The sequence below is a fragment of the Urtica dioica genome, chromosome 7 (assembly GCF_054948205.1).
Source record: "Urtica dioica subsp. dioica isolate 48M chromosome 7, U.dioica_male_clone48M_v1_H2, whole genome shotgun sequence".
NCBI lineage: Eukaryota > Viridiplantae > Streptophyta > Magnoliopsida > Rosales > Urticaceae > Urtica > Urtica dioica.
In genome coordinates this window covers 2,421,996-2,710,353 of record NC_142762.1, presented here as the reverse complement: position 1 = coordinate 2,710,353, position 288,358 = coordinate 2,421,996, and the positions used below count along the sequence as shown (strand labels likewise).

General features: G+C 46.6%; 1 protein-coding gene and 1 long non-coding RNA gene across 2 annotated transcripts; one reads left to right on the top strand and one right to left on the bottom strand.

Moving 5' to 3' along the window:
* Positions 1-5,850: 5,850 nt before the first annotated feature.
* Positions 5,851-7,105, top strand: LOC149390125 (uncharacterized). Its single transcript, XR_016300286.1, has 2 exons — positions 5,851-5,957; positions 6,854-7,105. It is a non-coding gene; the product is annotated as an uncharacterized LOC149390125 (long non-coding RNA).
* A 64,269-nt stretch (positions 7,106-71,374) lies between these two features.
* Positions 71,375-73,792, bottom strand: LOC149390124 (uncharacterized). The gene is made up of 3 exons (XM_089619001.1): positions 72,531-73,792; positions 72,133-72,396; positions 71,375-72,044 (listed from the first exon to the last, which is right to left on the bottom strand). The coding sequence occupies exons 1-3, from the start codon at positions 73,790-73,792 to the stop codon at positions 71,375-71,377; spliced, it is 2,196 nt and encodes a 731-aa protein (XP_089475127.1).
* Positions 73,793-288,358: the final 214,566 nt, after the last annotated feature.

Below are 288,358 nucleotides of genomic sequence, written 5' to 3'. Positions count from 1 at the left end.
TCTAAGGTCAAATGGAAGAGTTTATGTGTCATCCAAGGAGGAAGTCGGGAAGCAGTTGATGGAAGAAGCTCACGGGACACCATATTCAGTACATCCAGGTGTGATCAAGATGTATCAAGACTTGAAAAAGGTGTATTGGTGGCAAGGAATGAAGAATGACGTAGCTGAATTCGTCAAAAACTGCCTAACATGTCAACAAGTGAAGGCAGAGCATCAGAAACCAGCTGGAATGCTGCAACCACTCGAGATTCCGCAGTGGAAGTGGGAGCAAATAACGATGGATTTTGTGTTAGGTTTGCCAAAAACCACAGCTGGTCAAGACTCAGTTTGTGCCATTGTTGACAGATTGACCAAATCAGCTCATTTTCTGCCCATCAAGACCATTTACACCGTGGATACGATCGCTGAACTCTACATAAAGGAGATTGTACGTCTCTATGGGGTTCCTATCTCGATTGTTTCTTACCGTGATGCTGGCTTCACATCCAGGTTCTGGAAAAGATTACAAGTGAACTTTGGTACTCGTTTGACTGCTTTTCACCCCCAAACCGATGGTCGCAGCGAACGAACGATCAAAGGGTTGAAAGATATGCTCCGAACTTGTGTGTTAGACTTCCAAGGCTCGTGGAGTCGTTACCTTCCGCTAGTTGAGTTCTCGTACAACAACAGCTACCATGCGACAATTGGCATGGCGCCGCATGAAGCAGGTGAGAGCAAGTTTATCGGACCAGAGATGCTAGAGCAGACCATAGAAGCGGTTAAGAAGATCGAAGCTCGAATGAAAACGTCCCCGAGTCATCGGAAGAACTATGCTGACAGGCCACTAGAATAAATATAGGCATCCGGTGCGACAATTGTCACACCAAAGGCCTCAAAAGTCGCACCTAGTAGTTTATTAGCTGCGACAAAGTCGCACCTAAAAGTCCGTCGCTAAAGGTATTAGGTGCGACATGTCGCACCTAATACCCAAGCTATTTTGCTGCCAAAAGTCTTGAAATTGGTGGGTGATTTCATATCGGGTGCGACTTTTTCGCACCTAATAATCTTTCCGCCATTATATTCGGTGCGACATGTCGCACCGAATAGGTTATTTTAATTAAAAAAAAAATTACAAAATTAGAAATTATAAAATTAAATCAAAATTCATCTATAATTAAATAAAAATTAATTAAAGAAATTCTAAATTAGAAATAATATTCTGAAAATAAATCTTAATTAAAAATACAAATACAGTCTAACAAAAACGAAAATGTTAATTTCAATTTTTTTTCCTATACAACTTATCGATAGTAGAATTCCCTCTACCGAATAAGTTTCCAGAACTTCGGGAACCGTTTCCTCGTCCTCGTCCACCGCTTCCTGACGCGCTACCGCTCGTTCCACCGGTTCCGTAAGGACGGTCTCGCAAGAAATCCATAGAACCAGGCGTAGAACCCGGCGTGGAACCTGGCGTCTGTTGATCTGTGCCACCTGGTTACGGTGCATGCGGAGGTTGGGGATTCGTGGGAGGCTGGTTGTGCATCTGGGTGAGGAAGGAGATCTGTTGCCGCATCTCATGCAGCTAGGCTTGTTGGGCATCCATCTAAGCTCGCATCTTGGTAACCAATGGATTGATCTGAGATGACGAACTTGACGAGCCTCTATATAGCGCTTGGACAACATCCAGCGATCACCTTGGGATCAAAGGCCCTATCCCGACTTCCAGTCTCTGCGTACTCCCAAAACGTCGCGCATGGCGTACATCTCTGCATCTTCTTCGGAGATCACGGTGTTTTTCTCCTTCGCTTATCGCAAAATATTTATCGTCTGAGCGGTGATTTGATCCTTCACAAAAAAACCACAAAAACTTATTAGATAAGAATAATTTAAGTAATTAAATATAGTAAATAAAACAAATAACTTACAAATTGTGACTTCGCGAAGTCCTTCGTCCACGATCCCTTAGCCCATGGTGTTTTTCTGACCATATCACTAAAGCCGAGCCCATACTCCCATCTTCCTTTCGTTGTAATTTTTCAACGTTAAAATATGAATCACATATATATTGCATCATAATATTAAGCGACTTACGTTCCTCGAGCGATGACCAAAAACACTAAGCGACTCTTGTCTCGCCTTCGTCTTCTTCTTCTTCTTCTTCGAATTTTCCCGGTGGCGGACAGATTTCGCCTACGAGACATAAATTCGTTATGTTCAATATTAAGAAATTCAAATGACCCTCGGAATTCAACTCTTACGTTATGCTCCAGCTAGGCGAACGTCTCTATTGCCTTCAACCAAGCTTCTTGGTTATACCCTTTGGGAGTTTCGTTTTTAGCGAGATCCTTACACCCGCAAAACGTCTTGAAGAAGAGCTGCGACAATCTCGAATTCTGGCCACGGCGCATCCTATTCGCATCGCGAATGATAGCCATATCAATCTCGTTGCGAATAGGATCTGCTCACACAAGCTCGCCAGTGTCAGGATGAGCGTAAACGAAGCGGTACTCGTTATGAACAGAGAACATTAGAGCCGCCACACTCTGAGTAGGCATGTGATTCCAGTCTGGGAGGTCGACTGGAATGGTACTCTTGATCAGGTTTCCTATTCGGTTTTAGAACGTCCCGATCAATGGATTTCGCTCCCTGACGTCTTGGTAGAACGCCTGCTGTGTCTGATCTTAACGAACTATGTTCGCTCCAGGAGTCCCAACACCAGCTCTCGCGGAAATGAGGTCAGTCGTTGGTCCCCGCTTCTTCCTCGGCATCTTCGGGGGATCACAATCTCCTCCTGATGGGTCCTGACCTGAAGTCGACATCCTGCAAAATAAATTGTAGTTAGTATTTACTATTTAATTAGTATTCGACGACTGTGGTTATTACATGGTGTTAGTCATTCATCGTCGTCACTCGATGTAATGTTAGTATCGACATCAACATCCACTATGATAGATTCTCCTAACAATCGTACTGAGATCAATAGTCCTTTGATCCTTAGATTGCGAATATATTGTTTTAAGCAAACCATGAAGAGGTTGTTCATGCAAATCTACATTTGTCTTTTCATATGTTGTTAGCTTTATTTAAGGACTATAGTATTCGACACCTACACGATTGTTAGGAGAATCTATAATGTCTTGTTATGGGGCATGCCTCATCTTCATCATCCACTATTGATATCATTAACGAGTTAACCAATTTCGACCAATTAGTTAATTCGTTAAAATATATTATCAAAAGATTTAATTTTTTGACAAATACGTTTTATTCTACCAAATATTCGGCAGAGTTTCCCCTATAATATTGACTAACCAAAATCTGCAATTTAAAAAAAATACATATATAACCAACCATGACTATCCTATTGATATATTATTACTAATTAATCTAACTAAACATGTTACTAATTAATTAATTAATCAAAATCTCAACACATTGCAATCAAATGAAAGAAACAATTTAACTCAACATATATCCATAAAACTAATTAGCAGACGAAAAATAGTAAATTAACTTAACTAATTAAATCACATAAACATTCCAATTTTAATTTCAATTTAAATAATTACGATAATCTAAAACTAAACTAAATTAAACATTTCAACTCAACTTAACAAACTGAACTACTATATAACAATTAGATAACGAACCTTGTAGGGGCGCGAGTCATCGGAGCGAGAGGCTTGCAAGAGGACCGATGGCTGGTGGGGGCGAGGGGCGGAGTGGGTTGGTCGCGAGCGGTGGGGCGGGGGGCAGCGAGGACGCGCTGGTCGCCGGGGGGATGGGCATTGTGGGGAGCTGGTCACGGGCGGCGGGGCGAGGGGCAGGGAGGGGGTCTGGTCCAGGCGGCGGGGCGGGGAGGGGGGGGGAGGGAGGGGGCAGGGATGAGGCTGGTCAAGGCGACGGGGCGGGGGGTTGGTCTGAGAGAGACAGAGTGAGATTGAGAGAGAGGGTGAGAGAGAGAGAGAGGGTGACGTACCGGAGGGGGGCTGGTCGTCGGAGGCGGGCTGATCGCTGGAGAGTGGCTGAGGGGGGAGCACTTGGTGGGGTTGAATATACTGGAGAGAGTGCTAGTGAGGGACCTGACGGGGGATGAGGCGGAGTGTCCGGCGGCGGTGATCAGAGCGATGGTGGGGTGGGGGCTGAGGGCGGCGTTGAAGGTGTTGGGTCGGAGAGAGAGAGAAAGTTAGATTGATAGAGGAAGGGAGACAGAGCGAGAGAGGAGGACGGCGGCGTGGGGGGCTGGGCCGAGGTCGAGCTCGCTGAGTTGCAAAGAGAGACGGGGCGGGGCTGGGCAAAGAGATAAAGAAGGTGAAGACTCAGGCGAGGAAGAAGAAGAAGGCTCGAGTTTTATAACTCCTAAAACCATTGGGTGCGACACTGTCGCACCTAATAATCATATTCGGTGTGACATGTCGCACCGAATATGAAATCTCAGATCCAAAAAATTTCGGGGGGATTCGCCTGGCAACTTTAAATTTAAAAACCTTTAGGTTCGACATTAGTCGCACCTAATAGTTTTGGCTGCGACGAATTCATATTAGGTGCGACAGTGTCGCACCGAATACCACTAAACATTAGCGAATATTTTAGTCATCTGGATGAGTATCCGGTGCGATATGTCGCACAGAATATATGCTTAGGTGCAACATTTAGGTGCGACATGTCGCACCTATTACCCTTCCGCACCAGAAATGTGAATTTGTAGTAGTGGGCGTTGGAGGCCTCTAGAGTTCGAAGCATGAGAGAAAGTTTTTAGATCTCACCTATGTGAGGAGTGATGAGGTTTGGAAAGAAAGGAAAGCTCAGTCCAAGGTATGTTGGACCTTTTGAGATCCCTGAGCGTGTCGGCAAGACAACTTATCGCTTGGCGTTATCGCCGTCTATGTCCAACCTCCACGATGTATTCCACGTTTCCATGCTACGAAAGTACGTGTCTGACCCTTCGCATGTTTAGCAAGAGCAAGAGGTTGAGATCTCTCCTGAAGTCAGATATGAAGAGCCAGCAGTTGCGATTCGTGATCGCAAGGATAAAGTTTTGAGAAACAAGACCACGCTGTAGAAGAAGCTACCTTGGAGCTCGAGAGTGAGATGCAAAAGAAGTACCCTGCTTTGTTCTAAGTTTCGAGGACGAAACTCTTTTAAGGGGGTAGGGATTGTAAATGATAATTTTTTAATCTTTTGGTTTTGTAAATTTACGTTTAATAAACGAGCTTTCGTTTGTTACAATTATATTATTGAGTGAATTATGGACGTACAAGTTTATCGAGTTAATTTAATTATTTTAAGGTACTGTGAAATCTCGGAATGAATAAAGGATTTATCGAGTTCGTCTCGAATAATAAATTATTTTACGAGAAAATATTCCGGAATTTAATTTAAGAAATAAATTCTCAAGGACGAGAATTATTTCCGAGAAACCTTAAATATATATGAATTAATCGAGAATGAACGAGAAAATTGTCGGTTTGAATCATTTAATTAAAAGTTCGACTGGCTACGGTTTTAGTCACAAAATTTTGTGACAAAGACGTGATTGTAAGGTTTTCTGGAGCCATTTGAAAATAAAACTTGGATTCGGGGTTGATTTAAAAAGATGAAGACAAAAGGGATTTAATGCATAAATTTAATTTTATTTTATTTTATTTTATTTTTTTTTTTTTTTTTTTTTTATCTTCTTTTTTTTTCGAAAATCTTCTTCACTTCATCATCTCCACGCGCGTCACCTGCAAGGAAAACAGAGCAAAAAAAAAAAAAAAAAACCGGCAACCACAACACTCCAAGAGCCATCACTTCCGGCCGACCAAACCACATCACCACCCTCACTCATCTTCACTCCTCTTTTCTTCCTTCATCCTCGCTCTTCTTCCTCGCGCGCCACCGCGCACGACCGCCGCGAGCCGCCGAGCACGCCGACCAAGAAGAGACGCCGGAGAACGAGTAGGAGAGTGCTAAAGAGGTTAATTTCACGAAACAAGGTGAGAGTTATCTCGGATTGAATTCTGGAAATTAGGGCTAGGGTTGTGGATTTGGGGTTTTTTTCTCCTATCTTGATTTCGTGGTTATGAGGTGGCTTGATCTCGGGTTTGGATTGTTGTTACTCAAATTTTTGAAACGGAATCATTTTTTGTTTGAATTTTCTTGGTGTTTGGACGAATATGATGATTTGGGTGTGTTGTTGGCCGTGTGGTTTTGCTGGGAATTCTGTGATGGTGTGTTGAGGTTATTGATTTGTTCTGGTATTTGAAAGTTTGTTCTAACGGGTTGGGAGTGGATTTTGGTTTGAAGTGTGTGTGTGTAGGTGTGTGTAATTGTTGTTGGTGTGGTGGTTGACTTGATTTTTGGCCGCTGACTTGATTTTTGGCCGTGTATTTGAGGTTGAACGTGAGTGTGAGTATATGCGTGTGTGTTGTTGTTATGGTGTGAAAATGTTATTGTTGACGTATTGAGGTTGGCTGAGATTTGAATTGGCTCGTTCATGTTTGAATTGAGTCGAGCTACTCGTTTTTTTTTTTTAACTCGGGCGATAAGATGAGAATAAAGATTTGGAAAAATTGGATTTGAGTTTTGGTTATTTTGATCTCGGGATTCAAGAATGTAGATTTGAATTGGTTATGGTGACTTGAGAAATTGAGATTTGAGAATTTATGTATATTAATCTGTTGGCGTGGTTTGAGAAATTACATTCAATATTGATTGTTCGACTTTGGATTTGGAATACGGATTTTATGACAAGTTTAAGGATTTTATTGATATGTTTAGCGCTGATTTTGTGACATATCGAATTGAATTGGGTTGAGAAATTACATTCTAAGACTTGAGTCTGAATTTGGATTTTGTGTTTGACTCAATGCTCGTTTTCTGAATTTCACAGCTCAGTCATAGATCAGGTCGAGACGAGCGAGAGCCGGTGGAACTGAGCGCGTCGAAGCCGGAAAATAGAGAATTCATAAAAAGAATATTAAAGCTCGATCTCACTCGTGAGTCGTTTATCGCTTTATAGCGTTAGACTCGAGTTATAATTTTGGTGGTTTGTAATTGTATTGAGTAATGATTAATTATTTAATTAAGAGATGTTCGAGAATTTAATTTTGGTTAATGAATTTAGAATTCTCAGTTTGTATGATTTCGAATTATTCTTTAATTTATTTAAGACTCGTTAAAATAATGATTTAATTTTATTTTGTATTAATTCTTCGGTACGAACACGTATGAGTCTTAAATCAGTTTAATTTCCGAAAAGCTAAGAAATAAGTGAATTAAATTCTCGAACCCCTGAACTGACTCACAACGAAACCTGACAACGAACCTTAAATTCTGCAATATCTCCCAAATCAAGTAACTAATGAAGTTTCGACTTCGGATTTTAGTTCTCTCTAACGCTTCAGGATGTGCTAACGCTTCAGGACGTGTAGAGTCTCGGGAAGCGTGAAAAGTGAAGTATTTCCGGAAGTCAACAAATTTTCTGACGATCTATTCCGGGTAAGTGTGGAGACTTAAGTCAACTACATACCAAGGGAATAACTCTGTTTACGTGCATTGTTACGTGTTAGTAAGCAAGAGTAGGAAAAATAATAAAAACAAATAATCTCAAAGATTTAAGGTTTCGGCCGCTTTTCTTGAAAACTTAGCTCGGGTTCGCTCGATAAGTTCAAACATAAGATTTGTGAAACCCAGCCTCTGCTACGTGATATAATCATCCCTTAAGTTCCGTGCTTGACCCGTTAGAACGGGGGAGAAATGAGAGCTGTGTTTAACTCTCGGATTCGAATTGAGGGTAGAAGTATCGTGAGTCATATCCCGAGTCTTCATCTTAAAACACTAACAAGCATAAAAGGGAAATGAAATCTTTTTCAGGGTTTATCCTGAGTTGCTCTCCTGTAAGTAGCATAAGTGTGTACTCTGAGTGCTGTAGAGTGCCCGAACCCTAAAGAATTGATATGTCGATGATACCAAAATGAAAAGAACCCTGACGGGCTATGAGGGCCTGGGGGATGGCGTTGAGTACTCATATCTCGGGGAGTCGACCAAGAGTCGTACCTGACCTTGCTGCCAGGCTATGAGGGCCTGAAAAATGCATCTTGACGAGCTATGTGGGCCTGGGGGTTGCGCCGACATCGAACGAAGTTGGTACCATTAGTGGATCCCAGACATACGTTAAAACTCTTAGGCCGCCGGACGACTACTGCTCGAAGTCTAAGGATGGTCTCTTGTCATTCCGAAGGTTATAGTGGGGGATGTGTGTAGCCTTGTGGACAACAAGTACTAGTTAGAGTATGCGCGCATCAGTCATGCTCTAGAACTTGTTAGATTTTCATCAATACATTCTTATGTGCTTGTTTGCACGTCACATGTTATCACATGACATTAGTCGCTTTATTTTCTAAGTTAGACTCCCAATTACTGAGTCAATCGACTCATAGTTTTATGACCCTTGGTAATGTAGAGAAGGGCATGGCGGCGATGTGAAGTACATCACTGGAGACGAAGACCAGACGTGTATCTCTTGACCTTTCAGTACAACAAATCTCACCATTACCGACGATTATTTTCGTCGCTAATAACACCATAATCGTCGCTAAATCTCTTTAGCGACGATTTTTATCGTTGCTAAATGTCCGTGCCTAAATATATTTAGCGACGAATTAATCGTCGCTAAATATTTACCGACGATATTAGCGACGATTTTTTCGTCCCTAAATGTTTAAACTAGGAGTTTTTTTTAATTATTTAGCGACGACTTAATCGTCGCTAATTCGCGCGGGAAAATTTCCCGTGCGAATTAGCGACGATTAAGTCGTCGCTAATAAGTTAATTTTTTAATAATTAGCGACGACTTTGTCGTCGCTAATTACAAATTTTTTTTTCGATTTTTAAAATTATTAATTTTTATCGTCGTTAATTATTTATTTTTTATTTTCTTTTTCGTTTATGAAATTCTAACATGAAAAATCATATAAAAACCAAAATATATTATCCAAATCAACTTATATATAAAATCCGGTTACGTTTTCGATTATCGAGAAATATGTAAATAATAATCTACAATACACAAAATATCTAATAAAACATTAGTCGCGGCGTTTGCTTTGTCGTCCTGCCGCTCGTTTTCCCCCTCCTCGACGTGAAACGCTCTTTTGCTGGCGCTGAAACTCTGCAAGCTGCGGCGGAACAATGTGCTCATGATCAGTAGACTGACTCGGACCGCCGGGCGTCGTCTGCTGGCCACCATCGGGAGTCCTCTGCTGGCCGCCCGTCGGAGTGTGGACGCTAGGCGTCGGAGTCTGGACACCGGCCGTCGAAGTCTGCTGGCTGTGGGATGACAGAGCCTGCTGCGAACTATGCGGAAATTGAGGCATAAACGAGCTTAGGTTGAGGCCGGGCACCTGACTCTGTATTGCCTCGGCGAACGAGGCGAGGGTCGACGTGAACACCTCCTGGGAGATATATCCTGGATGCGACGTCCCAACCTCCGAACTACCGTAGACTTCGGCAAGGTCAGCCGCCATCCGTGCTCCCTGTGGCACCAAACGTCCGACGCCAGTCAAGTGATCAGTCCGCGAACCCATAATATCGCGGATCGCCTGCTGCTCTAGGACGAAAATATCAACGTCCGCTCCTTGTTGCTCAGCCTCCGCTCGCAACGTGTTGAACCTATCGACCAATCGATCCTGATATAATTAACTAGTTAGTATATATTAATCGAAAAATAAGACAAAATAAATGTAAACTTACATAACGTGCGTAGGCTTCAGGAGTCAGCCATTCGGACTTGTCGGACTGATGTTGGCGCTTGTAGTTCGCAAACAAGCTCTCGAAAGTGTCTGTCTCGACGCTCTTCTGCATGTAAACAAAATTTCAAGTGTTAGATAGTTTTAACGATTTGAAGTATCATATAAATATAAAACTTACGTTCTTCATGGGGTGGGTCAAGAATCCAATCGTCCCCTGTCGACTCTTCATCTTCTTCTTCGAGCGATTCGCCTTGTTCTTCGCTTGTATGGCCTGTAATATAGTAAACGTACACGTAAATAACAAATTGTATAATAAAAGGGTAAACACATATTTAACGTAAATGATTTGATTACCTTAAACTCATCGCTCGAATATCGTTGTGTAAGCGTCTCCCAGTCGGTGTCGAGCTTAACGGTCCTCGGTTTCATCGACCGCGCCACATGTACCCTGCTCTTGCAGTCGATGTCGAACCAAGACCGCAAGGTATGCCTCCAATCGCGAAGACGAGTCTTTGCGTCTCGAATGATTGCCGCATCGACAATCGCCTTCTTCTTCCCGGTTGCGTCGCCATCGACTCGAATGTCGTACTTGTCTCGAATCAATGATCGGATCTCGGCCTCCTTTGCCGGCCCCACGTTCGCAGTCGTCCACCTTGGGATCGTAGGCGAGATCTTGTCTCGGACGACCAACCTGAGCGTGTTCGCGAACGTCGCGAGATCCGGATCCATCTCTCGCTCTGGCTGCAAGAACGACTGAAACTCCTCGTTATAAATAACGACTTCCTTCACCCCGGGGAGCCGTGCACGCTCAGATCGTTTCCCGAGCGTCGGCGCACGGCGGGTTCGATATCCTCGTCGGCTTCTTCGACGCCATCGCGTACGGGCGCCGACTCGCAATAATTCGGGAGACGGGATAGGTAGTCATCCCCGCCTCCGCTGCCTCCGGCTCCTGTAGCCGTAGCCATCTGAAATTTACCTAAAGATAACTCATTTTATTTTACCTAAAGATTCAACATTTAAAAATTTAGTAATTCCCAGATTTTATTTTATAATTTCACTATCCTACGGAAATTTCGGCAGAACCTCCCCTATAAACTTAACAACCCGGCATCAAGCCTTTAACTTTAAAATCTGCATAGAAACATCCTAAAACTAACGATAAATCGAACCTCAGTGGTTCGATTATTAAAATACATAATCCATAACCAACTAATTAATTTCACATTTTTATTCTTTTTTAAATCTATAAACTAATTAATTTCACATTTTTATTCATTTTTAAATCTATAACCAATTAGTTAATGTCACATTCTTATTCATTTCTAAGAAAAATTAAATCCAATTTCAATTTCAATTTCAATTTCAATCCATAACCAATTAATTAATTTCACATAAACTACCTAATTTTCGTTAAACTAATTCATTAATGTAAGTTTGTTACCTTTAGAGAATCTGTCGAAATTGGATGCGAAATAAGCGACAAACTATATCGATCTCCTAACGTCGAGGCCAACTACACAAAATTAAACAATTTTAAATTTTCTACTCGTAATTAACAAAATTACATTTCCTAATGTATTCATCTCTAATCTACTATACTTATATACATAATTAATCTCTAATCCTAATTTACAATTTTAAATTATCAAACATCCTAAATTATATCGTAATTAAATCATAAATACTAAATTATATACTAAATTATATCCTAAAAACTTATATCCTAAATAATTATATATAACTAATTATGTAAATACTTATATCCTATATAATTATAACTAATTATATAAATACATATACCTATATACTAAATTATGTAATTATATAAATATAACTTATATATACACACACACACACATATATATATATATATATATATATATATATATAAACTTACCGGCGGTGGCGGATCGAGGAGGAGCCGTGCAGGCGGAGGAAGAGGCGGACGAGATGGACTTCGGTGTCGGCAGCGGAACGGCGGAGGACGGCGGTGGACGGCGACGAGCTTCGGAGAGACAGATCTGAGGAGAGAGAGAGACGTGATGAGAGAGAGATGTGAGGAGAGAGAGACATGAGGAGAGAGCGACTTATGGGAGCTCCGGGGACGGCGGACGACGGCGGAGGACGGAGGTTCGTCGGAGGAGAATTGGGTTTTTGGGAGAGATTGGAGAAATGAAGATTTTTAGGTCGGGGAAAAATGGGGGAAACTGATACGCGATCTGGTATTTAAAGACAATTACCGATGATTAAATCGTCGCTAAATGTTTAAAATTCGTAGCTAAATGAACTTAAATTTTCAGTTCATAACCAGGCATTTAGCGACGATTTAATCGTCGGTAATCATTTCATTTAAATTATTTTGGGGGGAGTTTTCCCTCTTTAAATTTCGTTAAAATTCGAAATTAATTCGATATTAATTCCAAACTATTAGCGACGATAATATCGTCGCTAATTGTTTTCCCGCGAACTTAGTGACGAATAGATATAATTAGCGACGAAAATATCGTCGCTAATTGTCTTTGCCACGAAACTTTAGAAGTTTTGGCACCAAATAATTAACGACGATAAATTCGTCGCTAAAAGGGTGATTAGCGACGAAAAATTAGCGACGATTAAGTCGTCGCTAATACTTCCGTAGCTAAATGTCATATTTCTAGTAGTGTTTGGGCTAATGAGAACTCACTCGAGATCTACCTCTTCTATAGTAATATCTATATTTTATTGAACCCCTTTCGTACTCTACGCTCCTAAAACTATCTCCTGTAATTATACGCAAACCCATGAGCTGATGTTTGTATATAACGAGTCGTTGTGAGACTCAAAGTTTAAAATGAGAAAAACGAAAAATTTACCTGGGTTTTTCATATAACCACTTTTAATACTTATGTATTATCGTATTATGTTTTATATAAGTGTTATGGTTATTATGTTTATTTAATTATGTATTTGTTTGATATGAGGTATATTGTTATATTGATATAGTGATTTGTGATGTAACCAATCGTCGCGGCTCGTGAACCGGCGATGAGAGGTCGCGGGTCATGACACACATGCTACTAAGCACAAAACCTCCACCTCTGGATCTAAGAAGAGACCACACAAGGCCGAGAAGAAGAACTGTCCTGCCTATCTCAAAGCAAAGGAAAATAATAATGTACTTATTACCGAAGCATGCTTAGTAGCCGATAATGTATCAACGTGGATTCTTGACTCTGCTGCTACTAATTATATTTGTTGTTCCTTGCTTGGTTTCAAGAAAACCAAAAGCTTAGAGGAAGATGACTTCTCCTTCAGATGGGGTGATGGGAGCTCGGTGTCAGCAAAGGCCGTGGGATCAGTGACACTATCTTTTGAAGATCGAACTTTAAATTTGAATAATGTTTATTTTGTTCTTTCCTTCGGGAAAAACTTGATATCCGTTGCTCGTCAATATGATCAAGATTAGTTTAAAGTTTATTAAAAATGGAATTCGAATTTCTCTTTCCAATAATTCTTTTGTCACCGATGAAGAATGCTCTTTTTTACATTTATCTAACGCAACCTTCGCTTTTAGACATTGGAATAGATAATGATCTAGTTAGGGAGCCAAAGAGGATAAAACTTTATGATTCCTCCGATCTAATAAAATCAACATATCTCTGGCACTTAAGACTTGGTCATATCAGTCTAGACAGGATAAAGAGACTTGTGAGGGACGGACCAATCCAAGCCTCTGCAATAGGTTCATCACCTACTTGTGAATCTTGCATAGAAGGAAAAATGACTAAACGACCTTTCTCTGCTGAGGGTCGAAGAGCCACTGAGTTGCTGGAATTCGTACATTCTGATGTATGTGGTTCGTGTTGTAAATGGTGCCCACAAGAAGAGTTGTAGTCTTTATTTTGAACATTTGATGTAATAAAGTCTCATGAAGACTCTTGCTTGTAATTGCCTATTCATTCATTAATAAAGTTGAAACGTTCATTCAATCTTCCTTGTCTGAAGCTTTATGATAAAACCATAGTCTTTTAGTCCATAAACAAACTTAACAACTTACGAAGAGACAAATGTAGATTTGCATGAACAAACTCTTCGTAGTTTGCTTAAAACGATATATTCGCAATCTTAGGGTCAAAGGACTATTGACCTCAGTATGATTGTTAGAAGAATCTATGATGTCTGGTTATGAGGCATTGAGAGTTAGGAACTCTATAGTTCTTCTAGGTATCTTCCGAAGGTACTGAATTGACCAGTGCACTTCTAGAGACAAGATAAGAACAAACCATTTAACCTCTTATGTCTCGAAGTCACTATGTATGAATTGCATCATGCTTACCTTAATCCTGAAATGAGACATGCCATTTCACACCTTAGTATTCTCATTTGAGAAAGTCAAAGTTCGGACTCACTATGTGATTCCGAACAAGGCCTATTGGTGAAGTACTAAATTGTGAGTCTGTCATGAGTAACTTTGTGAAGTTCTCATAGATATGGAATTCATGTACAAGATTGCTGAAATGCAATGTATGTCACCTCATGCTTTGTTCCTTGGAGTGTGAATAAATGAACTGGCCAGTGTCCAAATTGAGTCTTGACTCTTTTGGATGAAACAATGTGACTTGTTAGCTCCTCGTCAATACATTGTTTCTAACTTATTCACAAGCGACAAAGGAGTTGAGGAAATAACAGCTAGAAGGGTAAAATGGTAATTTAGTAAATCCCGACTAGCTGATGACATTCATGAAGGGTAAACATAGATAATATTCAGTGGATCCGCTCATCATAATTAGGTCGAATTCTTGAGTAGAAAATAAATTCATTTGAACCGAGAGATTTTCAGTGTCAGCTCTTTAGTGGAGTCAGTTGGCATTAAGCTAAACTTGGAAAAGGTTTGTGAACTTTTGAGTCCAAGTGTTTAGCTAAAGCTTTGTTCATTTGGGTCCATGAGGTCACTGTCACGAATCACATCGATAGGAATAGTTAAACTGGAAGCTAAGCCAAAACAAGAACGAAAATAGTTAAAAGGGTATTTTTGTCTTTTGAGACAAAGGATGAAATGAATGTCAATAAATTTGTTTGACAAGGTCATTTTGTGACATGTTTCACTCGGCCATGACTTGATCATTGGGCCTTGTGAATTAATTTCATTTCATAAGAATTTTATTGAAAATTCTTATTGGGCCTTTTTCATGTTGTCATGAACAAATGGAAAAGCTTCTAGAAGCCTTTTCTAGAAGGCCTTGGGCGCCCAACATACCCAACCAAGAGAGAATATTTTGTGCATAAATGTATCAAGATACTTGCCAAAAGAAAAAGAGGAAACAAATTTGCATAAGGATGCTATATGGAATTCGGCCAAGGGAGAGACAAGGCAAGCCTTGAACAAAATAGGAAACAAATCAAGGCTTCTAGAAGCCCTAGCTTGGCCGAGTATCTCAAAGGGAAAAAAGAGGAAATTGCTCATGAATATGTGATATTCTATAGAAGAGGAAACTACCTTATTGAAGGTGAGACCTCTCCTATAAATAGGAGCCTCATTTCCTCACAATTCATTCATCCAAGTTTAAGAGATTTGAGAGACTCTCTCTCTAGAACTTGTGGCCGAAATCCTCTCTCTCTCTCTCTAGTTTATTTTCGATTTTTCCTTGTCTTGGCACCTAGGTCCTCACTCGACCTAGTGTTTAGCTCTGCGACTTCGAGACTCGTTCTCAAGTCGTAGTGTTTAAAAGTGCCCACTCACTGATTCCTTCTTTTCGAGTGATTTAGTGATAGAAACTTTCGTGGTTGCTCGAGGTGCCGAGGAAAGGAAGAGAGACGTGCTGCGAGGGGAGACTAGCGTTGCAACTTTCCAAAAGCTTCTACAAGGTTCAAGCTTCAAGAAAGGTTAGTAACTTTAATAGCTCATATTAGTTTTTATTTACATGTACATGCTCTTGTCTAGGTTAGTAAAAACTAGTTTTACTTAAAAAGAAAATTTTTAAAATTCCGCCGCTTAACGAAGCGTTAAACTTTTTCTCAAACCCTAGATCGATTCCAACAAATGGTATCAGAGCTATGGTCAAAGGAATGCATGTGCATGTTTTTAAATTATGAGCTTGAAAATCGTTTTTGAAAGTTTACTAATTTTGTGACAAGTTAGAATTGTAATCTTAGATTTTTTTTTAATTTATTGCTCATGCCTTTAAATTAAAAACCATGTTGTTTTTCTATGAGTTTGGGATGATGTTAAAACACATTAGAATCAGTTCTAAAAGTTTTTAATTTTTTATATTGAAAAACGTGTTTTAAAGGTTTGAGAATTTTCGAGTAAATTTTGTGACTAGTTTTATTTTCTTGCTAGTTTCGTTTATTTACTTGAATCGTTTTATGCATGTTGTTATTTCTTTTATTCTATGTTATTACCCTGCTAATAAAACACAAATAAAAGCTTTAAACAACTTCATAAAATGTTCCGTTACACTCGATTCTTTTTTGCACCTAAAAGGACGAAGCTTTAATTTATTTCTTTTTCTTCGAGCTGGAATGTAAACCCGCATTAAAAGAGGCATAACTCTCTGCTCAGAAATCTAAATTTAATGGTTCTTGAATCAAATTAAAGCTCTGTCTGTCCTCTGTCCAATGCCACCGGTTTCGGCTGAAAAGGACATCGGAGCCGCCAGATATGGCGATTTTACTCCGAGGTGCGCGGCTGTCTGAAACTCCAGTTTTTTAGAAATCCGGATTTTCAAACCCCACTACCATGAGTTATAGAACTCTAATGAGAAAATTTTCTTGAGCAAAAATGTTTTTCATATGATTATAAACATGATGTGTAAAGATTAAAAGTTTTGATTTTTGAAAGATTAATTGAAATTGAATTTTTACAAAACTAGTTTGAATTTTGAAAAACCGTTTTCACTTTCAAACTTGAAAATATTTTGTCATCCAAATCAAATAAGTTTTCAAAATGTTTTCAAAACTATATCTATATCACATATGTTCAAAATCTATATGCTCTTGAAATTTTGAGTGGGAGGTCTCCTTGTAGACAAGCCGAAAAATAAAAAGATGTGTAATCTCAAACTTTCAAGTGTTCGAGTGAGTTGAAGTTCACACTTCCCTCACGCACTTTCCCGAAATAGAAAATAGGAAAAGATCGAGTATGTCCCTTGTGCCTTTATGCACTAATACTGCTCTGAACATGTCGATCTAGGATTCTCTTCTAGTTGTCCGCTCTGTCGCTCTCTAACTAGGAAATTTGTTTCCGAACTTATAAGAGTCGATGAACCAACTCCAAAAACTAAGTGGGAGGGTTATATTCGTTGTTTGTAACCCACGATCCCCAACACTAATGAAAGATGCATTAACGTGGGACTAAGAGCCGCTCTTGCGACCCTCACTTAAATGTGAGTACTCCAAGGCGTTATTGCTTCGATCATTGCTCAATGAGCTACGTCCGAGAGTGATGCAATGATGGCAAGGCCTCCCCTTGGGGGATTGTTTTCAAAGCTGATCTTTTGGACTAAGTGGTTGGTTGCACACTTAGGCTCAATCCCTAGTATCCTTCCTTAAGGCTCTGCGAAAGGATGTGAGTGATCAAACCAATTTACAAGGTGGCTAGTCAAAATGATGTACTGACATCTTGGCTTAGCATTAATGATGTGTCATTTACTTATAAATGGAGATTTTTTTGCGGCCTTCTCTTGAGGGAGTAAATTATCGTTTAGTTTATAACACCTTTGGATTTTACAAAAGTCTTAATGAAACTTAAATCCTAAACCAAAGACTAATCATAAACTTGTTTCAACTTAAATACGCAATATGTCTCTCAACCATCTCTCTATCTTTCTTTCCTCGATCAAACTCGAAAACGAAAACTACGTAGATTCGAAACGTAACCTCGACATAATACCTACCGTTAACAAGCACAAATGGGTACTCACCACCCCATGTCCTCCTCTGACGAATGATGATTCAACTCAAGGGGACAATGACGCCTTAGCGGCCTGGCTTCGATCCGATGAGATTGTGAGGTGCTATATCTTGGCATCTATGAACAATATGCTGAAAGAGCAACATCGTGACATCAAGACTGCCGCTGACATGCTCTACAATCTCCTTGAGATGTTTGGAGGGCAAAGGCGTCAAACAAGGCTACAAGCAGTCCGACAGTTTATGAACTGTCATATGAAGGCTAGGACTCCTGTTAGAGACTTTATGATATTGATCATTAGTCATCTGAATAGAATGGAAATCCTAGGATCTGAGATTGATGGGAAGAATGTCATGGATATGATCTTAGAAACTCTCCCCGCATCTCTTGATACCTACAAGATGAACTACTCAATAAACAAGCTAGAGTACACTGTTACCAAGCTTATGGAGGAACTTCACACTGCTGTAGGTCTCACTAAGAGAAAGAGGAATCAAGGAGAGGCACATGCTACTGAGCAAAAGGCCTCCGCCTCTGGAACTAAGAAGAGACCTCACAAGGCCGATAAAAAGAACTGTCCTGCCAATCTCAAAGCAAAGGAACATAGTATTGTACTAGTTACCGAAGCATGCTTAGTAGCTGATAATGTATCAACGTGGATTCTTGACTCCGCTGCTACTAACCATATTTGTTGTTCCTTGAATGGTTTCAAGAAAACCAAAAGCTTAGAGGTAGGCGAGTTCTGTTTCAAATGGGGTGATGGGAGCCTGGTGTCTGCGAAGGCTGTGGGATCCGTGACGCTGTCTTTTGAAGACCGCGCTTTAAACTTGAATAATGCTTATTTTGTTCCTACCTTTGGGAAGAACTTAATATCCATTGCTCGTCTTCTCGAGCAAGATTATTGTTTAAAGTTTATAAAGAATGGAATTCGTATTTCTTTTTCTAATTCTTTCGTCACTGATGCATGTATGAAGAATGGTCTTTTTTACATCTATCCCACTCAACCTTCTCTTTTAGACACCGAAATAGATAACGATCTAATTAGGGAGCCAAAGAGGATCAAACTTTCTGAATCCTCCGATCTAACTAAATCAACATACCTCTGGCACTTAAGACTTGGTCATATCAGTCTAAATAGGATTAAGAGACTTGTGAGGGATGGTCCACTCCAAGCCTCTGCAATAGGTTCACTACCTACTTGTGAATCCTGCATAGAAGGAAAAATGACTAAGCGACCTTTCTCCGATAAGGGTCGAAGAGCCACTGAGTTGCTGGAACTAATACATTCTGATGTATGTGGTCCGCTCAACCAACAGGCACGTGGAGGATACGAATACTTCGTTACCTTCACTGATGATTACTCAAGATATGGGTTTGTCTATTTGCTTAAACACAAATCCGAGACCTTTAACGTATTTAAGGTCTTTAGGGCTTTAGTGGAAAAGCAAACTGGCAAAGTGATCAAAACCCTTCGATCTGATCGAGGTGGTGAGTATATGTCTGGAGAGTTCGATGACTTTCTTAAAGAAGAAGGTATCGCTTCTCAGCTTACCGCGCCTGGCACACCTCAACAAAACGGAGTGTCAGAGAGAAGAAACCGAACTCTTATGGAGATGGTTAGATCGATGATGAGTTACTCATCACTCCCGTTTTCCTTTTGGGGATATGCCCTCGAAACAGCCGCCTACATTCTGAACCAAGTTCCGTCCAAAACGGTTCCTGGTACTCCTTATGAACGATGGACTGGCCGTAAAGTGAATCTTGGCCGCATCCGAATTTGGGGTTGCCCTGCACACGTGCTGAGGCAAAAGACTAGCAAGTTGGCTAGTAGGTCAGAATTGTGCCTGTTTGTAGGATATCCGAAGGAAACCAAAGGTTTTACTTTCTATAGTCCCGAGGACGATAAGACTTTCGTTAGCACGAATGCTCGTTTCCTTGAGGAGGACTTTATGAAGGATGCGAAACCTAGAAGCAAAATTGTGCTTGAAGAAAAGTTGGGTGAGGAAGCTTCTACCTCATCTGTAAGAACTGTTCTTACCCCAACTGAAACACAACCTAACTCATCAGAATCTCGTCAAGTAGTACTTCGACGTAGTGGGAGGGCTACTCAAAAGCCTGACAGGTACATGTCTTATGGAGACTCTCTTGTAGCCGTCTCTGACATGGATGATCCTGTTTCCTATAGCCAAGCAATGGCTTGTTCTGAATCAAACATTTGGCTTGACGCCATGAAAGTTGAGATGCACTCGATGTATGTCAACAAAGTCTGGAAACTTGTAGACCTTCCTGAAGGGATTAAACCCGTAGGGTGTAAGTGGATATACAAGAAGAAAAGGGGTCCTGATGGGAACGTTGAGACGTTCGAAGCACGACTTGTGGCGAAGGGTTATACCCAACAAGAAGGGATTGACTATGAAGAAACCTTCTCGCCAGTCGCGATGCTTAAATCCATCCGCATACTCCTATCCATAGCTGCAGCTCTCGACTATGAGATCTGGCAAATGGATGTCAAGACAGCTTTTCTGAATGGCAATCTTGACGAGCGCATTTACATGGATCAACCAGACGGTTTCGTGGATAAAGGTCAAGAGACCAAGGTTTGTGAGTTGCTTAAATCCATTTATGGACTAAAGCAAGCATCTAGGTCATGGAACATTAGATTCGATGAAACTGTAAAGAGCTTCGGCTTTGAACAGTCAATAGATGAGCCTTGTGTTTACAAGTTAATACACGAAGGCAAAGTTGTGTTTCTGGTACTATATGTCGATGATAGACTACTCATTGGTAATGACGTGGGTAAGTTATCTGAGGTTAAGGTCTGGCTAGCAAAGCAATTCGATATGAAGGATCTAGGAGAAGCCGCGTACATTCTGGGAATCCAAATCTTTCGAGATAGGAAAAACCGGACCCTGTCGCTCTCTCAAGCATCTTATATTGATAAGGTGATGGATCGCTTCTCGATGCAAGACTGCAAGAGGGGTCAAACACCCTTTAGGCATGGAGTTTCACTCTCTAAGGACCAGTCTCCCAAAACTGCACAAGAGATTGAAGACATGAGGAAAATTCCTTACGCCTCTGCCGTAGGAAGCCTCATGTATGCTATGCTTTGCACCCGACCTGATATATGTTTCGCCGTTGGCGTAGTTAGTCGTTTCCAATCCAACCCTGGACCCGAGCACTGGATTGCTGTTAAGCATGTTCTTAAGTATCTTCGAAGAACTAGGAACTTGATGCTTACATACTCAGGTACTGACCTGACTATGACGGGATATACCGACTCCGATTTTCAAGCGGATAAGGATTCCAGGAAATCCACTTCGGGATCTGTGTTCATCCTTAATGGTGGAGCTGTTGTGTGGAGAAGTATTAAGCAATCTTGCATTGCTGACTCCACAATGGAAGCAGAATATGTGGCTGCTTGTGAAGCATCCAAAGAGGCTGTATGGCTTAGAAAGTTCCTTAAGTATTTGGAAATTGTTCCAAACGTCGACGAGCCCATGACCCTTTATTGTGATAATAGTGGGGCTGTCGCTAACTCAAAGGAACCTAGAAGCCATAAGCGCTCTAAGCATATTGAGAGGAAATACCATTTGATTCGAGAGATCGTGCAGCGCGGAGACGTGGAAGTGAAGAAGATCTCAACGGTGGACAACCTCGAAGATCCATTCACCAAGGCCCTAGCGAACAAGGTCTTCGACCAACATCGTGAGGGATTAGGCATGAAGGACTACACACACCTTCTTTGAGTCAAGTGGGAGTTTGTTGTAAATGGTGCCCACAAGAAGAGTTGTAGTCTTTATTTTGAACATTTGATGTAATAAAGTCTCATGAAGACTCTTGCTTGTAATTGCCTATTCATTCATTAATAAAGTTGAAACGTTCATTCAATCTTCCTTGTCTGAAGCTTTATGATAAAACCATAGTCTTTTAGTCCATAAACAAACTTAACAACTTACGAAGAGACAAATGTAGATTTGCATGAACAAACTCTTCGTAGTTTGCTTAAAACGATATATTCGCAATCTTAGGGTCAAAGGACTATTGACCTCAGTATGATTGTTAGAAGAATCTATGATGTCTGGTTATGAGGCATTGAGAGTTAGGAACTCTATAGTTCTTCTAGGTATCTTCCGAAGGTACTGAATTGACCAGTGCACTTCTAGAGACAAGATAAGAACAAACCATTTAACCTCTTATGTCTCGAAGTCACTATGTATGAATTGCATCATGCTTACCTTAATCCTGAAATGAGACATGCCATTTCACACCTTAGTATTCTCATTTGAGAAAGTCAAAGTTCGGACTCACTATGTGATTCCGAACAAGGCCTATTGGTGAAGTACTAAATTGTGAGTCTGTCATGAGTAACTTTGTGAAGTTCTCATAGATATGGAATTCATGTACAAGATTGCTGAAATGCAATGTATGTCACCTCATGCTTTGTTCCTTGGAGTGTGAATAAATGAACTGGCCAGTGTCCAAATTGAGTCTTGACTCTTTTGGATGAAACAATGTGACTTGTTAGCTCCTCGTCAATACATTGTTTCTAACTTATTCACAAGCGACAAAGGAGTTGAGGAAATAACAGCTAGAAGGGTAAAATGGTAATTTAGTAAATCCCGACTAGCTGATGACATTCATGAAGGGTAAACATAGATAATATTCAGTGGATCCGCTCATCATAATTAGGTCGAATTCTTGAGTAGAAAATAAATTCATTTGAACCGAGAGATTTTCAGTGTCAGCTCTTTAGTGGAGTCAGTTGGCATTAAGCTAAACTTGGAAAAGGTTTGTGAACTTTTGAGTCCAAGTGTTTAGCTAAAGCTTTGTTCATTTGGGTCCATGAGGTCACTGTCACGAATCACATCGATAGGAATAGTTAAACTGGAAGCTAAGCCAAAACAAGAACGAAAATAGTTAAAAGGGTATTTTTGTCTTTTGAGACAAAGGATGAAATGAATGTCAATAAATTTGTTTGACAAGGTCATTTTGTGACATGTTTCACTCGGCCATGACTTGATCATTGGGCCTTGTGAATTAATTTCATTTCATAAGAATTTTATTGAAAATTCTTATTGGGCCTTTTTCATGTTGTCATGAACAAATGGAAAAGCTTCTAGAAGCCTTTTCTAGAAGGCCTTGGGCGCCCAACATACCCAACCAAGAGAGAATATTTTGTGCATAAATGTATCAAGATACTTGCCAAAAGAAAAAGAGGAAACAAATTTGCATAAGGATGCTATATGGAATTCGGCCAAGAGAGAGACAAGGCAAGCCTTGAACAAAATAGGAAACAAATCAAGGCTTCTAGAAGCCCTAGCTTGGCCGAGTATCTCAAAGGGAAAAAAGAGGAAATTGCTCATGAATATGTGATATTCTATAGAAGAGGAAACTACCTTATTGAAGGTGAGACCTCTCCTATAAATAGGAGCCTCATTTCCTCACAATTCATTCATCCAAGTTTAAGAGATTTGAGAGACTCTCTCTCTAGAACTTGTGGCCGAAATCCTCTCTCTCTCTCTCTAGTTTATTTTCGATTTTTCCTTGTCTTGGCACCTAGGTCCTCACTCGACCTAGTGTTTAGCTCTGCGACTTCGAGACTCGTTCTCAAGTCGTAGTGTTTAAAAGTGCCCACTCACTGATTCCTTCTTTTCGAGTGATTTAGTGATAGAAACTTTCGTGGTTGCTCGAGGTGCCGAGGAAAGGAAGAGAGACGTGCTGCGAGGGGAGACTAGCGTTGCAACTTTCCAAAAGCTTCTACAAGGTTCAAGCTTCAAGAAAGGTTAGTAACTTTAATAGCTCATATTAGTTTTTATTTACATGTACATGCTCTTGTCTAGGTTAGTAAAAACTAGTTTTACTTAAAAAGAAAATTTTTAAAATTCCGCCGCTTAACGAAGCGTTAAACTTTTTCTCAAACCCTAGATCGATTCCAACAGTTCGCTCAGTACACATGCACAGGGAGGATACGAATACTTCGTTACCTTTTCCGATGATTACTCAAGATACGGTTTTGTCTACTTCCTCAAACACAAATCCGAGACCTTTGACGTATTTAAGGTCTTCCGGGCTTTAGTGGAAAAGAAAACTGGCAAACAGATCAAAACCCTTTGATCCGATCGAGCTGGTGAGTATATGTCTGGAGAGTTCGATGACTTTCTTAAAGAAGAAGGTATTGTTGTCAACGGTGCCCACAGAAGAGTAGTAGTCTTTATTTATGTACATTTGATGTAATAAAGTCTCACGAAGACTCTTGCTTGTAACTGCTAAATTATTAATAAAAGTTGAAACGTTCATTCATTCTTCCTTGTCTGTTTGAAGCTTTATGATAAACTATAGTCTTTAGTCCTTAAATAAAGCTAACAACATATGAACAGACAAATGTAGATTTGCATGAACAACCGCTTCATGGTTTGCTTAAAATAATATATTTGCAATCTAAGGATCGAAGGACTATTGATCGCAGGACTATTAATCAAAGGACTCTCTCTCTCTTCACTTTTCGTTTTTGTTTTGGCACCTAGGTCAACATTTGACCTAGCGTTTGCTTGGACTCTAAGACTTGTTCTTGAGTCGTCGTGTTTTAAAGTGCCCACACACTTATTCCTTCTTACCTCGAGTGATTTATGTGATAGAAACTTTCGTGGTTACTCGAGTTCCCAAGAACGAAGAAAGATGAGCTGCATGGGGAGACAAGCGATTCAACCTCCACAAGCTCCTCAACGATCAAGCTTCATAAAGGTTAGTGAATGTGTAATCGCTTTACGATAGTTTTAATAATAACATGTGCTTGCTCTTCTTCTAGCTAAGTAAAATCGTTTTACTTGTTTAAAAGAAAATTTTCATTTTCCGCCTCTTGCTTGAAGCCTTATATTTTCTTAACCCTAGATCAATTCCAACAAATGGTATCAGAGCTATGGTCAAATTTAATCATGTATATGTGATTAAAACTATAAGCTTGAAAATCGTTTTCGAAAGATTACTCGTTTTTTTAACAAGTTAGAATTGTTTTCTTAGATTTTTTTTTAATTTATTGCTCGTGTCATTAAATTAAAAATCATGTTTATTTTCTATGACCTTGGGATGTTATTAAAAGACATTAGAATCAGTTCTAAACGTTTTTAATTTTTTCATAATGAAAAACGTGTTTTATTAAGTTTGAGAAATTTCGGGTAATTTCATGACTAGTTAATTTGTCTCGCTAGTTTTGTTTGTTTACTCGTTTCGTTTTATGTTTGTTGTTATTTAGTTTTATACCATGTTATTACCATGTTAATGAAACACATATAAAAGCTTTAACAACTCTCTAAAATGTTACGTTACACTCGATTCTTTTGCACTAAAATCCGGACATTAATTATTTCCAATTTTCTTCGAGCTCGAGAAATACCTACAGTAAAAGTGGCATAACTCCCTGCTCATAATTCAAAATTTAATGATTCTTGAATCAAATTAAAGGTCTGTTTCTCCTCTTTCCAATTCCATTGGTTTTAGGTCAAGGAAATGTCGAAGCCGCAAGTTATGGCGATTTTACTCTGAGGTGCGCCGCTTTTTCGAAAGTCCAGTTTTTTTAGAATTTTTGAATTCCGGATTTCGGACCCCACTCCATGAGTTATAGAACTCTAATAAGAAAATTTCCTTGAGAAAAATTGTTTTTCATAATATAATAAACATAATGTGAAAGATTAAAATGTTTTGATTTTTGAAAATTTAATTGAAATTGTTTTTTTTTCAAAACTAGTTTAAATTTTGAAAAACCGTATTCACTTTCAAACTTGAAAATATGTTGTCAACCAAATCAAATAAGTTTTCAAAATCTTTTCAAAACTATATTTGTATCACATATGTTCAACATCTATATGGTCTTGAAAATTTGAGTGGGAGGTCTCCTCGTAGAGGACCCAAAAAATAAAGATGTATTATCTCAAACTTTCAAGTGTTCGAGTTAGTTGAAGTTCAGACTTCCCTCATGCACTTTCCCAAATAGAAAATAGGAAAATGTCTGAGTCTGTACCTTGTGCCTTTATGCACTAACACTGCTCTTCCTTGAACATGAAGATCTAGGATTCCTTTCTAGAATTTCACTCTATCTCTCTAAGCACTAGGAGAGCATGTTTCTGAAATGTATAAGAGACGATGTGCCTTTTCTAAAAACTAAGTAGGAGGGTTATACTTGTTGTTTACAACCGACGATCCACAACACTAATGAAAAGTGCAATTGTAGCATGACTAAGAGTCACCCTTGTGGCCCTCTCTTAAATAAGAGTAGTCAACGGCGCTTTGCTCTAATCATTGCTCAATGAGCTACATCCAAGAGTGAGATAATGAGACAAGGCCTCCCCTCGGTGGATTGTTTTTCAAAGTCAATCTTTTTGACTAAGTGGTTGGTTACACACTTAGATTCCATCCCTAGTAATCCTCCCTCTAGGCCCTGCAAAAGGATGTGAGTGATCAAAATTTTTGATAAGGTGGCTAGTCAAATATGTTGTATCGACATCTTGGCTATGCATTAATGATGAGTCATTCACTTATGAAAGGAGACTCGTTGCGGTCTTCCCTCGAAGGAGTAACGTGTCATTTGGTTCATAACACCTTTGGATTTTTCCTATCTTGTTCATCCTAAAAACTTAAACAAACTTAAATCGTAAACCAAAAGACTAATCATAAACTTGTTTCAACTTTTCAGCATAATTTCTCTCAACCCTCTCTCAACCATCATTTCCTCGAACAAACTCGAAGGGGAAAATTACGCCGACTGGAAACGTAACCTCGACATAGTCCTTACCATGGACAAGCACAAATGGGTACTCACCACCCCATGTCCTCAAACGAATGATGATTTGACGCAAGAGGAAAAAGACGCCTTGGCGGCCTGGCTCCGATCCGATGAGATTGCGATGTGCTATATCTTAGCATCAATGAACAATGTGTTACAACAACAACATCGTGACATCAAGACTGCCGCCGACATGCTCTACAATGTCCATGAGATGTTTGGAGGGCAATGGTGTCAAGCAAGGCAACAAGTGGTCCGAAAGTTTATGAATTGTCGCATGAAGGCTGGAACTCCCGTTAGAGATCATATGATGCTGATCATTAGCTATCAAAACGAAATGGAGATCTTGGATCTGAAATTGATGGGGAGACTAAAGTAGATATGATCTTGGAAACTCTCCCCAAGTCTTTTGATACCTTCAAGCTGATCTACTCCATGAAGAAGCTAGAGTACACTGTTACTGAGCTTATGAAGGAGCTTCACACTGCTGAGGGTCTCACTAAGAAAAAGAGGAATCAAGGAGAGGTATATACTACTGCCTACACCTCTGGATCTAAGAAGAGACTGCGCAAGGCCGAGAAGAAAAACCAACCTAAGGTTCAAAAGAAGAAGAAGACGCCAAAGGTTCCTAAGGTGGACAAGTCTAATGACAAGTGCCATAACTGCAATGAGCCTGGTGACTAGCGTAGGAACCGTCCTGCCTACCTCAAGACTAAGGAAAAATGTATTGTACTTATTACCGAAGCTTTTTTAGTAGCTGATAATGTATCGACGTGGATTCTTGACTCCGCTGCTACTAACCATATTTGCTGCTCCTTGATTGGTTTTAGGAAAAGCAAAAGCTTAGAGGAAGGCGACTTCTTCTTCAAGTGGGGTGATGGGAGCTTGGTGTCTGTGAAGGCTGTGGGATATGTGACGATGTCTTTTTGAAGACTGTACTTTAAATTTGAATAATGTTTATTATGTTCTTTCCTTTGGGAAAAACCTAATATCTATTGCTCGAATTTTTGAGCAATATTATTGTTTAATGTTTATAAAGAATGGAATTCGTATTTCTTTTTCAAATTCTTTTGTCATTGATGCATGTATGAAGAATGCTCTCTTTTACATTTATCCCACACTACCTTCTCTTCTACACACTGAAATAGATAACGATCTAGTTAGGGAGCCAAAGAGGATCAAACATTCTGATTCCTCAGATCTAATAAAATCAATATATATCTGACACTTAAGACTTGGTCATATCAGTCTAGATAGGATTAATAGACTTGTGACGGACGGTCCACTCCAAGCCTCTGCAATAGGTTCACTACCTATTTGTGAATCTTGTATAGAAGAAAAAATGACTAAGCGACCTTTCACTGCTAAGGGTCGAAGAGGCTTTGAGTTGCTGTAACATGTACATTCTAATGTATGTGATCCGCTCAGTACACAGGCACGGGGAGGATACGAATACTTCGTTACCTTTACCCATGATTACTCAAGATACAGTTTTTTCTATTTGCTCAAACATAAATCCGAGACCTTAAGTGGAAAAGGTCTTTATGGCTTTAGTGGAAAAGCAAACTGGCAAATAGATCAAAACCCTTTGATCCGATTGAGGTGATGAGTATATGTCTGGCGAGTTCTATAACTTTCTTAAAGAAGAAGGTATCGCTTCTCAGCTTACAGCACATGGCACACCTCAACAAAACGGAGTGTCAGGGAGAAGGAACCGGACTCTAATGTAGATGGTTAGATCAATGTAGAGTTACTCATCACTCCATCTTTCCTTTTGGGGATAAGCCCTCGAAACAGCAGCCTACATTCTGAACCAAATTCCGTCTAAACCGTTTCCTGGTACTCCTTATGAACGATGGACTGGCCGTAAAGTAAATCTAGGCCACATCCGAATTTGGGGTTGCCCTGAACATGTGCTAAGGCAAAAGACTAGCAAGTTGGCTAGAAGGTCAGAATTGTGTCTGTTCGTTGGATATCCAAAGGAAACCAAAGGTTTCACATATTATAGTCCCGAGGATGACAAGACTTTCGTTAGCACGAACACTCGTTTCCTTGAGGAGGACTTTATGAAAGATGTAAAACTTAGAAGCAAAATTGTGCTTGAAGAAAAGTTGGGTGAGGATGCTTCTACCTCGTCTGTAAGAACTGTTCTTACCCCACTTGAAACACAACCTAACTCATCAGAACCTCGTCAAGTAGTACTTCGACATACTGGAAGGGCTACTCAAAATCCTGACATGTACATGTCTTAAGGAGATACTCTCGTAGCCGACTCTAACATGGATGACCCTGTTTCCTACAACCATGCAATGACTGGTTCTGAATCAAACATTTGGCTTGACGCCATGAAAGTTGATGTTGTCGCACAAAAATGAACAACTATTAAAAGCTTCGGGCGGTTCGACCCAAGGGCGGACCAAGTGGTCGCACCCGAGCCAAAGGTGTGAACTCGAAAGTCTCGAGCTAGGTTTTCTCCAACCGACGCACTTCTCGGAGGAGAGAAGAGGTGCGGAAGAGGAGTGACCGTGCCGTTTTGGTGTAGGCTGCGTACGTACCCGTGTGTGGGATCAGGTCAGAACGTAGTTCAGGGTGTATGTAACGCAGAGTGAGGCGCGGAGCCTGGGGCATGTTTTTGACGAAGGAGACGGAGCGCGGAGGAGTCCTCGGCGGCGTCTCAAAACATCGGGAATCGCGGACGCGTCTAGTGAGCTAGACGCGTAGAGGATTTTCAGGGGAAAACCCTAGGAGCGTGCCTGGGCACTAGTTTCGGCGTTCGATCAGAGGGAGCGACGTCCGGGAATCCCCGAGAGTTCTTCGGAACCTCTGAGAACGAGAGAAACTCGTAGAAAGCACTTCAGGCCAGAGATGAGATTAAGAGAAGCAAAGGAGAACGAGAATTCGAGCGTATCGATACGAGTGATTAGGATTGCTTCCCCCTCAATGAGAAGGGGTATTTATAGTAGTTGCAGGGCCTTAGGAGGCTCATTTCTCGTCCATGTGGGACTGGGTGCGTGCGCCCCGCAACGAGGAGGCGCGTGGCGTGCGTGCGGTGTGCAGTCTGTCCCGCACGGCGCGCGGCACACAGTACACGTGCGTGAGGCGCATAACCCGCGACGCGTAGGATGCGCTGTGCTGCGTGCGGCACGAGTCCAGCCGGGCGCGGCGCGCGCCTAGCGGACTTTTCGTGGGCTTTTGTGGCCTTTGTTTTATTTGGCCCGTTGGGCCGTCTGAGCTTTGGATATCACGCTTGTCGTATGAAATATGAAAGTCTCCACTCGTAGAGGGCGACTCAAGGAGCATGACTCGACTCGTGGAGCGAAGCTCGACTCGACTCGAGGAGCGAAGCACGACTCGAGGAGAACGAGCAAGGTTCGACTAAAGGAGAATGATTTGACTCGTGGAGCGAAGCGCGACTCGAGGAGAATGACTCGACTCGAGGAGCAAAGCTCGACTCGAATAGCTGAAAGTTTCGGCACGACGGCTTGCGAGCGACTCGTGACGGAAGGCTTGCCACACTTCAAGACCTCCAGCCTGACCATCGGCCCTTAGAGCGGCGCGTCTTCTCGGCGCTCCGGGTTTTCCGAAAATGACCGACAACAGTTGAAATGCACTCGATGTATGTCAACGAAGTTTGGAAACTTGTAGACCTTCCTGTGGACAACGTTATTTTTCATTCAAAATTTCTCTATACAATGTCATTTACATTAAAATTACATTTCTCCGATATCGCCGCGGCTGAGTATAACACTCGCCGCGGCAGGAACATCTCGCCGCGGCAATATACAACACCTGCCGTGGCGACAACCTTTCTACAACGCTTAAACAAGTGTTGTAGAAGCCTCGCCACGGCAACGTATAGTCCCCGCCGCGGCGAGTTCAGTATGCCGCTGCGGAAATATCACTTCGCCGCGGCGAGACAAGTTTTTAAAAAGAACAGACTCTCGGTATAAAAAAAACAACATCTCGCCGCGGCAATATATAACACCTGCCGCGGCGACAACCTTTCTACAACGCTTGAACAAGCGTTGTAGAATCCTCGCCGCGACAACGTATAGTCCCCGCTGCGGCGAGTGCAGTACGCCGCGGCGGAAATATGACTTTTAGCCGCGGCGTCGAACACTCGCCGCGGCGGGGACTATATGTCGCCGCGGCAAAGTGTCTACAACGCTTGACCTCGCCGCGGCGACTTGTTTGGTTAGCCATGGCGAGGAATTTCTACAACGCTTCTATAAGCATTGTAGAAACTCTCGCCGCGGCAACAATATAAACTCGCCGCGGCAGGATAGTCACGCCGCCGCGAGAAATGTACCTAGCCGTGGCGATGAAGCACTCCACGACCTAATCATTCACTTTTTTCCCATATTTAGCCTGTTCTCCAACTAAAAATTCTCATTTAAATAAAATTTCTACAATCAATAAAACAAACCAAACGAGTCTTAAACATAACTTCAAGTTTCAAACACACATTAAATAAAACACACCAAACGAGTCTCAAACATAGAATGAAGTTTCAAACACACATTAAACAAACCATACTTGTCTTAAACTTAAAACAAATCAACTTAAATCAAACAAATTGTCTTAAAATTTTACTCGTCATTCGGTGGTGGTGGTGGTGGTGATGAGTGCGCCAGATAGTCAGGAGGTGCCATATGCGGTTGCCACTGTGGTGGTGCGTACGGATAGTCGGAGTACTGAGGATATGGAGGAAATAACACCTGATTCTCCTGGTTGATGTCCCACCGAGAGTAGAGATCGTTCAATTGATTGATGTGAGAGGCGCCATACTCCGCTTGTTAGTGCATGTACTGTTGCGTGTGTTGGAACCCGCCGACGAGATAGTTGGAGCAATGAGCAATGTAGTCGATGGTGGCGGGGTCGATTACCGGAGGTGCTAGTAAGCGCAATAAGGGCTCGTTGAGTCGTGGTTCCTCTTCCCCCTCTTCCTCCGCTTCCTCCGCTTGTGGTTCCTCCCTAATCTTGTACCGATCGATAATGGAATCTGTAATAGGCCCCATTGGACTCTTGATCGTATCCCTTTTCGAGCGTGGTACCCCCGCATTTGTACAAAGGCCGGTAATGATCGACGGATATGAAAAACCGTGTCGTTCATTAGTATAGTCGAGTTTCTTCATCCAAGTATAGATGAATCGTCCGACGTTAATAGAAAGGCCTTTAACAATGCAGAACAACACATGGATACGATCCTCGTCGAGAGTGGTGAAGTGCTTGATCGGATAGAGACGAGTGCAAACAAAGTAAATCCACGCTTTAGCGATCCTGGTGAGTTGGTCACGCTTGAGTACCCTTTTTCCTTTTTTAGTGACCCAATCCTCTCCCAGAATGCACAACACCCGCGACATCTCCTCATGGCTGCAACTTCTTAGCCATTCTCGATAGCCCTCGTTCTCGAAAGGCACATCTGGTGTCCCAAGAAGATTGTTGATAGCTTCGACACTCATATCGACCGGTTTCCCACGGACCGTCATAACATCACGTTTGGAGTCCGACAAGTTTGCATAGAATTCGTACACGAAGTTGACGTTCGCATCGAACTCGGGTACAACACAGTACCTCCCCCAATCATGACCAACTATGCTGTTGCGGATTAGCTTTCCTATATCCGACGTATAGCTCACATTGAATCCTCTCTCAAGGACCACGTTACGCGGCAAGATTTTGTCGTAGCGTTCCTCCGCGACCTTGCTAGTAAAGATACTCGAGTTGTATTCCTCTTCGGGAGACTGTTGACGAGGTCGCTTGCTTTTTCTTTTACTCTGACCTCTAGAAGAGCTTGGAGCCGTGGAGCCCACCGTGTTTTTAGTTCGACCCATTTTCAAGCTCCTACAAAACATAATCATAAACAATTCTACAATTAACATAACCATTTTAAATAGTAACTATGTCACACATATAACAAATTATATATCAATTCCAACTATATATATTTAAACATGACAAATTAAAACAATTCCAACAATAAAAAATTCATAAAAAATTCGACCAATCACAAATTCATGAACAATTCGATCAATCACAAATTCATAAACAATTCAATCTCAACATTAATCAACATAACCATTTTAACCACTAACCTATGTCACAATATGTCAAACACAATCCGGATATTTCAATTTAACTCAAATTCTCATTCAAATTCATTCTAACATAAACTCATTCATAATATGTCAAACAAAATCCTAAATTTGTGTTCTAAAAAGAGAAAATCAAACAACACCCTAAATTTGTGAATTAAAAAAATCAAACAATATGCAATTCGGGTAAACAACAAGAAATCCATATCAACAACACGAAATTAAATCAATAACCACCTTAAAAAACTTTTAAAATCATACCTTACAATGTTTAAAAGAGAGAGACAGAGGCGCGAGAGGACGCACGGCGAGGACTCGGCGAGAGAGAGATGGCAGCGAGGAAAAGGCGACGGCGAGATTTGGGGTGGCGAGGACGTTGCGAGGGATTTTGGAAGAAAAAAACTGGAGAGATGCGGTCGAAAATGGTTGTCTCGTGTGTGGGTATTGGAAAAAATGAGAAAAAAAAACTGAAAACGGCCTTTTATAGTGAAAACCTAAAACACCTCGCCGCGGCAAAAATATGACGTCGCCGCGGCGAGACGTTCCTACAACGGATATTATAACCGTTGTAGGAGCTTCTCGCCGCGGCGAGATTCCTTCCTCGCCGCGACGAGACCGTTTCTTAAAAAACTGCTTGGCCACGGTATCCTCCTTGCCGCGGCGGAGAATATTTCTAGCCGCGGTGAGATATTTTCTGCGCGGCGACGAGTTTCTACAACGCTTATGTTTAGCGTTGTAGAAACTACTCGCCGCGGCGAGGTATAAATTTCGCTGCAGCGTATTACATCCTTCTACAACGCTTTCACTATGCGTCGTAGAAAGTTCTCGCCGCGGCATAAAACACATGGCGCCGCGGCGAGAATTCTACAACGGAGTGTTAAAGCGTTGTGGGAAATCTGAAATATATTTAATTCTACAACGCTTAGGTAGAAGCGTTGTAGAAACACCCAGTTTCTACAACGCTTATACATAAGCGTTGTAGAAACACCATGTTTCTACAACGCTTATCCATATGCATTGTAGAAACACCCAGTTTCTACAACGCTTATCCATAAGTGTTGTAGAAACACCAAGTTTCTACAACGCTTGTCATAAGCGTTGTAGATTCCCTAGTTTCTACAACACTTATTTTAAGCGATGTAGATAGTGGGTTGTATAATCCAACATTTGTAGTAGTGAGGGCTGGAGGTGGATCGGGCAAAGATAGCAACGATCGAGAAATTGCCACCCCCGGTCTCGGTCAAAGGCGTGAGAAGCTTCCTCGGGCACGCAGGCTTCTATCGGCGATTCATCAAGGACTTCTCGAAGATCATGAAGCCCCTCTGCGGCTTGCTCGAGAAGGACTCAAAGTTTGTCTTCACCGACGAATGCATGAAGGCGTTCAACATCCATAAAGAGAAGCTAAGCACGGCTCCCGTAATCACCGCTCCCGATTGGACTCTACCATTCGAGATCATGACGGACGCGAGTGATTACGCCGTGGGTGCGGTCCTTGGACAACGTCGAGACAAGTCATTCCGCACGATATATTATGCGAGCCGCACTCTCAAAGACGGCCAAGTCAACTACACCACCACCGAAAAAGAGCTCCTTGCCGTGGTTTTCGCCTTTGACAAATTCCGGCCCTATGTCATCGGCAACAAAAACATCGTCTACACCGACCACACGCTGCAATCCTTTATTTGATGGACAAGAAGGACGCAAAACCTCGACTTATCAGGTGGGTGCTCCTCCTCCAAGAGTTTGACGTGGAAATCAGAGACAAGAAGGGATTGAAGAACCTCGTCGCCAACCATCTCTCGCGCCTAGAAGATCTTTCTCATGTCATCGACCATCGCATGATCATCAACGACAACTTCAGGGACTAGAAGGTTCTAGCCTCGGAGGGAATCTCACCGCCATGGTACGCCGATTTTGTCAACTACTTGGTGTGCAACAAAATCCCTCCTGATTTTAATCATCAACGTCGAAAGAGGTTCCTCTCCGACGTGCGCCACTACTATTGGGAAGAGCCAATTTTGTACCACCATTGTGCGGATTCGGTGATCTGTCGATGTGTGTCTGACGAAGAAATACTCTCTGTGCTCTATCACTGCCACACTTTGGAGTGCGGAGGACATTACGGGCCCGATCGCACGGCAGCAAAGGTACTTCAATGTGGTTTCTTTTGGCCTAATCTAATCCCCGATAGCCGGAAATTTGTCGAATCATGCGACAGGTGCCAAAGAACGGAAAACATAACAAAGCGAGATGAGATGCCATTGAAGAATGTCGTGGAGATAGAGCCTTTTGATGTGTGGGGATCGACTACATGGGACCCTTCCCATCCTCGTACGACAACAAATACATTCTTTTTGCGGTCGACTACATGACAGCGTGGGTCGAAGCAAAGGCATCTCCAACAAACGATGGCAAAGTGGTGCTCAACTTCCTAAAGCACAACATCTTCACGTGCCATGGCACTCCCCGAGTAATCATAAGTGACGGAGGCTCGCATTTCTGCAATCGCCAATTCACCGCGCTCCTTGCAAAGTATAGTGTCACGCACCGGAAAGCCCTCGCTTACCACCCGCAAGCCAATGGACAAGCCGAGGTCTCAAACCGTGAAATCAAGAAAATCCCGGAGAAGACGGTGGGGAGCTCTCCCAAAGATTGGGCCCGAAAGATCGACGATGCATTATGGGCGTACCAAACGGCTTTCAAATCGCCGCTTGGAATATCCCCATATTGGCTCGTCTATGGCAAAGCTTGTCATCTCCCGGTGGAGCTCGAGCACAAGGCGCTATAGGCGATGAAGATTCTAAATTTTGACCACAAAGCCGCAGGAAAGCAAAGGCTCTTTCAACTCAACGAGCTCGATGAACTCCGACGAGAAGCGTACGATAATGCAATGATCTACGAAGAGAAGACAAAGGCGTGGCATGTCAAGCACATCAAGCCCAAAGAGATCCAACCGGGTCAACAAGTTTTACTATACAACTCCCGGTTGAGACTCTTCCCCGGAAAGCTCAAGTCGTGATGGTCCGGGCCATTTAAAGTCACGCAAACCTTCCCGTCGGGAACGTTCGAGATCGAGAGTGCGAGCGGAGAAAAATTCAAGGTCAACGGGCAGCGAGTGAAACCATACTTTGGAGCGGTTTTCGAGAGCGAGAAAGTGGTGGCCTATCTCGACCTCGTCTAGAAATAAAAAGTGTTAACCCGTCAAGCTATTGACTTTAACTAAAGCGCTTCGCGGGAGGCAACCCGTGCTTTCTTTCGTTGCATTTTTTTCTTTTATTTTTTTTGTCTTGGTCTATCTTTGTCTTATCCTTTACGTGTTGTTTTAAGTTATTTTGTTAAAAAAAATAAAAAAAATAATGCTACTGCGCGCCGCGAGGTACCCAGTGCGCGGCGCGCGGTAGCGAAGATTTGATTTCTTCTTCGAGCAACATGCGCGGAACGCACAGTGTTTGGATCTGCTACCTCGCGCCGCGACCCATGTACCGCGCGGCGCGAGGTCCCAAAAATTTCAAATTTAAAACGCTGATTCACGCGCATTTTCACAACCCAAATTTTTTATTTTCAATTCTTCTCCGATTTTCTCAAGAAAAAAATTCTCTTTAAATGATTTTTTTTCTTTTTGCACAATAACACTTAAATTCACACGTTCACCACTTTGATCATCACTTTGCTTGAAATTTCTCATCCATTCGTGCTTACCTTTGTGTGTTCTTCAATACCTCTTCACAAAAACAAGGTAAAATTCTTCAAAGTCGTTTTTGTTGATGAATTGGTGTGAGATTCGTGTTTAAGCAATGAGATTGAGTGAGGTTGTTGTTATCTGCCCGACGAGCTCCGACGACGCGATCGACCTTTCGGACGGCCGGACGAGCTCACCCGGCCGATGGCCGGCCCAGTTTACTCGGCCATTGGCCGGCCCAAGCAATTCACTCGGCCAATGGCCGAGTGAATCTCATTCGGCCAATCAGGTTCACTCGGCCAATGGCCGAGTGAACCCTCAGCCGGCCCATCAAGATTCACTCGGCCAATGGCCAAGTGAATCCTTAGCCGGCCCATCAAGTTCACTCGGCCAATGGCCGAGTGAACCCTCAGCCGGCCCATCAAGATTCACTTGGCCAATGGCCGAGTGAACCATCAGCCGGCCCATCAAGTTCACTTGGCCAATGGCCGAGTGAAACCTCCAGCCGGCCCAACAGTTCACTTGGCCAATGGCCGAGTGAATCTCATCCGGCGGCCAGCAGTTCACTCGGCCAATGGCCGAGTGAACCTCTCCAAGCGTCCAACATTTCGCTCGGCCATCGGCCGACCGAGTCTCACCCGGCCGATGGCCGACTCAATCTCAATCGGCCAAGGGGCCTTCAAAACGTCCCTTGGTCGCCTATAAATACGAGGCTCGACCCCTCAAGATAGGTAATCCAATTTTGAGTCCCGAAACGCTGTCGAACTCATAACTCGCTCGTTTCGCTCATCTTTGGCTTCTAAACACTTAAACCCTCTATATTCCACCTCAATCCTACTGATGTTGAGCGTCAGAGAGGTAAACAGAGGCAACCCCTCTGTTTCCCCTTTGTAGTTCACATCTCTTTTCTTACTTTTTCAGGTGTTTGGACGAGATAGACATCACCAACAGCTGAGGGAAGACTTGGGATACCATGTCCGACACGCTCGAACAGAAGCGAGATCACTTGGTCCGGCCTTGGGTCTGACTGCTTCCGGTTCCTAAATCATTGTCCGAAAACAAGTGACAATATTTTGGCGCTAGAAGGAGGGGATCTTCCGACCTTGGCGATGCTTTCCCTTCCAATCCTTTCTCTACGACTCTCGAGAGATGAGTCAAGTTCCCGCTACGTCCGCAGGCACTCGAGCGACGAGCTCGAGATACGGCCTCCGAAGCCTCGCGCATCGTCTAGGAGGGCAGCCTCGTGAAAACGAGAGCCAGCCCCAGAACCCGGTGAATGACCCCGAGGCCGCGCTCCGAGAGGACACGGCTCGAAGGCTCGCTGAGCTCCTAGACCGTCCCGGCGTTGACGGCACGGTCATCACCGACCTTCTCGGCTACGACGTCGAAGATAGGTCCGCCCGAGACAACTCCGACCCCGACTATGTGGCGGAGTCTAGAACCGATAAGGCAACTCCTAGCCTCGCCCAGTCACGGTCCGAAAGGACGAATGGCGCCTTGGCCGGACTGTCGCACCACCGGCGCGACAACAAGCACGGTCACACTCCCGAGGACTCGCCCCCTGGGTTTCAAGAGGCGGCCGGACACGGCCCCTCACCGAGGAGAGAGCGGCCCTAAGGGACAATGGGGCCGATAGCCGGAGCGCTCGCCGGACAATCCGGCCAAGGGCGACCTCACCCCGCCAAGCGCCGAGTGTGGACCTTAGAGAGCGCCTAACGGCGCAGAGAAACTCTTGAGGGAAGGATCTCCACCAAAGGCTCAACTCCCGGAGGGACGCACTCCCCGCCACAACTCTTGGCCGACCTCAGGCCAATGCCGAGGACCAAGCATCCAACGAGCGCCAACAGGCGACTCCTGCGGTCCCGGCGGTCAGCCCTGCTAACGGGCTCGACATGGTAACGATGATCCAAAGCCTCCAAAACCATATCATCGAAATGAGTGAATCGGGGAGGCAAAGGCCTTATGGAGGGATCGAGGAGTCATACTCTCCCTTCGCCGCTCAAATCCTCGCGCAGCCTTGCGTGGGGAATTTCAAGCTGCCGTCCATCCCTCCCTACGACGGGTGGACGGACCCGAACTTCCACATCCAACACTACGAGACGTGGATGACTATGTAGGGACAGTCAGACGCCACCCTGTGTCAAGCCTTCAGCCTGACCCTCACAGGGTCGGGATTTGAATGGTTTCGGAGTCTGAGGCCAGGGAGCATCTCGTCCATCCGAGCTTTGCGAGAAGCCTTCCTAGCTCGTTTCACCACCCTCGTGGCGCAGAAGAAGTCGTAAACCTATCTCCTGTCTATCCGGCAGGGGAGAGACGAGACCTTGAGGCAGTACCTCGCACGCTTCACTGAAGAATATCACAAGGTCTAAGGGTTCGGCGACAAAGACGCCATCACGGCGATCACCGAGGGAGCTCGCACGAGCGACTTCCTCAAATCTATTGTCGGAAAGGTCCCGCGGGACATGGCGGAGCTAATGTCGAGAGCCCGCACCTACATGGGAATCGAGGACTACCTCGATGGCCGAGACGGCCGGAAGTCAGGGAGACAGAGTGGTCGCCGTCGCTACGATCAGGACGGAGATCGTCCCGACCCTCGAAAGAGGAGGAACAAGGGAGGCCAGGCCCCTAACGGTCGCTCCCTCCCCGGGCCGAGACCACCAGATGTCGATAGCTTCCGAAAGTTCTCGGAATTCACCCCTATGAACACTCCGCAAGAGCGGATCCTGGCTTTGCATCGTGACAAGCTAGGAAGCCCCGGTCCTCTCACGAAGGATCCCGCAAAGCGGGATCGAAGCAAGTTCTGCGAATACCATCAAGACCATGGGCATCTGACGTCCGAATGTTACCAGTTTAAACATCAGATCGAAGCCCTCATTCAGGATGGGAAGTTGAAAGAATACGTCCTCAGAATGATCGGGATGGCCGCGGCAAACGGAGGGCGCCCGCGGCATGAAAGGAAAGGTCCGGCGATGGTAACCGTTACGGACCGATCGGCAAACCAAGAACCGGAGAGCTCACAAATGCACGAGCTGCTAAGCTTCATGGACGCCTACTCAGGCTACAATCAGATCCGCATGCACGAGCCGGATCAAATCAAGACCACCTTTGTTACGAACCGCAGACTTTACTGCTACAAGGTCATGCCCTTTGGCCTAAAAAACGCGGGAGCAACGTATCAAAGGTTGGTGAACCGAATGTTTGCCAATCAAATTGGAAAAATGATGGAGGTTTACGTGGATGACATGCTAGTCAAAAGCCTCAAGGCCCACGACCACGTTCGAGATCTCAGGGAAATGTTCACGATCCTGCGGCGCTACAAGATGAAGCTCAACCCCAATAAGTGCGCTTTTGGGGTTGAGTCCGAAAAATTTCTGGGCTACATGGTGAGCCACCGCGGGATTGAAGCCAATACCGAGAAGATTAAGGCGATCTTAGAGATGAGGTCGCCACAGAAAGTCAAAGAAGTACAAAGTTTGACGGGAAGGATCACCGCCTTAACGCGATTCGTCTCCAAGGCCACCGATAGGTGCCAACCATTTTTCAAGGCGTTGAAGAAGACCGACGAGTTTGTTTGGACGAAGGAGTGCGATGAGGTGCTCCCCGAAATGAAAGCCTACTTCAGCTCCCCCCCGTTCCTCGCAAAACCGAAGGATGGCGAGACCTTGTATATCTACCTCGCGGTTTCCGACAGGGCCGTGAGCGCGGTTCTAATACGTAAAGAAGACAAGGTACAATGGCCGGTTTACTACGTTAGCAAGGCGCTCCTTGACGCCGAGACTCGATACCCTGAAATCGAGAAATTGTCCCTCGCCCTTGTCACGAGCGCGAGAAAACTTTGCCCCTACTTCCAAGCGCACCTAATCGTGGTACGCATGGGACATCCCATCGAGAAGGCCCTACAAAAAAGGACCTCGTCTCGAATGGCCATATGGTCCCAAGAGTTGGGCGAATACGGGATCGAGTTTCAACTGAGAACCGCCTTCAAGGGCCAGGCCCTCACCGACTTCGTGGCCGAATTCACCGATGCGCCCTCAACAGACGAGGGTAACAAAGACAACGAGAACGAGGAAGAAAAGGAGAACGACCACGACGAGTCGTTGAAGCAGAGGACCAATAACCCGATAGGGTCGGTCTGGGACTTACACGTGGATGGTGCGTCAAACGCCCAGGGGGCTGGCGCCGGCGTTGTGCTCACAAATCCCGATAGGGAAAAATTGAGATACGCCCTGCAATTCGAGTTCAAGGCTTCCAACAACGAGGCAGAGTACGAGGCTCTGATCATTGGCTTGGAATTGGCAAACAAGCTAGGCGTCCAAAACTTGCGCATCCACTGTGACTCGCAGTTGATTGTGAACCAGGTTAAGGGCGACTACGCAGCCAAAGAGCCGAACATGGTCACACATTTTTCAAAGACCCAGAAGAATCTAGAGGCCTTGTCGTGGTTCGAGATAGTCCAGGTCCCCCGAGAGGCGAACATCGACGCCGACGCCCTGGCGCGCCTTGCATCCGAGATAGACGAAGAGGGGGAAGACAGCGTCCCAATAGTAGGGCTAACTCGACCCTATGGCTCGAGAGGTGACGTAGGGGTGATTGAGGAAACTCTGCCCCCCTCATGGATGACGCCACTCGTGGAGTACCTCAGGCGAGGAGTCGTCCCTGAAGACAAAGAAGAGGCTAGAAAGCTGAGAAGCTTAGCGCCGAAATATATGATGAGGGAAGACAACTTGTTCAAGAGAGGATACTCCATGCCCTTTCTCCGATGCCTGACCGAGGTCGAGGCAAAGAAAGAGCTCCGCGAGGTGCACGAAAGGGTGTGCGAAACCATGCCGCCGGACAATCTTTGGCCCTGAAGCTACTAAGACTCGGATACTTTTGGCCTACCTTGAAAAAGGACTCCCACGAATGGGCCAAAAGGTGCGACAAATGCCAAAGGTTTGCCCATATCCCACGCCAAGCGTCGGCCCCATTGTGCCCGATCATTGTACCTCGACCCTTCGCGAAGTGGGGAATCGACCTCATCGGTGAGCTGCCCACGGCCCCAAGGCAGTACAAGCACGCGATCGTGGCTATCGATTACTTCACGAAATGGGTAGAGGCTGAACCGCTAGCAAAGATCACTGAGGTGAACACGACGAACTTCATTTGGAAGAATATTGTCTACCGCTTCGGGATCCCTGCATCAATTGTGACTGACAACGGGAAGCAATTCGATAATGCGTGCCTCCGGGAGACGTGCGAGCAGTTGGGCATTAGCAAGACCTTCTCTTCTCCCCGCCATCCTCAAGCCAACGGTCAGGTCGAGGCGGTTAACAAGACAATCAAAGAGAACCTGAAGAAGAAGCTGGAAGAGAGAAAGGGGGCTTGGGCCGAAGAGCTTCCCATGGTCCTCTGGGCATATCAGACCACCACGCGTAACGCAACCGGCGAAACCCCTTTCGCTCTTGCATTCGGTATCGAGGCCGTGGTACCCGTTGAGACAAGCTGCCAACCTTTCGCATCGAAGAGTATGAAGAAGCCGCCAACGACGAAGCAATCAGGCTCAAGCTGGACCTCATAGACGAGAAAAGGGCATACGCACTCTCCCGCCTTGCTGCACAGAAGAGGAAGGTCGAGAAGTACTACAATTCCAAGGTCAAGCTGCAGAAGTTCGTCGACGGAAGCCTCGTCCTCAGAAGGGTGTTCCAAAACACCAAAGTGCAGGAGGCAGGAGTTCTGGGCCCCACTTGGGAAGGCCCGTACCGCGTGCACCGAGCCATACATATCGGCACATACGAGCTCGAGAATCTAGAAGGGCTCGTGTTCACCCACCCGTAGAACGCGGAGCACCTGCGACAATACTACCAATAGAAGCCCGCTCCCGTCTGCTTTATGTTTAATTGTTTTCGTTTTATTTCCAATTTTAGCAAAAGACAATTTCGAGTTTCAAATAAGGCCAATGGCATGGGAATGTAATTTTTAACTATTTTGACATGGTAATCGAATTACATTTCGCCTCGAAACCTTTATCCTGTTGTATTGTAATTTCTAGTCTCCTCTACGAGTACACAAGAAACTCGGGGGGCTAATGGGTAATAGGTACACATCTTTCGTACGACGCTCTCGCACGTTTCAACGCTTCGCGCACCGAAAGGTAGCGAAACATCAACGGGTCGGATCCGCGCACCGGACCTCTGACCTTGCACATCGTTCGCGCGACGCTCTCGCACGAATCCACGCCCCGCACACCGATAGGTAGCGGGGCATCGACTGATCGCGTCCGCGCACCGGACCGTTGATTTCGGTAGCTAAAACCCTAAACGTGATTCGCGTACCGACATGTATCGCACTCGCTGGGAACTGCGCTCGTCTCGAGCCCATTCTGGCACACAATGCGTACGTCGACAGGTAGCGTACGTGCCGGGACATGGGCGCGATAGCCGCTCAGCTCGCACGCGCCGACAGGCAGCGAGTTACTAATGAACGACAGAGACTCGTATCCGCCCGACGAAACTGGTCTAGCCAGCGTCCGCTAAAATCCTCGCCGCCAGGTGTGGCACTAAGCCGTGCGAACCGATTACGCTAGATATAGTAAGCCGTGGATCGTAAGACACGCACTAATTGGATTGCGCGAATCGGTTACGCTAAGCATAGTGAATCGAGAAAATAAGACGCATGATAAACAGGGAAAAGCTTTAACTAAAGCGAGCAATGTTGCATAAACAACCCAACGAAAAGAACATGGACACACGGTGAATATCCAACGAAAGAAATGATAACAAATATCCGAAAGGAAAAAAGGCAAAGCGCTAACCAAGTGCGCAGAAAACCAAAATAGAGTTGACTACTCGGAACCGAAGTCAATCTGCTCCTCATCATCCTCAGGGCGAGGGGCGCCCGACCCGTCGGTAGCCTCTCCATCAAGCAGGCGGTTCGTCGATTGAGCAGCCTTCACGGGAACCCGGGGACGCGGGTCACCCACCTGTGGGGCGTCATCCAGAGGAGGGAACATGGCATCAAAGAAGGAAAAGGTGGTCCGGCGAGACGCGTTCTCCTTCACGGTCGCATCTCGAACTCGTACGGCTGCCACATAACGAGCCTCTTCCAATGCTAGGTCCCAATCGTCCTCTAGGTCCGCCTTGGATCGCACGGCATCGTCCTTCTCCTCGATGAGGGTTTGAATCTCCACTAGCAGAGAATCCCTCTCATTCTCGGCCTTGACCCGAGAGATCTCGCTAGCCGATAGTCGAGCATGGACGATGTTCAGCTCCTCGTCTCGGCTCGAGAGCACCGCTTGGAGTTTCTTTGTCTCCCCCAAGAAGGTGTCGGCGGCTGGCTCCGCCTTCTCCCGAGATGCCTGCTCAGCCACGCGCAATGATCGCTCGGCCATCAATTCCTCGCGGGTTTGCTTCGACTCCTCTTCGAGCGCCTGAAACTCTTAGGTTGTTCGAACCCCCACTAAAGCAGTAGCGTGGTCGGCTGCCACACTCTCCATGTCCCTCTTCATGATCTGGATTCGCCGCAATAAGTCTCGGAGAATACGATCGCCTCATTCTTGACGCGCGAGCATCTGCGAAAAGGGGTGGTGTACGTACAATCAGAACAAGTGTAATGGTTGCGTGTAAGTCAAACAAGCAGGTCATACCTTTTGAGCGTTGCTGATTCCATTCTGGAAGTACTCGAGGTCGCTCGTCGTCAGCAGACCTTTGAAGTCTCGCAGGGAGGTCTCGAGGATCCCCTGAGAACATTGGCCTCGCAGCTCCGCCGCCTCCGCTAGGAGCATCGAATCGATGCCATCTAACGCCACCGAGGGAGATTGACGACGAAGGTCGCTTGTTCGAAGAGATCGCCTCGTTCCTCGCCCGCGTTGGCGATCCCCCGCGACGAGCCTCAACTCGGGAACGAGCTGCGGCAACAGCTTCAGCAGTAGGTTCTACCATCGGCACTCGCGTACGCGACCGATTTCGGACCATGGTATCTGTAAAAAAGGAAAAGCCGTCAGTCGGTTAGAACATAACAATAAGCATAAACAGTAGAAAGCAGCGATAACACAAAAGCGTATATGTGGTTAATACCCCCCACGGCGGGGAGGGGAGCAGACGAACCCCCTGCCTCAGACTCAGGGTCTTCCATGACCCCCGCGTCGGGTCCGAGGCGTTGGGGACCTTCATCGCCAGGCACGAACCACCCGGTAGTCGCCATGAGATCTAGGGACTCGAAGAGCGATCCCTGTTGCCTCGAATCTAGTACCACTCTGACCACGAGCGCGAGCTCGGAACTCTCGATGCCGTGATCGGCCGGAAGCCGCGAGGCCGAAGGTGAGAGGCGCTGACCCGAAGGCGGATTCGGATACCTACACCCAAGGGTAACGGTGTTTGGAAGATAGCTTGGTGAGTATGGGAAATCACTTGCGATGTTGAACCTTGTAGAAGCCAGGCTTCCGGGGGACGTCGTAGACGGAAACAAGGTTCCTAATATCGTCGGCCGTCACGGCCCGGCCCTTCGCTCGATGAAGCATCATGTGGCACGCCGCCACCACGCGATATAAAGATGGAGACATCTGCGACGCATGGACATTCAATTGGACCAAAAGATCCTGGATCACGGGTTGGAAAGGCAGCCTTTGTTGTCAATGGTGCCCACAAGAAGAGTAGTAGTGTCTATTTATGTACATTTGATGTCATATAGTCTTACGAAGACTCTTGCTTGTAATTGCTTATTCATTAATAATAAAGTTGAAACGTTCTTTCATTCTTTCTTTGTTTGAAGCTTTATGATAAAACCTTAGTCTTTTAGTCCATAAACAAACTTAACAACTTACGAAGAGACAAATGTAGATTTGCATGAACAAACTCTACGTAGTTTGCTTAAAACGATATATTCGCAATCTTAGGGTCAAAGAACTATTGACCTCAGTATGATTGTTAGAAGAATTTATGATGTCTGGTTATGAGGCATTGAGAGTTGGGGACTCTATAGTTCTTCTAGGTATCTTCCGAAGGTACTGAATTGACCAGTGCACTTCTAGAGACAATATAAGAACAAACCATTTAACCTCTTATGTCTCGAAGTCACTATGTATGAATTGCATCATGCTTACCTTAATCCTGAAATGAGACATGCCATTTCACACCTTAGTATTCTCATTTGAGAAAGTCAAAGTTCGGACTCACTATGTGATTCCGAACAAGGCCTATTGGTGAAGTACTAAGTTGTGAGTCTGTCATGAGTAACTTTGTGAAGTTCTCATAGATATGGAATTCATGTACAAGATTGCTGAAATGCAATGTATGTCACCTCATGCTTTGTTCCTTGGAGTGTGAATAAATGAACTGGCCAGTGTCCAAATTGAGTCCTGACTCTTTTGGATGAAACAATGTGACTTGTTAGCTCCTCGTCAATACATTGTTTCTAACTTATTCACAAGCGACAAAGGAGTTGAGGAAATAACAGCTAGAAGGGTAAAATGGTAATTTAGTAAATCCCGACTAGCTGATGACATTCATGAAGGGTAGCATAGATAATATTCAGTGGATCCGCTCATTACAATTAGGTGAATTCTTGAGTAGAAAATAAATTCATTTGAACCGAGAGATTTTCAGTGTCAGCTCTTTAGTGGAGTCAGTTGGCATTAAGCTAAACTTGGAAAAGGTTTGTGAACTTTTGAGTCCAAGTGTTTAGCTAAAGCTTTGTTCATTTGGGTCCATGAGGTCACTGTCACGAATCACATCGATAGGAATAGTTAAACTGGAAGCTAAGTCAAAACAAGAACGAAAATAGTTAAAAGGGTATTTTTGTCTTTTGAGACAAAGGATGAAATGAATGTCAATAAATTTTTGACAAGGTCATTTTATGACATGTTTCACTCGGCCATGACTTGATCATTGGGCCTTGTGAATTAATTTCATTTCATAAGAATTTTATTGAAAATTCTTAATGGGCCTTTTTCTTATGTTGTCATGAACAAGTGAAGAAAATTCTAGAAGCCTTTCTAGAAGTGTTGGGCGCCCAAAATACCCAAGAGAAAGAGAATATTTTGTGCATAAATGTATCAAGATACTTGCCAAAAGAAAAAGAGGGAACAAATTTCCTATGCTTGCCATAAGGAAATTCGGCCAACACAAGCAAAGAAGAGGAAACAAATTAGGAAACAAATCCCTTAAAGGGAATGAGATGTTGGGCGCATATGGAGAAAAGGGCAATAAGAGATTGCTCATGAATGCTTGGAAAAAAGAGGAAACTCCCATTTCTAAGGCTAACCCTTCTCCTATAAATAGGGCCCTCATTCTCATTGTTTTCTCATTCCACATAAGTTAGAGATTGAGAGCTTCTCTCTCTAGACCTCGTGGTGGCCGAAATCCTCTCTCTCTCTCTCTCTCTCTAGTTTATCTTCGATTTTTCTTGCTTTGGCACCTGGGTCCTCACTCGACCTAGTGTTTAGCTCTGCGACTTCGAGACTCGTTCTTAAGTCGTAGCGTTTAAAAGTGCCCACTCACTGATTCCTTCTTTTCGAGTGATTTAGTGATAGAAACTTTCGTGGTTGCTCGAGGTGCCGAGGAAAGAAAGAGAGACGTGCTGCGAGGGGAGACGAGCGTTGCAAACTTTCCACAAGCTTCTTCAAAGTTCAAGCTTCAAGAAAGGTTAGTAAACTTCTAGCTCATATTGGTTTTTAATTACATGTACTTGCACTTGTCTAGGTTAGTAAAAACTGTTTTACTTGTAAAAGAAAATTTTTAAAATTCCGCCGCTTACCGAAGCGTTAATTATTTTCTCAAACCCTAGATCGATTCCAACAAATGGTATCAGAGCTATGATCAAAGATTAGCATGTACATGTTTTTAAAATTATGAGCTTGAAAATCGTTTTCGAAAGTTTACTAATTTTGTGACAAGTTAGAATTGTAATCTTAGATTTTTTTTAATTTAATGCTCTTGTCTTTAAATTAAAAAGAATGTTGATTTTCTATGAGTTTGGGATGTTTTTAAAACACATTAGAATCAGTTCTAAAAGTTTTTAATTTTTTATATTGAAAAACGTGTTTTAAAGGTTTGAGAAATTTCGGTAAATTTTGTGACTAGTTACTTTGTCTTTCTAGTTTCTTTTATTTACCGTATTCGTTTTATGCTTGTTGTTTTTTCTTTTATTCTATGTTATTATCCTGCTAATAAAACACAAATAAAAGCTTTAAACAACATCTTAAAACGTTCCGTTACACTTGATTCTTTTTCGCACCTAAAAAGGACCAAAGTTTTAATTTATTTCTTTTTCTTCGAGCTGGAGTAAACCCACATTAAAAGTGGCATAAATCTCTGCTCAGAAATCTAAATTTAATGATTCTTGAATCAAATTAAAGCTCTGTCTGTCCTCTGTCCAATGCCACCGGTTTTGGCTCAAAAGGACATCGGAGCCGCCAGATATGGCGATTTTACTCCGAGGTGCGCGGCTGTCTGAAACTCCAGTTTATTAGAAATCCGGATTTTCAAACCCCACTACCATGAGTTATAGAACTCTAATGAGAAAATTTTCTTGAGAAAAAATGTTTTTCATATGATTATAAACATGATGTGTAAGATTAAAATGTTTTGATTTTTGAAAGTTTAATTGAAATTGAATTTTTACAAAACTAGTTTGAATTTTGAAAAACCGTTTTCACTTTCAAACTTGAAAATATTTTGTCATCCAAATCAAATAAATTTTCAAAATGTTTTCAAAACTATATCTATATCACATATGTTCAAAATCTATATGCTCTTGAAAATTTGAGTGGGAGGTCTCCTTGTAGACAAGCCGAAAAATAAAAAAGATGTGTAATCTCAAACTTTCAAGTGTTCGAGTGAGTTGAAGTTCACACTTCCCTCACGCACTTTCCCGAAATAGAAAATAGGAAAAGATCGAGTATGTACCTTGTGCCTTTATGCACTAATACTGCTCTGAACATGTCGATCTAGGATTCTCTTCTAGTTGTCCGCTCTGTCGCTCTCTAACTAGGAAATTTGTTTCCGAAATTATAAGAGTCGATGAACCAACTCCAAAAACTAAGTGGGAGGGTTATATTCGTTGTTTGTAACCCGCGATTCCCAACACTAGTGAAAGATGCAATAACGTGGGACTAAGAGTCGCTCTTGCGACCCTCACTTAAATGTGAGTACTCCAAGGCGTTATTGCTTCGATCATTGCTCAATGAGCTACGTCCGAGAGCGATGCAATGATGGCAAGGCCTCCCCTTGGGGGATTGTTTTTCAAAGCTGATCTTTTGGACTAAGTGGTTGGTTGCACGCTTAGGCTCAATCCCTAGTATCCTCCCTTGAGGCTCTGCGAAAGGATGTGAGTGATCAAACCAATTTAAAAGGTGGCTAGTCAAAATAGATGTATTGACATCTTGGCTTAGCATTAATGATGTGTCATTTACTTATAAATGGAGATTTTTTGCGGCCTTCTCTTGAGGGAGTAAATTATCGTTTGGTTTATAACACCTTTGGATTTTATAAAAGTCTTAATAAAACTTAAATCCTAAACCAAAGCCTAATCATAAACTTGTTTAAACTTATATAGGCAATATGTCTCTCAACCATCTCTCTATCTTTCTTTCCTCGATCAAACTCGAAAACGAAAACTACGTAGATTCGAAACGTAACCTCGACATAATACCTACCGTTAACAAGCACAAATGGGTACTCACCACCCCGTGTCCTCCTCTGACGAATGATGATTCAACTCAAGAGGACAATGACGCCTTAGCGGCCTGGCTTCGATCCGATGAGATTGTGAGGTGCTATATCTTAGCATCTATGAACAATATGCTGAGAGAGCAACATCGTGACATCGAGACTGCTGCTGACATGCTCTACAATCTCCTTGAGATGTTTGGAGGGCAAAGGCGTCAAACAAGGCTACAAGCAGTCCGACAGTTTATGAACTGTCATATGCAGGCTAGGACTCCTGTTGGAGACTTCATGATACTGATCATTAGTTTTCAGAATAAAATGGAAATCCTAGGATCTGAGGTTGATGGGAAGAATATCATAGATATGATCTTAGAAACTCTCCCCGCATCTCTTGATACCTCCAAGATGAACTACTTCATAAACAAGCTAGAGTACACTGTTACCAAGCTTATGAAGGGACTTCACACTGCTGTAGGTCTCACTAAGAGAAAGAGGAATCAAGGAGAGGCACATGCTACTGAGCAAAAAGCCTCCGCCTCTGGAACTAAGAACAGACCTTACAAAGCCGATAAAAAGAACTGTCCTGCCTATCTCAAAGCAAAGGAACATAGTATTGTACTAGTTACCGAAGCATGCTTAGTAGCTGATAATGTATCAACGTGGATTCTTGACTCCGCTGCTACTAACCATATTTGTTGTTCCTTGAATGGTTTCAAGAAAACCAAAAGCTTAGAGGAGGCGAGTTCTGTTTCAAATGGGGTGATGGGAGCCTGGTGTCCGCGAAGGCTGTGGGATCCGTGACGCTGTCTTTTGAAGACCGCACTTTAAACTTGAATAATGTTTATTTTGATCCTACATTTGGGAAGAACTTAATATCCGTTGCTCGTCTTCGTGGGCAAGATTATTGTTTAAAGTTCATTAAGAACGGAATTCGTATTTCGTTTCCTGATAATTCTTTTGTCACTGATGCATGTATGAAGAATGCTCTTTTCTACATCTATCCTACTCAACCTTCTCTTTTAGACACCGAAATAGATAACGATCTAATTAGGGAGCCAAAGAGGATCAAACTTTCTGAATCCTCCGATCTAACAAAATCAACATACCTCTGGCACTTAAGACTTGGTCATTTCAGTCTAGATAGGATTAAGAGACTTGTGAGGGATGGTACACTCCAAGCCTCTGCAATAGGTTCACTACCTACTTGTGAATCCTGCATAGAAGGAAAAATGACTAAGCGACCTTTCTCCGATAAGGGTCGAAGAGCCACTGAGTTGGTGGAACTAATACATTCTGATGTATGTGGTCCGCTCAACCAATAGGCACGTGGAGGATACGAATACTTCGTTACCTTCACTGATGATTACTCAAGATATGGGTTTGTCTATTTGCTCAAACACAAATCCGAGACCTTTAACGTATTTAAGGTCTTTAGGGCTTTAGTGGAAAAGCAAACTGGCAAAGTGATCAAAACCCTTCGATCTGATCGAGGTGGTGAGTATATGTCTGGAGAGTTCGATGACTTTCTTAAAGAAGAAGGTATCGCTTCTCAGCTTACCGCACCTGGCACACCTCAACAAAACGGAGTGTCAGAGAGAAGAAACCGAACTCTTATGGAGATGGTTAGATCGATGATGAGTTACTCATCACTCCCGCTTTCCTTTTGGGGATATGCCCTCGAAACAGCCGCTTACATTCTGAACCAAGTTCCGTCTAAAACGGTTCCTGGAACTCCTTATGAAAGATGGACTAGTTGTAAAGTAAGTTTGGGCCACATCCGAATTTGGGGTTGCCCTGCACATGTGCTAAGGCAAAAGACTAGCAAGTTGGCTAGTAGGTCAGAATTGTGCCTGTTTGTAGGATATCCAAAGGAAACCAAAGGTTTTACTTTCTATAGTCCCGAGGACGATAAGACTTTCGTTAGCACGAATGCTCGTTTCCTTGAGGAGGACTTTATGAAGGATGCGAAACCTAGAAGCAAAATTGTGCTTGAAGAAAAGTTGGGTGAGGAAGCTTCTACCTCATCTGTAAGAACTGTTCTTACCCCAACTGAAACACAACCTAACTCATCAGAATGTCGTCAAGTAGTACTTCGACGTAGTGGGAGGGCTGTTCAAAAGCCTGACAGGTACATGTCTTATGGAAGACTCTCTTGTAGCCGTCTCCGACATGGATGACCCTGTTTCCTATAGCCAAGCGATGGCTTGTTCTGAATCAAACCTTTGGCTTGACGCCATGAAAGTTGAAATGCACTCGATGTATGTCAACAAAGTCTGGAAACTTGTAGACCTTCCTGAAGGGATTAAACCCGTAGGGTGTAAGTGGATATACAAGAAGAAAAGGGGTCCTGATGGGAACGTCGAGACGTTCAAAGCACGACTTGTGGCGAAGGGTTATACCCAACAAGAAGGGATTGACTATGAAGAAACCTTCTCGCCAGTCGCGATGCTTAAATCCATCCGCATACTCCTATCCATAGCTGCAGCTCTCGACTATGAGATCTGGCAAATGGATGTCAAGACAGCCTTTCTGAATGGCAATCTTGACGAGCGCATTTACATGGCTCAACCAGATGGTTTCGTGGATAAAGGTCAAGAGACCAAGGTTTGTGAGTTTCTTAAATCCATTTATGGACTAAAGCAAGCATCTAGGTCTTGGAATATTAGATTCGATGAAACTGTAAAGAGCTTCGGCTTTGAACAGTCAATAGATGAGCCTTGTGTTTACAAGTTAATACACGAAGGCAAAGTTGTGTTTCTGGTACTATATGTCGATGATATACTACTCATTGGTAATGACGTGGGTAAGTTATCTGAGGTTAAGGTCTGGCTGGCAAAGCAATTCGATATGAAGGATCTAGGAGAAGCCGCATACATTCTGGGGATCCAAATCTTTCGAGATAGGAAAAACCGGACCCTGTCGCTCTCTCAAGCATCTTATATTGATAAGGTGATGAATCGCTTCTCGATGCAAGACTGCAAGAGGGGTCAAACACCCTTTAGGCATGGAGTTTCACTCTCTAAGGACCAGTCTCCCAAGACTGCACAAGAGATTGAAGACATGAGGAAGATTCCTTACGCCTCTGCCGTAGGAAGCCTCATGTATGCCATGCTTTGCACTAGACCTGACATCTGTTTCGCCGTTGGCGTAGTTAGTCGTTTCCAATCCAACCCTGGACCCGAGCACTGGATTGCTGTTAAGCATGTTCTTAAGTATCTTCGAAGAACTAGGAACTTGATGCTTACATACTCAGGTACTGACCTGACTATGACGGGATATACCGACTCCGATTTTCAAGCGGATAAGGATTCCAGGAAATCCACTTCGGGATCTGTGTTCATCCTTAATGGTGGAGCTGTTGTGTGGAGAAGTATTAAGCAATCTTGCATTGCTGACTCCACAATGGAAGCAGAATATGTGGCTGCTTGTGAAGCATCCAAAGAGGCTGTATGGCTTAGAAAGTTCCTTAAGTAGTTGGAAGTTGTTCCAAATGTCGACGAGCCCATGACCCTTTATTGTGATAATAGTGGGGCTGTCGCTAACTCAAAGGAACCTAGAAGCCATAAGCGCTCTAAGCATATTAAGTGGAAATTCCATTTGATTCGAGAGATCGCGCAACGCGGAGACGTGGAGGTAAAGTAGATCTCTGGCAGATCTATTCACCAAGGCCCTAGCGAACATGGTCTTCGACCAACTTCGAGAGGGATTAGGCATGTAGGACTACTCACATCTTCTTTGAGTCAAGTGGGAGTTTGTTGTCAATGGTGCCCACAAGAAGAGTAGTAGTGTCTATTTATGTACATTTGATGTCATATAGTCTTACGAAGACTCTTGCTTGTAATTGCTTATTCATTAATAATAAAGTTGAAACGTTCTTTCATTCTTTCTATGTTTGAAGCTTTATCATAAAACCTTAGTCTTTTAGTCCATAAACAAACTTAACAACTTACGAAGAGACAAATGTAGATTTGCATGAACAAACTCTTCGTAGTTTGCTTAAAACGATATATTCGCAATCTTAGGGTCAAAGGACTATTGACCTCAGTATGATTGTTAGAAGAATCTATGATGTCTGGTTATGAGGCATTGAGAGTTGGGGACTCTATAGTTCTTCTAGGTATCTTCCGAAGGTACTGAATTGACCAGTGCACTTCTAGAGACAATATAAGAACAAACCATTTAACCTCTTATGTCTCGAAGTCACTATGTATGAATTGCATCATGCTTACCTTAATCCTGAAATGAGACATGCCATTTCACACCTTAGTATTCTCATTTGAGAAAGTCAAAGTTCGGACTCACTATGTGATTCCGAACAAGGCCTATTGGTGAAGTACTAAGTTGTGAGTCTGTCATGAGTAACTTTGTGAAGTTCTCATAGATATGGAATTCATGTACAAGATTGCTGAAATGCAATGTATGTCACCTCATGCTTTGTTCCTTGGAGTGTGAATAAATGAACTGGCCAGTGTCCAAATTGAGTCCTGACTCTTTTGGATGAAACAATGTGACTTGTTAGCTCCTCGTCAATACATTGTTTCTAACTTATTCACAAGCGACAAAGGAGTTGAGGAAATAACAGCTAGAAGGGTAAAATGGTAATTTAGTAAATCCCGACTAGCTGATGACATTCATGAAGGGTAGCATAGATAATATTCAGTGGATCCGCTCATTACAATTAGGTGAATTCTTGAGTAGAAAATAAATTCATTTGAACCGAGAGATTTTCAGTGTCAGCTCTTTAGTGGAGTCAGTTGGCATTAAGCTAAACTTGGAAAAGGTTTGTGAACTTTTGAGTCCAAGTGTTTAGCTAAAGCTTTGTTCATTTGGGTCCATGAGGTCACTGTCACGAATCACATCGATAGGAATAGTTAAACTGGAAGCTAAGTCAAAACAAGAACGAAAATAGTTAAAAGGGTATTTTTGTCTTTTGAGACAAAGGATGAAATGAATGTCAATAAATTTTTGACAAGGTCATTTTATGACATGTTTCACTCGGCCATGACTTGATCATTGGGCCTTGTGAATTAATTTCATTTCATAAGAATTTTATTGAAAATTCTTAATGGGCCTTTTTCTTATGTTGTCATGAACAAGTGAAGAAAATTCTAGAAGCCTTTCTAGAAGTGTTGGGTGCCCAAAATACCCAAGAGAAAGAGAATATTTTGTGCATAAATGTATCAAGATACTTGCCAAAAGAAAAAGAGGAAACAAATTTCCTATGCTTGCCATAAGGAAATTCGGCCAACACAAGCAAAGAAGAGGAAACAAATTAGGAAACAAATCCCTTAAAGGGAATGAGATGTTGGGCGCATATGGAGAAAAGGGCAATAAGAGATTGCTCATGAATGCTTGGAAAAAAGAGGAAACTCCCATTTCTAAGGCTAACCCTTCTCCTATAAATAGGGCCCTCATTCTCATTGTTTTCTCATTCCACATAAGTTAGAGATTGAGAGCTTCTCTCTCTAGACCTTGTGGTGGCCGAAATCCTCTCTCTCTCTCTCTAGTTTATCTTCGATTTTTCTTGCTTTGGCACCTAGGTCCTCACTCGACCTAGTGTTTAGCTCTGCGACTTCGAGACTCGTTCTTAAGTCGTAGCGTTTAAAAGTGCCCACTCACTGATTCCTTCTTTTCGAGTGATTTAGTGATATAAACTTTCGTGGTTGCTCGAGGTGCCGAGGAAAGAAAGAGAGACGTGCTGCAAGGGGAGACGAGCGTTGCAAACTTTCCACAAGCTTCTTCAAAGTTCAAGCTTCAAGAAAGGTTAGTAAACTTCTAGCTCATATTGGTTTTTAATTACATGTACTTGCACTTGTCTAGGTTAGTAAAAACTGTTTTACTTGTAAAAGAAAATTTTTAAAATTCCGCCGCTTACCGAAGCGTTAATTATTTTCTCAAACCCTAGATCGATTCCAACAGCCATAACCCCCCGCGGAGACTCGCCTTGTGAATAGCGGCATATCCCATTCGCAGACGAGTCGGAAGGTCGTCGGGTAACAGTCGCAACAACGAAACGGATAGCGGAATGCCGAATCGCTTTCTCAAGCCTCTGAAACTTGCAAGTGAAAGGGAGTTCGGGAAGTCGGCCCCGGAACAATCAAAGCCGCCGCGGATCGCCGGTTCCCCGATAGGGAATGATCAAGCACGCTCCTCCTCTCGAGCGGTCGAGGTACGCACCTTGGCCATCGGCAAACGAAGTAAACGGGACTCACCTGAGCCTTCTGGGTTCGCTGAGCCTTCGGGGCCGGTCGACCGTGTTCCCTCGCCGGTACCTGGGCCGGCCGGTTGAGTCCCCTCGCCAGCGTTGAAGCCGGCCAGGTGGTCTTCCACGCTGGCGCCTGGGCCAGTCGGGTGTGCTACCTCTCCCGCGCCCGGGCCGGCCAAAAAATCCTCCTCGCCCGCATTCGTCCTGGTCGAACGAGCCCCTCCATGCGCGTCCAGCCCAACGGGCCCATCCGAGCCCCCGAATTGAGCACCCAAGATTGTTGGGCCGACCTCACCAACGCCAAGCCCGGCCGAGACCCTCCCTCGCGCGCCCAGGCCGCCTAGGCCTCCTGGTCCTTCTCCCGGCCCAATGGCAAGCCCCTCCGGCTTAGCAGCGCGGCCCGGCCCGTGACCGGGTTGGCTGTCCTCGCGCAGCCCTAGCCCACCAGCCCCTAGGGCTTGGGCAAACAGCGCCTCGGCCGCCACCCCCCGACCAGCGTTACCCTCCGCCAACGACGTCGCCCGCCTCCGGCGGCTCGCCGGGCCCAGGCCTCCCGGGCCTCCAACCCCGCCGGCCACCTGCAAACCAGCCCCACACAAGAGGGTGGGGTCCTTCCCGGTGCCGGCTTCAGTGTTGGCAACGTCGCCCCAGGCCGACGCGCCGTCTCCGGCGTCCTCCCCGCCTGGCGCGGCGCTCCCCGGCTCCTGCGCCTCTCCAGCGCGACCGGCAGGCAGCCAAACAGACCCACCCTGTTGGGTGGGGTCTTCCACGGAGCTGGGCTTGACCCAGACAGCGCTGACCCAGCCAGGCGCGGCTCCCCCCACGCCGGCGCCGGCCCCCTCGACGTGCGTCCTGGCCGATCCCGTCGCGCGCGGCCCACCAGGGTGTTCCCCGGGGCTGGGCTCGACCCAGACGGCACCGACCCAGCCAGGCGCGGCTTCCTCCATGACGGCGCCGGCTTGCTCGGCCTCCCCAACGCGTTTCCCAGCCGAGCCCGTCGCGCGCGGCCCGCCAGGATCTCCCAGGGCGATCTCCTCGGCCGCGCGCCCGTCCTCTAGTCCACGCGAGGCCTCCCTGGCCGGGCGCCCCTCCTCCAGGCCGTGCCTGGTCTCACCAACCGTCGGGAAAATCAAACCCAAGGTTGGGAGAGATTGATAATCAACGGGAGGCAATGAAAATTGGCCTAAGAAATCGTCTAGGCTCTCACAAGAGTCGTCAAGAAAGAAAGGGAAGAGGTCCTCGGGGGGACCAGTTACCGACAGGTGGTTGGGGGACCCCATGGACACGTGTAACGATAAACACGTCGGAAAAAATAATAAAATAATGAAAGAGGAAGGAGGCTTACTAATTCAAGACGAGGCGGTATGACGAGACGGCGAGGGGCGAAGCTCACTTGAGTTTACCACACGGGCTACGCCCGGTGGCAAACTCGGGGGGCTAATGTTATCGGCCCAACGAGGTCCGACGACGCGATCAACCTTTCGGATGGCCGGACGAGCTCACCCGGCCGATGGCCGGCCCAGTTCATTCGGCCATTGGCCGGCCCAAGCAGTTCACTCAGCCAATGGCCGAGTGAATCTCATCCGGCCCATCAAGTTCACTCGGCCAATGGCCGAGTGAACCCTCAGCCGGCTCATCAAGTTCACTCAGCCAATGACCGAGTGAATCCTCAGCCGGCCCATTAAGATTCACTCGGCCAATGGCCGAGTGAACCCTCAGCCGGCCTATCAAGATTCACTCGGCCAATGGCCGAGTGAACCATCAGCCGGCCCAACAGTTCACTCGGCCAATGGCCGAGTGAAACCTCCAGCCGGCCCAACAGTTCACTCGGCCAATGGCCGAGTGAATCTCATCCAGCGGTCAGCAGTTCACTCGGCCAATGGCCAAGTGAACCTCTCCAAGCGTCCAACGTTTTGCTCGGCCATCAGCCGACCGAGTCTCACCCGGCCGATGGCCGACTCAATCTCAATCGGCCAAGGCGCCTTCAAAACGTCCCTTGGTCGCCTATAAATACGAGGCTCGACCCCTCAAGACAGGTAATCTAATTTTGAGTCTCGTTTCGTAACTCGCTGTCGAACTCATAACTCGCTCGTTTCGCTCATCTTTGGCCCCTAAACACCTAAACCCTCTATATTCCACCTTAATCCTACTAATGTTGAGTGTCGGAGAGGTTAACAAAGGCACCCCCTCTGTTTCCCCTTTGTAGTTCACACCTCTTTTCTTACTTTTTCAGGTGTTTGGACGAGATAGACATCACCAACAACTGAGGGAAGACTTGGGATACCAAGTCCGACACGCTCGAACCGAAGCGAGATCACTTGGTCCGGCCTTGGGTCTGACCGCTTCCGGTTCCTAAATCGTTGTCCGAAAACGAGCGACAACAGTTGTTGCTTGGGTTAAGCCTAATTGTGCCCGATTTATTCATAGTTGTGTTATTTTGGCTCGCCCACCATGTATTTGATGAATTGTCTAAACGAGAGTGTGCTTGAAATTTTGATCACTCGGGGCTTGAATTCACGCATAATAATGAGAAAAAAAGGGGTAAGGCTCAAGTTTGGGGGAACCGGTCATTATAAACGCACTCTATGATCGAATGTTGGTTGACTAATTTTGGCTATATTTGTCTTGTAGATGTATCGAGCCGCCTCATCGTCACGACCCAAGCGTGCTCGGCGCTCACTTCCGGCACTGCCACGCCCTCCCACGCTCATTGACGGCGTCGGTGAAATATGGGACAAGATTTGCCAAGTGAATTTGCCACCCGAAAAGGTGCTCCGACCCGACTACCGGTGCGGGAACATGGAGCACCAAATTGCGAGCCGACACTGGAAGAAACTCGCCGACATCGAGGTGAGAGCGGCACCAAATCTCGTTCGGGAGTTCTACTCGAACCTCTCCATCACCGTCGATAACTTCGTTAGTGTGAGGGACGTGGTTGTCAACATCTCGTCGGTCGCGATCAACGCCTACCTTGAAATCCTGGAGCCCGACCATGACGAGTACGCACCACTCCTCTTGCACCCACAATGAGAGGAGTGGATTCACTTGCTAGCACACCCCGGCGCCCAATACCAGACGAAGAGGGTGCGTGGTCAAGTCGTCCCCAACTTTCTCGCCATCTCCGATCTCAACCGATATGCCAAGGCGTGGCAACACTTCATCTGCTCGACGCTCCTCCCGTGCAAGAGAGAGCACGTCGTTGACCTCCCTCGCCTCGCCCTCCTCGTGTGCATCGTATCCGGTAAAACGATCAACATAGGGAAGGTGATAAAGGAGAGGTTCGTTTTCTGCGCAAACCGCGACACCGAAGTGACGCTCGGGCACAGTGGCAGCATCACCGGCATGTGCTTGGAAGCAGGGCTAAAAATCGTCCACAATGAAGCCCGACTTGGGCTTGGGGACCCTATTGATGCTGAGAAGATAATGAAGCTTCATAAATGGAAGCATGGGGACGCACATCCAGATGGGGCGGGATTCATAAATGTCCAAGAGCAACACCGAGGCGACCCAAATGCCCCCATCCTCGGACCACCTGATGAACCGGAGCACGCCCCGACCCACCAAGAACAAGAGCACAATTACAACGATGTAATGACCATGATGAACCGGCTCGACTCCCGTCTGAGTGACACCCACAACGCATTAGGGAGCTTCCTCAACGATTTCAGACAGCGACAACGAGAGCGAGACGAGTTTCAACAAAATGTCTACAACATGTGGACGGCGCATCAACAGACCATCTACCCGGACGCCCCGAGCTACCCGGCCTATCCTCAACACCTCATGACGCCATATCTCGCGTTCCCTTCATGGGATTCGGGCAGCTACAACCCTCCACAACCCGAGGATGAGGGCGACCATGACGAGGACGAGTAGGGGAGCTCAGCCACCCCCGCAAGGTAAGTCCCCTTTCCATCGTTTTTACTGTGTGATTACATTGAGGTCAATGTAAGTTTTAAGTTGGGGGGGTAATTGTTTGTCTTGCGGGGGATTTTTGTACATTAGTAGTTGATTTTCTAGGTTGTTTTTTTTTTGTTTTAGGATAATTGGTAGAACTTGGTGTTTGTGTGCTGAAACTGACTCAATAAATGTTTGCCGATGATATGGATAGTCTTAAGCGGTAGACATGTGAAAAAAATCCGTGAATTACAGAGTGAAAAAGAATCTTGTTGAGTTTTGTGTTATCACTTAAAACCCGAATAATGTTTATCTCGATGCTTAGACGACTTGAGTAGTAGTCTAACTCAGTTTTGAAAAGTGACCACCGAACACACTAAGAACCTTTACGAATCCCTAGTCGAAGAGAAATTGAGCGCACATTGATCTAGTAAGAATGATATAGGCATTAGGAATAACCCGTCGAGCCAAAAAGCCAACCCGAGAATGTTTATCAATTAGAACCCACTCAAAAAAAGCCGAACGATTTACCTTTCTCGATACTTAGTCAGAAAAAGCCGAGCCATGAATTTTGAAAATCCCACAAAGAACCTCATTGACTTTAGCGACTCTTGAGTGACATGGTTGAGTGAATTTTTTTTTATGACATGTTCTCCGACTCGTCTCTACATATTACATTGTCCATTAGACACACCACGCCGGTGATTATTTCGATTGTTATGTAACGAAAAAAAAATCAAAAGAAAAAAACTCAAAAAAAAAGAAAAAAAAAAGTGTCTATTTATGTCATACATTTTAATTTTGGCGTGGTGTTCTATGTTTTTGTTTTAGAGACGTGTCGCTTATTGTTGATGAGTTGAAGTTTGGGGGAAACACGAGAAATAAAAGATTAAGTAAAACGTTGTCGTTAGGCGAAATTTGATGCCAAGAACGTGGGGATGGTGAGTGAATGAGCTTTGTATGAGGGTTGTGATTTTGGTGAGAGAGTTGAGTCACTAAGGTCGATGTTTGAGCCACTAAAAATTCCATTCCATACCTTTGATCCTAGCCTAAAACATTACAAGCCTTTAAGACCTATTGACGAGCTAGGAATGACATGTGCGCATTAGTAGATATCAAGGGTGAAGAGAAGGCTTATGGTGTGTCGAATCGAATAATCTATCATTCAAAGAATCGATTCTTGGGGTCGCATATTAGGATTGGGAAAGGGTACGAAACTTGGGAATCAAAAGCTAATCGAGACAAAAAAACATTGCAAACGGCTTGAGTTAACACTACAACAAATCTCACCATTACCGACGATTTTTTTCGTCGCTAAAAACCCCATAATCGTCGCTAAATCTCTTTAGCGACGATTTTAGCGACGATTTTTATCGTTGCTAAATGTCCGTGCCTAAATATATTTAGCGACGAATTAATCGTCGCTAAATGTTTAAATTAGGAGTTTTTTTAATTATTTAGCGACGACTGAATCGTCGCTAATTGGCGCGGGAAAATTTTGCGTGCGAATTAGCGATGATTAAGTCGTCGCTAATAAGTTAATTTTTTTAATAATTAGCGACGACAAATTACAAACTTTTTTTTTTCGATTTTAAAAATTATTAATTTTTATCGTCGTTAATTATTTATTTTTTATTTTGTTTTTCGTTTATGAAATTCTAACATGAAAAATCAAATAAAAACCAAAATATATTATCCAAATCAACTTATATATAAAATCCGGTTACGTTTTTTATTATTGAGAAATATGTAAATAATAATCTACAATACACAAAATATCTTATAAAACACTAGTCGCGGCGTTTGCTTTGTCGTCCTGCCGCTCGTTTTCCCCCTGCTCGACGTGAAACGCTCTTCTGCTGGCGTTGATCAGAAGACTGACTCGGACCGTCGGGCGTCGTCTGCTGGCTACCATCGGGAGTCCTCTGCTGGCCGCCCGTCGGAGTGTGGACGCCAGGCGTCGGAGTCTGGACACCGGCCGGGCACCTGACTTTGTATTGCCTCGGCGAACGAGGCGATGGTCGACGTGAACACCTCCTGGGAGATATATCCTGGATGCGACGTCCCAACCTCCGAACTACCGTAGACTTCGGCGAGGTCAGCCGCCATCCGTGCTCCCTGTGGCACCAAACGTCCGACGCCGGTCAAGTGATCATTCCGCGAACCCATAATATCGCGGATCGCCTGCTGCTCTAGGACGGAAATATCAACGTCCGCTCCTTGTTGCTCAGCCTCCGCTCGCAATGTGTTGAACCTATCGACCAGTCGATCCTGATATAATTAACCAGTTAGTATATATTAATCGAAAAATAAGACAAAATAAATGTAAACTTACATAACGTGCGGAGGCTTCAGGAGTCAGCCATTCGGACTTGTCGGACTGATGTTGGCGCTTGTAGTTCGCAAACAAGCTCTCGAAAGCGCCTGTCTCGACGCCCTTCTGCATGTAAACAAAATTTCAAGTGTTAGATAGTTTTAACGATTTGAAGTATCATATAAACATAAAACTTACGTTCTTCATGCGGTGGGTCAAGAATCCAATCGTCCCCTGTCGACTCTTCGTTTTCTTCTTCGAGCGATTCGCCTTGTTCTTCGCTTGCATGGCCTGGAATATAGTAAACGTACACGTAAATAACAAATTGTATAATAAAAGGGTAAACACATATTTAACGTAAATGATTTGATTACCTTAAACTCATCGCTCGAATATCGTTGTATAAGCGTCTCCCAGTCGGTGTCAAGGTTAACGGTCCTCGGTTTCATCGACCGCGCCACCTGTACGCTGCTCTTGCAGTCGATGTCGAACCATGACCGAAAGGTATGCCTCCAATCGCGAAGACGAGTCTTTGCGTCTCGAATGATTGCCGCATCGACAATCGCCTTCTTCTTCCCGGTTGCGTCGCCATCGACTCGAATGTCGTACTTATCTCGAATCGTTGATCGGATCTCGGCCTCCTTCACCGGCCCCACGTTCGTAGTCGTCCACCTTGGGACCGTAGGCGAGATCTTGTCTCGGACGACCAACCCGAGCGTGTTCGCGAACGTCGTGAGATCCGGATCCATCTCTCGCTCTGGCTGCAAGAACGACTGAAACTCCTCGTTATAAATAATGACTTCCTTCACCCCGGGGCGCCGTGCACGCTCAGATCGTTTCCCGAGCGTCGGCCCACGCACGGCGGGTTCGATATCCTCGTCGGCTTCTTCGATGCCATCGCGTACGGGCGCCGACTCGCAATAATTCGGGAGATGGGATAGGTAGTCATCCCCGCCTCCGCTGCCTCCGGCTCCTGTAGCCGTAGCCATCTGAAATTTACCTAAAGATAACTCATTTTATTTTACCTAAAGATTCAACATTTAAAAATTTAGTAATTTCCAGATTTTATTTTATAATTTCACTATCCTACCGAAATTTCGGCAGAACCTCCCCTATAAACTTAATTACCCGGCATCAAGCCTTTAACTTTAAAACCTGCATAGAAACATCCTAAAACTAACGATAAATCGAACCTCAGTGGTTCGATTATTAAAATACATAATCCATAACCAACTAATTAATTTCACATTTTTATTCTTTTTTAAATCTATAAACTAATTAATTTCACATTTTTATTCATTTTTAAATCTATAACCAATTAATTAATGTCACATTTTTATTCATTTCTAACAAAAATTGAATCCAATTTCAATTTCAATTTCAATCCATAACCAATTAATTAATTTCACATAAACTACCTAATTTTCGTTAAACTAATTCATTAATTTAAGTTTGTTAGCTTAAGAGAATCGGTCGAAATTGGATGCGAATTAAGCGACAAACTATATCGATCTCCTAACGTCGTGGCCAACTACACAAAATTAAACAATTTTAAATTTTCTAATCGTAATTAACAAAATTACATTTCCTAATTTATTAATCTCTAATCTACTATACTTATATACATATTTAATCTCTAATCCTAATTTACAATTTTAAATTATCAAACATCCTAAATTATATCGTAATTAAATCCTAAATACTAAATTATGTAATAAATTATATACTAAATACTTATATCCTAAATAATTATATATATAACTAATTATGTAAATACTTATATCCTATATAATTATAACTAATTATATAAATACTTATATCCTTAATTATATACTAAATTATGTAAATATATAAAATATAACTTATATATATATATATATATATAAACTTACCGGCGGTGGCGGATCGAGGAAGAGCCGTGCAGGCGGAGGAAGAGGCGGACGAGCTGGACTTCAGCGTCGGCGGCGGAACAGCGGAGGACGACGGTGGACGGCGACGAGCTTCGGAGAGACAGATATAAGGAGAGAGAGAGACGTGGGGAGAGAGAGATTTGAGGAGAGAGAGACATGAGGAGAGAGCGACTTACCGGAGCTTCGGGGACGGCGGACGACGGCGGGGGACGGAGGTTCGTCGGAGGAGAATTGGGTTTTTGGGAGAGATTGGAGAAATGAAGATTTTTAGGTCGGGGAAAAATGGGGGAAACTGATACGCGATCTGGTATTTAAAGACATTTACCGACGATTAAATCGTCGCTAAATGTTTAAAATTCGTAGCTAAATGAACTTAAATTTTCAGTTCATAACCAGGCATTTAGCGACGATTTAATCGTCGCTACTAGTTTTTTTACACATTTAGCGATGATAAAATCGTCGCTAAATCATTTCATTTAAATTATTTTGGGGGGATTTTTCCCTCTTTAAATTTGGTTAAAATTCGAAATTAATTCGATATTAATTCCAAACTATTAGCGACGATAATATCGTCGCTAATTGTTTTCCCGCGAACTTAGCGACGAATAGATATAATTAGCGACGAAAATATCGTCGCTAATTGTCTTTGCCGCGAAACTTTAGAAGTTTTGGCACCAAATAGTTAGCGACGATAAATTCGTCGCTAAAAGGGTGATTAGCGACGAAAAATTAGCGACGATTAAGTCGTCGCTAATACTTCCGTAGCTAAATGTCATATTTCTAGTAGTGTAACACGAACTTGTATGTATTCTTTTACATTGGGTAGTTGACATAGAGTTTAAAACCATGGATTTCAGTGTAAATGTAAGTCTAGAGGTTTGAAATTGAGGCAAATATGAGTCAATTATTTCACGTAAAACATTGAGATTTACCAGTTTAGTGTAGGTAACTTCTTTTGTGTGTTTTTGTTTTGTGTCCATTGTTTTGTCGCTTGAGGACAAGCAACGGTTTAAGTTTGGGGGTATTTGATAGGTGCGTGTCGTACATAGAAAACTCCTATCATCTCAATTATATCCGAGCTTGTTCTTGAGAAGTTTTGAGGTTTTTCGTGTGTTTTGAAGGTTTTCAGGTCAAAAGTGGGATTGCTATGATACTCTGGGCAAATATGTACAAATCGAGGCATTCGGGATAAAAAACAAGTAAAAAATGAAGAATGACTCAAGAAGACATCCAAACCTCGCGCCGCGACCCTCATAGCGCGCGCTGCGTGGTCTGGAAATCATCCCGAGCCATATTCTCCTAGCAGTTTGCGCGTTCCATGAGGGTATGGAAGTGTTGACCTCGCGCCGCGACCCCAAGACCGCGCGCCACGAGGTTGAAGAACTTTAGCGTCGAAAATCCCCGAGCGTCAAGCGCGGAACGCGACCTCCCGAGCTACCTCGCACCGTGACCCAGCTACCGCGCGCCAGGAGGTGTTGTCAATGGTGCCCACAAGAAGAGTTGTAATTGTTGTCATAGTTTTTCGGACAACAATTTAGGAGCCCAAAGTGGTTAGACCCAAGGCCAGACCAAGTGGTCTCACTTCGGTTCGAGCGTGTCGGGCTTGGTATCCCAAGCCGTCCCTTAGCTGTTGGTGGTGTTAATCTCGTCCAGGCACCTGAAAAGCAAGCAGAAAGAGGTGTGAACTACAAAGGGGAAACAGAGGGGGTGCCTCTGTTTACCTCTCCGACGCTCAACATTAGTAGGATTGAGGTGGAATACCGAGGTTTTAGAGGTGGTGAGAGGCCAAAGATGAGCGAAACGAGCGAAGTATGAGTTCGGCAGCGTTTCGGGACTAAAAAATGGGTTACCTTTGGGAGAGGGCAGACCTCTCTATTTATAGGCGGCCAAGGGGTGTTTGGGGGACCCCTTGGCCGAGAGAACAATTTGGGTCGGCCATTGGCCGGCTGAAGGGTTGGGCCGGCCAATGGCCGAGTGAGCATTTTGGGTCGGCCATTGGCCGGCTGAAGGGTTGGGTCGGCCAATGGCCGAGTGAGGAGTCTTGGCCAGATGAAGGTTCACTCGGCCATTGGCCGAGTGAACTGCTGGAAGTTCACTCGGCCAATGGCCGAGTGAACTGCATGGGCGGCTGAAGGGTTCAGTCGGCCATTGGCCGAGTGAACTGCTGGAAGGTTCACTCGGCCATTGGCCGAGTGAGCTGCATGGCCGGCTAAAGGGTTCGCTTGTAAAAAGTTGAAACGTTCATTCAATCTTCCTTGTTTGAAGGTTTATGATAAAACCTTAGTCTTTAGTCCATAAACAAACTAAACAACTTACGAAGAGACAAATGTAGATTTGCATGAACAAACTCTTCGTAGTTTGCTTAAAACGATATATTCGCAATCTAAGGGTCAAAGGACTATTGACCTCAGTATGATTGTTAGAAGAATCTATGATGTCTAGTTATGAGGCATTGAGAGTTGGAGACTCTATAGTTCTTCTAGATATCTTCCGAAGGTACTGAATTGACCAGTGCACTTCTAGAGACAAGATAAGAACAAACCATTTAACCTCTTATGTCTCGAAGTCACTACGTATGAATTTCATCGTGCTTACCTTAATCCTGAAATGAGACATGCCATTTCACACCTTACGTATTCTCATTTGAGAAAGTCAGAGTTCAGACTCACTATGTGATTCCGAACAAGGCCTATTGGTGAAGTACTAAGGTGTGAGAATGTCATGAGTAACTTTGTGAAGATCTCATAGATATGGAATGGGAAACTTGATAAACCAAGCTTAGTGTAGCATGTGTTTTGAAAACCAAACCATATTTTGGGTCCTTTAGAGAAACCAAGCATTTGTCCATGTAAAATGTCCAAATTACCCTTAAATTAAAATTCTTTTCAAAATCAATCCTTTATTTTCTCTGCACTCCCATTCCTTCCCATTTCATGCGTGCCTTTCCCATTCCCGAACCATTTCAATTCAAAACCCAAAAAAAAAACCCCGCTCATCCCGTCCCGCCCCAAATCCCTCGTTCTCTTCTCTTCTCTCCGTCGGTCATCCTCATGCACCCACGCCCATCGTCGTAAACCAGTCCAGCCCTACTATTCATTTCAGTCCTTCGTCGCCAGTCCAGCCGAGTCGCGAACCATCAGAGCCCTCCTCGCCAGTCCAGCCTTACTCGCCATTTCGCTCCGTGGTCGCCAGTCCAGCCGAGTCGCGAACCACCCTAGCCCTCCTCGCGAACCAGCCGAGCCCTCCTCGCCAGTCCAGCCGAGTCGTGAACCAAACGAAAATGGTGAGTTTGTTTTGGGTCCCATTGTTTTAGGGTTTGTTAAATTGAAATGGTTTCATAATTATTTAGATGACATTATTTGAGAATCTTCGATTATGACTTGTTAGGGTTGTTTAGAATATGTTTCGAAGATGTTGGGTATGAGGGTTTGAAGTTTTCGATGAATTTTTGGTGATTAAGATTGTTTTGATATGAAATCTTTGGTATTTTCGGTGTGAAATTTTGGGATGGGATGTAGTTTTGATTAGAGATTTTGGATTTTTTGGCTATGAAGTTCATAGCGGTTTGAAGGGATTTCGAAGATTTAAGTTTGCTTTGTTTATGTAATGGATTTATTTTTTGTAAACGATTTCAAAGTTTTCATTTAGTTTATGTGTTTGATTTCAGACGTTTCAGTTATTTTTTGTAATGGATTTTCAGAGTTTTCAGTTATTTTATGGAATGGATTTCAGAGTTTTCAGTTAGGTTATGTGAAGGATTTCATAGTTTGTAGTTAGTTTTTGTAAATGATTTCAGAGTTTTCAGTTATTTTATGGAATGGATTTCAGAGTTTTCAGTTAGGTTATGTAAAGGATTTCAGAGTTTTCAGGTATTTTTTGTAAATGATTTCAGAGTTTTCTGTTATTTTATGGAATGGATTTCAGAGTTTTCAGTTAGGTTATGTAAAGGATTTCAGAGTTTTCTGTTATTTTATGGAATGGATTTCAGAGTTTTCAGTTAGGTTATGTGAAGGATTTCAGAGTTTTCAGTTATTTTTTGTAAATGATTTCAGAGTTTTCTGTTATTTTATGGAATGGATTTCAGAGTTTTCAGTTAGGTTATGTGAAGGATTTCAGAGTTTTCAGTTATTTTTTGTAAATGATTTCAGAGTTTTCATTTAGTTTATGTAATGAATTTCAGAGTTTTCAGTTAGGTTATGTAAAGGATTTCAGAGTTTTCAGTTATCTTTTGTAAATGAGTTCAGAGTTTTCTGTTATTTTATGGAATGGATTTCAGAGTTTTCAGTTAGGTTATGTAAAGGATTTCAGAGTTTTCAGTTATGTTTATGTAATGAATTTCAGAGTTTTCAGTTAGGTTATGTAATAAATTTCAGAGTTTTCAGTTATCTTTTGTAAATGATTTCAGAGTTTTCAGTTAATTTTTTTTATGGATTTCAGAGTTTTCAGTTATTTTTTGTAATGGATTTCAGAGTTTTCAGCTAGTTTATATAATGATTTTCAAAGTTTTCAGTTAGTTTATGTAAAAGACTTCAGAGTTTGCAGTTATCTTTTTTTATGTATTTCAGAGTTTTCAGTTAGTTTATGTACAGGATTTCAGAGTTTTCAGTAAGTTTTCTGTGATTGATTCTTTATTTCGAACTTTTCTCATTTTTTTGTAGGCACCGAAGTATGAATTGTTAGTTCCCATCTGTAAGGATTACAGTGGTCAAATAAGTTTCAGAGGCAGCGGGTTCTTGAAGGTAATAAGCACACGATTTATGGTATTCGGATTACATGCTAGGTTGAAGGACACACAATTTAGTTGGATCGATTCCCCTTCCGTTACGGGTTTCAACTTTAATGGTGTGATTATAGACCAACTTCTCCAACGACGCATCCAGCAAAGATGTCAGGATGCAATTTACTTTGGTATCGGTAAGAATCCTATCCGTTTCGGAAGAAACGAGTTTGGTTTGATGACCGGACTAAAGTTTAGTACGCTTCCATCAACGGAAGAATTCAAGAAGCACCTTTCAAGCAACCGTCTGTTGAAGACGTATTTTCCTGACCCCGAACACGTTGATGACAACGACAAAAAACTTCACAAGGCACCGTCTGTTGCTGATTTAGAGGCAGCTTTTAACACGTGCACGAACAAAGAAGACTTGTACAAGCTCGGACTGTGTTTGATTGTGGAAGGCATCATACGAGGAAAGGATAGTTGGCAAGGTATTTGGGAGGAGTTGTTAAGTATGGTCGATGAGCTCCCATACTTTATGGCGTTTCCGTGGGGCCACGTTAGTTGGGCTGCCACTCTCGAGGGGTTGCTAGCGACGGACCCGAAACACCTGCGTACCTTATACGAGAATCGAGGTAAGAAGCAGAAGAAGGTTCAAGACGCAAAGTATGCGGTCCAAGGGTTTCTCCCTGCGGTTCAATTTTGGGCGTACGAGGCCATAGAGTTTGTCGGTGTAGAGTATGGCAAGAAATTGAGCGAGAATAGCATTCCGAGAATGCTCAAATGGGTGAGCATGAAACAAGCAAGACAGAAGGGGTTCACAAAAAAGTTAATCCGACAAAGCGTATGTTTTCTAACTTTTTTTCTTCGGAGATTTTATGTACATTTTCAGCTTCATTTCGACGTTTTCCAACTATTATGTATGATTAATTTCGAAGTTTTGTTTTATAGGTGGAGGCAACACCGACGCTTGAGCCTACCGATGGTGAGAAGAAGTATCTCTCCATACTCGAGAGACACCCATCTACTATACCAGAATATCCGGGTTACAATTCTGTTGTAGCGCACAAGAAGTCGGCGTACGTGAATGAAGAGGACGTTGGCCCACCACGTGGAGATGAGAATTTTTCAATACTTGAACGACGTTTGAGTGATGTGGAGCAGAATGTTAAGAAAATGTGTAGGGAGCAGAAGCGCATGAGGAAGCAAATCATGAGGTGGCAAAAAGACACGACTGAGAAACTCGATTATTTGGTAAGTGTCGTCCCGGGAAGCGCTACACAAGAAGAGAGGTATCCATCGGAGAAGTTTCCACGGCGGAGGTCACCATCGCCACATGGTAATCTCTCTCAACTGTGAATTTCGAAGTTTTTAGTTTTATATTGTTAATGATTTCGGAGTTTTATGGCTTTTTTTATATACTGTTTCGAATATTAGTTATTAATTTTTGGTGTTTTGTGACATAATTTTTGGCAGTGGAGAATGATGAAGGTTTATTTTTTGACCCTGACGAAGCTGTTAATATTCATGATGAAACTTTGGACCCTCCGGATGATGATGGTGAGGAGGAAGAAGAAGAAGATGATGACAACGATGAAGATGATGAAACTTTGGACCCTCCGGATGTCAACGATGGAGATGATGACAACGACGAAGATGAAGACGATGATGACGAAGGGATGGCAGCCCCCGAGACGACAAGCAACGTGGCAGCCCCGGAGACGACAAGCACCGTGGCAGCTCCCGAGACGGCAAGCGAGACGGCAGCCCCCGAGACGGCAAGCGAGACGGCAGCCCCCGAGGCGGAAGCCCCCGTGGCAGCCACCGAGACGGAAACCACCGTGAACGCCCCCGTGACGGCAACCACCGTGGCAGCCCTCGATGACGACGACGACTTCGTCAACCCTCCGACGAAAGAGACGGCAAGAACTGTGGCAGCCCCCACGACGGAAACCTCTGTGGCAGCCCCCGATGACGACGACGACGACTTCGTCAACCCTCCGGCGAAAGAATCTGTCCGTGTCTATGGTAAGTTCTCAATTTTCAAACTGTTGCCTATATTTCATGGTTTATGTTCTTTTTAATTCTTTTATGTTGGATTGTGTAGTTTCGAAGAGAAAGAGCAAGCGGCCCATAAAGTATGATGATTACACTCCGTTGAACACAGCCAAACTGAAAAGCCTGAAAAAGGGGTGATGAACATTACTTTGGATGAAAATTGGGTTTGTAATGTTTGTTGATAATAACTTTGGTAGTTTTGGAGACTAGTTTTTTTGGATGAAAATTGGGTTTGTAATGTTTGTTGATAATAACTTTGGTAGTTTTGGAGACTAGTTTTTTGGATGATATTTTGGTTTGTAATGTATACATGAACCCGAAATGTCTGAAATCCTTGACAAAAAATTACTGAAATGTCTGAAATCATTGACAAAAAATTACTGAAATGTCTGAAATCAAGCACATACACTAACTGAAAACTCCGAAATCAAACACATAAAATAACTGAAATGTCTGAAATCAAGCACATACACTAACTGAAAACTCTTAAATCAAACACAAAAAATTACTGAAATATCTGAAATCCATTATAAAAATTATCTGAAAACTCTGAAATCAAACATACAAAATAACTGAAATATCTGAAATCCATTATAAAAATTATCTGAAAACTCTGAAATCAAACAAATAAACTAACTGAAAACTCCGAAATCAAACACATAAAATAACTGAAATGTCTGAAATCAAGCACATAAAATAACTGAAAACTCCGAAATCAAACACATAAAATAACTGAAATGTCTGAAATCCATTATAAAAATTATCTGAAAACTCTGAAATCAAACACATAAAATAACTGAAATGTCTGAAATCAAGCACATAAAATAACTGAAAACTCCGAAATCAAACACATAAAGTAACTGAAATGTCTGAAATCAAGCAAATAAACTAACTGAAAACTCCGAAATCAAACACATAAAATAACTGAAATGTCTGAAATCAAGCACATAAAATAACTGAAAACTCCGAAATCAAACACATAAAATAACTGAAATGTCTGAAATCCATTATAAAAATTAACTGAAAACTCCGAAATCAAACACATAAAATAACTGAAATGTCTTAAATCCATTATAAAAATTATCTGAAAACTCTGAAATCAAACACATAAAATAACTGAAATGTCTGAAATCAAGCACATAAAATAACTGAAAACTCCGAAATCAAACACATAAAGTAACTGAAATGTCTGAAATCAAGCAAATAAACTAACTGAAAACTCCGAAATCAAACACATAAAATAACTGAAATGTCTGAAATCAAGCACATAAAATAACTGAAAACTCCGAAATCAAACACATAAAATAACTGAAATGTCTGAAATCCATTATAAAAATTAACTGAAAACTCCGAAATCAAACACATAAAATAAATGAAATGTCTGAAATTAATCACATAAACTAACTGAAATGTCTGAAAATTAGCTGAAAACCCTGAAATCAAACACATAAAATAACTTAAATGTCTGAAATCCAATACTACTGACGAAAAGTACACGACTTCCTATTATGTCCTCTACCTCCACAAATACTACATTTGCGCTGAACAACAATGACTTCACCTTGAGACGGCAAACGTTTGATCTTGCGCCGTCCTCCTTTGCTCTTCTTCTTCGGCCGACCGGCGGGGTTTTTCGCAACAGGTACCTTGACCTCCATATTCAACAGCTCTTCTGGAGCATTCCACTCGTTTTCAGGACCACAAGGGTACACAGCATCCATGTAGGCTGCTCTCCAACTTTCTACTCGATAGAAAGGGTGACACAATGAATACACATCGATGTTACGCTTTGTTGCGACACACGTCGCATGCATGCAAGGGAGACCAAGAAGTTGAAACAACCCGCATGTGCATTCTTTTGTCAACATGTTTACCGTGCCATCCTCGTCTCCATCAAGTACTAAGAACTCATGTTGCGTAACCCCCGAATATTGCAAATGGCGACCCTTTTGAACTTGAAGTCGTAAGTCCTCATCAAATTTTGGACTCAGTTTGGTCTTCGCATTTCCAGATTTTTCTCTTCGCTTGAAGAACCATTCTTGAAGAGTAAATCGAATGCATTCCACCATGCTACAAATTGGGAATGTTCTAGCGTCCTTTATCCTCTTGTTGAAGCTTTCCGCGTAGTTACTCGTCAATAAATTGTACCTGTTGTTAAAATATTCGAAGTCGCATTGTAAATCTAAGAAACAAACCAAAATCTTCGAAATAAAGTACTACCTGCTTGTGAACTTACCTTTTTCCAGGAAAGTACGACCGAGCAAACCTTTCAATTCCAATGTCTTCCAGATATTTAGCAAGGTTTGGATCTTTACGCCTTAGCTTCTCGAATTGAGCATGGAAAACAGATTTTCTCCAAGCATAACATGCGCCATACATCTCTGGGCCACAAACATCGGTTTTGAACACATGAGCAACATTCATACTTAGATGCTGGTAGCAGATCCCGTGATAACACTCTGGATACACAACCGGTATAGCATGAAGGATACTCGCGTGCCTAAAACAAAGCGTTTGAAACATAAATATTAGATCAACTAAAATATTCGAAATGTACTTCTCAGAAAACCTAAAATCTCTGAAATAACATTCCAAAATTGTCGAAACAAAACTAAAATCTTCGAAATTAAGTACCTGTCTGATATGAAACAAAGATCTGGCGGGGAACCGATGGTCTCTCTCAGTTTCCGAAGGAAGTAGGTCCAAGAGTGATTATTTTCGGTGTCTACAACAGCAAATGCAAGTGGAAACAATTGGTCATTTGCATCTAATGCAATCGCCGATAATATCTGCCCTCCGTACTTTGTCTTCAAGAAACTACCATCGATACATATCACAGGTCGACATGATGCAAATCCCCGTATACAAGCTCCAAGGGCCCAAAAACAGTACCGAAATCGACTGCCGGAGTCAAGAACAAGGTCAGTAACCGAACCTGGATTTTTTTGTTCTAATGCGTAGAAGTAAGCAGGTAACCGCTTGTATGACTCGTCAAGTGTACCCCTTATGTACCCAATTGCCGTCTCCTTGCATCTCCAAGCCTTCTCGTAACTCAAATTTATCCCATACTCCTTTCGTACATCTTCTATGATGTTCCTTGGTGTATATGATGTCGATTGAAGACTATACTTATGCTTGATAACATGTCCTACAATCCATGGTGCAGCTTGAAGTTGGCCACTAGCAGGGGCATCAATCGAACAAGTATGTGTAGAAACATACACACTCACTTCGAACATATCACTGTTTGGTAGTTTATTCCCTCTCAATTTCCAAGTACAATCACCAGCTTTGCACTTGACTACCCATCGACTCCTGCTTGTTTCGAAGACCCTATACTGAAAGCTCTTTCTCATTGCAAGCATGGCAACTTTAGTTTTCAAATCAAACTTATTATCAAAAATTTGCCCAACACATATGTCCGATGAACTGGCAGTGGATGAAGGCGTACTTACATTTTCCTCCGAATCGGGAATTGAAACATGTGCATCCCATAATTTTGACTTCTTATGAGGCGTCGCCGATACTGGCTCTGACATGGGAATATCATTATCATTCATAACCGGATTATCCTCACAATAGAATCCGCTTGCATCAAAATCTTCCTCATCATCGCCATCTTCATCTTCCTCATCATCACCATCCTTACCTTCCTCATCACCCTCTTCATCGCATGGCGCCTGAAAATCATTCACCTCGACGCTAATACCTAAGCATGCTACCTGAGAATTTGGGGTTGGTGAAACTGCCCTGCTTGGAGTTGTATCAAGAGCTGCATCAACAATGTTTCTTTTCACGGGGGTTACGCATAAGGAAATCCTCAGCTTGGATTGACCAGAATTCTCTAACATAAATGCCGTCACACTAGCGTCCGATGCCAAAATGAGAGGAGGCATTGGTCTTCCAGCCCAAACATACGCAGCTTCAAGTTTCAAATCGTATAACGACTTGTCGACACAAAAAGCTTCGTACATAGCGATTAATAGCTCCGCCCGAGATATGTCTTTCGCGAGTGCACGGAGTTCGAATCGCGATTCATTAGTATATTCCCATTTTGTACCTTTGTTCACCCAAGTACCATCAAATAAACAACATATATTAACGTTTGAACCTGTTAAGAAGTTAAAAATTTGAGTTTAAACGATATCTTTTCTGGGAATCGAAATCTTCGAAATGAAATCAAAATAACAACTATAAACGTCGAAATTACAGACAACAATTTCGGACTTTTTTCTGGATCCAACATGACGAACTCAAACTCTTTTTTTCAGGAAATCAAACAAATCTCTTACAAAATATCATCGAATTAGGGATCGAAACTTACCCATATATCTTCGGGTTTGCCGTGCGTTGGGGTTTGCGACGACCGTGGAGATGGGCGTGCTTGGCTGTGGCTTGGCTGGTTCGCGACTCGGCTGGAGGGCTATGTTGTTCGCGAGATTGCTGGACTGGCGACGACGGCTGAGTGGCGACGACGGCTGAGTGGCGACGACGGCTGCGGGCTAGGGCTCTGAGTGGCTCTGAGGATGGTTTCTTTTTTTCTTTTTTTTTTTGAAAGGGAAACGTGCTTGGCTGTGGGCTGCACGTTTTTTTTTCTTTTGTTTTGGTTTCTGAATTGAAAAAGACAACTGGAGTGAGTGAAGGATTGATTTTGAAAAAAAAATTCATTTAAGGGTAATTTGGACTTTTTACATGGTGATATGCTTGGTTTTCCTAAGGGAACCAAAACATGGTTTGGTTTTCAAATCACATGCTTTATCAAGCTTGCTTTATCAAGTTTCCCTATGGAATTCATGTACAAGATTGCTGAAATGCAATGTATATCACCTCATGCTTTGTTCCTTGAAGTGTGAATAAATGAACTGGCCAGTGTCCAAATTGAGTCCTGACTCTTTTGGATGAAACAATGTGACTTGTTAGCTCCTCGTCAATACATTGTTTCTAACTTATTCACAAGCGACAAAGGAGTTGAGGAAATAACAGCTAGAAGGGTAAAATGGTAATTTTGTAAATCCCGACTAGCTGATGATATTCATGAAGGGTAAACACTGATAATATTCTGTGGATCCGCTCATTACAATTAGGTTGAATTCTTGAGTAGAAAATAAATTCATTTGAACCGAGAGATTTTCAGTGTCAACTCTTTAGTGGAGTCAGTTGACATTAAGCTAAACTTGGAAAAGGTTTGTGAACTTTTGAGTCCAAGAATTTTAGCTCAAGCTTTGTTCATTTGGATCCATGAGGTCCCTGTCACGAATCACATCGATTAGGAATAGTGAAACTGGAAGCTAAGTCAAAACAAGAACGAAAATTGTCAAAAGGGTATTTTTGTCTTTTGAGACATAGGATGAAATGAATGTCAATAAATTTTTTGACATGGTCATTTGATGACAGGTTCACTCGGACAATGGCCGAGTGAACTGCATGGGCGGCTGAAGGGTTCACTCGGCCATTGGCCGAGTGAACTGCTGGAAGGTTCACTCGGCCATTGGCCGAGTGAGCTGCATGGCCAGCTGAAGGGTTCGCTCGGCCATTGGCCGAGTGAGCTGCATGGCCGGCTGAAGGGTTCACTCGGCCATTGGCCGAGTGAACTGCTGGAAGGTTCACTCGGCCAATGGCCGAGTGAACTGTATGGCGGGCTGAGCATATGGTCGGCCATGGGCCGGCTGACCTTTGGGTCGGCCATGGGCCGGCTGAGCATATGGCCGGCCATTGGCCGGCTGTCCTTTGGGCCGGCCATGGGCCGGCTGAGCATATGGCCGGCCATTGGCCGGCTGACCCTTGGGGCGGCCATGGGCCGGCTGAGCATATGGCCGGCCATTGGTTTGGGCCAGCCAATGGCTGAGGCAAGGTTCCGCCGTCAAACGCCTTGCGCCGGTCGCGCGGGTCGAAGTGATGCTTTTTTCCTCGTCGGTCCGAGACGGGCCGACAACATTAGCCACCCGAGTTTTTGGTCAAGCGTGGGTCGAGCGGAAACTCAGTACTTGAGCTAACGTGCGGACCTGGGACAAACGCTCTCGAGTTTGTGGTCGCATCGGGGAAGGGCTTTCAATGCATCGCGAGGGATGGCATCGGTGCGTCACGAGGGACGGCTTTTGTGCGTCACGAGGGACGGCCTTTATGCATCACGAGGGACGGCTTTTATGCGTCACGAGGGACGGCTTTTGTGCGTCGCGAGGGACGGCTTTTGTGCGTCGCGAGGGACGGCTTTTGTGCGTCGCGAGGGACGGCTTTTGTTGCGCGTGGCTTATTTTCTCGACTTACCAATGAAGGCGTAATCGATTTGCACGTCTTTGTTGTGCGCGACTTACTTTCTCGACCTACCAATGAAGGCGTGATCGATTTGCACGGCTTTGTTGTGCGCGACTTATTTTCTCGACCTACCAATGAAGGCGTGATCGATTTGCACGGCTTTGTTGTGCGTGGCTTATTTTCTCGACCTACCAATGAAGGCGTGATCGATTCGTACGGCTTTGTTGTGCGTGGCTTATTTTCTCGACCTACCAATGAAGGCGTGATCGATTTGCACGACTTTATTGTGCGTGGCTTATTTTCTCGACCTACCAATGAAGGCGTGATCGATTTGCACGACTTTGTTGTGCGCGACTTATTTTCTCGACCTACCAATGAAGGCGTGATCGATTTGCACGACTTTGTTGTGCGTGGCTTATTTTCTCGACTTGCCAACGAAGGCATAATAAATTTGCACGTCTTTGTTGTGCGCGACTTATTTTCTCGACCTACCAATGAAGGCGTGATCGATTTGCACGGCTTTGTTGTGCGTGGCTTATTTTCTCGACTTGCCAACGAAGGCGTGATCGATTTGCACGGCTTTGTTGTTCGTGGCTTAGTTTCGCGACCTAACAATGAAGGCGTGATCGATTTGCACGACTTTATTGTGCGTGGCTTATTTTCTCGACCTACCAATGAAGGCGTGATCGATTTGCACGACTTTGTCGTGCGTGGCTTATTTTCTCGACTTGCCAACGAAGGCATAATCGATTTGCACGTCTTTGTTGTGCGCGACTTACTTTCTCGACCTACCAGTGATCGATTTGCACGGCTTGGGCCCCGGGGGGCGTTGGTGTCACATTTGCGTGATTGGGTTTTCCGCGGACGCTGGCTAGACCAGGCACTCCCGGCGGACGCAAGCCTTTGAAACCCATTTGTAACTCGCTGCCTATCGGCGCATGAGCTGGGCGGCGAGCGCTGTTGTCGGCCCGTCTAGGGCCGACGAGGACAAAGGCATCACTTCGACTCGCGCGACCGGCGCAAGGCGTTTGACGGCGGAACCTTGCCTCAGCCATTGGCTGGCCCAAACCAATGGCCAGCCCAAGGTTCGGCCGGCCAATGGCCGGCCATATGCTCGGCCGGCCCATTGCCGGCCCAAGGGTCAGCCGGCCAATGGCCGGCCATATGCTCAGCCGGCCCATGGCCGGCCATATGCTCAGCCGGCCCATGGCCGACCCAAAGGTCAGCCGGCCCATGGCCGACCATATGCTCAGCCGGCCATACAGTTCACTCGGCCATTGGCCGAGTGAACCTTCCAGCAGTTCACTCGGCCAATGGCCGAGTAAACCCTTCAGCCGGCCATGCAGCTCACTCGGCCAATGGCCGAGTGAACCTTCTAGCAGTTCACTAGGCCAATGGCCGAGTGAACCCTTCAGCCGCCCATGCAGTTCACTCGGCCATTGGCCGAGTGAACCTTCCAGCAGTTCACTCGGCCAATGGCCGAGTTAACCTTCATCCGGCCAAGACTCCTCACTCGGCCATTGGCCGGCCCAACCCTTCAGCCGGCCAATGGCCGACCCAAAATGCTCACTCGGCCATTGGCCGGCCCAACCCTTCAGCGGGCCAATGGCCGACCCAAAGTGTTCACTCGGCCAAGGGGCCCTCCAAACACCCCTTGGCCGCCTATAAATAGAGAGGTCTGCCCTCTCCCAAAGGTAATCCAATTTTGAGTCCCGAAACGCTGTCGAACTCGTACTTCACTCGTTTCGCTCATCTTTGGCCTCTCACCACCTCTAAACCCTCTATAACCACCTCAATCCTACTAATGTTGAGCGTCGGAGAGGTAAACAGAGCCCCCCCCTCTGTTTCCCCTTTGTAGTTCACACCTCTGTCTGCTTGCTTTTCAGGTGCCTGGACGAGTTTGACACCACCAACAGCTAAGGGACGGCTTGGGATACCAAGCCCGACACGCTCGAGCCGAAGTGAGACCACTTGGTCCGGCCTTGGGTCTAACCACTTTGGGCTCCTAAATAGTTGTCCAAAAATCAGCGACAACATTTTGGCGCTAGAAGGAGGGCACCTCGACGCTCTCCCTTCCATTCCTCTATCACTACACCTACGACTCTCGAGAGATGAGTCATGTGCCTGCCACCTCCGTGGGTGCCTGAGCGACTAGCTCGAGGCACGGCCTCCAAAGCTCTACGCACGGTCTCGAAGGGCAACCTCATGATAATGAGAGCCAGCCCCGAGACCCGATGAATGACCCCGAGGCCGCAGTCCGAGAGGACACAGCTCGAAGGCTCGCCGAGCTCCTAGGCCGCCCCGGCGTCACCGGCGCGCTCATCACCGACCTCCTCGACTCCAACGACGTCGATGATGCAACCACGAGACCAACCTCGACCACGCTGTTCACGAAAGGGGACGCACGCGCACGCTTCCAAGGGGACACCCTCGGGCGACCGCGTCGAGACGTCAACTTTCTGATGAGCACACGCACGCGCCCTCGAGGGGACACCCTCGGGCGACCACGTCAAGGCGTCAAAGCTCACGCAATACCCGAGGACGCTCAGTCTCGAGGTCCCGAAAGGGACGCTCCGGGCTCACCATCCGCGTCCAAAACCCTTGTGAAGGTGACAACGTCGATGGTCGCGGCCTCCACCAAAGGCGTCGCCTGAATGACACGCCCTTAACAAGGGTGATAGGGACGGCCTCCGGAGACTTGAGGGACCGCCTCAGTTCTCAAAGAGAGGTTCATGAGTTCGACTTGAGAGAAACACTCGACGCCCGACGCGAGATCGCGAGTGAGGTCATCTTGGGACGCCAACCACTTGACACTGCTAGCTGCGCACCCAACAAGAAATGCGCCACCACACTCGCCGCATCGGCCGTCGGTCCCGACTCGTGAAGGAAAAGACGTAGAAAGGGTCGAGTCCCTAATGACCTTCCCTTTCCGACCCCAAAGCAATCCTTCGTCCCTCTCAACACAACGCGCGACCGGATCCTGAGCTTACACAAGGAAAAGCTAGGATGCCCGGCCCTTTCTGAAGACGGACCCCACGATGCGGGATAGAAGCAAGCAGTGCGACTATCACCAAGATCACGGACACGCAACAACTGAATGCTACCAACTTAGGAAGCAAATTGATTCCCTGATTAGAGGTGGGGATCTCAAGGAACTCGTCGCATCTGTCAGCAAGGTGACAACCCCGATCGAGCGCCCGACTCGTCAGGGGGAATGAGGCATCTCAAGGGGCCGATGGTTAGGCCGGAGGTCCCAAAGAGAGACAAGCTCCCACCATTCGCCGTGACGGCTATCACGGCTTCTACCATTAAACTCACGCCCGAACTCGATCGGCTGCGTGACCACTTTATTTTGAAAATGTAATTTCCTTTTTTCAAAGAAGGCCAAGTGCCATGACAAAGTGTAACGTCCCCCTTATTGCAATAAAGAGTTATTCCACACGTGAAAAAATGTAACGCACACTATTGTATACCTCCAACAGGAGATTTTCTTGGCCTTTGTCTCACAAACGCAAGAAACTCGGGGGGCTAACAGGGATCAATGCTCAATGAAAAACAACTCAACAACAACTCAAAAAAAATATAATAATAAAGTCTCAAGGGGCCGATGGTTAGGCCGGAGGTCCCAAAGAAAGACTTCTCACGTAACTACTTGAGATGAGTTCATTCCTCGAGTCGAGTTTCGAATCTGCAAGTCGACCGATAATCCTCACGCCGACTCTTCACGTGGCTCCTCGTGCAGGCTCTACATGAGTCCTCGAGTCGAGTCCGAGTCCACGACTCGACTGATACTCCTCGTGCCGACTCTAACGAATGGTTGGGATTTCGAGCTCGTCGCCTCGCCTGGTCGAGCTCGTCACCTCGCCTGGACGAGCTCGTCACCTCGCCTGGTCGATCTCGTCACTTCGTCTAGTCGAGCTCGCCATTTCGTCTAGTCGAGCTGGAGCGACTTCATCACTTTATCCAAACGTCTTTGGATCCGGTTCGTCAGTTCACCCAAACGTGTTGGGCTAACTCTCTCGAAACAGAAAACAAATAATAATAATAGTAAAGTCTCAAGGGATCGGTGGTTAGGCCGGAGGTCCCAAAGAGAGACTCTTCACATATCTCCTCGAGACGAGTTCATTCCTCGTGTCGAGTTCGAGTCCACGAGTCGACAAGCTACTCCTCGTGCCGACTCCACATGGCTCCTCGAGATGAGTTCATTCCTCGAGTCGAGTTCGAGTCCGCGAGTCGACCGATACTCCTCGCGCCGACTCTTCACGTAACTCCTCGTGCAGGCTCTACATAAGCCCTCAAGCCGAGGTCGAGTCCACGAGTCGACTGATACTCCTTGTGCCGACTCTTCACACATCTCCTCGAGACGATCTCATTCCTCGAGTCGAGTTCGAGTCCGCGAGTCGACCGATACTCCTCGCGCCGACTCTTCACGTAACTCCTCGTGCAGGCTCTACATGAGTCCTCGAGTCGAGTTCGAGTCCGCGAGTCGACCGATACTCCTCGCGTCGAATCTTCACGTAACTCCTCGTGCCGACTCTTCACACATCTCCTCGAGACGATCTCATTCCTCGAGTCGAGCTCCGAGTCCGCGAATCGACCGATACTCCTCGTGCCGACTCTCCACGAAACTGCTCATGCAGGCTCTACGTGAGCCCTCGAGCCGAGTTCGAGTCCACGAGTCGTCTGATACTCCTCGTGCCGACTCTTCACACATCTCGTCGAGACGAGCTCATTCCTCGAGTCGAGCTCCGAGTCCGCGAGTCGACCGATACTCCACGCGCCGACTCTTCACGAAACTCCTCGTGCAGGCTCTACGTGAGTTCTCGAGTCGAGTTCGAGTCCACGAGTCGACCGATACTCCTCGTGCCGACTTCACATACCTCCCCGAGACGAGTTGATTCCTCGAGTTGAGAATCGATTCCACAAGCCAACTAACAACTCCTCGTGCAGGCTCTACATGAGCCCTCGAGTTGTGTCCCGAGTCCACAAGTCAACTAACTACTCCTCGTGCAGGCTCTACGTGAGTCCTCGAGTTGAGTCCCGAGTCCGCGCTCGCCGCCCAGCTCGTGAGCCAAAAGGCAACGATGGGTTCAAAGGCTCGCGTCCGCTGGACGTATCTGGTCTAGCCAGCGTCCACAGGAAACCTCGCCACGCAAATATGGCACCGCGCTCGCCGCCCAGCTCGTCAGCCAAAAGGCAGCGAGTTACAAATGGGTTTCAAAGGCTTGCGTCCGTCAGGACGTATCTGGTTTAGCCAGCGTCCACGGGAAACCTCGCCACGCAAATGTGGCACCGCGCTCGCCGCCCAGCTCGTGAGCCGAAAGGCAGCGAGTTACAAATGGGTTTCAAAGGCTTGCGTCCGCCAGGACGTATCTGGTCTAGCCAACGTCCACGGGAAACCTCACCACGCAAATGTGACACCGCGCTCGCCGCCCAGCTTGTGAGCCGAAAGGCAGCGAGTTTCAAATGGGTTTCAAAGGCTTGCGTCCGCCGGGCGTATCTGGTCTAGCCAGCGTCCACGGGAAACCTCGCCACGCAAATGTGGCACCGCGCTCGCCGCCCAGCTCGTGAGCCGAAAGGCAGCGAGTTACAAATGGGTTTCAAAGGCTTGCGTCCGCCAGGACGTATCTGGTCTAGCCAGCGTCCACGGGAAACCTCGCCACGCAAATGTGGCACCGCGCTCGCCGCCCAGCTTGTGAGCCGAAAGGCAGCGAGTTTCAAATGGGTTTCAAAGGCTTGCGTCCGACGGGCGTATCTGGTCTAGCCAGCGTCCACGGGAAACCTCGCCACGCAAATGTGGCACCGCGCTCGCCGCCCAGCTCGTGAGCCGAAAGGCAGCGAGTTACAAATGGGTTTCAAAGGCTTGCATCCGCCAGGACGTATCTGGTCTAGCCAGCGTCCACGGGAAACCTCGCCACGCAAATGTGGCACCGCGCTCGCCGCCCAGCTCGTGAGCCGAAAGGCAGCGAGTTTCAGATGGGTTTCAAAGGCTTGCGTCCGCAGGGCGTATCTGGTCTAGCCAGTGTCCACGGGAAACCTGGTCACACGAATGTGGCATCGCGCTCGCCGCCCAGCTCGTGCGCCGATAGGCAGCGAGTTACAAATGGGTTTCAAAGGCTTGCGTCCGCCGGGCGTATCTGGTCTACCCAGTGTCCACGGGAAACCTGGCCACACAAATGTGGCACTGCGCTCGCCGCGCAGTTCGTGCGCCGATAGGCAGCGAGTCACAAATGGGTTTCAAAGGCCTGCGTCCGCAGAAAACCCAATCACGCAAATGTGACACCAACGCCCCCCGGGGCCAAAGCCGTGCAAATCGATCACTGGTAGGTCGAGAAAGTAAGTCGCGCACAACAAAGACGTGCAAATCGATTATGCCTTCGTTGGCAAGTCAAGAAAATAAGCCACGCGCACAGAAGCCGTCCCTCGCGACGCATAAAGGCCGTCCCTCGCGACGCACAAAAGCCGTTACTCATGACGCATAAAGGCCGTCCCTCGTGATGCACGAAAGCCGTCCCTCGCGACGCACAAAGGCCGTCCCTCGTGGCGCACAAAGGTCGTCACTCACGACGCACAAAGGCCGTTCCCTGTGACGCAAACCCGAGAGCATTCACCCCGCATCCGCATAAAAGCGTAGATTTTGAGTTTCCACTCGACCTACGCTCGACCAAAAACTCGGGGGGCTAATGTTGTCGGCCCGTCTAGGGCCGACGAGGACAAAGGCATCACTTCGACTCGCGCGACCGATGCAAGGCGTTTGACGGTGGAACCTTGCCTCAGCCATTGGCCGGCCCAAACCAATGGCCGGCCCAAGGTTCGGCCGGCCAATGGCCGGCCATATGCTCGGCCGGCCCATTGCCGGCCCAAGGGTCAGCCGGCCATTGGCCGGCCATATGCTCAGCTGGCCCATGGCCGGTGCTCAGCCGGCCCATGGCCGAACCAAAGGTCAGCCGGCCCATGGCCGAACCAAAGGTCAGCCGGCCCATGGCCGGCCATATGCGTAGCCGGCCATACAGTTCACTCGGCCAATGGCCGGCCATTGGCCGAGTGAACGTTCCAGCAGTTCACTCGGCCAATGGCCGAGTGAACCCTTCAGCCGCCCATGCAGTTCACTCGGCCATTGGCCGAGTGAACCTTCCAGCAGTTCACTCGGCCAATGGCCGAGTGTACCTTCATCCGGCCAAGACTCCTCACTCAGCCATTGGCCGGCCCAACCCTTCAGCCGGCCAATGGCCGACCCAAAATGCTCACTCGGCCATTGGCCGGCCCAACCCTTCAGCCGGCCAATGGCCGACCCAAAGTGTTCACTCGGCCAAGGGGCCCCCCAAACACCCCTTGGCCGCCTATAAATAGAGAGGTCTGCCCTCTCCCAAAGGTAATCCAATTTTGAGTCCCAAAACGCTGTCGAACTCGTACTTCACTCGTTTCGCTCATCTTTGGCCTCTCACCACCTCTAAACCCTCTATATCCACCTCAATCCTACTAATGTTGAGCATCGGAGAGGTATACAGAGGCCCCCCCCCCCTCTATTTCCCCTTTGTAGTTCACACCTCTGTCTGCTTGCTTTTCAGGTGCCTGGACGAGATTGACACCACCAACAGCTAAGGGACGGCTTGGGATACCAAGCCCGACACGCTCGAGCCAAAGTGAGACCACTTGGTCCGGCCTTGGGTCTAACCACTTTGGGCTCCTAAATAGTTGTCCAAAAATCAGCGACAACAAGCGCGATGCCACATTCGTGTGGCCAGGTTTCCCGTGGACGCTGGCTAGACCAGATACGCCCGGCGGACGCAAGCCTTTGAAACCCATTTGTAACTCGTTGCCTATCGGCGCACGAGCTGGGCGGCGAGCACGATGCCACATTCGTGTAGCCAGGTTTCCCGTGGACGTTGGCTAGACCAGATACGCCCGGCGGACGCAGGCCTTTGAAACCCATTTGTAACTCGTTGCCTATCGGCGCACGAGCTGGGCGGCGAGCGCGATGCCACATTAGTGTGGCCAGGTTTCCCGTGGACGCTGGCTAGACCAGATACGCCCGGCGGACGCATGCCTTTGAAACCCATTTGAAACTCGCTGCCTTTCGGCTCACGAGCTGGGCGGCGAGCGCGGAGCCACATTTGCGTGGCGAGGTTTCCCGTGGACGCTGGCTAGACCAGGTACGCCCGGCGGACGCAGGCCTTTGAAACCCATTTGAAACTCGCTGTCTTTTGGCTCACGAGCTGGGCGGCGAGCGCGGACTCAGGACTGATGTAGAGCCTGCACGAGGGGTATCAGTCGACTCATGGACTCGGGACTCAACTCGAGGACTCATGTAGAGCCTGCACGAGGAGTATCAGTCGACTTGTGGTCTCGGGACTCAACTCGAGGACTCATGTAGAGCCTACACGAGGAGCAGTTAGTTGACTCGTGGACTCGGTATTTGACTCGAGGAGTGAACTCAACTCGAGAACTCATGTAGAGCCTGCACGAGGAGCTACGTGAGGATTCGGCACGAGGAGTATCGGTCGACTCGTGGATTTGAACCCAACTCGAGGAATGAGCTCATCTCGAGGAGGTATGTGAAGAATCGGCACGAGGAGTATCAGACGACTCGTGGATTCAAACTCGGCTCGAGGAATGAACTAGTCTTGAGGAGGCATGTGAAGAGTTGGCACGAGGAGTATCGGTCGACTCGTGGACTCGAACTCGACTCAAGGAATGAACTCATCTTGAGGAGACATGTGGAGTCGGCACGAGGAGTAGCTTGTCGACTCGTGGACTCGAACTCAACTCGAGGAATGAACTCATCTCGAGGAGGCATGTGAAGTCGGCACGAGGAGTATCGGTCGACTCATGGACTCGAACTCGACTCGAGGACTCACGTAGAGCCTGCACGAGGAGTTTCGTGAAGAGTCGGCGCGAGGAGTGTCGGTCGACTCAGAGCTCGACTCGAGGAATGAGCTCGTCTCGAGGAGATATGTGAAGAGTCGGCACCAGGAGTATCAATCGACTCGTGGACTCGAACTCGGCTCGAGGGCTTATGTAGAGCCTGCATGTGGAGTTACGTGAAGAGTCGGCACGAGGAGTATCGGTCGACTCGTGGACTCGGAGCTTGACTCGAGGAATGAGCTCATCTCGAGGAGATATGTGAAGAGTCGGCACGAGGAGTATCGGTCGACTCGTGGACTCTAACTCAACTCGAGGACTCACGTAGAGCCTACACGAGGAGCTACGTGAAGAATCGGCACGAGGAGTATCGGTCGACTCGTGGATTCGAACTCGACTCGAGGAATGAACTCATCTCGAGGAGACATGTGGAGTCGGCACGAGGAGTAGCTTGTCGACTCGTGGACTCGAACTCGACTCGAGGAATGAACTCGTCTCGAGGAGGCATGTGAAGTCGGCACGAGGAGTATCGGTCGACTCGTGGACTCAAACTCGACTCGAGGACTCACGTAGAGCCTGCACGAGGAATTTCGTGAAGAGTCGACGCGAGGAGTATCGGTCGACTCGCGGACTCGGAGCTCGACTCGAGGAATGAGCTCGTCTCGAGGAGATATGTGAAGAGTCGGCACGAGGAGTATCAGTCGACTTGTGGACTCAAACTCGACTCGAGGACTCATGTAGAGCCTACACGAGGAGTTTCGTGAAGAATCGGCGCGAGAAGTATCGGTCGACTCGCGGACTCGGAACTCGACTCGAGGAATGAACTCATCTCGAGGAGTTACGTGAGAAGTCTTTCTTTGGGACCTCCGGCCTAACCATCGGCCCCTTGAGACTTTATTATTATTTTTTTTGAGTTGTTGTTGAGTCGTTTTTGATTGAGCATTGATCCCTGTTAGCCCCCCGAGTTTCTTGCATTTGTGAGACAAAGGCCAAGAAACTCTCGTGTTAGAGGTATACAACAGTGTGCGTTACATTATTTTTCATGTGTGAAATAACTCTTTATTGCAAAAAGGGGGGTCGTTACAGTTTGTCATGGCACTTGGCCTTCTTTGAAAAAAGGAAATTACATTTTCAAAATAAAGTGGTCATGCAGCCGATCGAGTTCGGGCGTGAGTTTAATGGCGGAAGCCGTGATAGCCATCACGGTGAATGGTGGGAGCTTGTCTCTCTTTGGGACCTCCGGCCTAACCATCGGCCCCTTGAGATGCCTCATTCCCCCTGACGAGTCGGGCGCTCGGTCGGGGTTGTCACCTTGCTGACAGATGCGACGAATTCCTTGAGATCCCCACCTCGAATCAGGGAATCAATTTGCTTCCTAAGTTGGTAGCATTCAGTTGTTGCGTGTCCGTGATCTTGGTGATAGTCGCATTGCTTGCTTCTATCCCGCGTCGCGGGGTCCGTCTTCAGCGGGGCCGGGCATCCTAGCTTTTCCTTGTGTAAGCTCAGGATCCGGTCGGGCGTTGTGTTTAGAGGGACGAAGGATTGCTTCGGGGTCGGAAAGGGAAGGTCATTAGGGACTCGACCCTTTCTACGTCTCTTCCTTCGCGAGTCGGGACCGACGGCCGATGCGGCGAGTGTGGTGGCGCGTTTCTTGTTGGGTGCGCAGCTAGCAGTGTCATGTGGTTGGCGTCCCATGATGACCTCGCTCGCGATCTCGCGTCGGGCGTCGAGTTTTTCTCTCAAGTCGAACTCGTGAACCTCTCTTTGAGAACTGAGGCGGTCCCTCAAGTCTCCGGAGGCCGTCCCTATCACCCTTGTTAAGGGCGTGTCATTCTCGACGTTGTCACCTTCACGGGGGTTTTGGACGCGGATGGTGAGCTTGGAGCGTCCCTTTCGGGACCCCGAGACTGAGCATCCTCGGTTATTGCGCGAGCTTCGATGCCTTGACGTAGTTGCCCGAGGGTGTCCCCTCGAGGGCGCGTGCGCGTGCCCATCAGAAAGTTGACGTCTCGACGCGGTCGCCCGAGGGTGTCCCCTTGGAAGCCTGCGCGTGCGTCCACTTTCGTGAACAGCGTGGTCGAGGTTGGTCTCGTGGTTGACGCCGTCAACATTGTTGGAGTCGAGGAGGTCAGCGATGAGCGCGCCGGTGACGCCGGGGCGGTCTAGGAGTTCGGCGAGCCTTCGAGCCGTGTCCTCTCGGACTGTGGCCTCGGGGTCATTCGCCGGGTCTCGGGGCTGGCTCTCGTTATCACGAGGCTGCCCTCCAAGATGACGCGAGGGGCTTCAGGGGCCGTACCTCGAGCTAGTCGCTCGGGCGCCCATGGAGGTGGTGGGAAAGTGACTCATCTCTCGAGAGTTTTGTAGTCGAAGGTAGAAGGGGAGTGGTAGAGGGAATGCATCACCAAGGTCGGGAGATCCCCTCCTTCTAGCGCCAAAATGTTGTCGCAGTTTTTCGGACAACGATTTAGCAGCCCAAAGTGGTTAGACCCAAGGCCAGACCAAGTGGTCTCACTTCGGCTCGAGCGTGTCGGGCTTGGTATCCCAAGCCGTCCCTTAGCTGTTGGTGGTGTTAATCTCGTCCAGGCACCTGAAAAGCAAGCAGAAAGAGGTGTGAACTACAAAGGGGAAACAGAGGGGGTGCCTCTGTTTACCTTTCCGACGCTCAACATTAGTAGGATTGAGGTGGAATATAGAGGTTTTAGAGGTGGTGAGAGGCCAAAGATGAGCGAAACGAGCGAAGTATGAGTTCGGCAGCGTTTCGGGACTCAAAAATGGGTTACCTTTGGGAGAGGGCAGACCTCTCTATTTATAGGCGGCCAAGGGGTGTTTGGGGGACCCCTTGGCCGAGTGAACAATTTGGGTCGGCCATTGGCCGGCTGAAGGGTTGGGCCGGCCAATGGCCGAGTGAGCATTTTGGGACGGCCATTGGCCGGCTGAAGGGTTGGGTCGGCCAATGGCCGAGTGAGGAGTCTTGGCCGGATGAAGGTTCACTCGGCCATTGGCCGAGTGAACTGCTGGAAGGTTCACTCGGCCAATGGCCGAGTGAACTGCATGGGCGGCTGAAGGGTTCACTCATCCATTGGCCGAGTGAACTGCTGGAAGGTTCACTCGGCCATTGGCCGAGTGAGCTGCATGGCCAGCTGAAGGGTTCACTCCGCCATTGGCCGAGTGAACTGCTGGAAGGTTCACTCGGCCAATGGCCGAGTGAACTGTATGGCCGGCTGAGCATATGGCCGGCCATGGGCCGGCTGACCTTTGGGTAGGCCATGGGTTTGGGCCTGCCAATGGCTGAGGCAAGGTTCCGCCATCAAACGCCTTGCGCCGGTAGCGCGGGTCGAAGTGATGCTTTTTTCCTCGTCGGTCCGCGACGGGCCGACAACTGTAATCTTTATATTCTACATTTGATGTAATAAAGTCTCATGAAGACTCTTGCTTGTAATTGCTTATTCATTAATAAAAAGTTGAAACGTTCATTCAATCTTCCTTGTTTGAAGGTTTATGATAAAACCTTAGTCTTTAGTCCATAAACAAACTAAACAACTTACGAAGAGACAAATGTAGATTTGCATGAACAAACTCTTCGTAGTTTGCTTAAAACGATATATTCGCAATCTAAGGGTCAAAGAACTATTGACCTCAGTATGATTGTTAGAAGAATCTATGATGTCTGGTTATAAGGCATTGAGAGTTGGAGACTCTATAGTTCTTCTAGGTATCTTCCGAAGGTACTGAATTGACCAGTGCACTTCTAGAGACAAGATAAGAACAAACCATCTAACCTCTTATGTCTCGAAGTCACTACGTATGAATTGCATCGTGCTTACCTTAATCCTGAAATGAGACATGGCGCCATTTCACACCTTACGTATTCTCATTTAAGAAAGTCAGAGTTCGGACTCACTATGTGATTCCGAACAAGGCCTATTGGTGAAGTACTAAGGTGTGAGAATGTCATGAGTAACTTTGTGAAGATCTCATAGATATGGAATTCATGTACAAGATTGCTGAAATGCAATGTATATCACCTCATGCTTTGTTCCTTGGAGTGTGAATAAATGAACTGGCCAGTGTCCAAATTGAGTCCTGACTCTTTTGGATGAAACAATGTGACTTGTTAGCTCCTCGTCAATACATTGTTTCTAACTTATTCACAAGCGACAAAGGAGTTGAGGAAATAACAGCTAGCAGGGTAAAACGGTAATTTTGTAAATCCCGACTAGCTGATGATATTCATGAAGGGTAAACACTGATAATATTCTGTGGATCCGCTCATTACAATTAGGTTGAATTCTTGAGTAGAAAATAAATTCATTTGAACCGAGAGATTTTCAGTGTCAACTCTTTAGTGGAGTCAGTTGACATTAAGCTAAACTTGGAAAAGGTTTGTGAACTTTTGAGTCCAAGAATTTTAGCTCAAGCTTTGTTCATTTGGATCCATGAGGTCACTGTCACGAATCACATCGATTAGGAATAGTGAAATTGGAAGCTAAGTCAAAACAAGAACGAAAATTGTTAAAAGGGTATTTTTGTCTTTTGAGACATAGTATGAAATGAATGTCAATAAATTTTTTGACATGGTCATTTGATGACAAGTAACACTCGGCCATAATAAGATTAATTGGGCCTTGTGGATTAATTTCATTTCATAAGAATTTTATTGAAAATTCTTAATGGGCCTTTTTCATGTTGTCATGAACAAGTGGAAAAGCTTCTAGAAGGGCTTTCTATATTGAGATAGGCGCCCCATACCCAAGAGATAGAGAGATTATTTTGTGCATAAATGTATGAAGATACTTGCCAAAAGAAAAAGAGGAAACAAATTTCCTCTAAGGGAAATGAGGTAGGCGCCCAAGTTGAGAAAGAAGCAAGGCAAGGAACAAAAAAGGAAACAAATCCAAGCCTCTAGAAGGCTGCCTTGGCCGACCAAATGGAATGGGAAATAAGGGATTTTTGCTCATGAATATGTGATATTAAGAGGAAACTACCTTATTGAAGGTGAGACCTCTCCTATAAATAGGAGCCTCATTCATCTCATTCTATTGATTCCACATAAGTTAGAGATTGAGAGCCTCTCTCTCTAGAACTTGTGGTTGCCGCCCCTTCCTCTCTCTCTCTCTCTCTCTAGTTTATTTTCGATTTTTGTTTTGGCACCTAGGTCCTCATTTGACCTAGTGTTTAGCTCTGCGACTTCAAGACTCGTTCTTAAGTCGTAGTGTTTAAAAGTGCCCACTCACTAATTCCTTTATTTCGAGTGATTTAGTGATAGAAACTTTCGTGGTTGCTCGAGGTGCCGAGGAAAGAAAGAGAGATGTGCTGCGAGGGGAGACGAGCATTGCAAACTTTCCAAAAGCTTCTCAAAGTTCAAGCGTCAAGAAAGGTTAGTAAACTTCTTAGCTCATATTAGTTTTATTTATATGTACTTGCTCTTTGTCTAGGTTAGTAAAAAACCGTTTTTACTTGAAAAAGAAAATTTTTAAAATTCCGCCACTTACCGAAGCGTTAATTATTTTCTTAAACCCTAGATCGATTCCAACAAATGGTATCAGAGCTATGGTCAAAGATATGCATGTACATGTATTTAAAAATATGAGCTTGAAAATCGTTTTCGAAAGTTTACTAATTTTTTGACAAGTTAGAATTGTTATCTTAGATTTTTTTTAATTTATTGCTCTTGCCTTTAAATTAAAAATCATGTATATTTTCTATGAGTTTTGGATGTTATTAAAACACATTAGAATCAGTTCTAAAAGTTTTTAATCGTTATAGTTTCGTTTATTTACTCTTGTATAATTTATTGCTCTTGCTAGTTTCGTTTATTTACTTGAATCGTTTTATGCATGTTGTTATTTCTTTTATACTATGTTATTACCTTGCTAATAAAACACATATAAAAGCTTTAACAACCTTCATAAAACGTTCCGTTACACTCGATTCTTTTACGCACCTAAAAAGGACCAAGCTTTAATTATTTCTTTTTCTTCGAGCTGGAGTAAAAGCCGCAGTAAAGGTAGCATAACTCTCTGCTCCGAAATCTGAATTTAATGATTCTCAAATCAAATTAAAGCTCTATCTGTCCTCTGTCCAATGCCACCGGTTTCAGGTCAAAAAGACATCGGAGTCGCCAGTTATGGCGATTTTACTCCGAGGTGCGCGGCTGTTCCGAAACTCCAGTTTTTTAGAATTCCGGATTTTCAGCCCCACTACCATGAGTTATAGAACTCTAATGAGAAAAATTTCTTGAGCAAAAATGTTTTTTATAAGATTATAAACATGATGTGTAATATTGAAATGTTTTGATTTTTGAAAGTTTAATTGAAATTGAATTTTTACAAAACTAGTTTGAATTTTGAAAAACCGTTTTCACTTTCAAACTTGAAAATATTTTGTCATCCAAATCAAATAAGTTTTCAAAATGTTTTCAAAACTATATCTATATCACATATGTTCAAAATCTATATGCTCTTGAAAATTTGAGTGGGAGGTCTCCTCGTAGACGAGCCGAAAAATAAAAAGATGTGTAATCTCAAACTTTCAAGTGTTCTAGTGAGTTGAAGTTCACACTTCCCTCATGCACTTTCCCGAAATAGAAAATAGGAAAAGATCGAGTATGTACCTTGTGCCTTTATGCACTAATACTGCTCTGAACATGTCGATCTAGGATTCTCTTCTAGTTGTCCGCTCTGTCGCTCTCTAACTAGGAAATCTGTTTCCGAACTTATAAGAGTCGATGTACCAACTCCAAAAACTAAGTGGGAGGGTTATACTTGTTGTTTGTAACCCACGATCTCCAACACTAATGAAAAGTGCAAGTGTCGCCAGACTAAGAGTCACCCTCGTGGCCCTCTCTTAAATGAGGGTACTCAAGGGCGCTTTGCACTGATCATTGCTCAATGAGCTAAATCCGAAAGTGAGACAATGAGACAAGACCTCCCCTCGGCGGATTGTTTTTCAAAGTCAATCTTTTGGACTAAGTGGTTGGTTACACACTTAGACTCAATCCCTAGTAATCCTCCCTCGAGGCCCTGCGAAAGGATGTGAGTGATCAAACCAATTTAAAAGGTGGCTGGTCAAAATTGGTGTATTGACATCTTGGCTAAGCATTAATGATGTGTCATTTACTTATAAATGGAGATTTTTTGCGGCCTTCTCTTGAGGGAGTAAATTATCGTTTGGTTTATAACACCTTTGGATTTTATAAAGTCTTAAATAAAACTTAAATCATAAACCAAAGACTAATCATAAACTTGTTTCAACTTATATAAGCAATATGTCTCTCAACCTTCTCTCGTTTATCCTTTCCTCAAACAAACTCGAAAACGAAAACTACATTGACTCGAAACATAACCTCGACATCATCCTTACCATTAACAAGCACAAATGGGTACTCACCACCCCGTGTCCTCCTCTGACGAATGATGATTCGACTCATGAGGACAATGACGCTTTAGCGGCCTGGCTTCGATCCGATGAGATTGTGAGGTGCTATATCTTAGCATCTATGAACAATATGCTGAAAGAGCAACATCGTGACATCGAGACTGCCGCCGACATGCTTAACAATCTCATTGAGATATTTGGAGGGTAAAGGCTTCAAGCAAGGCAAAAAGCAGTCCGACAATTTATGAACTATCGCATGAAGGCTAGGACTCCTGTTAAAGACTTTATGATATTGATCATTAGTCATCTGAGTAAAATGGAAATCCTAGGATCTGAGATTGATGGGAAGAATGTCATAGATGTGATCTTAGAAACCCTCCCCGCATCTCTTGATACCTCCAAGATGAACTACTCCATTAACAAGCTAGAGTACACTGTTACCAAGCTTATGGAGGAACTTCACACTGCTATAGGTCTCACTAAGAGAAAGAGGAATAAAGGAGAGGCACATCCTACTGAGCACAAAGCCTCCGCCTCTGGAACTAAGAAGAGACCTCACAAGGCCGATAAAAAGAACTGTCCCGCCTATCTCAAAGCAAAGGAACATAGTATTGTACTAGTTACCGAAGCATGCTTAGTAGCTGATAATGTATCAACGTGGATTCTTGACTCCGCTGCTACTAACCATATTTGTTGTTCCTTGAATGGTTTCAAGAAAACCAAAAGCTTAGAGGAAGGCGAGTTCTGTTTCAAATGGGGTGATGGGAGCCTGGTGTCTGCGAAGGCTGTGGGATCCGTTATGCTGTCTTTTGAAGACCGCACTTTAAACTTGAATAATGTTTAGTTTGTTCCTACCTTTGGGAAGAACTTAATATCCGTTGCTCGTCTTCTTGAGCAAGATTATTGTTTAAAGTTCATTAAGAATGGAATTCGTATTTTGTTTCCTGATAATTCTTTTGTCACTGATGCATGTATGAAGAATGCTCTTTTCTACATCTATCCCACTCAACCTTCTCTTTTAGACACCGAAATAGATAATGATCTAATTAGGGAGCCAAAGAGGACCAAACTTTCTGAATACTCCGATCTAACAAAATCAACATACCTCTGGCACTTGAGACTTGGTCATATCAGTCTAGATAGGATTAAGAGACTTGTGAGGGACGGTCCACTCCAAGCCTCTGCAATAGGTTCACTACCTACTTGTGAATCCTGCATAGAAGGAAAAATGACTAAGCGACCTTTCTCCGATAAGGGTCGAAGAGCCACTGAGTTGCTGGAACTAATACATTCTGATGTATGTGGTCCGCTCAGCCAACAGGCACGTGGGGGATACGAATACTTCGTTACCTTCACCGATGGTTACTCGCGATATGGTTTTGTCTATTTGCTCAAACACAAATCCGAGACCTTTAACGTATTTAAGGTCTTTAGGGCTTTAGTGGAAAAGCAAACTGGCAAAGTGATCAAAACCCTTCGATCTGATCGAGGTGGTGAGTATATGTCTGGAGAGTTCGATGACTTTCTTAAAGAAGAAGGTATCGCTTCTCAGCTTACCGCACCTGGCACACCTCAACAAAACGGAGTGTCAGAGAGAAGAAACCGAACTCTTATGGAGATGGTTAGATCAATGATGAGTTACTCATCACTCCCGCTTTCCTTTTGGGGATATGCCCTCGAAACTGCCGATTATATTCTGAACCAAGTTCCGTCCAAAACGGTTCCGGGTACTCCTTATGAACGATGGACTGGCCGTAAAGTAAATCTGAGCCACATCCGAATTTGGGGTTGCCATGCACACGTGCTAAGGCAAAAGACTACCAAGTTGGCTAGTAGGTCAGAATTATGCTTGTTTGTGGGATATCCAAAGGAAACCAAGGGTTTCATCTTCTATAGTCCCGAGGACGATAAGACTTTCGTTAGCACGAATGCTCGTTTCCTTGAGGAGGACTTTATGAAGGATGCAAAACCTAGAAGCAAAATTGTGCTTGAAGAAAAGTTGGGTGAGGAAGCTTCTACCTCATCTGTAAGAACTGTTCTTACCCCAATTGAAACACAACCTAACTCATCAGAATCTCGTCAAGTAGTACTTCGACGTAGTGGGAGGGCTACTCAAAAGCCTGACAGGTACATGTCTTATGGAGACTCTCTTGTAGCTGTCTCTGACATGGATGATCCTGTATCCTATAGCCAATCGATGGCTTGTTCTGAATCAAAACTTTGGCTTGACGCCATGAAAGTTGAAATGCACTCGATGTATGTCAACAAAGTCTGGAAACTTGTAGGCCTTCCTGAAGGGATTAAACCCGTAGGGTGTAAGTGGATATACAAGAAGAAAATGGGTCCTGATGGGAACGTCGAGACGTTCAAAGCACGACTTGTGGCGAAGGGTTATACCCAACAAGAAGGGATTGACTATGAAGAAACCTTCTCGCCAGTCGCGATGCTTAAATCCATCCGCATACTCCTATCCATAGCTGCAGCTCTCGACTATGAGATCTGGCAAATGGATGTCAAGACAGACTTCCTGAATGGCAATCTTGACGAGCGCATTTACATGGCTCAACCAAACGGTTTCGTGGAAGAAGGTCAAGAGACCAAGGTTTGTGAGTTGCTTAAGTCCATTTATGGATTAAAGCAAGCATCTAGGTCATGGAATATTATATTCGATGAAACTGTAAAGAGCTTTGGCTTAGAACAGTCAATAGATGAGCCTTGTGTTTACAAGTTAATACACGAAGGCAAAGTTGTGTTTCTGGTGCTATATGTCGATGATATACTACTCATTGGTAATGACGTGGGTAAGTTATCTGAGGTTAAGGTCTGGCTGGCAAAGCAATTCGATATGAAGGATCTAGGAAAAGCCGCGTACATTCTGGGAATCCAAATCTTTCGAGATAGGAAAAACCGGACTATGTCGCTCTCTCAAGCATCTTATATTGATAAGGTGATGGATCGCTTCTCGATGCAAGACTCCAAGAAGGGTCAAACACCCTTTAGGCATGGAGTTTCACTCTCTAAGGACCAGTCTCCCAAGACTGCACAAGAGATTGAAGACATGAGGAAAATTTCTTACGCCTCTGCCGTAGGAAGCCTCATGTATGCTATGCTTTGCACTAGACTTGACATCTGTTTCGCTGTTGGCGTAGTTAGTCGTTTCCAATCCAACCCTGGACCCGAGCACTGGATTGCGGTTAAGCATGTTCTGAAGTATCTTCGAAGAACTAGGAACTTGATGCTTACATACTCAGGTACTGACCTGACTATGACGGGATATACCGACTCCGATTTTCAAGCGGATAAGGATTCCAGGAAATCCACTTCAGGATCTGTGTTCATCCTTAATGGTAGAGCTGTTGTGTGGAGAAGTATTAAGCAATCTTGCATTGCTGACTCCACAATGGAAGCAGAATATGTGGCAGCTTGTGAAGCATCCAAAGAGGCTGTATGGCTTAGAAAATTCCTTAAGTATTTGGAAGTTGTTCCAAACGTCGACGAGCCCATGACCCTTTATTGTGATAATAGTGGGGTTGTCGCTAACTCGAAGGAACCTCGAAGCCATAAGCGCTCTAAGCATATTGAGAGGAAATACCATTTGATTCGAAAGATCGTGCAGCGCGGAGACGTGGAAGTGAAGAAGATCTCAACGGTGGACAACCTAGCAGATCCATTCACAAAGGCCCTAGCGAACAAGGTCTTCGACCAACATCGAGAGGGATTAGGCATGAAAGACTACACACATCTTCTTTGAGTCAAGTGGGAGTTTGTTGTCAATGGTGTCCACAAGAAGAGTTGTAATCTTTATATTCTACATTTGATGTAATAAAGTCTCATGAAGACTCTTGCTTGTAATTGCTTATTCATTAATAAAAAGTTGAAACGTTCATTCAATCTTCCTTGTTTGAAGGTTTATGATAAAACCTTAGTCTTTAGTCCATAAACAAACTAAACAACTTATGAAGAGACAAATGTAGATTTGCATGAACAAACTCTTCGTAGTTTGCTTAAAACGATATATTCGCAATCTAAGGGTCAAAGGACTATTAACCTCAGTATGATTGTTAGAAGAATCTATGATGTCTAGTTATGAGGCATTGAGAGTTGGAGACTCTATAGTTCTTCTAGATATCTTCCGAAGGTACTGAATTGACCAGTGCACTTCTAGAGACAAGATAAGAACAAACCATTTAACCTCTTATGTCTCGAAGTCACTACGTATGAATTTCATCGTGCTTACCTTAATCCTGAAATGAGACATGTCATTTCACACCTTACGTATTCTCATTTAAGAAAGTCAGAGTTCGGACTCACTATGTGATTCCGAACAAGGCCTATTGGTGAAGTACTAAGGTGTGAGAATGTCATGAGTAACTTTGTGAAGATCTCATAGATATGGAATTCATGTACAAGATTGCTGAAATGCAATGTATATCACCTCATGCTTTGTTCCTTGGAGTGTGAATAAATGAACTGGCCAGTGTCCAAATTGAGTCCTGACTCTTTTGGATGAAACAATGTGACTTGTTAGCTCCTCGTCAATACATTGTTTCTAACTTATTCACAAGCGACAAAGGAGTTGAGGAAATAACAGCTAGCAGGGTAAAACGGTAATTTTGTAAATCCCGACTAGCTGATGATATTCATGAAGGGTAAACACTGATAATATTCTGTGGATCCGCTCATTACAATTAGGTTGAATTCTTGAGTAGAAAATAAATTCATTTGAACCGAGAGATTTTCAGTGTCAACTCTTTAGTGGAGTCAGTTGACATTAAGCTAAACTTGGAAAAGGTTTGTGAACTTTTGAGTCCAAGAATTTTAGCTCAAGCTTTGTTCATTTGGATCCATGAGGTCACTGTCACGAATCACATCGATTAGGAATAGTGAAATTGGAAGCTAAGTCAAAACAAGAACGAAAATTGTTAAAAGGGTATTTTTGTCTTTTGAGACATAGTATGAAATGAATGTCAATAAATTTTTTGACATGGTCATTTGATGACAAGTAACACTCGGCCATAATAAGATTAATTGGGCCTTGTGGATTAATTTCATTTCATAAGAATTTTATTGAAAATTCTTAATGGGCCTTTTTCATGTTGTCATGAACAAGTGGAAAAGCTTCTAGAAGGGCTTTCTATATTGAGATAGGCGCCCCATACCCAAGAGATAGAGAGATTATTTTGTGCATAAATGTATGAAGATACTTGCCAAAAGAAAAAGAGGAAACAAATTTCCTCTAAGGGAAATGAGGTAGGCGCCCAAGTTGAGAAATAAGCAAGGCAAGGAACAAAAAAGGAAACAAATCCAAGCCTCTAGAAGGCTGCCTTGGCCGACCAAATGGAATGGGAAATAAGGGATTTTTGCTCATGAATATGTGATATTCTATAGAAGAGGAAACTACCTTATTGAAGGTGAGACCTCTCCTATAAATAGGAGCCTCATTCATCTCATTCTATTGATTCCACATAAGTTAGAGATTGAGAGCCTCTCTCTCTAGAACTTGTGGTTGCCGCCCCTTCCTCTCTCTCTCTCTAGTTTATTTTCGATTTTTGTTTTGGCACCTAGGTCCTCATTTGACCTAGTGTTTAGCTCTGCGACTTCAAGACTCGTTCTTAAGTCGTAGTGTTTAAAAGTGCCCACTCACTAATTCCTTTATTTCGAGTGATTTAGTGATAGAAACTTTCGTGGTTGCTCGAGGTGCCGAGGAAAGAAAGAGAGACGTGCTGCGAGGGGAGACGAGCGTTGCAAACTTTCCAAAAGCTTCTCAAAGTTCAAGCTTCAAGAAAGGTTAGTAAACTTCTTAGCTCATATTAGTTTTATTTATATGTACTTGCTCTTTGTCTAGGTTAGTAAAAAACCATTTTTACTTGTAAAAGAAAATTTTTAAAATTCCGCCGCTTACCGAAGCGTTAATTATTTTCTTAAACCCTAGATCGATTCCAACAGGAGGTGCGCGAAACCAAAAGAGGAAACACGTTTTCTTGGTCAATTTGAGCTGTCGGATCAAGTTCTATTACCCAGTCTGCCCCGAAAATTAGAGGAAACTCAAGAATTTCGACCTAAGCATATAAATACACTTCTCAACCTCTTGTTCAGGGATCTCAGCATTTTTTTTTATTGTTTTCACTTAGTTTTTGGGAGAGATAGAGAAAAAGAGGAGAGCCGTTCTTCATCAATTCGCGCCAATTACAGTTTTATTCTTCTCGTTTACTCTTGAACTCCCGTATTTTTAATTTACAATTGAGTATTTAATTATGGTTTCTTCTTCTTCCTATTCTTTTATTTTGTTTTTGTTTTCTCGCTACGCCATGAACTAATTCCATTAAGGACTATGGCGTAGCGGGTTTAGGATTCGGTTATGGATATGATTTAATATATTGAAGTTCAATTTCCATTCTCTACTACTTTGCTTAATTCAAATCCGTTTTTAATGCTTGATCGAGATTAGCTACCTTGTTCATGATTTTATACTTCAACTTGATGGTTGAGAAAGATTAGGTTGTTAGCGTTTTGGTTTGAATTACTATGTTGCATGCCTAGGCTAGAGATAGATAGGTTGCCGTAGTCGTGTGAATGCTCTTGATATGAATGCACGTTGTTGTTAGGGATTGAGATAGAGAGAAGATTTTCCTAATTTTGACATAGGTTGTTAGATGCTCGAGAGAGATTTAGCAATATTATTCTGTGAGTATTGTTAGCAAAGAGTAGTGAGTTGATTATTGATTGTGCGTCAAATTCGTGTATCCAAACCGTTGAATAAACCCGTGAAGCCTTGGTCCTTAGCCTCTCTTTCCGCTTACAACTTTTATTTGAGTATTTTGTTAATTATTTGCGTTAGAACTTGTCAATAATTTGTGACATCTTTCCATCTCATCTTTAGTTCAATTTGTGCTAGTTGATTTGTTTGTTAATTAAGCTTGTTCCTCGTGGGATCAACACTCGTACTTAATTCACTATATTACTTGAGCGACACGTGCACTTGCGCGCGTAAAAATCACAACATGTTTCAGATGCGGGAAAGAGGGACATCTGTCCCGAGTCTGTGAAAATCCAAAAGTAAAGACCCCTGCACCTAAAGAGCAGTCGAAAGCTAATGCTAGAGTCTTCTCCATCCGTGAAGATGAAGTGCGAGCAGGGTCGTCCACCGCTGTCACAGGTCAGATTTTTGTGGTTTCCTTCTCTTCAAATACATTGATAGATTCAGGAGCCACGCATTCATTCATCGCATCTAGAAAGTCTGACCAGTTAGGTGAGGATCAGAAGGAATTCTCGTACCTGTTTGTTAAGGCTACGCCTTATGGAGAAAAGTAACAATCGATATACGGGTATAGAGATGTGCTAATCCGAGTTCATGATCAGATAATGAAAGCAGATGGTTCAGTACGGCTTTTCATTGATTACCGTGGGTTGAACCAAGTAACGATCAAGAACAGTTATCCGTTGCCATGGATCGACAATCTTTTTGATCAACTGTCAGGAGCGACAATGTTCTTGAAGATTGACTTTCGTTCAGGATACCATCAGCTGAAGGTTCGAGATGAAGACATCTCGAAAACTGCTTTTCGTACTCGATATGGTCATTACGAGTTCCTAGTTATGTCGTTTGGATTTATTAACGCGCCGGCAGCGTTCATGAACCTGATGAACCGAATATTTGAGGAATTTTTGGATAAGTTCGTGATCTTGTTCATCGACGACGTTCTAATCTACTAAAAAAATATTGAAGAGCATGAGCAGCATTTGGAGCTAGCGCTAAGCAAGCCGAGGGAAAAGAAACTACACGCCATGTTCTTGAAGTGTGAATTTTGGCTGGAATGTGTAGTATTCCTTTGCCATGTTGTCACTAGCGCTGGTAATATGGCAGATCCTGCTAAAGTGGAAGCTGTGTGGCAGTGGAGTCAGCCAAAGACGGTCACTAAAATAAGGAGTTTCTTGGGTCTTGCTGGCTATTGGAGGAAGGTTGTGGAAGGATTCTCTAAGATGGCCATGTCTTTGACTCAACTAACTCGTAAAGGACAAAAATTCCATTGGACCGAGACGTGTGAAAAGAGCTTCCAAGAGCTGAAGAATCGGTTGACAACCGCGCCAATACTCACCATTCCACAAGGAATTGACGGATTTTCCATTTACTACGACGCGTCTAAGCCGTGTTTGGGTGCAATTTTGATGCAACATGGGAAAGTCATTGCTTATTCCTCGCGACAGCTGAAGGATTACGAGACTCGGTATCATACCCATGATCTAGATCTTGCTGCAGTAGTGTTTGTACTTAAGATATGGCGACACTACCTGTACGAAGTCCGTTGTGACATCTATACAGACCATAAAACTTTAAAGTATCTCTTCACTCAGAAGGAATTGAATAGGCGCCAAGGACGTTGGATGGAACTCTTGAATGACTACGACTTCGATTTGCATTATCACCCTGGTAAGGCCAATAAGGTAGCAGATGCTCTCAGTCGTAAGTCTGTAGCGTCCTTAGCGAGTCTGTTAGAAACATCTCTCCATTTGAAAGATGATGTGCAGCATCTAGAGCTTCAACTAATCACAAGCAGGTTAGCCGCTCTTAGCGTACGTCCTATATTGCTTGAACAGATCAAGGATGGTCAATACGCGGACGAATATCTTCTTGGGAAGATGTTTGAGGCTCAAAACGATAAAGAGAGTGAATTTAAGTTGGACGAGAACGAGGTTCTACGGTGCAATGGAAGAGTTTGTGTGCCGTCCAACGAGGAAATCAAGAGGTAGTTGATGGAAGAAGCTCACAGAACACTGTATTCAGTACATCCAGGCGTGACAAAGATGTATCAAGACTTGAAAAGGGTGTATTGGTGGCCAGGAATGAAGAAAGACGTATATGAGCTCGTCCAAAAGTGCCTAACTTGTCAGCAAGTTAAGGCAGAACATCATAAACCAGCTGGAACGCTGCAACCACTAGAGATTCCACAATGGAAGTGGGAGCAGATAACGATGGATGTCGTATCAGGTCTGCCAAAAACCACAGCTGGACACGACTCAGTCTGGATCATTGTTGATAGATCAACCAAGTCAGCTCATTTTCTACCCATCAAGACCACTCACACCATGGATAAGCTCGCTGAACTCTAATTAAAGGAGATTGTACGTCTTCATGGGGTTCCTAGCTCGATTGTTTCTGACCGTGATGCTCGCTTCACATCCAGGTTCTAGAAGAGATTACAAGAGAACTTGGGAACTCGCTTGAAGTTTAGTACTGCTTTTCACTCGCAAACCGATGGCCAAAGCGAAAGAACGATCCAAGTGTTGGAAGACATGCTGCGAGCTTGTGTTTTAGACTTCCAGGGCTCGTGGAGTCGTTACCTTCCGCTAGTTGAGTTCTCGTACAACAACAGCTATCAGGCGACAATTGGTATGCCGCCGTATGAAGCTTTGTATGGGCGGAAGTGTCGCTCTCCAGTTAACTGGGATGAAGTGGGTGAGAGCAAGTTTATTGGATCTGAGATGCTTGAGCAGACCACAGAAGCGGTTAAGAAGATCCAAGCTCGAATGAAGACGTCCCAGAGTCGTTAGAAGAATTACGTTGATAAGCGTAGAAGGCCTCTTGAGTTCGAAGCAGGAGATAAAGTTTTTGTGAAGATCTCACCTATATTTGGAGTGATGAGGTTCAGAAAGAAAGGAAAGCTCATTCCAAGATATGTTGGACCTTTTGAGATCCTTGAGCGTGTGGGCAAGATAGCTTACTGCTTGGCGTTACCGCCATCTATGTCCAACCTCCATGATGTATTTCACGTGTCCATGCTACGGAAGTACGTGTCAGACCCTTCGCATATCCTGCAAGAGCAAGAGGTTGAGATCTCTCTTGAGGTCAGATATGAAGAGCCAGCTGTAGCGATTCTCGATCGTAAAGATAAAGTGTTGAGGAACAGGACCATTCCTTTGGTCAAGGTTTTGTAGGCATGCCATAGAAGAAGCTACATGGGAGCCCGAGAGTAAGATGCAAAAGATACCCTGCTCTGTTTTGAGTTTCGAGGACGAAACTCTTTTAAGGGGGTAGGGATTATAAAGGATAACTTTTGAATCTCGCCGTTTGTAATTTACGTTTAATAAATGAGCTTCCGTGTGTCACAAGTACGTTTTTGATGAATTATGGACGTATATGTTTATCGAGTTAATTTGAATTATTTTAAGGTAATGGAAACCTCAGAATAAATAAAGGATTTATCGAGTTCGTCTCGAATAATAAATTATTTTCCGAGGAAATATTCCAGAATTTAATTTAAGAAAATAAATTCTCAAGGACGAGAATTATTTCTAAGAAATCTTAAATATATTTAAATTAATTGAGAACGAACGAGAAAATTCTCGGTTTAATTAAAAGTTTGAGCGGGTACGGTTTTAGTCAAAAAAATTTGTGACAAGGACGTGATTGTCACGTTTTTGGAGCCATTTGAAAATAAAAACTTGAGTTGGGGTCGGTTTGGAAAGGAGGAAAAAGGAGGGATTTAATGAGCAAAATGAGGATTTTCATTTCATATGAAATGGAATTTTTTTTTTCTTTTTTCCCTCATTTCTTTCCTTCTTCCTTCGTTCTTCTTCCCGACCCTTCTTTTTTCTTCTTCCTGGTTTCTCTTGCCGCGCGTTTTTTTTTTGGCAACAACAACAACCGAGCTCTTCCTCTCCGGCCGGCCACCATAATCATCACCACCCTCACTTATCTTCACTCCACTTCTTCTTCCTTGCTTGCGCTCGTCCAGCCGTCCCATCACCGAGCAGCGCGCGCCACCAGCGCGCGACCGCCGCGAGCCGCCAAGCACGCCGGCCACGAGGAGACGCCGGAGAGCAAGAGGAGTAATGTCCAAGAGTTGATTTCACGAGCAAGGTGAGGTTCATCTCTTGATTTGATTTCTGAAAGTTAGGGTTTGAGGAAATTGATTTAGGGGTTTTGATTCCGGGTTGAAATTCGTGGTTTTGACTGTGTTTAGATGATGTGGGAGCTCGATATTTGTTGATTATGACTTGAATTTGTCCATTGATTTCGGGTTTCTTGGTTGGGTTAGATTTTTGGACGAATTTGGCCACTTGACCGTGTGGTTAATTGAACACGTTCTTGGATTTGGATTTTGAAATATGCGTGTTGTTGATGCTGAGTTTAATCGAGGCTATGATGATAATTATGAAGTTTGATTTGAAATTTCCTGTTTGGCCGGGTGATTTGTGATTCGGAATAGGACTTGATGAATTTTTCTTTGTTAGTCTCGTCCGAGGAATTATGGGGAATTGTTGTTCTGTGCTCGAAATGAAGATTGGAATTTAGTCCTTAAAATGGTTTTGATGTGGAACGGGTTTGAGTTGTGACTTAACTTGACCGTGTGTATTGTTTTTTTTTTTCCTTGGCCGTGTACTTGGTTCGAGGTGTGTGTGTGAGTGTATGTTATGGTTAAGGTTTGAGTATGTTGTGTGGCGATGAAAATCTGAGCCTCGGGAATTTTTGGTGATTTTTCTGGGTATGTGCTTGTTTTGTTTAAGTGGTTGACTTGAGAATTTGAATTTGAAATTGTTATTTTGACTTGAGAATTTAGACTTGGATTTGGTTAACGTGATTTGGAGAAATGGCATGAGTTTTGGTTATTGTGATTTTGAGATTTAAGAATTTGGAATTGAAATTGGTGAAATGTGATTTGAGATTTGATGATTCGTTCGGGCTCAGGTTCTTGTTAGTTGATTTTGAGATAGAAATGTGGATTTAGGGACAAGGTTATGGATTTTGTGACAAGTTGAGAATCGTGTTAGAGGTTTGATTTCGTAGTCTAAGTTTCGAGTCGGGAGTTGGATGTTATGAATTGATCGCGATGTTCGTTTTCTGAATTTCACAGATCAAGTCGAGACGAGCGAGAGCCGGCAGAACTGAACACATCGAAGCCGGAAAAAAAAGTAGAGAATTCAGAAAAGAAAGGATATTAAAGCTCGATCTCACTCGTGAGTCGTTTATCGCTTTATAGCGTTAGACTCGAGTTTCAATTTTGGATTTGCGATTTGTATTCAAGGATTGTTATTTATTTATTTAAGATATGTTCGAGAATTTAATTTCTGGTTAATTAATTTAAAATTCTCGGTTTGTATGACTTTTCGGATTATTCGTTTAAATTATTTAAGACTCGTTAATTAATGATTTGGATTTTACTTCGTACTCATTCTCTGGTACAAACTCGTACGAGTCTTAAATAAGTTTAAATTTCGAAAAGCCGGGAAATAAGTGAATTAAATTCCCGAACCCCTGAACCGACTCGCAATGATCCCTATAACGAACCTTAAGCTAGTCATCACCTCCCGAATCATTGACTAATGAGTTTTCAACTTCGGGTTTTAGTTTCTCGACGCTTCAAGACGTGTTAACGCTTTAGGACGTGTAGAGTCTCCGGAAGCGTGAAAAGCAAGGAAACTCCGGAAGTCAACAAGTTTCCAGACGATTTATTCCGGGTAAGTGTGGAGACTTAAGTCAACTACATACCAAGGGAATAACCTTGTTTACGTGCATTATTGCTTGTTAGTAAACAAGAATAGGAAAAGCTTTAAAGTCGAATAATCTCAAAGATTAAGGCTTCGGCCGCTTTTCCTGAAAACTTAGCGTGAGTTCGCTCAATAAGTTCAAACGTAAGATTTGTGAAACCCAGCCTCTGCTACGTGATATAATCATTCCTTAGGATTTGTGATTGACCCGTTAGAACGGGGGAGACATGAGAGCCATGTTTAACTCTCGAATTCAAATCGAGGGTAGAAGTACCGGGAGTCATATTCCGAGTCTTCAACCTAAAACACTAACGAGCATAAAAGGGAAATGAAATGTCTTTCAGGATTTGTCCTGAGTCGCTCTCTTGTAAGTAGCATAAGTGTGTACTCTGAGTGCAACAGAGTACCCGAACCTTAAAGAATTGTTGCGTCGATGGTACCAAAATGAAATGAACCCTGACGGGCTATGAGGGCCTGGGGGATGGCGCTGAGTACTCATTTATCGTGAAGTCGATCAAGAGTCGCACTAGATCTTGATACCAGGTTATGAAGACCTGAAGAATTCACCTTGACGGGCTATTAGGGCCTGGGGGTTGCGCTGACGTCGAATGAAGTTGGTACCATCAGTGGATCCCAGACAGACGTTAAAACTCTTAGGCCGCCGGACGACTGCTGCTCGAAGTCTAAGGCTGGTCTCTTGTCGTTCTAGAGGTTATAGCGGAGGATGTGTGTAACCTTAAAGACGAAAAGTACTAGTTAGAGTGTGCACACATTAGTCTTGCTATAGAACTTGTTAGATTTGCATCAATGCATTCTTATGTACTTGTTTGCACGTCACATGTTATCACATTGCATTAGTCGCTTTACTTTCTAAGTTAGACTCCCACTTATTGAGTCAATCGACTCATAGTTTTATGACCCTTAGTAATGTAGAGAAGGGCAAGACAACGATGTGAATAACAGAACTGAAGACGAAGACCGGACGTGTATCTTTTGACCTTTGGACTAATGGGAACTCACCCGGGATCAACCTCTTCTATAGTAATATCTATATTTTGTGAACCCCTTCCGTACTCTACGCTTCTAAAACTATCTCATGTAATTATACGTACACCCAGGAGCTGATATGTATATATAAAGAGTTGTTGTGAGACTCAAAGTTTGAATTGAGAAAAACGAAAAATTTACCCGAGTTTTTCATATAACCACTTTTAATACTTATGTATTATCGTATTATGTTTTATATAAGTGTTATGGTTATTATGTTTATTTAATTCTGTATCTGTTTGATAAGAGATATATTGTTATATTGATGTGGAGACGTGACGTAACCCACCGTCGCGGCTCGTGAACCGGTGACGACAAGTCGCGGGTCATGACATCGCCTCCTTCTAGCGCCAAAATGTTGTCGCTTGTTTTTGGACAACTGTTTAGGAGCCCCAAACGGTTCGACCCAAGGCCGGACCAAGTGGTCGCATTCGGGCTCGATCGTCCTAGCTGTGAGTGGTGTTAGCCTCGTCCGTCGTTGGTCTTGCAAGAGAAGGAAACGATGAACTACAGAGGGGAAACAGAGGGGTACCTCTGTTTACGTCTCCGACACTCAACATTAAGAGGATTGAGGCGGGATATAGAGGGTTTAGTGTTTAGAGGGAAGAAGCTTGACTCAATTTCAGATTACCTAACTCAAGGGGTCGAGCCTCGTATTTATAGGCGACCAATGAGTGTTTGGAGGCTCCTTGGCCGTGTGAAAAACATGGCCGGCCATTGGTCGAGTGACGACCCAGGGCCGGCCATTGGCCGAGTGACGACCTTGGGCCGGCCATTGGCCAAGTGACGACCCTGGGCCGGCGATTGGCCGAGTGACGGCCCTGGGCCGGCCATTGGCCGAGTGACGGCCCTGGGCCGGTCAAGCGACGGCCTAGGACCGGCCATTGGCAGAGTAACGGCCCAGCGATGGCCGAGCAACGGTCCAGGACAGGCCTGGCCGAGTGACGGCCTAGGGCCGGCCATTTGCCGGGTGACGGCCCAGGACTGGCCGATGACCAGCCATTGGCCGAGCGGTGGCTCAAGGCCGGCCATTGGCCGAGCGGCGGCCTAGTGCCGACCATTGCCGCTCTCGCCTTCGCGTCACCGTGTCGGGACGAGCCGGTAACATTGAGAGTATGAGACTCTATAGTTCTTCTACGTATCTTCTGAAGGTACTGAATTGACCAGTGCGCGTCTAGAGACTAAATAAGAACAAACCATTTAACCTCTTATGTCTCGAAGTCACTACGTATGAATTGCATCATGCTTACCTCAATCCTTAAATGAGACATGTCATTTCATAGCTTACGTATTCTCATTTGAGAAAGTCAGAGTTCGTATTCACTATGTGATTCTGAACAGGGCCTAATGGTGAAGTAGTAAGTTATGAAGATGTCATGAATAACTTTGTGAAGATCTCATAGATATGGAATTCATGTACAAGATTGTTGAAATGCAATGTATATCACCTCATGCTTTGTTCCTTTGAATGTGAATAAATGAACTGGCCAGTGTCCGAATTGAGTTATGACTCTTTTGGATGAATCAATGTGACTTGTTAACTCCTAGTCAATACATTGTTTCTAACTAATTCACAAGCGACAAAAGAGTTGAGGAAATAACAATTAGAATGGTAAAATTGTAATTTTGTAAATCCCGACAAACTGATGATATTATTTAAGGGTAAACATAGATAATATTCAGTGGATCCACGTATCACAATTAAGTTGAATTCTTGAGTAGAAAATAAATTCATTTGAACCGAGAGATTCTCAGTGTCAATTCTTTAGTGGAGTCAGTTGACATTAAGCTAAACTTGGAAAAGGTTTGTGAACTTTTGAGTCGTAGTATGTTAGCTCAAGCTTTGTTCATTTGGATCCATGAAGTCACTGTCACAAATCATATCCAGTAGGATTAGTTAAACTAGACACTAAGTCAAAACAAGAACGAGACAAGTTTTACGAAAATTGTCTAAAGGTTTTTTTTTTGTCATTTTGGACATAGGATGAAATAAATGTCAATAAATTTTTTCGACATTGTCATATGATGACAAATAAACCATTCGGCCATGATAAGATTTTGGGCGTTGAGGATTAATTTCATTTCATGGAATTTTTCTTGAAAATTCTTAATGGGCCTTTCTTATGTTGTCGTGTACAAATGAAGAAAATCTAGAAGCAATGTGGCCGTGAAACCCAATGAGAAAAAGAGAGATTATTTTGTGCATTGATGTATCAAGATACTTGGTGTTGTTGGTTGTTTTCGGAAAACCCGAGAGGTCCTGAAGAGCGGCAAGGCTTCTGTCACGAGTCGACTGGCGAGTCCTCGTGCGAAACTTTCAGCTCCTCGAGTAGAGTCACTCTCCTCGAGTCGAGCCATGCTCCTCGAGTCGAGTCACTCTCCTCGAGTCGATCCTTGCTACTCGAGTCGAGTCACTCTCCGCGAGTTGAGCCTTGCTACTCAAGTCGAGTCACTCTCCTCGAGTCGAGCCTTGCTCCCCGAGTCGAGTCATCCTCCTCGAGTGGAGCCGTCTTCCCCCTTTAGTGGAGCCTCATTCCTCGAGTCGAGACACGCGTCCACGAGTCGATTAGCAAATCCTTGTGTAGACTTTGATTCCTCGAGTAAAGACTTCCATGCTTCACGCGACTTGCATGACATCCCGAATCTCGATTGCCCAATGGGCCGAGTCCTCAAAGATCTCTAAAGGCCCAAAAAAGGACCATGAGGTGAGCTACAGAAACAAGACGCGCACGACGCGCATGGAGCGAGTCGTGCACCAGGCCAAGGAGGCGCGCGCCGCGCTAGACAAGCTGCGCAACGCGCAGTCCCTTGGCGAGCGCGCGCGCGCTTCCAAAAAACTTCCCTCGAGCGCTCCTTGACCTTCTGCGCGCGTGCGGAAGGGTTTGCGCGCCGCGTCAGGAAGGACGCGCGCCGTGCACGCTGCGCTCCTCTTCTGGGTGGAGCACGCCCCCAGTCCCACATGGACGAGAAATGAGTCTCTTAAGGCCCTCTAACTACTGTAAATACCCCCTCTCATTGAGGGGGACGCGATCCCATTCCTTCTCAAGAAACTTGAGACTTCTCTCTGCTTCTCTGGATACCATCCATGGCTTGAAGCGGATTCTCCTCGAGTTCTCATTCTCAGAGTTTCCGAAGTGCTCCCGGGGACTCCCGAGCGCCACCTCTCTCAATCGAACGAATAATCACAAGCCCACGATTGCTCCTACGGTTTTCGACTGAAAATCGCCTACGCGTCTTGCACACTATATGCGTCCACCATTTCTGACAAGAAATTGCCTATGCGTCCTGCATTTTCGACTGGAAATCGCCTACGCGTCCGGAATATCTGCCACGACAAGGAACTCTTGACTTAGAGTCTCCCGCGTCTCCAATAGAGAAAACACGCATTCTCTCTCGGGTCACTCGATCCCAGAGTTCTGAGACGTCGACGAGGACTCCTCCGCGCTCCGCCTCCTCTGTCGAGCACACCCTCCAGGCTCCACGCCTCATTCTGCGTTACATACACCTTGAACTACGTTCTGACCTGATCCCTATTCACACGGGTACGTAGGCAGCCTACACAAAATGTACGGTCACGCCTCCTCCTCACCCCTTCTCTCCTCTGAGAAGCGTGTTGATCGGGGAAAACCCAGCTCAAGACTTTCGAGTTCACACCTTTGGCTCGGGTGCGGCAATTTGGTCCGGCCTTGGGTCGAACCACCCGAAGCTTTTAATAATTGTTCATTTTCGTGCGACAACACTTGCCAAAAGAAAAAGAGGAAACAAATTTCCTCTATGAGGAAAGAGAAGTTTCAGCCAAGCAAGTCAACAGAGAAGCAAAATAAAAGAGGAAACAAATCCAAGGTGTCATGAAGACTCATGTTGGCCATGTGACTTGGAAAGAATAAGGACAATATTTTCTCATGAATATGTGATATTCTATGGAAGAGGAAACTACCTTGTTGAAGGCGATTCCTCTCCTATAAATAGAGCCCTCATTCATCTCATTCTATTCATTCCAAAGTTTTAGAGATTGCGAGCTTCTCTCTCTAGCATGGCCGCCTCTCTCTCTTTGTCTCTCTAGTTCTTTTTCGTTTTTGTTTTGGCACCTATGTCAAAATTTGACCTAGTGTTTTAGCTCTTCGACTCTTAGACTTGTTCTTGAGTCGTCATGTTTAAAAGTGACCACAGACTAATTCCTTTCTTTCTCGAGTGATTCATGTGATAGAAACTTTCGTGATTACTCCCGAAGAACGAAGAAAGACGAGCTGCGTGGGGAGACGAACGTTTCAACCTTCCTAAGGCTTCTCAACGTTCAAGCTTCACAAAGGTTAGTAAACGAGTACTGCTCTTTAATAGTTTTAATTTAAATATGAACATGTGCTTGCTCTTTGTCTAGGTTAGTAAATTTTTTAAAGAAAATTTTTAAATTCCGTCACTTGCTCGAAGCCTTAAATCTTTTCTTAACCCTAGATCAATTCCAACAACTTGCACATGGATTAGGTAAACTAGAAGCTAAGTAAAAAACAAGAACTAGACAAGTTTTACGAAAATTCTCTAAAGGGTATTTTTGTCTTTTTTGACATAGGATGAAATGAATGTTAATAAATATGTTTTTTGACATTGTCATATGGTGACAAATGAAAGATGTCAGTTGGCCACATTGAGAAAATTGGGCTTTGAGGATTAATTTAATTTCATGGAATTTTACTAGAAAATTCTTAGTGGGGTTTTCTTCTGTTGTCATGAACAAATGAAGAAACATCTAAAAGGTCCTTCTAGAAGCCTTGCTCGTCCAACCCAAAGAGAGAAATAGTTTATTTTGTGCATTGATGTATGAAGATACTTGCCAAAACAAAAAGAGAAAACAAATTTCCTCTACGAGGAAAGTGACATGGGCGGCCAACCAAGGGAGAGCAAAAGAGGAAACAAATCTAAGAGCTTCTAGAAGCTTGCCTTGGATGTGTTGAATGAGGAAGGAGAGAAAATAATTGCTAATGAATATGTGATATTCTATAGAAAAGAGGAAACTACATTTTGAAGGTAATCCTTCTCCTATAAATAAAACTCTCATTCTCATTGTTTCTCATCTCAAAATTTTGAGCTCTCTCTCTCTAGAAAGCCGCCCCTTTTCCTCTCTCTCTCTCTCTCTCTCTAGTTGCTAGGTTTTGTTTTGGCACCTAGGTCCATGTTACCTGTCATTTTCAGGAAACCGGAAAAACAAAAACGATATCGTGCCGGCCGGGCATCGCCAGTCGGACCACCTGCCGGGCCAAAACAAACGATATGCTCGTGCACGTGCCGGCCCGCACGCGAACTGCATTGCCGGGCCCCCGGCCCGCGCATGTGCCCAACGCCCCCGGCCCACAGGGTGAATGCGCGCTCCGCACCCCCGGCCCACAGTCCCTGCACGCCCAGTGCTCATGGCCCACAGGCCCGCGCGCGCCCAGAGCTCCCGGCCCACCGGCCCGCGCGCGTCTTAGCGCTCCCGGCCCTATGGCCTATGCGCGCCCTCGCGCCCCTGGCCCTCATGCCCGCGCGCACCCCTGCGCCCCCGGCCATATGGCCCGCGTGCGCCCTCGTGCGCATGCGGCCTCGGCCCTCCGGCCCGCGCGCACCCGGCTTCATCGACTGCGCCCGCTCCCTCACGTGCGCCTGATAACGTCACTGGGACCAAAAAATATTTCTTGCGCTCCCAAGCGCATGGTGACAAAGAGTCGCTCCATGAAGAGAGCTCGACCCGCTCACCATCTCCATCTCCAGATAGCAGGGACGACCGCATCATGGAGTTGGAGGAGAATATCCGCCAACTGAAGGCGAAGAACGCAAGGTACCACAGCCGACTGGTTGCAAAGCGGCCTACGCATGACACGGTGACCCCCAACGGGGATCCTGAGAACCTCAACAAGGAAAGTCGCGACCGCGACCCTGATTACGAGGGTACTGGCGATTCGGAGGATATCGAGACTTCTCTCACGAACGACGGGGGACTCCCCGCCGTGTTTGAAGCCTGTCCTTCGAACCCCTTACCCAGGACAAGTGACGCACCTGCGGCTTCCCAAGAGGGGAACTCCCGGCGTTCAGCCCTTGACCGACTTGGTCAGAGGGAGAATGTTGCGGAAAGTTAGGGCACGCAGAGAGCGCGCCGTCGTAGATGAAGTATGCGCCTCCGTACAACAAGCCCTGATCTCAGGGACCATCTCACTGCTTAATGCATCGGACGTGGCAATGATCTGAGAGAGCGACTGAGCTCCAGACCCAACATCGTTGGAATCGATCTAGGGTTTGAGAAAATAATTAACGCTTCGGTAAGCGGCGGAATTTTAAAAATTTTCTTTTACAAGTAAAACAGTTTTTACTAACCTAGACAAGTGCAAGTACATGTAATTAAAAACCAATATGAGCTAGAAGTTTACTAACCTTTCTTGAAGCTTGAACTTTGAAGAAGCTTGTGGAAAGTTTGCAATGCTCGTCTCCCCTCGCAGCACGTCTCTCTTTCTTTCCTCGGCACCTCGAGCAACCACGAAAGTTTCTATCACTAAATCACTCGAAAAGAAGGAATCAGTGAGTGGGCACTTTTAAACACTACGACTTAAGAACGAGTCTCGAAGTCGCAGAGCTAAACACTAGGTCGAGTGAGGACCTAGGTGCCAAGACAAGAAAAAAATCGAAAATAAACTAGAGAGAGGGAGAGAGGATTTTCGGCCAACAATGTCTAGAGAGAGAGTCTCTCAATCTCTAACTTATGTTGAATGAATAGAATGAGAGGAATGAGGGTCCTATTTATTGGAGAAGGGTTGGCCTTGGAAAGAAGTAGTTTCCTCTTATTTTCCAAGCCTTTATGAGCAATCCCTTATTGCCCAATTCTCCATAATGGGGGCCTATCTCATGCACATCCCCAAGGGATTAGTTTCCTCTTTTGTTCCATGCCTTTGACTCTCTCTTGGCCGAAATTCTACTTTCCTCATAGAGGAAATTTGTTTCCTCTTTTTCTTTTGGCAAGTATCTACATACATTTATGCACAAAATAAACTCTCTTTCCTTGGGTATTATGGGCGCCTATTCTCATCTAGAAGGAGCTTCTAGAAGCTTCTTCATTTGTTCATGACAACATGAGAAAAGCCCATTAAGAATTTTCAATAAAATTCTTATGAAATGAAATTAATTCACAAGGCCCAATAAATCTTATTTTGGCCGAGTGAAACTTGTCATCAAATGACCATGTCAAAAAATTTATTGATATTCATTTCATCCTATATCTCAAAAGACAAAAATACCCTTTTGACTATTTTCGTTCTTGTTTTGACTTAGCTTCCAGTTTAACTATTCCTATCGATGTGATTCGTGACAGTGACCTCATGGACCCAAATGAACAAAGCTTGAGCTAAAAACTTGGACTCAAAAGTTCACAAACCTTTTCCAAGTTTAGCTTAATGTCAACTGACTCCACTAAAGAGCTGACACTGAAAATCTCTCGGTTCAAATGAATTTATTTTCTACTCAAGAATTCGACCTAATTATGATTAGCGGATCCACTGAATATTATCTATGTTTACCCTTCATGAATGTCATCAGCTAGTCGGGATTTACTAAATTACCATTTTACCCTTCTAGCTGTTATTTCCTCAACTCCTTTGTCGCTTGTGAATAAGTTAGAAACAATGTATTGACGAGGAGCTAACAAGTCACATTGTTTCATCCAAAAGAGTCAGGACTTAATTTGGACACTGGCCAGTTCATTTATTCACACTCCAAGGAACAAAGCATGAGGTGACATACATTGCATTTCAGCAATCTTGTACATGAATTCCATATCTATGAGAACTTCACAAAGTTACTCATGACAGACTCACAACTTAGTACTTCACCAATAGGCCTTGTTCGGAATCACATAGTGAGTCCGAACTTTGACTTTCTCAAATGAGAATACTAAGGTGTGAAATGGCATGTCTCATTTCAGGATTAAGGTAAGCATGACGCAATTCATATATAGTGACTTCGAGACATAAGAGGTTAAATGGTTTGTTCTTATATTGTCTCTAGAAGTGCACTGGTCAATTCAGTACCTTCGGAAGATACCTAGAAGAACTATAGAGTCCCCAACTCTCAATGCCTCATAACCAGACATCATAGATTCTTCTAACAATCATACTGAGGTCAATAGTCCTTTGACCCTAAGATTGCGAATATATCGTTTTAAGCAAACTACGAAGAGTTCGTTCATGCAAATCTACATTTGTCTCTTCGTAAGTTGTTTAGTTTGTTTATGGACTAAAAGACTAAGGTTTTATCATAAAGCTTCAAACAAAGAAAGAATGAATGAACGTTTCAACTTTATTAATGAATAGATAGGCAATTACAAGCAAGAGTCTTCACGAGACTTTATTACATCAAATGTACAAAATAAAGACTACAACTCTTCTTGTGGGCACCATTGACAACAACATCCCGCTGGCAGTCCCGACTAACGTGAACCGTCGCATGGGTCAAGGGTCTAATGAAAGGCGACAGGTGACTCCTCTCGAACAGGGAGTTACACCGACAACCGGTCTCGATGTGGTCACTATGATCCACAATCTTCGAAATGAGGTACGAGATCTCCGGGAATACGAAATAGGCGGAAGCGCCTATGGAGTCGTTGATGAGAATTCCTCGCCTTTCACGGCTCAGATATTGGTTGAGGTTTGTACGGGGAATTTCAAACTCCCGAACCTCGCTCCCTATGATGGAAACGCAGATCCTGCTTATCACAGCCAGTACTATGAAATCTGGATGACGATGCAGGGTGTCTCTCCTGGCGCCATGTGCCAAGCTTTTAGTCTTACCCTCGCCGGACCCGGTTTCGAGTGGTTCAAGAACTTAAGGCCGAGAAGTATCCACTCGTTCAAAGACCTGAACGGCATGTTCCTAGCACGGTTCGACGCATCTATTGTCCAAAAGAAGACCAAGATGTACCTGTGGTCGATCAGGCAGGAGAATGGCGAGTCTCTTAGGCGATACCTCGCCCGATTCCCCGAAGAGTCAAACAAGGTTGACCGCTTTGACGACGGTGACGCAATTGCCGCTATCATTGAAGGCTTGCGCACAAGTGACTTCCTCAAGTCAGTCGTTGGCCGTGTCGCTTCTACCATGGCCGAGTTGATGACTCGAGCTAAGTCCTTCATGGGAGTCAAAGATTACCTCGACTGACGCAAGAGCAACTATCAAAGCTCTCGTCGTCGAGAAGAACCTAGCCACGAGCAAGGCGAACCTTGTAAAACACGAAATAAGGGAAATTAGGTTTTCAATAACCAGCCCCCTGCACCCCAGAAGCCGCGACTTGCGGAAGACTTTAAAGGGTATTAGTTGTTCACACCGTTGAACACGACGCCTAAACGGATCCTAGCCTTGGCACGTGACAAGTTCACGCCCCCGGCTCCAATGAAAAAAGATCCCGCGACTCGCGATCGATCTAGATATTGTGAGTTCCATCAGGAATACGGTCACTTGACCTCCGAATGCTACAATCTTAAAAGGCAAATTGAGGCTTTGATCCAACGGGGTGAGCTGAAAGAGTTCGTATTACGCATGATCAGCGCTGCGGGCCCCACCACGAACAGACCACAGTCTGACAAGGGAGGAGAAACAGCCGCTTATACCGACCGAACTGCGGCTACTGCCAACGCCAATCCGCAACTCCACATTGTGACCACCATACTGGGAGGTCCGCAAGATGGAGATTCAGCCCGACAACAGAAGAAATTCCTTAGGGCCGTGGCTTAGGAAGACGCTGCCATGCACGTCAATTTTACGTATGAAGAACCTCTGTCCGTGCCTCACGAGACGATGTATTTTACCAACGAAGAGGCCAAGCGAGTTGTGCATCCGCACAATGACGCGATTGTGCTCAAAGCCCAAGTGGCCAATAACTTGATGAAAAGGGTTCTCATCGACAACGGCAGTGTTGCCGACATAATTTTCAAGTCCACCCTAGAGCACATGAAGCTCGGGGGCTACGCCCGACTTCGACCCAAACGCCCTTGTTTGGGTTCAACGGGGAAAGGGTCATGACCGAAGGCATCATCGATCTACTGGTCACCTTCGGGACCCCGGAGGTATTGAAGTCGTTCACATGGTCCCATTCTTAGTGGTTGATCGGGAGTCGCCCTACAACTTAATCATTGGGCGACCAACGTTGAACCGGATAAGAGCTATTACGTCCACGTATCACCTACTGGTGAAATTCCCCACTGAAGAAGGAATTGGCATCATGGCCGAAGACCAATCCCAGGCCAGGATATGCTACGTGCAAGGAGTCGATGGTAAGTCCGCCGGAAAAATGGTCAACACAATCTTCCAACTGGAAGACGATTACCCCTGCGACCTAAGGGACGCAAGGAAGTTCGGAGAACTTGACCCTCGGGACTAAGTCGAGAGACTCAAAATGGAAACCTCTGATGATCTTGTCTCGGTCGTGCTAGACGGATCTAAGCCCGACTAGGTTGTAAAGATCGGTACTCGACTTCCATTCGCCATTAGGACTCAGCTCATTGCCTTCCTCCGGGAATTCAAGGATGTGTTTGCATGGACTCATGCGGACATGCTCGAAATTGATCCCGAGATAATAGTGCACCGATTAAACGACGACCCAAGGGTCACCGAGAAAGTGCAGGCTAGACGAACGTTCAATCCCGAGCGATACCTGGCTATAAATGAAGAGGACGAGAAACTTCTCACTGCAAACTTTATCCGAGAGGCTAAGTACCCCAAGTGCGTCGCCAACGTGGTAATGGTGAAAAAACTTAATGGGAAGTGGCATATTTGCATAGATTACAAAGATCTTAACAAAGCCTACCCTAAGGATTGCTTCCCACTCCCGCGCATCGAACAGCTGGTCGACGCCACGGCTCGCCATGAACTCCTCAACTTCATGGACGCTTATTCGGGTTATAACCAGATTCGAATGCATGAGCCCGATCAAATTAAGACAACTTTTGTCACCGACCGAGGTCTCTACTATTATAAGGTCATGCCTTTCGGCCTTAAAAACGCGGGAGCAACTTACCAGCGTTTGGTTAATCGGATCTTCGCCAATCAAAACGGCAAGACCATGGAAGTGTACGTTGATGACATGCTCGTCAAAAGCCTACTGGCAACTAATAACGTACACGACATAAGAGAGATGTTCATGATCCTCCGCCGGTATAAAATTAAACTCAACCCTAACAAGTGCGTGTTCGTGGTTGAATCCGGAAAATTCCTTGAATACATCGTCAGCCGACGAGGGATAGAGGCAAATCTCAAAAAAATCAAGGCACTCCTTGAGATGAAGTCTCCAAGATGAGTCAAAGAGGCGTAGAGCGTGACCGGTCGGATTGCTGCTCTGACACGCTTCGTGTCAAAAGCCACCGACAAGTGTCAACTGTTCTTCAAAGCTCTAAAGAAGACGGACGGCTTTGAATGGACCATCGAATGCGAAGAAGCCTCTCAAGAAATGAAGGCTTACTTCGGGTCCCCTCCATTCATCTCCAAACCAAAAGAGGGCGAGATGCTATACGTATATCTCGCCGTCTCTGAAAGAGCCGTAAGCGTTGTTCTTGTCCGCGAGGAAGATAAGGTCCAATGGCCGGTCTACTATGTGAGCAAAGCCTTACTTGGCACGGAAAAGCGCTACACCGAGATAGAGAAACTTTCTCTGGCTCTCGTAATGGCAGCCAAAAAGCTGCGCTCATATTTTCAAGCTCACCCAATCGCGGTGCGAACTGAGCATCCGATCTGTTGTCGCTGTTTTTTGGACAACTATTTAGGAGCCCAAAGTGGTTAGACCCAAGGCCAGACCAAGTGGTCTCACTTCGGCTCGAGCGTGTCGGACTTGCTATCCCAAGTCGTCCCTAAGCTGTAGATGAAGCTCACCTCGTCTCGGTACCTGAAAAGCAGTAGAGAGTGTGTGAACTACAAAGGGGAAACAGAGGGGTTGCCCCTGTTTACCTCTCCGACGCTCAACATTAGTAGGATTGAGGTGGATATAGAGGGTTTAAGTGTTTAGAGGCCGAGACTTGAGAGAAACGAGCGAGGTACGAGTTCGACAGCGTTTCAGTCCTCCAATTCGGATTACCTGGACCGGGGGTGGACCCCGGTATTTATAGGCGACCGAAGGGGCCTTGGGGGCATACCCTTGGCCGAGGGACGCCTCTGAGGCGGTCATGGAGGCAGGGGACGCCTCTGAGGCGGCCATGGAGGCGAGGGACGTCTCTGAGGCGGCCATGGAGGCAGGGGACGCCTCTGAGGCGGCCATGGAGGCAAGGGACGCCTCTGAGGTGGCCATGGAGGCAGGGGACGCCTCTGATGCGGCCATGGAGGCGAGGGACACCTCTGAGGTAGCCATGGAGGCGATGGACGCCTCTGAGGCGGCCATGGAGGCAGGGGACGCCTCTGAGGCGGCCATGGAGGCAGGGGATGCCTCTGAGGCGGCCATGGAGGCTGTGGACGCCTTTGATCGGCCGTGATCGAGGTCGGGCCGATAACATTGAGCACGAGGGGGGGCGAGTGGAGGTCGAGCTCATGAGGCCGAGTAGAGGTCGAGCTCATGAGGCCGAGTGGAGGTCGAGCTCATGAGGCCGAGTGGAGGTCGAGCTCATGAGGCCGAGTGGAGGTTGAGCTCATGAGGCCGAGTGGAGGCCGAGCCCTGGTGGACCGGTCTTTGGCCTCTCGGCCATGGGACCCCGCGGGCGCCCGCGGGCGCTGTCGACCCGGAACTGGCCGACAACATTAGCCCCCCGAGTTTCCGGTCGAGCGTGGGTCTAGTGGAAACTCAATAGTTGCACCGATGCGCGGACTTGGGACGAACACTCTCGAGTTTGTGGTCGCACCGTAGAAGGGATTTTGACGCATCGCGAAGGATGGCGTTGGTGCGTCGCGAGGGACGGCTTTTGTGTGTCATGAGGGAGGCTTTGGTTTGTCGCGAGGGATGGCTTTTGTGCATTGCGTGGGACGGCTTTGGACTGCTTCTGTGTTACGTGTCTTATGTTCTCGATCTGTTGACGAGGGCGTAATCGATTTGCACGTCTCGGAGGTGCGTGGCTTATTTTCTCGACTTACCAATGAAGGCGTAATCGATTTGCACGTCTCGGAGGTGCGTGGCTTATTTTCTCGACTTACCAATGAAGGCGTAATCGATTTACACGGCTTTGTTGTGAGTGGCTTATTTTCTAGACCTACCAATGAAGGCGTGATCGATTAGCACGGCTTGATTGTGCGTGGCTTATTTTCTCGACCTACCAATGAAGGCGTGATCGATTTGCACGGCTTTATTGTGCGTGGCTTAATTTCTCGACCTACCAATGAAGGCGTGATCGATTTGCACGGCTTTATTGTGCGTGGCTTATTTTCTCGACCTACCAATGAAGGCGTGATCGATTAGCACGGCTTGATTGTGCGTGGCTTATTTTCTCGACCTACCAATGACGGCGTGATCGATTTGCACGGCTTGATTGTGCGTGGCTTATTTTCTCGACCTACCAATGAAGGCGTGATCGATTTGCATGGCTTTATTGTGCGTGGCTTATTTTCTCGACCTTCCCATGAAGGCGTGATCGATTTGCACGGCTTTATTGTGCGTGGTGTTGTCGCAGTTTTTCGGACAACGATTTAGGAGTCGCAGACGGTTAGACCCAAGGCCGGACCAAGTGATCTCGTCTCGACTCGAGCGTGTCGGACTTGGTATCCCAAGTCGTCCCTTAGCTGTCTATGGTATCTATCTCGTCCAAGCACCTGAAAAGCAAGCAGGGAAGGTGTGAACTACAAAGGGGAAACAGAGGGGTTGCCTCTGTTTACCTCTCTGACGCTCAACATTAGTAGGATTGAGGTGGTTTGTAGAGGGTTTAGTGTTTAGAGGTCGAGACTTGAGAGAAACGAGCGAGGTACGAGTTCGACAGCGTTTCAGTACTCAAATTCGGATTACCTGGGTCGAAGGAGAGACCCTCATATTTATAGGCGGCCAAGAGGTGTTTGAGGAACCCCTTGGCCGAGGGCCGACCTTGGAGAGCCGGCCTTGGAGCGTCGGCCGTGGAGAGCCGGCCTTGGAGCGCCGGCCCTTGAGAGCCGGTCCTGGAGCGCCGGCCTTGGAGCGCCGGCCGTGGGGAGGCGGCCTTGGAGCGCCGGCCGTGGAGAGCCGGCCTTGGAGCGCCGGCCGTGGAGAGCCGGCCTTGGAGCGCCGGCCTTGGAGAGCCGGCCCTAGAGAGCCGGTCCTGGAGCGCCGGTCCTGGAGCGCCGGCCCTGGGGAGCCGGTCCTGGAACGCCGGCCATGGAGCGCCGGTCCTGGAGCGCCGGCCCTGGAGAGTCGGTCCTGGAGCGCCGGCCTTGGAGCGCCGGTCCTGGAACGCCGGTCCTGGAGGGCCGGCCTTGGAGAGCCGACCGTGGAGAGCCGGCCACGGCGAGTGCCGGCCCCGGACGAGCGCCGGGCTCAGGACGGCCGCCAGCGTGGCCGTCGTCGATCTACCGGACCGAGACGGACCGGTAACATTAGCCCCCCGAGTTTATCATCGATTGTAAATCGCGTGGTAAACTCAAAGTCCAACGTTGGCCCATCGGAGAAGCCCGCCGTCAAGAGGTATGCTCCGACGTCCTTTCATATTATTTTTATTATTATATTTTTTTTGTCGATCGTGCTCGCTTCGTTATTCGCGCCCATGGACCCCATTGACCACCTATCGGGATGTGGGACCGTTGACGACGGCTTACACGACTTGTTTGAGGAGAACCACGTGGATTTGGATGCTTTTTGGGATCAATTTTCGCCCCCATCAACACCACCCGACACACGACACTCGTCGCATTCGTTCAACGTTATTGAGATGACCGGAGAGGATCTTTCACTGGTGGAAGCGTGGCTGGCCGACGAGGGTGAGGGCGCGCGTGCCGGAGACGGCCAGCGTCGGCAGGAGAGCGCCGGCCTGATGGCACCAGCCGCCGGGGACAGCCGGGCCGACCAGCACGAGGCTGGTTTGGCCGAGGGACGCGCTATGGAGGTCGCGCGCGCAGGGCCGACCACCCAGGAGACCGGCGGCGATCCATCCAGCGCCGGGAGGGGCGCCCTCGTCGATTCTGGCGCCGGAGGAGGCGGGCCGGCCACGGGCGGCGTTGTGCAGGCTGCCGCCAACGCCGGGGGAATCGCGCCTGGCTGGGTCGGCGCCGTCTGCGCTGGACCCAGCCCCGGGATCGCGCCAGAAGAGTCGCGCGCGACGATCCCGACCGGGGAGCACGCCGACAAAGCAGAGGAGGCCGACGCCGGCGTGGAGGAGGCCGAGCCCGGCCGAGTCGACGCCGTCTGGGGTGAACCCAGGCCTGGGGGAGACGTCCCTCGTCCCGGGAGGGCCGAGCCGGTCGTGGAGGACGCGGGCGACGCGTCTGGCGAGGCCGACGCCGGCGATGACGCGCTGGCGCAGAGGAGCGCCGCCCGGGGCGGCGTTGGTATCAGGGGGGACCCCACCCTCTCGGGTGGGGTTGTGTTACAGGTGGTCGGCGGCCATGGGAGCCCAGGCGGGTTGGGCCCAGCCGAGCTGGAGCGCGTCTAAGACGGGGGAGCGCCGCCGGCGGCGGCCGACGCTGCAGGTGGGGTCGGCGGCGCCGGACAGGAGGAGTGCCGGCCGCCCAACGCCGGAGAGGGAGGAAGCCGACCGCCCACAGCTGGAGAGGAAGAGGCGGCCATCCTGGTTGCCCTGCAAACCCTAAGGCCCAATGGGCCGGGCCTAGGTGAGGAGACTGCAGCCGGCCGGGAGTCGGGTCGGGCCGATGCGCGCGAGGAGGGCCCAACCGGCCGAAGGCCGGACAGGGCCGCTGGGCGACAGGCGCGCGAGGAGGACCCAGCAACCCGCGAGCTGGGCCGGGCCGGCGGGCTGGACGCGTCTGGGCTGAACGCCGGGACGCCCGGGCAGGCCTCAAGCGCCGGAGACTCGACTGGCCGAGAGCCGGGCCGGGCCGACGGGCCTGGCGCGCGCGTCGAAGGCCGGAGGTCGCCGGGACCGCGCGTGGAGGAGCCACCTAGCCAGGAGACGGGCTGGGTCCTCGGGCTTGACGCGCACGCAGGAGGGGACGTTGCCGGCCACAGGACGAGCCGGCCCGATGGCAGTGACCCGGCCGGCCGGCAGCCGGTCGAGCGCTCGGGCACCGCCCCGGATTCCGGGCACTCCGGCGACTCGTCGAGCCATCGTGCAGCACCCGCGGCGAGGGGACTTTCCTCTACTGCGCAGGAGGAAACGCGGACCTCGTCCTTCCCGGTAGGAGAGTCAGCCGTGCGGGGTAACCTTGACTGCTCGGGCGTCGATGTCCCGAGCCTGATCTCCATTGTCAGCTTCAAGAGCCTCAGGAAGCGCTACAGCATCCCGGACTCTGTATCAATCCTCAGACCGTTGCCTGACGATCTTCCGTCCCGCCCTCGAAGGGGGTACGCCGCGGTCCACGAGGCGAGCCTCCGCGGTGGGCTAAGGTTGCCTTTTCAGCCGGTTATCCAGGAGTTGCTAGTTCGACTGGGGGTGCACGCCTTACAGATGTCTCCGGCCTTCTATCGGGTGGTCGCAGCGTGCCACATGATGCTTTACCGGGCGAAGAAGAGGGCTGTCACCGCCGACGACATCCAGGACCTCATGACGATACGAGGGGTGCCAGGGAAGCCGGGCTTCTACCTAGCGCTACACCGTAAGCGCTTCGTCATTGTCAGCAACGTTAATTCGAAGCACCGATATCCTTGGATATGGGTGTCCGAATCAGCCTTCGGGGTCGCGCCTCTCTTCTTTGGTCTTGCGGCTGATTTTCCACCTATGGGCGATATCGAAGGCTCCGAGCTTCACGCGGTGATCAGGGCGATCCCGGAATCGAGGCGGCAAGGACCGCACTTCGAGTCCCCAGACCTAATGGTAAGGACTGGGTGGTTCACACCTGGAGACGACGCCCTTCCGAGCTCGGGCCTCGTCGTGGAGGCTACGGAGGACCCTGAATCAGAGGCGGGGGGCTCGTCTGCTCCTCCCCCTGACGTGGGGGGTACCAACCACACACAAGCTTCTAGTTAATGTATATTCCATTGTATTGCACTCTAACCTGTCACCTCTTCATCTTTTTCAGATACGATGACCCGACGACACCGACCACGCACGCAGGCACCGAGGGTGGCGCCCGACGCCGAGGCCGTGATCGCGGCTCAACCACAAGCTGAGGCCCGCCATGGGGGGCTTCCCACGCGGGCGAGGGCCGAGGCGAACTCCTCAAATAAGCGACCGTCGTCGACGATCCTTCCCGGCTCGTCCTCCGGCCACAAGCGCGCTCATACGTCGGCGACGTCAGATGGCATGGAGTCGATGCTCCTGGCGGAGGCGGCGGAGCTGAGGGACCGATGCTCTCGGGGGATCCTTGAAACCTCTCTACGGGATTTCAAGAGTCTCCTGACGGTGAGCGACCTTGAGCATTTCCAGAGCGGGATCGGCGACGCCCGAAAGGTATGACTCGCTTGTTTGCCTCATTTGTGATTTGTTGTGCTTATTTCGATTGCGTGTACGTTGTTTGCTTCCACAGATGCTCGCGCGCCAAGAACGGAGCGACCGCATTCTTCGGGACTTGCTGCGTCGCATGCAGATCATGGAAAAAGACAAGGAGGATACAGCGGCCGCCCATGCCGTTGCCTTGGCGGGGGTCCGCACCGTCCAAGAGTTCCAAGCGCTTGAGGAGGAACTAAAGCGAGCTCGTGAGAAGGCGGTGGCCGAGAAGGCGTCTTGGGAGAAGGCTGAGCAGGCGGCCGATACTTTCTTAGGGGAGACCAAGAAACTCCAGGCGGCCCTCTCGAGCCGAGACGAAGAGCTGAACATCGTCCACGCCCGATTGTCGGCAAGTGAGATCTCCCGGGTCAAGGCCGAGAGGGAGAGGGAAACCCTGCGAGCGGAGGTGCAGACCCTCATCGAGGAGAAGGATGACGCCGTGCGATCGAAGACAGAGTTGGAGGAGGACTGGGATCTCTCGCTAGAGGTGGCCCGTTACGAGGTGGCCATGCGGGTCAAAGATGCGACTGCGGAGGAGAACGCGTCTCGAGGGATCACATTTTCCTTCTTCGATGCCATGTTTCCTCCCTTGGAGGACGAGTTGCCGGAGGACGACCTGCCTCCCGAAGTCCCTGCGGAGGCCGCCAAGTCGTCAAACTGTCGGTCCGGTGGAGGAACCGTTGGCGGGTCGGGCGACCCTCACCTTGAGGACGACGAAGAGCAGGTCGATTATGGCTCGGAGTAGCCAAGTTTTCTTTGGTTTTTTCGCGCACTTGTTTAGCGCTCGCTTTATGCTTTCTTTCGGATTCTTGCTGTGTTTGGGTCGTACTCTCGTACTTTTCTCGTTGGGTCGTTTGTGCAACATTGTTTTGCTTTGATTGAAGCTTTTATTTTCGTTATGCGTCTTATTTCCTCGATCTATCATGCTTAGTATATCGGTTTGCGCAATTTGAATGGTGCGTGTCTTACGAGCCCGGCTTGCTATGCTTAGCGTGACCGGTTGGCACGGCTTACTGCCGCATTTGGCGGCGAAGTTTCCCGCGGACGCCGGCTAGACCAGTCTCGTCCGGCGGGTGCGATTTTCGGCCATCCATCCGTGACTCGCCGCCTATCGGCGTGCGCGAGCTGGGTGGCCGTCGCGCTCATCCTTTGGCGAGTACGCTACCTGTCGGCGTGCGCATCGGGACGAGTTTGCAGTTCCCAGTGAGCGTGGTACTTGTTGGTACGCGTGTCACGTTTTGGGTTTTGACTGTCTGGATCGACAATCCGGTGCGCGGACGTGATCCATCGATGCCTTGCTGTCTATCGGTGTGCAAGGTGCATCGTCGCTCGAGAGGGTCGCAGCAAAAGATGTGCGAAGTCGGAGGTCCGGTGCGCGGATCCAACCTGTCGACGTTTCGCTATCTCTCGGCGTACGGCCTCAACCCGTGCGAGCGCGTCGCACGAGGAGGGTACGAAGTCGGAGGTCCGGTGCGCGGATCCGATTTATGGGTGTTTTGTTACCGCTTGGTGCGTGGAAAGTGGAGTAAGTGAGCTTGTTACTCTCGCCTTATCCCCCTTAGCCCCCCGAGTTTCTTGGGTGCTCGTAGAGGAGGCTAGAAACTAAGGTACAATGTCTTGAAGTGAAATGTAATTCATTAAATTATTGAAATGGTTCAAAAATTACATCCCAGGCCGTTGGCCAAACTTGAAATTGTAAATTGTCTTTGCTAGAATCGAAAATTACATGAAAACAAAAAGCGAAAGATGGACGAATGAACGTCTACTGGTAATATTGCCGGAGGTGTTCCGCGTTCCACGGGTGTGTGAACACGAGTCCCTCCATGTTCTCGAGCTCGTACGTGCCGTTGTGGATGGCTCGGCGCACACGGTACGGGCCTTCCCAGGTGGGGCCTAGAACTCCCGCGCCTTGCACCTTGGTGTTTTGGAACACCCTTCGAAGAAAGAGGCTTCCGTCGGCGAACTTCCGCAGCTTGATCTTTGAGTTGTAGTATTTCTCGACCTTCCTCTTTTGCGCAGCAAGCCGGGTGAGTGCGTCCGCCCTCCTTTCGTCTATGAGGTCTAGCTCGAGCCTGATCGCGTCATCATTGGCGGCTTCGTCGTACTCCTCGATGCGCAAGGTTGGCAACTTGGTCTCGACGGGTACCACAGGCTCGACGCCGAACGCGAGAGCGAAAGGGGTTTCGCCGGTCGCGTTTCGAGCGGTGGTGCGGTATGCCCATAAGACCATGGGGAGCTCGTCGGCCCAAGCCCCCTTTCTTGCCTCCAGCTTCTTCTTCAAGTTCTCCTTGATCGTCTTGTTCACCGCCTCGACCTGACCGTTGGCTTGAGGATGGCGGGGAGAGGAGAAAGTCTTGCTGATGCCAAGTTGTTCGCACATTTCTCGGAGGCGCGCGTTGTCGAATTGTTTTCCGTTGTCGGTTACAATTGACGCAGGGATCCCGAAGCGGCAGATGATGCTTTTCCAAATGAAGCTCGTCGTGTTCGCCTCAGTGATCTTTGCTAGCGGCTCGGCCTCTACCCACTTCGTGAAGTAATCGATAGCCACGATCGCGTGCTTGTATTGCCTCGGGGCCGTAGGTAGCTCACCAATGAGGTCGATTCCCCACTTCGCGAAAGGTCGCGGCACGATGATTGGACACAGTGGGGCCGGTGCTTGACGCGGGATGTGGGCGAATCTTTGGCACTTATCACATTTCTTGGCCCACTCGTGGGAGTCCTTTTTCAAGGTCGGCCAAAAGTATCCAAGTCTCAGTAGTTTCAATGCCAACGATTGCCCAGCGGCGTGGTTTCCGCACACCCCGTCGTGCACCTCGCGGAGCGCCTTTTTCTCCTCGACTTCGGTCAAGCAGCGAAGGAGAGGCATAGAGTAGCCTCTCTTGAACAAGTTGTCCTCCCTCATTGTGTACTTTGGCGCCAAGCTTCTCAGCTTTCTCGCCTCTTCTCTTTCTTCGGGAACGACTCCTCGCTTAAGAAATTCCACGAGCGGAGTCATCCACGAGGGAGGCGGAGTCTCGTCAACGACCCCTACGTCGCCTCTCGAGACGTAGGGTCGGGTCAGCACTTCGATTGGGACGCTACCCTCGCCCTCCTCGTCTATCCCAGATGCGAGGCGAGCCAGGGCGTCAGCGTCAATGTTCGCCTCTCGAGGGACTTGGACGATCTCGAACCACGACAGGGCTTCTAGATTCTTTTGGGCCTTAGACAGGTACGCGATCATGTGTGGCTCTTTTGCGGCGTAGTCGCACTTAACCTGGTTCACAATCAATTGCGAGTCGCAATGGATGCGCAGGTTTTGGGCGCCCAACTTGTTCGCTAGCTCCAAGCCAACGATCAGAGCCTCGTACTCTGCCTCGTTGTTGGAAGCCTTGAACTCGAACCGCAGGGCGTATCTCAGCTTTTCCCTATCGGGATTTGTGAGCACAACGCCGGCGCCAGCCCCCCGGGCGTTTGACGCGCCATCCACGTGCAAGTCCCAGACTGGCCCTATCGGGTCGTTGGTTCTCTTCTTCGACGACTCGACGTGGTCGTCCTTCTTCTCTTACGTGCTCTCTTTATTCTTGTCGCCCTCGTCGGTTGGGGGCGTGCTTGTGAATTCGGCGAGGGCCTGGCCCTTAATGGCGGTTCTCGGTTGGAACTCGATCCCGTATTCGCCCAACTCTTGGGACCATATCGCCATTCGAGAGGAGGTCCCTTTTTGAAGGGCCTTCTCGATGGGATATCCCGAGCGGACCACAATGGGGTGCGCTTGGAAGTAGGGCCGGAGCTTTCTCGCGCTCATGACGAGGGCGAGGGACAGTCTCTCGATTTCCGGGTATCGGGTTTCGGCGTCGAGGAGCGCCTTGCTAACGTAGTAGACCGGCCATTGTACCCTATCCTCCTCGCGTATGAGGACCGCGCTCACGGCCCTATCGGAAACCGCGAGGTAGAGGAACAAGGTTTCGCCATTCTTTGGCTTCGCGAGGAACGGGGGGGAGGTGAAATAGGCTTTCATATCGCGGAATGCTTCCTCGCACTCCTCCGTCCACACGAACCCGTCGGTCTTCTTCAGTGCCTTGAAGAATGGTTGGCACCTATCAGTGGCTTTGGAAACAAATCGCGTCAGGGCGGCGATCCTTCCCGTCAAGCTTTGAACTTCTTTGACCTTTTGTGGCGACCTCATCTCTAACATCGCCTTAATCTTCTCAGGATTGGCCTCGATCCCGCGGCGGCTCACCATGTAGCCCAGAAACTTTCCAGACTCGACCCCGAAAGCGCACTTGTTGGGGTTGAGCTTCATTTTGTAGCGTCGCAGGATCGTGAACATTTCCCTAATGTCTCGAACGTGGTCGTCGGCTTTGAGGCTCTTGACAAGCATGTCGTCCACGTAGACCTCCATAGTCTTGCCAATTTGATTGGCGAACATGCGGTTCACCAACCTTTGATACGTCGCTCCCGCGTTTTTGAGGCCAAAGGGCATGACCTTGTAACAGTAGAGTCCGCGGTTCGTAACAAAGGTGGTCTTGATCTGATCTGGCTCGTGCATGCGGATCTGGTTGTAGCCCGAATAGGCGTCCATGAAGCTCAGTAACTCGTGGCCCGCCGTGGCATCCACGAGCTGCTCGATCCTCGGGAGAGGGAAGCTGTCTTTCGGGCAGGCTTTGTTGAGATCTTTGTAATCGATACAGATCCGCCACTTCCCGTTTGGCTTCTTGACCATCACCACGTTGGACACCCACTTGGGGTGCTCCGCCTCCCTGATGAAGTCGGCAGCGAGAAGTTTGTCAACCTCTTCACCAATGGCTTGGTACCTCTCCCCACTGAACGCACGCCGCGGCTGGACGCGCTCGGCCACTCTCTTGTCGTCGTTGAGACGATGAACCATGATCTCGGGGTCGATCCCCGGCATGTCGGCGTGTGTCCACGCGAAGACATCTTTGTGCTCTCGGAGGAAAGCGGCGAGCTCGGTTCGGACTTCAGATGAGAGTTGGGCGCCTACCTTGACCACTTGGTCAGGCTTGGCGTCGTCCAACACGACGGGAACGAGGTCGTCCGGTGTCTCCACCTTTCGACGCTCGACTTCGTCCCTTTGGTCTAGCTCTCCGAAGGTGCCTCATTCCTCTTACTTGCACGGGAATTTGTCTCCGAGTTGGAAGACGGTGCTCACCATCTTCCCTTTCCCTTTTCCGTCCACGCCCTGGATGTAGCACATCCTCGCCATGGATTGGTCTCCCAACATCACGGCGATCCCTCTCTCGGTCGGGAACTTCATCATCAGGTGGTACGTGGACGTTATGGCCTTCAACCGATTGAGAGTCGGGCGGCCGACGATGATGTTGTAAGCCGAGGGCTGATCCACCACTAGGAACGACACGATGTGGGTAACCTCGAGCCCCCCCGGCGTACCGAAGGTAACCGGGAGGTCGATAGTTCCCTCCGTCATAACCCTCTCCCCAGAGAAGCCGAAGAGCGGGTTTGAGATCGGGGTCGGTCTTACCCCGGATAGCTTCATCCTGTCCAACTCCGATTTGAAGACTATGTCGGCGGAGCTCCCATTGTCGATCAGGATTCTCCGGACGAGGTTGTTGGCGACCGGGGCAGAGACGACTATCGCGTCGTTGTGTGGATGGAGAACTCGCACCGCTTCTTGTCCGGTGAAGAAGATGGACTCGAAGGGGGCCGGAGGAGGGACCTCGTACGTATGGTTGATGTAGTGCGCTATTTTCCCTTGGGAAACTTCGCGCACGTACTTCTTCCTTTGCGTAGCCGAGTCTCCGAACTCCGGGCCACCCAAGATTGCACCCACGACGTGAAGTTGCGAGCTCTCTGGCTCTTCATTTGTCGCACGGTCCGTGACAGTCACCGTCGCCGGACCTTTCTTCCCTTGCCGCGGGCGACCGCCGTGCGCCGCGGCCGTCCCGATAGTTCTCAGGACGTACTCTTTCAGCTTCCCATCTTGAATTAGGGCCTCAATCTGACGCTTGAGTTGATAGCATTCGGATGTCAGGTGCCCGTGATCTTGATGGTAGTCACAGTACTTGCTTTGATCCCTCTTGGCGGGATCCTTCGTGAGAGGGGTTGGACTCCCCAACTTGTCACGGTGCAGAGCCAGGATTTGCTCCGGCGGAGTGTTCAGAGGAGTGAATGGCGAGAACTTTCGGAAGCTATCGACATGTGGCGGCCTTGGCCCGGGGAGGGAACGGCCGTTAGGGGCCTGGCTTCCCTTATTCCTCCTTTTTCGGGGGTCGGGACGATCTTCGTCTCGATCGTCGCGGCGGCGACTCCCCTGTCCCCCTGACTTTCGGCCATCTCGGCCGTCGAGATAGTCCTCGACTCCCATGTATGTGCGGGCTCTTGTCATCAGCTCCGCCATGTCACGCGGGACTTGGCCAACAATAGACTTGAGGAAGTCGCTCGTGCGTACTCCCTCGGTGATCGCCGTGATGGCATCCCTGTCGTCGAACCCTTCGACCTTGTGAGACTCCTCGGTGAAGCGAGCGAGGTATTGTCTCAACATCTCGTCTCTTCCTTGTCGGATAGAGAGGAGGTGGGTCTTCGGCTTCTTTTGCGCCACGAGGGTGGCGAATCGGGCGAGACTATGAGACGTGGACAACGATTCCCCCCTACGATTTAGGACAACGACCCCTCCTTCTAGCGCCAAAATGTTGTCGCAGTTTTTCGGGCAACGATTTAGGAGTCGCAGACGGTTAGACCCAAGGCCGGACCAAGTGATCTCGTCTCGACTCGAGCGTGTCGGACTTGGTATCCCAAGTCGTCCCTTAGCTGTCTATGGTATCTATCTCGTCCAAGCACCTGAAAAGCAAGCAGGGAAGGTGTGACCTACAAAGGGGAAACAGAGGGGTTGCCTCTGTTTACCTCTCCGACGCTCAACATTAGTAGGATTGAGGTGGTTTGTAGAGGGTTTAGTGTTTAGAGGTCGAGACTTGAGAGAAACGAGCGAGGTACGAGTTCGACAGCGTTTCAGTACTCAAATTCGGATTACCTGGGTCGAGGGAGAGACCCTCAAATTTATAGGCGGCCAAGAGGTGTTTGAGGAACCCCTTGGCTGAGGGCCGGCCTTGGAGAGCCGGCCTTGGAGCGCCGGCCGTGGAGAGCCGGCCTTGGAGCGCCGGCCGTGGAGAGCCGGCCTTGGAGCGCCGGCCTTGGAGAGCCGGCCCTGGAGAGCCGGTCCTGGAGCGCCGACCTTGGAGCGCCGGCCGTGGGGAGCCGGCCTTGGAGCGCCGGCCGTGGAGAGCCGGCCTTGGAGCGCCGGCCTTGGAGCGTCGGCCGTGGAGAGCCGGCCTTGGAGCGCCGGCCTTGGAGAGCCGGCCCTGGAGAGCCGGTCCTGGAGCGCCGGTCCTGGAGCGCCGGCCCTGGGGAGCCGGTCCTGGAATGCCGGCCATGGAGCGCCGGTCCTGGAGCGCCGGCCCTGGAGAGCCGGTCCTGGAGTGCCGGCCTTGGAGCGCCGGTCCTGGAACGCCGGTCCTGGAGGGCCGGCCTTGGAGAGCCGGCCGTGGAGAGCCGGCCACGGCGAGTGCCGGCCCCGGACGAGCGCCAGGCTCAGGACGACCGCCAGCGTGGTCGTTGTCGATCTACCGGACCGAGACGGACCGGTAACACGTGGCTTATTTTCTCGACCTACCAATGATGGCGTGATCGATTAGCACGGCTTGATTGTGCGTGGCTTATTTTCTCGACCTACCAATGAAGGCGTGATCGATTTGCACGGCTTTATTGTGCGTGGCTTATTTTCTCGACCTACCAATGAAGGCGTGATCGATTTGCACGGCTTTATTGTGCGTGGCTTATTTTCTCGACCTACCAATGAAGGCGTGATCGATTAGCACGGCTTGATTGTGCGTGGCTTATTTTCTCGACCTACCAATGAAGGCGTGATCGATTTTCATGGCTTTATTGTGCGTGGCTTATTTTCTCGACCTACCAATGAAGGCGTGATCGATTTGCACGGCTTTATTGTGCGTGGCTTATTTTCTCGACCTACCAATGAAGGCGTGATCGATTTGCACGGCTTGGGCCTCGGGGGGCCTCGGTGTCACATTTGTGTGACCGGGTTTTCCGTGGACGCTGGCTAGACCAGTTACGTCCGGCGGGCGCAAGCCTTTGAAACCCATATGTGACTCGCTGCCTATCGGCGCACGAGCTGGGCGGCGAGCGTGATGTCACATTTGTGTGGCCAGGTTTCTCGTGGACGCTGGCTAGACCAAGTACGTCCGACGGACGCAATTCTTTGAAACCCATTTGTGACTCGCTGCCTATCGGCGCACGAGCTGGGCGGCGAGCGCGATGCCACATTTGTGTGGCCGGGTTTCCCGTGGACGCTGGCTAGACCAGATACGTCCAGCGGACGCAAGCCTTTGAAACCCATTTGTAACTCGCTGCGTTTCGGCTCACGAGCTGGGCGGCGAGCGCGGTGCCACATTTGTGTGGCCAGGTTTCTTGTGGACGCTGGCTACACCAGATACGTCCGGCGGATGCAAGCCTTTGAAACCCATTTGTGACTCGCTGCCTTTCGGCTCACGAGCTGGGCGGCGAGCGTGGTGCCACATTTGTGTGGCCAGGTTTCCTGTGGACGCTGGCTAGACCAGATACGTCCGGCGGACGCAAGCCTTTGAAACCCATTTGTAACTCGCTGCCTTTTGGCTCACGAGCTGGGCGGCGAGCGCGGTGCCACATTTGTGTGGCCATACCATCTCATGAACATGGCACCATTGGGCGCGTGCGTCACGTGACAGGCAAGGTTAGGTGCAGACTTGATCCCCCGGCGATTGTGGCACCTTAGTGCGCTGGTCGCACTTCCGGGTTGGGTCTCTTGGGTCGAGCCTTGTGCCTTTGTTAGTGCGGCGCCACTAGGACATAAAACGTTATCCGGTGCCACATTAGGTGCGACATGTCGCACCTAATAGTTTATTAGGTGCGACATTAGGTGCGACAAAGTCGCACCAAATATGTCGTCGCTAAAGGCATTAGGTGCGACATGTCGCACCTAATAGTCATACCTTTAGGTGCGACATATCAGGTGCGACAATGTCGCACCTAATATGTTTTTTAAATTAAAAAAAAATTACAAAATCAGAAATAGAATGCTGTTCGATCCAGGCGGCGGGGCGGGGGCTGGTCCAGGCGGCGGTGGGGCGGGGCGGGGGGCTGGTCCAGGCGGCAGTGGGGCGAGGCGGGGGGCTGGTCCAGGCGGCAGTGGGGCGGGCGAGCAGGGGGCTGGTCCAGGCGGCGGGGCGGGGCTGGTCCAGGCGGCGGCGGGGCAGGCTGGGAGAGACAGACATAGTGAGCGATGGCCGGTGAGACAGATAGAGAGAGAAATAGAGGGGGACGTGTTGTCGCCATTTCTCGGACAACGATTTAAGAGCCCAAAGTGGTTAGACCCAAGGCCGGACCAAGTGGTCTCACTTCGGCTCGAACGTGTCGGACTCGGTGTCCCGAGTCGTCCCTTAGCTGTGAATGTCCCTTGAGTTCGTCAAAACACCTCCAAATGAGGAATCTGGAGGGTGAATGGGGGTGTGACCGCGCCAAAGGTTGGTTGCCTACGTACCCTTTAGTCGGGATCAGGTCATGACGTAGTTCAGGGCGAGTGTCGTGGCTGGATCGCGAGCGCCGGGTCGGCTGGATCTGCAGCGTCGGTTGGGATGAAAGCTTCGGCGAGCACCAGAGTCGGCTTGCGCGCGCTGGGGCCGACCAGATCTGCAGCGCCGGCGGGAGTTGAGGCTTCGGCGGGCGTCGAGGCTGGATCGCGAGCGCCGGGTCGGCTGGATCTGCAGCGTCGGTTGAGAAAGCTTCGGCGAGCACCAGAGTCGGCTTGCGCGCGCTGGGGCCGAACGGGTCTGCAGCGCCGGCGGGAGTTGAGGCTTCGGCGGGCTTCGAGGCTGGATCGCGAGCGCCAGGTCGCCTGCGTTCGTGGCTTCGGAATCTCTGAGAATGAGAAATCGAGGAGAATTCACTTCAGGCCAAGGATGGCATCAAGAGAAGCAGAGAGAAGTCTCAAGTTTCTTCTCAGAAGGAATGGGCTTATCTTTCCCCTCAATGAGAGGGGGTATTTATAGTAGTTGGAGGTTGCGTGTTGAAGGATTTGGTAGGGCCCAGCCGAGATGGCTTCAAGAATGATAAAGAAAATGCTCTTGGTGGGGAAAGATTGGTGTTGGGATGATATTATGGTTTATTGGCGGGTCCCAGAAAACAAATAAGCAGAGCTTATTGGTGTGGAAAGATCGGTGTTTTGATGATATTATGGTTTATTGGCGGGTCTCAGAAAACAAATAAGCTGAGCTCATTGGTGTGTGGCCGTGCCTTTTGGTATGTGGGGGCTGCTATACCCCTTTTGAGTTGTGGGAAATTATGGGCTGGTACTTTTCCTTTTTGGCCCTTGGCATGGCAGGGATTTTTCCTTTTCGGCCCTTGGCAGGGCTGGGTTGCCTTCACAATCTTTGGTCTGGACTTCCTCCTGGAGGTCGAGCTCTTGAGGCCGAGGTCGAGCTCGTGAGGCCGAGGTCGAGCTCGTGAGGCCGAAGAGATGCTTTGTCCTCGTTTGAGTTGGGCCTAAAATGTTTTTGTTTTATATGGGAAAAATCTCTCATAACATTAGCCCCCCAGTTTTTTGGAGGAGTTTGTCGTTCAAGAAACTTCGTGTCTTCGGGGCGGATCGTTGCCTGCCAGGGCGTTACCCCGACCGTCCTTGGTTTCCTAGCTTGAGTATGTCGACGGTGAGCGCTCTCCACATGCCTTCGCTCGTTGTTGGGTTGCTCGTACAACATTGTTTACTTTAGTTAAAGCTTTTTTGCCTGTTATGCGTCTTATTTTCTCGACTTGCTATGCTTAGCGTAATCGTTTTGCGCAATTTGATTAACGCGCGTCTTACGAACTTGGCTTACTATATCTAGCGTAACCAGTTTGCACGGCTTACTGCCACACTTGTCGGCGAAGTTTCCCGCAGACGCTAGCTAGACCAGTTTCGCCCGACGGGTGCGACTTTCGGCCATCCATTCGTGACTCACTGCCTATCGGCGTGTGTGAGCTGGGTGGCCGCCGCGCTCATCTTCCGGCGAGTACACTACCTATCGGTGTGCGCGTCGGGGCAAGCTTGTTGTGGATGTAGTTCCCAGTGAGCGTGGTACTTGTCGGTACGCGTGTCACGTTTTGGGTTTTGACTGCCGGGATCGACGGTCCGGTGTGCGGACGTGATCCACCGACGCCCCGTTGCCTATCGCCGTTCGAGGCGTGGAATCGTACGAGAGCGTCGCACGAGGGTCGGAGGTCTGGGGCGCGGATCCGAGTTGTTGACGTTTCGCTACCCTTCGGCGCGTAAAACATGTCATTGCGCGAGTGCGTCGCGCGCGGGTCGGAGGTCCGGTGCGCGGATCCGACTTGTTGACGCTTCGCTGCCTTTCGGTGCGTAAAACGTGGCATTGCGCGAGTGCGTCGCGCGCGGGTCGGAGGTCCGGTGCGCGGATCCAACTTGTTGACGTTTCGCTACCTTTCGGCGCGTAAAACGTGTCAGTGCGCGAGTGCGTCGCGCGAAAAAAGAGCCTGTTATCCTCATTAGGCCCCCGAGTTTCTTGTGTACTCGTAGAGGAGACTAGAGATTATAATACAACAGGGTAGAGGTTTCGGAGTGAAATGTAATTAGATTATCATGTGGAAATAGTCAAAAAATTACATTCCCAGGCCGTTGGCCGTACTTGAAATTTTATAATTGTCTTTGCAAAAATCGAAAATAAAATGAAAACAACAAAACATAGAGTAAGTGGGAACGGGCATCTATTGGTGGTATTGCCGAAGGTGCTCCGCGTTCCAAGGGTGCGTGAATACGAGTCCTTCTAGGTTCTTGAGCTCGTACGTGCCGTTGTGGATGGCTCGGCGCACACGGTACGGGCCTTCCCAGGTGGGACCCAGAACTCCCGCACCTTGCACCTTGGTGTTTTGGAATACCCTTCTGAGGACGAGGCTTCCATCGGCGAACTTTCGCAACTTGATCTTGGAGTTGTAGTACTTCTCGAGCTTCCTCTTTTGTGCGGCAAGGCGGGTGAGTGCGTCCGCCCTCTTCTGATCTATGAGGTCTAGCTCGAGCCTGATTGCGTCGTCGTTGGCGGCCTCTTCATACTCCTCGATGCGTAGGGTCGATAGCTTGGTCTCGACAGGTACCACGGCCTCGACGCCGAATGCGAGAGCGAAAGGGGTCTCACCGGTCGCGTTTCGAGCGGTGGTCCGGTACGCCCACAAGACCATAGGAAGCTCGTCGGCCCAAGCCCCCTTTCTTTCTTCCAGTTTCTTCTTTAGGTTCTCCTTGATCGTTTTGTTGACCGCCTCGACTTGACCGTTGGCTTGTGGATGGCGGGGAGAAGAGAAAGTCTTGCTAATGCCCAAATGCTCGCACATTTCTCGGAGGCGCACGTTGTCTAATTGCTTTCCGTTATCGGTCACAATCGACGCGGGGATCCCGAAGCGACAGACAATGTTCTTCAAGATGAAGTTCGTCGCGTTCGCCTCGGTGATCTTCGCTAGCGGCTCGGCCTCTACCCACTTCGTGAAATAGTCGATCGCCACGATCGCGTGCTTGTACTGCCTCGGGGCCGTGGGTAGCTCACCGATGAGGTCGACTCCCCATTTTGCGAAGGGTCGCGGCACGACGATCGGGCATAACGGGGCCGGCGCTTGGCGCGGGATGTGGGCGAACCTTTGGCACTTGTCGCATTTTTTGGCCCACTCGTGGGAGTCCTTTTTCAAGGTTGGCCAAAAATCTCCGAGTCTTAGTAGCTTTAATGCCAAAGATTGTCCGGCGGCGTGGTTTCCGCACACCCCCTCATGCACCTCATGGAGCGCTTTCTTCGCCTCGACTTCGGTCAAGCAACGGAGGAGAGGCATTGAGTAGCCTCTTTTGAACAAGACGTCTTCCCTCATCGTGTACTTCGGCGCCAAGCTTCTCAGCTTTTTGGCCTCTTCTTTGTCTTCGGGGACGACTCCTCGCTTAAGGAGTTCCACGAGCGGAGTCATCCATGTGGGAGGCGGAGTTTCGTCAACTACCCCTACGTCGCTCCTCGGGACGTAGGGTCGGGTCAATACTTCGATCGGGACGCTGCCTTCGCCCTCCTCGTCTATCCCGGACGCGAGGCGAGCCAGGGCATCAGCGTCGATGTTCGCTTCTCGAGAAACTTGGACGATCTCGAACCACGACATGGCTTCTAGGTTCTTTTGGGTTTTGGACAAGTACGCGATCATGTTCGGCTCTTTAGCGGCATAGTCGCCCTTAACCTGGTTCACGATCAACTGCGAGTCGCAGTGGATGCGCAGGTTTCGGACGCCTAGCCTGTTCGCCAGCTCTAAGCCAACGATCAGAGCCTCGTACTCTGCCTCGTTATTGGAAGCCTTGAACTCGAACCGCATGGCGTATTTCAGTCTTTCCCTATCGGGATTTGTGAGTACAACGCCGGCGCTAGCCCCCCTGGCGTTTGACGCGCCATCTACGTGCAAGTCCCAGACCGGCCCTATCGGGCTGTTGGTTCTCTTCTTTGATGACTCGATGCGGTCGTTCTCCTTGTCTTCCTTGTTCTCATTATCTTTGTCTCCTTCGTCAATCGAGGGTGCGCTTGTGAACTCTGGTATGAAGTCGGCGTGGGCTTGGCCTTTGATGGCGGTTCTCGGCTGAAACTCGACCCCGTACTCGCCCAACTCTTGGGACCATATGGCCATTCGAGAGGAGGTCCCTTTTTGAAGGGCCTTCTCGATGGGATGTCCCGTGCGCACTACGACGGGGTGCGCTTGGAAGTAGGATCGTAGCTTTCTCGCACTCATGACGAGGGCGAGGGACAATCTCTCGATTTCCGGGTATCGGGTCTCGGCGTCGAGGAGCGCCTTGCTAGCGTAATAGACCGGCCATTGCACCTTGTCTTCTTCGCGTATGAGGACCGCGCTCACGGCCCTATCGGAAACCACGAGGTAGAGGTACAAGGTTTCGCCATTCTTTGGCTTCGCGAGGAACGGGGGGGAGGTGAAATAGGCTTTCATTCTGCGGAACGCTTCCTCGCACTCCTCCGTCCATACGAACCCGTCGGTCTTCTTCAGTGCCTTGAAGAACGGTTGGCACCTATCGGTGGCTTTGGAAACGAATCGCGTCAGGGCGGCGATCCTTCCCGTCAAACTTTGCACTTCTTTCACTTTTCGCGGCGACCTCATATCTAAGATCGCCCTAATCTTTTCAGGGTTAGCCTCGATCCCGCGGCGGCTAACCATGTAGCCCAAGAATTTTCCGGACTTGACCCCAAAGGCGCACTTGTTGGGGTTGAGCTTCATCTTGTAGCGTCGCAGGATCGCGAACATCTCTCTTAGGTCTCGAACGTGGTCGTGGGTCTTGAGGCTTTTGACGAGCATATCGTCCACGTAGACCTCCATAGTTTTTCCGATTTGATCGGCGAACATTCGGTTCACCAACCTTTGGTACGTCGCTCCCGCGTTTCTGAGGCCAAAGGGCATGACCTTGTAACAGTAGAGTCCGCGGTTTGTAACAAAGGTGGTCTTGATCTGATCCGGCTGGTGCATGCGGATCTGATTGTAGCCTGAGTAGGCGTCCATGAAGCTTAATAACTCGTGGCCCGCCGTGGCGTCCACAAGTTGCTCGATCCTCGGGAGAGGGAAGCAATCTTTCGGACAGGCTTTGTTGAGATCTTTGTAAACGATACAGATCCGCCACTTCCCGTTTGGCTTCTTGACCATCACCACATTGGACACCCACTTGGGGTGTTCCGCCTCCCTGATGAAGTCGGCGGCGAGAAGTTTGTCAACCTCTTCACCAATGGCTTGGTACCTCTCTCCACTGAACGTCCGTCGTGGTTGAACGCGCTCAGCCACTCTCTTGTCGTCGTTGAGACGGTGAACCATTATCTCAGGGTCGATCCCCGGCATGTCGGCGTGTGTCCATGCGAAGACGTCTTTGTGCTCGCGAAGGAAGGTGGCGAGCTGGGCTCGGACTTCGGACGGGAGTTGGGCGCCTACCTTGACTACTTGGTCAGGCTTGGCGTCGTCCAACACGACGGGAATGAGGTCGTCCGGTGTCTCCACCTTTCGACGCTCGACATCGTCCCTTTGGTCCAGTTCTCCGAAGGTGCCTCCTTCCTCTATCTGGCACGGGAACTTGTCCCCGAGCTGGAAGACGGGGCTCACCATCATCCCTTTCCCCTTTCCGTCCACGCCTTGGATGTAGCACATCCTCGCCATTGATTGGTCTCCCAACATTATGGCGATCCCCTTCTCGGTCGGGAAGTTCATCATCAGATGGTACGTGGACGTAATGGCCTTCAACCGATTGAGGGTCGGGCGGCCAATTATGATGTTGTAGGCGGAGGGTTGGTCCACGACCAGGAATGACACGATGTGGGTGACCTCGAGCCCCCCCGGTGTCCCGAAGGTGACCGGGAGGTCGATGGTTCCCTCCGTCATGACCCTCTCCCCGGAGAAGCCGAAGAGTGGAGTCGAGATCGGGGTCGGTCTCATCCCGGATAGCTTCATCCTGTCCAGCGCCGATTTGAAGATTATATCGGCGGAGCTCCCATTGTCGATTAGGATTCTCCGGACGAGGTTGTTGGCGACCGGGGCCGAGACGACTATCGCGTCGTTGTGTGGATGGAGGACTCGTGTCGCCTCTTGGCCGGTGAAGAACATGGACTCGAATGGGGTCGGAGGTGGAGCCTCGTACGTATGGTTGATGTAGTGCGCTATTTTTTCTTGGGAAACTTCACGCACGTACTTCTTCCTTTGCGTGGATGAGTCTCCAAATTCTGGGCCGCCCATGATTGAGCCCACGACTTGCAGTTGTGAGCTCTCCGGTCCTTCAAATGCTACTCGGTCCGTGACGGTTACCGTCGCCGGACCCTTTCTTTCTTGCCGCGGGCGCTCACCGTGTGCCGCGGGTGTCCCGATCGTTCTAAGGACGTACTCTTTCAATTTCCCGTCTTGAATCAGGGCCTCTATTTGACGCTTGAGTTGATAGCATTCGGACGTCAGATGCTCATGATCCATGATCTTGGTGGTATTCACAGAACTTGTTTCGATCCCTCTTGGCGGGATCCTTCGTGAGAGGAGTTGGACTTCCTAGCTTGTCACGGTGCAGAGCCAGGATCCGCTCCGGCGGAGTGTTCAGGGGGGTGAACGTCGAGAACTTTCGGAAGCTGTCGACGTGCGAGTGTCTCGGCCCGGGGAGGGAGCGACCGTTAGGGGCCTGGCCTCCCTTGTTCCTCCTTTTTCGAGGGTCGGGACGATCTCCATCTTGGTCGTCGCGGCGTCGACTACTTTGTCCCCCTGACTTCTGGCCATCTCGGCCATCGAGATAGTCCTTGATTCCCATATACGTGCGGGCTCTCGTCATCAGCTCCGCCATGTCCCGCGGAACTTTCCCAACAATAGACTTGAGGAAGTCGCTCGTGCAAACTCCCTCGGTGATCGCCGTGATGGCGTCCTTGTCGTCGAACCCTTCGACTTTGTGAGACTCCTCGGTGAAGCGAGCGAGGTACTGTCTCAATGTCTCGTCTCTCCCTTGCCGTATGGAGAGGAGGTGGGTCTTCGACTTCTTTTGTGGCACGAGCGTGGCGAAGCGGGCAAGGAAAGACTCTCGTAGAGACCGGAAGGACGGGATGTTACCCGGTCTCAAACTTCAGAACCACTCGAAGCCCGATCCCGTGAGGGTCAGGCTGAAGGCTTGGCATAGGGTCGCATCCGGCTGCCCTTGCATGTTCATCCACGTCTCGTAGTGTTGGATGTGGAAGTTTGGGTCCGTCCATCCGTCATAGGGAAGGATGGGTGGCAATTTGAAGTTCCCCACGCAAGGCTGCGCGAGGATTTGAGCGGCGAAGGGAGAGTATGACTCCTCAATCCCTCCGTACGGCCGTTGCCTCCCTGACTCCCTCATCTTGATGATTAGATTTTAGAGGCTCTGAATCATCGTGACCATGTCAAGCCTGTTAGCAGGGCTGACCGCCGGGGCCACAGGAGTCGCCGGCTGGCGCTCGTTGGACGCTTGGTCAACGACATTGGCATGCGGCCGGCCGAGAGTTGCGGCGGGGAGTGCGTCCCTTCGGGAGTTGAGCCTTTGGCGGAGATCCTCCCCTCGGGAATTTCTCTGTGCCGTCAAGCGCTCTCTAAGGTCCGCGCTCGGAGTGTGGCGAGGCGAGGTCGCCCTTGGCCGGACCGTCTGGCGAGCGCTTCGGCTATCGGCCCCATCGTCCCCCATAGTCGCTCTCTCCTCGGCGAGGGGCCGTGTCCGGCCGCCTCTTGAAACCGAGGGGACGAGCCCCTGGGAATGTGACCGTGCCTGGTGTCGCGCCGGGTGCGAGGGATCGGCCAGTGCACCATTGGACCTCTCGGGCCGTGAAGGGGCGAGGCCGGGAGTCGCCTCATTGGTCCTCGACTCCCCCACGTAGTCGGGGTCGGAGTCGTCTCGGGCGGATCGACCCTCGACGTCGTAGCCGAGGAGATTGGCGATGGGCGAGTCGTCAACGCTGGGACGGTCAAGGAGCTCCGCAAGCCGCCGGGCCGTGTCCTCTCGGAGCTCGGCCTCGGGGTCATTCACCGGGTCCCGGGGCTGGCTCTCGCTATCGCGAGGTCGCCCTTCAAGACGGTGCGCGTGGCGTCGGAGACCGTACCTCGAGCTCGTCGCTCGAGTCCCCGCGGAGATAGTGGGAACGTGACTCATCGTTCGAGAGTCGTGAGAGTAGTGGGAGTGAAAGTGGTAGAGGGAATGTGTCGCCAAGGACGAGAGATCCCCTCCTTCTAGCGCCAAAATGTTGTCGTCGTTTCTCGGACAACGATTTAAGAGCCCAAAGTGGTTAGACCCAAGGCCGGACCAAGTTGTCTCACTTCGGCTCGAACGTGTCGGACTCGGTGTCCCGAGTCGTCCCTTAGCTGTGAATGTCCCTTGAGTTCGTCCAAACACCTCCAAATGAGGAATCTGGAGGGTGAATGGGGGTGTGACCGCGCCAAAGGTTGGCTGCCTACGTACCCTTTAGTCGGGATCAGGTCATGACGTAGTTCAGGGCGAGTGTCGTGGCTGGATCGCGAGCGCCGGGTCGGCTGGATCTGCAGCGTCGATTGAGATGAAAGCTTCGGCGAGCACCAGAGTCGGCTTGCGCGCGCTGGGGCCGAACGGGTTTGCAGCGCCGGCGGGAGTTGAGGCTTCGGCGGGCTTCGAGGCTGGATCGCGAGCGCCGGGTCGCCTGCGTTCGTGGCTTCGGAATCTCTGAGAATGAGAAATCGAGGAGAATTCACTTCAGGCCAAGGATGGCATCAAGAGAAGCAGATAGAAGTCTCAAGTTTCTTCTCAGAAGGAATGGGCTTATCTTTCCCCTCAATGAGAGGGGGTATTTATAGTAGTTGGAGGTTGCGTGTTGAGGGATTTGGTAGGCCCAGCCGAGATGGCTTCAAGAATGATAAAGAAAATGCTCTTGGTGGGGAAAGATTGGTGTTGGGATGATATTATGGTTTATTGGCGGGTCCCAGAAAACAAATAAGCTGAGCTTATTGGTGTGGAAAGATCGGTGTTGGGATGATATTATGGTTTATTGGCGGGTCCCAGAAAACAAATAAGCTGAGCTCATTGGTGTGTGGCCGTGCCTTTTGGTATGTGGGGGCTGCTATACCCCTTTTGAGTTGTGGGAAATTATGGGCTGGTACTTTTCCTTTTTGGCCCTTGGCATGGCAGGGATTTTTCCTTTTCGGCCCTTGGCAGGGCTGGGGTTGCCTTCACAATCTTTGGGCTGGATTTCCTCCTGGAGGTCGAGCTTGTGAGGCCGAGTGGAGGTCGAGCCCGTGTGGCCGAGATCGAGCTCGTGAGGCCGAGGTCGAGCTCGTGAGGCCGAAGAGATGCTTTGTCCTCGTTTGAGTTGGGCCTAAAATGTTTTTTTTATTTGGGAAAAATCTCTCATAACATGACGTACCAGGAAGGTCCGGCAGCGGCGGAGCGGAGAGGGACGGCGGCGGGGATTAGCTGAGAGAGAGAGAGAGAGATAGTGTGAGATGGTGAGAGATGGCCGGTGAGACAGAGAGAGAGAGAGATGGGGACGTACCAGGATGGGCCGGCAGCGGCGGAGCGGGGAAGGACGGCGGCGGGGGCTGGCTCAGAGAGAGAGACCTTGTGAGATGAGAGTGAGAGAATGAGTTAATGTGTGAAAAAGAAGAAACGCAGGGTTTAAAACCCTAAACCTATTGGGTGCGACATTGTCGCACCTAATAATCATATTGGGTGCGACAGTGTCGCACCCAATATGAAATCCCAGATCCAAAAAAAATTAGGCGGGATTCGCTAACAAATTTAATTTTAAAACTCATTGGGTGCGACATTTGTCGCACCTAAAGGTATTAGGTGCGACAATGTCGCACCGAATAACACTAAACATTAGCGAAATTTTTAGTCATCCGGATGAGTATTCGGTGCGACATGTCGCACCTAATATGGGCTTAGGTGCGACTATTAGGTGCGACATGTCGCACCTAATACCCTTCCGCACCCAATATGCTAATGTGTAGTAGTGCGCTCTGGTGCGCGTTTCACGTTTGGGTACTCAGGTGGCCCATTCTTACTCGGTACTCGACTCGAGGAGTGAACTCGACCCGAGGAGACATGTAGAGTCGACACGAGGAGTAGCTAGTCGACTCGCGGATTCGGTACTTGACTCGAGGATTGGGCTCAACTCGAGGTGACATGTAGAGTCGGCACGAGGAGTAGCTTGTCGACTCGTGGACTCGGTACTCGACTCGAGGAGTGAACTCAACTCGAGGAGAAACGTAGAGTCGGCACGAGGAGTAGCTTGTCGACTCGTGGACTCGGTACTCGACCCGAGGAGTGAACTCAACTCGAGGAGAAACGTAGAGTCGGCACGAGGAGTAGCTTGTCGACTCGTGGACTCGGTACTCGACTTGCGGAGTGAACTCAACTCGAGGAGAAATGTAGAGTCGGCACGAGGAATAGCTTGTCGACTCGTGGACTCGGTACTCTACTCGAGGAGTGAACTCAACTCGAGGAGAAATGTAGAGTCGGCACGAGGAGTTGTCGATCGACTCGTGGACTCGAAACTCAACTCGAGGAGTGAACTCAACTCGAGGAGTAATGTAGAGTCGGCACGAGGAGTGGCTTGTCGACTCGTGGACTCGGTACTCGACTCGAGGAGTGAACTCAACTCGAGGAGAAGTGTGTAGACCGTCTCTCTCTGGGACCTCCGGCCTAACCATCGGCCCCTTGAGACTTTGTTATGCTTCTATTTTTATTTTGTTTTTTTCTTTTTGAGTTGTTTAGTTGATTGGGTATTGATCCCAGTTAGCCCCCCGAGTTTCTTGCGTTTGTGAGACGAAGGCCAAGAAACTCTCGTGTTGGAGGTATACAATAGTGTGTGTTGCCATGCATAGGATAGCTCTTTATTGCAAAAAAGGGGTCGTTATAGGTTGTCATGGCACTTGGCCTTCTTTGGAAAAAGAAAATTGCATAATTGAAATGAAGCGATTACAAAGTCGAGCGAGTTCGGGTGTGAGTTTAAGGGTCGAAGCTGCGACAATCATGGCTTGCTAGCTGATGCGATGAATTCCTTGAAGTCCCCACCTTGAATTAGGGAGTCAATTCGCTTCCTAAGTTGGTCGCATTCAATTCTCGTGTGCCCGTGATCACGGTGATACTCGCACCGTTTGTTCTTGTCTCGCGTTGCGGGGTTCTTCTTCATCGAAGGCGGGGATCCCAGCTTCTCTCTGTGTAGGCTCAGGATCCTGTCGGGTGTCACATTGAGAGGGACGAAGGACTGCTTCGGGGCCGGAGAAGGGTGGTCATTAGGGACTTGACCATTTCTACGCCTCTTCTTTCGCGATCCGAGACTGGCGGCCGGTGCCGTGAGTGTGGCATCGCGCTTTTTGTTGGATGCACGGTCAGCAACGTTGGGTGGTTGGTGTCCCGAGGCAGCCTCTCTCACGGTCTCGCGTCGGGCGTTGAGTTTCTCTCTCAAGTCGTATCCACGGGATTCCCTCCGGGAATCGAGATGGTCTCTCAAGTCTCCGTTGGCCGTTCCTATCACCCTCGGCAAGGATGCGTCGTTCAAGTGACGTCCTCGATGGGCGCCACGACCTTCGGTGTCGTCGCCCAATCGGAGACGCGAATGGTGAGCTTGGAGCGTCCCTTTTTGGACCTTGAGATTGAGCATCCTCGAGTGTTGCGCGATCTTTGACGTCTCGATGCGGTCTCTCGAGGGTGTCCCCTTGAGAGCGCATGTGCTTGCTCGCTCGACAGTGGATGCCTTGACGCGGTCGCCTGAGGGAGTCTCGAGGAGGACGACTCGAGCCTCGACTCGAGGAAATACTCGAGGCTCAACTCGAGGAGCGACTCGAGGCTTGACTCGAGGAATGATTCGAGGCTCGACTCGAGGAGAACGACTCGAGGCTCGACTCAAGGAACGACTCGAGGCTAGACTTCGAGGAACGACCTGAGGTTCGGCTCGAGGAGGACGACTCGTGGCTCGGCTCGAGGAGGACGACCCGAGGCTCGACTCGAGGAGCGACTCGAGGCTCGACTCGAGGAGCGACTCGAGGCTCGACTCTAGGGGCGTGAGGATTTGGCACGAGGACTTGCCAGTCGACTCGTGACAGAAGGCTTGCCGATCTTCAGAACCTCCGGCCTTACCATCGGCCCTTTGAACGGCGTGTCTTCTTGGTGTCTCTGGTTTTCCGAAGATGACCGACAACACAAGGTACATACTCGATCTTTTCCTATTTTCTATTTCGGGAAAGTGCATGAGGGAAGTGTGAACTTGAACTCACTCGAACACTTGAAAGTTTGAGATTACACATCTTTTTATTTTTCGGCTTGTCTACAAAGAGACCTCCCACTCGAATTTTCAAGAGCATATAGATTTTGAACATATGTGATATAGATATAGTTTTGAAAACATTTTGAAAATTTATTTGATTTGGATGACAAAATATTTTTCAACTTTGAAAGCGAAAACGGTTTTTCAAAATTCAAACTAGTTTTGTAAAAATTCAATTTTAATTAAACTTTCAAAAATCAAAACATTTTAATCTTACACATCATGTTTATAATCTTATGAAAAACATTTTTTCTCAAGAAATTTTTCTCATTAGAGTTCTATAACTCATGGTAGTGGGGCTGAAAATCCGGAATTCTAAAAAACTGGACTTTCGGAATTGCCGTGCACCTCGGAGTAAAATCGCCATAACTGGCGGCTCCGATGTCCTTTTGACCTGAAACCGGTGGCATTAGACAGAGGACAGAAAGAGCTTTAATGTGATTCAAGAATAATTAAATTTAGATTTCTGAGCAGAGAGTTATGCCACTTTTAATTAAATTCAAGAACAATTTAAATTTAGAATGAGCTTTACTAGTAAGACAAGAAAACTAGTCACAAAATTTACTCGAAATTTCTCAAACCTTTAACACACGATTTTCACTATAAAAACTAAACAACTTTTAGAACTGATTCTAATGTGTTTTAATAGCATCCCAAAATCATAGAAAATCAACACGATTTTTAATTTAAAGGCATGAGCAATAAATTAAAAAAATCTAAGATAACAATTCTAACTTTTCACAAAATTAGTAAACTTTCGAAAACGATTTTCAAGCTCATATTTTTAAATACATGTACATGCATATCTTTGACCATAGCTCTGATACCATTTGTTGGAATTGATCTAGGGTTTAAGAAAAAGTTTAACACTTCGTTAAGCGGCGGAATTTTAAAAATTTTCTTTTCAAGTAAAACGGTTTTTACTAACCTCGACAAAGAGCAAGCACATGTAAATAAAAAACTATTATGAGCATAGAAGTTTACTAACTTTTCTTGAAGCTTGAACTTTGAGAAGCTTTTGGAAAGTTGCAACGCTCGTCTCCCTCGCAGCACGTCTCTCTTTCTTTCCTCGGCACCTCGAGCAACCACGAAAGTTTCAATCAGTAAATCACTCGAAATAAAAGGAATTAGTGAGTGGGCACTTTTAAACACTACGACTTAAGAACGAGTCTTGAAGTCGCAGAGCTAAACTCTAGGTCAAATGAGGACCTAGGTGCCAAAACAAAAATCGAAAATAAACTAGAGAGAGAGAGGAAGGGGCGGCGACCACAAGTTCTAGAGAGAGAGGCTCTCAATCTCTAACTTATGTGGAATGAATAGAATGAGAGGAATGAGGGTCCTATTTATAGGAGAGGGGTTGGCCTTGGAAAGAAGTAGTTTCCTCTTATTTTCCAAGCCTTTATGAGCAATCTTTTATTACCCATTCCCATCCAAATATGCGCCCACCTCATGCTAATCCCCAAGGGATTAGTTTCCTCTTTTGGTTCCCTTCTTGGTTGCCTTGGCCGATTCTCCTTGTTTCCTCATAGAGGAAATTTGTTTCCTCTTTTTCTTTTGGCAAGTATCTTGATACATTTATGCACAAAATATTCTCTCTACCTATGGGTATGTTGGGCGCCCATACTCATTCTAGAAGGAGCTTCTAGAAGCTTCTTAATTTGTTCATGACAACATGAGAAAGGCCCATTAAGAATTTTCAATAAAATTCTTATGAAATGAAATTAATCCACAAGGCCCAATAAGAATAATATTGGCCGAGTGAAATTAAGTCATCAATGAACTTGTCAAAAAATTTATTGACATTCATTTCATCATATGTCTCAAAAGACAAAAATACCCTTTTGACAATTTTCGTTCTTGCTTTGACTTAGCTTCCAGTTTAACTATTCCTATTCGATGTGATTCGTGACAGTGACCTCATGGATCCAAATGAACAAAGCTTGAGCTAAAAATACTTGGACTCAAAAGTTCACAAACCTTTTCCAAGTTTAGCTTAATGTCAACTGACTCCACTAAAGAGTTGACACTGAAAATCTCTCGGTTCAAATGAATTTATTTTCTACTCAAGAATTCAACCTAATCGTAATGAGCGGATCCACAGAATATTATCATGTTTACCTTCATGAATATCATCAGCTAGTCGGGATTTACAAAATTACCGTTGTCGCTTGTGAATAAGTTAGAAACAATGTATTGACGAGGAGCTAACAAGTCACATTGTTTCATCCAAAAGAGTCAGGACTCAATTTGGACACTGGCCAGTTCATTTATTCACACTCCAAGGAACAAAGCATGAGGTGATATACATTGCATTTCACCAATCTTGTACATGAATTCCATATCTATGAGATCTTCACAAAGTTATTCATGACATTCTCACAACTTAGTACTTCACCAATAGGCCTTGTTCGGAATCACATAGTGAGTCCGAACTCTGACTTTTTCAAATGAGAATACTAAGGTGTGAAATGACATGTCTCATTTCAGGATTAAGGTAAGCACGATGCAATTCATACGTAGTGACTTCGAGACATAAGAGGTTAAATGGTTTGTTCTTATCTTGTCTCTAGAAGTGCACTTGTCAATTCAGTACCTTCGGAAGATACCTAGAAGAACTATAGAGTCTCCAACTCTCAATGCCTCATAACTAGACATCATAGATTCTCCTAACAATCATACTGAGGTCAATAGTCCTTTGACCCTTAGATTGCGAATGTATCGTTTTAAGCAAACTACGAAGAGTTTGTTCATGCAAATCTACATTTGTCTCTTCGTAAGTTGTTTAGTTTGTTTATGGACTAAAGACTAATGTTTTATCATAAAGCTTCAAACAGACACGGAAGAATGAATGAACGTTTCAACTTTTTATTAATGGATAAGCAATTACAAGCAAGAGTCTTCATGAGACTTTATTACATCAAATGTACAATATAAAGATTACAACTCTTCTTGTGGGCACCATTGACAACAAACTCCCACTTGACTCAAAGAAGATGTGTCTAGTCCTTGATGCCTAATCCCTCTCGATGTTTGTCGAAGACCTTGTTCGCTAGGGCCTTTGTGAATGGATCTGCTAGGTTGTCCACCGTTGAGATCTTCTTCACTTCCACGTCTTCGCGCTGCACGATCTCTCGAATCAAATGGTATTTCCTCTCAATATGCTTAGAGCGCTTATGGCTTCGAGGTTCCTTTGAGTTAGCGATAGCCCCACTATTATCACAATAAAGGGTCATGGGCTCGTCGACGTTTGGAACAACTTCCAAATACTTAAGGAATTTTCTAAGCCATACAGCCTCTTTGGATGCTTCACAAGCAGCCACATATTCTGCTTCCATGGTAGAGTCAGCAATGCAAGATTGCTTAATACTCCTCCACACAACAGCTCCACCATTAAGGATGAACACAGATCCCGAAGTGGATTTCCTGGAATCCTTATCCGCTTGAAAATCGGAGTCGGTATATCCCGTCATAGTCAGGTCAGTACCTGAGTATGTAAGCATCAAGTTCCTAGTTCTTCGAAGATACTTAAGAATATGCTTAACAGCAATCCAGTGCTCGGGTCCAGGGCGACTAACTACGCCAATGGCGAAACAGATGCCAGGTCTAGTGCAAAGCATAACATACATGAGGCTTCCTACGGCAGAGGCGTAAGGAATTTTCCTCATGTCTTCAATCTCTTGTGCAGTCTTGGGAGACTGGTCCTTAAAGAGTGAAACTCCATGCCTAAAGGGTGTTTGGCCCTTCTTGGAATCTTACATCGAGAAGAGATCCATTACCTTATCAATATAAGATGCTTGAGAGAGCGACAGGGTCCGGTTTTTCCTATCTCGAAAGATTTGGATCCCCAGAATGTACGCGGCTTCTCCTAGATCCTTCATATCGAATTGCTTTGCCAGCCAGACCTTAACCTCAGATAACTTACCCACGTCATTATCAATGAGTAGTATATCATCGACATATAGCACCAGAAACACAACTTTGCCTTCGTGTATTAACTTGTAAACACAAGGCTCATCTATTGACTGTTCAAAGCCGAAGCTCTTTACAGTTTCATCGAATCTAATATTCCACGACCTAGATGCTTGCTTTAGTCCATAAATGGACTTAAGTAACTCACAAACCTTGGTCTCTTGACCTTCTTCCACGAACTCGTCTGGTTGAGCCATGTAAATGCGCTCGTCAAGATTGCCATTGAGGAAGGCTGTCTTGACATCCATTTGCCAGATCTCATAGTCGAGAGCTGCAGCTATGGATAGGAGTATGCGGAAAGATTTAAGCATCGCAACTGGCGAGAAGGTTTCTTCATAGTCAATCCCTTCTTGTTGGGTATAACCCTTCGCCACAAGTCTTGCTTTGAACGTCTCGACGTTCCCATCAGGACCCGTTTTCTTCTTGTATATCCACTTACAGCCTACGGGTTTAATCCCCTCAGGAAGGTCTACAAGTTTCCAGACTTTGTTGACATACATCGAGTGAATTTCAACTTTCATGGCGTCAAGCCAAAGGTTTGATTCAGAACAAGCCATCGCTTGGCTATAGGAAACAGGATCATCCATGTCAGAGACGGCTACGAGAGAGTCTCCATAAGACATGTATCTGTCAGGCTTTTGAGTAGCCCTCCCACTACGTCGAAGTACTACTTGATGAGATTCTGATGAGTTAGGTTGTGTTTCAGTTGGGGTAAGAACAGTTCTTACAGATGAGGTAGAAGCTTCCTCACCCAACTTTTCTTCAAGCACAATTTTGCTTCTAGGTTTTACATCCTTCATAAAGTCCTCCTCAAGGAAACGAGCATTCGTGCTAACGAAAGTCTTATCGTCCTGGGGACTATAGAAAGTAAAACCCTTGGTTTCCTTTGGATATCCAACAAACAGACACAATTCTGACATACTAGCCAACTTGCTAGTCTTTTGCCTTAGCACGTGTGCGGGGAAACCCCAAACTTTGATGCGGCCAAGATTCACTTTACGGCCAGTCCATCGTTCATAGGGAGTACCAGGAAACGTTTTGGATGGAACTTGGTTCAGAATATAAGCGGCTGTTTCGAGGGCATATCCCCAAAAGGAAGGAGGGAGTGATGAGTAACTCATCATTGATCTAACCATGTCCATAACAGTTCGGTTCCTTCTCTCTGACACTCCGTTTTGTTGAGGTGTGCCAGGTGCGGTAAGCTGAGAAGCGATACCTTCTTCTTTAAGAAAGTCATCGAACTCTGCAGACATATACTCACCACCTTGATCAGATCGAAGGGTTTTGATCACTTTGCCAGTTTGCTTTTCCACTAAAGCCCTAAAGACCTTAAATACGTTAAAGGTCTCGGATTTGTGTTTGAGCAAATAGACAAAACCATATCGTGAGTAATCATCGGTGAAGGTAACGAAGTATTCGTATCCTCCACGTGCCTGTTGGTTGAGCGGACCATATACATCAGAATGTACTAGTTCCAGCAACTCAGTGGCTCTTCGACCCTTATCGGAGAAAGGTCGCTTAGTCATCTTTCCTTCTATGCAGGATTAACAAGTAGGTAGTGAACCTATTGCCGAGGTTTGGAGTGGACCGTCCCTCACAAGTCTCTTAATCCTATCTAGACTAATATGACCAAGTCTTAAGTGCCATAGGTATGTTGATGTTGTTAGATCGGAGGATTCAGAAAGTTTGATCCTCTTTGGCTCCCTAATTAGATCATTATCTATTTCGGTGTCTAAAAGAGAAGGTTGAGTGGGATAGATGTAAAAAAGACCATTCTTCATACATGCATCAGTGACAAAAGAATTAGAAAAGGAAATACGAATTCCATTCTTTATAAACTTTAAATAATAATTTTGGTCTAAAAGTTGAGCAACATATATTAAGTTTTTCCCAAAGGAAGGAACATAATAAACATTATTCAAATTTAAAGTGCGATCTTCAAAAGATAGCGTCACGGATCCCACAGCCTTCGCAGACACCACGCTCCCATCACCCCACTTGAAGCAGAAGTCGCCATCCTTCAAGCTTTTGCTTTTCCTAAAACCAGTTAAGGAGCAGCAAATATGGTTAGTAGTAGCGGAGTCAATAATCCACGATGATACATTATCAGCTACTAAACAAGCTTCAGTAATAAGTACAATACCTTTTACTTTGGTTTTGAGGTAGGCAAGACAGTTCTTACGCCAGTGACCAGGCTCATTGCAGTGGTGGCTTTTGTCGTTAGACTTATCCACCTTTGGAGCCTTCGGCGACTTCTTCTACGTTTGAACCTTAGGTTGGTTCTTCTTCTCGGCCTTGCGAGGTCTCTTCTTAGATCCAGAGGTGGAGGCAGTAGCATGTACCTCTCCTAGAGCCCTCTTTTTCTTAGTGAGTGCCTTAGCGGTTTGAAGTTCCTTCATGAGCTCGGTAACAGTGTACTCTAGCTTGTTCATGGAGTAATTCAATTTGAAGGTATCAAAGGTTTCGGGGAGAGTTTCGAAGATCATATCTATTTTGGTTTCCCCATCAATCTCAGATCCAAGGATCTCCATTTCATTTAGATAACTAATGATCAGCATCATATGATCTCTAACGAGAGTCCCAGCCTTCATGCGACAGTTCATAAACTGTCGGACCGCTTGTTGCCTAGCTTGACATCCTTGCCCTCCAAACATCTCATGGAGATTGTAGAGCATATCGGTGGCAGTTTCGTAATCACGATGTTGTTGTTGCAACACATTGTTCATCGATGCCAAAATATAGCACCTCGCAATCTCATCGGATCGAAGCCAGGCCGCCAGGGCGTCTTTTTCCTCTTGCGTCGAATTTTCATTCGTTTGAGGAACGGGGGTGGTGAGAACGCATTTGTGCTTGTCGACAGTAAGGACTATGTCGAGGTTACGTTTCCAGTCGACGTAATTGTCGCCTTCGAGTTTATTCGAGGAACGAATGGTTGAGAGAGGGTTGAGAGACATATTGCCTATAAAAGTTGAAACAAGTTTATGATTAGTCTTTGGTTTAGGATTTAAGTTTTATTTAAGACTTTGATAAAATCCAAAGGTGTTATAAACCAAACGATAGTTTACACCCTCAAGAGAATGCCGCAAAAAATCTCCATTTATAAGTAAATGATACATCATTAATGCTTTGCCAAGATGTCAATACATCAATTTTGACTAGCCACCTTTTAAATTGGTTTGATCACTCACATCCTTTCGCAGAGCCTCAAGGGAGGATTACTAGGGATTGAGCCTAAGTGCGCAACCAACAACTTAGTCCAAAAGATCAACTTTGAAAAACAATCTCCGAAGGGGAGGCCTTGTCATCATCGTCTCACTCTCGGACGTAGCTCATTGAGCAATGATCGAAGCAAAAATGCCTTGGAGTACTCCCATTTAAGAGAGGGTCGCAAGAGCGGCTCTTAGTCCCACGTTAATTGCTTCTTTCATTAGTGTTGGGGATCGTGGGTTACAAACAACAAGTATAACCCTCCCACTTAGTTTTTGGAGCTGGTTCATCGACTCTTGTAAGTTCGGAAACGGATTTCCTAGTTAGAGAGCGACAGAGCGGACAACTAGAAGAGAATCCTAGATCATCATGTTCAGAGCAGTGTTAGTGCATAAAGGCACAAGGTGTTGTCGCACGAAAATGAACAACTATTGAAAGCCTCGGGCGGTTCGATCGAAGGCCGGACCAAGTGATCGAACCCGGGCCAAAAGTGTGAACTCGAAAGTCTCGAGCTAGATTTTCTCCGATCGACCCGTCTCTCGGGAGAGGTAGGGGGAGAGGAGGAGGAGTGACCGTGCCTTGTGTGTCGGCTGCCTACGTACCCGTGTGTGGGATCAGGTCAGAACGTAGTTCAGGCGTATGTAATGCAGTGTGAGGCGCGGAGCCTTGGTGGAGAAGCGTACTCGACGAAGGAGACGATGCGCGGAGGAGTCCTCGGCGGCGTCTCAGAACTTTGGAGATCGCGTGCTCGTCTGGCGTGTTAGACGCGCAGGGGGACTCTAGTCGAGAACCCTAGGGGCGTGCTTGAGCACCGGGGGGCGTTTGGTCAGAGGGAGCAACGTCCGGGAAGTCCCCGTGAGTGCTTTGGAACCTCTGAGAACGAGAAATCGAGGAGAATCCGCTTCAGGCCAAGGATGGCATCTATAGAAGCAGAGAGAAGTCTCAAGTTCCTTGAGTAATAATGGGATCGCTTTCCCCTCAATGAGAGGGGGTATTTATAGGTGTTTGAGGGCCTTTGGAGGCTTCTTTTTCGTCCATGTGGGACTAGGGGCGCGCGCTCCGTCATGTGGAGGCGCACGGAGCGCGCGGCGCGCTGCGCAGGAGGCGCGGCGCGTGGGTCATCTGGCGTGGCGCGGGATGTGCAGCGCGGGATGCGCGGCGCGGGCGTGTCTTCGCGCGGCGTGCGGTCTGCCTGGCGCGGCGCGTGGCCTGCTGGCGCGGCGCGCGGCTTGCTGTGTGGCCGGCCGGCGCGGCGTGCTGCGCGCGCGACGCATGGCTCGTCTCGTCGGACTCTTGTGGGCCTTTAGGGGTCTTCTGATACCACGCTTGTCACGTGGAATATTAAAGTTTCTATTTGAGGAGAGTGACTCGATTCGAGGAGCAACTCGAGGCTTGACTCGAGGAGGATGACTCGAGGCTCGGCTCGAGGAGGATGACTCGAGGCTCGGCTCGAGGAGGACGACTCGAGGCTCGACTCGAGGAGCGACTTGAGGCTCGACTTGAGGAACGACTCGAGGCTCGACTCGAGGAGCGACTTGAGGCTTGACTCGAGGAACGATTCGAGGCTCGACTCAAGGAGAACGACTCGAGGCTCGACTCGAGGAACGACTCGAGGCTCGACTCAAGGAACGACTCGAAGCTCGACTTCGAGGAACGACTCGAGGCTCGGCTCGAGGAGGACGACCCGAGGCTCGACTCGAGGAGCGACTCGAGGCTCGACTCAAGGAGTGACTCGAGGCTCGACTCGAGGAACGACTCGAGGCTCGACTCGAGGGGCGTGAGGATTTGGCACGAGGACTTGCCAGTCGACTCGTGACAGAAGGCTTGCCGATCTTCAGAACCTCCGGCCTGACCATCGGCCCTTTGAACGGCGTGTCTTCTTGGTGTCTCGATTTTTCCGAAAACGACCGACAACATTAGCCCCCCAAGTTTATCGCTCGGGAGGCCCCGGGCGGTGAACTTTTAGTTGTTTCCGCCTTGTGTTTGAGGAAAATTTATCTCCCAGGGCTTCGCTGTCGCAAAGCTTTTGTGATTATAGAGAATATTCTTGTAATTGCAACTGCTCTCTCCTGCTTTTCCATTTCTCTCAACATGATTGCGTGATCAACACGCGGAGGAGGATCCGAGAGGATGAGAGGGGTAGCTCAACGTGGGCGAGGAGGACGCGGTCACATCCATCGCTCTAGCCCCGTGTGCGCGTGCAGAGGCGGACCGGCGTGTCGCGGCTTGTTGATCTTTTGGTGAAGTCCTACCCAAGTCTTTCTTCGATGGCGTATTGTTTGATGATATCATGAACCCGGAGTCCATGGGACTCGACGGTGACTAGCAGGGCGACGATTGTATAATCGTGACCTATTAGGGGAAGGTCATAGCTTCTGTCTCGGCCAGCTTGGAAGGCGACTTCACTTTTGCATTTTGCAAAGGCGTGCTCATTCCGAGGTCTCGGAGACGGAGGTTGATGCTGTGGGCTGATGCTTCGAGAAGACAGAGTGGCACCTGGTGGAAGGCTCTGCCGCACCGGAAGGCTTCGACTGCTCGGAGATCAATGCTCAAAGTTCGATCACGCATCGAGCATAAGTCGGTCTCACGGGGCATCCGCCATTCTAGCTTTGGTGACGCTTCCCCGTCTGCATTCGGAAGATCGGCCCTTATTCCCTAGACGCGAGCGCGGGTCTCTGCTTTGGCTGACCTGTTCTTCAGGTCGCTCCAGGTGTTTGCTCGAGGAGCGGGACTCGACTCGAGAAGGATGGTTCGACTCGAGGAGCAAGGCTCGACTTGAGGAAAATGACTCGACTCGAGGACAGAGGCTCGACTCGAGGAGAATCACTCGACTCGAGGAGCAAGGCTCGACTTGAGGACAGTGATTTGACTCGAGGAGCGAAGCTGACTTGAGGAGAATGACTCGACTCGAGGAGCGAGGCTCGACTTCGAGGAGAATGACTCGACTCAAGGAGCGAAACTCGACTCGAGGAGAATGACTCAACTCGAGGAGCAAAGCTTAACTTGAGGAGAATGACTCGACTCGAGGAGCGGGGCTTGACTCGAGGAGAATGATTTGACTCGAGGAGCGAAGCTTGACTTGAGGAGAATGACTCGACTCGAGGAGCAAGGCTCGACTTCGAGGAGAATGACTCGACTCAAGGAGCGAAGCTCGACTCGAGGAGAATGACTCGACTCGAGGAGCAAAGCTCGACTTGAGGAGAATAACTCGACTCAAGGAGCGAAGCTCGACTCGAGGAGAATGACTCGATTCGAGGAGCGAAGCTCGACTCGAGGAGAATGACTCGACTCGAGGAGCGGGGCTCGACTCGAGGAGAATGATTTGACTCGAGGAGCGAAGCTCGACTTGAGGAGAATGACTCGACTCAAGGAGCGAGGCTCGACTTCGAGGAGAATGACTCGACTCAAGGAGCGAAGCTCGACTCGAGGAGCGAAGCTCGACTTGAGGAGAATGACTCGACTCGAGGAGCGAGGCTCGACTCGAGGAGAATGATTTGACTCGAGGAGCGAAGCTCGACTTTAGGAGAATGACTCGACTCGAGGAGCGAGGCTCGACTTCGAGGAGAATGACTCGACTCAAGGAGCGAAGCATGACTCGACGAGAATGACTCGACTCGAGGAGAAAAGCTGGACTTGAGGAGAATGACTCGACTCAAGGAGCGTAGCTCGACTTCGAGGAGAATGACTCGACTCAAGGAGTGAAGCTCGACTCGAGGAGAATGACTCATCTCGAGGAGCAAGGCTCGACTCGAGGACAGTGATTTGACTCGAGGAGCGAAGCTCGACTTGAGGAGAATGACTCGACTCGAGGAGCGAGGCTCGACTTCGAGGAGAATGACTCGACTCAAGGAGCGTTGCTCGACTTCGAGGAGAATGACTCGACTCAAGGAGTGAAGCTCGACTCGGGGAGAATGACTCAACTCGAGGAGCAAACCTCGACTTGAGGAGATTCTACACGACCTCATTCATTGTCTGGGACTCTTCCAGGTGGTGCTTGCTCGAGCAAAGTCTCAGCTAGCTCGGGCCGAGCGAAGTTCTTGCTCAGAGGCGGAGTACGCGAGTCTTTGCGAGCAACTTCCATTAGTTCGCATGGAATGGGGAGTCTCCCAAGGCGAGCGTGATCGTGCCCGGTTGGCGGTGGCGAAGATGGCAAGACCTATGCCTTGTACGGTGGTTAAGGTGTGCCTTGTGGCGTCTCCAAGTGCGTTGCGATTGGTCATCGTACGCAACGCCTTGCGGCGACTCAGAGCACGTCGTGAGAGTAGGTTCTGTGCGTCGTTAAGGCGTCATAGGCACATTGCGAGGGATGGCCTAGATGCGCCACGTAGGCTATTTAATTGCGTCGCGAGGGACGACTTGGTTGCGCCATGTAGGCGTCTTACGTGCACCATGTAGGCGTCTCAAGTGCGCCATGTAGGCGTCTTGGGTTCGCCATGTAGGCGTCTTACGTGCGCCATGTAGGCGTCTTTCGTGCGTCGCGAGGGACGGCTTTGGTGCACCATGTAGGCGTCTTAGGTGCGCCATGTAGGCGTCTTAGGTGCGCCATGTAGGCGTCTTTGGTGCGTCGCGAGGGACGGCTTTAGCCTGCATCTCTGGGATGTCTTATGGCGCGCCGCGGAGGCGTCTTAGCCTGCATCTCTTGGATGTCTTATGGCGCGCCGCGGAGGTGTCTTAGCCCGCATCTCGGGGATGTCTTACGGCGCGCCGCGGAGGCGTCTTCAGCGTGCATCTCTGGGATGTCTTATGGCGCGCCGCAGAGGCATCTTCAGCTTGCATCTCTGGGATGTCTTATGGCGCACCGCGGAGGCGTCTTAGCCCGCATCTCGGGGATGTCTTACGGCGCGCTGCGGAGGCGTCTTCAGCCTGCATCTCTGGGATGTCTTATGGCGCGCCGCGGAGGCGTCTTCAGCCTGCATCTCTGGGATGTCTTATGGCGCGCCGCGGAGGCGTCTTAGCCCGTATCTCGGGGATGTCTTACGGCGCGCCACGGAGGCGTCTTCAGCCTGCATCTCTGGGATGTCTTATGGCGCGCCGCGGAGGCGTCTTCAGCCTGCATCTCTGGGATGTCTTATGGCGCGCCGCGGAGGCACCTTAGTTGAACGCTCGTTCCCGTTTATGTTCGGATGTTCTGTTTTGGTGGAGCGTTCTTTCTTTTTGTGGAGCGTACTTTCTTGAGGGTTTTGAGTGTACTTTCCGTTGCCTATGTCACTAGCCCCCTGAGTTTTTGGGTTTACAATTGTATTTTGATGACTGAAAATCTTTGATAAAGTGGATTTTGAAAGAAAAACCTCGAACTTTATTCATATTGCAAAAATCTGAAATCCTAAAACATTGGCTCGTAGGCCTTATTGAATGTTGGAAAGCAAAGAAATAAAATGGAGGGAAGCGCTGGCTACTGGTAGTACTGCCTCAAGTGATCCGCATTCCACAGGCGACAGATCGCTATTTCGTTTGTGTATTTGATGTAGTAGGTCCCGTCATGTATGACTTGGAGGACTCTGTAGGGTCCCTCTCTGCTTGGGATGAGGATGCCGGCACCTTGCACTTGAGTGTCATGCAGAGATCTTCGTGGATTTCGCGGAGGACCTTGGTCGACTCGACGCTATCTCTGAATTGGGAGATCGTGTTAAATGTCTTTCTAGCGGTCTTTCCATTGATTTGTTGGATGTAGCATACTCTGGCTTGGGATTGGTCTCCAGCCATGATGCCGATTCCATCCTCGGTAGGGAACTTCACCAGTAGGTGGTATGTTGAAGTAATGGCCCTTAGTCGGTTCAGCGTGGGTCGCCCAATGATTACATTGTAGGGCGACTCTTGATCGACCACTAGGAATGGGACCATGCGAACGACTTCAATGCCTCCGGGAGTTTCGAAGGTGACCGGCAAATCGATGATGCCTTCGGTCATGACTCTCTCCCCAGTGAACCCGAATAGCGGCGTTTGGGTCGGAGTTGGGCGTAGCCCCCCGAGCTTCATGCGCTCTAGGGTGGACTAGAAAACTATGTCAGCAGCACTGCCGTTGTCGATGAGAACTCTTTTCACCAAGTTATTAGCTACTTGGGCTTTGAGCACAATCGCGTCATTGTGCGAATGCACAACTCGCTTGGTCTCTTTGTTGGTGAAATGCATCGTCTCGTGAGGCACGGACGGAGGTTCTTCATACGTAAGGTTGACGTGCATAGCAGCGTCTTCTTGAGCCATGGCCCTTAGGAATTTTTTCTGTTGTCGGGCCGAATCTCCATCTTGTGGACCTCCCAATATGGTGGTCACAACATGGAGTTGTGGATTGGCATTGGCAGTAGCCGTGGTTCGGTCGGCAGACGCGGCTGTTCCTCCTCCCTTGCCAGACTGTGGTTTGTTCGAGGTGGGGCCCGCAGCGCTAATCATGCGTAACACGAACTTTTTTAGCTCACCCCGTTGGATCAATGCCTCGATCTGCCTTTTAAGACTGTAGCATTCGGAGGTCAAGTGGCCGTATTCCTGATGGAACTCACAATATTTAGATCTATCGCGACTCGCGGGATCTTTGCTTATTGGAGCCGGGGGAGTGAACTTGTCACGTGCCAAAGCCAGGATCCGCTCTGGCGGCGTGTTCAGCGGTGTGAACGATGAGTAGCCCTTACAGTCTTCCGCAAGTCGCAGCTTTTGGGGCACCGGAGGTCGGCTATTAGAAGTCTGACCCCCTCTATTTCGTCTTTTACGGGACTTGCCTTGCTCGTTGCTAGGCTCGTCTCGGCGGTGAGGGATTTGATTATCGCCCTTGCGGCCATCGAGGTAATCTTCGACTCCCATGAAGGTCTTGGCTCGAGTCATTAACTCGGCCATGGTAGAAGGGACACGGCCGACGATGGACTTAAGGAAGTCACTTGTGCACAAGCCTTCAATGATGGCAGTGATTGCGTCTTTGTCGTCAAAGCGGTCGACCTTATTCGATTCTTCAGTGAATCGGGCGAGGTATCGTCTAAGAGACTCGCCATTCTCTTGCCCGATTGACCACAGGTACATCTTGGTTTTCTTTTGGACCATAGATGTAGTAAACCGTGCTAGGAACATGTCCTTCAGGTCTTTGAACGAGTGGATGCTTCCCGGTCTTAAGTTCTTGAACCACTCGAAGCCGGGCCCGGCGAGGGTAAGACTAAAAGCTTGGCACATAGCACCAGGAGAGACACCCTGCATCGTCATCCAGGTTTCATAGTGCTGGATATGGTAAGCGGAATCCACTTTTCCATCATAGGGAGCGAGGTTCGGGAGTTTGAAATTTCCCGTGCATACCTCGGCCAATATCTGAGCAGTGAATGGCGATGGATTCTCCTCGACGACCCCATAGGCACTTCCGCCTATTCCGTGTTCTCGGAGATCCCGTACTTCATTTCGAAGATTGTGGATCATAGTGATCATATCGAGACCGGTTGTCGGAGTAACTCCCTGTTCGGGAGGAGTTACCTGCCGCCTTTCATTTGACCCTTGACCCGTGCGGCGGTTCCCGTTAGTTGGGGCTGCTACGGGTATGTTTAGCCGAGAGCTTAGTCGCTCTCTTAGGTCATCGCCACACTCGATGCGTTGGGTGGTGAGGTGATCCCTAAGATCTGGGCTGGTCGTACGGAGGCGCAGGCTTCGTCTGCGACGGCGCGCTCTCCGCGTGCCCTGACTCTCCGTAACATTCTCCCTTTGACCTTGGCAGTCGAGGGCCGAACGTCGGGAATTTCCCTCTTGAGAAGCAGCCGGCGCGTCGCCTGTCCGGGGTAGGGGATTCGAAGGACCGGCTTCAAACACGGCGGGGTGTTCCCCGTCCTTCGTAAGAGAAGTCTCGATATCCTCCGAATCGCCAGTACCCTTATAATTAGGGTCGCGGTCGTGGCTTTCCTCGTTGAGGTTCTCAGGATCCCCGTTTGGGGTCATTGTGTCATGCGCGGGTTGCTTCGCAGCCAGTCGGTTGTGGTACCACGCGTTCTTCGCCTTTAGTTAGCGGATATTCTCCTCCAACTCCATGATGCGGTCGTCCTTGCTATCTGGAGATGGAGATGGTGAGCGGGTCGAGCTCTCTTCGTGGAGCGACTCTTCGTCACCATGAGAGCGCAAGAAATATTTTTTGATCCCAGTGACGTTATCGGGGTTGTTAACGCCCTCAAAACGTACGGGTGGTTGAATACTCATATTTTCTCAAGTTCGAGAAGGTTGAGTTCGTAGAAGAAAAGTAAAAGATGAACAGAAGGGATTTCGGGCTGAACAGGTCGTGAAGTCCCCTCCTTCTAGCGCCAAAATGTTGTCGCACAAAAATGAACAACTATTGAAAGCCTCGGGCGGTTCGATCCAAGGCCGGACCAAGTGATCGCACCCGGGCCAAAAGTGTGAACTCGAAAGTCTCGAGCTAGATTTTCTCCGATCGACCCGCCTCTCGGGAGAGGTAGGGGGAGAGGAGGAGGAGTGACCGTGCCTTCTGTGTCGGCTGCCTACGTACCCGTGTGTGGGATCAGGTCAGAACGTAGTTCAGGCGTATGTAACGCAGTGTGAGGCGCAGAACCTTGGTGGAGAAGCGTACTCGACGAAGGAGACGAGGCGCGGAGGAGTCCTCGGCGGCGTCTCAGAACTTCGGAGATCGCGTGCGCGTCTAGCGTGTTAGACGCGTAGGGGGACTCTAGTCGAGAACTCTAGGGGCGTGCTTGAGCACCGGGGCGCGTTTGGTCAGAGGGAGCAACGTCCGGGAAGTCCCCTTGAGTGCTTTGGAACCTCTGAGAATGAGAAATCGAGGAGAATCCGCTTCAGGCCAAGGATGGCATCTATAGAAGCAGAGAGAAGTCTCAAGTTCCTTTAGAAATAATGGGATGGCTTTCCCCTAAATGAGAGGGGGTATTAATAGGTGTTTGAGGGCCTTCGGAGGCTTCTTTTTCGTCCATGTGGGACTACGGGCGCGCGCGCCGTCAAGTGGAGGCGCACGTCGCGCACGGCCCACAAAGTGCGGCGCACAACGCGCGGCGCGCTGCGCAGGAGGCGCGGCGCGCGGGTCATCTGGCGTGGCGCGGGATGTGCAGCGCGGGATGCACGGCGCATGGGCGCGCGGTGCGCGGTCTGCCTGGCGCGGCGCGCGGCCTGCTGGCGCGGCGCGCGGCTTGCTGTGTGGCCGACCGGCGCGGCGTGCTGCGCGCGCGACGCATGGCTCGTCTCGTCGGACTCTTGTTGGCCTTTAGGGGTCTTCGGATACCACGCTTGTCACGCGGAATATGAAAATTTCTATTTGAGGAGAGTGACTCGATTCGAGGAGCAACTCAAGGCTCGACTCGAGGAGGACGACTCGAGGCTCGACTCGAGGCTCGACTCAAGGAAATACTCGAGGCTCAACTCGAGGAGCGACTCGAGGCTTGACTCGAGGAATGATTCGAGGCTCGACTCGAGGAGAACGACTCGAAGCTCCACTCGAGGAACAACTCGAGGCTCGACTCAAGGAACGACTCGAGGCTCGACTTCGAGGAACGACTCGTGGCTCGGCTCGAGGAGGACGACTCGTGGGTCGGCTCGAGGAGGACGACCCGAGGCTCGACTCGAGGAGCGACTCGAGGCTCGACTCGAGGAGCGACTCGAGGCTCGACTCGAGGGGCGTGAGGATTTGGCACGAGGACTTGCCAGTCGACTCGTGACAGAAGGCTAGCCGATCTTCAGAACCTCTGGCCTGACCATCGGCCCTTTGAACGGCGTGTCTTCTTGGTGTCTCGGGTTTTCCGAAAACGACCGACAACACAAGGTACATACTCGATCTTTTCCTATTTTCTATTTCGGGAAAGTGCATGAGGGAAGTGTGAACTTCAACTCACTCGAACACTTGAAAGTTTGAGATTACACATCTTTTTATTTTTCGGCTTGTCTACAAAGAGACCTCCCACTCAAATTTTCAAGAGCATATAGATTTTGAACATATGTGATATAGATATAGTTTTGAAAACATTTTGAAAATTTATTTGATTTGGATGACAAAATATTTTTCAAGTTTGAAAGCGAAAACGGTTTTTCAAAATTCAAACTAGTTTTGTAAAAATTCAATTTCAATTAAACTTTCAAAAATCAAAACATTTTAATCTTACACATCATGTTTATAATCTTATGAAAAACATTTTTTCTCAAGAAATTTTTCTCATTAGAGTTCTATAACTCATGGTAGTGGGGCTGAAAATCCGGAATTCTAAAAAACTGGAGTTTCGTAATAGCCGCGCACCTCGGAGTAAAATCGCCATAACTGGCGGCTCCGATGTCCTTTTGACCTGAAATCGGTGGCATTAGACAGAGGACAGACAGAGCTTTAATGTGATTCAAGAATCATTAAATTTAGATTTCTGAACAGAGAGTTATGCCTCTTTTAATGCGGGTTTACTCTAGCTCGAAGAAAAAGAAATAATTAAAACTTGGTCCTTTTTAGGTGCGAAAAAGAATCGAGTGTAACGGAACGTTTTAGGATGTTGTTAAAGCTTTTATTTGTGTTTTATTAGCAGGGTAATAACATGATATAAAAGAAATAACAACATGCATAAAACGATTCAAGTAAATAAAGGAAACTAGTAAGACAAGAAAACTAGTCACAAAATTTTCTCGAAATTTCTCAAACCTTTAACACACGATTTTCAATATAAAAACTAAAAAACTTTTAGAACTGATTCTAATGTGTTTTAATAACATCCCAAACTCATAGAAAATCAATATGATTTTTAATTTACAGGCATGAGCAATAAATTAAAAAAATCTAAGATAACAATTCTAACTTGTCACAAAATTAGTAAACTTTCGAAAACGATTTTCAAGCTCATATTTTTAAATACATGTACATGCATATCTTTGACCATAGCTCTGATACCATTTGTTGGAATTGATCTAGGGTTTAAGAAAAAGTTTAACACTTCGTTAAGCGGCGGAATTTTAAAAATTTTCTTTTCAAGTAAAACGGTTTTTACTAACCTCGACAAAGAGCAAGCACATGTAAATAAAAAACTATTATGAGCATAGAAGTTTACTAACCTTTCTTGAAGCTTGAACTTTGAGAAGCTTTTGGAAAGTTGCAACGCTCGTCTCCCTCGCAGCACGTCTCTCTTTCTTTCCTCGGCACCTCGAGCAACCACGAAACTTTCTATCACTAAATCACTCGAAATAAAAGGAATTGGTGAGTGGGCACTTTTAAACACTACTACTTAAGAACGAGTCTTGAAGTCGCAGAGCTAAATTCTAGTTCAAATGAGGACCTAGGTGCCAAAACAAAAATCGAAAATAAACTAGAGAGAGAGAGAGGAAGGGGCGGCGACCACAAGTTCTAGAGAGGAGGCTCTCAATCTCTAACTTATGTGGAATGAATAGAATGAGAGGAATGAGGGTCCTATTTATAGGAGAGGGGTTGGCGTTGGAAAGAAGTAGTTTCCTCTTATTTTCCAAGCCTTTATGAGCAATCTTTTATTACCCATTCCCATCCAAATATGCGCCCACCTCATGCTAATCCCCAAGGGATTAGTTTCCTCTTTTGGTTCCCTTCTTGGTTGCCTTGGCCGATTCTCCTTGTTTCATCATAGAGGAAATTTGTTTCCTCTTTTTCTTTTGGCAAGTATCTTGATACATTTATGCACAAAATATTCTCTCTACCTATGGGTATGTTGGGCGCCCAAACTCATTCTAGAAGGAGCTTCTAGAAGCTTCTTAATTTGTTCATGACAACATGAGAAAGGCCCATTAAGAATTTTCAATAAAATTCTTATGAAATGAAATTAATCCACAAGGCCCAATAAGACTAATATTGGCCGAGTGAAATTAAGTCATCAAATGAACTTGTCAAAAAATTTATTGACATTCATTTCATCATATGTCTCAAAAGACAAAAATACCCTTTTGACAATTTTCGTTCTTGCTTTGACTTAGCTTCCAGTTTAACTATTCCTATTCGATGTGATTCATGACAGTGACCTCATGGATCCAAATGAACAAAGCTTGAGCTAAAAATACTTGGACTCAAAAGTTCACAAACCTTTTCCAAGTTTAGCTTAATGTCAACTGACTCCACTAAAGAGTTGACACTGAAAATCTCTCGGTTCAAATGAATTTATTTTCTACTCAAGAATTCAACCTAATCGTAATGAGCGGATCCACATAATATTATCATGTTTACCTTCATGAATATCATCAGCTAGTCGGGATTTACAAAATTACCATTTTACCCTTCTAGCTGTTATTTCCTCAACTCCGTTGTCGCTTGTGAATAAGTTAGAAACAATGTATTGACGAGGAGCTAACAAGTCACATTGTTTCATCCAAAAGAGTCAGGACTCAATTTGGACACTTGCCAGTTCATTTATTCACACTCCAAGGAACAAAGCATGAGGTGATATACATTGCATTTCACCAATCTTGTACATGAATTCCATATCTATGAGATCTTCACAAAGTTATTCATGACATTCTCACAACTTAGTACTTCACCAATAGGCCTTGTTCGGAATCACGTAGTGAGTCCGAACTCTGACTTTCTCAAATGAGAATACTAAGGTGTGAAATGACATGTCTCATTTCAGGATTAAGGTAAGCACGATGCAATTCATACGTAGTGACTTCGAGACATAAGAGGTTAAATGGTTTGTTCTTATCTTGTCTCTAGAAGTGCACTGGTCAATTCAGTACCTTCGGAAGATACCTAGAAGAACTATAGAGTCTCCAACTCTCAATGCCTCATAACCAGACATCATAGATTCTCCTAACAATCATACTGAGGTCAATAGTCCTTTGACCCTTAGATTGCGAATGTATCGTTTTAAGCAAACTACGAAGAGTTTGTTCATGCAAATCTACATTTGTCTCTTCGTAAGTTGTTTAGTTTGTTTATGGACTAAAGACTAATGTTTTATCATAAAGCTTCAAACAGACACGAAGAATGAATGAACGTTTCAACTTTTTATTAATGGATAAGCAATTACAAGCAAGAGTCTTCATCAGACTTTATTACATCAAATGTACAATATAAAGATTACAACTCTTCTTGTGGACACCATTGACAACACGTGAGCCATGTGGCTCTCTTTATAGCGCATATGTTTAGCGCTTTGTTTTCTTTCCCTTTTTTCAGGATTTCATTTATTTTTCACGCACTTTTTTATTTAGCACGTGTTCATTGGATTCAGAGCAGCGGCTCTTTTTTATTTATGAGATACTTTGTTGCTTTCACGTTGAATGCTTATCTCGTATTTGAGCAGTTTCGCTCGCATATGCCTTCTTTGTGGGCCAACGTGACCCGAAGGGCTTGTGTCCTTACCAATAGTTTTGGCAGGTTTTACGTCCCTAGCTGGGATTCTTCCTCGGCTCATTTTAGCGTTACGACTTGTCATCGTTTAACGTTTGAGGTGAGGGGGCGTTTGTGCCCAATTAGGTGATTGGCTGACCCGTGTTGAATGGTGATATCGGCCCGTCGGGTTAGGCCTACGATTCAGTGTGCCTAATGTGGCTGTGGCCCAACGACTTCGCTTCGTGCCAATTGGCGATCGAAGAGGACGCACCGGGTAGTTCCCGGGAGCTTTGCGTCCGTGCCATTGGCGACTGGACGTGCACGTTGCGCCGGGGTAGGCCGGCATCTTTTTGAGTTCGTGCCCTGGAGCAAGCGAACGTAGATTGCGCCTGGTTAGGCCGGTGTCTTTTTGAGTTTGTGCCCTGGAGCAATCGAACGTAGATTGCGCCGGGTTAGGCCGGCGTCTTTTTGATTTCATGCCCTGGAGCAAGCGAACATAGATTGTGCCGGGTTAGGCCGGCGTCTTTTTGAGTTCGTGCCCTGGAGCAATCGAACGTAGATTGCGCCGGGTTAGGCCGGCATCTTTTTGAGTTCGTGCCCTGGAGCAAGCGAACGTAGATTGCACTGGGTTAGGCCGGCGTATTTTGGGTTCGTGCCCTAGAGCAAGCGAAAGTGTGTGCGTCGGGTTAGGCCGGCGTCTTTTGGGTTCGTGCCCTAGAGCAAGCGAACGCGGGTGCGCCAGGTTAGACTGGCTTCTTTACTAAAACCCTATGTGTTGCACCGGGTTAGGCCGGCGTCTTTGGTGTCCGTGCTCTGGAGCTAGCGAACATATGTATGGCTCAAATTTGGCCTTTTTAGGGTTTAAGGCAGTGCCTTTACGCGACTTACATGCGTCCCGGGAGACGTCTTTCACCTGCGCCTTTATGCGTCTTACGACACACCGGGAAGGTCGACATTTTTACCCGAACCCGTATGCACGAAGGGCCGTCGGGGTCCGAGCTTCTTAAGTCTGTATCCCCGTGGGGGACTTAAGCCTGGATAAAAGCGTTCGCACTGTTGAGCGACCGAACTTATGTGTTGCGCTGGGCTGAGCTAGCGTCTTTGAGCTCGTGCTGTTGAGCGACCAAGCATATGTGTTGCGCCGGGTTAGGCCGACGTCTTTTCTCAAACCCGTATGCTTGATAGGCCATCAGGGTTCGAGCTTCTTAAGCCTCTGTATCCCACGAGTGGGGGGCTTAAGGTTTTTTTTTGGTATTGGGCCGTGAATTCTTGAGTGTATGTCGCAGGACCCACTAGCCCCCCAAGTTTTTAGTTTACAGGTCGTGCAGTGATGACTAAAAACTTTAATAAAGTGAATAAAAAGATCGCAAACTTTATTATTTTTTATTAATTTTTGCTAACAGGGAACATCCTCAAACAGTGACACGTGGGCCTTATTGAATAAGGGAAATCAGAGCAATAAATGGGGGGACTCAGTCACTGGTGGTACTGCCTCAAGCGTTCGGCGTTCCACGGGTGCCAAATTGGAGTTCCGTCCGTGTGTTCGATGTAGTAGGTTCCGTCATGTATGACTTGTCGAACTCTATACGGTCCTTCCCAGTTCGGGCCCAAGACCGTGGCGCCTTGTATTGGGTGTTATGGAACACGCGCCTGAGTACGAGACTGTCGACGGCGAAGATCCGCCTTTTGACTTTCGCGTTGTAGTATCTCTCAACCTTTCGCTTTTGTGCAGCGAGTCTGGTGAGGGCCTCGGATCTTTTCTCGTCGATTAGATCCAATTCGAGGCGTATGGCCTCGTTGTTTTCCTTTTCGTCGAAAGTGTCGACTCGGTAGGTAGGGACCTCCGTTTCCACGGGGACCACGACCTCAATCCGAAAAGCTAGGGAGAAGGGGGTCTCTCCGGTGGCGTTTCGAATGGCCGTTCGGTAGGCCCACAAGATGAAAGGTAGCTCCTCAGCCTAGGCACCTTTTTTGGCTTCGAGCTTTTTCTTGAGGTTTCTTTTAATCGTCTTGTTGACGGCTTCCACTTGGCCATTAGCCTATGGGTGTCGCGGGGATGAGAATGTCTTGCTTATCCCTAGTTGGGCACAGATTTCTCTAACCCTGGCATTGTCGAATTGCGCGCCATTGTCGGTCACAATTGACGCGGGGATGCCGTGGCGGCATATTATGGACTTCCAGATGAAGTTCGTAGTGTTGGCCTCGGTGATCATGGCCAGAGGCTCTGCTTCGACCCACTTAGTGAAGTAGTCGATAGCGAGGATGGCGTATTTGTATTGTCTCGGAGCTTTGGGAAGCTTGCCGATAATGTCTACGCCCCATTACGCAAAGGGACGTGGAACGACGATGCTACCCAGGGGAGATGGCGGCTATCATGGAACGTTAGAGAAACGTTGACACTTGTCGCACTTTCTTGCCCACTCGTAGGCTTCTCTTTTCATCGTCGGCCTAAAATAGCCTTGTCAGAGCGCTTTGAGCGCAAGGGACCTCCCAGCGGAGTGGTTCCTGTTGTTGGCCCGTCTAGGGCCGACGAGGACAAGGAATCTCTTCGGCCTCACGAGCTCGACCTCGCCCTCACGAGCTTGACCTCGGCCTCATAAGCTCGACCTCGGCCTCACGAGCTCGACCTCGGCCTCATAACCACGACCTCGGCCTCACAAGCTCGACCTCGGCTCGGCTTCATGAACTCGACCTCGGCCTCATGAGCTCGACCTCGGCCAAAGGCAGAGCTCGGCTATCCTCGGCCATCGGCCATCCTCGGCCAATGGCCGAGCCTAGCTATCCTCGGCCATCGGCCATCCTCGGCCAATGGTCGAGCCTGGCTATCCTCGGCCATTGGCCGGCCCTAGAGCCAGCCTCGGCCAATGGCCGGCTCAAATAGCCTCGGCCATTGGCACGCCCTAGAGCCAGCCTCGGCCAATGGTCGGCTCAAATAGCCTCGGCCATTGGCCGGCCCAAGGGTCAGCCTGTTGTCAATGGTGCCCACAAGAAGAGTAGTAGTGTCTATTTATGTACATTTGATGTCATATAGTCTTACGAAGACTCTTGCTTGTAATTGCTTATTCATTATTAATAAAGTTGAAACGTTCATTCATTCTTCTTTGTTTGAAGCTTTATGATAAAACCTTAGTCTTTTAGTCCATAAACAAACTTAACAACTTACGAAGAGACAAATGTAGATTTGCATGAACAAACTCTTCGTAGTTTGCTTAAAACGATATATTCGCAATCTTAGGGTCAAAGGACTGTTGACCTCAGTATGATTGTTAGAAGAATCTATGATGTCTGGTTATGAGGCATTGAGAGTTGGGGACTCTATAGTTCTTCTAGGTATCTTCCGAAGGTACTGAATTGACCAGTGCACTTCTAGAGACAATATAAGAACAAACCATTTAACCTCTTATGTCTCGAAGTCACTATGTATGAATTGCATCATGCTTACCTTAATCCTGAAATGAGACATGCCATTTCACACCTTAGTATTCTCATTTGAGAAAGTCAAAGTTCGGACTCACTATGTGATTCCGAACAAGGCCTATTGGTGAAGTACTAAGTTGTGAGTCTGTCATGAGTAACTTTGTGAAGTTCTCATAGATATGGAATTCATGTACAAGATTGCTGAAATGCAATGTATGTCACCTCATGTTTTGTTCCTTGGAGTGTGAATAAATGAACTGGCCAGTGTCCAAATTGAGTCCTGACTCTTTTGGATGAAACAATGTGACTTGTTAGCTCCTCGTCAATACATTGTTTCTAAGTTATTCACAAGCGACAAAGGAGTTGAGGAAATAACAGCTAGAAGGGTAAAATGGTAATTTAGTAAATCCCGACTAGCTGATGACATTCATGAAGGGTAAACATAGATAATATTCAGTGGATCCGCTCATCATAATTAGGTCGAATTCTTGAGTAGAAAACAAATTCATTTGAACCGAGAGATTTTCAGTGTCAGCTCTTTAGTGGAGTCAGTTGGCATTATGCTAAACTTGGAAAAGGTTTGTGAACTTTTGAGTCCAAGTGTTTAGCTCAAGCTTTGTTCATTTGGGTCCATGAGGTCACTGTCACGAATCACATCGATAGGAATAGTTAAACTGGAAGCTAAGTCAAAACAAGAACGAGACAGTTTTACGAAAATTGTCAAAAGGGTATTTTTGTCTTTTTGGACATAGGACGAAAAGAATGTCAATAAATTTTTTTTGACATTGTCATATGATGACAAATGAAATAAATATTACTCAGCCATATTAGTGTAATTGGGCCTTGAGGATTAATTTCATTTCATAGAATTTTACTTGAAAATTCTTAATGGGCTTTTCTTATGTTGTCATGAACAAATGAAGAAACATCTAGAAGCTCCTTCTAGAAGCTCAAATTTCGTCCAACCCAAGGAAAATAAGGCTGAATTTCGTTCATGCCATAGTGGGAAAGAGAGTTTATTTTGTGCATTGATGTATGAAGATACTTGCCAAAAGAAAAAGGGGAAACAAATTTCCTTAAGAAGAAAAGTGCATTTTCGGCCAACTAAGAGGAAATCAAATGAGGAAACAAATCCTAAGCCTTCATGAGGCATGTTGGACGTGCAAGGCAATAGGAAAAGAGGAAACCACCTTTTGAAGGTAATCCTCCTCCTATAAATAGGAGCCTCATTCCTCACATTTCATTCATTCCAAGTTTTAGAGATTGAGAGCTTCTCTCTCTAGCTTGGCCGCCCCTCTCCTCTCTCTCTCTATTCAATTTCGTTTTTTGTTTTGGCACCTAGGTCCTCATTTGACCTAGAGTTTAGCTCTGCGACTTCAAGACTCGTTCTTAAGTCGTAGTGTTTAAAAGTGCCCACTCACTGATTCCTTTATTTCGAGTGATTTAGTGATAGAAACTTTCGTGGTTGCTCGAGGTGCCGAGGAAAGAAAGAGAGACGTGCTGCGAGGAGAGACGAGCGTTGCAAACATTCCACAAGCTTCTTCAAAGTTCAAGCTTCAAGAAAGGTTAGTAAACTTCTAGCTCATATTGGTTTTTAATTTCATGTACTTGCACTTGTCTAGGTTAGTAAAAACTATTTTACTTGTAAAAGAAAATTTTTAAAATTCCGCCGCTTACCGAAGCGTTAATTATTTTCTTAAACCCTAGATCGATTCCAACAAATGGTATCAGAGCTATGGTGAAAGATTAGCATGTACATGTTTTTAAAATTATGAGCTTGAAAATCGTTTTCGAAAGTTTACTAATTTTGTGACAAGTTAGAATTGTAATCTTAGATTTTTTTTAATTTATTGCTCATGCCTTTAAATTAAAAACCATGTTGTTTTTCTATGATTTTGGGATGTTTTTAAAACACATTAGAATCAGTTCTAAAATTTTTTAATTTTTTATATTGAAAAACGTGTTTTAAAGGTTTGAGAAATTTCGAGTAAAATTTGGTGACTAGTTTTGTTATCTTGCTAGTTTCTTATTTTTACTTGAATCGTTTTATGCTTGTTGTTATTTCTTTTATGCCTTGTTATTACCTTGCTAATAAAACACAAATAAAAGCTTTAACAATCTTCATAAAACGTTCCGTTACACTCGATTCTTTTTCGCACCTAAAAAGGACCAAGCTTTAATTTATTTCTTTTTCTTCGAGCTGGAGTAAACCCGCATTAAAAGTGGCATAACTCTCTGCTCAGAAATCGAAATTTAATGATTCTTGAATCAAATTAAAGCTCTGTCTGTCCTCTGTCCAATACCACCTGTTTCGGCTCAAAACGACATCGGAGCGGCCAGATATGTTGATTTTACTCCGAGGTGCGCGGCTGTCTGAAACTCCAGTTTTTTAGAAATCCGGATTTTCAAACCCCACTACCATGAGTTATAGAACTCTAATGAGAAAATTTTCTTGAGCAAAAATGTTTTTCATATGATTATAAACATGATGTGTAAAGATTAAAAGTTTTGTTTTTTGAAAGATTAATTGAAATTGAGTTTTTACAAAACTAGTTTGAATTTTGAAAAACCGTTTTCACTTTCAAACTTGAAAAATATTTTGTCACCCATATCAAATAAGTTTTCAAAATGTTTTCAAAACTATATCTATATCACATATGTTCAAAATCTATATGCTCTTGAAAATTTGAGTGGGAGGTCTCCTTGTAGACAAGCCGAAAAATAAAAAGATGTGTAATCTCAAACTTTCAAGTGTTCGAGTGAGTTGAAGTTCACACTTCCCTCACGCACTTTCCCGAAATAGAAAATAGGAAAAGATCGAGTATGTACCTTGTGCCTTTATGCACTAATACTTCTCTGAACATGTCGATCTAGGATTCTCTTCTAGTTGTCCGCTCTGTCGCTCTCTAACTAGGAAATTTGTTTCCGAAGTTAAAAGAGTTGATGAACCAACTCCAAAAACTAAGTGGGAGGGTTATACATGTTGTTTGTAACCCACGATCCCCAACACTAATGAAAAGTGCAAGTGTCGCCGGACTAAGAGTCACCCTCGTGGCCCTCTCTTAAATGAGAGTACTCAAGGGCGCTTTGCTCTGATCATTGCTCAATGAGCTACGTCCGAGAGTGAGACGATGATGACAAGACCTCCCCTCGGCGGATTTTTTTTCAAAGTCAATCTTTTGGACTAAGTGGTTGGTTACACACTTAGACTCAATCCCTAGTAATCCTCCCTCGAGGCCCTGCGAAAGGATGTGAGTGATCAAACCAATTTACAAGGTGGCTAGTCAAAATTGATGTATTGACATCTTGGCTATGCATTAATGATGAGTCATTTACTTATGAAAGGAGACTCGTTGCGGCCTTCCCTCGAAGGAGTAAAGTGTCATTTCGTTCATAACACCTTTGGATTTTATAAAGTCTTAAACAAACTTAAATCCTAAACCAAAGACTAATCATAAACTTGTTTCAACTTTTATAGGCAATATGTCTCCCAACTCTCTCTCTTTCATTCTTTCCTCGAACAAACTCGAAAACGAAAACTACATAAACTCGAAACGTAACCTCGACATAATACCTACCGTTAACAAGCACAAATGGGTACTCACCACCCCGTGTCCTCCTCTGACGAATGATGATTCAACTCAAGAGGACAATGACGCCTTAGCGGCCTGGCTTCGATCCGATGAGATTGTGAGGTGCTATATCTTGGCATCTATGAACAATATGCTGAAAGAGCAACATCGTGACTTCGAGACTGCCGCTGACATGCTCTACAATCTCCTTGAGATGTTTGGAGGGCAAAGGCGTCAAACAAGGCTACAAGCAGTCCGACAGTTTATGAACTGTCATATGCAGGCTAGGACTCCTGTTGGAGACTTCATGATACTGATCATTAGTTTTCTGAATAAAATGGAAATCCTAGGATCTAAGATTGATGGGAAGAATATCATAGATATGAAACTCTCCCCGCATCTCTTGATACCGCCAAGATGAACTACTCCATAAACAAGCTAGAGTACACTGTTACCAAGCTTATGAAGGAGTTTCACACTGCTGAAGGTCTCACTAAGAGAAAGAGGAATCAAGGAGAGGCACATGCTACTGAGCAAAGAGCCTCCGCCTCTGGAACTAAGAAGAGACCTCACAAGGCCGATAAAAAGAACTGTCCTGCCAATCTCAAAGCAAAGGAACATAGTATTGTACTAGTTACCGAAGCATGCTTAGTAGCTGATAATGTATCAACGTGGATTCTTGAATCCGCTGCTACTAACCATATTTGTTGTTCCTTGAATGGTTTCAAGAAAACCAAAAGCTTAGAGGAAGGCGAGTTCTGTTTCAAATGGGGTGATGGGAGCCTGGTGTCTGCAAAGGCTGTGGGATCTGTGACGCTGTCTTTTGAAGACCGCACTTTAAACTTGAATAATGTATATTTTGTTCCTACCTTTGGGTAGAACTTAATATCCATTGCTCGTCTTCGTGAGCAAGATTATTCTTTAAAGTTCATTAAGAATGGAATTCGTATTTCGTTTCCTGATAATTCTTTTGTCACTGATGCATGTATGAAGAATGCTCTTTTCTACATCTATCCCACCCAACCTTCTCTTTTAGACACCGAAATAGATAATGATCTAATTAGGGAGCCAAAGAGGATCAAACTTTCTGAATCCTCCGATCTAACAAAATCAACACACCTATGGCACTTAAGACTTGGTCATATCAGTCTAGAAAGGATTAAGAGACTTGTGAGGGATGGTCCACTCCAAGCCTCTGCAATAGGTTCACTACCTACTTGTGAATCCTGCATAGAAGGAAAAATGACTAAGCGACCTTTCTCTGATAAAGGTCGAAGAGCCACTGAGTTGCTGGAACTAATACATTCTGATGTATGTGGTCCGCTCATCCAACAGGCACGTGGAGGATACGAATACTTCGTTACCTTCACTGATGATTACTCACGATATGGGTTTGTCTATTTGCTCAAACACAAATCCGAGACCTTTAACGTATTTAAGGTCTTTAGGGCTTTAGTGGAAAATTAAACTGGCAAAGTGATCAAAACCCTTCGATCTGATCAAGGTGGTGAGTATATGTCTGGAGAGTTCGATGACTTTCTTAAAGAAGAAGGTATCGCTTCTCAGCTTACCGCACCTGGCACACCTCAACAAAACGGAGTGTCAGAGAGAAGAAACCGAAATCTTATGGAGATGGTTAGATCGATGATGAGTTACTCATCACTCCCGCTTTCCTTTTGGGGATATGCCCTCGAAACAGCCGCTTATATTCTGAACCAAGTTCCGTCTAAAATGGTTCCTGGTACTCCTTATGAAAGATGGACTGGCCGTAAAGTAAGTTTGGGCCACATCCGAATTTGGGGTTGCCCTGCACATGTGCTAAGGCAAAAGACTAGCAAGTTGGCTAGTAGGTTAGAATTGTGCCTGTTTGTGGGATATCCAAAGGAAACCAAAGGTTTCATTTTCTATAGTCCCGAGGACGATAAGACTTTCGTTAGCACGAATGCTCGTTTCCTTGAGGAGGACTTCATGAAGGATGAGAAACCTAGAAGCAAAATTGTGCTTGAAGAAAAGTTGGGTGAGGAAGCTTCTACCTCATCTGTATGAACTGTTCTTACCCCAACTGAAACACAACCTAACTCATCAGAATCTCGTCAAGTAGTACTTAGACGTAGTGGGAGGGTTGTTCAAAGCCTGAGAGGTACATGTCTTATGGAGACTCTCTTGTAGCCGTCTGCGACATGGATGACACTGTTTCCTATAGCCAAGCGATGGCTTGTTCTGAATCAAACCTTTGGCTTGACGCCATGAAAGTTGAAATGCACTCGATGTATGTCAACAAAGTCTGGAAACTTGTAGACCTTCCTGAAGGGATTAAACCCGTAGGGTGTAAGTGGATATACAAGAAGAAAAGGGGTCCTGATGGGAACGTCGAGACGTTCAAAGCACGACTTGTGGCGAAGGGTTATACCCAACAAGAAGGGATTGACTATGAAGAAACCTTCTCGCCAGTCGCGATGCTTAAATCCATCCGCATACTCCTATCCATAGCTGCAGCTCTCGACTATGAGATCTGGCAAATAGATGTCAAGACAGCCTTTCTGAATGGCAATCTTGACGAGCGCATTTACATGGCTCAACCAGATGGTTTCGTGGATAAAGGTCAAGAGACCAAGGTTTGTGAGTTTCTTAAATCCATTTATGGACTAAAGCAAGCATCTAGGTCATGGAATATTAGATTCGATGAAACTGTAAAGAGCTTCGGCATTGAACAGTCAATAGATGAGCCTTGTGTTTACAAGTTAATACACGAAGGCAAAGTTGTGTTTCTGGTACTATATGTCGATGATATACTACTCATTGGTAATGACGTGGGTAAGTTATCTGAGGTTAAGGTCTGGCTGGCAAAGCAATTCGATATGAAGGATCTAGGAGAAACCGCATACATTCTGGGAATCCAAATCTTTCGAGATAGGAAAAACCGGACCCTGTCGCTCTCTCAAGCATCTTATATTGATAAGGTGATAGATTGCTTCTCGATGCAAGACTGCAAGAGGGGTCAAACACCCTTTAGGCATGGAGTTTCACTCTCTAAGGACCAGTCTCCCAAGACTGCACAAGAGATTGAAGACATGAGGAAGATTCCTTACGCCTCTGCCGTAGGAAGCCTCATGTATGCTATGCTTTGCACTAGACCTGACATCTGTTTCGCCGTTGGCGTAGTTAGTCGTTTCCAAGCCAACCCTGGACCCGAGCACTGGATTGCTGTTAAGCATGTTCTTAAGTATCTTCGAAGAACTAGGAACTTGATGCTTACATACTCAGGTACTGACCTGACTATGACGGGATATACCGACTCCGATTTTCAAGCGGATAAGGATTCCAGGAAATCCACTTCGGGATCTGTGTTCATCCTTAATGGTGGAGCTGTTGTGTGGAGAAGTATTAAGCAATCTTGCATTGCTGACTCCACAATGGAAGCAGAATATGTGGCTGCTTGTGAAGCATCCAAAGAGGCTGTATGGCTTAGAAAATTCCTTAAGTATTTGGAAGTTGTTCCAAACGTCGATGAGCCCATGACCCTTTATTGTGATAATAGTGGGGCTGTCGCTAACTCAAAGGAACCTAGAAGCCATAAGCGCTCTAAACGTATTGAGAGGAAATACCATTTGATTCGAGAGTACGCGCAACGCGGAGACGTGGAGGTGAAGTAGATCTCTGGAAGATCCATTCACCAAGGCCCTATCGAACATGGTCTTCGACCAACTTCGAGAGGGATTAGGCATGTAGGACTACTCACATCTTCTTTGAGTCAAGTGGGAGTTTGTTGTCAATGGTGCCCACAAGAAGAGTAGTAGTGTCTATTTATGTACATTTGATGTCATATAGTCTTACGAAGACTCTTGCTTGTAATTGCTTATTCATTATTAATAAAGTTGAAACGTTCATTCATTCTTCTTTGTTTGAAGCTTTATGATAAAACCTTAGTCTTTTAGTCCATAAACAAACTTAACAACTTACGAAGAGACAAATGTAGATTTGCATGAACAAACTCTTCGTAGTTTGCTTAAAACGATATATTCGCGATCTTAGGGTCAAAGGACTATTGACCTCAGTATGATTGTTAGAAGAATCTATGATGTCTGGTTATGAGGCATTGAGAGTTGGGGACTCTATAGTTCTTCTAGGTATCTTCCGAAGGTACTGAATTGACCAGTGCACTTCTAGCGACAATATAAGAACAAACCATTTAACCTCTTATGTCTCGAAGTCACTATGTATGAATTGCATCATGCTTACCTTAATCCTGAAATGAGACATGCCATTTCACACCTTAGTATTCTCATTTGAGAAAGTCAAAGTTCGGACTCACTATGTGATTCCGAACAAGGCCTATTGGTGAAGTACTAAGTTGTGAGTCTGTCATGAGTAACTTTGTGAAGTTCTCATAGATATGGAATTCATGTACAAGATTGCTGAAATGCAATGTATGTCACCTCATGCTTTGTTCCTTGGAGTGTGAATAAATGAACTGGCCAGTGTCCAAATTGAGTCCTGACTCTTTTGGATGAAACAATGTGACTTGTTAGCTCCTCGTCAATACATTGTTTCTAACTTATTCACAGGCGACAAAGGAGTTGAGGAAATAACAGCTAGAAGGGTAAAATGGTAATTTAGTAAATCCCGACTAGCTGATGACATTCATGAAGGGTAAACATAGATAATATTCAGTGGATCCGCTCATCATAATTAGGTCGAATTCTTGAGTAGAAAACAAATTCATTTGAACCGAGAGATTTTCAGTGTCAGCTCTTTAGTGGAGTCAGTTGGCATTATGCTAAACTTGGAAAAGGTTTGTGAACTTTTGAGTCCAAGTGTTTAGCTCAAGCTTTGTTCATTTGGGTCCATGAGGTCACTGTCACGAATCACATCGATAGGAATAGTTAAACTGGAAGCTAAGTCAAAACAAGAACGAGACAGTTTTACGAAAATTGTCAAAAGGGTATTTTTGTCTTTTTGGACATAGGACGAAAAGAATGTCAATAAATTTTTTTTGACATTGTCATATGATGACAAATGAAATAAATATTACTCAGCCATATTAGTGTAATTGGGCCTTGAGGATTAATTTCATTTCATAGAATTTTACTTGAAAATTCTTAATGGGCTTTTCTTATGTTGTCATGAACAAATGAAGAAACATCTAGAAGCTCCTTCTAGAAGCTCAAATTTCGTCCAACCCAAGGAAAATAAGGCTGAATTTCGTTCATGCCATAGTGGGAAAGAGAGTTTATTTTGTGCATTGATGTATGAAGATACTTGCCAAAAGAAAAAGGGGAAACAAATTTCCTTAAGAAGGAAAGTGCATTTTCGGCCAACTAAGAGGAAATCAAATGAGGAAACAAATCCTAAGCCTTCATGAGGCATGTTGGACGTGCAAGGCAATAGGAAAAGAGGAAACCACCTTTTGAAGGTAATCCTCCTCCTATAAATAGGAGCCTCATTCCTCACATTTCATTCATTCCAAGTTTTAGAGATTGAGAACTTCTCTCTCTAGCTTGGCCGCCCCTCTCCTCTCTCTCTCTATTCAATTTCGTTTTTTGTTTTGGCACCTAGGTCCTCATTTGACCTAGAGTTTAGCTCTGCGACTTCAAGACTCGTTCTTAAGTCGTAGTGTTTAAAAGTGCCCACTCACTGATTCCTTTATTTCGAGTGATTTAGTGATAGAAACTTTCGTGGTTGCTCGAGGTGCCGAGGAAAGAAAGAGAGACGTGCTGCGAGGGGAGACGAGCGTTGCAAACTTTCCACAAGCTTCTTCAAAGTTCAAGCTTCAAGAAAGGTTAGTAAACTTCTAGCTCATATTGGTTTTTAATTACATGTACTTGCACTTGTCTAGGTTACTAAAAACTGTTTTACTTGTAAAAGAAAATTTTTAAAATTCCGCTGCTTACCGAAGCGTTAATTATTTTCTTAAACCCTAGATCAATTCCAACACAGCCTCGGCCAGTGGCCGAGCCAAGGCTATCCTCGGCCAAGGGGTTGCCCAAAATGCCCCTTCGTCCCCTATAAATACCGGGATCCCTCCCCTGGTCCAGGTAATCCATTTTTGAGTCCCGAAACGCTGTCGAACTCATACTTCACTCGTTTCACTCATCTTTGGCCTCTCACCCTCTAAAACCTCTATACTCCACCTCAATCCCACTAATGTTGAGCGTCGGAGAGGTAAACAGAGGCACCCCCTCTGTTTCCCCTTTGTAGTTCACGTGTTCTCTCTTCCTTTTCAGGTGCTTGGACGAACTCAAGGGACATTCACAGCTAAGGGACGACTTGGGATACCAAGTCCGACACGCTCGAGCCGAAGTGAGACCACTTGGTCTGACTGTTGTCGGTCGTTTTCGGAAAACCCGAGACGCCAAGAAGACACGCCGTTCAAAGGGCCGATGGTCAGTCCGGAGGTCCTGAAAAGCGGCAAGCCTTCTGTCACGAGTTGACTAGCGAGTGCTCGTACCAAACTCTCACGTTCCTCAAGTCGAGCCTCGAGTCGAGCCTCGAGTCGTTCTCCTCGAGTCGAGCCTCAAGTCGTTCTCCTCGAGTTAAGCCTCGAGTCGTTCTCCTCGAGTCGAGCCTCGAGTTGTTCTCCTCGAGTCGAGCCTCAGGTCGTCCTCCTCGAGTCGTCCTCCTCGAGTCGAGCCTCGAATCGCTCCTTGAATCGAGTCACTCTCGTCAAGTAGAGACCTTCACATTCCACACAGAAAGCATGATATCCAAAAGACCCTTAGAGGCCCGCAAGAGTCCGACGAGACGGGCCATGCACCGCGCGCGCAGTCGCGCCGGCCAGCAACGCACAGCAAGCCGCGCGCCGCGCCAAGACAAGCCCTCGCCGCGCGCCCCCTGCGCCGCGCATCCCGCGCCGCGCATCCCGCGCCGCACGTCCCGCGCCGCGCCAGGTGACCCCTGCACCGCGCGCCGTGCGCCCCTAGTCCCACATGGACGAAAAAGGGACCTTCTAAGGCCCTCAAACACCTATAAATACCCCCTCTCATTGAGGGGAAAGCCATCCCATTCATTCTCAAGGAACTTGAGACTTCTCTCTGCTTCTCTGGATGCCATCCTTTGCCTGAAGCAGATTCTCCTCGATTTCTCGTTCTCAGAGATTCTGAAGCGCTTTCCGGGGACTCCCGAGTGCCGCCTCTCTTGATCGAACGATTAATCTTGAGCCCACGAGTGCTCTAACGGTTTTCGACTGAAAATCGCCTACGCGTCTAGCACCCTAGACGCGTCCACCATTTCAGACAAGAAATCGCCTACGCGTCCGGCATTTCCAACTAGGAATCGCCTACGCGTCCGGAATCTCCGCCACAACAAGGAACTCTTGACTTAGAGTCTTCCACGTCTCCAAAAGAGAGAAAACACACATTCTCTCTCGCATACGCGATCTTCGAAGTTCTGAGACGTCGCCGAGGACTCCTCCGCGCCTCGTCTCCTTCGTTGAGCAAGCTTCTCCACCGAGGTTCCACGCCTCATACTGCGTCTCACACGCTTGAACTACGTTCTGACCTGATCCCACACACGGGTACGTAGGCAGCCAACATCCAAGACACGGTCACTCCTCCTCCTCACCCCCTACCTCTCCCGAGAGGCGGGTTGATCGGAGAAAAACCTAGCTCGAGACTTTCGAGTCCACACTTTTGGCCCGGGTGCGATCACTTGGTCCGGCCTTGGATCGAACCGCCCGAGGTTTTCAATAGTTGTTCATTTTCATGCGACAACATTTTGGCGCTAGAAGGAGGGGACTTCCCGACCTGTTCAGCCCGAAATCCCTTATGTTCATCTTCTTCTATTTCTTCTTCTAACTCTACTTTCTCGGACTTGAGAAAAGATGAGTAGTCAGCCTCCCGTACGTTCTGAGGGCGTTAACAACCCCGATAACGTCACTGGGACTAAAAAATACTTCTTGCGCTTCCGAGCGCATGGTGACGAAGAGTCGCTCCATGAAGAGAGCTCGAACCGCTCACCATCTCCATCTCCAGATAGCAGGGACGACCGCATCATGGAGCTGGAGGAGAATATCCGCCAACTGAAGGCGAAGAACGCGAGGTACCACAGCCGACTGGCTGCGAAGCAACCCGCGTATGACACAATGACCCCCAACGGGGATCCTGAGAACCCCAACGAGGAAAGCCGTGACCGCGACCCTGATTACGAGGGTACTGGCGATTCGGAAGATATCGAGACTTCTCTCACGAAGGACGGGGAACACCCCGCCGTGTTTGAAGCCGGTCCTTCGAATCCCCTACCCCGGACAGGCGACGCGCCGACTTCTTCTCAAGAGGGAAATTCCCGACGTTCGGCCCTCGACCAACTAGGTCAAAGGGAGAATGTTGCGGAGAGTCAGGGCACGCGGAGAGCGCGCCGTCGCAGATGAAGCCTGCGCCTCCGTACGACCAGCCCTGATCTTAGGGATCACCTCACCGCCCAACGCATTGAGCGTGGCGATGACCTAAGAGAGCGACTAAGCTCTCGGCCAAACATCCCCGTAGCAGCCCCAACTAACGGGAACCGCCGCACGGGTCAAGGGTCAAATGAAAGACGACAAGTGACTCCTCCCGAACAGGGAGTTACTCCGACTACCGGTCTCGATGTGATCACAATGATCCACAATCTTCGAAATGAAGTACGAGATATCCGAGAATACGGAATAGGCGGAAGTGCCTATGGGGTCGTCGAGGAGAGTCCATCGCGTTACAAGATGAAGCTCAATCCCAAGAAGTGTGCCTTTGGGGTCGAGTCTGGAAAATTCTTGGGTTACATGGTTAGCCGCCGCGGGATCGAGGCTAACCCCGAAAAAGATCAGGGCGATCTTAGAGATGAGGTCGCCACAGAAAGTGAAAGAAGTTCAGAGTTTAACGGGAAGGATCGCCGCCCTGACGAGATTCGTTTCCAAGGCCACCGACAGGTGCCAGCCGTTTTTTAAGGCAGTGAAGAAGACTGACGGGTTTGTATGGATGGAAGAGTGCGAGGGAGCTTTCCGTGAGATGAAAGCCTATTTCACCTCCCCCCCCCCCCCCCGTTCCTCGCAACACCGAAAGACAGTGAAACCTTGTATGTCTACTTTGCGGTTTCCGAGAGGGCCGTGAGCGCAGTTCTCATACGCGAAGAAGACAAGGTGCAATGGTCGGTCTATTACGTGAGCAAGGCGCTTCTCGATGCCGAAACCCGATACCCGGAGATCGAAAGGTTATCCCTCACCCTTGTCATGAGTGCGAGAAAACTCCGGCCCTACTTCCAAGCGCACCCCATCGTGGTACGCACGGGACATCCCATCGAGAAGGCCCTGCAAAAAGGGACCTCCTCTCGAATGGCCATATGGTCCCAGGAATTGGGCGAGTACGGGATCGAGTTCCAGCCGAGAACCGCCATCAAGGGCCAGGCCCTCGCCGACTTCATAGCCGAATTCACGAGTACACCCCTGACCGACGAGGACGAAAAGGGCAGCGAGAACAAGGAAGGCGAGGAAGACGACCACGGCGAGTCGTCGAGGAAGAGGACCAACAGCCCGATAGGGCCGGTCTGGGACTTACACGTAGATGGCGCGTCCAACGCCTGGGGGACTGGCGCCGGCGTTGTTCTTACAAATCCCGACAGGGAAAAATTGAGATACGCCCTGCGGTTCGACTTCAAGGCTTCCAACAACGAGGCGGAGTATGAGGCTCTAATCGTTGGCTTGGAGCTGGGGAACAAGTTAGGCATCCAAAACCTACGCATCCACTGCAACTCGCAGTTGATTGTGAATCAAGTTAAGGGCGACTACGCCGCAAAAGAGCCAAACATGGTCGCGTACTTATCCAAGACCCAGAGGAATTTAGAGGCCCTATCATGGTTCGAGATCGTCCAAGTCCCCCGAGAGGCGAACATCAACGCTGACGCCCTGGCACGCCTTGCGTCAGGCATAGATGAGGAGGGAGAAGGTAGCGTTCCAATTGAGGTATTGACTCGACCCTACGTCTCGAGAGGCGACGTGTGAGTAGTTGACGGAACTTCGCCGCCCTCATGGATGACGCCGCTCGTGGAATTTCTCAAACGAGGCGTCGTCCCCGAAGACAAAGAAGAGGCAAGAAAGCTGAGAAGCTTGGCGCCGAAGTACAGGATGAGGGAAGATGTCTTGTTCAAAAGAGGCTACTCCATGCCTCTCCTCCGTTGCTTAACCGAAGTCGAGGAAAGGAAAGCACTCCGCGAAGTGCACGAAGGGGTGTGTGGAAACCATGCCGCCGGGCAATCTTTGGCACTAAAGCTCCCGAGGCTCGGATATTTTTGGCCAACCTTGAAAAAGGACTCCCACGAGTGGGCCAAAAAATGCGATAAGTGCCAAAGATTCGCCCACATCCCGCTCCAGGCTCCGGCCCCGTTATGCTCAATCATTGTGCCGCGACCCTTCGCGAAGTGGGGGGTCGATCTCATCGGCGAACTACCCACTGCCCCGAGGCCGTATTAGCATGCGATCGTAGCAATCGATTACTTCACCAAATGGGTAGAGGCTGAACCGCTCGCAAAGATCACCGAGGCAAACACGACGAACTTCATCTGGAAGAACATTGTCTGCCGCTTCGGGATCCCCGCGTCAATTGTGACCGACAATGGAAAACAATTCGACAACGCGCGCCTCCGAGAAATGTGCGAACAGTTGGGCATTAGCAAGACCTTCTCTTCTCCCCGTCATCCGCAGGCCAACGGTCAAGTCGAGGCGGTCAACAAAACGATCAAGGAAAACCTAAAGAAGAAGCTGGAGGAAAGGAAGGGGGCTTGGGCCGACGAGCTTCCCATGGTCTTATGGGCGTACCGGACCACCGCATGAAATGCGACCGGCAAAACCCCTTTCGCTCTCGCATTCGGCGTCGAGGCCGTGGTACCTGTCGAGACCAAGCTGCCGACCCTGCGCATTGAAGAATATGAGGAAGCTGCCAACGACGACGCAATCAGGCTCGGGCTAGACCTCATAGACGAGAAGAGGGCTGACGCGCTCACCCGCCTTGCTGCTCAAAAGAGGAAGGTCGAGAAATACTACAATTCCAAGGTCAAGCTGCGGAAGTTCGCCGACGGAAGCCTCGTCCTTAGAAGGGTGTTCCAAAACACCAAAGGGCAAGGAGCGGGAGTCTTGGGCCCCACCTGGGAAGGTCCGTACCGCATGCGCCGAGCCATCCACAACGGCACGTACGAGCTCGAGAACCTGGAGGGACTCGTGTTCACGCACCCATGGAACGCGGAGCACCTACGGCAATACTACCAATAGAGGCACCGCTCCCCTGATGTTCAATCATTTTCGTTTTGTTTACAATCTTAGCAAAAGACAATTTCATATTTCAAGTACGGCCAACGGCCTGGGAATGTAATCATTAACATTTTTTATAATAATTGAGTTACATTTCAATTCGAAACTTTTGCGTTATAATTTCTAGTATCCTCTACGAGTACACAAGAAACTCGGGGGGCTAATGAGGATAACAGGCACATTTTTCGCGCCTCTCGTGTTTTACGCGCCAAAAGGTAGCGAAACATCTACAAGTCGGGTCCGCGCACCGGACTTCCGACCATCATGCGACGCTCTCGCACGATCCGATGCCCCTCGTACCAATGGGTTATTGGGCGTCGGCTCGATCGCGTCCGCGCACCGGACCGCCGATCTTAGCAGTCAAACCCCAAAACGTGACACGCGTACTGACAGGTACCACACTCACTGGGAACTGCGTGCATGGCAAGCCCGCCCCGACGCATAATGCGCACGCCGATAGGCTGCGGGTCACAAATGAACGGCAAGAACTCGTATCCGCTCGACGAAACTGGTCTAGCCAGCGTCCACGGAAAACCTCGCCGTCAGGTTCTACACTAAGCCGTGCAAACCGGTTACGCTAGACATAGTAAGCCGAGTTCGTAAGACGCGCATTAGTTAAGTTGCGCAAATCGAATACGCTAAACATCGCAAGTCGAGAAAATAAGACGCATAACCAATACGAAAAGCTTTAACCAAAACAAACAATGTCGAGTAACGTACGAGAATACGACGAATGTCAAAAAGGAAAAAAGCATAACAAAAGAAATATTAAAGCAAGCGCTAAACAAGTGCGCGAAATTGGCTAATCAGAGCCGAAGTCGATCTGCTCCTCATCCTCAGGATGGGGGGCTCCCGACCCGTCGGTCGCCTCTCCGCAGGGGCTCGAGGGCGCAGGTCGTCCTCCTGTGGCTCGTCATCCAAGGGAGGGAACATGGCATTGAAAAAGGAGAAGGTGGTCCCCCGAGACGAGCTCTCCCTCGCGGTCGCGTCCCGAACTCGTATGGCCGCTTCGTAGCGGGCTACCTCCAACGCCAAGTCCCAGTCGTCTTCCAGGTCCGTCTTGGATCGCACGGCGTCGTCTTTTTCTTCGGTGAGGGTTTGCATCTCTGCTAGCAAGGCGTCCCTCTCCCTCTTGACTTTAACCCGAGAGATCTCGCTCGCCGATAGTCGAGGATGGACAATATTCAACTCCTCGTCTCGGTTCGAGAGTGCCACCTGGAGCTTCTTCGTCTCCCCTAGGAAGTTGTCGGCCGCTTGCTCCGCCTTCTCCCGAGACGCCTGCTCGGCCGCGCGAAGCGACCTCTCGGCCACCGACTCCTCGCGAGCTCGCTTCAACTCCTCTTCGAGAGCTTGGAACTCCTGCGCAGTCCTGACCCCCGTTAGAGCAACGACATGGTCGGCTACCGCGTTCTCCATGTCCTTCTGCATGATCTGCATCCGCCGCAGCAGGTCTCGGAGAATACGATCGCTCCGTTCCTGACTCGCCAACATCTGAAAAAAAGGGAGCGGTGAACTCGTGACCAAAACAAGCATAGTGGTCGCGTGTAAGCCGAGCGAAAGGGGCGTACCTTTCGAGCGTCGCTAATTCCGTTCTGGAAGTGCTCGAGGTCGCTCGTCGTCAGTAGGCCCTTGAAGTCCCGCAGGGAGGTTTCAAGGATCCCCCGAGAGCACTGGTGTTGGAAACGATCTAGGGTTTAAGAAAATAATTAACGCTTCGGTAAGCGGCGGAATTTTAAAAATTTTCTTTTACAAGTAAAAAAGGTTTTTTACTAACCTAGACAAAGAGCAAGTACATGTAATTAAAAACAATTATGAGTATAGAAGTTTACTAACCTTTCTTGAAGCTTGAACTTTGAAGAAGCTTTTGGAAAGTTTCCAATGCTCGTCTCCCCTCGCAGCACGTCTCTCTTTCTTTCCTCGGCACCTCGAGCAACCACGAAAGTTTCTATCACTAAATCACTCGAAATAAAGGAATCAGTGAGTGGGCACTTTTAAACACTACGACTTAAGAACGAGTCTTGAAGTCGCAGAGCTAAACACTAGGTCGAATGAGGACCTAGGTGCCAAAACAAAAAATAGAAAATAAACTAGAGAGAGAGAGGAAGGGGCGGCCAAAGTTCTAGAGAGAGAGTCTCTCAAATCTCTTAAACTTGGATGAATGAAAAGTGTGGAATGAGGCTCCTATTTATAGGAGAGGTCTCACCTTCAATAAGGTAGTTTCCTCTTCTATAGAATATCACATATTCATGAGCCAATTTCCCTTTTCCTTCAAAGAGTCACACGGCCATGACTTGCCAAGCAAGTCCTTGGATATGTTTCCTCTTTTATTTGCTTCTCTCTTGACTCATTTCGGCGCCCACCTTGGTTTCCCCTTAGGGGAAATTTGTTTCCTCTTTTTCTTTTGGCAAGTATCTTCATACATTCATGCACAAAATATTCTCTTTTTATTTGGGTATGTTGGGCGCCTATACCATCTAGAAAAAGGCTTCTAGAAGCATTTCCATTTGTTCATAACAACATGAAAAAGGCCCATTAAGAATTTTCAATAAAATTCTTATGAAATGAAATTAATCCACAAGGCCCAATTAATCTTATTATGGCCGAGTGTTACTTGTCATCAAATGACCATGTCAAAAAAATTTATTGACATTCATTTCATCCTATGTCTCAAAAGACAAAAATACCCTTTTGACAATTTTCGTTCTTGTTTTGACTTAGCTTCCAGTTTAACTATTCCTAATCGATGTGATTCGTGACAGTGACCTCATGGACCCAAATGAACAAAGCTTGAGCTAAACACTTGGACTCAAAAGTTCACAAACCATTTCCAAGTTTAGCTTAATGCCAACTGACTCCACTAAAGAGTTGACACTGAAAAACTCTCGGTTCAAATGAATTTATTTTCTACTCAAGAATTCAACCTAATTATGATGAGCGGATCCACTGAATATTATGTATGTTTACCCTTCATGAATGTCATCAGCTAGTCGGGATTTACAAAATTACCATTTTACCCTTCTAGTTGTTATTTCCTCAACTCCTTTGTCGCTTGTGAATAAGTTAGAAACAATGTATTGACGAGGAGCTAACAAGTCACATTGTTTCATCCAAAAGAGTCATGACTCAATTTGGACACTGGCCAGTTCATTTATTCACACTCCAAGGAACAAGGCATGAGGTGACATACATTGCATTTCAGCAATCTTGTACATGAATTCCATATCTATGAGAACTTCACAACGTTACTCATGACATTCTCACAACTTAGTACTTCACCAATAGGCCCTGTTCGGAATCACATAGTGAGTCCGAACTCTGACTTTCTCAAATGAGAATACGTAAGCTGTGAAATGGCATGTCTCATTTCAGGATTAAGGTAAGCATGATGCAATTCATACATAGTGACTTCGAGACATAAGAGGTTAAATGGTTTGTTCTTATCTTGTCTCTAGAAGTGCACTGGTCAATTCAGTACCTTCGGAAGATACCTAGAAGAACTATAGAGTCTCCAACTCTCTATGCCTCATAAGAAGACATCATAGATTCTTCTAACAATCATACTGAGGTCAATAGTCCTTTGACCCTTAAATTGCGAATATATCGTTTTAAGAAAACTACGAAGAGTTTGTTCATGCAAATCTACATTTGTCTCTTCGTAAGTTGTTTAGTTTGTTTATGGACTAAAGACTAAGGTTTTATCATAAAGCTTCAAACAAGGAAGATTGAATGAACGTTTCAACTTTTCATTAATGAATAAGCAATTACAAGCAAGAGTCTTCATAAGACTATATGACATCAAATGTACATAAATACACACTACAACTCTTCTTGTGGGCACCATTGAAAACAACTGGTCCCTCAGCTCCGCCGCCTCCGCTAGAAGCATCGAGTCCATGCTATCCGGCACCGCCGACGTGTGAGCCCGTTTGTGGCCGGAGGGCGAGCCAAGGGAGGTCGACGACAACGGCCGCTTGTTTGAGGAGATCGTCTCGTTCCTCACTTGCGTTGGTGATCCCCCGTGACGAGCCTCGGCTCGGGAACGAGCTGCGGCCGTTGCTTCAATGGTAGGCTCCGCCCCCAGTGCCCGCGCGCGCGGCCGATGTCGAACCATGGTATCTGCAAAGGATGAAAGACGACAACCGGTTAGAACACAACCGTAAGTGTAAACAACAAAAGTCGCGATAAGAATAAAAGCATGTGTGTAGGTAGTACCCCCGCGTCAGGGGGAGGAGCGGTCGAACCCCCGGCTTTGGATTCAGGACCCCTCGTGGTCTCCGCACCGGAGGGAAGACACCGAAGATCCTTGCCCTCCCGGTACGAACCACCCGGACCTCACCATTAGGTCCGGGGACTCAAACAGTGAACCATGCTGCCTCGAGTCCGGGATTGCTTTGATCACGGCTACGAGTTTGGAATCCTCGGCATCCCCGACGGGGGGAAAGTCAATCACATGCCGAAATGATAGAGGTGCCGCCCCGAAATCCGACTCGGACACCCAGACCCAAGGGTATCGGTGCTTTGAGGTAACCTTGGTAACAATGGAGATGCGCTTCCGAGGGAACGCCGAGTAGAAGCCCGGTTTCCCCGGGACCCCGCGAACGACCACGAGATCCTGAATATCGTCTACGGTGACCGCCCGTTTCTTTGCTCGATAGAGCATCATATGGCACGCGGCGATCACCCGGTAGAAGGACGGAGACATCTGTGACGCGTGCACCCCCAATCGAATCAATAGCTCTTGGATCACCGGTTGGAAGGGTAACCGAAGACTCGCCTCATGAATGGCGGCGTGTCCCTTCCGAGGGCGAGTTGGGCGATCGTCGGGCAACGGTCGCAGGATCGACACCTAGTCCGGGATGCCATAACGCTTCCTCAAACTCGTGAAGTTGGCGATCGAGAGCGAGCTCGGGACGTCAGCACCCTAGCAGTCAGGGTCACCCCGGATTTCGGATCCTTCGATCGGGAAGGCCGAGGCTTGCGATTCCTCTCGCGCAGTTAGGGAAACGACGACGGTCGATATGGCGTGACGATCCGACGATTCCCCCGAGCCCTCAACGTCGCAGGCGATTCCCGGCTCGACGGGTCCCTCGCGGCGGCCGCCCGAGCCAGCCGGCCGGTCCCTAGCGCGTGTGCACGGCTCGGCGGGCGTTGTCTTCCCCATGGCCGGCCCGGCAGCAGGCCCGTCGTCGACACCTGGCCCATTGGCGCTTGCGCCTGGCCCGGCAGCACGGCCCGGCCCGCCAGTGCCTCGTTCGCCGTCCCTTGGCCGGCGCTGTCCGGCCGGCGCTCCTCATCTCCGGCGCCGGCGCTGCCGCCAGCGGCGCCGCCCACCTCCGGCGGCCTTCCATCGGCGCCGCCCATCTCCGGTCGACCTCCGTAGACGCACCCCTCCTCGGGAAAGGCCGGACCCAGACTACCCGTGCCTCCCTCGCCGTCGCTCGCTTGCCGAACAGCCCCGGCGTTGCCACCTAGGGCCGGCGCGGCGCTCCCTGCGCCCAGCTCGGCCGGCGTGACTCCTCCCACGGTGGGAGATCCACCGGCGCTGCTTGGGTCTCTCCCGGAAACGCCTCCAGCACAGACAAGGCCGACAAGGGTCGGCCCACCTTCGCGCGGGCTCACCTCGGCGGACGCGCCTCCTCCCAGGCCGCGCGCGTCCCCGACGCCGTCTGGGTCCTCTCTGGCGACGTCTCCGGCGCAGATAAGGCTGGCAGGGGTCAGCGCGACCTCGCCCGAACCCGCCTCGCTGAGCGCGCCTCCGCCTGGGCAGCACGCGTCCCCTGCGCCATCTGGAGCTCCACCGGCGACACTCCCGGTACAGACAGCGCCGACCAGGGCCGGCGCGCCTTCGCCCAGGCCCGCCTCGCCGGGCACGCCTTCACGCTGAGCGGCCCAGCTCTTCCCGGCGCCTGGCGCTCCCGGGCCGGCCTCCCCCTGACGGCAAGGGCCATCCCCGGTGCGCGTGCCCTCCTCCTCGTCGGCCAGCCACGCTTCGATCGAGCGAAAATCGTCTCCGGCCATCTCAACCAATCTGTTGCTAAAAAAAAATGATGGGGGCGCTGCGTTTTGGGTAGCCAAAGGGGATTAGAATTGCGCCCAAAAATCGTCTAAATTTACGTCTTGATTTCCGAGCAAAGGGAAGAGGTCATCTTCGATGGACCCACACCCCGACAGGTGGATGGTAGGGTCCATTGACATGTGTAGCGAGACAAGACAGAAAGTGATCGGAGAAAGGAAAAAAATAATAATAAAAGAGGCTCGAGTCAAACCTTTTCGCGATGGGTCGCTATGGTGGGCCGACGATGACGGGAATCTTGAGTTTACCGCACGAGCTTCACTCGACGACAAACTCGGGGGGCTAATGTTATCGGCCCGACCCCGATCGCGACCCATCAAAGGCAAAACAGCGATAGGACGCATCCCGGCGGCTTGCCCCGGTCATTGACCGGCCCGTGGGCCAGCTCGGCCAATGGCCGACCCAATAGCCTCGGCCGAAGGCCGAGCTTGGCTATCCTCGGCCATCGGCCCAATGGCCTCGGCCAAAGGCCGAGCTTGGCTATCCTCGGCCATCGGCCCGATAGCCTCGGCCAAAGGCCGAGCTTGGCTATCCTCGGCCATCGGCCCAATAGCCTCGGCCAAAGGCCGAGCTTGGCTATCCTCGGCCATCGGCCCGATAGCCTCGGCCATCGGCCCAATAGCCTCGGCTAAAGGCCGAGTGTGGTCGCTGTTTTTCGGACAACTATTTAGGAGCCAAAGACGGTTAGACCCAAGGCCGGACCAAGTGGTCTCGTCTTGACTCGAGCGTGTCGGACTTGGTATCCCAAGTCGTCCCTTAGCTGTGGATGTCCCTTGAGTTCGTCAGAGTACCTGAAAAGGAGTAGAGAACACGTGAACTACAAAGGGGAAACAGGGGGGTGCCCCTGTTTACCTCTCCGACGCTCAACATTAGTGGGATTGAGGTGGAGTATAGAGGTTTTAGGGGTGTTTAGAGGCCAAAGCTTGAGAGAAACGAGCGAGGTACGAGTTCGGCAGCGTTTCAGTACTCAAGAATGGATTACCTGGCTCAAAGGGGGGTGCCTTGGTATTTATAGGTGACCAAGGGGCATTATGGGCATTCCCTTGGTCGAAGGCCGCCTCTGACCCGGCCATGGCCGGCTCTGACTCGGCCATGGGGGCCATGGCCGGCTCTGACTTGGCCATGGCCGGCTCTGACTCGGCCATGGGGGCCATGGCCGGCTCTGACTCGGCCATGGCCGGCTCTGACTCGGCCATGGCCGGCTCTGACTCGGCCATGGCCGGCTCTGACTCGGCCTTGGAGCTGGGAGGCCGGCTCTGACTCGGCCTTGGAGGAAGGCCGGCTCTGGGCAAGGCCGGCACTGGGGGAAGGCCGGCTCTAGGCAAGGCCGGCTCTGGAGCAAGGCCGGCGCTGGAGGAAGGCCGGCTCTAGGCAAGGCCGGCTCTGGAGCAAGGCCGGCGCTGGAGGAAGGCCGGCTCTAGGAAAGGCCGGCTCTGGAGCAAGGCCGGCTCTGGAGGAAGGCCGGCTCTGGAGGAACGCCGACTCTGGAGCAAGGCCGGCTCTAGAGCAAGGTTGGGTCGGCCATCGGCCGGCTGAAGGGTTGGGCCGGCCAATGGCCGAGTGGGCATGTTGGGTCGGCCATTGGCCGACTGAAGCTTTGCCTCGGCCAATGGCCGAGTGAACTGGGCCGGCCATTGGCCGACTGAAGCTTTGCCTCGGCCAATGGCCGAGTGAGCTGGGCCGGCCATTGGCCGACTGAAGCTTTGCCTCGGCCAATGGCCGAGTGAACTGGGCCGGCCATTGGCCGACCGAAGCTTTGCCTCGGCCAATGGCCGAGTGAGACCCTTGGGCTGGCCATGGGCCGGCTGGAGCTTGGGCCGGCCATTGGTTTTGGCCGGCCAAGGGCTGAGGCAAGGCTCCGTCGTCAAAGGCCTCGCGCCGGTCGCACGGGTCGAAGCGATGTCTTTTTCCTCGTCGGCCCGAGACGGGCCGACAACATTAGCCCCCCGAGTTTCTGGTCGAGCGTAGATCGAGTGGAAACTCAAAATCTACGCTTTTATGCGGATGCGGGACGAACGCTCTCGGGTTTTCGGGTTGATCGTGTGCGGCTTATTTTCTCGATCTACCCGTGAGGGCATGATAGATTAGCAGGGCTTTATTGTATGTGGCCTATTTTCTCAACTTGCCCACGAAGGCGCGATCGTTTTGCACGTCTTTGTCGTGTTATGCGCGTCTTGTTTTCTCGATTTGCCAACGAAGGCATGATCGATTTGCGCGTCTTTGTTGTATTGTGCGCGTCTTATGTCCTCAATTTGCCACCGAAGGCGTAATCGATTTGCACGTCTTTGTTGTGTGGACGCAGACCTTGAACCCATTTGTAACTCGTTGCCTATCGGCCGACGAGCTGGGCGGTGAGCGCGATGCCACATTTGTGTGGCGAGGTTTCCCGTGGACGCTGGCTAGACCAGATACGCCCTGCGGACGCAGACCTTGAACCCATTTGTAACTCGTTGCCTATCGGCCGACGAGCTGGGCGGCGAGCGCGATGCCACATTTGTGTATCGAGGTTTCCCGTGGACGCTGGCTAGACCAGATACGCCCTGCGGACGCGAGCCTTGAACCCATTTGTAACTCGTTGCCTATCGGCCGACGAGCTGGGCGGCGAGCGCGATGCCACATTTGTGTGGCGAGGTTTCCCGTGGACGCTGGCTTGACCAGATACGCCCTGGCGGACGCAAGCCTTGAACCCATTTGTAACTCGTTGCCTATCGGCCGACGAGCTAGGCGGCGAGCGCGATGCCACATTTGTGTGGCGAGGTTTTCCCGTGGACGCTGGCTTGACCAGATACGCCCTAGCGGACGCAAGCCTTGAACCCATTTGTTACTCGTTGCCTATCGGCCGACGAGCTGGGCGGCGAGCGCGATGCCACATTTGTGTGGCGAGGTTTCCCGTGGACGCTGGCTTGACCAGATACGCCCTGGCGGACGCAAGCCTTGAACCCATTTATGACTCGTTGCCTATCGGCCGACGAGCTGGGCGGCGAGCGCGAACTCAAGACTCAACTCGAGGGCTCATGTAGAGCCTGCACGCGGAATAGTTAGTTGACTTTTGGACAGGGGACTCAACTCGAGGGCTCTTGTTGAGCCTGCACGAGGAGTGGTTAGTTGGCTTGTGGACTCGGGCTCAACTCGAGGACTCTCGCAGAGCCTGCACGAGGAGTTTCGTGAAGAGTCGGCACGAGGAGCATCGGTCGACTCGCGGACTCGGAGTCTTGACTCGAGGAATGAATCCATCTCGAGGAGACATGTGAAGAGTCGGCACGAGGAGTATTAGTCGACTCGTGGACTCAAACTCGACTCGAGGAATGAACTCGTCTCGAGGAGACATGTGAAGAGTCGGCACGAGGAGTATTGATCGACTCGTGGACTTGAGCTAGACTCGAGGAATAAACGCATCTCGAGGAGACATGTGAAGAGTCGGTACGAGGAGTATTGATCGACTCGTGGACTTGAACTCGACTCGAGGAATAAACGCATCTCGAGGCGTTACGGGGGGGAGTCTCCCTTCGGGACCTTCGGCCGAATCCAAAGACGTTTGGACGAAGTGACGAAGTCGCTCCAGATCGACTAGACGAAGTGGCGAGCTCGATAGATGAGGCGACGAGCTCGACCAGGCAAACTTGACCAGGCAAGGTGGCGAGTTCGACCGGGCGACGTGGCGATCTGATGAGCTCGGCCGGGCGACGCAAGCTGATGAGCTCGGCTAGGCGAGGGGAGCTGATGAGCTTGGCCGGGCGGGGCGAGCTGACGAGCTCGGCCAGGTGAGGCGAGCTGACAAGCTCGGCCAGGCGAGGCGGGCTGACGAACTCGGCCGGACGAGGCGAGCTGACGAGCTCGGCCAAGCGAGGCGAGCTGACGAGCTCGGCCAGGCGAGGCGAGCTGATGAGCTCGGCCAGGGCGAGGTGAGCTGACGAGCTCGGCCAAGGCAAGGCGACGAGCTGGCGAGCTCGGCCAGGCGAGGCGAGCTGATGAGCTCGGCCAGGCGAGGCGAGCTGACGAGCTTGGCCAGTCGAGGTGAACAGATGAGCTCGGCCGGACGAGGCGAGCTGATGAGCTCGGCCGGGCGAGGCGAGCTGATGAGCTTGGCCAGGGCGAGGCGAGCCGATGAGCTCGGCCAGGTGGGGCGAGCTGACGAGCTCGGCCAAGGCAAGGCGACGAGCTAGCGAGCTCGGCCAGGCGAGGCGAGCTGATGAGCTCGGCCAGGCGAGGCGAGCTGACGAGCTCGGCCAGGGCGAGGCGAGCTGATGAGCTCGACCAGGGCGAGGCGAGCTGACGAGCTCGAAATTCCGAAAATTCGTAAGGATCGACACGAGGAGTATTGGTCGACTCGCGGACTCGAACTCGACTCGAGGACTCACGTAGAGCCTGCACGAGGAGTTTCGTGAAGAGTCGTCACGAGGAGTATCGATCGACTCGCGGACTCGAAGCTCGACTCGAGGACTCACGTAGAGCCTGCACGAAGAGTTTCGTAAAGAGTCGTCGCGAGGAGTATCGATCGACTCGCGGACTCGAAGCTCGACTCGAGGACTCACGTAGAGCCTGCACGAGGAGTTTCGTGAAGAGTCGTCGCGAGGAGTATCGATCGACTCGTGGACTCGAAGCTCGACTCGCGGACTCGAAGCTCGACTCGAGGACTCACGTAGAGCCTGCACGAGGAGTTTCGTGAAGAGTCGTCGCGAGGAGTATCGATCGACTCGCGGACTCGAAGCTCGACTCGAGGACTCACGTAGAGCCTGCACGAGGAGTTTCGTAAAGAGTTGTCGCGAGGAGTATCGATCGACTCCCGGACTCGAAGCTCAACTCGAGGACTCACGTAGAGCCTGCACGAGGAGTTTCGTAAAGAGTCGTCGCGAGGAGTATCGATCGACTCGCGGACTCGAAGCTCGACTCGAGGAATGAATTCATCCCGAGGAGACATGTGACGAGTCGGCACGAGGAGTATTGGTCGACTCGTGGACTCGAACTCGACTCGAGGGCTCACGTAGAGCCTGCACGAGGAGTTGCGTGAGGAGTCGGCATGAGGAGCATCGGTCGACTCGCGGACTCGTAGCTCGACTCGAGTAATGAATTCATCTCGAGGAGTTACGTGAGAAGTCTTTCTTTGGGACCTCCGGCCTAACCATCGGCCCCTCGAGACTTTATTCTTATATATATATATATATATATATATTTTTTTAGTTGTTGTTGAGTTGTTTTAATTGATCATTGATCCCTATTAGCCCCCCGAGTTTCTTGCGTTTGTGAGACGAAGGCCAAGAAACTCTTGCGTTAGAGGTATACAATAGTATGCGCTACATTTTTTCATGTGTGAAATAACTCTTTATTGCAATAAGGGGGTCGTTACAGTTTGTCATGGCACTTGGCCTTCTTTGAAAAAAGGAATTTACATTTTCGAAATGAAAGTGACCACGAAGCCGATCGAGTTCGGGCGTGAATTTAAGGGTTGAAGCAACGATACTCATGGCTTGCTAGCAGACGCGACGAATTCCTTGAAATCCCCACCTCGAATTAGGGAATCAATTCGCTTCTTAAGCTGCTTGCATTCGATCGTCACGTGCCCATGATCTTTGTGGTATTCGCAGAACCGACTTCGATCTCGCTTCGCGGGGTCCTTTGTGAGTGGAGTGGGGCTTCCTAGCTCATCGCGGCGTAAGCTCAGGATCCGGTCGGGCGTTGTGTTGAGCGGGACGAAGGATCGCTTCGGGGCTGGAGAAGGGTGGTCGTTAGGGACTTGACCCTTCCGGCGCCTTTTCCTTCGTGACTTGGGACCAACGGCCGGCATCACAAGCGTGGCTGCGAGTTCTTGGTCGAGTGCTCGATCAATGTTGGGTGTTTGCTGCCCCAAGACGATCGCGGTCTCACGTTGAGCGTCGAGTTTTTCTCTCAAGTCAAACTCGGGATCCTCTCTTTGAGAGTTGAGGCGGTCTCTCAAGTCTCCGGAGGCCGTCCCTATCACCCTTGTTAAGGGCGCATCATTCAGGCAACGCCTTTGGCGGGGGCCGAGACCATCGACGTTGTCACCTTCACAAGGGTTTTGGACGCGGACGGTGAGCTTGGAGCGTCCCTTTCGGGACCTCGAGACCGAGCGTCCTCGGGTATTGCGTGAGCTTTGGAGCCTTTGACGACGGAGCCTTGATGTGGTCGCCCGAGGGTGTCCCCTCGAGGGCGCATGCGCGTGCTCATCAAAAAGTTGACGTTTCGACGCGGCCGCCCGAGGATGTCCCCTTGGAAGCGTGCGCGTGTGTCCACTTTCGCGAATAGCGTGGTCGAGGTTGGTCTCGTGGTTGATGTCATCGACGTTGTTAGAGTCGAGGAGGTCGGCGATGAGCGCGTTGGTAACGCCGGGGCGGTCTAGGAGTTCGGCGAGCCTTCGAGCCGCGTCCTCTCGGACTGCGGCCTCGGGGTCATTCGCCGGGTCTCGGGGCTGGCTCTCGTTATTACGAGGTTGCCCTTCGAGATGGTGCGTAGAGCTTTGGAGGTCGCGCCTCGAGCTAGTCGCTCGGGCGCCCACGGAGGTGGCGGGGCTACGACTCATCTCTCGAGAGTCGAAGAAGTGAGAAGAAGACTGGTAGAGGGGATGTGTTGCCAAGGTCGAGAGATCCCCTCCTTCTAGCGCCAAAATGTGGTCGCTGTTTTTCGGACAACTATTTAGGAGCCAAAGACGGTTAGACCCAAGGCCGGACCAAGTGGTCTCGTCTTGACTCGAGCGTGTCGGACTTGGTATCCCTAGTCGTCCCTTAGCTGTGGATGTCCCTTGAGTTCGTCAGAGTACCTGAAAAGGAGTAGAGAACACGTGAACTACAAAGGGGAAACAGGGGGGGTGCCCCTGTTTACCTCTCCGACGCTCAACATTAGTGGGATTGAGGTGGAGTATAGAGGTTTTAGGGGTGTTTAGAGGCCAAAGCTTGAGAGAAACGAGCGAGGTACGAGTTCGGCAGCGTTTCAGTACTCAAGAATGGATTACCTGGCTCAAAGGGGGGTGCCTTGGTATTTATAGGTGACCAAGGGGCATTATGGGCATTCCCTTGGTCGAAGGCCGCCTCTGACCCGGCCATGGCCGGCTCTGACTCGGCCATGGGGGCCATGGCCGGCTCTGACTTGGCCATGGCCGGCTCTGACTCGGCCATGGGGGCCATGGCCGGCTCTGACTCGGCCTTGGAGCTGGGAGGCCGGCTCTGACTCGGCCTTGGAGGAAGGCCGGCTCTGGGCAAGGCCGGCACTGGGGGAAGGCCGGCTCTAGGCAAGGCCGGCTCTGGAGCAAGGCCGGCGCTGGAGGAAGGCCGGCTCTAGGCAAGGCCGGCTCTGGAGCAAGGCCGGCGCTGGAGGAAGGCCGGCTCTAGGAAAGGCCGGCTCTGGAGCAAGGCCGGCTCTGGAGGAAGGCCGGCTCTGGAGGAACGCCGACTCTGGAGCAAGGCCGGCTCTAGAGCAAGGTTGGGTCGGCCATCGGCCGGCTGAAGGGTTGGGCCGGCCAATGGCCGAGTGGGCATGTTGGGTCGGCCATTGGCCGACTGAAGCTTTGCCTCGGCCAATGGCCGAGTGAACTGGGCCGGCCATTGGCCGACTGAAGCTTTGCCTCGGCCAATGGCCGAGTGAGCTGGGCCGGCCATTGGCCGACTGAAGATTTGCCTCGGCCAATGGCCGAGTGAACTGGGCCGGCCATTGGCCGACCGAAGCTTTGCCTCGGCCAATGGCCGAGTGAGACCCTTGGGCTGGCCATGGGCCGGCTGGAGCTTGGGCCGGCCATTGGTTTTGGCCGGCCAAGGGCTGAGGCAAGGCTCCGTCGTCAAAGGCCTCGTGCCGGTCGCACGGGTCGAAGCGATGTCTTTTTCCTCGTCGGCCCGAGACGGGCCGACAACACCGAGCTTGGCTATCCTCGGCCATCGGCCCGATACCCTCGGCCAAAGGCCGAGCTTGGCTATCCTCGGCCATCGGCCCGATAGCCTCGGCCAAAGGCCAAGCTCGGCTATCCTCGTACATCGGCCCGATAGCCTCGGCTATCCTCGGCCATTGGCCCGATTGCCTCGGCCAAAGGCCGAGCTCGGCTATCCTCGGCCATCGTCCCGATAGCCTCGGCTATTCTCGGCCATCGGCCCGATAGTCTCGGCCAAAGGCCGAGCTCGGCTATCCTCGGCCATCGGCCCAATAGCCTCGGCCAAAGGCCGAGCTCGGCTATCCTCGGCCATCGGCCCAATAGCCTCGGCCAAAGGCCGAGCTTGGCTATCCTCGGCCATTGGCTCAATAGCCTAGGCCAAGGGCCGAGCTCAGCTATCCTCGGCCATCGGCCCAATAGCCTCGGCCAAAGGCCGAGCTCGGCTATCCTTGGCCATCGGCTCAATAGCCTCGGCAATCCTCGGCCAAAGGCCGAGCTCGGCTATCCTCGGCCATCGGCCCAATAGCCTCGGCAAAAGGCCGAGCTCGGCTATCCTCGGCCTAAGGGTTGCTCATGACACCCCTTGGTCACCTATAAATACCGGGGTCCCTCCCATAGTCCAAGTAATCCAAATTTGAGTACTGAAACGCTGCCGAACTCGTACCTCGCTCGTTTCTCTCAAGTCTCGGCCTCTAAACACTTAAACCCTCTATATCCACCTCAATCCTACTAATGTTGAGCGTCGGAGAGGTAAACAGAGGCAACCCCTCTGTTTCCCCTTTGTAGTTCACACCTCTCTGCTTGCTTTTCAGGTGCTTGGATGAGGTAAACATTACTGACAGCTGAGGGACGACTTGGAATACCAAGTCCAACACGCTCAAGCCCGAACGCGACCACTTGGTCCGACCTTGGGTCGAACCGTTTGGGGCTTCTAAATAGTTGTCCGAAAAACTGCGACAACAATCTCCATTTCGTTTAGATAGCTAATGATCAGCATCATATGATCTCTAACGGGAGTCCCAGCCTTCATTCGACAGTTCATAAACTGTCGGACTGCTTGTTGCCTAGCTTGACGTCCTCGCCCTCCAAACATCTCATGGAGATTGTAGAGCATATCGGTGGCAGTTTCGTAATCACGTTGTTGTTGTTGCAACACATTGTTCATTGATGCCAGAATATAGCACCTCGCAATCTCATCGGATCGAAGCCAGGCCGCCAGGGCGTCTTTTTCCTCTTGCGTCGAATCTTCATTCGTTTGAGGACAGGGGGTGGTGAGAACCCATTTGTGCTTGTCGACAGTAAGGACTATGTCGAGGTTACGTTTCCAGTCGACGTAATTGTCGCCTTCGAGTTTATTCGAGGAAAGAATTGTTGAGAGAGGGTTGAGAGACATATTGCCTATAAAAGCTGAAACAAGTTTATGATTAGTCTTTAGTTTAGGATTTAAGTGTTATTTAAGACTTTGATAAAATCAAAAGGTGTTATAAACCAAACGATAATTTACTCCCTCAAGAGAAGGCCGCAAAAAATCTCCATTTATAAGTAAATGACACATCATTAATGCTTAGCCAAGATGTCAATACATCAATTTTGACTAGCCACCTTTTAAATTGGTTTGATCACTCACATCCTTTTGCAGAGCCTCAAGGGAGGATTACTAGGGATTGAGCCTAAGTGTGCAACCAACCACTTAGTCCAAAAGATCAACTTTGAAAAACAATCCCCCAAGGGGAGGCCTTGTCATCAACGTCTTACTCTCGGACGTAGCTCATTGAGCAATGATCGAAGCAAAAACGTCTTGGAGTACTCCCATTTAACAGAGGGTCGCAAGAGCGGCTCTTAGTCCCACGTTAATTTCTACTTTCATTAGTGTTGGGGATCGTGGGTTACAAACAACAAATATAACCCTCCCACTTAATTTTTGGAGTTGGTACATCGACTCTTATAAGTTCGGAAACGGTTTTCCTAGTTATAGAGCGATAGAGCGGACAACTAGAAGAGAATCCTAGATATTCATGTTCAGAGCAGTGTTAGTGCATAAAGGCACAAGGGACATACCCGGATCTTTTCCTATTTTCTATTTCGGGAAAGTGCATGAGGGAAGTGTGAACTTCAACTCACTCGAACACTTGAAAGTTTGAGATTACACATCTTTTTATTTTTCGGCTTGTCTACAAAGAGACCTCCCACTCAAAATTTCAAGAGCATATAGATTTTGAACATATGTGATATAGATATAGTTTTGAAAACATTTTGAAAACTTATTTGATTTGGATGAAAAAATATTTTCAAGTTTGAAAACGAAAACGGTTTTTTAAAATTTAAACTAGTTTTGTAAAAATTCAATTTCAATTAAACTTTCAAAAAATCAAAACATTTTAATCTTACACATCATGTTTATAATCTTATGAAAAACATTTTTGCTCAAGAAATTTTTTTCATTAGAGTTCTATAACTCATGGTAGTGGTGCTGAAAATCCGGAATTCTAAAAACTGGACTTTCGGAACAGCCGCGCACCTTGGAGTAAAATCGCCATAACTGGCGGCTCCGATGTCCTTTTGACCTAAAACCGGTGGCATTAGACAGAGGACAGACAGAGATTTAATTTGATTCAAGAATCATTAAATTTCGATATCTGAGTAGAGAGTTATGCCACTTTTACTGTGGGTTTTACTCCAGCTCGAAGAAAAAGAAATAATTAAAGCTTGGTCCTTTTTAGGTGCGAAAACGAATCGAGTGTAACGCAACGTTTTAGGATGTTGTTAAAGATTTTATTTGTGTTTTATTAGCAAGGTAATAACATGGTATAAAAGAAATAACAACATGCATAAAACGATTCAAGTAAATTAAAGAAACTAGCAAGACAATATAACTAGTCACAAAATTTACTCGAAATTTCTCAAACCTTTAAAACACGTTTTTCAGTATAACATATTAAAAACTTTTAGAACTGATTCTAATGTGTTTTAATAACATCCCAAACTCATAGAAAATCAACATGATTTTTAATTTAAAGGCATGAGCAATAAATTAAAAAAAAATCTAAGAAAACAATTCTAACTTGTCACAAAATTAGTAAACTTTCGAAAACGATTTTCAAGCTCATAATTTTAAATACATGTACATGCATATCTTTGACCATAGCTCTGATACCATTTGTTGGAACTGATCTAGGGTTTAAGAAAAAGTTTAACGCTTCGTTAAGCGGCGAAATTTTAAAAATTTTATTTTCAAGTAAAAACAGTTTTTACTAAACCAGACAAAGTGCACGCACGTGTAAATAAAACTAATATGAGCTTAATAAATTTACTAACCTCTTTAGAAGCTTGAACGTTGATGAGCCTTCGGAAGGTTGAAAACTTTCGTCTCCCTCACAGCACGTCTCTCTTTCTTTCCTCGGCAACTTGAGCAACCACGGAAGTTTCTATCACTAAATCACTCGAAATAAAAGGAATTAGTGTGTGGGCACTTTTAAACACTCCAAAAGACTCAGGACTCAATTTGGACACTGGCCAGTTCATTTATTCACACTCCAAGGAACAAAGCATGAGGTGATATATATTATATTTCAGCAATCTTGTACATGAATTCCATATCTATGAGAACTTCACAAAGTTAATCATGACATTCTCACAACTTAGTACTTCACCGATAGGCCTTGTTCGGAATCACATAGTGAGTCCGAACTCTGACTTTCTCAAATGAGAATACTAAGGTGTGAAATGACATGTCTCATTTCAGGATTAAGGTAAGCACGATGCAATTCATACGTAGTGACTTCGAGACATAAGAAGTTAAATGGTTTGTTCTTATCTTGTCTCTAGAAGTGCACTGGTCAATTCAGTACCTTCGGAAGATACCTAGAGGAACTATAGAGTCTCCAACTCTCAATGCCCCATAACCAGACATCATAGATTCTCCTAACCATCATACTGAGGTCAATAGTCCTTTGACCCTTAGATTGCGAATATATCGTTTTAAGCAAACTACGAATAGTTTGTTCATGCAAATCTACATTTGTCTCTTCGTAAGTTGTTTAGTTTGTTTATGGACTAAATACTAATGTTTTATCATAAAGCTTCAAACAGACACGGAAGATTGAATGAACGTTTCAACTTTTTATTAATGAATAAGCAATTACGAGCAAGAGTCTTCGTAAGACTATATGACATCAAATGTACATAAATACACACTACAACTCTTCTTGTGGGTACCATTGACAACAGGAAGTATTTCTTCGCTCCAGTTGCGTTTTCGGGGTTATTCACGCCCTCAGAACGAACGGGTGGTTCACCACTCATGTCTTTCTCAAGTTGAGAAGAAAGGAGTCGAGCTGTAGAAGGGATTTCGGGCTGTGTAAGTCGGGAAGTCCCCTCCTTCTAGCGCCAAAATGTTGTCGCACGAAAATGAACAACGATTAAATACCTCGGGCGGTTCGATCCAAGGTCAGACCAAGTGACTGCGCCCGGGCCAAAAATGGGAGCTCGTAGATCGAGCTGCACCCTCCAGACCCTGAGGTGTGTTTTGGGGGGTGTGACCGTGCCAAAGGTTGGCTGCCTACATACCCTTTAGTCGGGATCAGGTCAGAACGTAGTTTGGTTTGAATGTTTGGGGCTATCTTGGGCTCGGAGGCTCGAGAATCCAAGGCTTTAGAGTAGGACCCCGCTCGTAGCTTCTAGTGAAGACTTTAGATGGGTCGCTTGCCTCGTAGCTCAGAGTTCTAGCTCAAGGGTCAAGAAGCAGGAGAGCAGTGTGTACTGCAGAAGCTCGGGTCGTAGAAGAGGAGTGCGCTCCCTCTCGTGGAGGGGGGTCCTTGTATTTCTGAGCTGAGGGAGGAGGAGTGCGCGCTCTTGGAATGTCACAAGAGCGCGGGAGAGGAGAGAGTTCTCGAGTGAGAGAGAAGTGTTGTGTGAGTTTATGGAATGACTTGTTCTTCCGCCTAGGGGGGGTATTTATAGTGTTGGAGGAGGCCTTGGACCGACCCCCTTAAGGCCCACCGAGTGGCCAGGAGCGGGGCGCGCGAGGCACAACGCCCGGACGGGCGCAGGGCGCGTGGAGCGAGATGTTTGGACTGGCACAGGGCGCGCAGGATGTGATGCTCGGACGGGCGCGGGGTGCCCGGCAGCAGGTGTGCCCGGCCGAGGCAGCAGGGGCTCTCGGTCAGGGCAGCAAGGACACCCGGCTAAGGCAGCAGGAGCGCTCGGCTGGAGCAGCAGGAGAACCCAGCCGAGGCAGCAAAGGCGCTCGGCCGGGGCAGCAGGGCCACCCGGCCGAGGCAGCAAGAGCGCTCGGCCGGGGCAACAGGGATGCCCGGCCGAGGTAGCAGGCATGCTCGGCCGGGGCACGGGAGCGCGCGCGGGCCGGGACGGCCGAGGGCGCAGGGCACGCGCAGGCCGGGACGGCCAGGAGCGCGCGCGGGCCGGGACGGCCAGGGGCGCTAGGGCACGCGCTCAGGCCTACTGGGCAGGGAGCGCAGGTGCGCGCGCGGCCCGGGGGCGCGGGCAGGCTGGCGCGCTCGCAGGCCCATCGGTCCGTGGGCGTGTCTAGGGCGCTCGGGCCTAGTGGGCCGGGGCCCATTGGGCTTTCCGGCAGGTGAAGACCGGCCGGCCTTGAATTGTTTTTGAATTTCCGGTATCCCGAAAACGACCGGTAACACAACCGAGCCGTCCTTAGGGACGCACCTAAGACGCCTACATGGCGCAACTGTTAGCGGTCGTTTTCGGAACACCGGAAATTCAAAAACAATTCAAGGCCGGCCGGGCTTTGCCGGCCGGAAGCCCAACGGGCCCCGGCCCGAGCGCCCCGATGCGCCCACGGCCTGGCGCGGCCGGTGAGCGCGCACCTGCGCTCCCGGCCCTGAGGCCCCCAGCCCAATGGGCCTCAGCGCGCCCTATCGTGCCTGGCTCGCGCGCACTCTGCGCCCCGGCCTCTCGGCCCGCGCGCGCGCTCCCGCGCATCCCGACCTCCCGGCCTGTGCGCGCCTTGGCACCGGCCGAGCGCCTCTGCCGCCTCAGCCGGGTGTCCCCGCCACCTCAGCCACCTCGGTCGAGCGCCTTCGCTAGCTCGGCCACCTCGGTCGAGCGCCTTTGCCAGCTCGGCCACCTCGGTCGAGCGCCTTCACCAGCTCGGCCACCTCGGTGGAGCGCCTTCGCCGGCTCGGCCATCTCAGCCAAGCGTCTTCGTCAGTTCGGCCACCTCGGTCGAGCGCCTTCGCCAGATCGGCCACCTGGGCCGAGCGCCTTCGCCAGCTCGGCCACCTGGGCCGAGCCACTTCGTCAGCTCGGCCACCTCGGTCGAGCGCCTTCGCCACCTCGGCCGAGCGTTCTTGCCACCTCGGCCGGGCACGCCCGCTGCCGGGCACGCCGCGCCCGGCCAAGTCCCGCGCCTGGCACGCCCCGCGCCCGTCACTATAAATACCCCCCCCTTGGGGAAGGAAAGAGACCCCGCTTTTTGGACACAACTTACATCCTAGTTGATGCCAACAACACTTCTCTTCTCTCGAGAACTCTCTCTCGCCCTCTTGTGACATTTCCAAGAGCGCGCACTCCTCCTCCCTCGACTCAGAAAGTCAAGGACCCCCCTCCACGAGAGGGAGCGCGCTCCTCTTCTACGACCCGAGCCTCTGCAGTACACACTGCCCTCCTGCTTCTTGGCCCTTGAGCTAGAACTTCGAACTACGAGCACGCGACCCCTCTAAAGCCTTCGCTAGAAGCTACGAGCCGGGTCCTACTCTAAAGCCTTGGATTCACAAAGCCTCCGAGCCCAAGATAGCCTCCCCACACAAATTGAACTACATTCTGACCTGATCCCTACTAAAGGGTACGTAGGCAGCCAACCTTTGGCACGGTCACACCCCCCAAAGCACACCTCAGGGTTTGGAGGGTGCAGCTTGGTCTACGAGCTCCCGTTTTTTGCCCGGGCGCGATCACTTGGTCCGGCCTTGGATCGAACCGCCCGAGGTATTTAATCGTTGTTCATTTTCGTGCGACAACATTTTGGCGCTAGAAGGAGGGGACTTCCCGACTTACACAGCCCGAAATCCCTTCTACAGTTCGACCCCTTTCTTCTCGACTCGAGAAAGACATGAGTGGTCAACCACCCGTTCGTTTTGAGGGCGTGAACAACCCCGAAAACGCAACCGCGGTGAAGAAATACTTCTTACGCTCCCGAGCGCAAGGCGATGAGGAGTCTCTCAACGATGAGAGCCCCACTCCCTCGCCCCCTCCTCTTCAGGACAGTCGGGATCAACCGCATCCTTGAAATGGAGGAGAAAATCCGCCAGCTGAAGATAGCCAATGCAAGGTACCACCGCCAACTGGCGGGCAAGGCGCCTGCACACGGCTCCCCCCATGGGGAATCAGAGGACCTCATGACCCCGACTATGAAGGCTTGGAAATTTCGGCGGACGTCGAGACTTCTCTCACCAAGGACGGCGAACGCCCTGTTGAGATCGAAGCCGGTCCGTCGAAAACAAAGAGGCAATGTCAGGGAAGGTACAACAGTTCGGCGAGTAAGGCGCGTGGCTCGGAGCTCGCACCCCCATACCGCCGGGCCGGATCTTAGAGATCGACTTACCGCCCAACGGAACAACCGTAGCGAAGACTTCAGAGAGAGGTTGAGTGCTCGTAAGGGTCACAACCCTACGGCCCCAATCAATGGGGACCCTCGCACGGCTCAAGGGTCGAACGAAAGGCGACAGGTGACTCCTCCTGAACAAGGAGCGACCCCCAACACTGGCCTAGACGTCGTCACCATGATTCACAACCTCCGTAACGAGGTGCGTGACTTGCGTGAAGGCCACTTGGCCGGTGATACATACGGGGTCGTGGAAGAACATTCCTCTCCCTTCACCGCCCAAATCCTTGCCGAGGTGTGCACGGGAAACTTCAAACTCCCGAATCTCCCTCCATACAATGGGAAATCTGATCCCACGTATCACATCCAACATTACGAGACTTGGATGACGATGTAGGGCGTCTCACCTGGGGCTCTATGCCAAGCTTTTAGTCTTACCCTCACCGGACCCGGTTTTGAGTGGTTTAAGGATCTAAGGCCAGGGAGCGTCCAATCGTTCAAAGACCTGAAGGACATGTTCCTGGCACGATTTGCTACATCCATGGTCCAAAAGAAGACCAAGATGTACTTATGGTCAATCAGGCAAGAGAATAACGAGTCCCTTAGACAGTATCTCACTCGGTTCACCACAGAATCGAACAAGGTCGACCGCTTTGACGACAGTGACGCGATTACAGCCATCATCGAGGTCTTGCGCACTGGAGACTTCCTAAAGTCCGTCGTCGGCAGAGTCCCTTCTACGATGGCCGAGTTAATGAACCGAGCCAAAACCTTTATGGGGGTAGAAGATTACCTCGACGGCCGCAGGAGCAGCAACCAAAGCTCCCGCCGTCGGGACGAGTCCAGCAACGAGCCTGGCAATCCCCGTAAAAGGATAAATAGAGGAGGTCAGGCTTCCGATAGCCGACCCCCTACGTCTCAAAAGCCGCGTCTTGCGAGCAATTTTAGAGACTACTCGGGTTACACTCCCTGGAACACCCCGGTAGAGCAAATCTACGCTGTGGCGCGTGACAAGTTCGTCGCTCCGGCTCCAATAAGAGGCAACCCCGCGTCTCGCGACCGATCCCGCTATTGCGATTTCCACCGGGATTACGGTCACACGACCGCTCAGTGCTTCCATCTTAGGAAACAAATTGAGACGTTAATCCAGAAGGGAGAACTCAAAGAGTTTGTCCTTCGCTTGGTAGGAGCGGCAGCCCCCACCGACAACAGGCCACAGCCTGAAAAAAGTCGAGGGACCAACCCAAACACCGACCGCACGGCGGTCACAGCTACGGCTGATGCGCAACTCCACGTCGTCACCACCATACTAGGTGGCTTACAAGACGGGGACTCGGCCCGGCAAAGGAAAAAGCTCCTCACCAATGAGGAACCTCCGTCCGTACCTTACGAGACGATACAATTCACCAATGAGGAGGCCAAGCGAGTTGTGCACCCGCACAATGACGCTATAGTCCTCAAGGCCCAGGTGGCCAACAATTTGGTAAATAGAGTTCTTATTCATAACGACAGCGCGGCCGATATAATCTTTAAGACCGCCCTCGAGCGCATGAAGCTCGGGGGGCTCCGCCCTGTCCCGACTCAAACCCCTCTGTTTGGGTTCATGGGTGAAAAAGTCATGACTGAAGGAATCATTGATTTACCAGTCACCTTCGGAACTGCCGGAGGCATCGAAGTCGTTCACATGGTCCCCTTTCTTGTGGTCGACCAGGAGTCGCCCTACAATGTTATCATTGGGCGGCCCACGTTGAACAGACTAAGGGCTATCACGTCCACTTATCACCTGCTAGTGAAATTCCCCACCGAAGAGGGAATTGGTGTCATGGCCGGTGATCAAACCCAAGCGAGGATATGCTATGTCCAAGGCGTGGACGGCAAGCCCGCTGAAAAAAGGGTTAACACGATCTACCAACTGGAAGACGACTATCCGTGTGATCAAAAAGACGCACGGCAACTCGGGGAATTAGACCCCCGCAACGATATCGAGAGGTTGAAAGTTGACACCCCCGATGATCTCACTTCGATCGTTCTTGACGAAGCTAAACCTGACCAGGTAGTGAAGATCGGTGCACAACTCCCTCTCGCCATCAAGACTCAACTCGCGTCCTTCCTTCGGGAGTTTAAGGATGTCTTTGCATGGACACATGCAGACATGCCCAGCATAGACCCCGATGTGATTGTGCACCGATTGAATGACGATAAAACCATCGCTGAAAAGGTACAAGCTAGACGTCTGTTCAACCCCGAACGGTACCTAGCAATAAACGAGGAAGTCGAAAAACTTCTCTCCGCTGGTTTCATCCGAGAAGCCAAGTACCCGAAGTGGGTGGCCAATGTGGTCATGGTAAAAAAGCCCAACGGGAAGTGGCGTATTTGCATAGATTACAAAGATCTTAACAAGGCCTGCCCGAAAGATTGCTTTCCACTCCCACACATCGAACAACTGGTCGACGCCACGGCAGGACATGAACTCCTAAGTTTCATGGACGCCTACTCGGGCTATAACGAGATACGAATGCACAAGCCCGACCAGATCAAGACAACCTTTGTCACTGATCGCGGCCTCTACTGCTACAAGGTCATGCCTTTCGGCCTTAAGAATGCAGGAGCTACTTACCAACGATTGGTAAACCGGATCTTTGCCGACCTAACCGGCAAGACCATGGAAGTATACGTGGACGACATGCTCGTTAAAAGCCTGTTGGCTACCAACCACGTAGACAACCTGAGGGAGATGTTCTTAATCCTCCGCCGGTACAAAATGAAGCTCAACCCCAACAAATGTGTGTTCGGGGTCGAGTCCGGGAAGTTCCTGGGCTACATAGTTAGCCGTCGAGGCATCGAAGCGAACCCCGAGAAAATCAAGGCACTCCTTGACATGAAGTCCCCGCGACGTGTCAAGGAAGTCCAAAGTCTGACCGGTCGGATTGCCGCCCTAGCGCGTTTTGTGGCCAGAGCAACCGACAAGTGTCAACCGTTCTTCAAAGAAATTAAGAAGACGGACGGATTTGAATGGATAGACAAGTGCGAAAAGGCCTTCCAAGAAATGAAGGCCTACTTCGGGAAACCTTCGTTCCTCTCCAAGCCAAAAGAAGGCGAGACGCTTTACATCTACCTCGCCGTCTCCGAACGAGCTGTGAGCGCTGTGCTGATCCGTGAAGAAGATAGGGCTCAATGGCCCATCTTCTACATAAGCAAAGCCCTACTCGACGCCAAAACGCGTTATACAGAGATAGAGAAGCTCTCTCTTGCTCTCCTCCTAGCCGCCAAAAAGCTACGCCCATACTTCTAGGCTCACCCAATCGTTGTCCGGACCGGACACCCAATCGGTAAGGCTCTTCAAAAGGGAACATCGACTCGCATGGCGATCTGGTCCCAAGAATTGAGCGAGTATGGGATTGATTTTCATCCGCGGCCGGCAATAAAGGCTCAAGCCTTAGCTGATTTCGTGGCAGAATTCTCCTACACTCCCGACATGGGAAGAGCAGAAGACGGCTCGACCGACGACTTGTCGGCTCGAAAGAGAAAGGTCGACCCTACGGGTCCCATCTGGGAACTACACGTAGACGGAGCATCTAATGCCCAAGGAGCAGGCGCCGGCATGATTTTGACAAATCCCGACCGGGAAAAGTTACGTTACGCCCTCCACTACGGGTTCCAGGCCTCAAACAATGAGGCCGAGTACGAAGCCCTCATCGTAGGGCTAGAGCTCGCTCAAAAGCTCAACGTACAAAATTTACGAATACACTGTGACTCGCAGTTAATCGTAAATCAGGTTAAAGGCGACTACGTTGCCAAAGAACCTAACACGATCGCCTACTTGGCGAAGACAAATGCCAAGTTAGACGCCTTCTCCTGGTTCGAGATCGTCCAGATCCCACGAGAAGAGAACTCCGAGGCAGACGCCTTAGCTCGCCTCGGATCCGGTATCATCGAAGACGGGTTCGGAACCATCCCAATCGAGTCTCTCTCGCGACCATCCGTCTCACGTGACGAAGTAGGAGCGATTGAGAGCGCCGCTCATCCAACTTCGATGACACCGCTTACGGACTTCTTGCGACGAGGGGTACTTCCCGAAGACCGCAAAGAAGCCGAAAGGCTAAAAGCCCTCGCATCCAAATACGTGTTGAGAGGCGAAGCCTTATACAAGCACGGCTATTCAACCCCGCTGCTCCGATGTCTCAACAGCGTCGAGTCGACCAAGGTCCTCCGCGAGATCCACGAAGGCCTCTGCGGAAACCACGCCGCTGGAAGGTCCCTCGCGCTAAAAGCACTTCGACAAGGCTATTTCTGGCCAACAATGAAAAAAGACGCCTACGACTGGGCGAGAAAGTGCAACAAGTGTCAACGTTTCTCCAACGTTCCACGATAGCCGCCATCTCCCCTAAGTAGCATCGTTGTTCCACGCCCCTTCGCAAAATGGGGCGTAGATATTATCGGCAAGCTTCCTAAAGCTCCGAGACAATACGAATACGCCATCGTCGCTATCGACTACTTCACCAAGTGGGTCGAAGCCGAGCCTCTGGCCAGGATCACCGAGGCCAACACTACGAACTTCATCTGGAAATCCATCATATGCCGCCACGGTATCCCCGCGTCAATCGTGACCGATAACGGCGCGCAGTTCAACAACGCGAGGGTTAGAGAGATCTGCGCCCAACTAGGGATAAGCAAGACATTCTCATCCCCGCGACATCCACAAGCTAATGGCCAAGTGGAAGCCGTCAACAAGACAATTAAGAGCAACCTCAAGAGAAAGCTCGAGGCCAAAAAAGGCGCCTGGGCTGAAGAACTGCCTTTCATCCTATGGGCCTATCGAACGACCGTTCGAAACGCCACCGGAGAGACCCCCTTCTCCCTAGCTTTTGGGGTTGAAGCGGTGGTCCCCGTGGAATTAGAAGTCCCCACCTATCGGGTTGACACTTTCGACGAAAAAGAAAATGAGGAAGCCATGCGCCTCGAACTGGATCTAATCGACTAGAAAAGATACGAAGCTCTCACCAGACTCGCTGCACAAAAACGAAAGGTCGAGAGATACTACAACGCCAAAGTCAAAAGGCGGATCTTCGCCGTCGGCAGCCTTGTACTCAGACGCGTGTTCCAGAACACCCAAGTGCAAGGTGCCGAAGTCCTAGGCCCAAATTGGGAAGGACCGTATAGAGTCCGACAAGTCATACACGACGGGACCTACTACATCGAGCACACGGACGGAACTCCAATCCGGCACCCGTGGAACGCCGAACACTTGAGGCAGTACCACCAATGATCAAGTCCCCTCCACTATTGCTATGTGTTCCCTTATTCAATAAAGGCCTATGTGCCACTGTTCAAGGATGTTACGTATTAGCAAAAATCAATAAAAAATAAAGTTTGCAGTATTTTTTACACACTTTATTATAAAAAAAAAAACAAAGTTTTTAGTCATCACCGCACGCCCTGTAAACTAAAAACTTGGGGGGCTGATGGGTCTGCGATATACACTCAGGAATTCACGGCCAAAAAAAAAAAAAAAAAAAGAGAGAAAGAAAAGGTCCTCAAGTCGAGCTCGCTCCTTGAGTCCAATTCGCTCCTCGAGTCGAGCTCGCTCCAGTCGAGCTCGCTCCTCGAGTTGAGCTTACTCCTCAAGTCGAGCTCGCCCCTCAAGTCGAGTTCGCTCCATGAGTCGAGCTCGCTCCTCGAGTCGAGCTCGCCCCTCAAGTCGAGTTCGCTCCTTGAGTCCAAATTCGCTCCTCGAGTCGAGTTCGCTCCTCGAGTCGAGCTCGCTCCTCAAGTCGAGTTCGCTCCTTGAGTCGAGCTCCAATTCGCTCCTCGAGTCGAGCTCCAATTCGCTCCTCGAGTCGAGTTCGCTCCTCGAGTCGAGCTCACTCCTCCAGTCGAGCTCGCCCCTCAAGTCGAGTTCGCTCCTTGAGTCCATATTCGCTCCTCGAGTCGAGCTCACTCCTCAAGTCGAGCTCGCCCCTCAAGTCGAGTTCGCTCCTTGAGTCGAGCTCCAATTCGCTCCTCGAGTCGAGTTCGCTCCTCGAGTCGAGCTCGCTCCTCAAGTCGAGTTCGCTCCTTGAGTCGAGCTCCAATTCGCTCCTCGAGTCGAGTTCGCTCCTCGAGTCGAGCTCGCTCCTCAAGTCGAGTTCGCTCCTTGAGTCGAGCTCAAGTTCGCTCTTCGGGACGAGCTCGCTCTTCGAAGCCCAGTTCGCTCCTCAAGTCGAGTTCGCTCCTTGAGTTGAACTCCAATTCGCTCCTCGAGTCGAGTTCGCTCCTCGAGTCGAGCTCGCTCCTCGAGTCGAGCTCGCCCCTCAAGTCGAGTTCACTCCTTGAGTCCAGATTCGCTCCTCGAGTCCAGCTCGCCCCTCAAGTCGAGCTCGCTCCTCAAGTCGAGCTCGCCCCTCAAGTCGAGTTCGCTCCTTGAGTCCAGTTCGTTCCTCGAGTCGAGCTCGCTCCCCAAGTCGAGCTCGCTCCTCGAGTCAAGCTCACCCCTCAAGTCGAGCTCGCTCGCACTGTGAGTCCAGTTCGCTCATTGAGTCGAGCTCGCTCCTCAAGTCAAGCTCGCCCCTCAAGTCGAGTTCGCTCCTTGAGTCCAGTTCGCTCCTCGAGTCGAGCTCGCTCCTCCAGTCGAGCTCGCTCCTCGAGCCCAGTTCGCTCCTCAAGTTGAGCTCGCTCCTCAAGTCGAGCTCACCCATCAAGTCGAGTTCGCTCCTTGAGTCCAGTTCGCTCCTCGAGTCGAGCTCGCTCCCCAAGTCGAGCTCGCTCCTCGAGTCGAGCTCGCCCCTCAAGTCGAGTTCGCTCCCTGAGTCCAGACTCGCCCCTCAAGTCGAGCTCGCCCCTCAAGTCGAGCTCGCTCCTCAAGACGAGCTCGCTCCTTGAATCCAGTTCACCCCTCGAGTCGAGCTCGCTCCTCGAGACGGGCTCCGAGTCCGCAAAGCCGGCTGGCACTCCTCGCGCCAAACCTACGCATCTCCAAGAGTCGAGCTCGCTCCTCGAATCGAGCTCGCTCCTCGAATCAAGCTCGCCCTTCGAGTCGAGCCCTGAGTCTATGAGTCGATTGATACTCCTCGTGCCGACTCTTCAAAAAAGAAAAAAAACAAAAGACGCCGGCCTAACCCGGCGCAACCGCGTTAGCTCACCCCAGGGTGAGCGGGCCCAAAAAGACGTCGGCCTAACCCGATGCACAAGGCCTAAGTCCCCCACGGGGGCACAAACTTAGGAAGCTCGGACCCCGACGGCCCTTCGTGCATACGGGTTCGAGTAAAACGTCGGCCTTCCCGGCGTGCCGTAAGACGCGTAAAGGCGCAGGTGAAAGACGTCTTCCGAGACGCATGTAAGTCGCGTAAAGGCGCTGCCTCAAACCCGAAAAGGCCAAATTTGAGCCAAACTAAGGTTCGCTAGCCTTAGGGCACGAACACCAAAAGACGCCGGCCTAATCCGGCGCATGTTGTTTGAGTAAAAGACGCCGGCCTAACCCGGCGCAACCGCGTTCGCTCACTCCAGGGTGAGCGAGCCCAAAAAGACGTCGGCCTAACCCGACGCACCCGCGTTCGCTCACTCCAGGGTGAGCGAACACCTAAAAAGACGCCGGCCAAACCCGACGCACCTATGTTCCGACGCTCAAGGGCGCGAACAACTAAAAAGACGCCGGCCTAACCCGGCGCACCTATGTTCCGACGCTCATGGGCGCGAACACCTAAAAAGACGCCGGCCTAACCCGACGCACCCATGTTCCGACGCTCAAGGGCGCGAACACCTAAAAAGACGCCGGCCTAACCCGGCGCACCTATGTTCCGACGCTCAAGGGAGCGAACACATAAAAAGACGTCGGCCTAAACCCGACGCAAAGCGCGTTCGCTTGCTTCAGGGCAAGAACCCAAAGACGCCGGCCTTACTCGGCGAGCTCAAAGACGCCGGCCTTACCCGGCGAGCTCGGTCGCTCAAGCAGCGCGAGCTCAAAGACGCCGGCCTTACTCGGCGAGCTCGATCGCTCAAAGCAGCGCGAGCTCGAAGACGCCGGCCTAACCCGGCGAGCTCGGTCGCTTAAAAGCACGGGCTCCAAAAGACGCCGGCCCAACCCAGCGCAACTTACATGTCCAGTCGCCAATGGCATGGATGCAAAGCCCCCGGGGACTACCCGGTATGACCTCTTCGATTGCCGAAAAGCATGAAGCGCAGTTACTGGGCCACGATAAGCCCACAAAGAAGGCACATGCGAGTAAAAATAGCTCGAAAAATGAGATATGCATTCAACTTGAAAGCAACAAAAATGTCTCATAAATAAATAAAAAAAGAGCCACGGCTCTGATAAACACGTGCTAAACAAAAGTGCGTGAAAAATAAATCCTGGAAAGGGAAAAGAAACAAAGCGCTAAACATACGCGCTGAAAAAGAAAGCCATCTCGGCTCAAGGAGCACCCTCGTCCAACAAAGGGAACAGGGTGTCGAAGAAGTCAAAAGTGACCCCCCGAGCCTCGTTCTCGGCCGCGGTCGCGTCTCGACATTCCACTGCTCCGACACGACGGGCTTCCTCGGTCCCTATGTCGTAGTCATCCTGCAAGTCGGACGCTCTCCGCTCCGCTTCAGCAATCTGGGACAAGAGTTGAGCGTTTTCCTCCGCCAGAGAGTCGCGCTCGCGCTCCGCCCTAACTCGCGCCGCCTCGCTGGAAGTAAGCTGGCGGTGCGACGTCTCCAAGGCATCGGATCGAGAGTCCAGCTGCCTCCGAAGGTCGGTAACCTCAGTGCGAAAAATCTCGCCCGCCATCTTGGCCACTGACAGTTGGGCTCCGTCGCGCTGGCCTTGTGCGATCTGGAGTTCCACCCTGGCCTCACAGAGCTGGTCTCGAAGTGTCTCGGTCTCCGCCCCGGGGTGCGAACCTCGCTCGACCTGAGCCAACCTAGCCTTCGTCTGGGCGAGCTGCTCCTGGGATGCCCTTAAGCGCCGTATGAAGTCGTGCAAAATCCTGTCGCTTCGCACGGCCCTCGCATACGCCTACGACGACAAAGAAGCAAAGGTTAAAACTAAAAACCTACGCTTACAATAAAAGCAGAAGTACTGACCCTCTGAGCGTCGGTAACACCCGCCTGGAAGAAGGCGATGTCACCCTTCGACACCGCGCCCTTCCACCAGGATAGCGGGGATCCCTCGAGGTGGAGAAAACAGTCCCCTCGGGCCTCTATCGCCTCCAACTCCACCGCCGAGTTCGCCCTCTTGGGTTCGGAACGCTCGTCGGGAGGTGCCGATGTCGAAGCCCTCTTCTAAGAAGCACGAGACTCCGGTTCGACCAGACCGGCGATCTCAACGAGCTCGCCCTTCGCCTTGCGGTCAGCGACCCTAGAGCGAATCTCCGCCATTGACTCGGGGTCCGGAGAAGCAAGGGCCTGCCTCCTAGCTCGCCTCCTCGCAGCTACACAAAACAAAGTGCCAAAGGTCAGGTTTCTATCAAACAACAAGTTTTACAAAACCATAAAGATTCCTCGGGAAGCGGGAGCGGCTGATTGAGCCTCGGGACTCGGGGGCCTGCTCGCCCGGAGCAAAGGGCGGGAACCACCCGGTGAGTGCCATCAGCTCGGGGGAACGGGACCGCTCGCCAGCCTTGCGGGCTTCCGACATCCCCGATATTTCTCTCACAAAGGGGAGCTCCGCTGCCCCCTCGTCCGCTGGAAAGTCGGCCATGCGGCCGAAGTGAAGGGGCGCCTCAACGAAGGCGTCCGAGGTGACCCATACCCACGCCCGACGGCTAGGCGGGTCACAGTCTTCGACCAGCCTCACGTTGCCCCGGGCACGGGCCATATGGAATCCCGGCTGCCTCGGCGCCGGGAAGACGGCGACCAGATTACGGAAGTTGTCCACGGTCATGGCACGCTGCGTCTGGCAGTGCCACTCCATGAAACATGTGGCCAACAGGCGATAGAACGCCGGGCTCATCTGACATGCATGGACCCCGAGCCGGGTCAAGATCTGCTGGACGATCGCGGGGAACGGGAGACGCAGCCCGCAGACAAGACTCCCTATCGTCACGGCCGCATACCCGTCCCTGGGGCGGGAGGGCCTGTCCTCGGGGGCAGGTCTAAGCAACCCCACCAAGGGAGGGATGTTATACGCCTCCCGAAGCGTGCCAAAGACTCGGGAAGTGAGCGTGCTCGCAGCGTCGATTCCCTTGCAGTCTAAGCCGACGGGGGCAACAGAGTCGACTACTCCGTACATACGAGTCCTCTCCAGCGATCGGGCGTAAGTGTAACCCGAAGCCTCCGCGGACTCGAGGACCGGCCATGCCGTCGTCAACACCTCGCCATCGTGTTTCTCCTTCCCCCTCGCGGGAGGAGCCTCCGAGCCCGACCCTTGGGGATCATCGGAATAGATCTCGTCCAAGAAAGACTCGGACGGCACAATCGCAAGCTCGACACCCGAGGCGTCCAAGGTAGACGCCCAGGGGAGCTCGGCACTCACCACCACTTCACCCCGCTGCTTGAGCAAGGGGGCGTCAAAGGACGCCTCGCGGGAGACCAAGTTGATCACCAACCTTGACGAACGCGGGCCCTCGGGCCCCTCGTCCTCCCCTTCGGGTCCGCACCTGGTAGGTGGGCCACTCCCGGGCCTCGCCAGCTCGGCGATCGCTGCGGCATCAGTCTCCAACTCCGCGAGCCATTGGTCGGCCACGCCAGAGTCTTCCTCGACGAAGATGGGAATCCCATTGAGTTCCTCAAAGGGACCCTTGACCGCCCGCCCAAAATTTGGGAGAGGGCAGGTAGGGTCGACCTCGGGGTCATCAACACGGGGAACAAGCTCACTCCCCATCGAAGAAAAAAGAAGAAAAAGAAGAAGGTCAACTGCCCGGGGGAAATTTCAAAGTCAAAAGAATCTTCCGATTACCCGCAGGCCGCCAGTGTAAACAAGAGAGAGCAGGAGCTCTCCTATTTATATAGAGGAAGGAAAAAACCCTGCTCCTTCCCCCTGCGCGCGGGACAAAAGGCCCGCCCCGCGGGCCGGCCTCGCGCGCGCGCCAGTCCCCCAGCGCCAGGCCGCGCGCGGGTCTGGCGGCCCGACCGGCCCGGTCCGGCCCCCAGGGGTCCGGCCGCAGGAGATATGCGTGCGGACGATAACATATGATCGAAGGTGAAAAATACCTCAACACCCTTCTCTTTTCTAAAGTTCACGACTTACGTCCCGTAAGCCGTAAACTTGGGGGGCAAATATTACCGGTCGTTTTCGGAACACCGGAAATTCAAAAACAATTCCAGGCCGGCCGGGCTTTGCCGACCGGAAGCCCAACGGGCCCCGGCCCACCAGGCCCGAGCGCCCTGATGCGCCCATGGCCCGGCGTGGCCGGTGCGCGCGCACCTGCGCTACCGGCCCTGAGGCCCACGGCCCAATGGGCCTCAGCGCGCCCTATCGCGCCTGGCTCGCGCGCACTCTGCGCCCCGGCCTCCCGGCCCGCGCGCGCGCTCCCGCGCACCCCGACCTCCCGGCCTGCGCGCGCCTTGGCACCCCGGCCGAGCGCCCCTGCCGCCTCAGCCGGGTGTCCCCGCCACCTTGGCCACCTTGGTCGAGCGCCTTCGCCAGCTCGGCCACCTCGGTCGAGCGCCTTCGCCAGCTCGGCCACCTCGGTCGAGCGCCTTCGCCGGCTCGGCCATCTCGGCCAAGCGTCTTCGTCAGTTAGGCCACCTCGGTCGAGCGCCTTCGCCAGCTCGGCCACCTGGGCCGAGCGCCTTCGTCAGCTTGGCCACCTCGGTCGAGCGCCTTCGCCACCTCGGCCGAGCGTTCTTGCCACCTCGGCCGGGCACGCCGCGCCCGGCCAAGTCCCGCGCCTGGCACGCCCCGCGCCCGTCCAGGCGACATGTCCCACGTGCTCTACGCCCTTTGGCACGGTCACACCCCCTAAAGCACACCTCAGGGTTTGGAGCAGCTCGGTCTACGAGCTCCCGTTTTTGGCCCGGGCGCGATCACTTGGTCCGGCCTTGGATCGAACCGCCCGAGGTATTTATTCGTTGTTCATTTTCGTGCGACAACGTGGCATGACTAATTCGCATTTGAAACGCTTATAGAACACAAACCGTTCAAACGGTCGGTATCTGAGGCGAAACCCTGCTAAGACAAAAGAACTGCCGAGACCATTGGTAGAAGATGCATGTCCATCAAAGCACGCCATAACAAAATATGTGCAAACACATTCGTAAAAGAAAATAATGTTTTATAAAAAAGAGGGCAACTACCCCAAAAATCCTATAAAGCAAGCGCTAAAGCAAGTGCGCTGAAAGGAAATTCTTAGAAGAAAGCATGCGCTAAACACTTGCGCGAAAAATAAAAGAATAAAAAATATTTTCACTCGGCGGGATCGTCACCAAAGGGTTCGACCCCGTCACTCCACCGCCGCCGCATGCCTCGCCTATTCGATCCCGACATTGAAGTCCTCTTATAGGTCAGACGCAAGCTGTTCCGATGCAGCCTTTTCCACGGAGACCCGAGCCACTTCCTCCGCCAAGGAGTCGGGCAGCCTAGCTCGATGAAAGCTAACCCTGAAGAATGCCCACTTCTTCTATACGCAACTCCAACTGGTGTCGAAGGTCCTGCACCTCGCTCCAGAAAACTTCCGTCGATCGAGTCGGCACTTCGAGAGCTTGACGTTCCGTCGTTAGCTCCTCAGCCATTTTCGCCACGGCTGTCTGAGCACGGTCGCACTAGCCTCGGGTAACTCCCAACTCCACGCAATCCTCTTGGAGTTGTTCGCGGAGACTCGCAAACTCTGCCTTTGAGTGAGAACCTCACTCAGCATGGGCTAACTGAGATTTCGCTTGAGCAAGCTCCTCATGGGCAAGGCCCATGCGTCGAATGAGGTTATGGAGAATCTTCTCACCCCAGGTCGCGCGCGCAAGTACCTGAGAGTGCGAAAGGACAAGTCAGAAAAAACAAGATCCTGGCAAATCAAAGCGAAAGGATAAAAACAGAGGGAACTTACTCTCTGTGCATCGTAGACGTCGTGGCGGAAGAATTCCACATCGCTGCTGGCCACGATGCCCTTCCACATCTTTATCAAAGATTGCGCAAGCCCCTGGGAACACTCCCATCTGACCTCCATAGCCTCTAACTCGATCATCGAGTTCGGGCACTTCGAATTCGAAGACGTGTCCGGAAGAGCTGAGGAAGAGGGTCGCTTCAAAGAAGCGCGGGGACCACCCTCCGCCGAGTGTCCAACGTCAGACTTCTCTCGGGTGTTCCGCGCCGCGATCTGGGAACGGACTGTCGCCAATGACTTCAGGTGTCGAGAAGCCTTCGCCAGGCGCGCTCGAGCCCTCGCCCTAGCCGAGGAAGCTACAAAAACAGCAAAGTCAAAACTCTAGACTAAAACAAAAATAGAGAGAGCAAACGCCAAAAGTAGCTGGAAGACCGCCACTCGAGGGAGATGACAAGGCGCTAAGGGCACTCTCCGCCCGCTGATTATCATCACGGCCAAGAGGAAAAGGCGGGAACCACCCGGTTGACGCCATCAGCTCAGGCGAGCGGAATCGCTCACCAGCTTTCCGAGCCTCCTTCACAAAGTCGATATCGTTAGCTCCCGCATCGGCGAAAAATTCGGTCAAGGGACCAAACCGCATCACCAGCTTAGTGTTCCGACGATCGCGGGCCATGAAGAAACTGGGTTGCCCGGGCGCAGGAAAGACCGCGACAAGGTTGCGAAAGTCGCTCACGGTCATTGCCCGCTAAGTCTGACAATGCCACTCCATGTGACACATCGCTACCATGCGGTAAAACGTCGGGCTCATCTGACAAGCATGCACCCCTAATCGCGCGAGGAGAAGCTGGACGATGGGTTGGAACGGCAATCGCAACCTGCAGTTGAGACTCGCGACTGAAACTGCGGTGAATCCACAGCCTGGACAAAAAGGACGATCGTCCGACAAAGGAAGGAGAAGCGCCACGGACGACGGAATGGCGTATGCCTCCCTGAAGTCGATGAATGTTCGGTAGGTGAGCGAGCTCGAAGCATCGACCCTTGAACAATCAAAGCCCTCAGGAGCAGCAAAGCCTTCCTCGGGATACCACTCCATCCTGCAAGTGACCTCACCAACACTATCGTTTCCACGTTAGGGGTCTTGGACTGAGCACCTCCTGGCTCCAAGGAAGGGCCTCCACCGTCCAATACGGCCGCGGAAGTCGCCAGTGGCCCTTCGAGACACTCCGCTGCGAGGCCCTCGGCCCCCGGACATGTCTTTGAGTCGCCTCCAGGATCTTCAGACTCTGGCCTAAAGTCATCCACGCAGTCAATCTCGTCGACGACCGATTCTAGCGGAGTCACCGCAGCCGCGCCAGCAACTTCTCCCGGCACGCCATAGACGTCCAAGACAGACTCTGGCACGTCGGAACGAGGATTGTCGAGCACCCCGTCGCCGACCAAATTGATCACGAGGCGAGGCGCAGCTTCCCCGGACGTAGGGTGATCTGCGCCGCGCCCAGTCGGCGCACATTCCTCCCGAGGCTGAGGAATGGGCGCAGTCGCGCCCAGCTCGCCTTCTTCGAGCCACTGCTCCACTCCACTTGGATTCTCCTCCACGTGCAAAGGAACTTCTCCTAATCCCGCAAAGAGGTCATCCTCTACATGCTCAGAGTCCTGAAACAAGAGAGAGAAATCAATCTCGAGATCCTCAGTTGAGAAGGGGGAATGGATATCCATAATGCAAGAGTGTAGAATAGAGAAAAAGTGTAGAGAAAGAGAGAAAAAATAAAGTGGGAGAATAAGAGGAGGGAGCCACTATTTACAGACCTCTGGGGGGGGGGGGGGGGGGGGGGGGGGGGGGGTAGGAGTCCAAATCATACTCCCAAACGAGGGAAATGAATTAAAAAACCTCTAAAAAGTTGGATTTCCCCGTGCAAACGTGTCAACCCCTTGCACGGGGCGCGCGCTGCGCGCCATATCTGCACAGCGCACGGACCGCGCGCCGCACGGGCTGGGGCGCGCGCCGCGCGGTCACTCGAAAAAAAAAGAAAAAAAACGTGGGTGACAGTGAAGACTTTGGAATGAAGTTTCCTCAGACATCCAACCGAAAAGACTTAAAGTTCATCGCCAGGAACCTCCCGAGCGATGAACTTCGGGGGCTAATGTTGTCGATGTTGGAATCGATCTAGGGTTTAAGAAAAAGTTTAACGCTTCGGTAAGCGGCGGAATTTTAAATAGTTTCTTTTTTACAAGTAAAACGTTTTTACTAACCTAGACAAGAGCAAGTACATATAAATAAAAACTAATATGAGCATAAAAGATTACTAACCTTTCTTGAAGCTTGAACGTTGAGAAGCTTTTGGAAAGTTGCAACGTTCGTCTCCCTCGCAGCACGTCTCTCTTTCTTTCCTCGCTAACTCGAGCAACCACGAAAGTTTCTATCACTAAATCACTCAAGATAAAAATGAATTAGTGTGTGGGCACTTTTAAACACTACGACTTAAGAACGAGTCTTGAAGTCGAAGAGCTAAACACTAGGTCAAATGAGGACCTAGGTGCCAAAACAAAAAAAAAATGAAATTGAATAGAGAGAGAGAGGAGAGGGGCGGCCAAGGTTCTATAGAGAGAGTCTCTAAAAATCTCTAAAACTTGGATGAATGAAATGTGTGGAATGAGGCTCCTATTTATAGGAGAGGTCTCACCTTCAATAAGGTAGTTTCCTCTTATATATAGAATATCACATATTCATGAGCCAATTTCCCTTTTCCTTCATAGAGTCACACGGCCAAGACTTGCCAAGCAAGTCCTTGGATTTGTTTCCTCCTTTATTTGCTTCTCTCTTGACCCGTTTGGTCGCGCCCTTTACTTTCCTCTTGGAGGAAATTTGTTTCCCCTTTTTCTTTTGGCAAGTATCTTCATACATTTATGCAAAAAATAATCTCTTTTCTCTTGGGTAGTAGGCGCCCAACATCACTCTAGAAGGAGCTTCTAGAAGCTTCTTCATTTGTTCATGACAACATGAGAAAGGTCCATTAAGAATTTTCAATAAAATTCTTATGAAATGAAATTAATCCACAAGGCCCAATTAATCTAATTTGGCCGAGTGACATTAAGTCATCAAATGGCCTTGTCAAAAAATTTATTGACATTCATTTCATCATATGTCCAAAAGGACAAAAATACCCTTTTGACAATTTTCATAAAACTTGTCTCGTTTTTTGTTTTGACTTAGCTTGAGCTAAACACTTGGACTCAAAAGTTCACAAACCTTTTCCAAGTTTAACTTAATGCCAACTGACTCCACTAAAGAGTTGACACTGAAAATCTCTCGGTTCAAATGAGTTTATTTTCTACTCAAGAATTCAACCAAATTATGATGAGCGGATCCACTGAATATTATCTATGTTTACCCTTCATGAATATCATCAACTAGTCGGGCTTTACGAAATTACCATTTTACCCTTCTAGATGTTATTTCCTCAACTCCTTTGTCGCTTGTGAATAAGTTAAAAACAATGTATTGACGAGGAGCTAACAAGTCACATTGTTTGATCCAAAAGAGCCAGGACTCAATTTGGACACTGGCCAGTTCATTTATTCACTTTCCAAGGAACAAAGCATGAGGTGATATACATTGCATTTCAGCAATCTTGTACATGAATTCCATATCTATGAGAACTTCCCAAAGTTACTCATGACATTCTCACAACTTAGTACTTCACTAATAGGTCCTGTTCGGAATCACATAGTGAGTCCGAACTCTGACTTTCTCAAATGAGAATACGTAAGCTGGGAAACGGCATGTCTCATTTCCGGATTAAGGTAAGCACGATGCAAATCATACGTAGTGACTTCGAGACATAAGAGGTTAAATGGTTTGTTCTTATTTTGTGTCTAGAAGTGCACTGGTCAATTCAGTACCTTCGGAAGATACCTAGAAGAACTGTAGAGTCTCCAACTCTCAATGTCCCATAACCAGACATCATAGATTCTCCTAACAATCATATTGAGCTCAATAGTTCTTTGACCCTTAGATTGCGAATGTATCGTTTTAAGCAAACTACGAATAGTTTGTTCATGCAAATCTACATTTGTCTCTTCGTAAGTTCTTAAATTTGTTTATGTACTAAAGACTAATGTTTTATCATAAAGCTTTCAGACAAGGAAGATTGAATGAACGTTTCAACTTTTATTAATGAATAAGCAATTACAAGCAAGAGTCTTTGTGAGACTATATTACATCAAATGTACAAAATAAAGACTATAACTCTTCTTGTGGGCACCATTGACAACAGTCGATCGTTTTCGGAATACCCGGAACGCCGAGAAGACGCGCCGCTTAATGTGCCGATGGTCAAGTCAGAGGTCCTGAAGAGCGGCAAGCCTTCCCACACAAGTCGCCGGCAAGCTCTCGCACCGAGACTCTAAAACCTTCGAGTCGAGTCATTGTCCTCGATTTGTACTTCGCTCCTCGAGTCGATTCATTCTCTTCGAGTCGAGCCTCGTTCCGTCGACGGAACCGCGGGATATCCTCTTCAAGTCGAGCCTCGGGTTGGTCTCCTCAAGTTGAGCATCGCTCCTCGAGTCGAGCCCCGAGTCACGCTCCTCGATTCAAATCTCGCTCGTCGAATAGATACTTTCGTATTTCGAGCGACAAGCACAATATTCGAAGCCCAAGACGGCCCAACGAACGAAGACCGCGAAGGCCCACGAAAGCGCAGCCAGGCGCACGCCACACCCAATGCTCCGCGCGCCGCGCCTGGCTAAGGTCACGCCGCACGTAGTGCGGCGCATCCCGCGCACCGCGTGTCGTGCGCTGCGTGCCACGCGAAGGCTGCGCGCCTCCGCTTGACGGTATGCGCGCCCCTAGTCCCACATGGACGATAAAGGAGCCTCTTAAGGCCCTCAAACACGTATAAATACCCCCTCTCATTGAGGGGGAAGCCATCCAATAATTTCTTATCGATATGCTCGAATTCTCGTTCTCCTCTGCTTCTCTGGATGTCATCTCTGGCCTGTAGCGCTTCCACAAGTTTCTCTCATTCTCAGAGGATCCGAAGCACTCTCGGGGTCTCCCTGACGTCGCTCCCTCTGATCGAACGCCGAAGCTAGTGCCCAGGCACACTCCTAGGGTTCTCTACTGAGAATCCCCTACGCGTCTAACACGCTATACATGTCCGCGATCTCCGAGGTTCCGAGACATCGACTTGGACTCCCTCGCACTCCGTCTTCTTCGTTGAGAACACCTACTCCCAGGCTCCGCTTCTCATTCAGGATTACATACGCCCTGAACTACGTTCTGACCTGATCCCACACACGTGTACGTAGGCAGCCTATAAGAAAAGGGCACGGTCACTCCTCCTCTTCACCCCTTCCCTCCTCGGAGAAAACCTAACTCGAGACTTTCGAGTTCACACTGTTGGCCCCGGTGCGATCACTTGTTTCGGCCTTGGATCGAACCGCCCGAGGTATATAATCGTGCTTTTGTTCATGTCTTCATAGTTGATTCTAGGTTAGCAAAAAATCTGGGCAGTTTATGTAATCGTTTGAACTCCTGTTTCATTGCGTGTGATTGTTTTAATAGGATTAGATACCGAGAGGATAATAATCCGTCAATTACATAGGTTTGCTAGAACACTCGAGAGAGGCTAGTGAATAATTTTGATAGAGTGAGTTTAGCATCCATAGGAGTAGATTTTGTTGTTCAAACCCGAAACCCCCAACCTAGTTAGTTCAGGTGAAATGGTTACTCCACTTTCTCTTCTTGCAAACTCGTATTTAATTATCTACTTTAGTTTTATTATTACTCTTAATACAAACATCTTCTTAATTTTACTTGGAATTAATTAACATCAAGTTTTGGGAAATCGCTATTTCACTAGTCTTTGTGCGGTCTTTCGCCATCATCTCGCACCTTAGTCAACACGGTCGCTAGAGGGTTGTTCTTTCAGAAGACGAAGGAGGAAGCTCAAAGCATCCTCGAGGAGCTAGCATACAACAACGACCAATTCCCTTCTGAGCGAAGGATTCAGAAGCGCGAGCCAGTCACGCCCGAGATGGAATTGATAAAAGTTCTCGCGGCACAGGTGGCCAACCTCACCAAAACGCTCCACGAGCAGAAAGCTACAGTTCGGGTTGTCCAAGCCCCTACTCCCGAGACGTGCTTCTGGTGTGCCGGCCCTCATTCTAGCGATGAGTGCGTGCTAGGGGACAATGGCCCACAAACAAATTTCATCAACAATCGGCCACCTAACCATAATTATAACAACTACAATCAAGGCCTGAGGAATAACTAACAGAATGAGGGATGGCGCGGTCCCCAGAATAACATGCCGATGCAACCCGCCCCGCAAGCTCAGCCTCGATCGCCTTAGAATTAGCCCCAACCACCGCCATATCAAGCCCCACCATTGCGAGCTTACAAGAACGAGACCAATCTGGCGAAGCTCGTAGCTAATCTGGCTCGTAGCCCCACCATCGATTTCATGAACGATACAAAGACGACACTCTAGAACCAATCGACTTAGAACCGAAAATCTCGAGACGCAAGTGGGGCAACTCGCCACTGCTACCCACATACGACCCCAAGGTACACTTCCAAGCACCTCCGAAGTAAAGCACATTTCACATCAGCACGTTGTAGTCATCGAGAGCCCAAAGAAACAAGAAGAAGAGGCTGCCCCGGTCCCCAAAGCTCCTAAGCCGCCCTCGTCGGTCCATATCTATGAGATGCCACTTCCGTTCCCGAAAAGGCTCACGGTGGCACTTTCCGCCGAGTGTAGCGCACTTCTAAAACACGAGCTCCCACCAAAGTTAGAAGACCCGGGCAAGTTCACATTGCCGTGCACTATTGGAGACATCTTTATCGAGAACGTACGCTTTGTGTGATCTAGGTTCGGGCATCAACGTCATGCCGTTTGCCGTCTTCAACAAACTCGGACCGTAAGGCACCTGCGCGGCTTCGTGGAAGACCTCCTCGTTAAAGTCGGCATCGACATGGACGACGATCGCGATATCCCCATTCTCTTTGGAAGGGCTTTCTTAGCCACTTGCGGTGTTTGCATAGACGTGCAAAAAGGCGAGCTGATGACCCGCGTGAATAGCAAGGAAGAGACGTTTGGGATCTATAAAACCCGAAAGCGCAAGCAGGAAAAAGAAGAGATCTACGTCATCGATACTGATGAAGTCACTACTCCACTGTTGTCAATGGTGCCCACAAGAAGAGTTGTAGTCTTTACTTTTGTACATTTTGATATAATAAAGTCTCACGAAGACTCTTGCTTGAAATTACTTATTCATTAATAAAAATTTGAAACGTTCATACATTATTGCTTGTGTGAAGCTTTATGATAAAACCTTAGTCTTGAGTCCATAAACAAACCTAACAACACATGAAGAAACAAACGTAGATTTGCATGAACAAACTCTTCATGGTTTGCTTAAAACAATATATTCGCAATCTAAGGATCAAAGGACTATTGATCTCAGTACGATTGTTAGGAGAATCTATGATGTTTGGTTATGAGACATTGAGAGTTGGAGACTATATAGTTCTTCTAGGTATATTCTGAAGGTACTGAATTTACCAGTGCACTTCTAAAGACAAAATAAGAACAAACCATTTAACCTGTTATGTCTCGAAGTCACTACGTATGAATTGCATCATGCTTACCTTAATCCTGAAATGAGACATGCCATTTCACAGCTTACGTATTCCATTTGAGAAAGTCAGAGTTCAGACTCACTATGTGATTCTAAACAGGACCTATTGGTGAAGTACTAAGTTGTGAAGATGTCATGAGTAACTTTGTGAAGTTCTCATAGATATGGAATTCATGTACAAGATTGCTGAAATGCAATGTATATCACCTCATGCTTTGTTCCATGGAATGTGAATAAATGAACTGGCCAGTGTCCGAATTGAGTCTTGACTCTTTTGGGTGAAACAGTGTGACTTATTAGCTCCTCATCAATACATTGTTTCTAACTTATTCACAAGCGACAAAGGAGTTGATAAAATAACAGCTAGAAGGGTAAAATGGTAATTTTGTAAATCCCGACTAGCTGATGATATTCATGAAGGGTAAACATGGATAATATTCAGTGGATCCACTCATCAAAATTAAGTTGATATCTTCAGTCATAAACTCACCTCCTCGATCGGATCGAAGCATTTTGATCACTTTGCCAGTTTGCTTTTCCACTAAAGCCTTAAAAATCTTAAATTCGTTAAAGATCTCGGATTTGTGTTTGAGCAAATAGACAAAACCGTATCTTGAGTAATTATCAGTGATGGTAATGAAGTATTCATATCCGCCATGTGCCTGTTGACTGAGCGGACCACATACATCAGAATGTACTAGTTCCAGCAACTCAGTGACTCTTCGACCATTATCGGAGAAAGGTCGCTTTGTCATTTTTCCTTCTATGCAAGATTCACAAGTAGGTAGTAAACCTATTGCAGAGGCTTGGAGTGGACCTTCCCTCACAAGTCTCTTAATCCTGTCTAGGCTGATATGACCAAGTCTTAAGTGCCAGAGATATGTTGATTTTATTAGATCCGAGGATTCAGAAAGTTTGATCCTCTTTGGCTCCCTAATTAGATCATTATCTATTTCGGTGTCTAAAAGAGAAGGTTTAGTGGGATGAATGTAAAAAAGACCATTCTTCATACATGCATCAGTGACAAAATAATGTGAAAAAGAAATACAAATTCAATTCTTAATAAACTTTAAATAATAATCTTGCTCGAAAAGATGAGCAACAGATATTAGGTTTTTCCCAAAGGAAGGAACGTAATAAACATTATTCAAATTTAAAGTGCGGTCTTCAAAAGGCAGCGTCACGGATCCCACAGCCTTCGCAGACACCACTCTCCCATCAACCCACTTGAAGTAGAAGTCGCCATCCTCTAAGCTTTTGCTTTTCCTAAAACCAGTCAACGAGCAGCAAATATGGTTAGTAGCAGCGGAGTCAATAATCCACGATAATACATTATCAGCTACTAAGCAAGCTTCGGTAACAAGTACAATACATTTTTCTTTGGTTTTGAGGTAGGCAGGACAGTTCCTTTGTCATTGACCAGGCTCAATGAAGTGGTGGCATTTTTCGTTAGACTTGTTCACCTTTGGAGGCTTCGGCGTCTTCTTTTTCTTTTGAACCTTATGTTGGTTCTTCTTCTCGGCCTTGCGAGGTCTCTTCTTAGATCCAGAGGTTGAGGCAGTAGCATATACCTCTCCTTGAGCCCTCTTTTTCTTAGTGAGTCCCTCAGCGGTTTGAAGCTCCTTCATAAGCTCGGTAACAGTGTACTCTAGCTTGTTCATGGAGTAGTTCAGCTTGAAGGTATCGGAAGACTCGGGGAGAGTTTCCAAGATCATGTCTATTTTAGTCTCCCCATCAATCTCAGATCCAAGGATCTCCTTTTCGTTTACATAGCTAATGATCAGCATCGTATGATCTCTAACGATAGTTCCAGCCTTCATGCGACAGTTCATAAACTGTCGGACCACTTGTTGCCTAGCTTGACGTCCTTGCGCTCCAAACATCTCATGAAGATTGTAGAGCATATCGGCGGCAGTCTCGATGTCACAATGGTGTTGTTGCAACAGATTTTCATTGATGCTAAAATATAGCACCTCGCAATCTCATCGGATCGGAGCTAGGCCGCAAGGGCGTCTTTTTCCTCTTGTGTCGAATCGCCATTCGTTTGAGGACAATGTTGGGAATATTGCCCACTTGAAGATAATGAATAAATGATTACTAAATTCAATAATAAGATTATTTTATTAGCATTATATGATTAGTGGGTTGATTTCTAAACAGTTAGAATCAATAACAACTATCTTCCATAGCCTCCGTATTAAACTGAGTCACGTGTTGGGCACCTGAGTTCGGGTGGTGAGCTAAAACGAGGTCGATGACTGATATACGCATGGAAAGCTATATCTAAAGACATATATGTGGAACACATAGGTGAAGGCTAATCACTATGTGGGAGCATTCTACACTTGTGGTAAGTGTACGACTTGGACAGGTCTTGGTTGTAGATGTGTCGTTTAAGGACCGTTACGATACACTAACCGAGGCTGCTATGATGGTCACAGTGAGAGTTGATCTGAATCCTGAAGTGATCATAGACACTGGGTCATGTTACTGAGGTCTTTGACTCATACACTAAAAGGCTATCCATGCTAATCACAGCTTATGTCTTGGGAGTCTCTCAGAGCATGATTCGAGTGGGAAGTGATTTATAGATACGGAATCCAGCCTTCCTGAAAGAAGGTTAATGTTCACTCACCTAAGGGTTGATTCCAGAACCGATAGATTGCTAGCACTTTCGAAGTAAGCTTTCGCTGGGGAAACAACAATGCTTAGGGCTAATATGTATCAAGAGAAGTATAACAGGAAAATTGACTTCTCTTGACACCGGTTGAACCTAGAGGATCTTGATCACAAACTGACTATATCTGTAGACACTCGTCACGATAAGTAAATATAATTCTAGTATTAAAGGAGAGTTCATTCTTGGCTTACAAAGTGGAGTATTTGACCAAGATTAGACGAATCGATGGAAAAAGGGAAAGGACTATTTCGCCTTTTTCATCGGATTTGTTAAGCTTCTATTACAAGGTCCATAGTCCCTGATTCGGCTCTGATAAAGGCGGATAAGAACTTTCGTATAATAATGATTATCATTATTAATCTCACTTGATGTAATTGTGATTGACAACATTAATTCTGGAAAACGGGTATTCGCATAATTAAATAAATATTTATGGTATAATTGTTTATTTATTGTTGGATCAAGTAAATAAACAATTATTAATTATTTATTTGTTGTTGGACCAAGTAAATAAATAATTGATTGAGTTTTAAGCAATTGGGCCTTGCACACATGGAAAAGTCGAATTAGGTTTTTTGGCACTAGGGATTGCGCAAATCACCTTGGCCGTGTGCCATCAAGTTCAAAAATTTCATATTCGTATTTACCAATATTTTCTCTTTAGTTGTTTAAATAAAGGAGAGAGAATAATATAAGATATTGTCTTTTATTCTCTCCTTATTTAAAAGAAAGTATTTAGGAGAATATATGAGAATATATTTAAAGGGAAATAGTATATTCTCCTTTATTATCTCACTAAATAAAATATTCTCTATTTAAATAGAAAATAATATCTCATAGATCTTGATCTGATGGATGAGAGAAAAAGTAGGATTCACTTGTTGAGATCCGATGGCCTAGATTTAATCCACTAGTGTGAACACAATAAAAGGAAATAAAATATTCTGGAAGGTTCCATGAATATCTCATTTTACTACTATAAATAGGGGTTCATGAGAAGGCAAAAAATAAGCAATTAATTTGTGAAAAAATTCGTGCATTCTAGCGTCCCTTGGCCGTGCACTTATGCCTCTCCCTCCCCTCGGAAATTCGTTTCCATTCTTAGTAAAATAAGAGCGAGATATCGAAACACCTAGTTTCGTGATCTAGTGAGATAAGGATTATGCCCACTCATCTTTCTTATTCATCTCGTAGATTACGTTTCGGAAGACTATGGTGTCATCCTCGAGTCCTTCATCGAGACGACGCTAGGAGTACGCGATTGGTTTAGGAGCGTTCTGTAGCTGAACCGAAAAATCAATGTAAGTATTCGTTTTTTGCTCAAATCGGTTGCTTGATAAATATGCTCTCGTGAATTAAATTAATTAAACATAACTAGATCTTGTTAATTATAACCATAATTTAATTAGCTTATGATCAGCGTAATTAATTATTTTTCCGCATTAATATGGTTATATGGTAGAATCATCTCCAACGAGTGGTATCAGAACGATTGTTCGTGTCTGATACGCGCTTGATTCGCCAACAGACAGAGGGTGGTGAGAACCCATTTGTACTTGTCGACAGTAAGGACTACGTTGAGGTTACGTTTCCAGTCGACGTAATTTTCGCCTTCGAGTTTATTCGAGGAAAGAATGGTTGAGAGAGGGTTGAGAGATATTTTGCCTATAAAAGTTGAAACAAGTTTATGATTAGTCTTTGGTTTAGGATTTAAGTTTTTAAAATTTGATAAAATCCAAAGGTGTTATAAACCAAACGATAATTTACTCCTTCAAGAGAAGGCCGCAAAAAATCTCCATTTATAAGTAAATGACACATCATTGATGCTTAGCCAAGATGTCAATACATCAATTTTGACTAGCCACCTTTTAAATTGGTTTGATCACTCATATCCTTTCGCAGAGTCTCAAGGGAGGATTACTAGGAATTGAACCTAAGTATGCAACCAACCACTTAGTCTAAAAGATCATCTTTGGAAAAACAATCCCCCAAGAGGAGTCCTTGTCTTCATCGTCTCACTCTCGGACGTAGCTGTTGGAATCGATCTAGGGTTTGAGAAAATAATTAACGCTTCGGTAAGCGGCGGAAATTTAAAAATTTTCTTTTACAAGTAAAACAGTTTTTACTAACCTAGACAAGTGCAAGTACATGTAATTAAAAACCAATATGAGCTAGAAGTTTACTAACCTTTCTTGAAGCTTGAACTTTGAAGAAGCTTTTGGAAAGTTTGCAACGCTCGTCTCCCCTCGCAGCACGTCTCTCTTTCTTTCCTCGGCACCTCGAGCAACCACGAAAGTTTCTATCACTAAATCACTCGAAAAGAAGGAATCAGTGAGTGGGCACTTTTAAACACTACGACTTAAGAACAAGTCTCGAAGTCGCAGAGCTAAACACTAGGTCGAGTGAGGACCTAGGTGCCAAGACAAGAAAAAATCGAAAATAAACTAGAGAGAGAGAGAGAGGAGTTCGGCCAACAATGTCTAGAGAGAGAGTCTCTCAATCTCTAACTTATGTTGAAAATGAATGAAATGAGAAGAATGAGGCTCCTATTTATACGAGATGTCTTACCTTCAATAAGGTAGTTTCCTCTTCTATAGAATATCACATATTCATGAGCAAAATAACCCTTATTTCTCATTCCTTTTGGGCGCCCAAGGCAGCCTTCTAGAAGGCTAGGATTTGTTTCCTTTTTTGTTCCTTGGCTTGCCTATTACTCTCTTGGCCGATTCCCTTGTGCATCTAATATGAAAATTTGTTTCCTCTTTTTCTTTTGGCAAGTATCTAAATACATTTATGCACAAAATAATTTCCCTTTCTCTTTGGGTAGTGTTGGGCGCCTATGGCTTCTAGAAAAGGCTTCTAGAATTTTCTTCACTTGTTCATGACAACATAAGAAAAAGCCCATTTAGAATTTTCAATAAAATTCTTATGAAATGAAATTAATTCACAAGGCCCAATGATCAAGTCTTGGCCGAGTGATATTAAGTCATCAAATGAACTTGTCAAAAAATTTATTGACATTCATTTCATCCTTTGTCTCAAAAGACAAAAATACCCTTTTAACTATTTTCGTTTTTGTTTTGACTTAGCTTCCAGTTTAACTATTCCTATCGATGTGATTCGTGACAGTGACCTCATGGACCCAAATGAACAAAGCTTGAGCTAAACACTTGGACTCAAAAGTTCACAAACCTTTTCCAAGTTTAGCTTAATGCCAACTGACTCCACTAAAGAGCTGACACTGAAAATCTCTCGGTTCAAATGAATTTATTTTCTACTCAAGAATTCACCTAATTATAATGAGCGGATCCACTGAATATTATCTATGTTTACCCTTCATAAATGTCATCAGCTAGTCGGGATTTACTAAATTACCATTTTACCCTTCTAGCTGTTATTTCCTCAACTCCTTTGTCGCTTGTGAATAAGTTAGAAACAATGTATTGACGAGGAGCTAACAAGTCACATTGTTTCATCCAAAAGAGTCAGGACTCAATTTGGACGCTGGCCAGTTCATTTATTCACACTCCAAGGAACAAAGCATGAGGTGACATACATTGCATTTCAGCAATCTTGTACATGAATTCCATATCTATGAGAACTTCACAAAGTTACTCATGACATACTCACAACTTAGTATTTCACCAATAGGCCATGTTCGGAATGACATAGTGAGTCCGAACTCTGACTTTCTCAAATGAGAATACTAAGGTGTGAAATGGCATGTCTCATTTCAGGATTAAGGTAAGCATGATGCAATTCATACATAGTGACTTCGAGACATAAGAGGTTAAATGGTTTGTTCTTATATTGTCTCTAGAAGTGCACTGGTCAATTCAGTACCTTCGGAAGATACCTAGAAGAACTATAGAGTCCCCAACTCTCAATGCCTCATAACCAGACATCATAGATTCTTCTAACAATCATACTGAGGTCAATAGTCCTTTGACCCTAAGATTGCGAATATATCGTTTTAAGCAAACTACGAAGAGTTTGTTCATGCAAATCTACATTTGTCTCTTCGTAAGTTGTTAAGTTTGTTTATGGACTAAAAGACTAAGGTTTTTTTTTTCATAAAGCTTCAAACAAAGAAAGAATGAATGAACGTTTCAACTTTATTAATGAATAAGCAATTACAAGCAAGAGTCTTCGTAAGACTATATGACATCAAATGTACATAAATAGACACTACTACTCTTCTTGTGGGCACCATTGACAACAGTAGCTCGTTGAGCAATGATCGAAGCAAAAACGTCATAGAGTACTCCCATTAACGACAGGGCCACAAGAGTAACTCTTAGTCTCACGTATATTGCTTCTTTCATTAGTGTTGGGGATCGTGGGTTACAAACAACAAGTATAACCCTCCCACTTAGTTTTTGGAGTTGGCACATCGTCTTTATAAGTTCGGAAACAAATTTCCTAGTTATAAAGCGATAGAGTGGACTACTAGAAAGGAATCCCAGATCTTCATGTTCAAAGCAGTGTTAGTGCATAAAGGCACAAGGTACATACTCGGATTTTTTCCTATTTTCTATTCGGGAAGCTTGAAATTCAACTCACTCGAACACTTAAAAGTTTAAGATTACACATCTTTATTTTTCGGCTTGTCTACAAGGAGACCTCCCACTCAAATTTTCAAGAGCATACATATTTTGAGCATATGTGATATAGATATAGTTTTGAAAACATTTTGAAAACTTATTTGATTTGGATGACAAAATATTTTCAAGTTTTCAAGCGAAAACGGTTTTTCAAAATTCAAACTAGTTTTGTAAAAATTCAATTTCAATTAAACTTTTAAAAATCAAAACATTTTAATCTTTCACATTATGTTTAGAATCTTATAAAAAACAATTTTGCTCAAGAAAATTTTCTCATTAGAGTTCTATAACTCCTGGTAGTGAGGCTGAAAATCCGGAATTATAAAAAACTAGACTTTCGCCCCTCTCCAGTTCTCTCTCTAGTTTTCTTTCGTTTGAGTTTTGGCACCTAGGTCCACATTTGACCTAGTGTTTTTAGCTCTTCGACTTCGAGACTTGTTCTCGAGTCGTCGTGTTTAAAAGTGTCCACACAGTAATTCCTTTCTTTCTCGAGTGATTTTAGTGATAGAAACTTTCGTGGTTGCTCGAGTTCCCGAGGAAAGAAGAGAGACGTGCTGCGAGGGGAGATGAATGTTTCAACCATCTAAAGGCTTCTCAACGTTCAAGCTTCTTAAAGGTTAGTCAACTTATAATGCTGGCTTATAGTTTTTATGTACATGTACTTGCTCTTTGTCTAGGTTAGTAAAATCGTTTTACTTGTTTAAAAGAAAATTTTTAATTTCCGCCGCCTGCTCGAAGCGTTAAATGTTTTCTTAACTGTAGATCAATTCCAACATCCACCACCCACACCTCCGCCACGTGCTCCTCCAGAAAAAATCAACAAAAAGTGCGAACAAGGGTGCAAAGCCGAAGTCTCCATTCAAGCCATGGCGAGGACATCGGCGGAAACCGTTCAAAGAGGTATCGAGGAAGAAAGAGCGCGTAAAAGAAGATCCACCGCTGCCTGAGTGCGGCGGAGACAAGTAGGGGAGTTTTACTATCCCCGCGAGGTAAGTTCTCTACTCCCATGTTTTTATGGATCTACATTGAGAACAATGTAGAGATTAAGTTTGGGGGAATGAACTACTTTGTGGGGGATTTCTGTTAGATTAGGTTGTTTTTTTTATTTAATTTTTATTTTCTTAATTTTGTTTGGTGATTGCTTAAAAGTGATAATATTAAAGTGTTTTCTCTCGTTATTTGCCAATGATACCATGTGTTTTCGAATAACCGAGTTTGAGTCAAGTTTAATATTTTTTGTGCTTCATTGTGATTGACTAGTGGTTCGAGTAACACAATTTCGGTTTATTTTCCCCATTTATGCACACACGTCTGTCCCGGGTTTTGAGTAGTCTCTTAGAGGTTCGATCACATCTTTAAATGTCTGTTAGCTCACGAACACTAAGAACCGCTCTAGCCCTCTTCGAGGCGAAATGACCTGGCACGAACCTTGAAAAAATGACATAGGCCTTCATTTGGACCGATCAGAGCCAAAAAGCCAACCCGTAATACTTCCTTGAGCACCCTTTCAAAAAAAGCTGAATGATTAATCCTCTCTTGATTCTTAGTCAGAAAAGGCCGAGCCAATAATATTTCAAATCCCACAAAAAACCCCATTAACTTAGCGACTCTTGAGTGAATTCTTTCGATTTTGTGACATGTTTTTCGACTAGTCTCTACGTGTTTTATAGTTCATTAGACATCACGCCGGTGATTGTTTGTGTTTATTTTTATTGTTTTGTATAAAAAAAAAAAGAAAAAAAGAAAAGAAAAAGAAAAGAAAAAAAAGGAAAAAAAAAAAGAGAAAAAGAAAAAACTACAAAAAAAGAGTGTTTGATTTATGTGTTTTATTATTTATTGTATTAGTTTTTGGCGTGGTATTCTGTGATATTAGTTTTAGAGATTAGATGTTGCATAGTCAAAGTTTGGGGGAAAACATTGGGAAGTAAAGACTTAGAAAAAAAAAATGTTCTCGAAAGGCGAAATTTTGTGCCATGAACGTGGGAATGAGTGAGTAATTAATATCATGTGAAAGTTGGTGAGTTTGGTGAGATTGAGTCGCTAGGTTGACGTTTTAGCCACATTTTGATAATATCCTACCATTGACCCTAGCCTAACATTACAAGCCGACAAAGCCCTATTGATTTCCTCGGTAAGTATCTTGAATTAGTGGAGAGTGAGCGGCGAAAAGCATTATGGTGTTCGATTCACATTTATCTCATTATTATTTGAGCATTTTACATTAGAAGACGTGAACAAACATATTGAGTTGACCTATCTCTCTTTCGCGACATATTTCACACACGGGGGATTTTAATCGGGAAGGTGTTGCAAAAGGCCATTTAGTCAATCTAATTATTTTTTTTGGTTTCATATGATGATTGACTTGGATTCAAAAATATTTGTAGGTTGAGGCATTTAACTAACACTTGACATTGTTGCTAAACTTTGTGATCACCATTCATTTTTAGTGTAACTTCTTTGGTGTGTTTATTTTATTGTCTAGTTTTTTGCGTTGCTTGGGGACAAGCAGCGGTTCAAGTTTGTGGGTATTTGATGAGTGCGTTTTATACGTACAAATCGTTCGTTCCCGGACTTGAATCGAAGCGAATCCCTAAGTGTTTTTGATATATTTTGTATTTTTTATTTGTTATTATAGGTTTTCATGATCTAAAAGTGTTTTGAGGGCAATAGAACAACTTTGAGATGATTTGAAGATTTTTCGAACGAGTTAGAGCTAATCAAGAAACATGGCGTCTTCTTCTGCATGATTTGAGATTTTAAAGTGATGATTCTGGTTAAATAATTTCCATCATTGGATAGAGCTATCTCTTAGCTTTCCAACGCATATTTATTTGTGAAAATCGGACATCGGAGCAAGAAGATACGGTCGATACAAAAACAGTGGGCGCGTCCGGAACCATCCTCGCGCCGCAAGGATCTCAAGACTACCAGTGCGCGCCGCGAGCATTTGACACGCGCGCCACGCGTTCCTTCGGGTTTTGACGGACTTTCTTTCCAATTTTTATGTTTTAGGGCTATTTGAACCATTCCAAAGGCCCAATATGCTCCGAAAATCAACCATTGACCTATATAGTCGACTTTAAGCTCTCAAAAACACATCTTCCCTTTTGTTTAAGTTTCTCTTTTATTGTGTTGTTGTTCTTGAGAGCTTTTGAAAGAGGAAAAAGGCGTTCTTCAACGGAATTGACAACCCGACGAGTTCTTCTTCTCCGAATTCATTCGTTTTTCTTTCTTCTCTTCTTTTATTTTTTATTTCTCTAAATTATTGTTGAACTTCAATTTTATTTAATATGAATTATATTTTGGTTTAATCTTTATTTTATTGCTTTTAATTATTCTGTTATGTTTAGCGTTGATTATGAACATCATTAGAGGCTAAGTTTCTTATGGGGTTGCGATGTAGCTGAGATTGATAATGGTTGGAGGGTTCGTTATGGTTAGATAATTATTGTTTGTTTCATTATTATGGATTGCTTGATATGAATTATTCCTTATGCTTTCTAATGCTTGATCACTATTAGTGTTGTTATCTATGATTGTTTAGCTACTCGAGAGAGAGTAAATAATCGTGCTTTTGTTCATGTCTTCATAGTTGATCCTAGGTTAGTAGAAAATCTAGGCAATTTATGTAATCATTTGAACTCTTGTTTCATTTCGTGTGATTGTTTTAGTAGGATTAGATGCCGAGAAGATAATAATATGTCAATTACATAGGTTTGCTAGAACACTCGAGAGAGGCTAGTGAATAATTTTGATAGAGTGAGATTAGCATCCATAGGAGTAGATTTTGTTGTTCAAACCCGAAACACCCAACCTAGTTAGTTCCGGTGAAATCGTAACCCCTACTTTCTGTTCTTGCAAACTCGTATTTAATTCTCTACTTTAGTTTTATTATTACTCTTATTACAAACATCTTCTTAATTTTACTTGGAATTAATTAACATCAAGTTTTATGAAATCGCTATTTCACTAGTCTCTGTGGGTACGATACTCGAATTTTACATTCTATATTACTTGAGCGACACATGTACGCTTGCGTGCGCGAATTATTTTGGCAACAAGTTTTTGACGCCGTTGCCGGGGACTAGTCTACAATATCGATTGAATTTACTTGCTCTTGCTATTTACTTTCTTAATTTTGTTTTCTAACTTTTTGTGTCATTTTCTTGCTTTTGAAGGTGTATGCGAAAACACGGATCATCAGCTCTTGTTCCAATCAACTCCAAGATCAAAAAAATTTTCAGGAAAAATCGAAAAGAATCAAAGGAACGAGCAATGGAAGAAAACAAGAACAACGCCGAGGAGCCAAAGACCCTATTTCAATATGGGTTACCACCAGCTGACGCTGCGCGATCGGCAATCGTTCTTCCGACTCTTGTGGGTAATCAGAATTTCGAGATCAAGACCGGCATAATACATATGGTTCAAGGGAACCAATTCTCTGGAGCACCTGCCGAAGACCCACAAGACCATCTAACGAACTTCGTTGAGATCGCAAACACGTTCAAGCTCCATAACGTCTGACGAAGCCGTACGCCTTCGCCTCTTCCCGTTCTCTCTACGAAACCGAGCCAAAGCGTGGCTCAACTCACTCCCACCGGGCTCCATCACCTCATGGGCAGACCTGCGCATCAATTTCATCTCAAAGTTCTTCCCGTTCAAGAAGATACACAAGAGACGCAACGAGATCCACTCGTTCGCGCAATATGATGGGGACTCCTTATTTGAAGCAGGGGGGGCTTCAAGGAGTTAGAGCAGAGATGTCCCAATCATTGCATCCAAGGGTGGATATGATGGTGCAGAATTTCTATGGCGGTCTTTCGCCATCATCTCGCACCTTAGTCAACACGGTCGCTAGAGGGTTGTTCTTTCAGAAGACGAAGGAGGAAGCTCAAAGCATCCTCGAGGAGCTGGCATACAACAACGACCGATTCCCTTCTGAGCGAAGGATTCAGAAGCGCGAGCCAGTCACGCCCGAGATGGAATTGATAAAAGTTCTCGCGGCACAGGTGGCCAACCTCACCAAAACGCTCCACGAGCAGAAAGCTACAGTTCGGGCTGTCCAAGCCCCTACTCCCGAGACGTGCTTCTGGTGTGCCGGCCCTCATTCTAGCGATGAGTGCGTGCTAGGGGACAATGGCCCACAAACAAATTTCATCAACAATCGGCCGCCTAACCATAATTATAACAACTACAATCAAGGCCTGAGGAATAACTATCAGAATGAGGGATGGCGCGGTCCCCAGAATAACATGCCGATGCAACCCGCCCCGCAAGCTCAGCCTCGATCGCCTCAGAATTAGCCCCAACCACCGCCATATCAAGCCCCACCATTGCGAGCTTACAAGAACGAGACCAATCTGGCGAAGCTCGTAGCTAATCTGGCTCGTAGCCCCACCATCGATTTCATGAACGATACAAAGACGACACTCCCGAACCAATCGACTCAGAACGGAAAATCTCGAGACGCAAGTGGGGCAACTCGCCACTGCTACCCACATACGACCCCAAGGCACACTTCCAAGCACCTCCGAAGTAAATCCAAGGGAGCATTGCAATGCCATTTCACATCAGCACGTTGTAGTCATCGAGAGCCCAAAGAAAGAAGAAGAAGAGGCTACCCTGGTCCCCAAAGCTCCTAAGCCGCCCTCGTCGGTCCATATCTATGAGATGCCACTTCCGTTCCCGCAAAGGCTCACGGTGGCGCTTTCCGCCGAATGTAGCGCACATCTAAAACACGAGCTCCCACCAAAGTTAGAAGACCCGGGTAGGTTCACATTGCTGTGCACTATTGGAGACATCTTTATCGAGAACGTACGCTTTGTGTGATCTAGGTTCGGGCATCAACCTCATGCCGTTTGCCGTCTTCAACAAACTCGGACAGTGAGGCACCCGCGCGGCTTCGTGGAAGACCTCCTCGTTAAAGTCGGAAAATTCACTTTTTCGGCCGATTTCTACATCATCGACATGGACGACGATCGCGATATCCCCATTCTCTTTGGAAGGGCTATCTTAGCCACTTGCGGTGTACGCATAGACGTGCAAAAAGGCGAGTTGATGACCCGCGTGAATAACAAGGAAGAGACGTTTGGGATCTATAAAACCCGAAAGCGCACGAAGGAAAAAGAAGAGATCTACGTCATCGAGACTGACGAAGTCACTACTCCACTGTTGTCAATGGTGCCGACAAGAAGAGTTGTAGTCTTTACTTTTGTACATTTTGATATAATAGAGTCTCACGAAGACTCTTGCTTGAAATTACTTATTCATTAATAAAAATTTGAAACGTTCATACATTATTACTTGTGTGAAGCTTTATGATAAAACCTTAGTCTTTAGTCCATAAACAAACCTAACAACACATGAAGAGACAAATGTAGATTTGCATGAACAAACTCTTCATAGTTTGCTTAAAACAATATATTCGCAATCTAAGGATCAAAGGACTATTGATCTCAGTACGATTGTTAGGAGAATCTATTATGTCTGGTTATGAGACATTGAGAGTTGAAGACTATATAGTTCTTCTAGGTATATTCTGAAGGTACTGAATTTACCAGTGCACTTCTAAAGACAAAATAAGAACAAACCATTTAACCTGTTATGTCTCGAAGTCACTACGTATGAATTGCATCATGCTTACCTTAATCCTGAAATGAGACATGCCATTTCACAGCTTATGTATTCCATTTTTAATCGTTTTTCATTTTCATGCGACAACAGTCCAAGTTTGACCTAGCGTTTTGGTTTAGCTCTTCGACTCTAAGACTTGTTCTTGAGTCGTCGTGTTTAAAAGTGCCCACACACTAAATACTTCTTACCTTGAGTGATTCACGTGATAGAAAATTTTGTGGTTACTCGAATTCCTGAAGAATGAAGAAAGGGGAGCTGCGTTGGGAGACGAGCGAGTGAACCTCCACAAGCTTCTCAACGATCAAGCTACGTAAAGGTTAGTAAATCATTAATTTCTCTTAGATAGTTTTAATTTAAAATAACATGTGCTTGCTCTTTGTCTAGGTTAGTAAAAATCGTTTTTACTTGTTTTAAAGAAATTTTTAAATTCCTCCGCTTGAAGAAGCGTTAAACTTTTCTCAATCCTATATCTGTTCCAACAATACACACCTCAACACATTTTTCATGCCTTGGCACAGAGTTTTGAGGCTACACCCCAAAACAATCAAAATACTATAAAAATCCTTAATTTTTAATGCCTTTGTAGCCTCAAAACTACGTGCCAATGCATGAAAAATGTGTTGAGGTGTGTATAAGCACTTGCTGAAACTTTACGAGATATGTAGAAGCGGGCGCAAGTGTAGAACGAGGTAAGGGCAAGTGCACGGCGAGGTCAGGCAAGTGCTCGGTGAGGCAAGTTCACGGCGAGGCGAGGAGAGACAAGTGCGTGATGAGACAAGTGCATGTTAGGTAAGGCAAGTGTTGATGCGAGGGAAGTGCACGGTGAGAGTAGTGCACGGCGAGGTGAGAGCATGGCGAGGTGAGGCAAGTGCACGATAAGGCGAGTGCATGGTGAGGTTAGGAAAGTGAACGGCGAGGCGAGGCAAGTGCACATTAGGCGAGGGAACGGTGAGGCGACGCAAGTGTATGTCGAGGCGAGGCAAGTGCGGATCAAGGTTCTTGATAAGGATGTCTTGACCCTTCTTCGTGGATCGTGCCATGCATGGGATGCTCGTTCCCTTTCCAGCCTCAGCAATTCAAACTGACTTGTTTGTTGATGTTTTCTTTTCCTAATGTCATTTGTTATGCGCTTGTTTGTCGTGTCTCTTACATGTTCATTTCTGACGTTGGTCTGTGGGCTTGTTATGCATGTTTGTCGTTTATTGTTCGACCTCTTTCTATTCCAACAAAGTTGATATTCAATCAAACGAGTCGAACAAATATAAAATGTTTGTCTTTTTTTTTTTGCAAAAATGACGGGTGAATATTTTTTACTACGAAAACACTAGATTTTAAATATTAATGGTCTTCTTTGTCTTTACTTTGTTTATTTTCGAATTTCTCTTATGTTTTGCTTCGATCATAGCTTCTTTTGTAGCGTGAATGTCGTTGTCCAATAAACTTTATGTATATACTATATGGCTAAATTACAGTACATATATAAAATTTAATTTGTAGCATATATAAATATACATAAATTTATATCATATATTTATTTAATCACATATCCATTATTGTAAACAATATACTGATTATGTTATATTGTTTACAATTTACTTATATAATGTAATTATTGTATATTGTCAGTGTCGGAGAGAAGTGTGGAAGTTACGATGACGCGACGACGATGGCGGGGATATTGTATACAATATATTGATAATGTGATTAGTGTATATTATTAGCGTCGGAGTCACGGCGATTATAGAGACGACCTCTCACTTGCATCTCATAGATCTAGTTTGTATACTGAGTATGTTGAATAACGGTATTTTGATCATATGATAGTAAAATTTGTCATTTTCGTAAAGTTTTTAAAAATTCGTTGTTTTCATATAATAGAAACCAAAATATGTTGTCTTTGTAATTTGCTTATGTTTGTCAGTGAAGATCATTATTACATAGACATCCACATAAAGGGAAAAAAAAAACAAAAAAACAAAAAAAAAAAAAACAAAACAAAACTTATTAGGTACATGTTTGCAATTTCCACGAATTAAACCAACACATCGCTGATTAGATCTTGATGCTCGATGTTAATGCTAGTATGCCTAACGTCGTAGAAGCATATTGAGAAAGACGCTTTTGCCCCTTTTCTTTCTCTATATCCATAGGTTATACATTTACTTTCCGTACTTGAAAAAAAAAAAAAAAAAAAAACTGTAGAAGCCCAGGGGACAAAGTAATTAAAAGTGGGAGACAAAGTGGAGACAAAACATGTGTTATGACTCATGAGTAGATCCCATAAGCATAAAATATGGTAAAAGTCCGTTTGACCCAGAATCAGTGGATATATCCAATAACATATAATTGATTCACCACATATTTAGCAATGACAATAACATCATTTAACTAGAAAACATAGTTATTTTATGAATAAATCTTTCAAAAAAAAAAAATTCTCAATAGTTCAATTCGAGCAGCTGTAACGATGAGAATGAGTAGGGTTCAGTAGGATGCTACAAAATCAGATTTCTAACCACGATTTTTTTTTAAAATCACCCTAACTATACCCATTTATTTTTAATGGGTCTGAGTATATTTAAAACTATATAGGATATAGAGTAACCATTATTTAATATTTACCAATTTAATATCAATTTATTAATAAGAAATAAATTAGTCTAAAAACACATGTAAATAAAAAAAAACAAATCTAAAAGTTACTTAAATTTATAAATTTTTAAATACTTATCAACCAAAATTTGATAAGGAATGTTTTTATCATAAAACATAACTCTTGTCATTTCTCGCAAAGTGAGATTCTTTCTCTCCGTAGTACCATTCAACTCCGAAGTAATAGGAGCGCAGAGTTCACGAGATATGTATTCAGAATTGCAAAACACAATGAAGCTAAAGTTTTCAAACTCCCTTCCATGATGACTTCGGATTCTCACTATCTCCCCAATAATTTAACTTTTCTCACGACGTTGGCAATGATACGAGGCATCAAACAGTGCAAAAGTATCAAGGTTATCATGAATAAAATCAACCCAAATATAAGTAGAATAGTCATCCATGCAGACAAAGATATATTTATTCCCTCCAAGACTTTTAACTTGCATCGGACCCATAAGATCTATATGGGAGCAATTCAAGCCCTCGAGAAGTAGTAAGATGTTGTAGCATCTTGTGAGACATCTTGACCTGTTTGCCTACTTGGAAATCACCACATTTTTCCTTCTTCAATATTGAGCTTGGAAATGGAAAAAAATGGCTATCTTCGAGATGATCTTGCGTACAGTTCTTATATTCAGATGGCCAAGTTTATGGTGCCACAACTTGGTTTTTTCAACCATAGAGATGAGACAAAGTTGACATATTGAGCCTATAGTGGGGAATCATATATAATAGATAGCTGAAGACCGGGTTCCCTTCATAAGTTGTATCTGATGCTTATTAGAAACAATACACTATGGTATCGCTCGTTTTTTGACAACTATTTAGAAGCCTCAAGCGGTCAGACCTACAGTCAGACCGAGTGGTCTCGCTTTGGCCTGAGCTTGTCGGACTCGATGTCTCAAGTCTTCCCTTAGCTATAGACGGTTCGCGCGCTCGCCGCAATACCTGAAACAGATGGATGAACGGTGAACTACAAAGGGTAAAAGACGGGTGCCTCTGTTTACCTCCACGACGCTCAACCGTAGTGGGATTGAGGTGAAGTGTAGAGGTTTTAGAGGGCTTAATCATCACGGTCGAGCGAAACATTTGTTATCAATGGTGCCCACAAGAAGAGTAGTAGTCTTTACTTATGTACATTTGAAGTAATAAAGTCTCACGAAGACTCTTTCTTGTAACTGCTGAATAATTAATAAAAGTTGAAACGTTCATTCATTCTTCCTTGTCTGTTTGAAGCTTTATGATGAACTACAGTCTTTAGACCTTAAACAAACCTAACAACAAATGAATAGTCAAATATAGATTTGCATGAACAAACTCTTCATGGTTTGCTTAAAACAATATTTTCACAATCTAAAGATCAAAGGGCTATTAATCTGAATATAATTGTTAGGAAAATCTATGATGTCTGGTTATGAGGCATTGAGAGTTAGAGACTCTATAGTTTTTCATAGGTATCTTCAGAAGGTACTGAATTGACCAGTGCACTTCTAGAGACAGAATAAGAACAAACCATTTAACCAGTTATTGTTGTCAACGGTGCCTACAAGAAGAGTACTAGTCTTTACTTATGTACATTTGATGTAATAAAGTCTCACGAAGAATCTTGCTTGTAACTGGTGAATAATTAATAAAAGTTGAAACGTTCATTCATTCTTTCTTGTATGTTTGAAGCTTTATGATGAACTAGAGTCTTTAGTCCTTAAACAAACCTAACAACAAATGAAGAGTCAAATATAGATTTGCATGAACAAAATCTTAATTGTTTGCTTAAAACAGTATATTCACAATCTAAGGATCAAAGGACTATTAATCTCAGTATGAGTGTTAGGAGAATCTATGATGTCTGGTTATGGGACATTGAGAGTTAGAGACAGAATAAGAACAAACCATTTAACCTCTTATGTCTCGAAGTCACTATATATGAATTGCATCGTGCTGACCTCAATCCTAAAATGAGATATGTCATTTCATAGCTTACGTACTCTCATTTGAGAAAGTCAGTGTTCTAGATTCACTATGTGATATAGACAAGACCTATTGGTAAAGTACTAAGTTATGAAGATGTCATGAGTAACTTTGTGAAGATCTCATAGATATGGAATTCATGTACAAGATTGCTGAAATGCAATGTATATCACCTCATGCTATGTTCCTTGGAATGTGAATAAAAGAACTGGCTAGTGTCCAAATTGAGTCATGACTCTTTGGGATACATCAATGTGACTTGTTAGCTCTTCGTCAATACATTGTTTTTAACTTATTACAAGCGGCAAATGAGTTGAGGAAATAACAACTAGAAGGGTAAAATGGTAATTTTGTAAATCACATCTAGTTCATGATATTCATGAAGGGTAAACATAGATAATATTCAATGGATCCATTCATTGCAATTAAGTAGAATTCTTGAGTAAAAAATATATTCATTTGAACCCAGAGATTTCAGTGTCAACTCTTTAGTGGAGTCAGATTGACATTAAGCTAGAACTTGGAAAAGGTTTGTGAACATTTGAGTCCAAGTATGCTAGCTTAAGGTTTGTTCATTTGGATCAATAAGGTCACTACCACAAGTCAGTAGAGTAGGATTAGTTAAACTATAAGCTAAGCCAAAACAAAAACTAGACAAGTTTTACGAAAATTGTCTAAATGGTAATTTTGTCCTTTTGGACAAACGATGTTATGAATGTCAATATATAAGTTTTATGACATTGTCATACGATGACAATGTGATAATATCTCACGGCCAAGTTAAGGAATCAAGCCTTGAGGATTGAATTTCATTTCATGGAATTTTATATGAAAATTCTTAATGGGCTTTTCTAATGTTGTCATGAACAAATAGCTCCTTCTAGAAGCCTACAAACCGTCCAACCCAAGGAGAGAAAGAGAATTATTTTGTGCATTGATGTATGAAGATACTTGCCAAAACAAAAAGAGTAAACAAATTTTCCTAGAAGAAAATCATTTTGGGTGGCCAAGGGAGAGAAGAAATCAAATGACGAAACAAATCCAAGGCCTTGATTGACAAGGTTGGACATGCAACATGGGAAAAATAGGGAAGCAAATATTTGCTCATGAATATGTGATATTCTATAGAAAGAGGAAATTACCTTTTGAAGGTAAACATCCTCCTATAAATACCCCACCTCATTCACAACTCACAACACACAATTTTAGAGATTGAGAGCCTCACTCTCTAGCATTGTAGCCGCCCCCTCTCTATCTCTAGAACTCCTTCTTGTTCTTTGTTTTGGCACCAAGGTCTTGTTTTAGCTCTTTGGCTCAAAGACTTGTTCTTAAGTCATCTTGCTTAAAAGTGCCCACACACTAAATCCAACCATTCTCTTAAGACTCTAGTGGTAGAAACTTTCTTGGTTACTCACAGGTTCAAGAAGACTAGTGAGTGAGGCGAGCTGCGTGGGGAGACGAACGTTTCAACCTTCCTAAGGCTTCTCAACGTTCAAGCTCCATCGAAGGTTTGTACCGAGTAAAAATGAAATGTAGTTTTAAAATTTTAAATTATATGTTCAAGCGCTTTGTCTACGTTGTAAAAACGTTTTACGAGTTTTAAAGAAATTTTTTATATTCCGTCGCATGCTAGAAGCGATAAATCTTTTCTTAACCCTAGATATTTTCCAACAAATGGTATCAGAGCTATGGTCAAAGTATAAGAATGTGCATATAATTTGAAATATGAGTTTTAAAATCGTTTTCTTGAAGTTACTCGAGTTATGGTTTTGCTAGTGTTGTTATTTTAGATTTTTTTTTAATTTATTGCATGTGTCTTTAAATTAAAAAGCATGTTGATTTTCTACAACCTTGGGATGATATTAAAACACATTAGAATCCGTTTGAAAATTTTATAATTTTTTTGATAATCAAAATCACGTTTTGATAAGTTTGAGAAATTTTGGGTAATTTTGTGACAAGTAATATTGTCTTGTTTGCTTTGCTTATTTACTCGCTCGTTTTATTTTTGTTGCTATTATCTCTTATGCTATACTATTAATATGTTAATAATACACATCCAAAAGACTTAACAACTCAATAAAACGTTCGGTTACACTTATATCGTTTCCACTTAAGTCACAACCGAATTTCTGTCCAATTTTCCTTGAGCTTAAAATATGCTTACTGTAAAAGGGACGTATCTTTCTGCTCGGAACTTGGATTTGAATGGTTCTTAAACCAAATTAAAGGTCTGTGAGTCTACTTTCCGAAACGTTAGAGTAGCTCAATTGGACATTGGAGTCGCCATTTACGGCATTTTTACTCCGAAGTGTTCGTTGCACATGATTCCAGGATTTCTTGAAAATTTATATTTTGAATGTTATAAACATAATGTGTAAGACTGAAAAGGTTTGATTTTTGAATATTTACTTGAAATTGAATTTTTACAAAACTAGTTTGAATTTTGACAAACCGTTTTCACTTTCAAACATGAAAATATTTTGTCATCAATAAGTTTTCAAAATATTTTCAAAACTATATCTATATCACTTATGTTTAAAATCTATTTGCTCTTGAAAATTTAAGTGGGAGGTCTCCTTGTAGACTAGTCGAAAAACTGCAAGAAGATGTGTAATCTCAAAGTTCAAGTGTTCGAATGAGTTAGAAGTTCACACTTCCCTCGTACACTTTCCCGAGTAGAAACTATAGGAAAATGTATGAATATGTACCTTGTTCCTTTATGCACTAACAGTGCTCTTCATAGAAACATGACGATCTAAGATTCAATTTCTAGGACTCCACTCTATCACTCTATAACTAGGAAACGTTATTCCAAACTTATAAGAGGCGATGTGCGAACTCTAAAACCTAAGTGGGAGGGTTATACTTGTTGTTTGCAACCCACGATCCCCAACACTAATGAAAAGTGCAATTGTCGCCAGGCTAAGAGTCACCCTCGTGGCCCTCCCTTAAACGAGAATACTCAACGACACTTTGCGCTGATCATTGCTCGAAGAGCTACGTCCGAGAGTTAGACAATGAGACAACGTCTCCCCTCAGTGGATTGTTTTTCAAAGTTGATCTTTTGGACAAAGTGGTTGGTTGCAAACTTAGACTCAATCCCTAGTAATCCTTCCTCGAGGCCCTACGAAAGGATGTGAGTGATAAACTTTTTTATAAGGTGACTAGTCAAATATGATGTATTGACATCTTGGCTGTGCATTAATGATGAGTTGTTTACTTATGAAAGGAGATCTTTGCGGCCTTCCCTTGAAGGATTAAAATGTAATTTCGTTCATAACACCTTTGGATTTTTCCTATCTTGTTCATCCTAAAAACTTAAAAAACTGAAATCCTAAACCAAAAGACTAATCATAAACTTGTTTCAACCTTTTCAGCATAATGTCTCTCTACCCTCTCTCAACCTTCATTTTCTCAAATAAACTCGAAGGCGAGAATTACGTAGACTAAAAACGTAACCTAGACATCGTCCTTATCGTGGAAAAGCACAAATGGCTACTCACCACCTCGTGTCCTCAAGCGAATGATGATTCTACACAAGAGGAAAAAGGCGCTTTGGCGGCCTGACTCAGCTCCGATGAGATTGCGAGGTGCTGTATCTTAGCATCGATGAACAATGTGCTGCAACAACAACATCGTGACATTGAGACTGCCGTCACTATGGTCTTCAATCTCCATGAGATGTTTGGAGGGAAAGGGCGTTAGGCCAGATAGTAAGCAGTCAGATAGTTTATGAACTATCGCATGAAGGCAGGGACTCCTGTCAGGGACCATATTAGTTACCTGAATGAAATGGAAATCCCAGGATCCGAGATTGATGGGGAGACCAAAATAGATATGATCTTGGAAACTCTCCCCGAATCTTTCGATACCTTCAAGTTGAACTACGTCCTGAACAAGCTAGAGTGCACTATTACTGAGCTTATGAAGGAGCTTCATACTGCTAATCTATATCAATTCCATCATGATGATCGAAGGTTCCATTTCTAAAATTCCACTGTATCGCTCTATACGCTAGGAAATGTGTTTCTGATAAGAGGGTGAGCTCAGAGAGACCGACGACGAAGGCCGCTTGTTCGAAGAATTCACCTCGTTCCATGGCGTGCTTCAATTTGAGAGCGAGCTGCGACAACGACATCAGCAGTGGGTTGCGCCGTAGGCAATCTCGCGCTCGAACAATCTCGAACCATGGCACCGGCCATAAAAGAGTTCTCAGTGCCGCGATCGGCCGGGAAGTCAGCCACGGGCCCGAAGACAAGAGGCACCGCCCCAAAGGCGGATTCAGACACCCACACCCAAGGGTATCGATTCTTCGAAGACACCTTAGTGAGTATAGGGAAGCGTTTGCCATGTTGAAACTTGTAGAAGCCTGGTTTCCCGGGGACACCATGAACGGAAATAAGATTCCTAATGTCGTCAGCCGTCATGACCCTGTTCTTCGTTCGATAGAGCATCATGTGGCACTCAACCACCATGCGATAAAAGGATGGAGACATCTGAGACCGGTGAACATTCAATTGGACTAGAAGATCTTGGATCACAGACTGAAAGGGCAACTGTAGTCCCCCATAAAGGTGTTGGAATTGATCTAGGGTTAAGAAAAAGTTTATCGGGCGGAATTTGAAAATTTTCTTTAAAACAAGGAAAACGATTTTACTAACCTAGACAAAGAGAAAGTACATATAATTTAAAACTATAAACGAGCAATACATGTCTACTAACCTTTGAGAAGCTTGAACGTTGAGATGCCTTCGAAAGGTTGAAACATTCGTCTCCCCTCGCAGCACGTCTCTCTTCTTTCCTCAGAAACTCGAGCTACCACGAAAGTTTCTATCACAAGTATCACTCGAGAAAGAAAGGAATTAGTGAGGGGGCACTTTTAAACACGACGACTCGAGAACAAGTCTCAAAGTCGAAGAGCTAAAAATACTAGGTCAAATTTGGACCTAGGTGCCAAAACAAAAACGAAAAGAACTTAAAGAGAGAAGGGGAGATGGGCGGCCACAAGGTCTAGAGAGAGAAGCTATCAATCTCTAACTTATGTGGGATGAGAAAAATGAGAAGAATAAGGGCTCTATTTATAGGAGAGGTTTGACCTACAATAAGGTAGTTTCCTCTTCTATAGAATATCACATATTCATGAGAAAATACTATTTCCTCATTTTCTACCTCATGGACGTCCAGGCTAGTCTTCTAGAAGACCTTGGATTTGTTTCCTCTTTTGTTTGCTCCTTGTTGGCCGCCCAAATGAATTCCTCAAATAGGAAATTTGTTTCCTATTTTTCTTTTGGAAAGTATCTACATACATTAATGCACAAAATAAACTCTCTTTCACACTATGGCATGAGCAAAATTCAGCCTTCTTTTCCTAGGGTTGGACGTGCAAGGCTTCTAGAATGGGTTTCTAGAGTTTTCTTCATTTGTTCATGAAAACACAAGAAAAGCCCATTAATAATTTTGAAGTAAAATTCTATGAAATGAAATTAATCCTCAAGGCCCAATAAACTCTTCATGGCCGAGTGTTTTAAGTTTCATTTGTTATCATATGGCAATGTCAAAAAATTTATTTATATTCATTTCGTCTTTTGTCTAAAAAGAAAAAAATACCCTTTAAAAAATTTTCATAAAACTTGTCTCGTTCTTGTTTTGAATTAGCTTTTAGTTTAACTATTCCTACTCGATATGATTTGTGACAGTAACCTCGTGGATCCTAATGAACAAAGCTTGAACTAAAATACTCGCACTCAAAAGTTCACAATCCTTTTCCAAGTTTAGCTTAATGTCAACTGACTCCACTAAAGAGTTGACACTGAGAATCTCTCGGTTCAAATGAATTTATTTTCTACTCAAGAATTCAACTAAATTATGATGAGTGGATCCACTGAATATTATCTATGTTTACCCTTCATAAATATCATCAGCTAGTCGGGATTTAAAAATTACCATTTTACCCTTCTAGCTATTATTTTCTCAACTCCTTTGTCGCTGGTGAATAAGTTAGAAACAATGTATTGACGAGGAGCTAACAAGTCACATTGTTTCATCCAAAAGAGCCAAGACTCAATTTGGACACTGGCCAGTTCATTTATTCACATTCCAAGGAACAAAGCATGAGGTGATATACATTGTATTACAGCAATCTTGTACATGAATTCCATATCTATGAGAACTTCACAAAGTTACCCATGACATCATAACCAGACATCATAGATTCTCCTAACAATCGTACTGAGATCAATAGTCCTTTGATCCTTAGATTGTGAATATTTTGTTTTAAGCAAACCATGAAGAGTTTGTTCATGCAAATCTACATTTGTCTCTTCATGTGTTGTTAGGTTTGTTTATGGACTCAAGACTAAGGTTTTATCATAAAGCTTCACACAAGGAATAATGATGAACGTTTCAACTTTTTATTAATGAATAAGCAATTACAAACAAGAGTCTTCGTGAGACTTTATTACATCAAATGTACAAAAGTAAAGACTAGAACTCTTCTTGTGGGCACCATTGACAACAAACTCCCACTTGACTCAAAGAAGATGGGTGTAGTCCTTCATGCCTAATCCCTCTCGATGTTGGTCGAAGACCTTGTTCGCTAGGGCTTTGGTGAATGGATCTGCCAGGTTGTCCACCGTTGAGATCTTATTCACTTCCACGTCTCCGCGCTGCACGATCTCTCGAATCAAATGGTAGTTTCTCTCAATATGTTTAGAGCGCTTATGGCTTCGAGGTTCCTTTGAGTTAGCGGCAGCACCACTATTATCACAATAAAAGGTCATGGGCTCGTCGACATTTGGAACAACTTCAAAATACTTAAGGAATTTTCTAAGCCATACAGCCTCTTTGGATGCTTCACAAGCAGCCACATATTCTGCTTCCATTGCGGAGTCAGCAATGCAAGATTGCTTAATACTTCTCCACACAACAGCTCCACCATTAAGGATGAACACAGATCCCGAAGTGGATTTCCTGAAATCCTTATCCGCTTGAAAATCGGAGTCGGTATATCCCGTCATAGTCAGGTCAGTACCTGAATATGTAAGAATCAAGCTCATAGTTCTTCGAAGATACTTAAGAACATGCTTAACAGTAATCCAGTGCTCGGGTCCAGGGTTGGATTGAAAATGGCTAACTACGCAAAGCATAGCATACATGAGGCTTCCTACGGCTGAGGCGTAAGGAATTTTCCTCATGTCCTCAATCTCTTGTGCAGTCTCGGGAGACTGGTCCTTAGAGAGTGAGACTCCATGCCTAAAGGGTGTTTGGCCCTTCTTGGAGTCTTGCATCAAGACGCGATCCATCAGCTTATCAATATAAGATGCTTGAGAGAGCGACAGAGTCCGGTTCTTCCTATCTCGAAAGATTTGGATCCCCAGAATGTACGCGGCTTCTCCTAGATCCTTCATATCGAATTGCTTTGCCAGCCATACCTTAACCTCAGATAACTTACCCATATCATTACCTATGAGTAATATATCATTGACATATAGTATCAGAAACACAACTTTACCTTCGTGCATTAACTTGTAAACACACGGTTCATGTATTGACTACTCAAAGCCGAAGCTCTTTACAGTTTCATCGAATCTAGTATTCCATGATCTAGATGCTTGGTTTAATCAATAAATGGACTTAAGCAACTCACAAACCTTGGTCTCTTGACCTTCTTCCACGAAACCGTATGGTTGAGCCATATAAATGCGCTCGTCAAGATTGCCATTCAGAAAGGCAGTCTTGACATCCATTTGCCAGATCTCATAGTTGAGAGCTGCAGCTATGGATAGAAGTATGCGGATGGATTTAAGCATCGCGACTGTCGAGAAGGTTTCTTCATAGTCAATCCCTTCTTTTGAGTATAACCCTTAGCCACAAGTCGTGCTTTGAACGTCTCGACGTTCCCATCCAGACCCCTTTTCTTCTTGTATATCCACTTACACCCTACGGGTTTGATCCCTTCAGGAAGGTCTACAAGTTTACAGACTTTGTTGACATACATCGAGTGCATTTCAACTTTCATGGCGTCAAGCAAAAGGTTTGATTCAGAACAAGCCATCGCTTGGCTATAGGAAACAGGGTCATCTATGTCGGAGACGGCTACGAGGGTGTCTCCATAGGACATGTAGCTGTCAGGCTTTTGAGTAGCCCTCGCACTATGTCGAAGTACTACTTGACGAGATTCTGATAAGTTAGGTTATCTTTCAGTTGGGGTAAGAACAGTTCTTACGGATGAGGTAGAAGCTTCCTCACCCAACTTTTCTTCAAGCTCAATTTTGCTTCTAAGTTTCACAGCTTTCATGAAGTCCTCCTCAAGGATACGAGCATTCCTGCTAACGAAAGTCTTATCGTCCTCGGGACTATAGAAAGTGCAACCTTTGGTTTCCTTTCGATATCCAACGAACAGACTCAATTCTGACCTAGTAGCCAACTTGTTAGTCTTTCGCCTCAGCACGTGTGCAGGGCAACCCCAAATTTTAATGCGGCCCAGATTTACTTTACGCCCAGTCCATCGTTTATAAGGAGTACCATGAACCGTTTTAGACGGAACTTGGCTCAAATTATAAGCGGCTGTTTCGAGGGCATATCTCCAAAAGGAAAGAGGGAGTGATGAGTAACTCATCATTGATCTAACCATCTCCATAAGAGTTCGGTTTCTTTCTCTGACACTCCGTTTTGTTGAGGTGTGCCAGGTGTGGTAAGCTGAGAAGCGATACCTTCTTCTTTAAGAAAGTCATCGAACTCTCCAGATATATACTCACCTCCTCAATCAGATCGAAGGGTTTTGATCACTTCGCCTGTTTGCTTTTCCACTAAAGCCCTAAAGACCTTAAATACGTTAAAGGTCTCTGATTTGTGTTTGAGCAAATAGACAAAACTGTATCTTGAGTAATCATCAGTGAAGTTAACGAAATATTCGTATCCTCCACGTGCCTATTGACTGAGCGGACCACATACATCAGAATGTACTAGTTCCAGCAACTCAGTGGCTCTTTGACCCTTATCAGAGAAAGGTCGCTTGGTTATTTTTCCTTCTACGCAAGATTCACAAGTAGGTAGTGAACCTATTCCAGAGGCTTGGAGCGGACCATCCCTCACAAGTCTCTTAATCTTGTCTAGACTGATATGACCAAGTCTTAAGTGCCAGAGATATGTTGACAGTACTACAAAACTGGGATTCTACAACGCTTAAAAACAGTTGTAGAATGATTGTACAACGCTTATTAAGCGTTGTAGTATCCAGCGTTGTAGAATCCAACATTGTAGAAGGTTCTACAACGCTTAGGGTTCCGTTGTAGAAACACCAACTTTCTACAACACTTATGTTAAGCGTTGTAGAATCCCTAGTTTCTACAACACTTATTTTAAGCGTTGTAGAAAATGGGTTGTAGAATGCAACATTTGTAGTAGTGTGATTTTATTAGATCGGAGGATTCAGATAGTTTGATCCTCTTTGGCTCCCTAACTAGATCATTGTCTATTTCGGTGTCTAAAAGAGAAGGTTGAGTGGGATAGACGTAGAAAAGAGCACTCTTCATACATGCATCAGTGACAAAAGAATTATCTCGAAACAAAATACGAATTCCATTCTTAATGAACTCTAAACAATAATCTTTCTCAAAAAGACGAGCAACAGATATTAAGTTCTTTCCAAAGGAAGAAACGAAATAAATATTATTCAAGTTTAAAGTGCGGTCTTCAAAAGACATCCTCACAGATCCCACAGCGTTCGCAGACACTAGGCTCCCATCACCCCATTTGAAACAGAAGTCGCCTTCCTCTAAGCTTTTTGTTTTCTTGAAACCAGTTAAGGAACAACAAATATGGTTCGTAGCAGCGGAGTCAAGAATCCACGTTGATACATTATCAGCTACTAAGCATGCTTCGGTAATTAGTACAATACTCTGTTCCTTTGCTTTGAGATAGGCAGGACAGTTCTTGTTATCGGCCTTGTGAGGTCTCTTCTTAGTTCCAGAGGCGGAGGCTTTGTGCTCAGTAGCATGTGCCTCTCCTTGATTCCTCTTTCTCTTAGTGAGACCTTCAGTAGTGTGAAGCTCCTTCATAAGCTCAGTAACAATGTACTTTAGCTTGTTCATGGAGTAGTTCCACTTGAAGGTATCAAAAGATTCGGGGAGACTTTCCAAGATCATATCTATTATGGTCTCCTCGTTAATCTTAGATCCTACGATTTCCATCTTATTTAGGTAACTAATGATCGGCATCATATGGTCCCTGACATGAGTCCCAGCCTTCATGCGAGAGTTCATAAACTATCGGACTGCTTGTTGCCATGTTTGACGCCTTTGCCCTCTAAACATCTGTAGAAGATTGTAGAGCATGTCAGCGGCAGTCTCGATGTCACGATGTTGTCTTTGCAATACATTGTTCATTGACGCTAAGATATAGCATCTCGCAATCTCATCGGATCGAAACCAGGCCGCTAAGGCGTCTTTGTCCTCTTGAGTCGAATCATCATTCGTCGGAGGAGGAAACGGGGTTATGAGTACCCATTTGTGCTTGTTAACGGTAAAAATTATGTCGAGGTTATGTTTCCAATCTACGTAGTTCTCGTTTTCAAATTTATTCGAGGAAAGGGTGGTTGAGAAAAGGTGGAGAGACATATTGCCTAATTAAGTTGAAACAAGTTTATGATTAGTCTTTTGGTTTAGGATTTAAGTTTGTTTAACATTTGATAAAATCCAAAGGTGTTATAAACCAAACGATAATTTACTCCCTCAACAGAAGGCCGCAAAAAATCTCCATTTATAAGTAAATGACACATCATTAATGCTTAGCCAAGATGTCAATACATCAACATTGACTAGCCACCTTGTAAATTGGTTTGATCACTCACATCCTTTCGCAGGGCCTCGAGGGAGGATTACTAGGGATTGAGTCTAAGTGTGTAACCAACCACTTAGTCCAAGAGATCGACTTTGAAAAACAATCCACCGAGGGGAGGCCTTGCCATCATCGTCTCACTCTCGGACGTAGCTCATTGAGCAATGATCAGAGCAAAGCGCCCTTGAGTACTCTCATTTAAGAGAGGGCCACGAGGGTGACTCTTAGTCCGGCGACACTTACACTTTTCATTAGTGTTGGGGATCGTGGGTTACAAACAACGAATATAACCCTCCCACTTAGTTTTTGGAGTTGGTTCATCGACTCTTATAATTTCGGAAACAGATTTCCTAGTTAGAGAGCGACAGAGCGGACAACTAGAAGAGAATCCTAGATCGACATGTTCAGAGCAGTATTAGTGCATAAAGGCACAAGGTACATACTCGATCTTTTCCTATTTTCTATTTCGGGAAAGTGCGTGAGGGAAGTGTGAACTTCAACTCACTCGAACACTTGAAAGTTTGAGATTACACATCTTTTTATTTTTCGGCTTGTCTACAAGGAGACCTCCCACTCAAATTTTCAAGAGCATATAGATTTTGAACATATGTGATATAGATATAGTTTTGAAAACATTTTGAAAATTTATTTGATTTGGATGACAAAATATTTTCAAGTTTGAAAGTGAAAACGGTTTTTCAAAATTCAAACTAGTTTTGTAAAGATTCAATTTCAATTAAACTTTCAAAAAACAAAACATTTTAATCTTACACATCATGTTTATAATCATATGAAAAACATTTTTGCTCAAGAAAAGTTTCTCATTAGAGTTCTATAACTCATGGTAGTGGAGTTATGTCAGCGGCAGTCTCGATGTCACGATGTTGTCTTTGCAATACATTGTTCATTGACGCTAAGATATAGCATCTCGCAATCTCATCGGATCGAAACCAGGCCGCTAAGGCGTCTTTGTCCTCTTGAGTCGAATCATCATTCGTCGGAGGAGGAAACGGGGTTATGAGTACCCATTTGTGCTTGTTAACGGTAAAAATTATGTCGAGGTTATGTTTCCAATCTACGTAGTTCTCGTTTTCAAATTTATTCGAGGAAAGGGTGGTTGAGAAAAGGTGGAGAGACATATTGCCTAATTAAGTTGAAACAAGTTTATGATTAGTCTTTTGGTTTAGGATTTAAGTTTGTTTAACATTTGATAAAATCCAAAGGTGTTATAAACCAAACGATAATTTACTCCCTCAACAGAAGGCCGCAAAAAATCTCCATTTATAAGTAAATGACACATCATTAATGCTTAGCCAAGATGTCAATACACCAATTTTGACTAGCCACTTTTTAAATTGGTTTGATCACTCACATCTTTTCGTAGAGCCTCAAGGGAGGATTACTAGGGATTGAGTCTAAGTGTGCAACCAACCACTTAGTCTAAAAGGTCAACTTTGAAAAAGCAATCCCCCAAGAGGAGGCCTTGTATTCATCGTCTCACTCTCGGACGTAGCTCATTGAGCAATGATTAAAGCAAAAATGACATAAAGTACTCCCATGGAAGAGAGGGCCACAAGAGTGACTCTTAGTCTCACGTTAATTGCTTCTTCATTAGTGTTTGGGATCATTTGTTACAAACAACAAGTATAACCCTCCCACTTAGTTTTTGGAGTTGGTACATCGACTCTTATAAGTTTGAAACGGATTTTATAGTTATAGAGCGATAGATTGGAAAACTAGAAAGGAAGCCTAGATCTTAAGGTTCAAAGCAGTGTTAGTGCATAAAGGCACAAGGTACATACTCGGATTTTTTCCTATTTTCTATTCGGAAAAGTGCATGAGGGAAGTGTGAACTTCAACTCACTCGAACACTTGAAATGATTTTTAATTTAAAGGCATGAGCAATAAATTAAAAAAAAATCTTAGAAAACAATTGTAACTTGTCACAAAATTAGTAAACTTTCGAAAACGATTTTCAAGCTCATAATTTTAAGAGAAAATATCAATAGTATCCCTAGTGTTTAATCGAAATGCGAGATTTATCCCTTCTATTTCTAGAAATATCAGACATATCCCTTCAGTTTAATATAAATGACATATACATCCCCTAAAAAAATGTTATATTACAAATATCACCCTTTTTCGTTTATTTTTCGCAAAAAAAATAATTTGAACTCCCCAAAATACCATTAATGAAATAATTTTTTATTTTCTATTCTATATACAAAAAGTGGAAATTAAAAAATTTATTTATAAAAAGTTAAGTATTTTTTTTATAAAGAGAGATTTTGATTTTTTTTTAATAAAATAGTAAATAAATATTTATTCTATTAAGGGTATTTTGGGGAGTTCAAATTATTTTTTTGTAAAAAATAAACAAAAAGGGTGATATTTGTAATATAACATTTTTTAGGGGAGGTATATGTCATTTATATTAAACTAAAGGGATATGTCTGATATTTCTAGAAATAGAGGGGATAAATCTCGCATTTCGATTAAACACGAGGGATAGTATTGATATTTTCCCTAATTTTAATTACATGTACATGCATATCTTTGACCATAGCTCTGATACCATTTGTTGGAATTGGGGTTAAGAAAAAGTTTAACGCTTCGAGTAAGCGACGGAATTTAAAAATTTTCTTTAAAACAAGTAAAACAATTTTACTATCCTAGACAAAGAGCAAGTACATATAATTTAAAACTATAAACAAGCAATACATGTTTACTAACCTTTGTGAAGCTTGAACGTTGAGATGCCTTCGGAAGGTTGAAACATTCATCTCCCCTCGCAACACGTCTCTCTTCTTTCCTCGGGAACTCGGGCTACCACGAAAGTTTCTATCACAAGAAATACTCGAGAAAGAAAGGAATTAGTGAGTGGGCACTTTTAAACATGACGACTCGAGAACAAGTCTCAAAGTCGAAGAGCTAAAAATACTAGGTCAAATGTGGACCTAGGTGCCAAAACAAAAACGAAAAGAACTTAAAGAGAGAAGGGGAGAGTGGCGGCCACAAGGTCTAGAGAGAGAAGCTCTCAATCTCTAACTTATGTGGGATGAGAAAAATGAGAAGAATAAGGGCTCTATTTATAGGAGAGGTTTAGTTTCCTCTTCTATAGAATATCACATATTCATGAGAAAATACTATTTCCTCATTTTCTACCTCATGGACGTCCAAGCTAGTCTTCTAGAAGACCTTGAATTTGTTTCCTCTTTTGTTTGCTCCTTGTTGGCCGCCCAAATGCATTCCTCAAATAGGAAATTTGTTTCCTATTTTTCTTTTGGAAAGTATCTACATACATTAATGCACAAAATAAATTCTCTTTCACAATCCAGCCTTCTTTTCCTAGGTTTGGACGTGCAAGGCTACTAGAATGGGTTTTGTTGTCGGTCGTTTTCGGAAAACCCGGAACGCCGATAAGACACACCGCTCAAAGGGCCGATGGTCAGGCCGGAGGTCCTGAAGAGTGGCAAGCCTTCCGTCATTAGTCGATTGGAAAGTCCTCGTGCCAAACTCTCGGCCCTTCAAGTCGAGCCTCTCTCCTTGAGTTGTGTCATTCTCCTCGAGTCAAGCCTCGTGTCGTTCTCCTCGAGTCAAGCCTCGAGTCGTTCTCCTCGAGATGAGCTTCGCTCCTCGAGTCGAGCCTCGAGTCGTCCTCCCCGAGTCGAGCCTCGAGTCGTCCTCCTCGAGTCAAGCTTCGCTCCCCGAGTCGAGCCTCGAGTCATTCTCCTCGAGTCGAGCCTCGAGTCGTTCTCCTCGAGTCGAGCCTCTAATCACTCTCATCGAGCCTTGCTCATCGAGTCGAGTCACTCTCGTCAAGTAGAGACCTTCATATTTTGCGTGACAAGCGTGGTATCCGAAGACCCCTAAGGCCCACAAGAGTCTGATGAGACGGGCCATGCCCCGCGTGCGCAGCACGCCGCACTGGCCAACCCCGCATAGCAAGCCGTGCGCCGCACCAGACAGACCGCGCGCCGCGCTAAGACAAGCCCGCACCGCGCGCCCCATGCGCCGCGCACGCCTTGCGCCTCCACTTGACGGCGCCCGCGCCCCCAGTCCCACATGAACGAAAAAGGGACCTTCTAAGGCCCTCAAACACCTATAAATACCCCCTCTCATTGAGGGGAAAGCCATCCCATTCATTCTCAAGAAACTTGAGACTTCTCTCTGCTTCTCTGGATGCCATCCTTGGCCTGAAGCAGATTCTCCTCCCGAGTGCCGCCTCTCTTGATCGAACGATTAATCTTGAGCCAACGAGTGCTCTAACGGTTTTCGACTGAAAATCGCCTACGCGTCTAGCACCCTAGACGCGTCCACCATTTCCGACTAGAAATCGCCTACGCGTCCGTAATCTCCGCGACAACAAGGAACTCTTGACTTAGAGTCTTCCACGTCTCCAAAAGAGAGAAAACACACATTCTCTCTCGCGCTCGCGATCTCCGAAGTTCTGAGACGTCACCGAGGACTCCGCCATGCACCGTCTCCTTCGTCGAGTACGCAATCCATTAAGGCTCCGCGCCTCACACTGCGTTACATACGCCTTGAACTACGTTCTGACCTGATCCCACACACGGGTACATAGGCAGCCGACACACAAGGCATGGTCACTCCTCCTCCTCACTCCTTTCCTCTTCCGAGAGGGGGGTTGATCGGAGAAAACCTAGCTCGAGCCTTTCGAGTTCACACTTTTTGCCCGAGTGCGATCACTTGGTCCGGCCTTGGATCGAACCGCCCGAGGTATTCAATAGTTGTTCATTTTCGTGTGACAACATTTTGGCGCTAGAAGGAGGGGACTTCCCGACCTGTTCAGCCCGAAATCCCTTCTGTTCATCTTTTTCTTTTCTTATGAAAACTCTACTTTCTCGGACTTGAGAAAAGATGAGTAGTCAGCCACCCGTACGTTCTGAGGGCGTTAACAACCCCGATAACGTAACTGGGACCAAAAAATATTTATTGCGCTCCCGAACGCATGGTGACGAAGAGTCGCTCCACGAAGAGAGCTCGACCCGCTCACCATCTCCATCTCCAGATAGTAGGGACGACCGCATCATGGAGTTGGAGGAGAATATCCACCAACTAAAGGCGAAGAACTCGAGGTACCACAGCCAACTGGCTGCGAAGAAACCCGCGCATAACGCGGTGATCCCCGATGGAGATCCCGAGAACCTCAATGAAGAAAGTCACGACCGCGACCCAGATTACGAGGGTGCTGATGATTCGGAGGATATCGAGACTTCTCTCACAAAGGACGGGGAACTCCCCGCTGTGAATGAAGCCGGTCCTTCGGATCCTTCACCCAAGACGGGAAACGCACCTGCGGCCTCCCAAGGAGGGAGCTCCCGACTTGGTCAAAGGGAGAATGTTGCGGAAAGTCAGGGCACGCGAAGAGCGCGCCGTCTTAGACGAAGCCTGCGCCTCCGTGCAGCAAGAATGGATCTTAGGGACCATCTTACTGCCCAACGCAACAAGCGTGGCGATGACCTAAGAGAGCGACTAAGCTCTCGGCCAAACATCCCCGTAGCAGCCCCAACTAATGGGAACCGTCGCACGGGTCAAGGGTCTAATGAAAGGCGATACGTAACTCCTCCCGAACAGGGAGTTACTCCGACTACCGGTCTCGATGTGATCACTATGATCCACAATCTTCGAAATGAAGTACGAGATCTCCGAGAATACGGAATAGGCGGAAGTGCCTATGGGGTCGTCGAGGAGAATTCATTGCCTTTCACTGCTCAGATATTGGCCGAGGTATGAACGGGAAATTTCAAACTCCCGAACCTCGCTCCCTATGATGGAAAAGCGGATCCCGCTTACCACATCCAGCACTACGAAACCTGGATGACGATGCAGGGTGTTTCTCCTAGCGCCATGTGCCAAGCTTTTAGTCTTACCCTCGCCGGACCCGGCTTCGAGTGGTTCAAGAACTTAAGGCCGGGAAGCATCCGATCGTTCAAAGACCTGAAGGACATGATCCTAGCACGCTTCGCTACATCTATGGTCCAAAAGAAGAACAAGATGTACCTGTGGTCAATCAATTAAGAGAGTGGCGAGTCTCTTATATGATACCTCGCCCGATTCACTGAAGAATCGAATAAGGTCGACCACTTTGATGACAAAGAGGCAATCACTGCCATCATCGAAGGCTTGCGCACAAGTGACTTCCTCAAGTCTGTCATCGGCCGTGTCCCTTCTACCATGGCCGAGTTAATGACTCGAGCCAAGACCTTTATGGGAGTCGAAGATTACCTCGATAGTCGCAAGGGCAATAATCAAAGCCCTCACCGCCAAGACGAGCCTAGCAACGAGCAAGGCAACTCCTGTAAAAGACGAAACAGAGGGGGTCAAACTTTTAATAGCCGACCTCCGATGCCCAAAAATCCGTGACTTGTAGAAGACTTTAAGGGCTACTCGTCGTTCACACCGTTGAACACAGCGCCAGATCGAATCCTAGCTTTGGCACGTGACAAATTCACTCCCCCGTCTCCAATGAGCAAAGATCCCGCGACTCGTGATCAATCTAAATATTGCGAGTTCCATCAGGAATACGGTAACTTGACCTCCGAATGCCATAGTCATAAAAGGCAGATCGCGGCATTGATCCAACGGGGTGAGCTAAAGGAGTTTGTGTTACGCATGATTAGCGCTGCGTGCCCCACCTCGAACAGACCACAGTCTGGCAAGGGAGGAGGAACAGCCGCTTCTGCCGACCGAACCACGGCTACTGCCAATGCCAATCCACAACTCCATGTTGTGACCACCATATTGGGAGGTCCGCAAGATGGAGATTCAGCCCGGCAACGGAAAAAATTCCTAAGGGCCGTAGCTCAAGAAGACGCTGCTATGCACGTCAACCTCACGTATGAAGAACCTCCGTCCGTGCCTCACGTGACGATGTACTTCACCAACGAAGAGGCCAAGCGAGTTGTGCATCCGCACAATGACGCGATTGTGCTCAAAGCCCAAGTGGCTAATAACTTGGTGAAAAGAGTTCTCATCGATAACGGCAGTGCTGCCGACATAATTTTAAAGTCCACCTTCGAGCGCATGAAGCTCGGGGGGCTACGCCCAACTCCGACCCAAACGCCATTATTCGGGTTCACTGGGGAGAGAGTCATGACCGAAGGAATCATCGATCTACCGGTCACCTTCGGAACTCCTGGAGACATAGAAGTCGTTCACATGGTCCCATTCCTAGTGGTTGATCAGGAGTCGCCATATAATGTCATCATTGGGCGACCCACGCTGAACCGACTAAGGGCTATTACTTCTACATACCACCTACTGGTGAAGTTCCCTACCAAGGATGGAATTGGCATCATGGCTGGAGATCAATCCCAAGCCAGAATATGCTACATCCAAGGAATCCATGGAAAAACCGCTAGAAAGACGGTTAACACGATCTCCCATCTTAGAGATAGCATCGAGTCAACCAAGGTCCTCCACGAAGTCCACGAAGATATCTGCATGACCCCCAAGTGCAAGGTGCCGACGTCCTCATCCCAAACAGGGAGGGACCCCACAAAGTCTGCCAAGTCATACATGACGAGACATACTACATCAAATACACGGACGAGACGCCGATCCGTCGCCTGTGGAATGCGAAACACTTGAGACAGTACTACCAGTAGCCAGCGCTTCCACCATTTTATTTATTTGCTTTCCAACATTCAATAAGGCCTACGAGCCAATGTTTTAGGATTTCAAATTTTTGCAATATTAATAAAGTTTGAGGTTTTTCTTTCAAAATCCACTTTTTCAAAGATTTTCGATCATCAAAATACGATTGTAAACACAAAAGCTCGGGGGGCTAGTGACATAGGCAATGGTAAGTACACTCAAAATCCTCAAGAAAGTATGCTCCACCCAAAGATAGTACGCTACACCAAAACAAAACACCCGTACATAAACGGGAACGAGCGTTCAACTAAGACGCCTCCGCGGCGCGCCATAAGACATCCATGAGATGCAGGCTTAAGACGCCTCTGCGGCGCGCCATAAGACATCCCAAAGATGCAGGCTGAAGACGCCTCCACGGCGCGCCATAAGACATCCCAGAGATGTAGGCTGAAGATGCCTCCGCGGCGCGCCATAAGACATCCCAGAGATGCATGCTGAAGACGCCTCCGCGGCGTGCCATAAGACATCCTAGAGATGCAGGCTGAAGACGCCTCCGCGGCGTGCCATAAGACATCCCAGAGATGCAGGTTGAAGACGCTTCCGCGCCGCGCCATAAGACATCCCAGAGATGCAGGCTGAAGACGCCTCTGCGGCACGCCATAAGACATCCCAGAGATGCAGGCTGAAGACGCATCCGCGGCGCGCCATAAGACATCCCAGAGATGCAGGCTGAAGAAGCCTCCGCGGCGCGCCATAAGACATCCCAGAGATGCAGGCTGAAGACGCCTCTGCGGCGCACCATAAGACATCCCAGAGATGCAGGCTGAAGTCGCTTCCGCGGCGCGCCATAAGACGTCCAAGAGATGCAGGCCTAAGACGCCTACATGGCGCACGTAAGATGCCTACATGGCGCAACCAAGTCGTCCCTCGTGACGCCTACATGGCGCACCTAAGATGCCTACATGGCGCACCTAAGACGCCTACATGGCGCAACCAAGTCGTCCCTCGCGACGCACCCAAGACGCCTAAATGGCGCACCGAAGCCGCCTACATGACGCACGCAAGACGCCTACGTGGCGCACCTAAGACGCCTACATGGCGCACCTAAGACACCTACATGGCGCACGTAAGATGCCTACATGGCGCAATCACGCCGTCCATCGTGGCGCACCTAAGACGCCTACATGGCGGATGCCCCGTGAGACCGACTTATGCTCGATGTGTGATAGAACTTTGAGCATTGATCCCCGAGCAGTCGAAGCCCTCCGGTGTGGCAGAGCCTTCCACCAGGTGCCACTCTGTCTTCTCGAAGCATCAGCCCGCAGCATCAACCTCCGTCTTCGAGACCTCGGAATGAGCATGCCTTTGCGAAACGCAAAAGTGCAGTCGCCTTCCAAGCTGGCCGAGATGGACGCCATGATCTTCCCCTAATAGCTCACGATTACATTATTGTCACCGTGCTAGTCACCATCGAGTCCTACAAACTCCGCTTGAAAATATCATCAAACAAAATTCCATCCAAGAAAGACTTGGGCATGACCTCGCCCAAAGGTCAACAAGCCGTAACACCCCGGTCCGCCTCTGCGCACACGCACACCCTACCTGCGCAAGCATGTCCCGTTGCTCCGGGGCTAGAGCGATGGATGTGATCGCATCCTCCTCGCCCACGTTGAGCTACGCCTCCTATTCGCTTGGATCTTCCTCCACGTATTGAACACACAATCGTGTTGAGAGAGACGGAAAAGCGAAAGAGAGCACAAACAATTATGAAAATTATCCTTTATAATAACAAAGGCTTCGTGACGGCGAAGCCCGGGGAAATAAATTTTCCTCAAACACCAGGCGGAAACATCTAAAAGTTCACCGCCCGGGGCCTCCCGAGCGCTGAACTTGGGGGGCTAATGTTGTCGGTCGTTTTCGGAAAACCTGGAACGCCGATAAGACACGCCGCTCAAAGGGCCGATGGTCAGGCCGGAGGTCCTGAAGAGTGGAAAGGCTTCCGTCATGAGTCGACTGGAAAGTCCTCGTGCCAAACTCTCGGCCCCTCAAGTCGAGCCTCGCTCCTTGAGTTGAGTCATTCTCCTCGAGTCAAGCCTCGAGTCGTTCTCCTCGAGTCGAGCTTTGCTCCTCGACTCGAGCCTCGAGTCGTTCTCCTCGAGTCGAGCCTCGAGTCGTTCTCCTCGAGTCAAGCCTCGAGTCGTCCTCCCCGAGTCGAGCCTCGATTCGTCCTCCTCGAGTCGAGCTTCGCTCCCCGAGTCGAGCCTCGAGTCGTTCTTCTCGAGTCGACCTCGAGTCGTTCTCCTCGAGTCGAGCCTCTAGTCACTCTCGTCAAGCCTTGCTCATCGAGTCGAGTCACTCTCATCAAGTAGAGACCTTCATATTTTGCGTTTCAAGCGTGGTATCCGAAGACCCCTAAGGCCCACAAGAGTCTGACGAGACGGGCCATGCACCGCGCGCGCAGCACGCCGCGCCGGCCAGCCACGCATAGCAAGCCGCGCGCCGCGCCAGACAAACCGTGCGCTGCGCCAAGACAAGCCCGCGTCGAGCATCCTGTGCCGCGCCCAATGACCCGCGCGCCGTGCGCCGCGCACGCTATGCTCCTCCACTTGACGGCGCGCGCGCCCCAGTCCCACATGGTCGAAAAAGGGACCTTCTAAGGCCCTCAAACACCTATAAATACCCCCTCTCATTGAGGGGAAAACCATCCCATTCATTCTCAAGAAACTTGAGACTTCTCTCTGCTTCTCTGGATGCCATCCTTGGCCTGAAGCAGATTCTCCTCGATTTCTCATTCTCTGAGATTCTGAAGCGCTTTCCGGGGACTCCCGAGTGCCGCCTCTCTTGATCGAAAGATTAATCTTGAGCCCACGAGTGCTCTAATGGTTTTCGACTGAAATTCGCCTACGCGTCTAGCACCCTAGACGCATCCACCATTTCCGACTAGAAATCGCCTACGCGTCCAGAATCTCCGCCACAACAAGGAACTCTTGACTTAGAGTCTTCCACGTCTCCAAAAGAGAGAAAACACACATTCTCTCTCGCGCTCGCGATCTCCGAAATTCTGAGACGCCGTCGAGGACTCATCCACGCACTGTCTCCTTTGTCGAGTACGCCTCTCCATTAAGGCTCCGCGCCACACACTGCGTTACATATGCCTTGAACTACGTTTTGACCTGATCCCACACACGGGTACGTAGGCAGCCGAAACACAAGGCACGGTCACTCCTCCTCCTCACCCCTTTCCTCTTTTGAGAGGCGGGTTGATTGGAGAAAACCTAGCTCGAGACTTTCGAGTTCACACTTTTGGCCCGGGTGCGATCACTTGGTCCGGCCTTGGATCGAACCGCCTGAGGTATTCAATAGTTGTTCATTTTCGTGCGACAACAGGTTTCTAGATTTTTCTTTATTTGTTCATGACAACACAAGAAAAGAACATTAAGAATTTTCAAGTAAAATTCTATGAAATGGAAATAATCCTCAAGGCCCAATAAACTCTTCACGGCCGAGTGTTTTAACTTTGGACACTGGCCGATTCATTTATTCACATTCCAAGGAACAAAGCATGAGGTGATATACATTGCGATTCAGCAATCTTGTACATGAATTCCATATCTATGAGAACTTCACAAAGTTACTCATGACATCTTCACAACTTAGTACTTCCCCAATAGGTCCTGTTCAGAATAACATAGTGAGAATACGTAAGCAGTGAAATGGCATGTCTCATTCCATGATTAAGGTAAGCATGATGCCATTCATACGTAGTGACTTCGAGACATAAGAGGTTAAATGGTTTGTTCTTATCTTGTTGCTAGAAGTGGACTGGTCAATTCAGTACCTTCGGAAGATACCTAGAAGATCTATAGAGTCTCCAACTCTCAATGTCCCATAACCAAACATCATAGATTCTCCTATCAATCGTACTGAGATCAATAGTCCTTTGATCCTTAGATTGCGAACGAGGCCATGCACCTTCAGGTGGATCTAATCGACGACAAAGGATCTGAAGCTCTTACTCGACTCGCCGCACAAAAGCGGAAAGTCGAAAAATATTGCAACGCCAAAGTCAAAAGACAAATATTTGCCGTCAGAAGCCTTGTACTCATGCGCGTGTTCCAAAACACCTAAGTACAAGGCGTCGGTGTCCTTGGCCCAAATTGGGAAGGACCATATAAAGTTCGGCAAGTCATATATGACGAGACCTATTACATTGAACACATGGACGGGTGCCTGATCCGACATCCTTGGAACGCCGAACACTTGAGGCAGTACTACCAGTGACAAACACTGTTGTCAATGGTGCCCACAAGAAGAGTTGTAATCTTTATATTCTACATTTGATGTAATAAAGTCTCATGAAGACTCTTGCTTGTCATTGCTTATTCATTAATAAAAAGTTGAAACGTTCATTCAATCTTCCTTGTTTGAAGCTTTATGATAAAAACCTTAGTCTTTAGTCTATAAACAAACTAAACAACTTACGAAGAGACAAATGTAGATTTGCATGAACAAACTCTTCGTAGTTTGCTTAAAACGATATATTCGCAATCTAAGGGTCAAAGGACTATTGACCCCAGTATGATTGTTAGAAGAATCTATGATGTCTGGTTATGAGGCATTGAGAGTTGGAGACTCTATAGTTCTTCTAGGTATCTTCCGAAGGTACTGAATTGACCAGTGCACTTCTAGAGACAAGATAAGAACAAACCATTTAACCTCTTATGTCTCGAAGTCACTACGTATGAATTGCATCGTGCTTACCTTAATCCTGAAATGAGACATGTCATTTCACACCTTAGTATTCTCATTTGAGAAAGTCAGAGTTCGGACTCACTATGTGATTCCGAACAAGGCCTATTGGTGAAGTACTAAGTTGTGAGAATTTCATGAGTAACTTTGTGAAGTTCTCATAGATATGGAATTCATGTACAAGATTGCTGAAATGCAATATATATCACCTCATGCTTTGTTCCTTGGAGTGTGAATAAATGAACTGGCCAGTGTCCAAATTGAGTCTTGACTCTTTTGGATGAAACAATGTGACTTGTTAGCTCCTCGTCAATACATTGTTTCTAACTTATTCACAAGCGACAAAGGAGTTGAGGAAATAACAGCTAGAATGGTAAAATGGTAATTTTGTAAATCCCGACTAGCTGATGATATTCATGAAGGGTAAACACTGATAATATTCTGTGGATCCGCTCATTAAAATTAGGTTGAATTCTTGAGTAGAAAATAAATTCATTTGACCCGAGAGATTTTCAGTGTCAACTCTTTAGTGGAGTCAGTTGACATTAAGCTATACTTGGAAAAGGTTTGTGAACTTTTGAGTCCAAGTAATTTAGCTCAAGCTTTGTTTATTTGGATCCATGAGGTCACTGTCACGAATCACATCGAGTAGGAATAGTTAAACTGGAAGCTAAGTCAAAACAAGAACGAAAATTGTCAAAAGGGTAATTTTGTCTTTTGGACATAGGACGAAATGAATGTCAATAAATTTTTTTTTGACATTGTCATATGATGACAAATGATTTAAACCACTCAGCCATATTGATGAATTTGGGACTTGAGGATTAATTTCATTTCATAGAATTTTACTTGAAAATTCTTAATGGGCTTTTCTTATATTGTCATGAACAAATAAAGAAACATCTAGAAGCATGTTCTAGAAGGCCAATTTCGTGCATACCCTAGAGAGAAAGAGGAATTTATTTTGTGCATTGATGTATGAAGATACTTGCCAAAAGAAAAAGAGGAAATAAATTTCCTATACAAGGAAAGAGGATTTCGGCCAAATGGGTCAAGGGAGAAGCAAGATAAAAGAGGAAACAGATCCAAGGACTTGCTCCTATAGCTTGCACGTCCAAGATAGAGAAAGGGAAGCCAATATTTGCTCATTAATATGTGATATGCTATAGAAGAGAAAACTACCTTGTTGAAGGTAATCCCTCCCCTATAAATAGAGGCCTCATTCTCATTGTTTATTCATTCCAAGTTTTAGAGATTTGAGAGACTCTCTCTCTAGAACCTTGGCCGATCCTCTCTCTCTCTCTCTCTTCAATTTCGTTTTATTGTTTTGGCACCTAGGTCCTCATTTGACCTAGAGTTTAGCTCTGCGACTTCAAGACTCGTTCTTAAGTCGTAGTGTTTAAAAGTGCCCACTCACTGATTCCTTTTATTTCGAGTGATTTAGTGATAGAAACTTTCGTGGTTGCTCGAGTCGCCGAGGAAAGAAAGAGAGACGTGCAGCGAGGGAGACGAGTGTTGCAACTTTCCAAAAGCTTCTCAAAGTTCAAGCTTCAAGAAAGGTTAGTAAACTTCTTAGCTCATAATAGTTTTTATTTATATGTACTTGCTCTTTGTCTAGGTTAGTAAAAAACAGTTTTTACTTGAAAAGAAAATTTTAAAAATTCCGCGGCTTTGCGAAGCGTTAAACTTTTTCTTAAAACCTAGATCAATTCCAACAAATGGTATCAGAGCTATGGTCAAAGATTAGCATGTACATGTATTTGAAATTATGAGCTTGAAAATCGTTTTCGAAAGTTTACTAATTTTGTGACAAGTTAGAATTGTTTTCTTAGTTTTTTTTTAATTTATTGCTCTTGCCTTTAAATTAAAAATCGTGTTAATTTTCTATGATTTTGGGATGTTATTAAAACACATTAGAATCAGTTCTAAAAGTTTTTAATTTTTTATATTGAAAAACGTGTTTTAAAGGTTTGAGATTTTTCAAGTAAAATTTTGTGACTAGTTTTGTTGTCTTGCTAGTTTCTTATTTTTACTTGAATCGTTTTATGCTTGTTGTTATTTCTTTTATACCATGTTATTGGCTTGCTAATAAAACACAAATAAAAGCTTTAACAACATCCTAAAACGTTCCGTTACACTCGATTCTTTTTCGCACCTAAAAAGGACCAAGCTTTAATTATTTCTTTTTATTCGAGCTGGAGTAAAACCCGCAGTAAAAATGGCATAACTCTCTGCTCAGAAATCTAAATTTAATGATTCTTGAATCAAATTAAAGCTACGTCTGTCCTCTGTATAATTCCACCGGTTTCCGGTCAAAAGGACATACGAGCCGTCAGTTATGGCGATTTTACTCCGAGGTGCGCGGCTGTTCCGAAACTCCAGTTTTTTAGAATTCCGGATTTTCAGCCCTACTACCATGAGTTATAGAACTCTAATGAGAAAAATTTCTTGAGCAAAAATGTTTTTTATAAGATTGTAAACATGATCTGTAAGATTAAAATGTTTTGATTTTTGAAAGTTTTATTGAAATTGAATTTTTACAAAACTAGTTTGAATTTTGAAAAACCGTTTTCATTTTAAAACTTTAAAATATTTTGTCATCCAAATCAAATAAATTTTCAAAATGTTTTCAAAACTATATCTATATCACATATGTTCAAAATCTATATGCTCTTGAAAATTTGAGTGGGAGGTCTCCTTGTAGACAAGCCGAAAAATAAAAAGATGTGTAATCTCAAACTTTCAAGTGTTCGAGTGAGTTGAAGTTCACACTTCCCTCACGCACTTTCCCGAAATAGAAAATAGGAAAAGATCGAGTATGTACCTTGTGCCTTTATGCACTAATACTGCTATGAACATGTCGATCTAGGATTCTCTTCTAGTTGTCCGCTCTGTCGCTCTCTAACTAGGAAATCTGTTTCCGAACTTATAAGAGTCGATGAACCAACTCCAAAATCTAAGTGGGAGGGTTATACTTGTTGTTTGTAACCCACGATCCCCAACACTAATGAAAGAAGCAATTAACGTGGGACTAAGAGCCGCTCTTGCGACCCTCACTTAAATGGGAGTACTCCAAGGCGTTATTGCTTCGATCATTGCTCAATGAGCTACGTCCGAGAGTGAGACGATGATGACAAGGCCTCCCCTTGGGGGATTGTTTTTCAAAGTTGATCTTTTGGACTAAGTGGTTGGTTGCACACTTAGGCTCAATCCCTAGTAATCCTCCCTTGAGGCTATGCGAAAGGATGTGAGTGATCAAACCAATTTAAAAGGTGGCTAGTCAAAATTGATGTATTGACATCTTGGCTAAGCATTAATGATGTGTCATTTACTTATAAATGGAGATTTTTTGCGGCCTTCTCTTGAAGGAGTAAATTATCGTTTGGTTTATAACACCTTTGGATTTTATCAAAGTCTTAAATAAAACTTAAATCCTAAAGGATAGACTAATCATAAACTTGTTTCAACTTAAATAAGCAACATGTCTCGCAAACATCCCTCGATCTCATTTCCTCGAACAAACTCGAAAACAAAAACTACGTAGATTCGAAACATAACCTCGACATAATAGTTACCATTAACAAGCACAAATGGGTACTCACCACCCCGTGTCCTCCTCTGACGAATGATGATTCAACTCAAGAGGACAAAGACGCCTTGGCGGCCTGGCTCTGCTCCGATGAGATTGTGAGGTGCTATATCTTAGCATCAATGAACAATGTGTTGCAACAACAACATCGTGACATCGAGACTGCCGCCGACATGCTCAAAAATCTCCATGAGATGTTTGGGGGGCAAAGGCGTCAAACAAGGCAACAAGCAGTCCGACAGTTTATGAACTGTCGCATGAAGCCTAGGACTCCTGTTGGAGACTTTATGATACTGATCATTAGTTATTTGAGTAAAATGGAAATCCTAGGATCTGAGATGGATGAGAAGAATGTCATAGATATGATCTTAGAAACTCTCCCCGCATCTCTTGATACCTCCAAGATGAACTACTCCATAAACAAGCTAGAGTACACTGTTACCAAGCTTATGATGGAACTTCACACTACTGTAGGTCTCACTAAGAGAAAGAGGAATAAAGGAGAGGCACATGCTACTGAGCACAAAGCCTCCGCCTCTGGAACTAAGAAGAGACATCACAAGGCCGATAAAAAGAACTGTCTTGCCTATCTCAAAGCAAAGGAACATAGTATTGTCCTAGTTAGCGAAGCATGCTTAGTAGCTGATAATGTATCAATGTGGATTCTTGACTCCGCTGCTACTAACCATATTTGCTGTTCCTTGAATGGTTTCAAGAAAACCAAAAGCTTAGCAGAAGGCGAGTTCTGTTTCAAATGGGGTGATGGGAGCCTGTGTTGGAATCGATCTAGGGTTTGAGAAAATAATTAACGCTTCGGTAAGCGGCGGAATTTTAAAAATTTTCTTTTACAAGTAAAACAGTTTTTACTAACCTAGACAAGTGCAAGTACATGTAATTAAAAACCAATATGAGCTAGAAGTTTACTAACCTTTCTTGAAGCTTGAACTTTGAAGAAGCTTGTGGAAAGTTTGCAACGCTCGTCTCCCCTCGCAGCACGTCTCTCTTTCTTTCCTCGGCACCTCGAGCAACCACGAAAGTTTCTATCACTAAATCACTCGAAAAGAAGGAATCAGTGAGTGGGCACTTTTAAACACTACGACTTAAGAACAAGTCTCGAAGTCGCAGAGCTAAACACTAGGTCGAGTGAGGACCTAGGTGCCAAAACAAGAAAAATTGAAAATAAACTAGAAAGAGAGAGAGAGAGGAGTTCGGCCAAGTTCTAGAGAGAGAGTCTCTCAAATCTCTTAAACTTGGATGAATGGAATGAGGGTCCTATTTATAGGAGAAGGGTTGGCCTTGGAAGGAAGTAGTTTCCTCTTATTTTCCAAGCCTTTTTGAGCAATCTTTTATTGCCCAAATCCCCTAAATGGGCGCCTACATCAAACACATCCCCAAGGGATTAGTTTCCTCTTTTATTCCATGCCTTTGACTTTCTCTTGGCTTGTTTGGCCGAATTTCCTTATGGCAAGCATAGGAAATTTGTTTCCTCTTTTTCTTTTGGCAAGTATCTTGATACATTTATGCACAAAATATTCTCTTTCTCTTGGGTATTTTGGGCGCCCATCTCTCATCTAGAAGGAGCTTCTAGAAGCTTCTTCATTTGTTCATGACAACATGAGAAAAGCCCATTAAGAATTTTCAATAAAATTCTTATGAAATGAAATTAATTCACAAGGCCCAATAATCAAGTCATGGCCGAGTGACATTAAGTCATCAAATGAACTTGTCAAAAAATTTATTGACATTCATTTCATCCTATGTCTCAAAAGACAAAAATACCCTTTTGATAATTTTCGTTCTTGTTTTGACTTAGCTTCCAGTTTAACTATTCCTATCGATGTGATTCGTGACAGTGACCTCATGGATCCAAATGAACAAAGCTTGAGCTAAACACTTGGACTCAAAAGTTCACAAACCTTTTCCAAGTTTAGCTTAATGCCAACTGACTCCACTAAAGAGCTGACACTGAAAATCTCTCGTTTCAAATGAATTTATTTTCTACTCAAGAATTCGACCTAATTATGATGAGCGGATCCACTGAATATTATCTATGTTTACCCTTCATGAATGTCATCAGCTAGTCGGGATTTACTAAATTACCATTTTACCCTTCTAGCTGTTATTTCCTCAACTCCTTTGTCGCTTGTGAATAAGTTAGAAACAATGTATTGACGAGGAGCTAACAAGTCACATTGTTTCATCCAAAAGAGTCAGGACTCAATTTGGACACTGGCCAGTTCATTTATTCACACTCCAAGGAACAAAGCATGAGGTGACATACATTGCATTTCAGCAATCTTGTACATGAATTCCATATCTATGAGAACTTCACAAAGTTACTCATGACATACTCACAACTTAGTACTTCACCAATAGGCCTTGTTCGGAATCACATAGTGAGTCCAAACTTTGACTTTCTCAAATGAGAATACTAAGGTGTGAAATGGCATGTCTCATTTCAGGATTAAGGTAAGCATGATGCAATTCATACATAGTGACTTCGAGACATAAGAGGTTAAATGGTTTGTTCTTATATTGTCTCTAGAAGTGCACTGGTCAATTCAGTACCTTCGGAAGATACCTAGAAGAACTATAGAGTCCCAAACTCTCAATGCCTCATAACCAGACATCATAGATTCTTCTAACAATCATACTGAGGTCAATAGTCCTTTGACCCTAAGATTGCGAATATATCGTTTTAAGTAAACTACGAAGAGTTTGTTCATGCAAATCTACATTTGTCTCTTCGTAAGTTGTTAAGTTTGTTTATGGACTAAAAGACTAAGGTTTTATCATAAAGCTTCAAACAAAGAAAGAATGAATGAACGTTTCAACTTTTTATTAATGAATAAGCAATTACAAGCAAGAGTCTTCGTAAGACTATATGACATCAAATGTACATAAATAGACACTACTACTCTTCTTGTGGGCACCATTGACAACAAACTCCCACTTGACTCAAAGAAGATGTGAGTAGTCCTACATGCCTAATCCCTCTCGAAGTTGGTCGAAGACCATGTTCGCTAGCGCCTTGGTGAATAGATCTACCAGAGATTTACTTCACCTCCACGTCTCCGCGTTGCGCGATCTCTCGAATCAAATGGTATTTCCTCTCAATATGCTTAGAGCGCTTATGGCTTCTAGGTTCCTTTGAGTTAGCGACAGCCCCACTATTATCACAATAAAGGGTCATGGGCTCGTCGACGTTTGGAACAACTTCCAAATACTTAAGGAACTTTCTAAGCCATACAGCCTCTTTGGATGCTTCACAAGCAGCCACATATTCTGCTTCCATTGTGGAGTCAGCAATGCAAGACTGCTTAATACTTCTCCACACAACAGCTCCACCATTAAGGATGAACACAGATCCCGAAGTAGATTTCCTGGAATCCTTATCCGCTTGAAAATCGGAGTCGGTATATCCCGTCATAGTCAGGTCAGTACCTGAGTATGTAAGCATCAAGTTCCTAGTTCTTCGAAGATACTTAAGAACATGCTTAACAGCAATCCAGTGCTCGGGTCCAGGGTTGGATTGGAAACAGCTAACTACGCCAACGGCGAAACATATATCAGGTCTAGTGCAAAGCATAGCATATATGAGGCTTCCTACGGCAGAGGCGTAAGGAATCTTCCTCATGTCTTCAATCTCTTGTGCAGTCTTGGGAGACTGGTCCTTAGAGAGTGAAACTCCATGCCTAAAGGGTGTTTGACCCCTCTTGCAGTCTTGCATCGAGAAGCGATCCATCACCTTATCAATATAAGATGCTTGAGAGAGCGACAGGGTCCGGTTTTTCCTATCTCGAAAGATTTGGATTCCCAGAATGTACGCGGCTTCTCATAGATCCTTCATATCGAATTGCTTTGCTAGCCAGACCTTAACCTCAGATAACTTACCCACGTCATTACCAATGAGTAGTATATCATCGACATATAGTACCAGAAACACAACTTTACCTTCGTGTATTAACTTGTAAACACAAGGCTCATCTATTTACTGTTCAAAGCCAAAGCTCTTTACAGTTTCATCGAATCTAATATTCCATGACCTAGATGCTTGCTTTAGTCCATAAATGGATTTAAGCAACTCACAAACCTTGGTCTCTTGACCTTTATCCACGAAACCGTCTGGTTGAGCCATGTAAATGCGCTCGTCAAGATTGCCATTCAGAAAGGCTGTCTTGACATCCATTTGCCAGATCTCATAGTCGAGAGCTGCAGCTATGGATAGGAGTATGCGGATGGATTAGAAGCTTCCTCACCCAACTTTTCTTCAAGCACAATTTTGCTTCTAGGTTTCGCATCCTTCATAAAGTACTCCTCGAGGAAACGAGCATTCGTGCTAACGAAAGTCTTATCGTCCTCGGGACTATAGAAAATGAAACCTTTAGTTTCCTTTGGATATCCCACAAACAGGCAGAATTCTGACCTACTAGCCAACTTGCTAGTCTTTTGCCTTAGCACATGTGCAGGGCAACCCCAAATTCGGATGTGGCCCAAACTTACTTTACGGCCAGTCTATCTTTCATAAGGAGTACCATGAACCGTTTTAGACGGAACTTGGTTCAGAATGTAAGCGGCTGTTTCGAGGGCATATCCCCAAAAGGAAAGCGGGAGTGATGAGTAACTCATCATCGATCTAACCATCTCCATAAGAGTTCGGTTTCTTCTCTCTGACACTCCGTTTTGTTGAGGTGTGCCAGGTGCGGTAAGCTGAGAAGCGATACCTTCTTCTTTAAGAAAGTCATCGAACTCTCCAGACATATACTCACCACCTCGATCAGATCGAAGGGTTTTGATCACTTTGCCAGTTTGCTTTTCCACTAAAGCCCTAAAGACCTTAAATACGTTAAAGGTCTCGGATTTGTGTTTGAGCAAATAGACAAAACCATATCGCGAGTAACCATCGGTGAAGGTAACGAAGTATTCGTATCCCCCACGTGCCTGTTGGCTGAGCGGACCACATACATCAGAATGTATTAGTTCCAGCAACTCAGTGGCTCTTCGACCCTTATCGGAGAAAGGTCGCTTAGTCATTTTTCCTTCTATGCAGGATTCACAAGTAGGTAGTGAACCTATTGCAGAGGCTTGGAGTGGACCGTCCCTCACAAGTCTCTTAATCCTTTCTAGACTGATATGACCAAGTCTTAAGTGCCATAGGTGTGTTGATTTTCTTAGATCGGAGGATTCAGAAAGTTTGATCCTCTTTGGCTCCCTAATTAGATCATTATCTATTTCGGTGTCTAAAAGAGAAGGTTGAGTGGGATAGATGTAGAAAAGAGCATTCTTCATACATGCATCAGTGACAAAAGAATTATCAGGAAACGAAATACGAATTCCATTCTTAATGAACTTTAAACAATAATCTTGCTCACGAAGACGAGCAACGGATATTAAGTTCTTCCCAAAGGTAGGAACAAAATAAACATTATTCAAGTTTAAAGTGCGGTCTTCAAAAGACAGCGTCACGGATCCCACAGCCTTTGCAGACACCAGGCTCCCATCACCCCATTTGAAACAGAACTCGCCTTCCTCTAAGCTTTTGGTTTTCTTGAAATCATTCAAGGAACAGCAAATATGGTTAGTAGCAGCGGAGTCAAGAATTCACGTTGATACATTATCAGCTACTAAGCATGCTTCGGTAACTAGTACAATACTATGTTCCTTTGCTTTGAGATAGGCGGGACAGTTCTTTTTATCGGCCTTGTAAGGTCTCTTCACAGTTCCAGAGGCGGAGGCTTTTTGCTCAGTAGCATGTGCCTCTCCTTGATTCCTCTTTCTCTTAGTGAGATCTACAGCAGTGTGAAGTTCCTCCATAAGCTTGGTAACAGTGTACTCTAGCTTGTTTATTGAGTAGTTCATCTTGGAGGTATCAAGAGATGCAGGGAGAGTTTCTAAGATCATATCTATGACATTCTTCCCATCATTCTCAGATCCTAGGATTTCCATCTTATTTAGAAAACTAATGATCAGTATCATAAAGTCTCTAACAGGAGTCCTAGCCTTCATATGACAGTTCATAAACTGTCGGACTGCTTGTTGCCTTGCTTGACGCCTTTGCCCTCCAAACATCTCAAGGAGATTGTAGAGCACGTCAGCGGCAGTCTCGATGTCACGATGTTGCTCTTTCAGCACATTGTTCATAGATGCCAAGATATAGCACCTCACAATCTCATCGGATCGAAGCCAGGCCGCTAAGGCGTCATTGTCCTCTTGAGTTGAATCATCATTCGTCAGAGGGGGACACGGGGTGGTGAGTACCCATTTGTGCTTGTTAACGGTAGGTATTATGTCGAGGTTACGTTTCGAATCTACGTAGTTTTCGTTTTCGAGTTTGTTCGAGGAAAGAATGAAAGAGAGAGAGTTGGGAGACATATTGCCTATAAAAGTTGAAACAAGTTTATGATTAGTCTTTGGTTTAGGATTTAAGTTTGTTTAAGACTTTATAAAATCTAAAGGTGTTATAAACCAAACGATAATTTACTCCTTCGAGGGAAGGCCGCAAAAAATCTCCATTTATAAGTAAATGACACATCATTAATGCTTAGCCAAGATGTCAATACATCAACATTGACTAGCCACCTTGTAAATTGGTTTGATCACTCACATCCTTTCGCAGGGCCTCGAGGGAGGATTACTAGGGATTGAGTCTAAGTGTGTAACCAACCACTTAGTCCAAGAGATCGACTTTGAAAAACAATCCACCGAGGGGAGGCCTTGCCATCATCGTCTCACTCTCGGACGTAGCTCATTGAGCAATGATCAGAGCAAAGCGCCCTTGAGTACTCTCATTTAAGAGAGGGCCACGAGGGTGACTCTTAGTCCGGCGACACTTACACTTTTCATTAGTGTTGGGGATCGTGGGTTACAAACAACGAATATAACCCTCCCACTTAGTTTTTGGAGTTGGTTCATCGACTCTTATAATTTCGGAAACAGATTTCCTAGTTAGAGAGCGACAGAGCGGACAACTAGAAGAGAATCCTAGATCGACATGTTCAGAGCAGTATTAGTGCATAAAGGCACAAGGTACATACTCGATCTTTTCCTATTTTCTATTTCGGGAAAGTGCGTGAGGGAAGTGTGAACTTCAACTCACTCGAACACTTGAAAGTTTGAGATTACACATCTTTTTATTTTTCGGCTTGTCTACAAGGAGACCTCCCACTCAAATTTTCAAGAGCATATAGATTTTGAACATATGTGATATAGATATAGTTTTGAAAACATTTTGAAAATTTATTTGATTTGGATGACAAAATATTTTCAAGTTTGAAAGTGAAAACGGTTTTTCAAAATTCAAACTAGTTTTGTAAAGATTCAATTTCAATTAAACTTTCAAAAAACAAAACATTTTAATCTTACACATCATGTTTATAATCATATGAAAAACATTTTTGCTCAAGAAAAGTTTCTCATTAGAGTTCTATAACTCATGGTAGTGGGGTTTGAAAATCCGGATTTCTAAAAACTGGAGTTTCAGACAGCCGCGCACCTCAGAGTAAAATCACCATATCTGGCGGCTCCGATGTCCTTTTCAGCCGAAACCGGTGGCATTGGACAGAGGACAGACAGAGCTTTAATTTTATTTAAGAATCATCAAATTTCGATTTCTGAGCAGAGAGTTATGCCACGTTTAATGCGGGTTTACTCCAGGTCGAAGAAAAAGAAATAAATTAAAGCTTGGTCCTACTTAGGTGCGAAAAAGAATCAAGTGTAACGGAACGTTTTAAGATGTTGTTTAATGATTTTATTTGTGTTTTATTAGCAGGGTAATAACATAGAATAAAAGAAATAACAACATGCATAAAACGATTCAAGTAAATAAACGAAACTAGCAAGACAATATAACTAGTCACAAAATTTACCGAAATTTCTCAAACCTTTAAAACACGTTTTTCATTATAAAAAATTAAAAACTTTTAGAACTGATTCTAATGTGTTTTAAAAACATCCCAAACTCATAGAAAATCAACATGCTTTTTAATTTAAAGACATGAGCAATAAATTAAAAAAAATCTAAGATAACAATTCTAACTTGTCACAAAATTAGTAAACTTTCGAAAACGATTTTCAAGCTCATAATTTTAAAAAACATGTACATGCATCTCTTTAACCTGGCTCTGTTACCATTTGTTGGAATCGATCTAGGGTTTGAGAAAATAATTAATGCTTCGGTAAGCGGCGGAATTTTAAAAATTTTCTTTTACAAGTAAAACAGTTTTTACTAACCTAGACAAGTGCAAGTACATGTAATTAAAAACCAATATGAGCTAGAAGTTTACTAACCTTTCTTGAAGCTTGAACTTTGAAGAAGCTTGTGGAAAGTTTGCAACGCTCGTCTCCCCTCGCAGCACGTCTCTCTTTCTTTCCTCGGCACCTCGAGCAACCACGAAAGTTTCTATCACTAAATCACTCGAAAAGAAGGAATCAGTGAGTGGGCACTTTTAAACACTACGACTTAAGAACGAGTCTCGAAGTCGCAGAGCTAAACACTAGGTCGAGTGAGGACCTAGGTGCCAAAACAAGAAAAATTGAAAATAAACTAGAAAGAGAGAGAGAGAGGAGTTCGGCCAAGTTCTAGAGAGAGAGTCTCTCAAATCTCTTAAACTTGGATGAATGGAATGAGGGTCCTATTTATAGGAGAAGGGTTGGCCTGGGAAGGAAGTAGTTTCCTCTTATTTTCCAAGCCTTTTTGAGCAATCTTTTATTGCCCAAATCCCCTAAATGGGCGCCTACATCAAACACATCCCCAAGGGATTAGTTTCCTCTTTTATTCCATGCCTTTGACTTTCTCTTGGCTTGTTTGGCCGAATTTCCTTATGGCAAGCATAGGAAATTTGTTTCCTCTTTTTCTTTTGGCAAGTATCTTGATACATTTATGCACAAAATATTCTCTTTCTCTTGGGTATTTTGGGCGCCCATCTCTCATCTAGAAGGAGCTTCTAGAAGCTTCTTCATTTGTTCATGACAACATGAGAAAAGCCCATTAAGAATTTTCAATAAAATTCTTATGAAATGAAATTAATTCACAAGGCCCAATAATCAAGTCATGGCCGAGTGACATTAAGTCATCAAATGAACTTGTCAAAAAATTTATTGACATTCATTTCATCCTATGTCTCAAAAGACAAAAATACCCTTTTGATAATTTTCGTTCTTGTTTTGACTTAGCTTCCAGTTTAACTATTCCTATCGATGTGCTTCGTGACAGTGACCTCATGAACCCAAATGAACAAAGCTTGAGCTAAACACTTGGACTCAAAAGTTCACAAACCTTTTCCAAGTTTAGCTTAATGCCAACTGACTCCACTAAAGAGCTGACACTGAAAATCTCTCGGTTCAAATGAATTTATTTTCTACTCAAGAATTCGACCTAATTATGATGAGCGGATCCACTGAATATTATCTATGTTTACCCTTCATGAATGTCATCAGCTAGTCGGGATTTACTAAATTACCATTTTACCCTTCTAGCTGTTATTTCCTCAACTCCTTTGTCGCTTGTGAATAAGTTAGAAACAATGTATTGACGAGGAGCTAACAAGTCACATTGTTTCATCCAAAAGAGTCAGGACTCAATTTGGACACTGGCCAGTTCATTTATTCACACTCCAAGGAACAAAGCATGAGGTGACATACATTGCATTTCAGCAATCTTGTACATGAATTCCATATCTATGAGAACTTCACAAAGTTACTCATGACATACTCACAACTTAGTACTTCACCAATAGGCCTTGTTCGGAATCACATAGTGAGTCCGAACTTTGACTTTCTCAAATGAGAATACTAAGGTGTGAAATGGCATGTCTCATTTCAGGATTAAGGTAAGCATGATGCAATTCATACATAGTGACTTCGAGACATAAGAGGTTAAATGGTTTGTTCTTATATTGTCTCTAGAAGTGCACTGGTTAATTAAGTACCTTCGGAAGATACCTAGAAGAACTATAGAGTCCCAAACTCTCAATGCCTCATAACCAGACATCATAGATTCTTCTAACAATCATACTGAGGTCAATAGTCCTTTGACCCTAAGATTGCGAATATATCGTTTTAAGCAAACTACGAAGAGTTTGTTCATGCAAATCTACATTTGTCTCTTCGTAAGTTGTTTAGTGTGTTTATGGACTAAAAGACTAAGGTTTTATCATAAAGCTTCAAACAAAGAAAGAATGAATGAACGTTTCAACTTTTTATTAATGAATAAGCAATTACAAGCAAGAGTCTTCGTAAGACTATATGACATCAAATGTACATAAATAGACACTACTACTCTTCTTGTGGGCACCATTGACAACAGCCTGGTGTCTGCGAAGGCTGTGGGATCCGTGACACTGTCTTTTGAAGACCGCACTTTAAACTTGAATAATGTTTATTTTGTTCCTACCTTTGCGAAGAACTTAATATATGTTGCTCGTCTTCTTGAGCAAGATTATTGTTTAAAGTTCATTAAGAATGGAATTCGTATTTCGTTTTCTGATAATTCTTTTGTCACTGATGCATGTATGAAAAATGCTCTTTTCTACATCTATCCCACTCAACCTTCCATCTTAGATACCGAAATAGATAATGATCTAATTAGGGAGCCAAATAGGATCAAACTTTCTGAATCCTTCGATCTAACAAAATCAACATACCTATGGCACTTAAGACTTGGTCATATCAGTCTAGATAGGATTAAGAGACTTGTGAGGGATGGTCCACTCCAAGCCTCTGCAATAGGTTCACTACCTACTTGTGAATCCTGCATAGAAGGAAAAATGACTAAGCGACCTTTCTCCGATAAGGGTCGAAGAGCCACTGAGTTGCTGGAACTAATACATTCTGATGTATGTGGTCCGCTCAGCCAACAGGCACGTGGGGGATACGAATACTTCGTTACCTTCACCGATGATTACTCGCGATATGGTTTTGTCTATTTGCTCAAACACAAATCCGAGACCTTTAACGTATTTAAGGTCTTTGGGGCTTTAGTGGAAAAGCAAACTGGCAAAGTGATCAAAACACTTCGATCTGATCGAGGTGGTGAGTATATATCTGGAGAGTTCGATGACTTTCTTAAAGAAGAATGAATTGCTTCTTAGCTTACCGCACCTGGCACACCTCAACAAAACGGAGTGTCAGAGAGAAGAAACCGAACTCTTATGGAGATGGTTAGATCAATGATGAGTTACTCATCACTCCCTCTTTCCTTTTGGGGATATGCCCTCGAAACAGCCGCTTATATTCTGAACCAAGTTCCGTCCAAAACGGTTCCTGGTACTCCCTATGAACGATGGACTAGCCGTAAAGTGAATCTTGGCCGCATCAAAATTTGAGGTTGCCCCGCACACGTGCTAAGGCAAAAGACTAGCAAGTTGGCTAGTAGGTCAGAATTGTGTCTGTTCGTTGGATATCCAAAGGAAACCAAAGGTTTTACTTTCTATAGTCCTGAGGACGATAAGACTTTCGTTAGCACGAATGCTCGTTTCCTTGAGGAGGTCTTTATGAAGGATGCAAAACCTAGAAGAAAAATTGTGCTTGAAGAAAAGTTGGGTGAGGAAGCTTCTACCTCATCTGTAAGAACTGTTCTTACCCCAACTGAAACACAACCTAACTCTTCAGAATTTCGTCAAGTAGTACTTCGACGTAGTGGGAGGGCTACTCAAAAGCCTGACAGGTACATGTCCTATGGAGACTCTCTCGTAGATATCTCTGACATGGATGACCCTGTTTCCTATAGCCAAGCGATGGCTTGTTCTGAATCAAACCTTTGGTTTGACGCCATGAAAGTTGAAATGCACTCGATGTATGTAAACAAAGTCTGGAAACTTGTAGACCTTCCTGAATGGAAATCTTGACGAGCGCATTTACATGGTTCAACCAGACGGTTTCGTGGAAGAAGGTCAAGAGACCAAGGTTTGTGAGTTGCTTAAGTCCATTTATGTATTAAAGCAAGCATATAGGTCATGGAATATTAGATTCGATGAAACTGTAAAGAGCTCGACTTTGAACAGTTAATAGATGAGCCTTGTGTTTACAAGTTAATACACGAAGGCAAAGTTGTGTTTCTGGTACTATATGTCGATGATTTACTACGCATTGGTAATGACGTGGGTAAGTTATCTAAGGTTAAGGTTTGGCTGGCAAAGCAATTCGATATGAAGGATCTATGAGAAGCCGCGTACATTCTGGGGATCCAAATCTTTCGAGATAGGAAAAACCGGACCCTGTCGCTCTCTCAAGCATCTTATATTGATAAGGTAATGGATCGCTTCTCGATGCAAGACTCCAAGAAGGGCCAAACACCCTTTAGGCATGGAGTTTCACTCTCTAAGGACCAGTCTCCCAAGACTGCACAAGAGATTGAAGACATGAGGAAAATTCCTTACGCCTCTGCCGTAGGAAGCCTCATGTATGCTATGCTTTGCACTAGACCTGACATCTGTTTCGCCGTTGGCGTAGTTAGCCGTTTCCAATCCAACCCTGGACCCGAGCACTGGATTGCTGTTAAGCATGTTCTTAAGTATCTTCGAAGAACTAGGAACTTGATGCTTACATACTCAGGTACTGACCTGACTATGATGGGATATACCGACTCCGATTTTCAAGCGGATAAGGATTCCAGGAAATCCACTTCAGGATCTGTGTTCATCCTTAATGGTGGAGCTGTTGTGTGGAGAAGTATTAAGCAATCTTGCATTGCTGACTCCACAATGGAAGCAGAATATGTGGCTTCTTGTGAAGCATCCAAAGAGGCTGTGTGGCTTAGAAAATTCCTTAAGTATATGGAAGTTGTTCCAAATGTCGACGAGCCCATGACCCTTTATTGTGATAATAGTGGGGCTGTCGCTAACTCAAAGGAACCTCGAAGCCATAAGCGCTCTAAACATATTGAGAGGAAATTCCATTTGATTCGAGAGATCGTGCAGCTCGGAGACGTGGAAGTGAAGAAGATCTCAACGATGGATAACCTAGCAGTTCCATTCACAAAGGCCCTAGCGAACAAGGTCTTCGACCAACATCGAGAGGGATTAGGCATGATGGACTACACACATCTTTTTTGAGTCAAGTGGGAGTTTGTTGTCAATGGTGCCCACAAGAAGAGTTGTAATCTTTATATTCTACATTTGATGTAATAAAATCTCATGAAGACTCTTGCTTGTCATTGCTTATTCATTAATAAAAAGTTGAAACGTTTATTTAATCTTCCTTGTTTGAAGCTTTATGATAAAAACCTTAGTCTTTAGTCCATAAACAAACTAAACAACTTACGAAGAGACAAATGTAGATTTGCATGAACAAACTCTTCGTAGTTTGCTTAAAACGATATATTCGCAATCTAAGCGTCAAAGGACTATTGACCCCAGTATGATTGTTAGAAGAATCTATGATGTCTGGTTATGAGGTATTGAGAGTTGGAGACTCTATAGTTCTTCTAGGTATCTTCCGAAGGTACTGAATTGACCAGTGCACTTCTAGAGACAAGATAAGAACAAACCATTTAACCTCTTATGTCTCGAAGTCACTACGTATGAATTGCATCGTGCTTACCTTAATCCTGAAATGAGACATGTCATTTCACACATTAGTATTCTCATTTGAGAAAGTCAGAGTTCGTACTCACTATGTGATTCCGAACAAGGCCTATTGGTGAAGTACTAAGTTGTGAGAATTTCATGAGTAACTTTGTGAAGTTCTCATAGATATGGAATTCATGTACAAGATTGCTGAAATGCAATATATATCACCTCATGCTTTGTTCCTTGGAGTGTGAATAAATGAACTGGCCAGTGTCAAAATTGAGTCTTGACTCTTTTGGATGAAACAATGTGACTTGTTAGCTCCTCGTCAATAAATTGTTTCTAACTTATTCACAAGCGACAAAGGAGTTGATGAAATAACAGCTAGAAGGGTAAAATGGTAATTTTGTAAATCCCGACTAGCTGATGATACTCATGAAGGGTAAACACTGATAATATTCTGTGGATCCGCTCATTACAATTAGGTTGAATTCTTGAGTAGAAAATAAATTCATTTGAACCGAGAGATTTTCAGTGTCAACTCTTTAGTGGAGTCAGTTGACATTAAGCTAAACTTGGAATAGGTTTGTGAACTTTTGAGTCCAAGTATTTTAGCTCAAGCTTTGTTCATTTGGATCCATGAGGTCAATGTCACGAATCACATCGAGTAGGAATAGTTAAACTGGAAGCTAAGTTAAAACAAGAACGAAAATTGTCAAAAGGGTAATTTTGTCTTTTGGATATAGGACGAAATGAATGTCAATAAATTTTTTTTTTTGACATTGTCATATGATGACAAATGATTTAAACCACTCGGCCATATTGATGAATTTGGGCCTTGAGGATTAATTTCATTTCATAGAATTTTACTTGAAAATTCTTAATGGGCTTTTCTTATATTGTCATGAACAAATAAAGAAACATCTAGAAGCATGTTCTAGAAGGCCAATTTCGTGCATACCCTAGAGAGAAAGATGAATTTATTTTGTGGATTGATGTATGAAGATACTTCCCAAAAGAAAAAGAGGAAACAAATTTCCTATACAAGGAAAGAGGATTTCGGCCAAATGGGTCAAGGGAGAAGCAAGATAAAAGAGGAAACAAATCCAAGGACTTGCTCCTATAGCTTGCACGTCCAAGATAGAGAAAGGGAAGCCAATATTTGCTCATGAATATGTGATATTCTATAGAAGAGGAAACTACCTTGTTGAAGGTAATCCCTCCCCTATAAATAGAGGCCTCATTCTCATTGTTTATTCATTCCAAGTTTTAGAGATTTGAGACACTCTCTCTCTAGAACCTTGGCCGATCCTCTCTCTCTCTCTCTTCAATTTCGTTTTATTGTTTTGGCACCTAGGTCCTCATTTGACCTAGAGTTTAGCTCTGCGACTTCAAGACTCGTTCTTAAGTCGTAGTGTTTAAAAGTGCCCACTCACTGATTCCTTTTATTTCGAGTGATTTAATGATAGAAATTTTCGTGGTTGCTCGAGTCGCCGAGGAAAGAAAGAGAGACGTGCTGCGAGGGAGACGAGTGTTGCAACTTTCCAAAAGCTTCTCAAAGTTCAAGCTTCAAGAAAGGTTAGTAATCTTCTTAGCTCATAATAGTTTCTATTTATATGTACTTGCTCTTTGTCTAGGTTAGTAAAACACTGTTTTTACTTGAAAATAAAATTTTTAAAATTCCGCCTCTTTGCGAAGCGTTAAACTTTTTCTTAAAACCTAGATCAATTCCAACAAACACTTCCCCCGTTTAGTGCTTTAATTTTCCTAATTCAATAAGGCCCACCCGCCAATGATAAAGTTTGAGGTTTTTCTCTGTTCAAAAATCCACTTTATCAAGTTTTTAGTCATCAAGGCACGACTATTACACTAAAAACTTTGGGGGCTAGTTAAGCGTATGGCTTACACTAAAAAATACACGGCCCTAGAAACAAAACTTTAAGTCCCCCACATAAACGGGAATAAGGACATAAAAAGCTCAAACCCCGAGTGCCCTTCGAGCATACCGGTTTGAGTAAAGTCATCGACCTAACTCGACGCACCTTCGGTCACCAATTGGCACGAAGCAAAATCGCCAAATATGAATAACACACTTAAGTCCGCCGCACACACACGGGAATACGGGCTTAAAAAGCTCAAGCCCCGACGGCCCTTCGAGCATACATGTTTGAGTAAAATCGTCGGCCTAACTCGGCGTGCTGTAAGCCGCGTAAAGGCACACGTCAAAGTCGTTAGGCAACTCCCGACGCATGTAAGTCACGTAAAGGCGCTCCCTCAATACCCGAAGGCCAAATATGAGCCATACACATTCGGTCGCCAATGGCACGAAACACAAGGGTTTGAGTTAAATCATCGGCCTAACCCAGCGTGTCGTAAGTCGCGTAAAGGCACGGATAAAGGTGGCTGGGCTACTCCCTCCGCCACGGCCAAATCTGAGCCATACACATTCGGTCGCCAATGGCACGAAACAAAAGTCGCTGGGCTATACCCGACGTAACACATTCGGTCGCCAATGGCACGACACAAAAGTCGCTGGGCCATACCCGGTGCAACACATTCTGTCGCCAATGGTACGAAACAAAAGTCGCAGGGCCATACCCGGGGCAACACATTCGGTCACGAATGGCACGAAATCAAAGTCGCTGGGCCATACTTGGCGCAACACATTCGGCCACCAATGGCACGAAAGGAAGTCATTGGGACATGCCCGGCGCAACACCTTCGGTCGCCAAATGGCACGAAGCAAAGTCGTTGGGAAACTCCCAATGCAACAGCCAAAATTTGGCACGCAAAACCGTTGCTCTAACCTGACGTACCGATATCGCCCTTCAATATGGGTCGGTTGACCATAGGGAGTTGCCCTTAGCAACAAAAGCTGAGCAATGCCTGACCAGGCATGAACATCGCCTGCCTCGAACGCTAAATGACGACGAGTCATAACGGTAAATGAGTTGAGATTTAATCCCGAGTAGGGACAAAAACTTGTCCAAACTATTGGCAAGGGTACAAGTCCTTTAAGCCACGCTATAACGGCAAGCACAAGACGCAGACACGTGCGACCGCTATAAATATCTCATAAATAAAAGAGCGACCTCTCTAACCAAATCCAATGAATATGCGCAAAATGCAAGTGCGTTAAAACCAAGGTAAAATCCCGAAAAAGTGAAGCGCTAAACATACGCGCTATATAAATAAAAAAAAAGCCTCTTGTCTCATGAATCACCCTCATCAAGAGGGGGAAACAAAGTATCGAAAAATTCTAAGGTTACCCCCCGAGTATCGGTCTCGGCCGCGGTCTCCTCTCAACACTCAATCGTCCCAGCTTGACGGGCCTCCTCGGTCCCGATGTCATAGACGTCCTGCAAATCGGATGCTCGCCGCTCTGCCTCAGCAAGCTGAGAGGAAAGGCGATCATTCTCCTCTGCCAAAGAGCCACGCTAGCGCTCTGCCCGAACACGCGCTACTTCGCTCGAAGTAAGCTGGCTGTGGGAAGTCTCCATGGAATCTGACCGGGCGTCCAGCT

Coding starts and splice junctions, on each gene's coding strand:
- LOC149390124 (XM_089619001.1), bottom strand. CDS start 73,792: ATGCCTCCTCTCATTTTGGCATCGGACGCTAGTGTGACGGCATTTATG. Junction 72,397..72,530: donor CTTTGTTTCATATCAGACAG/GTACTTAATTTC, acceptor GCTTTGTTTTAG/GCACGCGAGTATCCTTCATG. Junction 72,045..72,132: donor TCGTACTTTCCTGGAAAAAG/GTAAGTTCACAA, acceptor TTTTAACAACAG/GTACAATTTATTGACGAGTA.